General features: G+C 48.5%; 6 protein-coding genes, 1 long non-coding RNA gene and 1 pseudogene across 18 annotated transcripts; 2 read left to right on the top strand and 6 right to left on the bottom strand.

Moving 5' to 3' along the window:
- Positions 1-25385: 25385 nt before the first annotated feature.
- Positions 25386-82596, bottom strand: Itgae (integrin subunit alpha E). 2 transcript variants are annotated; one of them, XM_013152276.3, is made up of 31 exons: positions 81531-81721; positions 68194-68314; positions 58669-58760; positions 57482-57549; positions 57170-57287; positions 56801-56941; positions 56306-56421; positions 55571-55722; positions 54658-54811; positions 54056-54206; positions 53571-53638; positions 52677-52812; positions 52116-52252; positions 51667-51807; positions 50856-51080; positions 50111-50241; positions 48093-48223; positions 46946-47109; positions 45523-45648; positions 43492-43565; positions 40066-40198; positions 38937-39035; positions 38447-38526; positions 37476-37550; positions 36926-36989; positions 36738-36845; positions 32846-32902; positions 32462-32557; positions 31270-31365; positions 26645-26755; positions 25386-25684 (listed from the first exon to the last, which is right to left on the bottom strand). In XM_013152276.3, the coding sequence occupies exons 1-31, from the start codon at positions 81562-81564 to the stop codon at positions 25589-25591; spliced, it is 3495 nt and encodes a 1164-aa protein (XP_013007730.1). In that variant the 5' UTR covers positions 81565-81721; the 3' UTR covers positions 25386-25588. The 2 variants fall into 2 exon arrangements, with proteins under 2 accessions (XP_013007730.1, XP_063107088.1); XM_063251018.1 differs by lacking the exons at positions 25386-25684; positions 26645-26755; positions 31270-31365; positions 32462-32557; positions 32846-32902 and adding an exon at positions 35922-36274 and having other exon boundaries at positions 81531-82596.
- On the top strand, positions 33017-35661 carry Haspin (histone H3 associated protein kinase). Its single transcript, XM_003469653.4, has one exon. The coding sequence runs from the start codon at positions 33080-33082 to the stop codon at positions 35414-35416; it is 2337 nt and encodes a 778-aa protein (XP_003469701.2). The 5' UTR covers positions 33017-33079; the 3' UTR covers positions 35417-35661.
- Positions 63394-63683, bottom strand: LOC106027621 (elongin-C-like; annotated as a pseudogene).
- LOC134476493 (uncharacterized) lies at positions 79760-83750 on the top strand. The gene is made up of 4 exons (XR_010048199.1): positions 79760-79906; positions 80072-80450; positions 81365-81584; positions 83616-83750. It is a non-coding gene; the product is annotated as an uncharacterized LOC134476493 (long non-coding RNA).
- On the bottom strand, positions 82747-118281 carry Ncbp3 (nuclear cap binding subunit 3). 4 transcript variants are annotated; one of them, XM_063251022.1, is made up of 14 exons: positions 118049-118281; positions 116165-116230; positions 113693-113798; positions 106668-106793; positions 104385-104513; positions 103888-103964; positions 102714-102822; positions 98568-98667; positions 98181-98284; positions 96040-96349; positions 94569-94723; positions 93414-93575; positions 92238-92400; positions 82747-91789 (listed from the first exon to the last, which is right to left on the bottom strand). In XM_063251022.1, the coding sequence occupies exons 1-14, from the start codon at positions 118229-118231 to the stop codon at positions 91540-91542; spliced, it is 2040 nt and encodes a 679-aa protein (XP_063107092.1). In that variant the 5' UTR covers positions 118232-118281; the 3' UTR covers positions 82747-91539. The 4 variants fall into 4 exon arrangements, with proteins under 4 accessions (XP_063107092.1, XP_003469700.2, XP_063107091.1 ...); XM_003469652.5 differs by having other exon boundaries at positions 91485-92400; positions 118049-118277; XM_063251021.1 differs by lacking the exon at positions 118049-118281 and adding an exon at positions 117776-117940 and having other exon boundaries at positions 91485-92400.
- A 6895-nt stretch (positions 118282-125176) lies between these two features.
- Positions 125177-156860, bottom strand: Camkk1 (calcium/calmodulin dependent protein kinase kinase 1). 6 transcript variants are annotated; one of them, XM_063251014.1, is made up of 19 exons: positions 155405-155558; positions 155046-155176; positions 152259-152436; positions 150058-150204; positions 148307-148708; positions 147448-147495; positions 146807-146860; positions 146460-146511; positions 146001-146134; positions 145621-145657; positions 144805-144826; positions 143355-143443; positions 140182-140381; positions 137785-137838; positions 137289-137362; positions 135387-135474; positions 135043-135171; positions 134260-134363; positions 125177-132390 (listed from the first exon to the last, which is right to left on the bottom strand). In XM_063251014.1, exons 5-19 carry the CDS (start codon positions 148664-148666, stop codon positions 132318-132320), a joined length of 1518 nt encoding a protein of 505 aa, XP_063107084.1. In that variant the 5' UTR covers positions 148667-148708; positions 150058-150204; positions 152259-152436; positions 155046-155176; positions 155405-155558; the 3' UTR covers positions 125177-132317. The 6 variants fall into 6 exon arrangements, with proteins under 6 accessions (XP_063107084.1, XP_005003597.1, XP_063107085.1 ...); XM_005003540.4 differs by lacking the exon at positions 155046-155176 and having other exon boundaries at positions 155405-155562; XM_063251015.1 differs by lacking the exon at positions 152259-152436.
- A 2644-nt stretch (positions 156861-159504) lies between these two features.
- P2rx1 (purinergic receptor P2X 1) lies at positions 159505-175499 on the bottom strand. Of its 3 annotated transcripts, XM_063249529.1 has the most exons (13): positions 175277-175494; positions 174221-174401; positions 165475-165622; positions 165203-165274; positions 164737-164806; positions 164370-164466; positions 163968-164048; positions 163594-163735; positions 162522-162649; positions 162082-162172; positions 161621-161686; positions 161151-161252; positions 159505-161043 (listed from the first exon to the last, which is right to left on the bottom strand). In XM_063249529.1, exons 1-13 carry the CDS (start codon positions 175296-175298, stop codon positions 160978-160980), a joined length of 1266 nt encoding a protein of 421 aa, XP_063105599.1. In that variant the 5' UTR covers positions 175299-175494; the 3' UTR covers positions 159505-160977. The 3 variants fall into 3 exon arrangements, with proteins under 3 accessions (XP_063105599.1, XP_063105600.1, NP_001274410.1); XM_063249530.1 differs by lacking the exon at positions 164737-164806 and having other exon boundaries at positions 174274-174401; positions 175277-175499; NM_001287481.1 differs by lacking the exon at positions 175277-175494 and having other exon boundaries at positions 160937-161043; positions 174221-174384.
- Positions 175500-182011: 6512 nt separating this feature from the next.
- Positions 182012-210953, bottom strand: Atp2a3 (ATPase sarcoplasmic/endoplasmic reticulum Ca2+ transporting 3). Its single transcript, XM_013152253.2, has 22 exons — positions 210677-210953; positions 201554-201571; positions 201266-201348; positions 199761-199865; positions 199473-199611; positions 199101-199181; positions 198930-199015; positions 197217-197681; positions 195553-195641; positions 195338-195440; positions 193644-193775; positions 193078-193203; positions 191775-191993; positions 191349-191684; positions 190374-190594; positions 189346-189548; positions 188682-188767; positions 186661-186794; positions 186176-186293; positions 185561-185678; positions 185123-185222; positions 182012-183361 (listed from the first exon to the last, which is right to left on the bottom strand). The coding sequence occupies exons 1-22, from the start codon at positions 210792-210794 to the stop codon at positions 183298-183300; spliced, it is 3144 nt and encodes a 1047-aa protein (XP_013007707.2). The 5' UTR covers positions 210795-210953; the 3' UTR covers positions 182012-183297.
- Positions 210954-236433: the final 25480 nt, after the last annotated feature.

Below are 236433 nucleotides of genomic sequence, written 5' to 3'. Positions count from 1 at the left end.
CCTGTCAGCCTCTCCCCAGCCCTGCTCTAACCTGGCTCTCTGGCAGCCAGGAAAATGTGGCCCAGTGAAAGGGAATTTAAAACTGTAATAAAGCTTGCCAGGGATGGCTGTCAGGATCAGGCAGATGTGTCCTTGACTGGACAAACCCGATGACAGAACATTTCTTTCTTTGTGAAAGCTTGCCTGACAGATGGCCTCGCTAGGTAACTTAAAATGTAACAGGACATTTCTTCCTCTGTATAACCGATGGCCTTAAATATAACCTGAAATGTTTAAACTCCCTTAGAAACCCAGGTTGTCATCTAAACTTCTGATCTTATACACTGAATCTACCTTCCTACCTCCCATTTATTTTTACTTTAAAAGCCCTGAAACCTCACTGGGCAGGGCTCTGACCCTTTGGGAGTGACCCTGATCAGAAGCCCACAGGTATAATAAACGGACTCCTAAGCCTTCCCAGTGCCATTTCTTTTCTTCCCGTGTCCTGTCTGTTTTCTGCAACACTAAAAAGAACCCACCAGCTGAAGAACACTGCAGAAGGCCCAGAGGGAAGGTGGATTTTCTGAGTGGGCGGTTAATTCCTGGGCTCTGAGGCTGGACCACACCCAGCACTGACCCTTGCAATACAATATCCACAAAAGTACCAGGATGAGCCTGCCTACTGCCCAAAGGGAGTGCCAGGTTATGTGCACAAGACCTGTGTGTCTGCAAGGGGTCCCCAGAGCAGCAGGGGAAGGGCAGGCAGAAATCCCAGGAAACAGAGCAGAGCCCCTCATCCAGGACCCTCCTCTATTCTTCTGTATTTTGACACAGGGTCTCAAAGCCCAGGCTACCCTCAAACTTGAGATCCTCCTTCCTCAGCACCCCCATGCTGGGATTATATTACTTTGTCCTCTTTCTTGATTATCTTGATGAGTCAAACCTTTACGAGTCACACACTGTGTGCCGCTAGCTGCTCCTCAGATAGAGGACTAATACCAAGAATATAAGAAGAACTAAAAAAAACCAAAAAAATTAGACCACTTAAAGGCCCAGTCAGAAATGGGCAAAAGAAATACACAGACACTTCACAAAGGAAAAAATACAAATGGTCAACAAATATATATATATATAGATATATATATAAAATGTTCAATATCTCTGTCCATTAGAGAAATGCAAATTAAATTAAAGCAACCCTAGGAGTCTATCTTATTCCTGAAAGAAAGGCAACTATTAAGAAATCAACCAGATTCAACAGGGCTGAATAGAGAAGGAGCCTCACTCAGAGCTACTCAGAGAATTCAACTAAAAACTCAGATATAGGACTAAATGGCGAGGGACCACCACACTGAGAAGCTTAAAAGAAGAAAAGAGGGGGAATGGACAGACTAAAACAGTGTGGCTAAATCCAGCCACGCGGGACAGTCTTGGGGTACAAGCTCCCAGCCTCTCTTGCCTTCCTCCAAATGGAAGAACCCGCAGTAAATTGCGCCGGCATACACAGGAGTGAATCGCTCCTTCCCTGATGATTGGCCGCATTTTTTTCTTTTTCTTTCTTTACTTTCCCTTTTGTGCACTAACTGGACCCTCTAGGGACTAGCAGGCTCAAGCAAATGGAACAGCTAGCCCCTCCTCCATGACACGCGCGCGCAGGAATTAAACAGGACTGCTCTGCAGGAATGAGCACCCCGGGGCTGTCCCATGCGAGGAGGGGGTGAGGGCAGGAGCAGAAAGTCACCCCACCGCAATCAACAACATCCACCTCACCTTGCCCTACAACAAGAGGTTACAGACTACGGGGCTGGCGGAGGCAGGTGGAGGGGACCTTGCAAAGCAAGCAGTGGGAGGTTAGCACTCCCTCCGGGAGAGGAGTAAGAACCCGGACTGAGCGGCCTGGAACGCCACCTGCAGGAGCAGAGGTCAGACCACATCACAGCACCCCACCCCTCCCTGCAACAAGGGACCTGCGAGGACAGACACCGGCCATGCAAGGTCCAGGAGGTGTCAACTATTCACAGGACTGGAAGCAGCCCCGCCGTTGTCTGAGGGCAGCACAGTAGCTGGGAGAGACACCCAGAGAAACAGGGCAAGGAGCAGGCAGGCCGCTAAGGGTCACAGAAAGCACGCCTGAAGACTGGCCCCAGCCCCCACCTCTGGAGGCCAGGATCAGCCTGAATCCAGCACTAACTCTACCCCAGCCTCTGCAGGGTTACCCAGGAGTTTGGGGCTCTCCGTGCACACCAGAGGAATTTTGGTTTTTTTAATTATGTTACATTTTATTTTTATTTTTTCTTTGCTGGTTTGTTTGTTTTTGTTTCTTTTTTAAAAGTTCTTTTACCTTGGGGGCTGGAGATTTAGCTCAGCGGCATAAGCGCCTGCCTTGCAAGCAGGCGGTCGTGAGTTCGATCCCTGATACCGATAAAAATGAAAAAGACAAAAAAAAAAAAAAAAAGTTCTTTTACCTCTATTTTTGTTCTGCTCTATTCATCTTCTTTCCCCCTTTCTTAGTTATTGAAAGGATTTGCCCTGGATGGGATGCTGAAGCACTGAGAGGCTGCAAGGCGGAACCAAGGAGCTCTATCTTGAGGTCATCTTCCCCGCTCCTAGGATATTTACCTATGGCATGAAATGAACTCCAGTGGGCTACTTGTGCATCAGTAATGCCCCTTAGGCACCATCCCAAACCTAAGTTATATGTATGCCCCCCACACCACGTTCCTGGCAGAGAGAAAAACCAGACCTCAGTGGTCATGGGGTTCTCTCTCCGCATTCTTAAAATAAAGGCCACTTTTATTTCATATTTCTGTCTTTTTAGCTACACCGAAAATTCTATTAGTTGGTTCCCCAACCAGGTGGCAGGCAAGTGATTCCTGGGTCTTCCCAGTTTGAGTCCACTGCCTATTCACAGACTGGACCGCATCCTGGATTAATTCCTCACTTCTCAACATGAGGGAGTTGCTCAACTTGTTGCTGCTGGTTTGCAAACACCAGTCTAATTCATTTGCCGCAGGTGAGCCAATTTTCATCTAAGGATTACTCAGTGGTGGGCCGGGCCCCACGCCGGATCTTTCTTCTGTGCCTGGACTAGGGTAGCAGTTCTCACGTCCCTTGGGCACCTCCAAGACAGAGCCGTTACTATAATCCACTGGGAATCCACTCATGCCTTTTGATGACAATTAAAAAGCAAGAGTTGGAATCAATTACTGTCGGTCTAAAAGGCCAAGTGACAGCCTGGTCTGCTTTAGATCGAGGTCTGTTGGCTCTCTTTACTGTGATTTGATCATGGGAAATATCTTTTGCTCTCCCCCAAAAAACCCACACCTTTGGGGTGCCTGATTCAAAAGGCTACCAAAAACCAAAAAGCTGATCTTTTATTTTGCTTTTATCACAATGACAACAAGTTGGCAAAACTCTCCATGTTTAGGCCTTTGTTTTAGGGATGTGCCTCCAGGATCCCTCTTCCCCCCACACTTAGGAAGTGGCTCCTTTACAACTTCTTCCTATATCTCACACACCAAATCTCGCAGCTTTCTCAACATCGTCCTTTCCTCCCCGATTCTAATCCCTGCCCCACTGTAAGGCCAACCCGCAGGCCAGGATGGGGAGAGGTGTTCGCAGACAGCATTGGGCTGTGAGCAGGTGGGGTGGGCACAGTGCACACCCACAGGCCTGCTCGGACTGTTCTGGACTGGGCCTTCATGCCATGCGCTGGCTCTGTGATCCCCCTTCGGGCTCCACACACCTCCCACTCCGCATGCCTCCTGAGCAGCCCCACTCCCCGAGTCCCATCCCCCTAGCGTGGCTTGGCTCAGGCCAGACACCAGCGCAACTCAGGTGACAGGATGTGGTGGGAGGAAAAGGGGCCAATGGCTGCCTGGGCAGGCAGGGGCGCCTGGCCATTCCTTCTTAACTCTCTGAGCTAACAAGGTTCCTTTTCTAGCATCCTTATTTCAAGAGATCTCTTATTAATCTACAAAAAGGTTCACACTAGTCTATTTATTATAGTTCAAATTGGCCAAATATATTTGAGTGCACTCTAATTTTATGATTGTCAGTCTCTCTACATATATATCTGTTGTTTAGTCCACTTATAATGTACAGATCATCTGTCCATGTTTGTCCATTTGCCTGCTCTGTAAACAGCTGTTCCTTTTATTTGAGCTCAACAATCTTTTTTTTTTCCTTTTTTGCATTTTCAAACCATTTAATCAAGGTTTATTTGGGTTATAGATTTAAAAAACATGCTTCTCCCTAGTTTGCCAGATGGTCAAAATGGTACTAAAACTGGTTAAATAAAATTTCTTGGGGTGAGGAGACACTGGACAACTTCAATTGATAAACGGGAAAAGTGGCCACCTGGTAATTTTACCAGCTCTTGTTTATTGATTGGAGCCTCCAATAATCTCCATAGCCTTATTGGAGACACCTCAACTAAAGTTCATATAACTAAGACAGTTCATTGTTGCTGGTCTGATGGTGTATTCATGCCTTCAAATATAAAATTCTGCTGCCTTTTTCTTAAAATTTATGCAATATATAACAAGTGTTTTCTTTCAGATCCAGACATATACTTAGAGATGCTTCACAAATTTCTTCAGTACTCAAATGTTAAAACACCTATGGTTAATAGACATTTAATGTTCTATGTTAAGCTTACTGCCTATACTGCACTGTACTGTTAGCAATCTTCTAAATGTTCAACAACTCAAATTAAGAGATAATTATAAATTCCTTAATTATAAATTAAGAGATAATTATAAAATCCAAAAGGAATTTTGCTGGGATCCACCAGATCTTTTCCAGAAAAAAGGTTATATGATGCATGCAAAACAACAAGACCAGCACTGGGGCAGAGGCCAGGTTTGAGCCTTTCCCAGCCCATCCACCGGCCCTGGTTCAGCCCTCCACCAAACCATAATTAACTATACTCAACTGGCGTTAAATGACACCATAGCTGATCTCTCTCCTAAATAAAAAGGTAAAATTAATAAAACAGGCCATCCTCTAAAAATCAGATGATATTAGACATTCTAATAGCATAAAGAGGTACTTATATATGACAAATAAATGACATGTCAGTTCCTAAAATTTCCTTATGGGAGGCCATTGCTAAAGTTATGATCATAAATATCCTGTTGATTGTATTATTTGACTCCTCATAATTAATTCTACAGATACCTTCTACCATGGGCCAGATCCCAAGACAAAAGGCTAAACTTGGCTCTCAAACCCCACAGAAAGACCTTTTTTTTTTAATTTATTTTTTTTATCAATACCGGGGATGAAACTCACGACTGCCTGATTGCAAAGCAGGTGCTTATGCTGAATCCCCAGCCCCTACTGGAAATTCTTTTTTTAATTTTTTTTTTTTTTTTGTGGAACCAGGGATCAAATTCACGACCTTGTGCTTGCCAAGCAGGCTTTTATGCCTCTGAGCTAGGGGCTGGGGATTTAGCTCAGCGGCATAAGTGCCTGCCTTGCAAGCAGGCAGTCGTGAGTTTGATCCCTGGTACCGATAAAAAGGAAAAAGACAAAAAAAAAAAAAAAAATACATGCCTCTGAGCTAAATCCCCAGCCCAAGAGACCTTCTTAATGTGGCTTTTCAACAACAGAGATAAAAAATAACAATCTGGTCTTTTAGCAGTTACACTTGGAGCTCTGAGACAGGTAAACCAACTCAAGGTGGAGCTGCCTGAGCCCCTCCTGGACCATGCTTCAAGTGCAGCAAAAACAATGTTGGGCGAGAAAATGCCCCAATCCTGGCATTCCTTTGGGGCCTTGCCCCAGGGCTACTGGACTGTCCTAGCTGCCAGAGAGCAGGTAAGCCATCCTTTTAACTTCTAGCCCTCACAGGAAATGCCATCACTGCCAGATTCCTCTCTGACAGATCTGCTCAGACTTGCTGCTGAAGACTGACGGGGCTCAGGGCCTACAGCCCCCATTAAGGTATCCTTCTCAGAGCCTCAAGTCCCACTAGAGGTCTCAGGTAAGACAGTCTCTGTACTTGTGGACATAGAGGCCACGTATAGGGTTCTTCCTGAGTCTTCAGGCCACTATATTAAGTCTTCAGTCTCTATAGTGGGTGTCGATGGCCAGCCTACTCAACCTTTACAGAAAGAGCCCATTACATGCAGGTTCCAGAGTGCTTCTTCTCTGGTCGATCCCATAGTCTGAGATACCTCTAATCCACCTGCACTGCCCATGCCATGCCTAACTTAATTTGTCTCAGGGATCTTTCAATTTTTCCTTGTGTTCCCCAATATCTCATAGCTCCCAAACACTTACAGGGACTTAAACCTATAGTTAAGTGCCTTTTAGACAATGGTTTTATTAACTTACCCATTTACCTGATAATACTCCCATTCTCCTGGTACTCAAGCCTGATGGGTCTTGCCCTCTAGTACAAGAGCTTAGGGTACTCAATAATGCTATTACCCCAATCTACTCAGTGGTGCCAAACCCTTATACAATGCTCTCTCATATTCCTCTGTTGGGCACAGGCACTCAACATACCATACCCCACCCGGGTCTAAGGACCACGCCAGCTTCCGCAATGCGCTACGTCCCTCTTTAAATTAGCCAACCCGTGCGCACTTTGTGCTCACTCCGTACTCTGTGGCAACTCCTGATTGGCCACAGCTGGACATAGTAGCCAGAGCCTGCATCCCATTCCCGCCCTGCTTCCTCGTGGCAGCCTGTGATTGGTCACGGCCAAATATATAAACCAGAGCCCGCGTAAATAAACCAGCAGTTAACTGTCGCCCACAAGAGCGTCTCCTGTCTCATTGGGGAGCTGCGCCGGTCAACTGGTGGCCCGTACGGGGAGCGCTGAGACGAGCGCTGAGACCCTCTCTCCTGGATCGCTGAGATCCTCTCTCCGACAGTACGGGGAACGAACCTCTCTCTCTGACGGAACAGAGACGTTAACAGGTAAAACCATCAAGCGCCGATAGCAGGGGCTACTCGGTGGGCGGGGGCTGACAGGTTAAACTGCTCAACGTTGGTAGCAGGTGCTACGCAACAGGGCCGGATGGCGGGGGCTATCAGGCAACCTTGGGCGGACGCGTCGCAAGGGTCGAGGAACTCGTAAAGAGAGTTCCCGGTACCATAAAGAGGCAGGTTTTGGGGGCGCCGTAAAGGGGCACGGGGACTAAGCTGTCCCTGTTAAAAAAAAAAAAATGAAAAAGGAAAACAAAATAAATAAATAAATAAATAAATAAAAAAGAAACTCTTGAAATTTCGGTTAACATGGGTAACACCGCTACTCAGCTACTGTCAGTTGCCTTAAGCGACTTACTGAGAGAAAAGGGATTACAAATGAAACAAGAACAAATTCAAAACTTCCTCGATCAGGTCGATAAGGTAGCACCTTGGTTTGGTCCCACGGGGTCCGTTACCATCCCCAGCTGGGATAAATTAGGGAGAGATCTTGACTTTGCAGCAGAAAATGGCCTCCTGGAGCCAGGAGTCAGACCCCTTTGGGCAGTGGTGAGAAGCTGTCTCGCAGACGCCTCTTGTCGTGACCATATAAGGGCTGGCGCCATGGCGCTTGGTTACCATCAGGCAGAATCCTCCCGCGAGCAATCTCGCGAGCCCAGTGCCGCAGGCGAGGTGACCCCACCCAACCCAGAAACAGAGGACTCGTCAGGTAATGAGGGGGAGGAAGAAGAAGTATACAAAATGGCGGATGCAGACACCACCGAAAGAGGGGAAGTCACACACATGCAGTCAAGAGGGCCCTACTCTGAGGCCATAAATGAGCTGCAACACAGGATTTCTCAGAGTAAATGGGTCAATGAAAGCGAGTACGGGATCCCAGGGCCGCCCCGTATAAGACCTAGGGCTCTACCTCCTGACCTGCATCTTGCAGGGGGCCCAAGTCGAGCCCGCTGCAATTAAGGGCGCGCCAGCTCGGAGGCCCCGGGGATCCTTCTGCACCCCTATCTGGGCAAGGGTCCTCCAGTTTACCGCTTGTGACCCCCTGGATGGATACTCCCAGGAGATATTATGGGGATTCTCCCTGGCCACCATAAGCACCACAAATATGACTTTTCCAAATTGCTCCACCGCAACCTGTTATATGTTACAATGTTGGGATAACAGTGCACTTTCAGCTGTTGTTATGCAGGTACTCCAGTTCGTACGGATTCCAGTTATGACAGACCCAGACGAGTTTCCTGTGATCCAGCTCAGGCCAACTCTCCAATTGGCTTCCATAAAGGAATGGGCAGGAATAGGAGTTCTGGCTACCATGACTACACTTGCCGCATTCGGCAGTCTACTTCTGCTCTGTCGGATTCGCAGACAAAGGAATAGGGACAAAGTATCAAACAAGCATTGCTGATCATGGAATCTGGTCAAAGCCCGGCAGCATGGCTCGCCATGCTGTGACGCAGGTGTGGAGTAAAGCATCGCAGGGGGTGTCGTCCTTGGCCAGGAGACACCCCGGTCCCCATGTCGGCGAGCATGCGGGTTGGGCTCATAAAACAATACTCCCGCCCCCTCCAAAAGAGCACCAACGAGTAGTGAGGCATTGTCATGACTGCAGCGTGACACCTCATGAGGGGCACCGACCTCTGGAGACCCTGCGTCAGTTATAAAGAAAGGGGGAGATGTTGGGCGCAGGTGCTCAACATACCATACCCCACCCGGGACTAAGGACCACGCCAGCTTCCGCAATGCGCTATGTCCCTCTTTAAATTAGCCAACCCGTGCGCACTTTGTGCTCACTCCGTACTCTGTGGCAACTCCTGATTGGCCACAGCTGGATATAGTAGCCAGAGCCTGCATCCCATTCCCGCCCTGCTTCCTCGTGGCAGCCTGTGATTGGTCACGGCCAAATATATAAACCAGAGCCCGCGTAAATAAACCAGCAGTTAACTGTCGCCCACAAGAGCGTCTCCTGTCTCATTGGGGAGCTGCGCCGGTCATTCCTCCCTCCACCACTCACTTTACTGTCCTATGTCTTTTTTTCCTTTGTGTTTATGCAGACTGACCCAGACACTCTGAGGTCTCAACAGCTTACACCTGTTATCTCTAGCAAACCCCCTCCTCTCTCAGGGATACATAGCACCCCCTTCCTTTTCTATTCACCAATTTCTCAGACACAACCCTAGTCAAGACTGACAGATAAATTTTACACACATGCCTTGCCACAAAACTCTCAAATATTTTATCACCTTTGTTTGTACTTTTTCAGGATAAATAAAAGTCTTTCCACAGAGAGACTGCTGATATACTTAATAAAGTCCTGTTACATGAAATCACCACAAGGACTACAACCAAGTCTAATGTGTGGGCACTCACCAATGATAAAGTTGCCCTGGCTAAAACACCTGGCACCAGTTTCTACATGGGCATCAACCATCATCCCGTCCACTCTCCTAAACCCCAATACAGCGCCCTCTTTCAGCAGGAAATAGTAAAAGAAAGAAAAACTTTGCCCTTTTCCTAACAATAAAAAGACAAAAATAAAAGGATTTGCCCTGGGTGGGACGCTGCAGCGCTGGGAGGCTGAACCAAGGCGCTCTATGTTGAGGTCATCTTCCCCGCCCCTAGGCTACTTGTGCATCAGTAATGCCCCTTAGGTACCACCCCAAATCTAAGCTATGTGTACACCCCCACACCACGTGTCCGGCTGAGAAAAGGGGTTCTCTCTCTGCATTCTTAAAATAAAGGCCACTTTTATTTCATATTTCTATCTTTTTAGCTGTGCCGAAAATTCTGAGTTATCTCTCTTGATTTTCATCTGGGTCATGAGTAAATACTCTCTTGGATCTCCCTGGCTAACTTTGATAATCCCTTGCTTCCTCCTTCCTTTTCCTCATCTGCTCTCTTCTCTGTCTGCCCAGAGCTTGTGTGACCATCCTATGTCCTCTGGTCTTGCTTTACTATATTTCTCTTCAGTTATCTCTATATTATCCACTATCACCCTTTTTTTTCTATAACAAGAATCAAGAGTTTATTTTTTGTCAAGAAAACGATTTTTTATTTTAAAAAGAAAAACAGAAAAAAGGATAGAAATGATACAGAATTTTTTAAAAACTGCAGGAAATTAATACTAGTTAGTATATTGCATATTATTATTTTCAAAGGAGTTCTGGTTACAAGATCTAAGCACAAAAATAATCAATGACAGCACAAACTTTTTTTATTTATTTATTTATTTTTTTTTAAGACTAGTCAAGTGCAGTAGTGAGAAGGGGGGAAAGAGTAGAACAAGGAGTTCAATCTGTACTGACTGTGAACAATCAACAAACTCTTTTTTTTTGCTGAATTGACAGAGGTTGATATTATAGTTATCTGTCTTGCATACAAATACATACATACCTTTATATAAGTTTACCAATATACATATGATCTTTTCCTTTCTTCCTTTTCTCCTTTCATTCCAGTTGTTCATTCCTTTTTATCACGTTCTTTCCCTTTCATTATTACAATATCTACTCTATATTTTGGATCTTATTACTCTTTCCTCCACTATCACTCTTAAATTTCCCCACCACCAGGTAAACCACTCTACCAAGGGTGAACACTTTGCATATGAGCTCCCACTTTATGACGATTCTGTTACATAACTGTACAGTTTGCTCCTGTGTTTAAATTAATAGTTACCAGTCTGTCTGTTTCTAGGCTGTGCTTGATGATACTGTTACTGCTAATGGTACTGCTTTAGCTACGATGTCAGATCTGCTGTAATCAGTTGTTCTCCCTTCTGTAACAATACTGGGACACCCTGGGGTAGTAAACTCACCACAGCCCAGTGCCAAAGGACTGGGGGCTGAGCCAGACAGATGCCAACATCTCCCCTGAATTAACTGGGAAGGAGGGGGTTGGGACAGACACAAAACCAAGAACCTCCCACACACAGAAGATGTCCCTGAAGAACAGCCCTATCCTAGAGAGGCTTTGATACTAGTCATATAGCTACCTGCTATAAAAACTTAGAAGGATTAACATAGAATACAAAATTTAAAACATTTAAATAGGAAATACGATGCAGAAGCAAAACATAACCTCAGACCCCCAGCCTACCTAGAACAAGTCCAGGAGACAATGAGATAGAGGAAAATAAAAGACACACACCTGAAATTTCCTAAATGACAGCAACCGAAGTAAAGAAACAAATCCAGGACAAAACTGAGCAAATCAGATCAGAAAAAAAAAAAAAAAACCTCTTGAGTAAAAACAGAAATGGTGGGGGCTGGGGATTTAGCTCAGCAGCATAAGTGCCTGCCTTGCAGGCAGGCAGTTGTGAGTTCGATCCCTGGCACCAATTAAAAAAAAAAAAAAACAGAAATGGCAACCTTAAGACATTGCTAAGCAACTCCAGAGTAGATACAGGTTTTAAAAAACCAGAGAGCAGCCTAGGAAAATGATGAAAACAATAAATGCCCAACACAGGAAAGAAATAGAATGCATGAAACAGATTCAAATAGATATCCAGAAAATTAACGATTCCATTAAAGGCTTGCAAAACTGCATGAACAAAACTGAAGACAAACTTTCAGACCTTGAAGACAGGATCGCAAGTAGAGATCATCAACAGAAAGATCTCTTAAAAATAAAAGGGGATTAGGAAAAAATTCAACAGCTGCATGATAATACAAAGAAAATAATATAAAATGGATTTGGGTCAGTGAAAAAGCAGGAGTCAACACAAATGACATAAAACAAACAATTTGTAGAAGTAATAGCCGAAAATTTACCAAGCATGGGAAAATATGATCTATAGATAAGTGAGGCATATAGAACTCCAATTAGCCATGACCAAAATAAATCTACACTCAGGAATATAATAATCAAGGTCCCAGAAATTCAGCACAAGCAAAGAATATTATAAGCTGTTAAAGAAAAGAAACAGATCACCTATAAAGGAAAACACATCAGAATCACAGCAGACATCTCAATGTGACAAGAAGAGTTTGTAATAAAGTATTTTCAAGCCCTCAAAGAAAACAACTTTCAACCTGCATTGATGTACCCTGCAAAACTATCTTTCAAAACTAATGGAGAAATAAGATACTTACGTGACAAAGAACAATTGAAAAAATCCATAAGCACCGAACAACTTACAAAGTATATTAAAAGATATTCTGGACAGAAATAAAAGTGACCATAATTCCACCAAACACCAGTAGAAAGAAACCACCAGGAAAGACAAGCAGTTAAACAGGGGAAATGCAGGGAACAAACAGTAGAAAACTAACATGACAAAGATAAGCCAGTACATATCAGTTATAACCATTAGTGTAAATGGTCTCAATTCACCAATGAAAAGTAACAGACCAGCAAAATGGATCAAGAAACAAGATCCAACAATATGCCACATAAAAGAAACACATTTAATTTAAAAAGAAACTCACAGACTGAAAGTCAAAGGATGGAAAATAATACTCTGTGCAACAGGAACCCAGAAAAAAGCAGGGGTGGCTATTCTGTTTGAAGACAATGTGAATTTCAAACCAAAACTGATCAAAGAAGATTAAAAAAAAAAAAAAAAGGTCACTGCATACTTGCTAGGGGAAAATTTTTTTTTTTTTTTGGTCTTTTTCCTTTTTATCGGTACCGGGGATCAAACTCACGACTGCCTGCTTGCAAGGCAGGCGCTTATGCCGCTGAGCTAAATCCCCAACCCCAACTAGGGGAAATTTTTAAGCAGAAGAGATAATCATAAATATGTATGCACCAAATATGGGAGCACCCAACTACATAAAATAAATATTAATGAACATGAAAAATCAAATAAGCACTAACACAATTATAATAGCCACTGACCTTAATAGCCCACTGCCACAAATATATAGATCAACCAGGAAAAAAAATCAGTAAAATATCAGAACTGAACTAAATCTGTGAACAAAATGGACTCAGTAGATGTTTACAGAGTGTTCCACCCAGAATGTCAGAATATACATTTTCCTCAGCTGCACATGGAATGTTCTCTAAGATAGACCACATATAACATTCTTAAGCAAATGCAAAGGAATTGCATATTATCTGACTAGAGTGCAATGAAATTAGAAATCAATAGCAAAGAAAACACAAAAACCGCATAAACACATGAAAATTAAATAGCACCCTCCTGAACAACAAATGTGTCACAGATGAAATTAAAGAAGAATTAAACAATACCTACCACTAAACAAAAATGCAGATACAATATACCAGAACCTGCGGGGTACAGTGAAAGTTTTCCTAAGAGGAAAATTTATAGTAGAGAATTCTCACATCAGGAAAACATAGTGAGCACAACCTACCTAATGTTGTACCTCAAACCTCTAGAAAAAGGGGAGCAAGTCCAGCCCAAACCCAAAAAAGGGAGGAAATTATAAAAACCAGAGCAAAACTGGGGATTTAGCTCAGCAGCATAAGTGCTGTCTGGCAAGGATGAGGTCATGAGTTCCATCCTCAGTACCAAAAAAAAAGAGCAAAAATTAATGCAGTAGAGACTATGAAAGTCATACAAACAATTAATGAATCAAAGATTTGGTTCTTTGAAAGAATAAATAGGGCTGGGGATATAGCTCAATGGCCTAAGTGCTTGCCTGGCAAGCACAAAGTTGTGAGTTTGAGTCCCAGTACAAAATAAATAAATAAATAAATCCCTAGCCAACCTTATCAAAAACAGGAAATAAAAAATCAAATTCATGCAATTAGGGATGACAAAGGTGAAATCACTATGGATCCTGTGGCAATTCAGATGATCGTCAATACCTACTTCGAGAATCTTTAATAGGGTGGAAAACACAGAACAAATGAACAAATTCCTAGATAGGTATGAATTACCAAAGTTAAATCAAGACTATATAAAAAGTCTAAATAATCCAATATCAATTAATAAAGTTGAAAATAATTGAAAACCTACCAACAAAGAAAAGCCCAGGTCCTGATTGACTCACCACTGAATTCTATAAGAAATTTAGAGATTTAATGCCAATATTTCTCAAACTCTTTCACAAAAATGAAAGTACCCCCTAACTCATTCCTGGAGACAAGTATCACCCTGGTACCAAAAACCAGAGAAAGATCCAACCGAAAAAGAGAACTACAGGCCAATTTCCCTAATGAATATAGATGCAAAAATCCTCAATAAAATATTGGCAAACAGAATGCAGCAAATCATCAAGAAGATTATACACCATGACCAAGTGTGATTCATCCCAGGAATGCAGGGTTATTTCAACCTATGCCAGTCCATAAGTATAATACATCATATTAACAGAGCCCTTCCAAAAAATCACGTCATCATCTCAATAGATGAAGAAAAAGCCTTTGACCAAGTTCAACACTCATTCATGATAAAAGACCTACAGAAAATTGGAATAGATGGTCTTTATCTCAATCTGATAATCTGTCTCATCTATGACAAACCAACAGCCAACATCATAGGAAATGGACAAAAACTTAAAGCTTTCACTTTCAAGGCAAGGATGTCCACTATCACCACACCTATTCAATATAGTTCTGGAAACTTTAGCCAGAGCAATTAGACAAGAGAAAGAAATAAAAGGAATAAGGATTGGAAAGAAAGAAGTTAAATTACCATTACTTTCCAATGACATGGTACTCTAGAAGAGTACCAAAGACTTCACCAAAAGTGAAGTAGAAGACCCCAAAAACTTCACCAAAAGACTACTAGAGCTAATAAGCAAATTCAACAGTGTAGCTAAATACAAAGTCAGAACTCAAAAATCAATAGCATTCCTGTACACAAACAACAAACTCACTGAGAGAGAAATTATGGTGATGACACCTTTCACAACAGCATCCAAAACAATGAAATACTTAGGAATCAACCAATGAATGTATTAAAAAGATGTAATTTTTAAATACAATGCAGTACTACTCTGCCATAAAGTAGGATAAACTTGAGACATTTATTGCTAAATGGATGGACCTTGAGACCACACTCTTAAGTGAAGTAAATTGGACACACATGTAAATATCGCAGTCTCACTAGTGTGAGAACCTGATAATAGAAATAATAACCAAATTGTACAAAAGATAGGTTCAAAAGGAAGGGGGAATTAGGGAGGCGGAAGGGGAAAGGAAAGAGGGGGAAAAGAAAAAATGAGAAAAGGATAGATTTGAAAAAGATGGCAGATAGATAACAGCAGGCTACAGAGGCTCCCTGAGACAGTCAACTTAGAGTCCACAAATAATACAGCATTGGGAGTCCTGAACAGCAGGTGATAGACCCTCCTGACCCAGGAACAAACTAAGCTGAGAAAAACCAATTAAACATACAGTCCTAGTGCTACTACTGTAACAGCTACGGTTTTGGGACTGCCCCTTGAACTCACTGCTTAAACACCCTGCTACTGCTGTGCTTGAACCCTCACAGCGGAGACTTATTGAGCTACCCAAAAGCCTGCCAGTTTCAACTCACTAGAGACACATTCACACTAAGGATGGGAATCAGTGAACCGAACTGATTGCCGAGCTGGAGGGGAATCCTGCATCGCCCTGCAGTGAGTGATGGGAATAAAACAAATCCACAGAAAAAGGGGATCCAATAGACGACATTCTGGGACCAGGCACACTAGCCAGAACAAGGGGCTGCAGTGACTTCAGTCAGCTGCTCCTTCTCAAGCAGGAATGGTGGGAAGCACTTGACCTGAGTGACGCCATGGACTGAGACCCAATAAGTTAGCCCAAACCAAGTTCCTACGCCTGGCAGTGCACCCTAATGCAGTGAAGCCTTCAGCAGGTTGACTGACCCAGAAGGGCAGGCCTAGCATAGGCTGCCCCATCTGTACACTGCAATGGGCAGGAGCACCTAGCCAGCACGCTTAAGATGAATTGTAACCAACAAAGAAAGAAGCTGGGCCTCCTATATACACTTGTATGAAAGGAACAAAAAATATGAGAAGAGGAAGTAACAAGAAAGGGTCCCCAGTCCCTAATCTTGAGAACATTGATTCAGGAAAGGTAAATGCAAAGGAGAATGAGGACAGCAAACATGCAATATCAGACAGGGCACCAGTAGATATAAAGCGATATCTTCAGGACCTCATAGACGAGTTCAAAAATGAAGTATTTTAACCAAGTAAAGCAAGATATAAATAGAATAATTAAAGAAATGCTAAGCACATCTCAAGAAAAAACAGAGGGAAGAAGGGAAGAACACAAAAAAAGGAGAGAATTGTTTGATGAAGAAAATAGAGAAAAGATAGAATACATGAAACAGGTTCAAAGAGATCATTAGGAAATTAAAAACTCCACTGAAAGCTGCCAAAACTGCTTGAAAGAAGCTAAGGATAGATTATGCGAACTAGAGGACAGGTTTGCAATGTGGGATCATGAAAGGAAAAATTTCTTTAAAATAACAAGGAAATAAGCAGTAACAATACAAAGGCTAGAAGACGACAAGAGGATCTATTACTTAAGAATAAAGAATGTGAATGAAGAACCTGGGTTATAAACAAAGGAATTACAAAGGCTATTCACAGAAATAATTAAGGAAAACTTCCCAAACATAGGGAAAGGAAAAGATATTCATATGTATGAGGCATACAGAACTCCAGGCACCTACAACCAAAACAGAACTACACCCAGGCATATAATAATCAAGATCCCAGAAATCCAATATAAGAACAGAATATTAAAATCTGTCAGAGACAAGAAACAGATTACCTACAAGGGAAAGCCCATTAGAATTATGGCAGACTTCTCAGCACAAACCATCAAACCGAGAAGAGAGTGGAGCGAAGTATTCCAAGTCCTGAAAGGAAATAGTCTCCAGCCCATATTGATGTACCCTGCAAAAATGTCCCTGGAAATTAATGGAGAAACAAGATGCTTCCAAGATAAAGAGGAACTGGGGGAAATCACAACCACCAATCCAACCCTACAGAGAATACTACAGGACATTCTAAAGAGGGAGAAAAGCACCAGAATTTCAGGAACAGTAGCAGAGAGGCCCCAATGAATGGAGCAAAAAGTGAAATGAAGAAGACAGACAACTAATGACAGAAAAAGAGCATAACAGAAATGAGGCAGAGAAGATTGGATGTAATTTCTAATATAGATGGCCTAGATACACTAAATTAAGGATAAAAAGAATTGCAAGCAGAGTGGACCAAGTGATAGGATCCTGAAGAAGGGTATATGGACCAAAATCAAATATGAGAAAACAGAACTCTATGTGATAGGGAACCAGAGAGTAATAGGGGCAACTGGACCAGTATTTATGGATAGGTTGGAAAGACAGGCTTTAATAAGTAAAGAAATACAACTAGAGATCAAGTCCAGGAGTGAGAAAGTTCGGAAACACTTAGGTAAATAGCAGGTTGCCCCCCGATATAAAACTGAGGGTGTTGGGGAGACCCAAAAATACTCAGTACACCCTGGGGGAGTGAAAGGGTTCTTTAAAAAGACAGCAGAAGATATTGCTAATAGTGTATCAGGAATTAAAACCCATATTACTCGCACGACTCTGCTTAGATAGAACTTATTCCATCTCACTTTGTATACAAGCACTAGATCTGAGGGAACAGACGGCTATTCTAAAAATATAAGGATATAGCACAGTAATTATCTTTAATTTCCTATTAACTTAATCTGGATCCCTGTATAACTTATACTGTTATATCATGACTGATCTTAGTTAAATCTGACTTGTTTGATTGCTGCTTGTTATTGACAGATTTTATTCAAAACTGTTAGGTTGATAGTATCAAGACAGAGAGTATAGACAACTATACTGAAAATGACAATGATTTCTGATATCCATTCTGATTTGATATCCATTCTGATTTGATACTACCTGTTTTTGTAGTTCCACACTATCTACAAAGTTGTATTTCTATTAATACTGTTATGTACTGATATATTCAATTATACTTTATCTGATGATATAGCCAATTCTATTGATGATAACAACAGATTGTACAGCAGTTTTATATGTCTTTTTAGTTTTAGGTGTCTATAGGAATATGTTTTGTTCTGTCTTGCTTTGTTCTGTTTCTCCCTCTAATATAGAAAGGGTAGAAATACATGTTAAGATTCATGCTTGCATAAAACCTATAAACAGTTTACCAGAACTGAATGCATGACACATGATGAAATGAACAAATGCTTTGAAGGAAAAAAAAGCATTACAGTACCCAGTGCTGATCCTGGAGTGTCATGATATGAAATCCAGCAATATTATTAATCTTTGTTCAGAGCGATTTTAGTCTGCTTTAGTTTATTTAATCTCAACATAAATGAAGATATAGATAAATGCATGTATGTTTAAGTGTATAGGATTGCACGCCATGTTGGAGCTTAGGACTCTGGGAAGCCAAACCAGCACCTCCCCTCCCAGGTAAGCGGCAGTAGTGTGGCCCACTGCAGCCCTTCCAGGGGGAGAATTACCAGTGTCTCCTGAGATCCACGCCATGTTGGAACTGAGGACTCTGGGAAGCCAAGCCAGCACCTCCAAAAAAAAAAAAAATCAATGTATATTATATGCAAGTTGCAGTACACCAAAATGTAATCCACTATTCTGTGCAATTTACATGAATTTATAAAATCATTTTCAGATTCTATAAAATAAAAAATAAAATAAATGAAAAAAGTGTATAGGATTCATAGCCATATTACTAAGTTTTTATTAGATAGTTGAACAGAACTATTTGCAGTCTCCCTGTTTGAATTCCCATTTATATATTTCACTTTTGTATCTTGAACAATTATTTGTAAGAGGACAATATGTAAACATCAATAAGTGATTTATTACTGTTTACTTTTTTCTTTGAAAGCATGTACTATTTCTACCCATTTTCCGTTTTGTTTTGTCTTTCTTTAAATAAAAAAAAAAGAGAGAGAGAAAAGAAGGATAAAATGGAACCAAAAAGGAAGGGAAGAATGGTTAGAGGGTGGGGAATAAAAGACAAATCAAGACATGTTATTTACAGGTACAAAATCCCTATGATGAATGTGATCATTGTATATACCTAAATTGCAAGTAAACTTGATTTTTTAAAAATCAAGCAATAATAAATGCTGATGCGGCTGTGGATCCTTCTTTTATTTTTGGTAGGTTGCTGAGAATGCAAACTAGTACAACCATTATGGAAATCAGTATGGAGATTTCTCAAAGAACTAAAATTAGAAATCCCAGATGACCCAGATATCCCCCTGCTAGGTGTCTTCCCCAACGAGCTCAAATCGTCATACTAGAGCAACACATGCATGCCAGTGTTCACAGCAGCACAATTCCTATAGCCCAACCCTGGAAACAGCCTGGATACCCATCAACAGAGGACTGGATAAAGAAACCCTGGTACACATATATATGGGAATACTACCTGGCTGTAATGAGTGACAAATTTGAGGCATTTGTAGGAAAATGAATAAAGCTGAAAAATACAGTGTTAAGTGAAATAAACCAGACACACAAGCTTAAATATCATAGTACCTTTCATTTAAGTGAGGAAAACTAAACTAAGAAAATCATAAAGGACAGATAGAAAGGGACAAGGGGCTGGATCTCTTGCAATAGGGAAGTGGTCCCAGGGAACAATGGAGAGGGGTGAGTAGGAGGGAAAGGAGAAATAGGAACAGAGATGTGCCATGTATAGGAACCTAATAACCTCAATTAATGTAAACATTGTATGTCATAACATGAGCTAAGATTAATATCCACAAGAATGAAAAATGGGGTAGCGGACTGGGGGGTGTAAATAAAAACACGATATAACGTGTACACATAACCACTCCCCAAGATGACCATAAACTACATGAACTGCAACATATACAAATAAAACAAAAATACAATTATGTTCACCGAGACAAAAGAAGAAACATAGCCTTTTTTCTCTGTTCACCATCTTTTTTCCCTCTTCCTTTACCTTTTCCCTCCCACTTAATTCTGCCTATGTTATGACCTCTATCTAGATGTCCCCCCGAAACTTCATGTGGTCATAGGTGGGCTTTTTCAGAGGTGGCCGAATCTAGAGTGCAATGCCGAGATTAAGGGTGTGTGATTACCAGGTCAGTCCAATGATTGATTTGGCATTGCCCTATTCCCCAGTAGCCTAGAGTATAAAAGGGGCAGAAAAAGTTGCCAAGCTCCCTTGCTTGCTTTGCTGCCTTCTGCTTGCCATGAACTGTTTCTCCTCTTAGATATCAGTCTGCCATGCCACCCTGCCTTGGAGCCAGCCAATCACAGACAGAAATGTCCACAATAAACCTTTCCTCTCTAACTTTGTGTGAAATACTTTGTCTCAGCAACTGGAAAAGTAACAAAGACACTATATTTTTAAAAAGCAAGAGAAGAAAGTATCAGAATGTTTACAAATTGAGAGTGAGTTTTGTTTCAGACGCTATTATTTCAAGCCTAGGCCTGCATGACTTTATTATGTGGAAATATTTCTTCCTGTGGGTCACGGGCAAAGTAGTGTGAAAAACAGGTCCTAGCAGTGCCCCCAACTATTTGCATTCTGTCTCCACTTGACTGGGGGCCCTCTTCCCCCACCCAACAGTTCGTGCTTAATCCCCATTGTGCCCATGGGGAAAAGAGGAAAAAGAATGTTCTGTTTCTCACCTTTGTAATATTAAAACTCCGAGCCAGGGGCATTTCCAGCAGGAAATGGGTGGCTGAGCTACACCCCTAGCCCTCAGTCAGCGTCATTTCCAAAACTAAGGTTAATCCTTCCCTTCAGAGAAAATAAATTACTTTTTTTTTTCTTTTTGGCACTGGGCTAGAACCCGGGACCTTGAGAATATGAAGCACATGCCCTACAACACTCTTAGAGCTCCACGGTGGCCTGTTAAAGTGATCTTTGCCCACTGTAGAAATCAGTGTGGAGATTCCTCAAAAACTATGATGGGAACTTCCATTCAATCCACCTATTCCCCTCCTGGGTATTTTCCCAGAAAAATTGGAAAGGTCATGTCTCAGCAATATATGTGCACCCATGTTTATAGCAGTGCAATTTGTAATAGCTAAATCTTGGAAACAAACCAAATACCCTTCAACTGCAGAATGAATGAAAAAGATGTGGTGTTTTTATACAATGGAACATTACTCAGCTATGAAAAAGGATGATCTTGAGGCATTTATAGGTAAATGGAGGCAGCTGGAGACTATCCTCATAAGTGAAATAAATCAGACTCACATTCGTAAATATCATATCATTTCTCTAGTATAAAAAGTGATAATAAAAAACTGAAAGAGTAATAAGATCCAAAATGTACAATAGATATTATAATAATGAAAGGGAAGGATATAACTGTATGTATAAGTGTGCAAGATAAATAACTGTACTACTAAGTTTTTGTTAGTTCATCAAATAGATGGTTTATACTGTCATTATTTGACTGTCCACTTTTTATGCTTTGATTTTGTGACTTGAGCAACCACTTCTCAGATAACCATATGCAATTTATCAACTAGTGATTACTGTTTTTTTTAAATTTTGTATTATTTGTCCTTTTTTCTGTTTTGCTTTTTTTTCTCTAAATTATAAAGCATGCATTCCTAACACACCAAAAACAAAATGACGTTTGCCACCATCACCATATCAAACACGTCTCGCACTCACTGCTTGCAAAATGCAGCTCTCCATTCCTCAGGTGGAGGGACTCATCCACGGTTATGAGCACCCTGTGTGGTCAGCACCACTATTACCCTGATTCTCCCTAACAGGCTGCATGTGTCCACCATCATGCCAATAGTAAACTTTTGGGCCACAGTAAATCCAGAGCTAGTTGGACGGTTTAGGGTACATGCAGTGAAGTGATGGGAATTCAGAGGGGTTTCCAACCGGCATTTTGGTTTTATAACATCTCATTTGGTCCTAAGACTTGCCAAATTTTAAGTCCACTGTTTTGTGGGACCTGGACACTCCCAGGCCCATCTTGCTCTGCTGATTTCAGGGAATGTCTCCAGTAAAAGCCATGGTGGACCCTCAGACAGAGCCCTCCCTGGCCCCAAGGACACAGGCTGAGACATCAGTCTGCAGAGGGACCAACCCCTGTCGCAGATGCCAGCTTTTCTCCATGCCATTCTCTCCTCCTCCTATGGATTCTATCAATTATAAAGGAGAAAGGACATCTAATCGAAAGGACCTCTAGAGACAGAACTTCCTTTCAATCAAGAACTCTTATTTTGCTAGGTGATGAGCTGTGGGCTTTTAAGAGACAAAATGTCAGCTGCAGGCAGGCGGCTTGGAGGTTGCCCTTGGTTACTCTGCAACCTTCAGAGATGCATAGGCTTCCCTCTCCCCTCAGCCCTAGGAGTGGGAAAGCCTGAGAGGCTCAGAAACTTAAAATATTCTCTACAAAATTAAAGCAAACAAGATAGAAATAAAGCAAATATAAGTCTCACAAAACAACATAATTCTTGGTAAAGCATGGTGGCACAACCCTCTAATCCCAGAATTTGGGAGACCGAGAAAGGAGGATTGCTCTGAGTTCAAGGCCAGCCTGAACTGCATAGAGAAGCTGTCTCAAAAAGACAAAAAAAAAAAAAAAAAAAAAAAAAAACCTATCAATCAATCATAAAAGGGGGTGGATCATAAGGATTAGTTCAGTGCAAAAGCCCTAGGTTCAATCCCTGGTACCATTAAAAAAAAATGTGTCCTGGGTGGCCCAGAGATAGATATGAGAAAGGAACAGCATGGAAGGCTTTTGCCACTTTGTCCTCTAATTTACCTTTTGCTCTGAGCAGTCCTGCTACAACAAACATATTCCATTAATAGATATTTCTGACCCACACAAAAACTAGCAGATGCATTATTAATGTTGTTTAAATATAGTCAACAGGACAAGAAAGCTCCCTTCTGTGGAAAGACTGCTGCTCCCTCCATAACCCGTCTTAATTGATGGCTTGGTGTTTATTACTGAGCTCCCAAAATCGAATCTGAGCAAAAATTACCAAGGTATCAACCACGTAAAAACAGTAGAGTTGAATATTAGTGCACAGGCACCATAAAGAACAAAGATTCAAACTGTAGTCAACCCAACCCCCAAGGCAATAACAGGTTAGCCCATCTCAGAGCAAAGCCCTTCTTGTTCTTCTGCTCTGTGCAGGCTGCTCCCTAGTAACCTGCATAGCTTCTCAGTTGTACCCCGTGCTCTGTTCACAGGACCGGCACAGTCAGGAAATCCCCCTATAAACTATCACAGTGTCTGGGGTTCCCGGAGCTCCCTTGCACAATTCGTAGGCAGAATCTTACTCGATACACTGCTTCTGCCTTGCTGTCCAGCCTCATAATTCCCATAACGCACATCTGGCCTCATAGCCCCCGTAACGCACACCTGGTCTCAGTCAAATGGACATGGGCGCTGCATCTTCCATGCCATCGCCTGGGCTGACTTCAGACCTTCACACTTCATGTCTTGGCCTGCAGGCAGCTTTTCATTTTCTCTACATTCTCACAGGGCAGGAACTGTACAATTTAAGACTCCATTGCTTTCTCCCTTGCTGCAACAGCTGGGAGATATTTTATTTGCTGAATAGGCTATGAGAACAGGAAAGAACTCTACTAATATGCATCAAAGAACCTTCACAAAGTAGATAGCTGTTGAGGATTGTAGAAAGATAAAGAATGAGTGAATGAGATTCCTCTAGCCTGTATGTTTGAAGTACTTGGGGTAGTGACCAAAACTTTTATTTTTGTGTACATATTCAAAGATTTCAACACAGATCATTCTACCAGGGAATTAAGTTAAAATTGTCTCCTGAAGTAATTTAGTCATCAAGTCTGAGTAAGAGCTACCACTAACAAAGTGCAGTAAGATGCACAAACTCTGATGTCACAACTGGTATCTCATAGAACGTTGCTCCTACGTCAAAACCACCTGGAATGCCAAGAAAGCAGACTCCCAGGTGCAGGCCAAGCTGGTGCATCAGAAGCTTCCATGATGAGGCAAATAGACCTGGACAGTTGAGCTACATGAGCCATTCTTCTGCCCACTCAAGCTAAATCATCACTGCTCTCAGGAGCTGTCACCCAGGTCTTGCCCAGACTGTAACAAACTTTTGTGTAAAAGGCATTAGACTTGAGATCCAAAGAACTTTTATAGGAATAATGGCTCTGCCTTGTGGCCTAGGGCAAACTGTTTCTTCTGCCATAAATCAGCATCATCACCTTGGAGTGATGGCAAAGTTACAAAGCCCATCTAAGAATGCTTCTTTAAAAGGCATCAGAGCATACTGAATGGGAGATCTATAAAATGAAATGGGGGAAATCCACGCATTTCCTTTTACTATTGTTATATGCTTGTATCTAGATATTCCCTTCAAAGCCTCATGAGCTCACAAGCTGGGCTTTTTGGAGCTGGCTGCTTCTAGGGTATGTGATAATGGAATTAAGGGTGTGTGGTACTAAATTAGCCCACTGATTGCTTTAGCATAGTTCTGGGTGTGGATAATTGAAGCCCCACCCTGGGTGTAGCCTGGACTGGATGCAAGGGAAAGGGAAGCTTATTGCTTTGCTTGCTTGGCCATGAACTATTTCTCTCCTGCAATCCCCCTCCGCCAAGCCAGTCTCTCTTGGGGCCAGCTGACTATGCACCAAAACCTCTACAAACTGTGGGCCAAACACTTGCTTTCAGTCTTTTAACTTGATGATATTGGGCATTTTGTCTTGGAAATAAGAAGAGTAACTAAGACAACTATACTTTGATTAAAATTTAGTATCTTATTCAATCACAAATGTAGGCAACAACCTTTGCACCTATATCTGGAAATGAATAGAAATAAATTTTCCCATTATATTAGAGCTATTACAAGTATCACTAAATACCTTTTAACTCATACTATTTTCAAAGTAGGGTAGCTATCAGACTTCCATTAATAAAGAAGCAAATAGGGCTAGAGGAGCAGCCTAGGCTTGGGTTCAAGAATGTATACATAAAAAAATCTGGTGTCTGCTGGAGATTTAGTTCAGTGGCATAAGCACCTACCTGGTAAGCGCTAGGTCGTTTTATCCCCAGTACCAAAAAAATAAAGAAAGAAAGAAAGAATAAAAAAAGAAATTAAAAAAAAAAAAAAAAAAAAAAAAACCAATCTCCTGCAAGGTTTTATCATGTTTTCCAGAGAGGTCTTAATTATAGACAGAGAAAAATAAAGGTCATAAGTTAAGACTTGTTAAAATAAAGCTCTTCATGAATTAAGGCCTCTCTGAAGAATACAATAAATCTTGTAGCAAAGTATCTTTTATTTAACCTCATCAAATAGAGAAATACTGTATTTCTGAGTAAGACAATATTGTAAAGATACCAATTTTTCCAAATTTAACCTGTACACTTAAACCCCAAATGGTTTCTTGTGGAAATCTGGAAAACTAAACACTAAAATACATCTGAAAGAATGCAATTGATGTTTAAAAACATAAGAATGAAAACAGCCTATCAGACATCAGGATTTACGGCAAATCATAGAGTATTTGCATTTTAAAGCACAATTGTAAAGAAAACATTTACTTTAATATCAAAGTTTCCCAAATTCCTTTTTTGACAATGTATAGATACTTCTAGGACAATGTATCATTAAAAACAATATTGTATAATTTATTCAGTGCTGCTCTCGGTCATCCTCAGGAAAAGTAGCCAGGACAACACCAAGCTTCTAGAAGTCCGAGGGTCCCAAAGGATGAAGACACGGACCCTAATTTCCTTCTGTGAGCAGATCCTCTGCTCTCAGCTGGGCCCTCCTCACGCTCTCCAAGTTCAGCTGCTGATATTTTCTTTTAAAAAAGCCACACTGAAACAAAGGGAAGGGAAGTCAAATTACAGCTGAGAAAAGCCATCTGTTTTAGAAAACCGCCTTTCTGACTATTGCCTAAATAGCCTGTGGAATCCTTTCTTCCTCTTATTTCTCCTCCCTTTTCCTCCCCTCTTCCGAGTCTTTCTCTGGAAGTCAGTCCTTCCAGATCCCTCTTCAGTGTCTTTCCAGGTGCTTATTCCTCATCAGAACTAACTTCCCAGCATCCTCTGAACTCCCAGGCGATGTGAACCTTTTTAACCTTACTAATTCTGCAGAGTAGTAGAGTTCTGGCTATAATGGATATAGCCTTATTTATATAGGAATACTCAGTACTACCTATGATGCTGAGCATAGAAACAAAGTACAGTCTCCTACAGCAAGAAGCTCAGAATCTAGTGGCAGGAGGAGTGATTATGATACAGCCAGTGCCACCTGGAAAGGTTTCCAGAAAGGAACTCACAGGAATAGCACAACCCAGAAGGTCCAGGAGGCTCCACGTTGAGGTGAAAATGTGGAGAGGGGCACTCCAGGCAATGGCAAGTAGCTTGCACACACATAGAAAGGCTGAGTCTATTTAGAGAACTATTTCACTTGTCTGGAGGAAAAAGAGTAAAACTTAGGGATGGAGAGAAGCAGGGTAGAGATGAGAGAGTAGAGCGTCTTTTGAGACATGGGAAGACAAGAAAAACTGTAAAAAGGGAAACACTGTAGATCTATTTCAGGAAGATCTATTTTAGGACTAACACACTTCAGTTGTGTTTTTGTTTTTTCAGACCAAAAACTAAGTTACTCCATTGCCTAAGAGGGGTGTACAGTTTAAGCAAGAGGTAAAAGAAGCGACCGGGCCAGGGCAAATGCTGTAAGTGGGAGACTGGCTGTTCCCACTGGCTGTTCTACGGCCTACTGCTCCCAAACCCAGAGCCCAGTGCTCTCCTGCCCACAGTGAACAGAACTGACCTTGAACAGGATGATTATAATCACGATCAAAACCAGAAGGCCGCCAACACTGCTTCCAATGATGACAGGCAAAGAATGGTACACTTCGTCTTTCAGGAAGATGACTGTGATCTAGACAAGACGAAAAGATCATCTGATCAATCACACACAGCAAAAGAGGAAAAAGTTCCATGTTACTTTAAAGAGCAAAATACGAAGACTTGGCAATAACCTATGTATTGATCAAGACCAGTGACAGTAAAGCTAAAAGCTAAATGTCCCAAGCATCATACCACAGTGATATATGTGCACCTATGTTTATAGCAGCACAATTTGTAATCACCAGATCTTGGAAACAACCCAAGTGTCCATCAACTGAGGAATGGATAAAAAAGTTGTGGTATTTCTATACAATGGAGTATTACTCAGCTATAAAGAAGGATCACATTGAGATATTTATCAATAAATGGGCACAGCTTGAGACCATACTCATAAGTGAAATAAATCAATCTCGCATGTGTGAATACCGAAGTTTCCCTAATGTAAGTAATGATTCAAATATATAAAAGTATGTGGTAATCATGATTCCCCATTATGTGGCCTTGAAGCCTTATAAAGTTTTCACTAATTAATTGGAAAGGCTATTCTGGGCTTCTTGATATGGAAATATTTGAAGCTATAGTATATGAAGTTGTATTCAAATATTTCAAGGAAAAAAGACAGACACTATGGTAACTACTATTAAGTCGGGTTATTTGGTGGTAAAGCACTAGGTTGCTGGAACAGTCATGCTTTGACCTGTATTGTTATGTTGTTATGTCCTCTTTTATCTCAATCTCTCCCTTATTCATTAAAAAAATTAGTTATTTTTTATGGTTTTTTTAATTAAGGGGAAAAATTTAAAAAATTAGCAGGATATATTATAGTAACTTTTTTTGATTTCCTATTAATTTGTTTTGAAGTCCTGTAATACTCCCACTATCTTGTTTTGACTAATTAGACTCTGTTCCGTTCTGAATGATAGTATCAAGTTTGAGGGTATAGGCAACTACTTTGAAGGCAGTAAGATTCACTAAGATGCCCATTCTGGTTTGACTATTATCTCCTTTGGAAGTCCTGTAATGTTTACAATGTTTAAGTTTTATTGGTCTTGTTCTCTACTGTTTTGTTCAACTTTATAATACCTGATGAGATAGACAATTCTTTTTAAGGAAGCAAGAGGCATTATGGTAACCATTGTTGATAACCTTGTACTCTGTTTTTATATCATGTACTATGTCTATCCTTGGTTTTGACTGACAGCTTGTTTTGCCATATTTGACTTTATTCTCTTCCAAAAAAAAAAAAAAAAAGTAATAAGAACTAAGGAGTAATAAAACCCAAAATGTGTAAATTTTGTTGTAAAAAAGAGAAGGAAGGGGCTGGGGATTTAGCTCAGCAGCATAAGTGCCTGCCTTGCAAGCAGGCAGTCGTGAGTTCGATCCCCGGTACTGATAAAAAGGAAAAAGACAAAAAAAAAGAGAAGGAAAAAAAGTGCTCTAAAGGATACAACTGCAAGTGTGTTTAGTGGTGTTAAATAGCTGACCATATTAATGTTTTTGGTTGGATCATTGAACACAACTGTTTGCAGTCTCTCTGTTTGAATGTTCACTTTGTATGCTTTGATACTGTGACTTGAGCAACTATCTCTAAGATGATAATGTGTAATCTATTAACTGGTGATTTCTTACTGTTTTTTATTTTTTTATTTTTTTTTGTAGTTCTGTATTACTTGTACCCTTACACCACTTTGTTTTGTTTTTTCTCTTTTTCCTTTTAAATAAAATTAAAAAAAAAAAAAAAGGTAAATGTCCCCTGATGCAGCATTTTAGATAAGCTAAAATCATTCGGTGACCAGAGTCTTTTATAAACCCTGGAGTCTTTGGTAATATACTTTCCCCTGAAGTTAATATATATTCCTAAGAAATATATAATAGGTACTGAGACACAGTAATAAAATAAAAAATTATATCCATGTGTAGTACTTGTGGGGTTCTATTAAAAGTCATCCTCAAATTCTACTTTGCAAAGATTTTCTCAGTTCCAGGACACTAATCTCCTCTCACTCCCTGGCTCAGTGGAAACTCAGGGGAGGTGCTTTCCACTGAGACTTGGCTCTCCCAGGCTGTAGCCAGAGCACACTGTCAGAGCTTAGGTAGGGTCAGGGCCACGCCACAACTGCTTGCCTGCAGGACCACCATGAGTCTGAAGCAAGCCTGGGCTACCTGGTGAGTTCTAGGCCAGCCTGGATCCTCTTTCTTTCTTTTTTTCTTTTTAATTAAAGTTTATTGAAAAGCAGTTGTACTTCCACTTCACGATGACAAACAAAAACAAAACACATATTTACAAGAGTATTAAAATATGAAATAGTGATAAATGTTACCTAAAAATTTACAAGACCTATACACAGAAAACTAGTCAACATTACAGAGAAAATTAAAGATTCCAAAAAACATTTTAAGTGAAACACTTGAAGATAATTTTCCAAAAACTGATCTAATAATCCAATTGTAATGAAAATTCATTTTTTAAATTGGCAAGTTTTTCTAAAATTGACATGAAAATCTAAGACTTGAAATCATTAAAACAATTGTGAAAAAGAAGAAAAATGTTGGAAAGTGAACATAACATTATTTCCATAACATACCAAAAAACAACAACAACAACAAAAAACCAACTTGCTCTGCTCTGCTACCCAAGGCACTGAGTTCTTTTTATGCATATGTTTAAGCACCAAGATTAAGATGCTTTGGAAAAATTTCTCCATAGGATACGGAGCTACACAATTTACCCATAAGGCTTTTTTTTTTGGTACCAGGAAAGAACTCAGGCCCTCACACTTGCCAGGTAGGCACTGTGCCACTGAGCCACATCCCTGACCCAAGGCCTCTTTCAATTATGTTAGGAACACTGGTTGATCCTGTGGAGCCCATCTAACTCACAGGTAACTGATCTCAAGAGTGAATTCTGGAGAATGGGGAATGGGCCTTGAGAATGGGGAGGCATCAAAACATCAGAGTGGAAGGAAGACTAGAGAAAGCCAGTTTTCACTTCTGCAGAAAAGTGACAAGTTGAGGGAGTGGGACAAGACTGACGAAAGGAAGTCCCAAGGTGGCAGTGAAATAACGGGCCACACTTGAGCAGAGGCAATGAATCTTTTCTTCAATGCCTTCAATGCCCCTTGCTCCTCTTCAAAGTGCACAGGTCCCCAAAAGTGAGCCAAAGCTTCCCTGGCAGAGGTTAGGAGAGCAACAGAACAAAGGGTTATACTGTTCATGGCACACACTGAAGGGGAGCCCCTACCCCCAGCCAATTCCTCTTTTGGTCTAAGCTACTTCTCTCTGGTCTAAGATAATCATGACACAACTGTTCTCCTTTGCTAGTGACTGAAACAAGACCCAGCTCTTACTAATAAGATATAAGGGACAGCTCCTGGGAGCTTTTAGGAAGAGTTAAAACCAAAGGCACAGGAGGAATAATCCCTCTGCTAACCTCGTTTCCTATTTTCAATATTCCTCGTTTCAATATTGTTCTGTCTCTTTTCATGTGAAAATACAAGTTGATCATCTCTACTCCAGAAATCCAAATCCAACATGCTCCAAATTAGATTTCAGATTTTTTAATTTTTTTATTTTATATATTTGTCTTTTTGACACAGGGTGTCACTATGCAGGTCAGGCTAACCTTGGGCTCACTTTGTAGCCCAGGCTGGTCTCAAATTTGCAACAGTCCTCCCTCAGCCTCCCAAGTAATGGGATTACAGGAATGCACCACCAAGCATGGTTCCAGAATTTTAGATTAGGGATGTTCAGTTGGAAAAGTCTACAAATATTCCAAAATCCAAATCTCTGAAAAAATTTTTTTTCGTACCTAATGAAACTAAAGACCTAAAGACCTTGAGCTTTCCAGGCAGGCGCTTGTGCCACTGAGCTATATCCGCAGCCCTGAAATCTAAAATAGATCTAGTGTCAAGCATTTTGGAGAAGGGTAACTCAACTTGTGTAGCACTTGAGATGTAGTAACTCTGACCCAAAACATAAGGATCAAAGGTGGCAGATTATAGCACAGTATAACAAAATGAAATAAAATAATAAATAAATATTTTTAAAAATTTAAAAAACCACAAAACATGGTAGCACATGTTTGTAATCCCAGCACTCTTAGGATACTGAGGCAGGAGGACTGCCATGAGTTCGAGACCAGCCTGGGAGACAAAGTGAGCTCAAGGCCAGCCTGAACTGCATAGTGAGACCCCGTCTCAAAAAGACAAAAAAAAAAAAGCAATGATATTACATACTAGGAAGATATGAAGATATTTAATGGGTACAAAAATAATTTCTCACTTAGGAAATATTTTCAATATTATTTCCTACATATTTTTCAAAATCAATAAATTTTCAAATCAAAGTATACAGTACTCTTGATTCCAGCCTAGTTATTTCAATTTATTCAATCCTCAGCTCAGTCTTTTTATTCAATTGCCTTATTTCACAGGTGAAAAATTGAGGCACAAGTTGACATACTCCAAGTTGCAAAGGCAGTTGGTGGCAGAGCCAAAGTCAGAAATGAGGAAAGCTAGGCACAAACCAGAAGACAGCAGTGGTTACCTTAGTTCTGTGGTTCTCTGCTTTCAGTCCCTCATACAGAGTTTTGTTGAAAGATATTTCACCAAGGACCTGCAGGTCAGTTATATCTCTTTGTAACTATAAGATTGGGGGAAGGAGGGAAGAAAACAAAATGCATTTTAGACATGGACTCTCTGCTTCTGAACAGCCGTCACCATCTGTCCCTTTAAACGCGTTCTTTCTCTTAGTTTCATTAGCCTCATTAATGGCCTCAGCATTCACAGTTACCTCAAGAAAGAAATGTGCTATTATTCCTCAGTGTTTCCCTTACTCTCTACCTCACGCTACAAACTCAACCCAAAGTCAGCTGTTGACAATGCTTTAAAAAAAAAATCCCTTTACCCAGTCTCCTTTTTTCTCTACCCAACTGCTATTTCCTCAAACCTCACTGTGCTTTCCAAATTACCGCAAAATGTGAAACTTGATCACTAGTTCCCACTTTATAATAAGCGATGGGGACAAGCCTCTAAGCAAATAATATTTGAGGGAAATATAAGAAACTATCCATATCAAGATTTAGGAGGACAATGTTATGCAAAAAATAGCAATTACAAAGGTCCTATGTCCGGAAACAGAGCAGCTGGGCTGTAAGAAACGAACAGGCGGAGAGAAAGAAGAGTACGAAGAGACAAACTTAAAGAATCAAGCAGAGACCAGATCTGGTACAGCTCTGCAGTCTATAGGGAAAAAAAATGTATTGCGTTTACTCTAAGTATGTTCAAACTCACTTTTTAAAATCTTATTACTTCTTTTAGCATGGAAGTAGCATAATCTAATGTTTGCTTTTAGAAGATGTATAACTGTTATGTAAAGAATTATTTGTAGAAGGTATGAGAAAAGAGGAGGCAAGGAAAGCAGGTCCAAGGGTGAAAGGGGCATGCCCTAGCAGGCGAGGGTAGCTTGAATTACAACGGTGGTAGTAGAGATGGAGAGAACTGAACGATTCTGGAGGTAGAAGAGCAGGGCTTGCCGCTGGAATAAATATGGGATGTAGAAAAGAGGGGACTCATTGGTAATTCTGATTTCCTAGCACCCAACAGGAGTAACTTACTACTGAAGGTAGCCCCAGGAACTAAGGAGCAGGCGAGGACAGAAGGTGGAAGAGACCTATTTTGAATGTGTTCCACTTTAGACGCTATTATCCTGTGTAGAGGAGCAGTTCAGTCTCAAGTACCTGGTTAGAGTGACCCAAGGAGATCTCTGCAGCCACGGTGACATTTTCTTCATCCGAAGTGATGTTACAGCTCACTGAATGCCACTCTTCCACATGCTAGAAAATCGACGTGTAAGTAGTTAGCTTAAATCTTCTTCCGTGAGGAAAGGCTACCATTTTTAATGGTTAGGACACAAAGTAGCTTAAGGTCCCAGGGTAGAGCGTGTGAGCAGTTTGAGCAATCCCCCTGGCCCCAGGAAAGCCTTCACTGGCAAACGCGACCCACTGAGGAAGACGTTGAGGGCTTCAGAGGAACCTTAGAAAAGCAGCTACCTGATCTCTCCTGCCAGCCGCTCAAAGCCCTCCTCAACCCCTTCTTCAGCCTCTCGCCGCGGCCACGCTCACCTGAACCGGAGTGCTCCCACAGGCACTCTCCTGACTCTGGATGCACTCAGTGGAGTCCTAAAATGAGAGCCATTTTCACAAACCGCTGAGAAAACAAAATCGCCCTAGTCGGCTTCCGTACAAGCCAGCGCGTTGCGCATGCGCAAAACCGGAAGCTAGGACCCAGTGGGCAAGCGGGCGTGTGGAAGTATCGCGGTGTTAAAATTTGAACTTCTCCGCGGGTTCCGCCAGACAATGGCGGCGTCATCCCGGCGACCAGAGAGCCGGCTGTTCCGGACTTATGGGGCTGCTGGCGGCGGGCGACCGCGGCGGCGACGGTCGGGCCGGACAGCCGCACAGTGGTTCCAGCCACAAGACCAGGAGCATTTGTTCGGCAGCAGCAGCGACGTCAGCAGCGGCTCCTCGCAGTGTGTTGCTTCCGACGATCCTGACGACCCTGACTTCCCCGGCAGCCCTGTCAGCCGACGGCAGAAGCGTCCTGGCAGCAGAGACGCCATGGACTGGCCAGCGCTGACCGCGACTCCGAGACACCTAAGGCTGCGACCTCGGCCGCCACAAAAGTGCAGCACCCCTTGCGACCTGCTCCGACCACTGCCTTTCTCCAGCAACCACCTGGACCACCTCAGGCCGGACCTTAGCGTGTGCAGCCAGCTCAGGGACGGCGACGAGCCGGGCACCAGTGCCTCCCTGTTCAGCGTTTCGGCCTCGACCGACCTTCTGTCGCCCGAGCCAGGAGGGAGAATCATCTCAATCAGCTCCTTTGCCGCCCCAGATGCAGCCTCTCCTGTCACGAGCGGTTCCCCCATCCCGGCAGCCTCACAGGGCCAAGCATCACTGTCCTACTCCCAGGAAACATCAAGAACAGGCGGGTTCAACAAGATGATCCGCCGAGCCCGTGCCAGCCTCAGGTCAGCTCTCTTTAGCCTCATGAATTCAGGAAACTCTGAGGATTCTGAATTGGGGCCAAATGGGGAAAATATGAAGGAGTCCCGTTGTGAAAGACAACTGACAAGAAATAGGCGGGAGAGCTTAGATCTAAGAAGCAGAGGTAAGAAGAGAACCAGAGACCAGGGCGCTTTTCAGAAGCTGGGGTGTCAGGGAGCCATCCAGAAAGACTGCGAGGAGGCCAGTGGTTCCAGGGACTTAGTTGTACCTGAGAAAATCACCAGGCCTAAGAGAACTGGGCTAAGCCAGAAAAGGAAACATCAAGAAGTGGACACCTCACCCTTCCATTACCACCAGTTTAAAAAGGGCCAGAAGACTGGGAAGGATTTATGCCTGTCTCAGGACCTGACTCCTCAGAAGGCTTGTTCTTGGGTTAAAACCAAGGCCTCCTTCAGTTTTCACAAGAAAAAAGTTGTGACAGACATGTCAGAGGTGGGCAGCAGCTATACCATTGCCAATTCTCTCTGTGGGTCCCTCATATCAGAAAATCTAAGCTGTTCTGCCATGAACAGAACAAATAGTGCTCTGGACCCTCGGCACTCCTCTTCTATGTATTTGCTAAGCCCCCTAAGGAGTTTACTTGTTGCAGAAAAAATGGCATCTGATGCTGAAAAGGTCTATGGGGAATGCAATCAGGGAGGTCCTGTCCCCTTTAGTTACTGCCTTTGTGAGGAAAAACTGAAACGTTGTGAGAAGATTGGAGAAGGGGTTTTTGGTGAAGTGTTTCAAACAGTTACTGATAACACACCTGTAGCTCTAAAAATCATTGCTATTGAAGGAGCGGGTTTAGTGAATGGATCCCATCAGAAAACTTTCAAGGAAATCTTACCAGAGATTATCATCTCCAAAGAGTTGAGCCTCTTATCTAATGGGGTGTCCAATCGTACAGAAGGCTTTATTGGGCTGAACTCAGTACATTGTGTTCAAGGTTCTTACCCTCCCTTGCTGCTTAAAGCTTGGGATCATTATAACTCAACCAAAGGGTCTGCAAATGACCGGCCTGACTTTTTTGAGGAAGACCAACTCTTTATTATACTGGAATTTGAGTTTGGTGGAATTGACTTAGAGAAAATGCAAAGGAAGTTGTCCTCTGTAGTTAACGCAAAGAGCATTCTACACCAGATCACAGCATCACTTGCAGTAGCAGAGTCATCACTTCGCTTTGAGCACCGAGACTTACACTGGGGCAATGTGCTCCTAAAGAAAACCAACCTGAAAGAGCTCCACTACACCCTCAATGGGAAGACCAACACAATCCCTACCTGTGGACTGCAAGTCAACATCATTGACTACACCCTGTCACGGCTGGAGCGGGATGGGGTTGTAGTTTTCTGTGACATTTCTGCGGATGAGGACCTATTTACAGGTAAAGGTGACTACCAATTTGAGATCTATAGGCTCATGAGGAAAGAGAACAACAACTGCTGGTGTGAATATCACCCTTATAATAATGTGCTCTGGCTACATTACCTCACAGACAAGATCCTGAATACCATGACCTTTAAGAACAAATGTAACACCCCTGCCTTAAAGCAAATGAGGAGAAAGATCCAGTATTTCTATAAAACAGTGCTTAACTTCAGCTCTGCCACTGACCTGCTCTGCCAACACAGTCTATTTCAGTAAGCAAAAATATGTCTTACTGCCCCAAAGTCAGAGGGCGCTGATTTTGAAGCCTCCAGTATTGTTTTTAGTCTCCATCCCCAGACCAAAGTGGAGGTAGAATTTCCATTCTTATATTTTCAACCAGCTTTTCAAACAATTTTGTTTTCAAATGGGAAAAATGTTTGTTGAAATGATTAAATGTGCTGTTAACAAATGCTCTTAAATAAATTACATCTATGGAGGACTTCTCTAAATTGCTCTGCATTCAGATTTTCCCTCTTGAGCTTCTGCCCTATGTGCTTGTTCTGTGCATTATGTCAATTACTTGTTTACTTCTCTCTTTTACCACCAGTTTAGCTATTAAAGGGAGCTTAGGCTCTAAGAAGAAATAAGTGAATAAATTACATATGAAAGCAAGTGCTTGCAACTTGTAAATCTAGTTGTCAACAGGGTCCAGCCCTGGCATTAGTTGTTATACTGATCCTGTTGCTTTAGGTATCAAGACTGGCTTTAGAAACAAAGAGAATAAAGAACTGCAAACAGGGAGGTTGTAGCAAAGCTATAGAGTGAAAGAAACTAGAGTAGAAAAAAAAGCAAAAGTAGACTATAAGGGGATGAGAAATGTCATGTTTATCAGGCTCACTCACCAGGCACATAGAAACAGCAGTTTTCAAAGGGGAAATAAATGACTCCATGGTTGCTAATAACATTGAATTTTTGCATATTTTTCATCCAAAAAAAAAAAAAAAAATCCGAGAGCCGAGCATGGTGGCACATCCTTGTAGTCCCAGCACTTGGGAGGCAGGAGGACTGTTGCAAGTTCAAGACCAGCCTGAGCTACAAAGTGAGCTCAAGGCCAGCCTGAACTGCATAAAGACCCTGTCTCACAAAGAGAAAAAAAAAAAAAAAAAAAAACTGAGTGGTTGATACTCCTAGACATGAATAGTAATGTCCAATATTTTCTCATGGTTAACCTTGGTTTTTACTCTAAATCACTAGTTTTTGTTTTTGCAGTACTGGGGATCAAACCCAGAGTCCCTTTTTAATTTTTGTTTTGAGTCAAGATTTTGTTAAATTGCCCAAGCTGGGCTTGAGCTGTCATTTCTGCCTCAGCCTTCCAGAATACTATGACTACAGGCAGGTACTACATGGGCCCCTTAAGCTGTGGTTTTTATACCTTCAAGAATCCATAATCAGGGCTGGGGAATTAGCTCAATGGTATAAGTGCCTGCCTAGCAAGCACAAGTCGTGAATTCAATTCCTGGTACCAAAAAAAGGAAAAAAAATCCATAGTCAATATGAAAAGAGATATGATCATGATAAAGAATTGTCTTTTAAGTACCTGAATCTTTGTTAGATTCTTCACTCTTACAACCTGTAGACCTTGTAATTTGGTTGGTACACAAATTTGCAACTGGAATTGGGCTTTAAAGCGATTTTCTCCATGTATCTGCCAAGTAAAAACCAGAGCAGGAAGTCAGAGTTCGTGTTTCTTTGCCAGATGCAGTTCTGCATAGACTATGTACTTACACTGAAGAGGAATTCTTTATAGTCAGAAAGCCGCTGGCTTGTGTTCATGTACATCACTGATGGTCTGCAATTGAGAGGACATGTATTAGCTTCCAGGTCCTCTTCATGCTTTGGATAAACCTGAATACTTGTTAGATATACTGGGACAAGGGAACCAGATCCTTAACAGGAATCAAAGCTGAAGGTCTAAGTGCGGAGTGGTGATGGGATAATTAGGGTAGAGTATCTGCATTGCATATAGCGGGGCTGATTCATTTTCTAGTAGCACTCCTCCTTTCTTCCCAAGCCCGCAGTCCTTCTCTCCCTCTATAGGGAACTTGTCAGTTCCCTTTTATAGCAAGACTAGTGGGTACTGCTTCTCTGATGACCCTCACGGAGTTTCTAGACCCCAGTTCTTGTGCCATAGTGATCAGTATTGGAGCCTGGGTTCTAAGCAGCCTCCTCTCAGAAGGATATTGCTACTTAACTGCTACTTCCACCCCCAAGAGGGACTCCCTAAAGCGGTCCTCTGTGTGTGGGGATCACGCAGGTGCAGACTCAGAGTACTTACTTGGAAAGAACTGCGGTGAAGGCATGCCGGAACTGAAGGCTGTGGGTCTCTGTGGCCAAAGATCTCTCGTCGGAACTAGGAATGAAATGCTTGTTCACAACTGTATGTGTAATAGTTACTTGTGTACCATCCTGGCTTCCCAGGATCATGATGTGGAGGGGATGTTAGATAAGAAAAGACTCAGATATGCAATTAGAGTACAAAATAATCACTACAAGACTACACTTTGAGAAATTACTGACTTCACAAAGATTTCTCAAACTCAATACTATTGACAGTGGGGATCAGAAAATTTTTTGTTGTTAAACTGTTCTGTACATTGTCTAGTAGCATCCCTCATCTATGGATGCTAGACGCACCGCCTAAGTCATGACAGTCAAAAATCTCAGGAACCAGGGACAGGGGAGCTGCTTATACTCCCGACACTTGGGAGGTTAAGGCAGGATGTTCTCCATGAGTTCAAGGTTAGCCTGATCTACACAGTGAAACCCTACCTTGACCAAAAAGAAACATTGCCTCTGGGAACAGAATACCCCTATTTGAGTGTATCAAAACCTCTAAATATAGAGGTTGTGTGGTTCTTCCAAAATTAAGCAAGCCAGAACCAGATATCTAGTCCAAAGTTCATTCCACTCCACTATACCATGGCTTTACTTTTTGTTTGTTTGTTTGTTTTGGTCTTTTTCCTTTTTATTGGTACCGGGGATCGAACTCACGACTGCCTGCTTTACAAGGCAGGCACTTATGCCGCTGAGCTAAATCCCCAGCCCCCATGACTTTACTTTGAATAAAAGAATTCTTTAACTATCTTTGATAAGATGTCACCATAGGGACACAAGACACTTCTGTGGGCTCACTGAGGTCCCCCTTCTCCTTGGGCAGGAGGGGCTGTAGGTCCCACAACATCTGGACAGTGTTGGTGGGTCGGGAGGTTTCCAAGGTCACAGCCTGAGTTGGCTGTGACTACTTACTTGCTGATGGTCACAGTGATGTGTGCTGTTCTGTTTGGAAAGGGACTCTCTTCTAGCTGCCAAACTATTGACATGTTTACCTGTTTTCAAGGAGGAAATATGGTCACTTGATCCCTCTCTAATGTGCACTTCACAGTGCAAACATGCAGTGAACAGGGCAGACAACATTATTCCCCCTTCCAGGTTCCCTTCCAGGGTTTAGGAAGCCACTGAGAAGGTTTCCTGCAGCACAGAGAATGTGGTCTGATGCCCTCCCCAGCTTCACTCTGCTTTTCTGCAGTGAGCCAAAATTTTGTCTTTGGCCATGTACTCAAACTGCCTCCTTACCAGTCCTTCCTTTCAGAGCAAACTTAGCGGTTCTAAGCGCTGCCATAGGTTGGCTTCAGTAACGGGAAGCATAATGACAAGTGAGAGACTCCAAAGAGACTGGGCTGTAAATAAGGGCAGCTCTAGGGCATTAAGAAGATACTACCAGTCAGGGCAAACTTACAGATGACCTCCTGAGTATGGGGTAACCGATCTTGCAGGTCATGACCAGGACGGATGCAGCCGGCTTAGGGTTGGTGCACTGGACGTTTGGAGAGGGAGGCTGTTGACACAGATAGGACACTGTTAGTTTCCTCACACCGATTCAGCAAACACATAACGATTTTCTTCCTTCATGCCAGACACCTGCCAGGATCTGGGGACACCAGAACTGAGACTTGGTCCCTGTCTGTCTCAGGCTAGTCAGGAGGGCAGAGCAATAGAACAGTGAAGAATTTTAATATAGTGCCTCAGGGCTTTTTCTGAGAGAGGAGTGGAAAGATGAATTCCAGCCACGAGGACCCTCTAAAATCCTGATGGGGAGTCAACACTTGAACTGGGCTTAGGATCAGCACAAATGTCACACACAGAGATTTATGAAGGCCAGCACAGGTTTAAACAATGTCTCTCTCAGTCAGTTCCTCATCTGATCCCCTAAACACAGGGAACAATTCTCCCATGGACTGTATATCACCAGTTCCACTCTAGATGCATAGAAAATAGTTTCATTATTTTTTCATATCATGGATGTTATTTTAGTTCATGCAGCATAAGACCATTGGGGACAAACCTGCATTGCAACACAGTCAAGTTTATGGACTCACAGACTCATTGCAAATGAGGACATGTGTGCTGCAGTGTTTTCCCCAACAAAGGAAAAGCCAGGGTTTTTAAAAGGTTTTGGGGGTGGTGGAGTTTAGATGCATTTGCCCACACTGGGCTGGATTTGGTGATCATCCCGCCTCATCCTCCCAGAGTGCTGGGATTATAGATGTATGCCACGATATCTGGAAAATTTCTTTTCTCAGTGACTTAGGGCTTTTGATCTTTATCTCTCAGAAGCCTGGTTAAGAAAGGAAGCATGCAGGGAGAATTTATGGAATGGTGCCACCGAAAGTTTGCAAGGCAGAGAATGGACCCACAGCCTGCAGCTGAATTGGAGAGGATTCATCTAATCACTAAGCATTTACTGGACAGAACAGGAAGAGGCTGGAGGTATGGAGCCCAGTCAGGAGGTTTCATGCACACAAAAAGAGGTATGCAGGCCAGGGGAAGACATGAGGGCATGTTTCCAAAGCTGCTGCCACGATTACCTTTTGTAGCATCTTAAAGTGTAGATTTCTGGGGTAATTCAAAGCCATGCTTGTCAGGTAGGAATCTTCCCCAGAGTTAGTTAGGCTAATGTTCATGGTCAGTTCCTTGGTGAGACCCACCACCAATTCCTGTCTGCACAGGGTAAAGATAAAAGCATTACCAATTTATCTAATCTGTAAAATCTTGTACACACTTGAACAGCACATTCTTAACTACATGCATAAATTGTCTAAAGGTTATATGTAGCCTAGATTTTCTTCTCCCTGCCACATCCACCTCGTTGCTGGATGAGATTATAACGGCTACCATCTGTGTAGTGCTTGCCATGTTCCATGGCTGTGCTTTGGGCCCTCAGTTAATTCCTAGTTAAGTTCCATGTTGTAGAAGAGGAAAGGAGTCAAGAGAGGCCAGTTTGCCTGAAATCTAGCATCCTCCAAAGAAAGCTGGGAGAGTTGAATCCAAAACTTCTTTCTACCACCAGATCACTGTAGGCAAGGTCCTTCATGTCACACATTTATCCAGTCCACAGATACGTATGGGACATTGTACATGTGTCAAGTGCTCCACAAAGCACCGGAGAGCAGTATACACAAGGCACACACAGTTCCACCTTCTTAACAAAGCTCCCCCCCCCGACCCTTGAGTCAGGGTCTCACTATGTAGTTAGGGCTGTCCTTGCACTTACAGGTAGCCCAGGCTGGCCTCCAGCCCTCAGCAATCCTTCTGCCTCAGCCTCCTGAGTGCTGGGATTACAGGCACCCAACATCCATACCCGGCAAAGCCTTCTTTCATGGCTTCAGCTTTTCTCCTTTGCTGATTTCAGCAAAAATCATTCAGGCCCTTCTAACTAACAAGCTGTGGTCCAAGTCCACTGAGAAGACTGCCCATATTCCATGCAGAATTACTTCTAAGCTGTATGGGGTAGTGTAGGAACAACACAAAGAAAACTTGCAAACCACCTGAAACATCCGCAGAAGGAATGTGCAATATGCGGAGTGATGTGGCTTGCCTTTTATAGTTATTGCTTTGTCCTGATTTTCGTTTTGTCACAGCTGAGAAGAGATAGACTGGAGGAAAAGACAAGGGCAGATACAATTAGAGCCTACTGTTGAAAATTCATCCAAGGGCTGGGGATTTAGCTCAGCGGCATAAGTGCCTGCCTTACGAGCAGGCAGTCGTGAGTTCAATCCCCGGTACCAATAAAAAAAAGAAAACGACAAAAAAGAAAGAAAATTCATCAGAGAGACAACACAGCCAGAAATACAACCTTAGTGGAGTCGGAGGAAGGCGAGTCAGAGGTGGTAAGGCAATCAGGAGAAGAAAGGAGAGGAGAGGAGAGAAGGGAGGGGAGAGGAGAGGAGGGGAGAGGAGAGGAGACGAGAGGAGGGGAGGGGAGGGGAGGGGAGGGGAGGGGAGGGGAGGGGAGGGGAGGGGAGAGGAGAGGAGAGGAGAGGTTGAGATTCCTGTTCAGATGGCTCAGTGATGTTTCTCACTGAGAGAACAATCATAAGGGAGAGGATCCCAGGATGCAGGGAGATGAGCTCAGTCTGGGATGTGAGAAGAGACAGTAAGACAGAGGTGCTGCGTGTCTGCTGAATGTACTGTTTCAGGGCCTGAGAGAGATCTGACCATCATCAGAATATTTACCAGAGTTTCTTAACCTGAGGCCCAGGGACAGTTTCAGAGGCCCCAGAATGCAAGCATTTATGTGTGCATATATAGCCTTGGGAGTGGGGTCCGGAGTTTTGTTTTGTTTTGTTTTGTTTTGTTTTGTTTTGTTTTGTTTTGTTTTGTTTTGTTTTAGGTGATCCCTGTCTGCAAAGATCAAAATTGGTTCAGACAGTTGGACCCCGAAACGGGCTCAGCAATGCTTCAGAAACAGAAATGCTTGCTTGCTGTGTACACCAGGAGGCAGTGCAGGGCAAGCTGTGCGAGCTGCACCTGTTTCCCAGGATCTGGCTGGGAGACTGGTGCTTGGCTATAATTAATTCCCCGTGGAAACAGCTGTGCCCGCTTGTTAGGCTGGATTCCAAAGCACTCGAAGGTCTTGAATTGCGTCCTCAGTGATAGGCAGCACTAAGCCGTCTGCATCTGAATGCAAGCTCACCAGGGCTCAGGGGACAGTCTCCCACAGGTGGCAACTCTGGCCAGATGGTCATCAGTATCAGGATACACACGGGTGCTGCTGGCCAGGAAAGGCATTTTAAGACCACCAAATGTGAAAACCAAACTCCCAAAGTTGGTTCAGCTTTTGGCGACTCCATTGTTCTGGAATTCAGGGTGTGGGAACACTCATACCCAACCCAGAATTCACAGTATTGGAAATGGTCCGTGGCATCTGTTACCACTGCCCGTACAAGGGCACTGAGCACTTGGGATGTGGAACTAATGTTTTTAACTGTGTGTAAGCTTAATGACTTTAAATTTAAACAGCCGGAGGGTGGAGGGGAATGTGCTTTGGGCTAGATCCCCAGCTGTGATCCCTCCTAACTCTCCACCTCCTCTTACCCACAGAGACTTTCACTTCAAAATGTAACCGCCTTCTTTGCTATCGCCCAGCTCAAGTCGCCCCATCTCTCAGATGCTTCATTGCAATAACTATTGTCTCCTTGTTTCTGCTCCCCTAATCCATTCTCCACACATCAGCAGGCAAGATCACATTGCCCTTTGATCTTCTGTTCACAGTGAAAGCCTTTCTGAGGCCTGATGAAACCCCACTGAACCCCGCATGTTACTCTCATCTGCTCCCCATTCTGGTCACCCCACTGCAAATACCCTGGGTCCTTGCCTTGCCCCCCACCAGCCAGGCATGATCCCACCCCAGGGTTTTTGTGGTTGCTCTTTCCTCAGACACCCCTACAGCTGGCTCCCCCACCTCCTCATGTGTGCCAAATTCAGCCTCTCTGGCCACCCTATTCCGTCTTCCCTTCCTTATACATCCCATGCTCAACGTAGAATTTACTTATCTATTATATTCTCCCCCTAAAAGCACCAAAAGGGCAGGAGTTTTTGTTTACATGCTCCTAGAGGTTTTCCCCGCACCTCCAGTGCTCAACACAGAGACATCTGAGGCATTGTTATTTCTTCAAGAGGTAAGCCAGGAAAGAGACTGCCTCTAGTGGAAGTAGCCCAAAGAGTGAGGATCATCAGATTACAACACACAATATCATCCAGGATTGGATTTAAGTTCACCAAATGACCCTATACAAAGGCCTTGGCTATGAAGTCTGTTTCCCAGTCTATAAAATGGAAACAAAAATCCCTGTCTTTCCTCCCTCATATGGTGACTGAGATAGCAAGCACAAAGACTTTTTGAGGACCATGGTGGAAAGGAAAAATGAACAGTGGATCCTGATGAGAGGTTTGCCCAGGTAAATTCTCCAGGAATAGGTTGACTGCAGAAACCACGGCATCATCCAACTCACTGAGACATGGAGGTGGCCAGCTGTAACTCAGCATTGCAAAACAGGTTATTCTTGCAGGCCTTCTGATAGGGCAGCTGTAACCAACAAGGAGGGCAGGGTCAGCCAAGGGGTCCTGGCCTACCTGTAGCCCTGCCTCATGATCTTCTGTCTAGGACACTTCCTGTTTCCTCTTGAAGCTTTTAGATGGATTTGAAGGCTGGGAGGCTGGGATTGAGCCCACACAGGCAGAAGTCCTGCGGCTGTGACATTGCTGGTTAGGAATGACAACATAGGCACTGCTAGAACAGCCTCTGGCAAAGGTAAAAACACGGTACCAGGGATCAAACTCACGACTGCCTGCTTGCAAGGCAGGCGCTTATGCCACTGAGCTAAATCCCCAGCCCCTGAGGAGGGAAACTTTGCAGAGGAAACCTTAGCCCTTTCAAGTAGGGTGGGGACAGCTGGGGCAGGAGCCAGGGCCACCTGACCAAATATCAACAGGTCCCAACCTCAGATGTCCCCTGCCCCAGGGCTGGTGTCCTCTGTAAGTTACTATTTCCCTTGCAAACTTTAATACACATAGTAAACAAATTCAGAAAATCACACCTGGTTGAATAGGCCCCTTTGAGTTTTAAAAGTCCCAGTTTTAGTTGAAAAATCAAAGTTTCTAAGATAGGTGATCCTATTTTTTTTTTAAATGAAAGGAACTCATCTCCAAAGCTGGGGAGTTCCATCTGTGTCTTCCCCAACAGCCAGTGTGCACTGAGGCAGCTTTCTGCAGGGCTGTTATCACAGCCTGGGCCTGGAACAAGAGCCCTGGGCTCGGGACAAGAAGGAGACTTCCTGTCTCCTGGAGGAGGGAGTTTGCAGAAGTCAGGTCCTGGAACTTCATCTAACTGGGTCAACAGTTTGCACAGGGTTTTTGTTTTTTATGTAGCCAAGTAGCTCATTCTCTTTCATCCAATTCCAGTGAAAGAGAACAGGGCGGAGCCAGCCATCTAAATCCCCAGCAAGAACTCATTCTCTGATAACATCTGTGTGCCCACGTCAGACACTTCTCACATCCTTTTCATAAGTAGAATAAAAATGTTCAAATCTCTTTCCCATACTACCCTAGTAATAGTCGATTAAGGTCAATCTCATAAATGGCAGGATATGTACACAATCTCAAAGCATCTCACTATCAAGTATTTATATCAGTATTAATCCCCTGATTTGTATCACTGTACAAATACTATGTAACAAAATGCCCTTGTTCTTAGGAAACATACCAAAGTACTGGGGGGTAAAGAGGCTCAGTAACTGTCATTCATTCTCAAGTGAAAATTGTGTGAACTCTTCATGCATGCGTGCGTGTATGCATGTGTGTGAGACAGGGTCATGCTATGTTACCCAGGCTGGGCTCAAGTGATCTTCCTGACTCAGCCTCTTGAGTAACTGGAAATACAGGTGCACCAGTGATCTGGCTAATAACTGTGACTTTTTAGTAAGTTATATATTTCAAAGTCAAGTTTTAAAAAAAGAGAACATCCATATTTAGTGGCAATCTACTCATCGCTAAAACTCTATGACAGTAGTTCTCCCAGTCTTTTCTGAATCATCCAATTCGTTGAAGGTTTGAGGGAGCCAGACATGCACCCTACAGACTCTGACCAATGGCAGAATAGGCAGGTGCACCAAAAGTCTCTCTCTCCCAGCCCATGACAGCTCCAGTCCAGCCCCTGCAAGGGACTCCACCACACTGCCCTCAGGTACCCTTACCAGGCCAGGGCCCCAGGACACAATGTGTTTTTTCCTATGCATAGTAAGCCTCCTAGTAAAGCATAAAGGAGCACGCTTGGAAGAATGGCTGGAGACCTGTCACCTACCCGTGAGGTCCTGAGCAAATGAGCATCATCTCAGGGACTCCCCTTTTTCATTTGTACAGTGAGGAGCCCGACTCCTAGCTGAAGACCCTCCCTGCCAACTCTAGCCTTCTTTGAGTTCAGGGGAGCAGGTGCTTTTTGTGGGTTGGTCCCCAGGAGAGTGGGTCTTAGCTGGAGACAGAGTCACCTGGAAGACAGCAAAGGGTTCCTTGTTGGCCAGAATGGGGCAGGAGTCCCGTCTCCATCCCTCAGGATCCTGGAGCTGGTAGATGACCTTGACAGTGATATTGGAGAAGCAGTCCTCCTCACAGAGCTGGAGGTGGAGTCGGCGTAGAAAATGGAGAAGAAGAATACAAGGAGAGTATCTTTAACTTCGACATAGCCATTAAGAAATAAGCAAGCAAAGTAGTGACCAGAAGCCCTGAACATACTTTGAATAAGCCAAGACAAAGGGCAATCTTCTTCGAGAAAGCTGCCAAGAGCTTGAAAAACATTGCGGTGGTCAGCCATGGCCTCAGGTCTTATAACCCTAATGGTTCTCACCTCGGTCACAAAGGACTCTGGCCACCAGGAATGAGAACTGGCTCAGGCTTTATTTAGAAGGCAGTAGCAGTGACAGAGGGAAGAATCATAGTCACATCTGAGTTTACAAAGATCTTTCCCAAGCAGCTTGGAGGACATAGGAGAGGAGTAAAATCTGACAATGAGGAGAGAGCAGAGGAACCCATTTCTTGTGTTCTCTAAGGGGGCCTTTCAGCCGCAGTAACCATGCTGAATACAAGCCACCAAGTTACCTCGATTCCCCGGTGGAAGATGTAATTATGCTTTTACTTAAGGAAAGCCACAGATGTGCTGGAAACTCTTAAGCCAATTAACAATCACCTTGGAAGCAGACATATAGTTAGAAGTGCAATTCATGAACTTGTTTATGGGAATAAATGACTCTTACGTGTCCAAAGTTCTAGTTCATTTTAGGACTTGAATTCCAACAAATAACATTTTTGCCATGTCTCTGGCTTGCCAGTCACCCTAAATAATAACTTCTGTTCTTCCAGTTATACTTTTTAATTGTTCTATTTTGTTTTAATGTTGACTTGCAGAAGGGCTTTCAGTCCCTGGTATCCAGTGAGGTAAGATAACATAATAAACATTTCTGATTTATTACCAAGCCAGATGTCATTGACCAAAGCAACTGCCTTTCTGCCCAGCTTCTAGGAAACTCAGAGACAGAGTTCAGTTTTGGTAGTCCAGGTCTCTGGTCTCTTTCATTTGTGTTTGTTTGTTTTGTTTTTTGAGGCAGGGTCTCACTATGTAGTCCAAGCCAGACTTGAACTCTCACTATGCAGGTAAGCTGGCCTTGAACACTCAGTAATCCTCCTGCCTCAGCCTCCTAAGTGCTGGGACTACAGACACATACCACTATGTCCAGCCTTTTCTATATTTTTGATATAGTTATCTACATCTCTCGTGCCATTAGGGGTCTTCATTTGTTAGGGTCATTGTAGTTGCCTCATGTGTATGTATAGGTGTGTGTTCTATGTTGTAAGCACTGCAAATCCTTCTCAGCCTCACAGACCCCTTTGGACTTTTGCATAAATTCCTGCACCCACCTCTCCCTCTGTGGAGACAAGCTGGAGGCTCTTGCAAAGGCGGGGCCCAATGCTCCACTGCTGATGGTGATTCAAGCACTCCCCCACGTCCACACACTGCAGCCTTTTCCTTGACTTCGCCACGTCCACATCCACTGTGAAGTTGAGTGACTTCTCTCTGAGGCCTGTGGGGTGAAGACCAGACTTCTTGATGAGGCTGAAATGGCAAGGCCCAGAGAGAGGCCCCCAGCCTGTGGAGGCTCCTTGGGAACCCCGCCTAAATACTGCCCCTTGTGGACACTTCCCTGGGGCACTTTCTGAAGAGTCCTTCATTTCACTGTCCTGGCACTAGCCAGGATCCCTCGGCCGCCTGGCCCCACATCCAGCACATTTCCTGGGCTGGGTTTGCCTTCGTTTGGGAAGGAAGGGATTGGGCAGGATGTTGGGATGGAGGGAGAGACAGGAATTAGAAAGATAAACTAGAGTAAAACCTGAGCATAAGAGAACAGGGAGCACCTCAGCAATCACAGGTCAGCTCTCTTATTGTGCAAGACACAAACAAACCAGGGCCCAAGAGGGAAAGACACATGCCTAATGTCACAAAGCCCTCAGCAGGCTCTCCGTGCCCAGAACTGATAGGTCAGTCACTTTCTGCCTTAGGTTGATAACAATGCCCTAGCAGCAAGCCCACCTAGGGCTTGTTACTGAGTGATTCAGCTTTGGGGCTACTGCTGAGAGATTGTTCTGGAGGAACCCCTGGGTTGGGACAGCCAAGCCTGCCCTCACTTTCTGGAAAGTCTCTCAATGAAGGTTAGGTAAGGGACGGGGAGGCCGGGCCCCCAGCAGGTTAACCAGCCCCACCTGAGCCAAGAGACCTCTGAAGAAGGGAAAATTGTAATTCAACAAGAGGACCAGTTCTTCTTCTGCAACCTTAAGGAAGAGCTCCAAAGCCCCTCTCCCCAGCCAAGTGAAATGTGACATCAGATCCCCCTTTTCCTGGTTTAGTTCGCATTTAATGGAACTTAATGAAAAAAACCTGGAATCTAGCAGAGCAATATCAAGTACCAGGAGCTCGCACCACCCCTATCCCAGCCCTCCTTCCCTATCCGCTACAGAAGCCAGCAGGCAATGGCCACAACATCAGAGGGGCCACTTGGCTGCCCGTTACCTGATTCAGCTGCCGCGGTTGTGGGGCTCACTTCAAAACACAAATGTCCATTCACACTGCCGGTGAAACCAATGGGCAGTGCACTGGGGGTGAAGGTCATGGACACCTTCAAGTGAACCACAGGTCGTGAGCTAAACAAAACAGCAAAGAGAATATGAGAAGTAATCACATGACTTCAGAGCAGAACTTGGCTGCTTCATTCATGCATTTGATGAGCATCAGGGAACATCTCCAATTTGCAGGGGGTACTCTATGTCCCTAGGAGACAGTGGAGAAACATACAAGTCCCTGCTTAGTGGAAAAGCAGATGATGAGGGACCGTGCTGGGTGGGTCTGGGAGGAACACATCAAGAAGCCAGTTCACCCTTCTTGTGAGCCAAGCAGTGTGCAGACTGAGAATCAAGACCCACCACAACCCTAGTAAGCAAAAGGCTGGGAGATAGCAACTGAGGTACAAAAGGACCTACATGCTTATATTATTTGATTGACTCTGCAGGTCTGGGGCTAGTGGTCTGAGAATCTGTAGGAGGATAACAGCATGCAATAAGCAAACATGGGGGATTTCCTTCTGTCTTGTTTTTGAAATCCAATTTTGTTTTCATTGTTTTGTTTTGTTCTGATTAATCATTTTGCTTTATTTACTGTTCTATTTTGATTGGTTTTATTGCTTATTTTATTTGAATTTACTGTCTGACAGAATGGACAACTATTGTGAAGATAACAAGGTACATTATGGTAGACATTGCTAATTTCCTATTATCCTGCTTCAAAGTTCTGTACCACTTTCTCTGCTTTGTTTTAATTAGCTTTATTCTGATTTGTTTTGTTCAGTTTTATTCTCTTTAAAAAAAGAAATAAAGAAAGAAAAAGAAAAGCAGACCACAAGCAACTAAACAAGAAAGAATAGGGAAATACTATGTCCTGATACGGCTATGATACAAACAAAAGAGGGGCTGTAGAAATTAGGGGCTGGACTGGATGGCCAGGGATGGCCTTGCTAATGAAGAGGGGCTGAAGAAGAAATCTGTTAACAAGAGCGAGCCCGTTACGTGAAGATCAGAGGAAGAGCGCTCTAGGCAGAAGGCCCAGCCACACAAAGGGCCTTTGGCAGGAATGAACTTAATTTGTTGAGAAACAAAAAGATCAGTGTGGCAGGAGCATAATTAGTGAGACAGAGTGCAGTAACAGGATGAAGAGACTGGAAGGACAAGCAGCGCCAGGTCACAGAGAACCCCGAGAGTCAGGGCGAGCAATTGGGATTTTACTCTTGGTGGGAGCCGCAGAGGGTTTCGGGCAGCAGAGTGAAGGGACCACTGGCTGCTGGGTGGAGAAGGGAACTCACAGAGAGGAAGCAGGGAAGATGTTTTGGAGACAGAGCCAACAAAAACTTGTTGCTGGGGTGGCAGAAAAAAGAAAAGGTGGAATCAAGGTGGTTCAGGTTTTTGTCCTGAGCATGCTAGTGAATGACAGCCCCAACTTGCCAAGGCCAGAAGCCTTGAGAGGAAGGCTTGCGGGGAGGAAGAGTGAGTGAGAACCAGAGTCACTGGACCTGTTCACTTTGAGGTATCCCTGAGGGCAGCCAAGATAGGTGTCGAGGGGGCAGCAAAGCCCAGTGTGTACTGGAAGAGCTTGGGGGCAAGGAGGTGGTGGTATGTACAGCCTCGGGCTTGACTCACTTAGGGGTGAAGCACAGAGGCCCTGACACTAACAATAATAATAATAATAATAACAATAATTAGAGCCATAACTCAGCACTGTGCTGTGGGCACAATGTTTATTCCCAACTATGCATAAGAGGGTGGGAGGACTTAACGTTAAACACTCTACCCAGAGACACACTGGAGCTTGGCTCAAATGAGAGCTCGGCTCAAACCCAGACAAGCAGACTCCACAACCTGCGTCCTCAACAGCCTCACTCCCGCCCTCCTCCTTGGAGCCTGGTGTCCACAGGTATCTCTCAAGAGCAGGGCAGAGGGTGGGCCCGGCCAGGGAGCCCACATGGCAGGGCAGACCCCTACCGGAGAACGGTTGCTCGGCCCATTGTGCCCACAGTGATGTCAGCAAGGCCATCGCCACTGAAATCTAAGCCACCAGCCACAGACACACCAAAGTAGCGGAGTCCTGGGGCCACGGCAGAGGCTCTGATCCACTGTAGAGGGAGAGACACAAGCACGAGGTGAGAAGGAGGAGAAAAGCAGACGCTCTTTCTCATTCTGTTCAATTCAGCATCGTCCCCCCTGCCTACCCCAGGAAGCCTTTAACCTACAAACAGAAAGATGGGAGATTTCCCAGAGCAAGGGACATTTGAGTGGAGCCTGAGACTTGATGGACAGATTAGCAGGGCTTCTCTGAGGAAACTGCCAGGGGCTGGGGCGGTGGATGGGGGATGAGGAGAAGAATCTGGAGGAAACAGGGCTGGATGTGAGGCTGGGGCATTGTCAAATACTTTTCTGAGTCAAGGTCACATTTTAGAATGCACGGAACACGTGGGTGGAAGACGGGCAGGAGGCCGGAGCCCGGCCAGGGGGGAAATCCAGGGCACAAACATCAAGGCAGATCTGGGATAAGATGGGGGGATGGAGAGAAGGGGCTGGATTTGGGAGAAGGCTAGAATCATCAGGACATAGGGCCCGACAAGCCATGAGGGTGTCTTCTGTCCTCCCAACCACCAGCACTGAGGGCCTGGGTGAACATGGTGCTCTGAAAGCCTGTCTGGAGGAGATCATAGCCCAGAGATAAGGCAAGAGAGAGACCCACAGTCACCTGTGAGGGCTTGGAGGAGAGGCCATCCTGGTGTCCGTTGTAGATGTACACACTGCCAAAGCTGTCCCCGTCATTCATCTCCAAACCTTCCAGGGGAGCCCCAATGGCCACATCTGTGAACTTATCCTGATTGATATCGCCCACAGCTGCCATGGCAAAGCCAAAGCGGGCACTGGGGAACCCAGGACATCCACTCAGTATGTGCGCCAAGGAGAAGGAACCATCCTGCAAAGCAAACCAATAGCTCAGCCCTCCTGAAAGGCACGCAGAGGGCCACACCGCTAGCACCTGAGGAGCATGCTCACAAGCTTGTGACTCTATTCTGCAGTGAATCTGTGGCTCAGAAAAGATTCAGGACCTTTCCAAGGTCACACAGCGGGCCAGTAGCAAAGCAGAAGTCTTCCTGAAGGACTCCAGGACTGCCCCTTCCACTCCCACAAAGTACTGAATTGGCAACTGGAAGGCCTGGATCTCTAGCATACTTGCTAGCCAAACTTGCAAGCCTCAGTATCATGGAGACTCACTGAACCTTAGCTTCCTCATCTGTAAAATGGGAGTGACAGCCACTTCCTAAAATTATTATGATAAGCAAGTAAATTACAGACTGCACATCCTTTGCCAACCACAAAGCCAGGAGGGATATTATCATGGACCCTGGGGTGGAGAGGGAGAGGCCGCTGTCCTCCATGGGCATTCCTTGTCAGTGTCCACTACAGCCAGGTAGGGCCAGAGCTAGCCTGCTTTCTGCCACCTTCGTGCTTGGCTGGCAGCCACAGCCCCAGCAAGCTCCTGGGACCAGAGGTTCTCCCACCTGCTTGTGTAGACTGTACACGTAGACTCGGCCTTTTTCGCCGTGGTCGTGGTAGAATGGAGCAGCCACCAGCAAAACGTCTGTGATCCCGTTCATGTCGACGTCCACAGGGCACAGTTCAGAACCAAAGTAGGAGCCCAACTACGGCCCAGGAGAAACTAAGCACCTGGGAAGTACCAGGGAGACCCTCCTCCACCCCTTAGCAAGGCTGAGCCCTGCTTATGCCCTTCCTGGGTCCCCAAAATGGGCTTGTTCCAGAGCAGCTTCTTGTCAATGACACAGGGAATCAGCTGAGCACCCCAGGGCCCACAGTAGGGACTGCCTGGCAGACACTCAGAGCTGCTGGGTTCTACCCAGGAACCTAAGCTTTGCCCAACAGGGTCCCTACCTTCCCCCGGGGCCACCAGAGCCCTATCTATAAGAAAGGAGGGGCGTTCCCCACAAGGTACCTGCTCCCCTTCCTGCACAAAGGTAGCCTCCTTGCTCTCAGGCCGGAGCTTGAACACCGCCCCACGTTGCCTGTACCGTGGAGCGCCCGCAATGTAGGACACGCCATGGGCGTTGTGCAGCACGGCCACTGAGTAACCTGAGCAGGTGGTGCCACCATACAGAGGTGCTCCCCGAGCACTCCACTGAGCCCCACCTTCCCAGTCAGGCCTTCCCAGAACTCTGGTGACGCGCCACACCAATCACACACATGTGCTGCACACACGTTACCATGCACATGCTCTGCTCAGAATATACTTGTGTACACACATTTCCTGCTCACTCACATGCACCCTCTGGACTTAATGGAGAAACCCTGGCCCTCCCCTACCTAGTACCCAAGCCCATTCTGTGCCCACCCAAAATATTCAACCCCAGGGTGCCTAACTGGGGCCCATTCTGTGTGGCCTATGTGACCAGCCAGGACCTTTCTCTACCAGGATCTCATTGTGCAACTAACCCTGCCCCCAGCATACCAGCATGGCCCCATCCTCACCCGGGGAGCGCAAAGGCCCTGTCCTCACCCAGGTAGCTGTACTGTGCAGCTCCTGCGTCTGCTGCCGAATGGTTCAGGAAGCGGCCCCAGCGGCACCGGGTGTCATACAGCAGTGCACCTCCAGACCAGTTAAATGCCCCCACAGCCCCAAGGAGCACCTGACCCTGCAGAGGACAGGGGTGGGGCCGAATGAGAGGCAGGGACCCAGGTGCCAGTGCAGGGCACCTTGCTGGAAGCAGAGGAGTCTGGCAGCATGGTATAGCCTGGCCAAACTGCATGCAGGAAGGCAGGAGGGCAAACACGGTCCTTGTCCAGTGCCCATAACCCATCACTCCAGAAGCTGAGCACTACCCACTACCCACTACCACTACCCACATACCGAGCACTAAAACAAAAAGTATGATTAGCCTGACAGGGTGGCACTTTCCTATCAGCCCAGCACTCTAGTAGGTTAAGGCAGGAGAATCACAAGCCTGGACAACTTTTTTTAAGTGGACAGCTAGTGTAGCTTCGTATGAAGGCCCTGAGTTCAATCCTCGATATTGAAAAAAAATTCTGATTGAGCAAGATGGCATTCAAGCGCTTCCCCTTCATCAGAGCCCTCCTGGTTGCTAACTATGCTTCCACCATGAGCAGGTTGGTATTTCTCTCTACTGGTGGGAGAAGTAAGATACTGGCTTGGAAAGCCAGCCCAAGGCAAAGCCAGGTTTACTTGAATGTCTAAAGGAATGTCTAAAGACACACAACAAAATGTCCTCCTGTAATAAAAGTGACCATTCCTTTGTCCATCTCAGTGGTTCAGATTCGAGAGAGCAAGCAGGTGTGTTTCCCATCACCCTAAAATGACTCCTCCAGAAGCATCAGCACAGGGTCCCACACTGGGAGCCCCTGAACCCCCGCCTGCCCCACGTGGACCACAAACCTCATCCAGGATCTGGGCGCTGAAGCCAGTCTGTGCCAGCTGGTAGCGAAGGGCCTCTCCCACAGTACCTGGAAGCCAAGAAGCCCAGTGAGATGCTGCCACATGGGGGTGGAAGTTTGATGTAACAGCAGGAGCCCTGGGCTGAGAATGGAGACTTGAGTTGTGTTTTAGCAGCTCCTGGCTGGGTAGACTTGGGACGCTTACTCCCTCTTTCGGAGCCTCAGTTCCCTCCTCTGTGAGTCTTGGGAGGAGGATTGTGTCCCCACTTTCCTTGCTTCTCCAGCACTAGCTCAGTTCGTCAGAGCTTCATGGAGACTACGGGAGAGGAGGGTTGGGGACCCCATTGCCTCTACAGAGATGACCAGCAAAGGCCTGGCCTGGTGAGAGTTCAGAGAGGCCCTCAGAGCTGGTGGGGCAGAGGGCTGGAGTGCAGACCGGGGGCTTGCGCTGAGTGCTGAGAGGCTGTGGGCCCGCTTGGGCCTCACCTTCTGTGTGGATGATGCTCTGCTGCAGTTTGCTTAGCAGCCCGTTCAGCGCTGTGTAGTTGGTCACCTTGAAGGCATGGGTCTCGCTGGGGGTCGAGGCGATCTGCTTCAGTTCCCTGTCAGTCTTAACTTTCTCGAAGGCATTTCCCACCTGCAGAGAGACCCCGCGCAGTGAGTGCTCCAGATCTAGCCTCTTTCCCTCGATGCTCCGTGTTTTCCCCATTCCACTTTGGACAAAAATCTGGTTTTGCTACACATGCTTTTTCCCACCACAGATGCTCTACACAGAGCCCTTCCCACCTCCTCCAGGTCCTTGGCTAAACCACTCCTGCTGGTCTTCCCGGCTCGGCTCAGACCAGCTCCTCCAGAAACCTTCCTGTGGGTTCTCCCCACCACACAGGCCAGGGCACTGTGATGGCAGCTAGGAGATGGAACCTTCCTTAGGAAGACCAGTAGGGGCACGGGACCAGGGGCCAGGAGAAAGGAAGGGGGTCTATGATTAGAGGGGTTTGGGTGCATTATTTCTAGAAGCCCCTTCTACAAGGTCCTCTCCATCCTGGCTGCACTGGGTCAGGAGTCGTCTCCCTGCTCCAGGGTCTTACCCCAACAGCAAAGCGCTCCACACCCTGCATCTTTGGTGAGCTGATAACAGACGTGAGGTTGAGAGGGTCCTCAAATATGTCACCGTCTGTGAGCACCACCATGACCTTGGATGCCTTTTCTCTGGAGCCACGGCTTGGCGTGAAGATGTTGTCTCTACACAGGAGAGGGAATGGAGGGAACTTTGCTGGAGGATGACTGTGCTTTGGGGGAGATTCTATTCACTGTCCTGTTTTAGAATTGGAAAGGGTTAACACATACCCTCCTCCAAGGGGAACAAAGGCACAAAGAAGGATGAGGATATCCCTGTCACACAGTGAAACATCTGCCACTCAGGTCTTCTGCTCCTCACCTGATCCTGATAGAATGAGGCTCGACAGTGTTTAAGTCCATCCCATGTGTACTGACATTAAAATAGGGGGTAAAACTTACAGAGCACTTATTGTATGCCAGGTGCTCTCATAAACATTATATGGACTTGAACAAAATCTATGAGGTAAGGACTAACATTAGCCTCATGTCAAAAGTGGAAAACAGAAAGCGAGGTGTGATGGCATGTGTCTGTGATCCCAGCCCTCTGGAGGCTGAGGCAGGAGGATCATTGTGAGTTCAAGACCAGCCTGGGCTCAAAGTGAGCTCAAGGCCAGCCTGAACTGCACAGTGAGACCCTGTCTCAAAAAGAAAAAAGAAAAGCAGAAAACAGAATCATAGAGAAGCCAGGTAACTTGCTCAAAGTCACACACATACAAGCTCAAGCCAGGATTTGAACCCAGACATCGTGTTAGCTTAGCACTCTGCCGCGTTGTGTCAGAGAAAGAAGTCCTTAGGAGAGTTTCTAGAGGACAGTCCCTCCTCTCTCAGGTCTGTGCGGTCACCTCCTCCAGGCATGGCTGCCAGTAAGCAGCCCACACTCACAGGACGTGCTGCATAGCTGAGGCAGTCTTGGTGACATTCCCCACTTGTATTATGTTCTGTACTCTGGCAAGGGAGGCATTCACATCCTGGCTGTCCCGAAGGTCAAACTCAGTCTGGATCACGGCTCCATACTGCACCAAGGCAAAGTTGCACTGGAGAGGAGGGACAGGGGGAGGAGGTTGGCAGAGGTGCCCAGCTCCAGACCTCTCTTGCCTCCAGTTAGCTCCCCTTGGAAGCACTGGGAGAATCAGCTTGTCTACCATGTCTCCAGGCAGAAGGAGAAGCAGGGAAATCTCCACTCAAGTAGGGGTAGTAGACAGCGTAGGCCATGACTCCCAGTGAATTGGATTTCTTCCTGAATCTTCCCTTCCATGTTGACTGTGAGATTGGCCACGTGACTTGCTTTGGCCAGTGGGACACTGGCCAGTGCCTGCACTGAGCCTTTCCCGGTTGGGATTCTGGTGCCATAAAGTGGTTAGGCTGGCATGCTGAAACACATCACCCAGACAAATGAGTGGCCGTCTAGTTGCAGCCAAGCACCCTGTAGGGTTGTCTGCAGCTGCAGGGTGACCAAGAAAGACCCACAGAAGAGCCATTCGGCTGAGCTCAGCCCAAATATCTGATCCGCAGAACCATCAGCAAATAAAACAAATACAAGCTCAAGCTATTTCAAGGTTGTCACCCAGAGATAGACAGGTGATGGACTACACGAAACCACAGCCAAGGGAAACCCACCTCAAAACATTTTTCATAGAACATCTTCATCATGTTGGAGATGAATTCTTTGGCTTTCTGGAAGTCTGGAGGATCAATGCTTCCTGAGCCATCCAAGACAATGGCGATCTCAGTGCCTGGCCAAGATGGCAGAGCAGGTCAGGTGGGCATGTGCTTTGTACAGGAGCAAGGGCAGGACATCCTACCTTTCAGCAGGACAAACACCTGCCTCAAGCCGCAAGGCCCATTTCAATGGAGAAGCCATCAAAGGTCCCAAGAGTGAGGCTCTTGTTTCAGAGGCAAAGAAAGAGCTAGAATATGCATGGGCTCTGACTCGCTATGAATCACTACCATGAATCCCCTCTCGGGATCTCAGCTTCCCCATCTGTGAGATGGAGGTGCAGAGGGACTGACCAGCCTCTGCCCACCCCCATCTTCCAGACCTGGGCACACCACACCTCTGGAAGCTGCCACCTGGGAGTCAGCTCTGGGAACCCCACATCTTTCCCTTCTCACCAGCTTCCTCTGCTTCTTCCTCTTCCTCCACCTCCTCCAGAGCCCTGGACTTCCTAGCCCTGTTCTTCGCCTCTGTGCGTCCTTCTGTGTTCCTGTTGCAGTCATGAACATCCACATACGTATCTGGATCCAGGAGATTTTCTTCAAGAAACACACAGAGAATAGCTTGGATCAGAAGGCTCCATGGTTCCCCAAGACAAGCTCACAGTTAGCTCTGCAATGACCCTTTCATGAGGCATTGTCCGGCCTGCCTTGGCCTACTCTGAGGCTCAGTGTTCCTCTTCCTCTGCTGTGGGCTGGTACTTCTCCTTGGAGACCCAAGGAGATCTCTTTAGGGCTTTCCAAAGCCAGAAATCTCCCCATCCTTACCAATGTCAGAGAAGTTGGCATAGGCCCGTGGGCGCAAGTCGGGAGCCAGCAGGCTGCAGGTACCTGTGAGTTCTGAGCTGAGGCTGTGGGGCCGCCGGCCCTGTGCCTGAACACATATCTGGGGAGGGGAATAGAGGGGAGCAGAAAGGCTGGGTCAACCCCAGGTCCTCTAGTCGCAACCACATTGGCACCTCTACCCTAGAACTCAGTGGCTCCACTAGGCAAGGGACATTGGAACAGCTGGCTCCCCTCACGAGGAGAGCTGGGATCAGAGCCCAAGTCCCCTCCCCTCCCCCCCCCCCACACACTCACCAAGATGCCATGGTGGCTCCGGACAACCGTCACACCCCGGTACTTCCCCTTTGGGACGAGGACATGCTCTGAAATAGTTCAGTAGGTAAGGAGGGAGAGGCAGGGTCTGAGTACTCAGAGCTGCCGTGATCAGGGCCCCTGAGAAGCCCCCAGAAGCTAGAGTGGGGGCTTCCAGGCAGGCCTGGACATAGCTTGGACATAGCACCTGTCCCTTGCCTCATTTAGTTTTTCAGCAAATGCCCTTTACTGTTTGCTCTATTCCCAGTCTGGTCACTGGTGGGAGTGGGGACCCAGAAATAACTACAGCCTGGGGCTTTACCTCATGAGGCTCCTGGCCTGGGGCACAGGCAGGCAGAAAAGCACAATGGGTCAGTGTGTACAGCACCAGAGAAGTGTGCAAGACACTGAAGGGATGCCTGAATGGACGCAGTACACTTGAGGCTTGAAGAGCAGTCTGTGAGGAATCTTGCAACCCCTCTACCCCTGGGACAGAGGTGGGAGCTCCGTGCCACCTCCACTGGGCATCAGGACACTGTCTTATATTTGAGCCACAACTGGACTATGGATTCATTTGGGCAGAAACAGTCTGCAGAGCTCAGCACCCTCACTGGGACAGCCAGGGCTGTCAGTATGTGGCTGCTAAGTTAGACCGGGGTCCGGGTAGATATGGCTGGTAGGTGAATCAGGCTCATGCCTTGTTCAAGTAGCACATATTACATGCCTAATACATGCCAGGACCCATGCTAGACCCTGGAAATACCACAATTAGACAGGAACAGGTGGGCTTGAGCTTCACGAGGTGTAAGGAATTGTGTTAGGATGGACAGGGACTGGAGTCAGCCTGAACGAGGTTTGCATCTGCAGGGCCGCCAGCTCTAGAGTTGTGACTTCAGTCACGCCGGACTTAACTTCTGTGAACTGTCACTTTTTCTCCTCTAAAGACGTGATTTTGAGGATTAAAAGTAAATGAAGCATGGGCAGATTTCCCGGCATACAGTGACAGTCAGTAAATCTAGGCATGGGTTCTGCGTAGGATCACACCAGGAAGTGGGGACCAAGACTGCTGGGAGGGGCCCCGGTGTTGGTGTGGAGGGAGGGCTCACTTGGAGGGAGTGAATGCGCTGGTATGAGTGTGAACCCCAGAAACAGAGCCCCGGGAGCCCTCCCTCGAGTTGAGGCTGACTTACCTACAGGTTGGCAAACGATTTCATCCTGGGCAAGGGAACATCGGTGCAGGGGTGCCGATGCCCTGTTGCTTCTAGAGCTGGTGACCAGGAGCCTGCGTGGTAGAGCAGACAGCGAGACAGACCTGGCTGAGGATGGCCTGTCCCTCAGTGCCTCTCAGAGTCTTCCCATCTCAGGTTCACAGCCCCCCAGTCTGGGGCCATGGAGAGAGCCCAGACCAGGGAAAGCAGGCAGATTGCAAGCCCAAGACCACAGCTCAGCACTATGGGAAGGCATTTGCTCAGCCCCTCCTGTACGAGCCCTCATTGGCTGTTGCCCACCTGCCAGAGATGGGGTGATTCTGCTTGTAAGTAAAGACAGCTCTCTTGTGGGGATGGGGTGGGGTTAGGAGGGAAACCAGGAGACCATCAGCATCATAGTGGTTCTTTGAAGGCAGTGCTGGCTTCCTGGCAGTAATCCAGAACTCAGTGATAGCACTTTCCTATCAGAAATGGAGACTGTGCTTCCTGACTGTGGGCACCTTTTCTCCTACCCCAAGCCCAGGCAGGGCAAGTCTCCGGTCAGCTTCAAATGTGTCACTATCCACGTTCCCCTCAAGCAGGACCCCAGTGTAGCAGGGCTGGCAGGGAAGCAGACCCGAGGCTTGGCTTGGTCACAGTGAACCCCATACGTCCAAGGCCCTCATACTGGGGGCAGTAGGAAGCTAGGGAGGACATCATGAAGGGGAAGCATGGGATCAGCCTGTGCTTCGGAAGTCACAATGTGGCTGCAGCAAGCTGGGGACACACTAGAGAGCACAGCATGAGAGACACTCCCCCAACTCCTGTCACTCCATTTTTAAAATGATGAAATGTCACATTTACATGGTTCACAGAACAGCACCTCTACCCCGTGCACATGCACTCACCCAGCCCAGGCTGACACAGACCTCATTATGGTCCCTGATGCCCCACAATGCCAAACCAGCGCACCCTTTCTGCCCTCATCTCCCTCGTCCTCTCAGCAGCCCTGGACATGAGTGGCCACCTCCTCCAGGACACACAGGCATACTTTTTTCCTGATATACCCTGCTCCCTCATTTTTCCTTCTTAGATTCCTTTGCTGACTCCTGCACAGTCTGACCTGTAAATGTCACCAGGATTTGGGGCTTGGTCCCCATCTTTCTAACCAGTACCTTCTCCCTCATGATCCCTTTCACCCCCATGACTCAAAGATGCCTGTCAGTGCTGAAGTTCCCCCCTTCACATCTGCAGCCCTCCAGCAGACCAGGGACCAGCCAGCTGTGGCTCTACTAAGTGACATAATCACCTTTAGGAGGTCCACGTCCTAATTTCTAGAATCTGTGAACATGCCACCTTCTGTGGCAACACAGATCTTGATTGAGATGGGGACCTGATTAGACGGGTACAGTGCCATTACAAAGGTCCTTATAAGAGGAGAAGCAGGAGGTCAGAGTTGAGGAAGGTCTGAAGCTGTGATGCTCCAGGCTTTAGGATGGAACAAGGGACCATGAACTAAGGAATGCGGGCAGCATCTGGAAACCATAAAAGGAAAGGGGGAGGACCCCAGTGCTCCCCTAGGACCTCCAGAAGAAACACAGTCCTGCTGATGCCTTCACGGCAGCCCAGTTGGGCCTGTTTCAGACTTCGGACCTCCAGAGCTTTACATCTGTGATATTGCAAGTGATCGAAATCGTGGTAACACGTTCCAGCAGCAGTAGGAAACCAATACAATATCCATAGCCCAACAGAACCGGTAAGCCAAGGAGAGCACGTGCCCTGGTCCTCTACACTCCAGCGGGAGCAGCTGGGAACCCTGTGGCTTTCACTCAGTCCTTTGTCCAGTCCATCCTCCGCCTCACTGGTTCCCTCTCCACCTCCTACCTCCTTGGAGGCTCCACCCCCTGTCTTCCCCACCACTGCCTGCCCACTACCATCTTTATATTTTAATAGGCTTTATTAACGCACCATTTGCTGCAAAGTATACAGATTTGCCTGGTGTTTTGTTTCAGTTTGAAGGTCCTAAGTTTGAGGTTACTTCTGAATCCAACACATAAAACAACTTACAAAAGTTAAGTCAGTGTTAATCTTTGTCTCTTAGCTTTCCGCCTTTGAAACCATTATGGGTTTATAACTGATATTTTTGCTGCCAGATAGGTATACTACTTTGTTTTGTTTTGCTTTGTTTTTGTGGGGGTTTTTTTTTGTGCCTACCATAGAACTAACATCCCCCGCTCCATACTATAATTATTATACTTGATAATCCTCTATACCGAAGTACATATCAGTACATCTTAAGGACTTACTAAAAATACACAATTTACACTAACTCCTTTTAATTAGCTGGAAAGTATTAGGGCTTTCAAACAGGAAATAACTACTTTTGTTTATTTTTTATTTCCAGAAAAAGCTGATGTATATTTAGCTAGTTTTTGTTGTTGTTTTGGGCTTTGAGGAAACGCTGGGGACAGAGCCCAGGGTGCCCTACCTCACAGCTTCGTTCTCAGCTTGTTTTTTTTGGTTTTTTTGTTTTTCTGTTTTGAAAGAGTCCTAAAAAGTTTCCCAGACTGGCTGCACCTTAAATTTACAGTTGTTATAATGACAATTTTGTTCTAAGACAGAGACAACACTAACTTCAACTCCAGCATGAGAAGAGAATCAAGAAGCCAAACCACGCCTTCCTGTGAGCCAGCTGGACCGTGGACCCCGCCCACCCCACCCCTCAGTCAGCAATGGGCGGATTCCGAGGAGCTCAGCAACTGAAGGAGAGGGAGCAGCTTAATGCTGTACTGTCTAATGGACTTCGCAGGCCTAAAGTTGGTAGTCTGAGCATCTATTTGGAGGATAACGCTATGCATTATAGCAACCGTGAGGATTTCCTTCTGTCTTGTTTTTGAACTCCAGTGTTTTGTTACGTTTTAGTGTTTTGTTTTATTCCTGTATCTGGTAACCTGAGCACCTAATTTGAAGGTAGCAATATGCAGTATAACAACCATTGTTAAATTCCTATCATCCTGTTTTGAAAACCTAGATAGCGATTGTTGTTTATTGTTGTTGTTAATGTCATTTTGCTTTTGTTGTTGGTGGTAGTGGTAGTGATGGAGTTTTTTGGTTTGTTTGCTTCATGATTTTTGTTTTTTCTTTTAAAAAAAAAATGAGGAACAAAACTCTCTACTCCAGAAGTCAAGATAGTGTCTAGATAGTTTCTAGATAGTTTCAAATGCTTCACTCTTCTTTGTGAACAATGCAAGAAGAGCCAGGCCCGAGGAGAGCAGTGACAGAACTCCCCAGGTGAAAATACCTGCATTTTTGAATTTCGATGACAGAGAGTACTGTTAGGGTAAATATGCAAATGTTTGGAACACACTTATAGGGGAAAAACTATTGCTTAGTTGAAATTAAAATTTGACTGGGTGTTAAAAAAAAAAAAACTTTAACTGCAGTTCATCTTTTTCTATGTCTGAAAAAAGATGCAATTTTTTTGATATTTAAAAAATTTTTTTCTTTTGATGCTGAGAACAAACCTAGGGCTTCCAGCTTGCTAACCAAGCACTCTACATTGAGTTAAACCCCCAGACCCTCAAGTATTTTTTTAAATCTTTTTAACAGAAAACCTGAATGACTTCCTTTATGTGAGTTTGATTTCAGAGCACCCACTGGTTATGGTGCTATATTTATGCAACTTGTTTTAATTATAAGAGAATAATTCATACACTATATTTGAAGCATATAATAAAATTTTCACTGCATCTCTTCACAATTTTCCTTTTTGTAACATTTCAGTTGGAGGAAGACTAGATTGCTTGGTTTTAAGATTTAGATAAAGGGGCATAAGCACCTGCCTTGCAAGCAGGCGGTCGTGAGTTCGATCTCTGGTACCGATAAAAAGAGAAAAAGAAAAAAAAATTGAAAAAAAAAGATTTAGATAAAGCTCATAGTGAACGTCTAATACACACTTAGACATGTAGAAGTATATGCGAAAAGGACTATGAAGGAAGAATGAAAATTGTAACGGAATTTTTCTAGTAAAATGAAAGCAAGCACTTTGGATTGCCCAAAACACATCACACACAGACTCTGAAATCATGTAGTTTACTTGCTGACCACGTGACTACAGTTTAAACAGTTACAGCCTCGGAAGTTGTACCTAACAAGCTTCCAAAACTGCTGTGAAGTTAAATTCTTAAATTGCAGTAATAAACAAAACACAATAAACTTAATACTGCAGTTTACTTAAAAAATACACTTAAGAAAAACTCTTATTCTTTAAGATTTATAAAAACATTTTGACTAAATTATAAACATGTAATTATTTGCAAGAATCTAGTAATGCTCTCAGCAGTTATAAGATCAGAATTTTAAAGAACGCTGAAGGCATAAAAATACTAAGCCCCATTTTTTACCTGTAGACCATATCCATCTATGCCTACATTTCAGGGTTTGCCACTTCACCGTTGCTCTCATTTGAAAAGTTACAACCAAAAGATAAGACAAAACCACCTATGAATTGGCATCTCTATTTACTTCTGTTTGTGAAAACGTCCTTAATTTCCTGATGTGGCAAATAAATTTCAACTCTGACTGTTATGCAGAAAACAGAAGACAACCCGCTTTGCAATTAACATTATGGTTCAACTGCATGCCCGCAACATGCTGTATACGAAAAAATTACTGCCCAAACTACAAGTATTAGACACTGAAAAGCTAAGTTTATTCATGCTTATTTATTTAATAAGCTAGGAAGTTTGCAGCCATCAGCAGTTCCAGGGCTAATTCAGGTGCGATGGGAAATTTGAGAATCTCGGCGGGGCTGTTCGTACACTGAACCTTGGAGGTAAGATACGTGCAGACTTTGGAAAACACGTGTGAAGGAGTTTCTCTAAAACTGACCTCATTGGTTTTGTTTTCAGTAAACTAAACTGAGCCACCCAACGCGGCTTCTACTGATTCTGATTTTAAGCAGGTTCTCTTTTTATGAGAAGTTCATGACCAACAGAAGACAGCAATTTGACATGCATCACATAAGAGCCTTCACGACTACAGATTTTTCTCCTCACCAACCATTATGTTTGTATGTAATTCTGCCTGGGCTCCACAGGAACTTTAGTAGTTTCCTGATCCAATTTCTGTAGAGGTGCTCGGGGCTCACCCCATCCTGGGCTTTGCAGTTTTTCTGGCAGAGCCTGGTGGGATTTGGCCACCACCATCATCCTGCCTGGCCTAGAGTAACTTGCCTCTTCTATTGCCTTTTTCTTCTTAATTGATTGTTACACTATACACTATGCACAACAGCCTCCCATGCACTTAGAAAACAAGTTGAAAGCCTGGACTCTGTACAGTCCAGACCCTCCCTGCCTCTCAGGCTGCCTCCGTCCCTTGGCTAATGGTCACCTCTTCACTGAATGCTTTCTCAAACCAACCTGGCCTCACAACCCAGTTATGTCTGCATCACGTTTGATTTTCTTCTCAGAATTTCTCATCACCCAGTAGTATATTGTTCGTTTGTTTGTTTACCTGCTTACTACCAGTCTCCCCCACTAACCAGTGAATTCCGTGAGGGTTTCCTTCAGCTGTTCACCACAGGATTCCCAGGGCTGGCCCAGTGCTGGCCCAGTGCTGAGCACAGAGCAAAGGCTCAGTAAATATTTGTTGCATGACTTAAAGGCAACCAAGGTAACCACTGAGGACTGATCTGTGGTGGGCAGGGGGGTGGAAAGCTAGGTGCAGCTAAATCTCCAAATTAGGTCACTGCTCAGCAACCCTGCTTCTCTTCCCAGAAGCCCCCCAGTCCTGCACCTTGTTCCCAGTCTCTGCTCCCCATCTTTTCATCCTCCAAGCCCAGGGATGTCCAGATTTGTTGACTAACTGAATGAAAAACAACTTAACACTGGCTGACCACCTCTGATAAAGGACTTGCCATCATCCACTGACAACCCCAGGGACTGTGTACCATGCTGGGCTGGGTACAGCCCTGGTACCCCATGTCCATCTCCTGCCTCTCTCAGTTATAACCCGTCCCTTTTCTCAGAGGCCACTCCCATATCTCCTAGGTGAGGCCTGCCTTATGTCTTACTCTAGCACCCAGCAGTGGCCAAGGCCAGGATGCTGGCAGCTCTAATCTGTTATATGCTAGGGACAACACCATCCCTGCACTCCCGGGAGCCCAGCCCACCCCTCTCTCTATGACCTGGGCAAGCCAACTGGTACATTTCCTGCCCTGCAGCAGTTCGTGGTCTCCAACTCCATCTGCAGAGAAACCCAGCAGAGCCTCCATCAACCACATCCTCCTCCTCCTCAGCATGTGCAAGTCTGTGAGCCCCCTCTGCACCAACAGGTGTTCAGGGAGGTGGCCGGGCTCCCCACCCTGTCTTTTGGTGGCTCCTAGCCTTCTCTGTACCAGAGGCTTCAAACACAAACACCCTCATCTGCCTTGGCCTTGGACTCTGAGGGATGAGGCAGTGAAGTGTACGGGGCCAGGGGGGACCCACTGGAGTAAGGATGTCCCAGACTAGGAAATACTGGCTTTTATTTCATCTTCCTGTACCCCAAATCCTGACAACAGTCTCAGCTTCAAACCTTCACAGGGGACAGCCTGGGCCATCTCCCCAGGCTCACGTCCCTCTCTCTGGGAGTTCTCAGTTCCTTCTGGCCACCTCCAGTGGCCAGCAGCTCTCCTTGCCTGGACTTCCCTTTTGCCCTTGTCATGCTACTTCCTGCTCACCCCCACGTCCTGCTGGAGATGCTGAGGAGCACTCTCGCCCCTGTTTCTGCACCCCTCGGCTGTCATGACTCTTGTCACGCTCACCCCATGACTCTTGTCATCTGACCTGTCATTTCCCTCTCGAGCCCAGGAGCTCTGTGATGGTGCTGTGTGGCCCTGTCTCCTCCACTATCTCGTCTTCCAGCCTTGCTTGGTGCTGGATGTTCTGTAACTACTTCATGAATGAGTGAGCCAGTGAGTAAGTGACCTAGATCTGCCTTTAACACTTCAATCCACTGATTAAACCCAATGAACAAGCCTCCGGCCCAGCCCCTGACACAACTTTTGTTGTTTGAGGAATGCATGCTGGGCCAAGAGCTGACACATAATCTCAGCGTGCAAAGAGTTCATCTCTAGTCGTAGATATTTTATGACTTATAAAGCATTCATATAATTAGGAAACACCTGATTAATAGTGATATTTCAGTTACAGTGTTTGGTTGCAAGCAACAGAAATTCACTACTGATAATCTAAGCAATCAAAGACTTCTCACTGTGAGATGAGGAAGCCAGGATCCAGAGAGGAACCTGAGACTGCTTGGGTGGCAGGATCACGGCCCACACCTCAGGGCCCATGCACTGCTCACCTACCCTCCCCAGGCACAGCTACTCTGCTCAGCATCCTGAGTGGCTCCCTGGCTCTGTCCCAAAGCCTGTCTGGGCCCTGGGCTCACCTGCTTATGCTGAGTAGAAGGCAAACCCTTGACCACTGACCAGGAACTGAGCAACAAGCGTGGGATGGGGAGGGAGCAGCATGGGGCTGGGCTAGAGTATGACTCAGTGGCAAGGCAAGCGCAGAAAATGACCTGTCATGAAAAAGAGGCGGGAAACACAGAGGAAGAGCAGCTGCTTCATATACGACTAAAAAAACATAACACCAATATGCAATATGGGAACCATGGCCAGATCCCAGCTTTAATGCACACAGCTCTAAAAGTCACTTTGATAGGCCAGGCAGGGTGGCATGTGCCTATGATCCCCGCACTCAGGAGGCTGAGGCAGGAGGATCATCTCGAGTCAAAGCCAGCCTGGGCTGTAGAGTGAGTTCAAAGATAGCCTGAACTACAGCAAGATCCTGTGTCAAATAAATAAATAATCACTTTGATGACAACGGGAGAAACTGAAATTGTCCTCAGATGTCACCACTCTCACTCCTGACCCTGCCCTAAATCCAGCTTCGCCCCTGAACATTGTCACCTTCTGCTGAAGACATGTCTGACTCATCCCATCGTGTGTCTGCCCCTAAGCTCCCTGACCCTGGGGGGTTTTTGTTTGCCTTGCTTGATACTTCAGCCTCAAACCTGGCACATAGTAGGTGCTCACAAGTAGGTGTTAACTGAATGACCACTGTAAACACAGTACCCCAACTTGCCGTTCGGTCTCACAGCGTTTCGAGATCAGTCTGGATTAATCCTTATACACAAGTCTTGTTCCCCTGACTGCTTCTGGTGTTGCGTCATGTGATTACATCTTATTTCCCCAGTGATGAGTATTTCCAACCTTTCACTTTAGCAAGTGACGCTACGATCAGCATTTTTACATGCGAGCCTGGGTGTGGAGCTCAGCAACAGAAGAGGCTCCTAGCATCTCAGTGGCCTTGGGTTCAACTCCCAGCTCCACAGAAAACAGCTAGCATGGGCTGGGGTGGGGCTCACCGGCAGAGCATGTGCTTAGGATGAGGCTCTGGTTCCGTTTCAAGCCCCATATTACACAGGTTTTTTCTCCACAGACTGGATGCTGGTGTGCTTGTCTCTAGGGTCGGTGTCTGAGTTAAAGGCCCTGTGCATCCTCCGTTTTACTGGAGACAACAACACTGCTCTCCACAGTAGTGACAGCCGAGTCCCCACATGCCTGCACACAGACTGCTTCACTGCATCCCTTACCAGTGTGGAACCGACAGGTTTACTTTTTTTTTTTTTTTTTTTTTTGGTCATCTAATGGGTGGATACAGATGATATTGTCATTTTTTTTATAGATTCATTTACGTTTTTGCAGTGCTGCAGATTGAACCAAAGGCCTCATGCATGCTAGGCCAGTGAAGAGGATATTTTTAAAACATCAGTTAGTGTTTATTAGCCTTAATTTGGCCAGAAACTACACAAAGCCCAGCAGATGTGTTATCTCAGTTTTTGCGACAACCCTGTGGGGTAAGTAAGTCACCACCTCCCTGGTAAGAAGAGAAACTGGGGCTCCTGGCAGAGGTCCTGTTAATGCTGCCCAGCAAGTGCAGGGTGAGGTCACCCCTGGACAGAGACTCCAGAAATGCAGCTGCCCCTTAAAACCGCCAACTTAGGGGCTGGGGATTTAGCTCAGCGGCATAAGCGCCTGCCTTGCAAGCAGGCAGTCGGTGAGTTCAATCCCCGGTACCGATAAAAAGGAAAAAGACAAAAACAAAAAAAAAAAACCGCCAACTTCAGGCCTATTTCAATTTTTTTTGTGACTTTCCAAATTTTCAATATTAAGCACATAGCCTATAAGTAACAAAACAGCCTTTGCGAACTTTAAAATCATTTTTTAAGTTCCCCTCCCCGGGGCAGTGGTGCAGAGAAGGCCTGAGGAAGGAGAGGACCAGGGACCCCGAGGACAGCTCTGCCCCCCACCCCCGGGGCCAACAGCCTCTCTCTTGCCGTCTCCCTGTCCTGCCCATTCCTGTAAGAGCGAGGGGCATTTCTGCCCATATTGTGCTGGTAGGATGCCAAGGCCTCCTCTGGGGTATATCTCAGAGGCCCCCTCAGTGCTCGCCCTCCCACCTGCGGGGCCCCACTCACCAGGTCTGGTTGGTGCTGGGATCTTGGTGCAGAAGCGAGCTGAGCACGAAAGGCGCACCTCCCTCCCGGGTGACCCAGGGCCTGGTCACGTCCACATTGAAGGCCCCCAGGGGTGCCAGGCCTATGGGCAGAAGAGGAATTGTATAAACCAAGACACATTCATGAAGCCGGGGCTGGGATGTACCTCCCACTATTCCATCAGGTCTTGCGGGGTCATTGTACCTGTTTCACAGATAAGAAAATTGAGCTCCCCAAGGACGTTTTTTCCCCAGGGGAAGAGAACTGGATGCCAGTGTGTCTGCCTCAGAGCCTCTGAACCCCTCCTTAGTCCAGCTCCTCCGGTGGCAGGCTCTCTCCTCTGAGAGGCCACCCAGGTGATCCTCCTGCCTGCCCAGTGCTGGGCTCACACACTGCCCCTGCTGTCCATGCACTTCTGTGACCCATAACAAGGTGAACCCGGATTCTGTGTTCCTGGCAGAGAGATACGTATGTGCTTCCAAGTGACCGAGAGAAAACTGACGTTCTCAAAAACCTCTGCTCCAGGGTGGCTTGTGGCAGTGTCACTGGTTTCTGCCCCAAACTGGAAACATCATGAACACCCACCAGTGGGACCATGGAGAAGCTGTGGACGTTCCTCCAGCAGGATACACTGCTCAGGAGGAAAAAGAATGGCCTGATGTGCACAGCACTCTAGGTGATGCTCAAAACTCAAGCCCAGTGAAGAAAAAGTATCTACTGGGGCCAGGGATTTGGATCAGCGGCATAAGCACCTGCCGGGCACCATGAGGTCATGAATTTGATTGCTGGTATAAAAAATAAGTACCTACTGGCCCAACCTGGGCAACCTAATGACTTAGTGAGATTCTGTCTCAAAATACAAAATAAAAGCTCTAGGGTTGTAGTCCAGTGCAAATGCCGTGGGTCTAATCCCCAGTACTGTAGAGAAAAAGAGTGCGTACTGTATACCGGTAGTGAGAAAGACAGTGACTGCGTGGGGCGGGGTAGAGGTCAGCACGGGAAAGACCTACAAATCTGAAGTGGTAAGAATATCCTATATCTTGGCAGTTTGAGTTACAAATATTTGTGCCTTTGTTCATTTAAACTTATGCATTTCATTGTAGGTGAATTTTACCCAAAACGTAAAAGAACTACACACAAATTTTGAACTTCTCTTGATATCTGTACTGAAACGTTTAAGGGTAAATCATACTGATGTCTGCAATTCACTTCACTTCACTGTGTGTGTGTGTGTGTGTGTGTGTGTGTGTGTGTGTGTGTGTGTTTCTGTGTGCCCGTGGGCGGGTTGACCCAGGCTCTGACTTTGTAGCTCAGGCTGACCTTGAACTCACTGTGTAAGGCACACTGGACTCAGACTCATGCTGATGCTCCTGTCCCAGCCTCCCACATGCAGGGATGCAGACATTCACCATGGACCCCTCCACCTGCTGTCAGCACACTGAGGAGCCTGCTTAGCTGACCCCTGCTCTCTCGCTGTCTCTCGTGTGTGTGTGTGTGTGTGTGTGTGTGTGCGTGTGTGTGTGTGTGTGTGTGTGTTTGCAGCACCTCAGTACCTTCCACCGCAAGGAGTGGGAGGATGTGCAGAACACACCATGCACACCATGGTGCTGTTTAAATCCCATACCGACTAACCGCCCCCGCTCATCTCTGGGTCTCCCGTTCTCATTTCCATTCTCATTGTTACTACTGTTAGTTCCTGATTATGACGTAACTGCTATGTAAGCAACACATCGATTTACTTTTAAATATATCAAAATTTAAGATGACTGATGGGTGTGACAGAACAAATATTTTTAAAGATTCACATTTGTAAACCCTAGCTGCCCAGTGTATAATTTATCAGGTCTGTGCACATGAAATTTTTATTTCGTATCAAGGATCAAACTCACAACCTTGTGCTTGCCAGGCAGGTGTTTATACCACTGAGCTAAATCCCCAGTTCCACATGAAAATTCTTTTTTTTTTTTTTTTTTTTGTCTTTTTCATTTTTATCGGTACCAGGGATCAAACTCATGACTGCCTGCTTGCAAGGCAGGCGCTTATGCTGCTGAGCTAAATCCCCAGCCCCCAACACATGAAAATTCTTAACAAAAATTGTGAGGGAAGCATTGTGTGAGGTACTGGGTTCACACCTCAGCATCACAAAAAAAAAATTGTGGTAGGAAATTTAGGTCGATGAGTTGCTGCCCAAAAAGGCCACACCAATTTATACTTCCATAAGAGATTAGGGAATTAATTTCTTCCCCAAAATGTCACCCAAACTGTTGTGCATACCACATTGCGCATTCCCGAGGACCACATCTTTGTTTTAAAAGTATATCTCATCACTTTGTTCCAAAATTCTTCTTCAGGGCAGATGTGTGGTTCAGTGGTAGAGTATATACCTAGTATGCCTGTAGTCCCATGTTTGACCCCCAGTACCAAAATACAAAAATAAACAAAAAATATCTATTTTTAAATTATGAGTGAAGTCATATGTTTTATAAATTTATTTACTGCTTATTCATATACATTATCCATTTTTATGAACACGTGTTTATTTTTCTTACTTGTAAACACCTTTATTTATTTATTTTCTGGGGGTGGTCCCGGGAATTGAACTCACGACCTCGTGCTTGCCAGGCAGGCACTTGTGCCACTGAGCTAAATCTCTAGCCCCATAAATAGAGAAATTAGTCATGTATTCCAGATACTGCTTTTTACTTTTTGCTGTTTAATTTATATATATTTTCCCCACCTCTACATTTGTGTGCAAATTGGCTTTCCTTTATGACTTTTAAGTTTTGTGTCCTGCCAACCCACTCACGATTTTTTTATTTATTCACTCACGCTGTCTCCAGTTTTTCATTGTTGCATTTCTTAACCCTGAATTTTAGTCTTTTCTTCATATATTTGAAACACATTCTACTACTGAGCTACACCCCTGCCTTTGTGAATAGCTTATCTGATCCTCATAATTCTGAAACTCAGAATTCTTATGTGCATTTGGGCCTCAGTTCTACTCCACTAACCTACAGCAAAGGCTGGCTATAAACAATAGGACAGCTTTGTTTCCTGGACTTTCTCCCTTATGACTTGTTCCTTTGAATACACTCTACACCACCTCCTAAAAAGATTTTTTAATTTTTTGGTTTTTTGAAACAAGGTCTCACTACGCAGTTCAGGCTGGCCTTGAACTCACTGCATAGGCCAAGCTGGCCTCAACTCACTGTGTCCTCCCGTCTCAGCCTCCCCAGAAATAGGCTCACAGATGTGCGCCACCACATCCAGCTAAAAAGACTTTTTCAGAGTGTCATGATGTGAAATCCAGCAATACTATTATTCTTTGTTCAGAATGATTTTTAACTTGCTTTAGTTTATTTAATCTCAACATAAATGAAGATATGGATAACTGCATGTATGTTTAAGTGTATAGGATTGACAACCATATTTCTAAGTTTTTGTTGGACAGTTGAACAGAACTGTTTGCAGTCTCACTGTTTGAATTCCCACTTTATATGTTCCATTTTTGTACCTTGAACAACTATTTGTAAACATCAATATGTAAACATCAGCTCGTGATTTCTTACTATTCATTTTTTTTTCTGAACATATGTATTATTTCTACCTATTTTCTGTTTTGTTTAGTCTTTCTTTAAATAATTTTTTTTTTTTTTGTCTTTTTCCTTTTTATCGGTACCGGGGATCGAACTCACGACTGCCTGCTCGCAAGGCAGGAGCTTATGCCGCTGAGCTAAATCCCCAGCCCCTAAATAAAATTTTTTTAAAAAAGACTCTTTCAAAGCACAATATGACCACCTGCAATCTGACCACGATCTAACCATTGACCACATGGGAAAAAGCAAGACAAAGTTCTGTTCACATCTGTTCAATTACTGTCCAGTTAATGCGGCCATGGTGGCCCATATCTGACTGAAATGCTTTTGGGACACAGTCCTTTGTTTACGGTATAATAACTGCTTCATAGGGCTGGGGATTTAGTTCAGCGGCATAAGTGCCTGCCTTGCAAGCGCATGGTCGTGAGTTCGAACCCGGTACCGATAAAAAATAAATAAATAAGTAACTGCTTCATCTCTACACTAAATAGACATACCCTACAGAATGATATTGTAATGCCAGTGTGGTGGCACAGGTTTGTGATCCTCTGCTTGGGGTGCGGACTCCAGGCAACGCGCCCTCAGTCTGCCCACATCCGCTGGCCACATACCCACCCCACCTTGCACCCCAAAAACTGGGGACTCTGACTCCCCCTGAGATCCCGCCCTGCCACCCCCTCTGCCTGTGCACCAAGTGGAAGGGCTGACAGAGGTGGCACCCTCTTTGAATCTACAGCTCTCTCTATGCATTTTAAAATGCTTTCAGCTGAGTGTGATAGTGCACACCTATAATCTCAGAGTTTGGAGGCTGAGGCAGGAGGTTCTCTATGAGTCTAAACCCAGCCTGGGCTACACAGTGAGTTCAAAGTTAGCCTGAAGTATATAGTGAGACCCTGTATCAGAAACAAAGAAAGAAGAAAGGAAGAAAGAGAAAGAGATTTCAACCAGCAACAGTCACACTTTGGATGAATCTTACTGGCTACAATACTGCCGCTGCACAAAGCTAAGAAGGATGTTTCAGGTTTAGTATTTATTTTGCCTTCAAAGTATTTTTCTGTGTTCTAACAATTTGCTTGAATGTAAAAATAGCCATGGATTCCTAAAGTTGAAGAAACAGTAGAGAAAAGAAAATAGACCTTTACAAACTCTTCTGCTACCCACTGTCACATTCAATCTTCCTCTTTTAACAAGAACAATTAACTTGTGAACAATATTGTTTTTTTTGTTTTGTTTTGTTTTTTTGAAACAGGATTTCACTAAGCAGTTCAGGCTTGTCTTGAACTCACTTTGTAGCCCAGACTGGCCTTGAACTCACAGTAATCTTTTTGCCTCAGTCTCCAGAGTGTGGGATTACAGATGTGTTGTACAATAAATTTTTACAAGCAAATTGTGATTTCATATTCAAGTTATTGATTTTATTTGTATAAATGCATTTTATTGGTCAAGATAATATATTTATCTACTAATAATAATTATTTGGATGTCTTGGGTGGGATGGAATGCATCACAATTTTTCTGTTGAAATTAGTGGAAATATTTTTTAGTTAATATTTTTATTTAATATCTTTTCATTTAGTAACAATTCTAAGAATAAATCAAAATCATTTTACAAAGAATAGGTTTAAAAATATGTTGCATTCTAAAATATAAGGCAGAGAAGTTTATACATATACACGTGTTGTTTTTAATTCACGTGGAAGACAATGATTTTTAATCTTCAGGTACCAAATAACATCACTTCAAAATATAGCATCAAAAATGAACTGATTTTAAAAAATGGACTGATTTAGGACCAGGGACATAGCTCAGGGGCACAGCACCTGTCTGACAAGCACAAGGTTGTGAGTTCAATTCCCAGTACCAAAAATAAATAAATAAAATAAAAACCCACTGATATAAGTTCAGTATACAAAACATGACAACCAAAGTGAAACACCTTAACACTAACAGATCCTTTAGATTTGCTATAAAAACACACGAGTCACTAAGAACATAGAAGAGCTAAACAATGCAATCAACCAGCCTGACTTACTTGACATACAGAACATGGCACCCAACAACGTAATATAAACATTTTTTCCAATACAAGTGAACCATTTGCCAAAAGTTGCTATATATATGGTGAATCACAAAGCAAGCATCTAGGAATATCAGTGGATTAAAATAACTCAGAAAATGTTCTCTGGCCACAGTAGAATTAAAATTAATAACAAGGGCTGGGGATTTAGCTCAGCAACATAAGTGCCTACCTGGCAAGTGTGAGGTCATAAGTATGATCCCCAGTATTAAAAAATAAATAAATAAAATAAAATAAATAACAAAAGTAAAGCCAGGAAACTATGAACTTCTTGGAAATTAGAGAGTGAACTTTTAAATAACCCAAGATCAAAAATAAAGTCACAGTAGAAATTCTAAGACACTTGAACAGAAAGAACTCAGTTAAAGGAGAGCTCAGAGGAAATGTGTAGCCCTCTATGAATATGTTAGAAAAGGAAAGCTAAAAATCAGTCATTTAAGCTTCTACTGCAAGAAGCTAAAGGAAGAGCAGATCAAACTCAAAGAAAAAGCCGTGCGCGGTGCAGCGCCTCTGCCCCAGCCCTGGGAGAGTCAGGCGGGAGGATCTCTGTGAGTCCCCGGCCAGTCTGAACTACATAGCGAGATCCTGTCTCAGAACAAAAGCAGAAACAGAAACAAAACTTTGTCCATGTGCCCATGGGATAAAAGTACCTTGTTAGCCATTTTATAGGTAAGGACTGGCCACACAGCCAACCTCCCTCAGACGACTGTGAAACCTCTTGAGTATTTTATGACCAAAGATCATGGGAAAGTGCATAACAAATACCAAAATGTTTGGGAAAGATATTTATTAAAGATATTAAGACTTCTAGGTTTGAATACGCACATATAATAAATCTAAAAGAACACAAAGAAATTGCAGGAAGGAATAAAGATGAAAACACTTCAATGAAATAGAAAATTTACAGTGAAGAAGATCTTTTATTTTAAAAAAATCAGTAAACTGAGAAACCTCTAGCAATATAACTGAGGAATTTTACTGTTAGACACAAACCCAACAGAACTGTGTTCACATAGTCATGAAAGACACATCCTCACAACACAGTAGCCCCAGACTGCAACAACACAGATCCACAGCGGAAATGATGGATAATAAATCATGGTGTTTGCACTACAGGACACAGCAGTGAAAATAATCCATGATAAGGAGCAGACCTCATAGAGTGCTGAGCGAAGACTCCAGGAACTGAAGAGTACACACGGCAAAATACAGCGTTTATACAAAGCATAAAACAACAAAATAATCTATGCTATTAGATGTCCTTGGGGTTAGTGGTTGGGGAGGCTGAAGAGACAGTGTCTTTCTTCTTTCTTTCTTTTTAAGCGCAGGAAATATTTACTGGGGGAAAGAAAGCTTCCATTTAAGAGAGACAGAAGGGGACCCTTGGAAAGTGGGTCCCCTCGAGCCTAGGAGTGCATTACCAAGGTGTTAATGTTCTGTTTCTTGATATGAATACAAGCTATGAGTTGTAAACCCCCCACATGGTGAATATTTAATTTTTTTAAAGATTTATTGCAGTAAAAAACATGTTTCAAAAAAACAACACCCTGGTTCCCCTGTTGCTGCTGGTGAGGGAAGCCCTCGTCAGTGACCGCGTCTCTAGCTGCACAGCCACCCATGTTACGCCTGCCTTCTCGTTCTGAATCAACCCAGAATGTTTCACTTCTCTCAGTCATTTTGACTTTGAGGAAGAACCAGAGGCTGAGCAGTGCCTGATCTGGTGGATGAAGACCAGAATGTGTGCCGACTCATATAAACACACAATACAATGAAATAAAAGTTATTTAAGGTATGGGTCAGGAAAAAGAAGAAGGAAGGAATTGATGGTTTAAAAAGACCTAGGAGCTGGAAGCAGAGCTCAGCGTACAGCGCTGATGAGCCTCCTTGAGGCTTTCGTTCTCCAGCAACCTCCACTCCCAAAAAGTCAAAATTTTTTTTAATTAGAAAAGGGACAGACGCAGTCACACCAGGAAGGAGGTCAGCCGCTAGCCTGTCTCTGTGCTGAAGAATGCTGGTGCTTTCTGTTACAGGCCCTTTGGGCTCCGCACACAGCATCAGCACATGGTAAACAGTACATGCGTGCATACTTTTGTGGTGCTGGGATCAAAGCCTGGAACTCACTCACGCCAGGCAGGTGCTCTATTCCTGAACTACAGTCCCAGCCCACAAACTAGGCTTCCTTGAAGCCAAAGATAGAGATAAAAACAATCAGTCAGTGTCTTTCACAGCGTCCACAAAATTGGAAAAAGAAAGTATTCTGGTAAAGCACAACTGGTTCTGTCAATTAAAACAGAAACAAAATTTCCCTGGGGATCCTCTTCACAAGAACACTTAATGAACAAACTTACCCTGCCCATGAGTCCCTCCTCCTTCGGGAATCTGATGAATGGATTAGAACCCTCTCCATGGCCCAATGTAATGTGCACTACTACAGGGTTCAGTGCACACCACCCCAAAACATAACTGTAGGAGACCAGAAGTGCCACACCAAAACAGACTTCTTCTAAGAAACTGAGCATATAAGTAACTCTAAAAAGCTACCTGTAGCAAGAGAAATATACATCAATAAAGGAAACCTGCATTAGTAACTTACGGGAAAAGATCGTTTTTATTACCTGGGAGCCATTATCTGCAGACCTGGACAGTCAACTCCTCCTTGCTCTGCTGCATCCTGGACTCCTACCTTAAACCCCAGCGGTGTGTGTGTGTGTGTGTGTGTGTGTGTGTGTGTATTGAACCCTTTTTATTTTATTTGAGACAGAGTCTCACTAAATTGCCCAATCTGACCTCGAATTTGCAATTCGCCTAAGACTTCCAAGAAGCTGATATTCCAAAGGTTCACCACCATGCCTGACACCCTTTCTGTAGCTCAGGATGCTCCACAAGCAACTTTATCTAACCCTGTTTTCATCTGACTCTATTTTTATCCTGTTCATCTGCCTTGTCTCTATTTAATTGGCATCCCAGCCAGAGAAAGTCTAAAAGGGCGCACGGAAGCCATCTTCCCACCCACAGCTGAAGTGCTCCGCCCTAGGAAGGTCTAGAGCCTCCTCCACGTCCTTACCAGGACATGCCTTCCTGACCTCCAGACTCCACTGGGACGCTCTGTCCACCTGGGGCCTTGACTACCGCACTTACACTGTCCGAGTTGACGTCACTGTCCTCCTTGCTGACTTGGGACTATAACTGTCCCCTTCACCGGGCAGGGATCCCACAGGGGTGAAGACTGGGTGTCTGCCTCTCTCACAGTCTCTCAGGACCTGGCTTGGTGGCCAATGCGTGACAGGTTTGGCGTCAGTGCATCTTACAGCCTACCCTGAATGCCCTGCTTTGGACTGGAAATCAGGTCAGGGCAGAGCACTTTTAGGGCACAGGAGCATATGTGTCGGTGTGTGGGGTGTGGGGTAGCCATGGGATTCACCATGTTTGGCTGAGTTTCCCCAGAGCCAGCTGGTTCCTGGGGACTTCCAGGCTTGGTCCACTTGGTCCTGCTGGGACCCTGACATTTTGGTTTTGCTTGGGTCCCTGAGGTCCCACGCTGCCCAGGAAGAATCGGAAAATAACACAGGTGGGCAGTCCAGGGCTTGAATCCTGACTGTGCCGCAGTCACCGAAGGACCTGGGGCTGTCACCTTGCTCCAGCGTCTGCACCTGCAGCGTGAGGCCCACCCAGGGGCTGCTGCGCAGAGGCTCATAGTGCGAAAGCTGCCGTCAGAGTCAGGGAATGGTAACCGCAGACGAGGGTCTGTCACATTCTTTCCGAGCCTTGTGGTCCTTCACCACAAGCCTGCTCACAGCCTGTCACAAGAGGCCTGATAAGCAGTGTCTATCACCACACAACCCACATTGCTGCTCCTCGGCTGTCTCCAGCCATGTGGGCCACTGAGTCAGTCACCCCTCATCCTGTCTGCCTAGCCACCTGCTCTCCCTCGGCCCCCACAGCCTCTCCTTCTTCACTGTGCCTTTTAAATGCACATTTTTGTAGTACAACAGTCATCCCTACTTCCAATGAACTTTTGCCAAACCTATGGCGGGAGCTGGCTGGGTACAGACTCAAGGGTTCAGACCCTCAGCCCAGAACACCCAGAAAGGCCCTGGGTGGGTCACGGCTCAGAATCCTCTACAGAGAGGCTGCCCTGAGAGCAGCTCGCACACCACGTCCTCAGCCCACGCCTCAGTCCTGCCCACGGTCTCGAGCTCACAGCTCATCATCTCAGCCCAGACCTTGCAGCATGGAGACTGCCTGCCCCACCCGCCCCAGGCTACCTAACAACAGAAGGGGCCACCAGCTTGTTACTGTGTACCAGGCATTTCACTAAGCACTCATGGGCGCCCCAGTTTTCCTCCGAGTCTTTCTGTGGGTGCCTCTCCTCCCCACTCTCTCTCGACACCTCTGGACTGGTCTCTGCAGTGGCCTCTCACTGGCCTCCCTGCATCCCCTCTCCTGGATTCTACGTTCCATGTCTGACTGCCACTACCCTGACAAGACCTTCTGTGGCATCTCCTGGCCCTTGTGGGAAATCCAAGTGTCATCCTGCCACTCCGGGCCTTCCAAACTCCTTGCACCTGCCACCGCGGGTCTCTCAGGCCTGGCCACACAGGGGTCCCTACACACCCCATACACACCGTATGCCACACACACCCCATGGATGCTGATAAACACACACCCGCCATGCACACCTCATTTACATCCATGCTCACCACCCATACCTGGTACCCAATACACCCCATACACACCACGTGCTACACTGCACATACCACAGGTGCCCCATACACACGTCTATGCCATACACACCCTGTATACTGTGCACACCCAACACATACCATGCACACCCACAACCCCCCACCATGGACCACATGCTCCACAATCCTATACCCCAGATGCTTCACATATGTCATAGAGATGTGCCCTCCGTACGCCCTACACACACACACACACACACACACACACACACACACCTGCAAGCCAGTTTCCCAAGACGCTCTTAGCTGTTGGGCTCACACTACCCACATGACTTGCCCTGGATACCGCCCCCTTGGATGCCCCACTGGGGCCCTCTGCCTGGAGCACCCTTCCTGCTGTGCCTCAGGGCCTGGAGGCTTCCTCCACCAGGAGAGAGGTTCGTGTGTGTGCAGCCCCCTTTGTAACCACCCCCGGGACAGGCACGTGCCCTCACCACCAGGGCCCAGCCATCCCCTGGGAAGGCGCAGGCAATGCCAGAGCAGACTATCCTCTGCCCCCCAGCACCTCACCCTCCATCTTTCTCACGTACCCAGGCCTTTGCTCTTCCGTTTCTCACCCCAGAAAGCACTTCTTTCTCACCAGTCCCAAGACATCACAGTCCTCACTATCAGAGGACCAGGGCACTCTCTCTCTCTCTCCCTTTTTTCTCCTTTCCTTTCCCTCTCACCTTCCCTCCCTTTTCTTTCTTTTTTTTTGGGGGGGGACACTGGGGGCTGAACCCAAGACTTTGCACTGAGCTCCATCCCCCATCCTCGTTTGTTTTGTTTTGTTTTGCTTTACATTGTTTTGTTTTGTTTTTTGAGACAAGGTGTTGCCAAATTGCCCAGGATAGACTCAAATTGGAATCTTTCTGCCTCAGCCTCTCAAAGTGCTGGGATTACTGCCATGGTCACCATGTCCACCTAAAACCAGGGCTTTCTTGCACACACTTGGATGCAAGTGTAGAGCTTGGCACAGGTAGAAACCATACCCTGGCAGGGCCTGGGACCTCAGCCCGAGTTGGTGGCACCAGAACAGAAGGTCCTGAACTCTGGTTCCTCCTTCTTCACCTTGTGGGTTTCGAGGGTCAACAGCTCAGTTCCCTTCCCATAAGCAAGGCAGACTCTGCCTCAGACGCCCAGGAGGGAGAAGTAAGCTGCTGTGGCCACAGAATGGGCCGGAGCTCAGCTCTGACCTTCAGAGGGCAGCAGGGCTGGGGCCGGGTGCTGGGCAGCTCCAGTCTGTGCATCCTTACCTGACTCTTCAAAATTTCTAGAACATTTTCTCATCTGCTCTCATGGTAAGAGACAGGGGCACAGACACAGGGGCTAGGCCTGGGAGAAGCAGGTCAGAGCTAGGCCAGGGAGTCTTGGATTTGCCCCGGTCTGGGGGACCCCCAGCCAGGCCTGGGGTGTGGGACCCCTGGCCTAGGCTCATGGTCTCAGGCATCTCCTTTCCTCATCAGATTCCTGCCAGCTTTCAAACAGCAGTGCCAGCCTCACCTCCTCCACGAAGTGCTCCAGGACCGGCCCACTGCCAAGCCTCGGTCCGCACAGTGGCAAACAGGACCAGTACAGCACTTCTCCCCCCAGACTGAGCTGCTGAGCCCACTCCTCCCCCGTGCCGTGATGCAGGCAGCACCGAAGCGGACGCAGTGCAGAGCAGCTCCATCTTGCTCTCTGCTTTCAAGTTAGAAGGCCCCAGAAGGCCTCAGCAATCCTGGACCTCAGAAGTGATTTAATAAATATCATCTGCTGAGAAGTGTGGAGGTGACGGATGGTCGGTCATCCAAGGGGCTGCAGGAGACACAGATGAGGAGTCCAGAGCAGAGTGGTGGTGCCAAGGTCAGTGTCACAAGCTGAATTTCCGAGCTGGGAGGAGGACAGGGGCCTGGGCCCTTGCTTATTACTCAGGACAGTCTCTGTCCCTCTTTGGACCTCAGTCACCTCCTCTGTGCTGAGAGGGGCTGGCCCAGAATCCAGTTTTAGCACCACCTCCAGATACTGGAGATGGGGCATCAAAACCATAAGGCATAAAAAGGTAAGAGCTGCTCACACCCAGTATGTAAGGAAAATAAAGATGAATCTAAGTTGTAAAACGCACAGGAAGTTTGACCAAATTTTGCTGTTTCCATGATAACTGTTTTGATGGTTTTGAAATATCATGCATCAAAATCTGTCCCCAAATGTAGGCTAGCTTTGGGACCTAGGCAGATTTTGGCCTACTTCCAAGTGACCTGGCCCAAATCCTGCATCTCTTCCCATGGACTCAGCTTCCTCACACACTGGCGCTCACTGGCCCAACTGTGCTTTGGGGAGAATGCTGGCTCCCAAGAGCCTTTTTACTCCTGCATCTGATGTCTACCAATTTTCCTGCCAAGCTTTTGACCAGGTGGAGATCTCTGTAAGCTGCCCAGAGCAGCGGGTAGGATTACCCAATCCCAGGCCCAGAGCAGTCACTAGCTCACCTGAGCATGCTGTCTTGGGGGCGTGAGGAGGGGAAGACCAGAATGGGACCCCAGGCAGCAGGAGCTGTGTGCCCCTCCCTGCCAAGGCTGCAGGAACAGGAAGCTGTTCCCCCACCCTTGCCCCCAGTCTCTGCCAATGCTCACACCTGCTCTGCGGCAGACTGGTGCTCTGCTGGGTGTAGCAGGGCCGTGTAAGCTGCCACACTCACAGAGGACCTGCCTGCAGAGGAGGCTGGCAGAGTGCTGGAGGCTGCAGTCAGCACAGAACCTCAGAGATCTGACACTTCCCAGGGAGCAGAAGATCCAATGGACCAGCGAGGGAGGTTCCTGGGGAAGCTCCTGCAGTCTCTGACCTCTGGGCCTGAGCTCCATCAGACAATGACAGAGGCTTTCTACAGACATCCAACTGGCACTGAGAGCACAATGGCCTGCAAGGCAGAGAGGGAGGCTTACTTACTGGAAATGCAGAGCAGCGTGTGCAAGAGCCACATCCTAGGCCAGGCAGAGGCAGGTATGTATGAGCTGACGGGGCCTGGCCAATTATTCAGCTTCCCCTCTTTAGCTGAGGTGGCCAGGAGGCGGGGACAGAAGTGCACACACAGGCAAGGACCAACAGGCAGACAGGCACTTTCAAAGGGACCCAGCCACTCCCGCCTGTGCAGCTAGCCACACGACCACCTCAGCAGCTGGGAGCTCGGTGACAGGGCTTAGACAGCTATCAGTCCTGCTGCATCACTTGCTTTTGTGGAATGGTGAGCCAAGGGCCACATTCTGGGTATCCTTGGAGGTGCACACCACTGGTAAGGAACAGTGACCAAGCCCAAGGTCTCTATCCACGTGAATGAGTGCTGGGTCCCTGTCCTGCTTCAGGACTCACTGCTAGACAGCACAGCTCGGTCCTGGCTCAGGGTCATGAGTGGCAGGTGCCTCAACAATGAGATGGGGGCTCCTTTCCCATAGAAAGTGGGCTCCTCTTATCTGCCCCTGCACCCAAGGCCTGGCCTATGGGAGACCGGATGAGTGGAAAGATCCAACGTGCTGGTTGGAATCACTGCCTCCATCTAACCATGGCTGAATCTTCTTCAAAACCTAGCTCCAGCATCCTGACACCGAGCTTGCTCTCACAAGGCTCTGAGCTACCAAGCCAGATAGACACACTGCTGTAAGTACTTCAGGACACTTGCCCACAGGCCAGCTGGGCCTTCCAGACTGACCACGGACAGCCACAGGCAGGACAAGGGCCAAATTCCTCAGCTCTCAAACTCACCCTTGTGGCTCTTGCCACCACTGCTCCCAAGCAGCCAAGCTCAGGGACCAAGATCTCACAGAGCTCTGTCGAGACTGCACTATCCAGCCTAGCAGCCATGAGTCACATGTGGCTGCTGAGTCCTTAAAATAGCACTAGTGCGACCAACACACTGAGCTTCAGACGCTGTTTAATCTTTTTTTTAGATAGTTTCGCTATGCAGTTCAGGACAGCTTGAACTCACTATGTAGCCCAGGCTGGCCTCAAACTCGCAGCGATTGTCCTCCTCAGCCTCAGTGCTGAGATTACAGGACTGGGCCACCATGCCCAGCATAATCTTGATTTAAATTCAGAAAGACAGGGTGTCCTCCTGTAGCCCTGAGAGCATTCTGAAATGTCACTGCATTAACACAGAGTAGACAATGGGGTTGATTTTATGCTTTATTATTTTTTCCACACTGAAAGCTCACTTGGCCAAAGTCCTGTGATGAGTTGATGACACTGCATACACTTTTACTTTACCTATTTTGGTCTCACAAAATACCCATGACTAGATTTTACATGGTTCGATATATTACAATTCACCATTTTCCCCTGTACATAGCCAACAGAGAAAGTAAACAGCTGAAAAACCAAGTTTCAGGCCTGACGATTTTCCTGCCATATCCTGATGCAGACCATCCCTAGGTTTTAACCTCATCACAGGCAGCATGAGGGCCTGCAGCCTCCCACCTATCACCTCCCCACCCTCCAGGGCTCAGTACCTGGCCTCCCCAGTGCATCCTGAGCTCCCAGGGTGACACAGGACTCCTCTCCCAGCACTGGCCCAGAAGGGAAGAGGGCAGCCCAAAGTGACAGCACGTCCTTGCGAGGACAGGCTGGGACACAGACTGCCGCTCACATGAGAAGCCTGTGGGAAGCAAGCTTGTATTTGGAGCATGAACTTTCAGGCACCTGAGGAGGTCAGGCAGGCGCAGTGACTGGATTCAGACAGGGACCAAGGCCTTTTTCTATTTTTGTTTTGGACGCATTCTGTATCCAAGATGTGGTAATCCAAGCTCGTCTGGGGCATGCAGAGGGGCTCTCCAAGCAACGTAATGCTAACAGTTTTCCCACACACGGAACCAAGGTCTCCACACTATGGCCAGGTTTTGCTATCTAATAGAAGGCTGAGTGTCCAGCAAATTATATACTTAAAGGAAATAGGAAAGAGGCATCCTAGTTTGTTTCACTTTAAGCAAATGTTAAGGGGCCAACTTGAAGGACAACCTACATCAGCTGGTCTGTACTTTTCAGAAACATCAACCTCATGAGCAGTAAAGAAAGGCGGAGGAGCTGCCCCAGATCAAAGGAGACCAATGAGAGGGCAGCACTTGATGCTGGACTGTAGACCGGAAAGGACTGGTCTATCATACTCAACAGCTGGTTAAGCTGAAGCCTGAAGCACACATCACTGCACTGCACTGACCTGAGATTGTATCTTCGCATAATGTGGGGACTGCACCGTGGACACGTGAGTGGATGCCTTGTTCTTAGGAATATGCACTAACAAGCACCATAGGGGTCAAGGGGCAGGGCACATGCAATCTTTCCCAAACTGTTCATGGCTCAGAGGGCAAAGAAAAACAAGGGACAAGGGAGGAAAGGAAGGAGAGCTTGAGAGGTAAAATAAAATGTGGTGATGTGTTCTTTGCCCTTTGCACGATGATCAGGGTGGAGGTGTGGGACACAAGATGGATCTGCAGTCTGGGGTATCAGTCAGAAACAAGACATGACACCATGTTACCCAGCCTCAGGACACAGGCAGAGTCAACCCAGAAGACTGAGTGCTGCGGGGCACACAGGGCAGAGCAGTGGGGCCCACTACCACTGAGCACTCAGCAGGGAGCCCAGACACAAGCAAGCCCAGGCTCTGTGTGCAGGCCTCCATCTGAGGGGGTCCAACTTACGGATGCAGCTGCTGGTGCCCAGAGACAGGGAAAGTGCTTTGCCAAAGCCAGACAGACAGTAGTGGCAGCGTAGGACTCAAGTTTTTCTCCCTGGGAACCATGACTGGAACACTACAAACCCTCCCACCTTTAGATTCAGCTTAAAACAAACCCAAGCCACATATGGTGGTGCACACCTCTTACCCTGACACTCGGAGAGTGGAAACTGGGAGAGGACAAGTGTCTCAAGCCACCGGAGCTACATAGCTAGACCTTGTCTCAGCAAACAGGAGCATTCACTCCACAGACACAGACTGGCATTCTGTTGGAACTGGTGCTGTGGACTAGACTGCATCCCCTCCAAATTCAAATGGCGAAGCTCAAACTCACAACCCGGCTGTATCTGGGAGACGAGGCTTTTAAGAAATAAAGTTAAAAGCAGTGAGAAGGGTAGGGCCTGGCTCTAACTCAGCAGGAATGGTGGTGCAAGGCTCATGTGCATACACAGAGGAACGGCAGTGAGCAAGCCTGGCTGAGGGCCTCTGCCATCCTGGCACTGTGGTCTGCCTCTCAGGCTCCAGCCCTGCGAGAATGCCTCCTAAGTGTGACACTGACATGGCAGCCCTCGTACTCATACCCTGGGCTGCCGGCCCTAAAAGACTGACTGGTGTGTGTGGGTATGGGTGTGGGTGTGCTGGTCAGGAGGGCGTCAGGAGGGCCAACAGGGATTGCTTGTCCTCGTGTAATGGGGGCTGGGAGGGGAAGAGCTGCACTGGACCCGCCTCCCTCCTGCCCTGGTGAAGGCAGCAGAGGTCCTCAGACACACTCCAGCCCTAGGAGGAAAACAGGCGTCAGCTCAGTGGAGCCCTTCGTTTGACAGAGTGCAAAGCTGAGGTCCAGAGGCAGGGATGTTGCCCTTCCCCCCTAAGCATGTGAGGGAGGATGAATTCTTCATACTCCAGCTCCAGCTCCGGCTCTCATCCTAGTTCTTTCCCAAAGACTAAAGGACCCTCTGAGAAGCTCTTGTCCATAAGGAGAAAGAGGGACATATCACAGGATCTGCGGCCACCCAAGGAAAAGAGGTGATGATAAAGGCCTCTTGCCTGTACTAACCCCCTCCGGTCCTGGGCTGAGGTGACACACAGACTCAACACCTAACCATGCAGGCATCCAGAGGAGGCCTTGGGGACTGCTCACACAGATCAGAATTTCCGAGCAGGGTAGTGACTGTGGGAAGCTACATGCCACCCTTACCCTAGTGTTTTATTTATAGTACATGAAATCCCACTTCAATGCCTCTGAACTATTTAAAACAGATTTTGAAGCAGGAACAAAGTTCTAGGAAACATTCATAGAATTTCATTGGGGGAAAAAATGTACAGTACTTTTCTTTCCTAAGATTTATTTTACAAGTATTTAAGAAAAGTTCCACCTTTGTTGTGGGTCAAACGACACAGCAGTGATCTGCCTCAGAGCAAATGTGCTATTCCCAAGATTACCAAAAGCATGCTCTCCTCTTAGCGCTAACTTCACTCTTGTTATAAGGAGTTTAAAGCAAATACTTACACGTCAAACTTATTGAAGCAGTAACTACTAATATGCAAAGCTTACTGTCACTCGCTGCTGGTGCTGACCGGAAGTGCACGTGAGCATTTCCCACTCCTGGACAAGGCTCCACCTGGGAAGCCCGAGGGACACTGCTTTCGGACAGAGAGGTACTGCTGGGAATGAGCGGTTTCTTGTCACACACCTCAGACTGCAGTCATTTTCCATTCCACAAGGACCAGAGCCTAGGCAGTCTCTCTTGGGACCTCGCACATTCCCACCAGCTTCTTTCCTTCCTATCATGGGGCAGATGAGTGCTTTTCTAACAAAATACTCAGGACCATCTGTGTGACCTGCTAGCATATTCTTTATAGAGCATGTCACAGTCATCAACACTGGATGCTTACTGAGACCAACCTGAGCGCTTTACCTTATATAAGCACAGTGTCCTTTTGTGGGACTGGGATCTCATCTAGAATCAGATTTGTGCAAAAGTAGGCCTCAGTTACCATGATTCAATCACTTCCCAAACACCCGAAGCACACTACCTGCTGCAAGGATACAAAGAAAACATGAAGACACCTGCTCATTAGGAGCTCACAGGCTAGAAGGAAAATAGGAAAAAAAGACATTAAATGTAGATTATTGTAAACCCAAATATCAAGTTCAGTCACCCAAGTATTGTAATCCTCTTTCTAGTTTTCCTCACAATCCAAAAGGTTATATTTATAATCGCTTCGAGACGTCATTGGAATCCTAGCAAGTTAATTCCAATCTACCATTACCAATCCAACCCACAGCGAGAGTAAAGACAACAAGACATCTTCTAAATTACGGGCAGCCAAGGGGTCCTAAGTCCAATTCCCATGAGGACATGAGGACAAAGGCCTCGATCCTAGGCCTCTCCCAGCATTTATTCTCTTGTGAACAAAGGGGAGTGGCTCATGGATGAGTGATAGTGAAGATCTCAGGGATTACTGAGTAAATTGAGCTGGCTAGCCAGGTGCAAGAATGGCATCTCGGTAATTTGCAGAGATAAAGATATGCAGAAGGATCAATTTACAGAATCTAATTAAGGCAGCAGTGGAATTGTTTTGGGGGGGCTATTGTTTGTGTTTTTGATATGCAAACTCTTGTGCCCTGGGGAATAATAACCTCTTATCTTGAGGCTGGTACCCAGTTGACATTCCCGGAGCTGTTTGCTCTAACATCTCTGAGAGCTCAATCCAGTAATGTGGAGAGCACCAGGGAAGAAACAGGACTGTCTGATGGCTACAGATTTTGCACATTAGCACCTCGGCTAGCCTTACTTGCAGTGCTCAGAGCCAATTGAAGAGAGAAAGCAATACCCTAGCCAGTCTTTTATATACCAGTATAAGGAAATGAGTCTCCAAGTAATCAAGTCACAGCAACTGTTTTGGATTCAAAGGGAGTCACTGGAGTCATCTCCCACAGTAGATGGCAGAGAAAGAACCGCAATGATCCGAGGGCTTCAGATGAAGCAATTCTGAGGCTGGAGATTTACAAATTCCATAAACATTTAGGGAGGACCAGATGCCAGGCCTGGGTAAAGGTGTGGGAAAACCCCAATGAACGTAAGTAATGGTCATGACCCTGCTCTCACGGAGCTTCCAGTCTAGCAAAACAGACAAATAAAGGCTAGGAGGTTCCAGTCCAGCATGGAGGTGCTGGGTTGGTGAATACAGTATATTTGACAATACACATACTTCACTTAGTCAGACACAGTGGTGTCAGTCTGAAAAGTTATTTAAAAAACAAACAAAAAACAATTCCAAGTTGCCTGGGACATTCCAGCTTCCCCTTTCCCTCAATGAGCCCACGTCGGCAGGAAATCCTTGGCAAGTCTGTTTCTTGGCTGCTTCCATAGTCTAAACCTCTAAGCTCCTCAAAAGAGAAGTTGTAACAGCTACAGTGAAGTGAGCTTTGTACAAGACCAACTGCAGGCCAACCACCCCACCTGTGCCCACTGAGAGCCAAAGTGTCTGCTCCCACAGACAGGAGATGACTGTGACCGACTGTGTGATGCTCCCCTTCACTATAGTGCCTGCCTTGGGGTTGCCACGAGGAATTTTGATTGCACACAGCTTTATCTCAGGCACTGATGTTACATCAGTAGAATTCCTTTGTGTCAGCAGTGGAACAAACACAGAAGGAACCCATACCTTGCCTCTGGAAATTGAGGACTGCTTCTTAAGAGGCCCCTGAGAGCTCAAGGCTGAGTGACAGGGGACAGGGCCTGGGAAAGTATGTCACTGGGAGCATGTGCTCTGTTGGGTCTGGAAGACTGCTGAGATTGAGACAGATCCAGGGAGCCAGACAGTTCAGTGCACACCTGCAATCCCAGTACTTTGGGAGATAAAGCAAGAGGATCACAAGTTCAAGCCCAGTTTGGACAATTTCTCAAGTTAGCAAGACCCATCTCAAATTTTTTAAAAATTTTTAAAAATTTTAAAGGACTAAAGATAAAGGTCAGTGCAACAGCCCTGGATTTGATACCCGGTAACCCCATCCCCCACCCCCACCCCCCAAAAAGATAGATCCGGAACTTAGCAAGCAGAGAAGGCGGGGGAGAACAGGCCCAAGAGTCTAGATCACAATCAGCTTTCATAAGCTAACAGAAGAGCTTGGATTTATTCCAAAGGAAATAAAGAAGGTCAGGAAAAGTTTCAAGCAGAGGAATAAAAAGATCAGACTGACATTTTTAAAAGTTCATCCGGAAGCGCATGAAAAGATGCCCATCAAAAAAAAAAAAAAAAAAGAAAAGATGCCCGTCACCTGCCATTAAGGAAGTACAAATCAAAACCAAAGGCACCAGTTCCCATTTTTAAAACAGTGTTCCTGAAGATGTGAGGAAACTCTGGAACCTCATGCACTGCTAACAGGAATGTAAACCAATACAGCTAAATCAGCTCCGCAACTTCCCAAAGGATTAAACAGACCCTTAGCAGCTGGTCATGCAGGCATAAGCCTATAATCCCAGCAGCTCAGGAGGCTGAGACAGAAAGATCAAAAGTCCAAGACCATTCTGAGGAACTTACTGGAGACACTATCAAAATTTTTTAAAAGGGCTAAGGACATAGCCCAAGAATCCTTGCCTAGTATGTGCAAAGCCCAAGGTCTAATTGAAAAAGAGTTACATGTGATCTAGCAACTCCACTCCTCAGTATAAACCCAAGAAAATGCCAAGCATGGTGGTACAAGTCTGCAATCCCAGCAATCAGAAGGCTGAAGCAAGGAAACTGCCACAGTTCTCAAACAAAACCAAGGGGCAGGGACAAGAAGACATATATCCACAAGTATATAAACGTCCATAAAAAAGTATTCAAAATAATTAAAAATGAAACAACCTAAATGTTCATTAGCTGATTAATAGATAAAACATGGTCTATGCAATGTGGCATACACAATGGAATATTATTCTACAACTTAAAAAAATAAAGTGCAGATATTCCAACATGGATGAACCTTAAAAATGTTCGAAGTGAAAGAAGTCACAAATATACAGTACGTGACTCCAGTTCTATCAAATATCCACCAAAGACAAGGCCACAGACAAAAAGAATAATTGCCAAGGGCTAGAAAGAAATAATGACTCCTGATGATTCTGCCAATAAAATGCTTGAAAACTGCTTATGGTGATGGTTGCACAACTTGGTAAACACACTAAAACCCACTGACATGTACACTATGACATGAATTTTACACTATACAAACAAGCCATCACTCAATGAAATGCCAACAAAAATTCATCCCAGCAGTGGAGCAGACTAGAAAGAGAGAATGGGGCAGAGGGAGCAGGCAGAGATTCACAGACCAGAGTACACCGGGGGGGGGGGGGGGCTGATGTCTTGTGATGGGCTTCTCCAAGTTCTCCTGTGTACCTGGACTCTCCTAAGAGAGAAGGGAAACAGAGATGAGGTATCTGCAATTATTATCAAGCAGCACGATTGTATTTAAAATCTCCTACCTGCCAGGATGAGCGGAAGGGTACAGAGTGTGCAGCCCTACTGGCTGCCACACAGAAAACACCTGGGGTGCAAGCTCGCTGAGCGGCTTGTCAAGCTGTCTGACTGTCCCCTCACTCCTAACTCAGGGACAAAGTAGCTATGCAGGGCATGCTCAAGATGCTGCAAGACACAAGTGGCTGAGTGCGGACCAGAGAGAGAGGGGAGGAAGGAGGACCACTTCAGGAAATACAATCCCAGAGCTACTTCTTTGAGTTCTGTGTTTTCTCATGGTTTTCACGATTAGACCAAAGACCCAGCTGTGACTGCATGTCACCCAGCTTCTACAGTCTTCTCTGCTCTCTAGTATGAGGGTCGGCTTCGTGATTGGGAAACAAAAAGAGAAGCCTACAAAGGACAATTCCTGAGTGCTGGGGAGACTATGGCCACTAACCCCTCAGGAAAACCACACTGTAACAGCTCAGGGATGGATCCTGCCCACAACCTCATGCCTGCCCTCAGCTGTCTTCTTGACTCTTTGGCCACTTGCAGCAGAAAGGTGTGCTGGCCAGTCCACTGTACTCACAGCTGTGGGAAGAGTAAAACACCACTGAGATGAGCCAACATAACTAGCTCAGTCCCATCCCACCAATTTCCAGCTGGGAAACCAAGGCCCAGGTCCATGCAGTAGAGCCAGGTGGCATAGGGCCTCTTAACTCTCAGGTCCTTGCACCTTTCACCCTAACAACCCCTGAGCCTCAACCTAAGAACCTAGCTCTGAGCCATGTGCTTCACAGGGCAAAAAGCACTTAGAACTGTCAGGGGCAGGTTTTAGCTGGCTGAGAAACCAGTGTCACCTCTTTTCTAGTATCCTGGGAACCCGAAACACAGCATGGGGCAGGTAGGTTAAAATATGCTGCAATGTGGTTTTCATTACAGCCCTCAGGTCTCAACCCTTGATTTTCTTAGTGAACAACACTGCTTTGCACGCATTCATTTGCACCACAGTGCAACCAACTATTAATACACCATCAGCTCAGTCACCAGCAAGGGCTCTAGGCTGCTCTGGTGGAAAACAGTCCGGAGGGTGAAGAATGTGACATCACACAGTGACAAAAGCTTACTAGCACCTCTAACTCCCAAGTGCTCATGAACTGAAATGAAACATTATTTTAAAGCCTACAAAAGACTACAGAATTAAGTACTGTGAGATAAAAATCAGATGTTAAGACAAAATAAAAAACAAAAAACAACCTCCTTTTCATGGTAAAATAATCTAAAAGAGTTTAAACAAAACATTTCTGAAAATATTATTTGCTAGTTTTGAAGAGGTCTTCAGTCACAACTTGGAGACAAAAAGAATAAATTATCTTTACTTCTAAAGTGATAATAAACAAGGTCCCATCTCAGATGGGTTTTTTTTTCCTACAGTGGCCAAACAGCATATTGAACACTATAAACAACAAATAGACCATACAGTTAGGGTCCTTTAAAATAATGAGACTCCTCTCTTTACCATCTTCCAAAGTATATAATATATATTTAACAGCACAAAAGAAGACACCACTTGAGTTGCTCCTATAGCCAACAGGAAGAACTGCCACATATAAAAATTAAAAATTTAAAACTTTAAGATCATTAATAATTTTAAACACAATACGTACAGACTTAAAAATTGTTCATCATTAACCCATGACCCCAACCCTAGCACAAAAATCAACCCCATATCCGTCAGTCACAGTCTTTTTATTCCTAAAAACCCCACAGCACTGAACGTGACCTTCACATCAAGCTGACAGCCAGCATGAGAGTCCCCAACAGAAACCCCAAGGGAGGACGGAAGCGCGATTGTTGCTGCATCTGGTAGCTACCTGCCAGCACTGGTACACCTCTGAGGCCAGGTCCGAGACAGTCGCCCTCACACCAGGATCCTGGAAGGGCGAGCTGGCGGCTTCCCTCCTCTTCCCCCTCGCAGTCTGTCCGGTAAGCACCTGGGAATTGACTTTTCTTGGGAAAAGGGTGCTGGTAACAGCTGACAGGGCCAAGGCAATAGTGAGAAGTTCAGTTCTCTGTTCTTTGGATGAACTGTGTAAAACATTTCTTTTAAAAGACACAATGTTAAAAATATTAAGAAAAATGTCTATAAAATCTGGAGGGCTGCCTTTTTCTCAAAGGATAAAGCTTATGGGGTAGTGGGAAAAGAATCCAGAGCTCAGCACTATAACTGCAGCACAAGAGAGGTGCCCTTCCAAACTGGTCACATCCTTAGGATGTCCTGCTGAAACAGCAAGAGCTGAGGGAGACCGAGTGAGCAGGAACAGGTGGGACCACTCCAGCAGGGGAGGCTCCTGCCGCACCCCGCCCTGTGTAAGAGTATCGCGTTAGGGCAGCTGCCGCACTGGGGACATCAGGATTCTGCCTCTGAACCAGAGCTGCTTTCCCGACTAACTTCAATCTGGAGAGATGGTAAGTTATCTAACCGGCTCTTCTTTTGGCGAGACTGTTCTTTCTCCTTAATCAGAGCCCCCCACGCCCTTTGCAGCTCAGAGTCATCTTCCTCCATGCCAGTTGCCCTAGGGTCCACTTTCTTCATGCTCTTCTCTTTGGTCTTGGGTGTAGATCCTAAACGAGTCCACAAGCTCCCTGTTTGGGAGAAAAGGCATTTCAGTTTGGCAGTCAATCCTAAGGAGCAGGCGGCTCTGAGGAAGCAGGGGCGATGCCACCACATGACATGTAGAAAACATCACTGGTCTGTGGCACTCACAACTGCAGTGCAGCCCTGGGCAGATTATCTCCTGTCCCGGCTGCTGCCCCTGTCTGCAAGTGGACGGCTGAGGACTCCACGGGAGATTCTCACTGCTGGGGCAGGTACACCTGCACACATCTGGATCCACCATAGGCTGTCTCCTGTCATACCTGACCCTCCCCGTGAAACTGAACCATGCTGCACACTGCTGAGTTCTGCAAGGAAACTGGAAGCTCCCACATTCTGCAAACTGAGGGAGCCTGTTACATCGCAAACTACTTTTAGATTTTTGACCCACTACCCATTAATTTTTTATTTTATTAACAAAAGAGAGATATGTGCTTAGAATTTTCATATTAGAGGCACATTTAGTGGTACCTCAGTTCACAGACTTAATTTGTTCTACAATTTTGGTGAACATGGCCACATCTAAGTCTGTGTGGGACAGATGGCCACCGCTGTGTCATCCAATGGAGCGTTTGTGAACGGAAAACAAAATTTTGCCAAACACTTGTTTGCAAACCAAAGTGTTCACAAACAAAAGCACTCACAAACCAAGGTACTACTAAGGTGATTAAAAGTTTTATTTACAAAGAATGTAACATGGAAAAATGACTATGATAAAATGCTGTACAAAAAGGGCATGATATGTATGTGGAGATGTCTGAAATGCACACGGGAAACTAGGAAGGATCTGTGCTGCACTGAAAGAAGCAGTGGTGTGCATTATTTTCCACTTCCTACATTTTTGTATTAGCATGATGATGACGCTGATGACCAGGACAATGACAACAGAAGAGGAAAACTCACTTTGTTTGGCTTGTGCTCTTTCAGCCTGCAGATCTATGCTATTCCTACTGTTCTCTGTTATTTCCCGATTGCCATTCCTTCAGTTTTACATGTTACTCACCTGATTTCTTCTCCCGAGTATCAGAATAGAGGCCTTTAACGTCTTGCCTGGGAACACCTAGTCTACTATGTACATCTGAAGAGGGCTCTCTCCGAACCACTGGGATACTAATAAAAGCCTTCTCTGGAGAATACGGTCTTTTTCCTAACCGCTGGCGTATATCTGGGAAAAAAAAAGTGCTACTGTGACTAAGTATACATGCTTCACTTGCCACACTGTCAAGCTGAGATCTCTAAAGGACCTAGAACCGAATTTCCCCAAGTGACAACACAGAGCCTGACAGAATTGGGTTTCTCTGTCACTGGCCTATATTCCCTCTGGAAACTGAGACGCCAGAGCTATTTGAAGGAGAAAAAACAACAAACAAAAACCTTGAGCTGACTGTTTCAGAAAAAAATTTCTGAAGCAGAATCACATTTTTATCTTGTTTTATAAATTTCAGTTTAATAAACAATACTATAGGCTCTCCAAGTGCAGAACCAATCTTTGAAAATGTGAATAGTTTTCAATAAACTTAACCATTAGCTATGATGAGACGGGCAAAAAGCAATGTCCCAAACCAAGTGAGTTTTCCTCAACCTGCTCAAAGAGCTGCCTATCCTTAAATACCCTTTAATAGTGGCAGCAACACCAGCAACAAACTGATTAGCAGAGCTGTGTGTTGGAGCTCTGGCCCATCTCACCCACAAAAAAATAAGGATTGCCAACCAAGATGCCATTCCCCTTCCAAGGCCCAGCTCTAAAGCTACTTTCTCCAAGAAGTCTTACTTCCAGTTTCCCTGGTGAACTGACAGTGTTTCTGTAGCCCTGCGAAGACTTCCCACATGGTTCACGGCAAACACAGCCATATACCTGTAACGTGAGAGTCTGCAGGCATAAACAATCATTTCTCCAACCTCCCACTTCATTTCTATTATTCTCATATGTAAATTATACCAACAGTTTACAGAGTAAAACCACAGTTTCGGGCAAAATACTAAAAAATAGTTTTGCCAAAGTCTGATTATTTTTTCTTAACATGCAATTACAATTTAGATGTGATGAAGACGACTAAATCCACTCTGAATAGCAACATGCCATCCCACAACTTTGTCCTACCCCAATTTGTTCTCTGGCACTCAGAATGAATTCCAGGAACACAAAAAAGAACAGTACCTGATTTAGTATTGCTGACTGGTGGCCGTGGACGTGAGTACTGACGTTTTTCATCTAAGAGGTGTCGGACGTCTGCAAATTTCTCAGGCGGCAATTTGTTACCAATTCGGTTTTTGATGTTACTTGTGGATATACTATCTGCTCTCATGGAGTTCCTTTTTAAAAATAAAAAAAAAGTTATCCAACTGTAACTGTAGACAACAACCGAACAATAATCTCCTGTTTTGGAAAAAACCCAATCCAATAGTCTGCATGCACTTACCAAGTCTACACAAGACATACATCCTTTTGTTTTCCCCAGTGGTGCTGAGGGCTCAATCCAGGGCCATACCCACGCTATGCAAGCACCTCTGCACTGACCTGCAGCCCAAGCCCCAGTAATCCCGACAGTAACTTGCTTAAGCAACCTGCTTTGACAGGGTTGGGCAGGCAAGCAGGAACTGCTGTTTCCACACGGACGCCCATACAGTTCTACCCACGAGGCCCCTCTTCCTGAGACAGACAGTAAGAAGAGGCTGTAAGAGCTCGGGCTCTCTGCTCACCCAGGCCACAGTCTGGCTGTACTTATGACGCCACAGAGGGTACCACATCTTTCTTTAAAGGGCAGACTTCTCTGTCAAAGAAACCTGCTATCATGCTGGGTATAAGCACTATTCCATCAGCATACTGTTTGTAAGTCCTGTGAATACTACAACTAAAGATGCAAATAGGCCATCCAAGCACATCACTTTAAAAGGTCCTTCCTTTCCCCCAACACATGACCAAAGATGTCTCAGAACATCCCTAAAATTCAACCCTTAAGAGTTATGGATATACTACCTGCTCTACATAGAATCTGTTCATCCCTACTATTAACAAAAGAAATTCACATTAAAATATCTATACAACTTTTGTTCACAAAATCAGCAAAGATTAGGAATAATGGTAACACCTGATGGTGATACAGGTAGTAATGTGAGTAACAATACTTCCCAGATTTACTTTCAAACAATGAATTACTTATGGTTGAAAAATTAACAGGTGTCTACACTTTAATAAATAGGAAGGCACACTGCAAGCAATATAAGGAGCATAGCTTCGTTTTTATACAACTATAGGTACGTGGTTTCTCCATACACTGCTCATATGCATACACATAACAGGAAGGCTATCACCCAACTTCTAACAGCTGTTATTGTGGGTGAGTTTTGCTTTGTGGGCTGTTTACAGTTCACATAACAAGCACCAGTGCTTGGACAGAGGAAAACTGAGGTGCTGGTATTAAACGCCTACAAAGGACTGAAATTAGAATAAATAAAAGTGATTATAAAATTAAAAGAAATTAAGTTTACACTTAGTATTTAAAATCAAATTAAATTTGGGGTTTAGCTCAGTGGGAATGTTTGCCCAGCAAACACAAATTTCTGGGTTCAATCTTCTGTACCACATTTAAAAAAAGAAAATTAAAGCTAGCATGGATAAAACACTTTACCTTATATTTTTCAACTGAGACTCGACCTCATCAGCATACATGGTCATTTTCATGCTTTTCTTCGGTGAAGGAGTGGAAATCATCTTTAGCTCTAGATCATAGTCCATTTCATCTGAGTCTGAGCTGCTGGCGCTGGATCGCCTGGGCGTGCTCCGCTCCCGGGGCTGCTTGAGAGCTGGGAACTCCTCGTGGTACTCTACCACCACTCTGTCATCCGCGTCCATGTCCTGGTCCTCCTCCTCCTCCTCCTCCTCCTCCTCCTCCTCCTCTTCTTCTTCCTCAATGGGTTCCTCAGGAACATTCACTAATCCTGAAACAATTTAACCAAAAAAAAGGAAAAGCTTAGACTAACACTGGTGAATATGATTTTCTATTCTACACTGGTGAAAACGAACAAATCCTCCCCGATTCTACTGGAGCACTATTTATAACACCGGCAAGCTGGGTACCATCCTGATGCTTTTAGCAGAATGGTCAGGGACAAGACGGTCTAACAGCCTGATGGAACCCTATTAAGCCCATTAAAGTGTACGTCAATCTTTATTATTCACAAGTTTTATAAATGCAAACTTGCCAAATTCATTTGTAACTCCTAAATCAGTCCTCAAGGTGGTTTCAGGATCATTTGTGGACACATACAGAACAACAACAAAACCTGAGTCCTCGGGTGAGCCTGCCCCCAGGGGAGGTGAGGAAAAGCAGAACTGCACCTTTCTGTCTATCTCTCAGTTTAAGAAAGAGTCCTTTTCACAGCCTGCCGACTGCCGCCTTGTTCACATTTTTGTTGACTTCACTGTTTAAAATGACCCCCAAACAGAGTGCTAAAGTGCTGTTTAGTAATGTTAAGTCAAAGAAGGCTGTGATCTGCCTTACAGAGAAAATATATGTTAGAAAACCTTCATTTGGATTTGAAGAATACTGCTATTGGCTGTGAAGTCAACATTAGCCAACAATATATATTAAATAAGGTATTTTTCAAACAGAAAAATAAAAGTTACATATTTATTAGTTCATAAAAATAGTGTGACCAGACACTGTATGGTTCAATTACTTCCTTTTTCCTTTTTATCGGTACCAGGGATCGAACTCACGACTGCCTGCTTATAAGGCAGGCGCTTACGCCGCTGAGCTAAATCCCCAGCCCCGGTTCAATTACTTCCTAATTCAAAGTTCACGGTGACTTCAAAGCACATAACCACACCATACAACGGAAACCAACTATTGACATGGAAGTTCACAGAAGAATTCTTGTAAGTGGAAAAACTGAAGATAAGATACATAGTTTCAAGGATTGTATTTATTATGAGAATAGACAAATGAGAAGATGAAAGCAGTTATTTCTTTAGGGTGCTATAATTATGGAAATTTGCTTTTTAATTCTTAATACGAACATACAGAACAGATGATGCAAGTAAAAGTAACTAAAATTGATAGTATTAACCATGTAATAGGATTGATATGCAAATTTAAATATATAATTCTGTACATATGCATTAAATAAAAATATATAGACTTCATCTCTTCCTGTCCCATTCCAATGATACTTGTGTGTGCATGTTACTGTTTATATGCTGACTTGACTAGTTCTATAAAGAAGTTCTATATAATTTGACTAGTTACATAGAAAATTCCACACATTTAGTTCAGAATAAAAACATTATAAAATATAATGAAAATTATTATTTTATAGTCTGCTCAAAAGAGAGGGAAAAAATCCAAACCCTGATGACCCACATTTCTAAGGCATTCATATGTGTAAGACAAAAAGCATCACAGCACTCAAAACAGCATTTTCATTGTCAGAAAAGGAACACAAAATCAGCCCATCTGATAAAATATTTAAAATATTTTGCATGCAGCTGTTACAGTAGAAAAGTTAGGTTTCCAAGAAAACTTTTCATTTGCCCTATGTCACATTTGGACTTTGTCACTATAATAGCTTTAATAAAGTAATTTGACCTCTTTGCATGGGCAATTTAAAATTAACTATGACTTGACTTACTTTCCTATATGTTGGCAGAGGGTGAGGGCAAGGAAGAGAGGATGATAAAGTTTGGAACCTTAAAAGACTGCATTAAGAATAAAATTTACGATTTCGAGAGCCAAACATGTGTCTACCCAAGAGCTGAGCAGGCAACTACCAGAATGTCGGTGCTTATATGACGTCAAGCCAACATCATCCCCAATCAGGGCTCTCTTCTTAATCACATCCCGCTGAATGCGACGGGAATGATATCTTCGCTTCCTGCAACAATGCCAAAATAAACACGTACTCAGAAACCAACAGGGAGGATCGTGAAATCCACCAATTCGTTTCAACTACACACTGAAAGTGTTAGACACTGAGACATACATCTTTTCAATGAAAACGAAACATACTCCTATCATTTACCACAGTTAAGTATCTTGAATCCTTCCCTCTTGTCTTTTCCACTTGAGGTTTTGACATTCCACTACCAAATACTGACTGAAAGATTAAAGAAAACTTAAATTCTCTTTAAACTTATACTATAAGGTTTTAGACTCACCAAGAGTTGCTAAGAATTCCTTTCATGCCTCCGTAATTGGGATTCCCATATTTCATGTAATACTGACTTCTTCTGGCTGCTCCAAGTTCCTTTTTGTCATCTAAAAATTAATTATAACAGTCACCTAGGATTTCCTGAGGATGGGAGACTCCATAGCTGGCATCAGATCAGTGTGTCTCCCAACAACAAGGAAAACACGCTCTAACTATTCCTTCTTTCTTTGAGTATGAAGGAAGGAGAGCAAAAAGCAGAGATGAATGAGGTTAAGCTGCTATTTAGGAGCTGACTAACTCAGCACAGGAAATACTATTAAAAATACACAACACAAGATTTAAGATTCTAAGAGGCATAACGAGAGGTTTTTAGAAGAGATGGTATTTTCGTATTTTCTGAAAGTTGGTGGGTTTGTTTGTTTGTTTGTTTGTTTTTAATCAGTACGAGGGATCGAACTCACAACCGCCTGCTTGCAAGGCAGGTGCTTATGCCGCTGAGCTAAATTCCCAGCCTGAAAGTTGGTATTTCTAAATAACAAACATTTCAACAACATAGAAAAAGGGTTAAAGAATCAAACTATATATAATTCCATATTTTGGTAAATATTTTTTTCTGGCTTATTGTGATATTCCTCAAAATGGCTTAAAGAAAACAGCACAATACTATACTTTTAACACACACTCAAGTAGCCACTCAAACGAATATATGTGGAAAAGACCATACTTGTCACATTAAGGCCAGTTAAGAGAAAGAAAAGGTGATCACACTCTTCAATGAAGTACATAACACAAAGGCCTTGAACAGTTCCTTGGGTACTGCTGACTGCAAAGGCTCAACAGACCTGGACCAGTGTGTGTATACCCCAAACCCTCAAAAACAAAAAACCATGCCTACCAACTCCTTGAAGAAATGGCTGATTCCAGATCTGGGGCAGGTAAAGTACAAACTGAGTATAGAGATGTTTTGTGTGCTAAAAAGAAAGTACTCAAAGAATCACAGGGCATATCACACACAGCTTGAAGGGACATGGCCAAATCCAAGACAATTTGTAAATTAAAATAATGACAGTAATGGATAATAACTCACTGAATAAGAATCCACTAGTCTAAACTGATATAAGTAAAAAAGTAAACAAACAGGTAAAAGGACAAAGTTCTTCCCTACAACAGCCTGCCAAATGATAAATGATGGAGTCAGAAAATCATTAATAGATGCTAAAATTATTTTTGCATTTAAATATGATGAGAAACAGACATTCACTTTTAAAATTATAAACAGCAGCTTCACAGTGGAAAAAAGATATCTAATAATTATTACTTTAACCAAATGAAGTTAAGGGGAATGGGATTAATAAATTTCATATACTTCTTGGTATGATGCACTGAAAACAACCCATTATCACTTCTGCAGTATTCTTTTTTTCCTCCTCCCTGAGATAGGAGCTTATCAAATTGCTGGCCTAGAATTTGTACACTTCCTGCCTCAGCCCCCAGTACATGGGATTATAGGTATGTACCACAATGCACAGCGCTTCTGTAGTAATCTTGCCACAAATGTACAATGTAAATTTAATCAGGAGAAAACATGTAACAAGTCCAAATTGAGGTATACTCCATAAAACAATGAATCTATATATGAGATTAAAAAATGCAATGAAGAATTATATATTTTTAAAAGATATCATCTATTGCCATTAATTCCCCTCAAAATACTTCCCCTCAGTGATTCTTATCCCTTTATTCTTGACACTTTCTAAAGCAGACAGGGATAAAAACACAGTGACTTCTGCTGCCGAGTGCCATTGGCAGAGGGGCAGGCTTGTAAAAACATTACAGTGTGTCTTTATCTTCCTTGTTCACTGGGCCTGGTTCCTCCTCAAAGACAAAATGGTCATGAAAGATAAATGCTGTGACTCTTCAGGACACGGAAGCAGCCAGAATGGCACAAATGAAGATACACATGATGCCTAGCAGGGGCACACATCTGCAACCTGCCATGAATTTGACACCTGTCAGGGCTCCATAAAGAGTTCAAACCCGCCTGAACTACACAGTGAGATTCTTTCTCAAAAAAACTAAGGGGGAATAAAAGACACACCTGCATGAGGACTTCCCAAACTGATTCAGAAAATGACAAGAAAAATTGGATGTGTTTGAAGTGAGGGAAGTATTTTGAGGCAAATTAATGATAACATCTTTTAAATTTTTTAAAATTTAAACATTTAGTATAAAATTTGAACACCCCGCATAGATACACACATACAAACACACTCATTTACCTATATGTACCATAGTAACCACCAAAAATCATTGCACACCAAGTCTTATGAGGAAGAGACCAGCCCTACTCAGGCAGCTTATTCACCCACCCTCTTGGTTAGCACCTGCAGCTTGGGCCTGGAGAAGAACCATTACCTGTGAGCCTACTGCCACGTGAGCTTAAAATCAAGCACCCTTCTCCCACCTGCCCCCTCCCCGATTAGCTACTGGGGATAGATGTTTCAATATCTCTTGGGAGGATGACCATATGCAGTATAGTAAATATGGGGGATCTCCTTCTATCTTCTGTTTGAAGGCATAGGTTGTTTTCACTGTTTTGTTATGTTTCTTTTGCTCTATTCAGTATTTTCAATTGGTTTTACAATGTTCTATTTTTGGTTTGACTTTATAATACGTAATTGACTGGACAACTATTGTTAAGTTAAAGAGATATACCATAACTTATTACTACTATCCCAGTATCCTACTGTGAAATCCTGTACCAATTTCACTGCATTGTCTCGATTGGCTTTGTTCTGTTTGTGCTGTTGCATTTTTACTACTTTCAAAATTAAAAAAATATATATACATGTTAAGACTCATGCATGTGTAGAATCTATAAACAGTTTATGAGAACTGATCTTACGACACATGATGAAATGAACAGATACTTTGAGGAAAAGGACACTAAAATACCCAGTGCTGATCCTGGAGTGCCATAATGTGAAACCCAGCAATAGTGTTATTCTTTGTTCAGAGTGATATTAACCTGCTTGGGTTTATTCAAAGTCAACATAATTAAAGATATGAGTAACTGCATATATGTTTAAGTGTATAGGATTGATAACCATATTTCTAAGTTTTTGTTGGATAGTTGAACAGCACTGGTTGCAATCTCACTGTTTGAATCCCCACTTTATATGCTCCACTTTAGTATCTTGAATAACTATTTGTAAGAAAACAATCTGTAATCATCAACTACTGATTTCTTACCATTTATTTTTTCTTTGAAATTATGTATTATTTCTACCCATTTTCTGTTTTTTTAGTCTTTCTTTAAATTCAGTTTTAAAAAGAAGACACTACAGTACCCAGTGCTGATCACGGAGTGTCATGATGTGAAATCCAACAATACTATTATTCTTTGTTCAGAATAATTTTAACCTGCTTTAGTTTGTTTAATCTAAACATAAATGAAGATATGGATAACTGCATGTATGTTTAAATGTATAGGATTGACAACAATGTTACTAAGTTTTTGTTGGACAGTTGATTAGAACTTTTTGCAGTCTCTGTTTGAATTCCCACTTTACATGTTCCATTTTTGTACCTTGAACAACTATTTGTAAAACGACAACATCAACTAGTGATTTCTTAGTTTTTTTTCTCTGAACGTATATACTATTTCTACCTATTTTCTGTTTTAATCTTTCTTTAAATTAAAAAAAAAAGAGACCAGTCCTAAAAAGCTTATCTAGAAAGATATTACTATAATAAATTTAAAAGAATAATTTTAAAAAATATATTACTCGGGGCTGGGGATTTAGCTCAGCGGCATAAGCACCTACTTTGCAAGCAGGCGGTCGTGAGTTCGATCCCGGGTTAAAAAAAAAAAAAAAAAAAAAAAAAACCTCATAGTTCATGTAGCTGCTTGAAAAGCACGTAGAGCAAACTAGCTCTAACAGAAAATAACTTACTTTAGCCAGAAAAAATGAAAGTATACAAATGATTAATATGCAGTCAGAAATTTCTTCATTCTGTAAGCCATTATTTTATAAACACAGATTATATTTTAAAGGAAACTTTGTGACAACTTCCTATCCAAAAGAGGAAGCTATCACTCAATAATTATTTTCACTGAAAATAAAAAATCACTATCAAATATCAACTTTACCTTTCGTAGCAAATCTCATGAATAACCTGTTTCCTTTAGCAAGTTTGTTAGCTGGACGAAGATCATTTCTCAACAGAGACTCTTCTTCTACTTGAGACAATGTGTCCAACTTAAAAACAAAAGAGCATTTTCAGTGTAAAAATGAAAGCCTTTCTAGCATTTATTTAAGAGGGGTTACCATTAAGAAAGCAGTAGACTTCTAACACCATCAGCATTACAGCACTGATTCTGTCAGACTTCAGAGCCAGAGATGGTCCCCACCCACTCTGTCTAGAACAGTCGGCCCTCCCTTTATCCGGCTAACCTGCTTTACTTCTCCTGAAAGCACACATCATCCCCAATCGTCCGCACCCACACATCTGTGTACCGTCTGTCTGCCTGCTGTGAGGCAGGTTTCTCAGATGGTGAGAACTTTGTTTTGATTGATGATCCAACTACAGTACTTCCAAGATTAGTTCCTATTAGGTACTTAACATTTATAACAAATACAGCCTAATATTTCCAACTATAGCAGCTAGCCTATTAGGAAATATGTAACTTGCCACCCCCTTTTTTTTTCCCTTTTTTCCTTTTCTGTGGTGCTGGGAGCCAAACCCAAGGCTTCATACATAGAAAGAAGGTATGCTACCCTTGAATGACACCCCTAATTCTACTTGGTTTTTCTTAATCTTACTGATTAGTTAACATTTCAAAGTATTTCTCAATAAAACCACTTTTTTTTTTTTGGTCTTTTTCCTTTTTATTGGTACCAGGGATCGAACTCACAACTGCCTGCTTGCAAGCCAGGCGCTTATGCCGCTGAGCTAAGTCCCCAACCCCAATAAAACCACTTTTTAGGCAGACTTGTGAATAATATTCCAACATCTCAAGATAAATTGTGACATTCACACAGCTCAAAATAACAGCCTAGTGCACCCTCAGAAGATCTCCCAGAAAACACAGAGGAAGAACACAACCTGTTAAGTCTTTAAGCCGTATCTTTTAAGATTTTTTTTTTTTTTTTGGCCTTTTTTTCGTTTTTCTCGGTACCAGGGATCGAACTCACGACTGCCTGCTTGCAAGGCAGGTGCTTATGCCACTGAGCTAAATCCCCAGCCCCGAGCCTTATCTTTAAACAGACAATAAGCACTATTTTAACAATGAAATGTTACAGATATTCCTCCCCATTACTAACCTCTACGTCACTGGAGTTCTCATCTTGCACTTCTCCTTCTTCCGCCTCATCGTCATCGTAACTATCTTCCTGCTTGTCTAAAATGGAATGTAAGGCAGAAGATAAGCCTTAACATAACTCTCCACCTTACGATTTTATTGGTTTTTTAAATTTTTTTTATTTTTAGCTTTTCATGTTTGGAGACAGCATCTCACTATGTATTCCTGGCTCGCCTGGAACTCACTGTGCAGCTCAAGCTGGCCTGGAACTCATCTTCCTGCCTTAGTCTCCTGAGTGCTGGAATCACAGGCATGCGCCACCATGGCCCACCTCACACAGTGCTAAAAGTTTAGCATGTTCTACTTCTACTTATTATTGATCCGAAACATCAGTTTATTTCAGCGATATCTAACGATGAGACACTATATAATCTTCTTCTTAGAAACCCACAAGCCCCCAAAAAGATAGTGTAAAGAACAGGTCTCTCAGGTCAAAATTTCTTCTCACAGCTCAGTTACCTTTTTTGCTTTTCTCAGAGGGCTTGTCTTCACTGGCTCCCCTGCTTCTTATCTTATCCTGCGCTGGCAGAGAGCTCATGTTGATCAGGGCTCGTGTGGCTGTCATTTCATCCAGCCAGACCACATTACCTAAAACAAGGTGCGAAAGAAAACATTACAAATGGTCAATTTCTTTAGAGCAGATTCTGCATCACAGTCACTCACCTATAGACTGTCATCAGTAAGTGTGCAAACCACCTAGCGAGAAAAAGTTAACGTGATACCAAAATCTCTTTGAAGAACTTAGTCTAGAACTGCATTTTCAAGCTGTGATACACAAACTAGTTTTAAGCATTCCATGAAAAAGGGTTTTACATGCTATAACTTAGAGGAACACAGAAAGCACCATCACTGTTAACATTTCTTTTCTTTTTAATGGCGTTTTGCTATATTGCACAGGTTGGTCTCAAACTCTTGGATTCCAGTAATCTCCTGCCCCAGCCTCCTGAGTAGCTAAGACCACAAGTGCAGACCATTATGCCAGTCAGAATGTTAACAGTTCGTGATGATGACAGTTGCCAAACAAATCTGAATTATTTGTAATGCTACTGCTTCCTGCAGGGAGCTCTCTGTGTTCTTCACCATCTGCCATGCTATATGATGCCTGCACATCATAAGGTGTGTTCAGCAAAGGTAAACACAGGAAGCGTACAATGGGAGCAACTAACTTAAGGAAATGAACTAAAAAAAAAGCTTTGAGAGGTCTTGTAGAAAAGAAACTCTAACTCTGTTTAAATGGTATTTCTCAAAATAGTTTTCCCTGTAGTTCAGTTCAGGACATTACGGCCTGAGGACTCCTACTTCCTTTATTAATGTGCTATGTAGCCTTGGCCAAATAATTTTCTTTCTCTGTTTTACCAGTTTCATTTTTCATTTTTTCAGTGTTTGACACAAAATATGAAGTAGCTGAACTTAGGTAATTCTAATGATCCCTCCAAATCTAACATCCAAGGTGATGACTTAGAGGCTAGCAAGCTACCACCCAGGGCCGAATCCACCCCTTCGCCTGTTACTTATTTTTCTTGGTAACAGATTTGCAGTAATTTTTGCACTGAATTACGAACATCTGAGTTTTGAGCTTTTGCAGATATGAACAGCCCTCACACATCAGAACATCTGTAGGTGCGAACAAACCGCAGAAGCAGTGCGCACATCTGTCAGGCCTGGGCACAGTTGTGCTGCTGAGCGTACAGCGCAACAGTGTACTACAGTGCAGAGCTCAATCTGTGTCCGGAAGCAAGAGGAAAGCAGTGGCATGGAGCGGACTGCTAGGAAGCACAAATCAACACACACTGTGTATCTGTGTCAAAGATGTAACTCACCTCATCAGACTTATGAATGAATCCACCTCATGAAGGTCTTCACAGAACAGAATCGGTCATAAGCTGGGGACTTGCTATATTTAGGTATAAAGCCTAAACTATTTGCTATGTGGCCCTTTTTAGAAAACCTTGATTTGGAGAGTGTAAGTTAAACGAAAGAAAAATGGAGAAAAACCTTTAGTTATGCCTCTTCTTTCAATGAAAGCATTAAATCAGTATCTTCAGAGAGCAGCTGAGAAAATCAGCTGCCACCGAGTGCACTACCTAGAGGTCAGTCAGCTGGCAGCAAGTAAAGCCAGACCAGAAGTCAGCCAGGACAAGGAGCCAGCAAAGTGCTTGCCAGCACTCAAGCCAAACAGAGCAGGCAGGCAAGTTAGAAATTACAGCTGGCTCCAAACTGGACAACTCACAGGTTAGGGGAGGCAGATGACAGCCCAGAAAGCAGAGTGCAAGGCAGCAGAGGTGAGCAGCTGTTACCAGGTCAGAACATTCTGGACTAGTTCTAGGTCAGAGACAGAGGCAGAGCAAAACCCTTGTCATAACTACATGGGAAACAGCAATGAGAACGCCCAAAAGGCCTAAAAATGCAACCCAAAATCTATATAGTTGGCTCCACCACTCTACTGGGGAACTGTGGGTGTACAGAGCCCCCAGTAATGTACACTAAGACTCAGATGCCAGCAGCTGTTCTTCTTAGAGCATGGCACACTGCCTCCAACTCAACTCCAAATGCCTATGGGCATGAGTTGGCAGACTGGCTAAAGGATGCTGGTTCTCAACAATGAACAATTTCTTGTCTCTCCCAGGGTAGAGGTTAGGAATTAACAAGGAGTTTGGACCATAGCTGTACAACACCTGACAGTAGGAACTCTCTAGCAAGCATAAATACAGGTATATTCACCAGAAAACGTGGTATACTTACAGGAGGTATCATCCAACCATTCAATATGAGCTGGAGGATATTCTTTAAAATAGGCAAAGATGTCCTGTGTACTCATCTCATCCACTCCACAAATATAGATTGTCTCCAGTCTCACTTTGGGAATTGCTAGAAAAACAACACAGAAAAGATGAGACTTTCCCCACCTGTTACCGCATATCTCACTAATATGTCTTAGTAACAGCTCACATAGAGTTTACTTAGAAAACAAATACACCCCAAAATGACAGTTATTCCAAAAGAACATGAAAGACAATAATTAAAACTTTGAATTTTTTCACCAAACAATATTAAAAATTATTTACTTCAGAACAGTCATGTTCTGAAAAACAAACGGTGTTGGTAAAATACCTCTTCCCACATTAACTATAGTAATCAAAGCAATACCAGACTCAAAAGAATTATTGTCTGAACTTGACAAGCTGGTTCAAAGACGTTTTTAATACATGTCAAAGAGAAATACGCAGTGGTAGGGACAATCTGAAAGAGATGATGTCCTGGGCATGTATCAGAGCATGAAACCAGAGTGAAGACAGTGCAGCTAAGCACAACAGCCCATTCCTGCAACAGCTACTCAGGACACTGAGGCAGCAAAGGATCGCCAAGTTCCAGCCCAGCTGCAGCGTAGCAGAAATTTAAAAATGACGGGATGTAGATCAGTGGCAGAGTGTCCTGGGTCGAGTCCCAGGTACCACCAAAAAAGAAAAATGAAACTTAAGAGTAAAGAAATCTTACCAATCAATAAAAAAAATAAAAATAAAAATGAGCAAAGGACAAAAACAGGCAATTTATACAAAACACCAGTAAATGCATGAGGAGATGGGGACTGACCTTCCTACTAATCAGGAACATTTACACTAAGGTAAGACAGTGTGCAGGAAGTTACACCCTTGCCAGTAGGAGTGTGAACTCCACAGCCATCCTGCAGGGCAAACCAAAACATAGCACATGTGGAGGACCAAGAATTCCGTCCTCCAGTCACCACCTTAAAATCACATGCACGGGCTCACACTGCAGCTCTCACAAAGGCGTTCGGTACAGCACTGTTCCTAACAGTCCAGGAGCTATGAGACTAACAGGTGGGGCTCATTATATTAATCACAGTTTATCCACATTATCATATAAAATACAGTAGAAAAAAAATAAACTGGGGCCTTTATAATCTCACCATGTCCTCTATCCCTTCCTTTTCTGAAATACTGTGTCAAGTTAATGTCCATTATTCCAAACTAATTTTTGCTTTTAATTGACACATACAACCTGGGTTACCAATGGTTTCCATGTTATGTCTCAATGCATGCACGCACTGTGCGGTGTTAAGATGCGTCAAACATGCCTGTCTCCTCAGATCCACATGGTTGTTTTAAGGTGAAGCATCCACAGCCCTTTCCTAACTTAGCCTTCTGAGACCCGAAGCCGCAGGCTCTCCATGGCACACTGCAGCACAGCCCACGGCCGGACTTCCTTGTCCTGTCTGGGCTTAGCACCCAGGTCAGTGCGATCTTCCCTCTCTCCTCAGTACTCACACAGGCCCCAGGAACCCTACCTGACTCTCTACTCCTGAGTTCAGACCCAAATATGAGTGAGGTCATGTGCCCCTTGTTTTTCTGGGCCTGGTTTATTCCACTTAACATAGCAAGCTCTAATCCCAGCTATCCTGCCCCAAACGACACATTCCATTCTTTTTAAGATGCACAGTTTGTACATGTACCACATTTTCTTTACCCATTCACTGGCTCAATTCATACCTCAGTCACCGCCAAAAGTGCTGCAGCCAAGGGAGTACAGATGTCTTTGACAACTGATTTCACCTCCTTCTGGTATATATCAGGAGCGGAACAGCAGCTCTCTTTTGAATGTTCTGAGGAGCCTCCATACTGTTTTCCATAATGGCTATACTAACTTACAGCCCTTCCAACAATGTGCAAAGGTTTCCTTTTCTCCACATTCACATTGGCACTTATTATCCAAAATGGAATAAAATTTAAATATAAGGACTGAAACATAGAAATTACATACTGAAAATTGGGCATGGTATAATTTTGGTCAAAAGAAGCAGGCAGAAGTATGATAGGGGTGTGCAAAAGCATTATCTCTGGTTCCTACGGGCTACAGGCATCAGTCTCAATGAGCTGGGAGAAAAGAAAGGTTCTGTCTCAAAGAATCAAACCAATAGTGCAAGGCCCAGCAGAACTGGGCACTTGGTTAAAAAAAAGATTCAGTGGAAGACCTCCAAGGAGAAGACCCTTAACTCGAGACAGTACCACTATGAGCTATCAAACAGAGCAACGCAGGAGGCAATTAGACTTAGGTCCAACCAATGAGCAAGGGCCATGCGCTGAGCGGGCAGTGAAGAGACACACTGGAGGATAAGGCCGGTGCACAGACCAAGTGCCGATGGCAAGCCAAGAGTCCAGGGTGTCACCCTGCAGGCTCTAATACTGAAACAATAAATGACAGACAGAACAAAAAACTCAAGTCTAGGAAAGCAGATTTTAAAACCCCGAATCAACTCCAAGGCTTCAAATTAGAATGAGTAAGTCAGAAGACATCAGATACAATCACTCAATATGAAAGGTGACCCCAAGAAAATACAAGACAACAAACTTAGATGAACCATGTGTGGCAGCACATGCCTGGAATCCCAGCACGAGGGAGGCTGAGACAGGAAGAGAACTGTGAGTTTAAGGTCATCTGGGCTACACAGTGATTTCAAGACCAGTCTAAACTACATAGTGAGACTGTCTTAAAACCCAAACAAACAAAGAAAAAAACAACTTAGAGGAGCATACCCACAAAGAACAAACACATATGAGATACAGATAAACAGTAAATTTTGATGACAAAGAGAACAAGAACAGACAAACCTGAAAGAGTGACACCACACAGAAACAGAAAATATTGATGAGAGACTGCCAAGCATAAAGGAAAAACGCAGTATGACTAAAAAGGGAAAGACAAAAAGAAAGTCCATGCTCAGAAGAGATTAGAATGCATGATATGTTGGCAACTGCAGTGTGGTGGTTACACTGTGGGCCACTTTTCTTCTTCTGTGCTTTCCCAATTATCTTTGGTGAACATGAATTGCTTGTAAAACATCTAATGAAGAGAAGTCCAGAGGGAACAGGCTCATCAAAGTGAGGATGCTTTCTTTCTTCTAAGTGTGTAAAGAGTTCTACTATGGGAAGATGCTGCAAGAAAAAAGGCAGATCCACTGGACCTATTTTGCCACTCTACTAGCTACAGGACAGTCATCATTAGAGAAGATTCAGAACACAAGACAGAAGGCAACAGGGTGAGAATTAGCTTTTGGTAACATTGTAGTCAAGAATTACCTCAGAATTACTCAGGAGGCTGAGGCAGAAAGATCGTTGCAAATTTGCAACTGGCTGGGCTACAAAGTGAGCTTAAGACCAGCCTGAACTGCATTGTAAGATCTTGTTACCGAAAATAAAATTAAATTAAAATAAACATATAAAAAGCAGCAGGGAAGGGGAGAAGTAATTTAAATCTAATGAAGGACTCATCTCATACTGATTTTCATAATTGAGGAAAAGGAAATTTCCAGACACAGACTGAAAAGTTTACTGTCAGTTTCCAAAATTTTTTTTAAAAAGAAAGTAGCTCATCACATAGACTCTAGAATCCTTGAGAAAATCAAGTCCTTCCATAGGAAATGACAAGCTGGATAAGAAGAAAGGCACTCTAACCTCGTTTCTTTTTGACAGGGTTACTAAGTCAATAAATTCAAAAAAGGGCACAGATAGTGTTCCTTATTTCAAGTTCCTTAGGGCATGCAATCCAGTTCCTCCTGACAAGAAGAAGAAATGTGCACTGATAACAGAGTAAGACCTGTACACAGAGCACCTTGCTTCTTGGCACATAGTTCATAACTGTTCAACACTCACTGAGGACAGGAGGAAGATGCAGAAGCCATGGTTACTAAGTGGAGGGACAGGAATGTATCTAAAGGGTGAACCAAAGAGTAAGATGAAAAAACAGGGACTTGAAATCAACAAGATGTAATTTAATATGGATAAACTAAAAGGTAATTTTTCAAATGCCTCAAGTGCAAGGTGAGAGACTTTTTTGAGAGCGGATTTGGCTAAGTTGCCCAGTCTAGCCTTAAACTCTAAACTCCTACAGCAGCCTCCCAACAAAGGCTACTTTTAGGCCCCGTTTCAGGAAAAACACCTGGGCGCTTTGACCAAAAGGTAAGTACACTAAGAACTGGCTAGCCAGAGATGAAGATGAGGTCTTGCCCTCTCTTCACAAATCCAGTCATATCTAGAATCTTACTTTTCATCTTGGGAAGGATGTTTAGAAACTGGGAAGAACACAAAACAGAGGCCAGAAAGCCAACACATACAGCAGACATTTGAGAAAGAAGCAGTAGGCTGGAATCTATGACCTGCAGGGTGGTGCAAAAGAAGGAACTTCACAGTGTTGTTCTAAGAGTCACACAGCAACTGCTAGGCAGTAAATCCTAGAAAGCAATGCTCCCCTCTGAGGAGACATCCAAAGACAAAGCTGGCTTCTTCACAAACGGTTCTTCTAACTATCACTGGATGTTTGGGCAGGGCAAAAGGGCCCGAAGGGCTTCCTGTGCTGAACACAGTGGTCTAGATGACCTTGAAGGTCCCTTCAAACTATGACAGATTTGATCTTGGAGTTAAGGAGACAGAGCTGTCCCACACTGAGTCATTCGGAAGTAGCAAATCCCTCGATGCAGAACAGTCTGCTGTAGAACATTCCAAACCGTGTCCCTGAATGCTGGCAGGATGATCAGAGCCACAGGCTTCAGGAAGATCAGCAGGACCTTAGGAAAGCCTCACACCCTCTCGGCACCTTAGTCTTCTCATCAGTAAATTGTACACAACAAATATCCTTCTCTCATGGGAATGTTGAAAGGACAAGTTAACCACGGAATTGAGTAACTGGAACATAGCATTTAACAAATGAATTTTATTATCGTTGTTGGCATTAAGAATAAAAATAACTTAATGCTTGGTATAACTGCAGAAGTCAAGATGTCTTTTCCAACTTTCCCATAAACCCAAGAGGTTGGGCCAATTAGATGACTACTAACTTACAAGGAAAAGAATGCCAGATAATGATAAGAACTAATATTTACAGGGCACCTACTATGTGTCAGGCACTGTTCTAAGAACTTAGGCCATCCTGCCTAAGGCACATTTTAAAATCACTCCTTAAAATAAGCAACATTTCTTAGCTGACATCCCAGCTAGGCTTACTGTCTTTTTTAGACTATCTTCAAGATTATGAAATCAGAATTGCTTTTCCAAACTTTCACCCCCCCCAAATCATTTAAAAATTAAAACTTAACCCCCAAAGTGATCCTATTAATATCATATTCCCCTTTTACAGACAAGGAGACTAAACAGTAAAAAGGTTTAGTAACTCGCCCCAGTCACAAAAGACTCCAGGAAAATTTGCCACTCTAAAGTGTAGTAAAAACAGGAAAAAGGATTATGAAGGTGTGATCCAGAGTGCCTCATGAAGGAAGTGATACCTAAACTAGATGAGGTATGGACGAGGAACGGCAAATGAGGAAAACGAAAGGCATGAACAGCACTAGAGGCTGGACTGGATGTCGACAGGAGTAGTGAAACTACAGGGCTAGGAGAGGAATGCAAAGGTCTGCTTCGTCCAGGCTGTGCAGGCACAAGAGTGCTGAGCTGCACCAGCTGTTCACAGCCTTCACGGGACTTCTGAAACAGAAATCCACCCAGGAGATGCAGGGAAAGCTAGGTCGTACTCCTGACTGAACCCACCAAGACAGAACGAGAGTAAAGCAGCTTCTAGAGGTGAACACTGTATCCAAGCTACACTGCCCTGTAGGCTCAGCTGTGGAGGGGCACAATCAGAGCCTATGTATTACCGAAGTAATCAAGGTCAAGGTTTTTGAGTCAGATAAACCTGGGCTGGAATCCTGATTCTACCTGTACCATCTGTGTAACTCTGGGCAATGTAGTAAACTTCTGGAGCCCATTTCCTTACACACACACACACACACACACACACACATCCCTTATAAGGATGCTGAAATAAATATGTAACGTGCTTACCACAGTGTTTAGTAAAAAAGCAAGTTTCCAAAAACCAGTAGCTATCCTTCCATTCATTCGGCATGTTTAGTTTTTAGAAGGCAAGACTACACGAACTCACTCACATAGGACAGCACACACCTTTAACATGTGTTCAGAGAATAATCCATTGAGCACCTTTGTGAACAAATTTGCAAAGACAACAGAAGAAAGACTTGCACTCAGATTCACATTACAGTGAAATAACAAGATGTAGATTCACTTTTTAAAAAGGAGTAATTTTCCCTTTTATTTATAAATTGTTAGCTAAGACTAGGGCAGATTACTACAAATGATAATGCAGGATGATTTCTAGGGAGCGTAATATCCTAATAAGACAAAAAATAAAAATAAAATGAAATCATCTGTTCAACTGCAATCGCAAGCAAATCTAAAACCCAGGGAAGGTTTAATTTAGCTTTCTCTGACAACAGGATATTACCGGGTGGCTTGCATTTACCATGCATTTGTAGTATCGATAAAGGTGTGAACACTTTCCTCCAACAATCCCAAAACTGCTCCAACTTCCTTTAAAGGTCTCACTGTGACACAATGTTTCTATCTTTAAAGGCAAGAAAAGTTAAAACCTCTATGATAATGGGAGAAAATGAGTTAGGAGTCCAGAGAAACCCAGGTTCTTATCTCATTTCTGCCACCAACTAGTGATATTCTCTGGCCACCTCAGGAAAGACAATTTTTCCCCAGCTTTAATGTCTGAGACACAGCTGATGGCATCTTAAACTTCACACAGATGACCTAATAATGGGACTCTGCAATTCCCTTCCTTTGGAAGTACTTGGATGAGGACAGGATACACATGGCAAAGACAGAAGCAGGAGGCAGTGCAGAGAAAAGTCACTCTCCTGGAAGTGTGGAAAAGCTCCCCCAAACACCACGTACCTTTCTTCATCATATCTCGGTCCAAAGCGACATTTCTCTGGGCAAGATTCACTTCTGATCGAAAATGGAAACGCTTTGCTCGCTGCTCTTTCTTCTCAATTGCTTCCTAGAAAGTTCAGAAAAAGGCAGAGAGGTAAAACATGGAGGAGGAGAAAGTTAAATCATGAACACAGTAAGACACATCAGTAACAACCCTAAACTAAACCAAAGAAATAAGGAACTCTGAATGAGTCTTACAAGGAATTGGATATTAACATTTAATGTGGACATACATTATTACTCCTGTAATTTGTATTGTCTCCATCCTATCACAGTCTATCACTGTGCCTGGGACATAAAAGCAGTACAGTGAGTGTTTCTGAGGTTTTCTGACATAGACTGTCAGCGACTATGCCAACCAATTACAATTAAACAATCTCAGCATCTCAATTTTCCAGGGATAGTAAATGAGGCACGTTAAAGTAAAAAAACGTTTGCTGGAGGTATTTTGGGACAGATCTTCTGATTTCCATGCTATTTCTAGGAACCTCCACCACCACCACTTCACATTTCTGTGCATGGTAATCACACCTATCAAGCTCTTTCACAGTATGCCTGCTCCGACAGTCCGCTCCCTAAAGTTAGTTTCCCATTTAAAAATAACACCAAAACCCTCCTCTAGTCTAGGCTTGAGTCCACAGAATTGCCAGTTTTTATTTCTACATGGCACACACTAACACTTCACTGAAAAAATAATCAGTATTATTAAGTTTATTTTGAGAGCTGAAATAAATCGACGTCCAACTTAGGCTTTCTAGTGGCTCTCAGGAATCCTTCACTTACTATACTGACTTTGCCACACTAATTAATGGTCTGACACTAGAAAGCTTGGGGGATGGTAAAGCAGCAATACTTTAGTTATGTAGCCAATGTTATGCTAATTTTCTTCACTGAAGTACTCCTAGTACAAACAGCAATCTATTTTCCTTTAATAGCAATTTAAATACCAACTCTGGACTCCTGTTCTTTCTCCCATTTACCTGTTTCATATAATGGCAAATGATGTAGGATTTATAGAAGTCTACTCCTTTCTCAATTACCATATGAAAACATTTTCACTTTGTTCTAATTTTTTGAGTGTCTAAAAATCATCAGTTCTTTCTTCTGGCCTTTAAGAAATTTAAGATACAGTTAGGTGTGGTGACATGCTATAATCCCAGCATTCTGGAATAGTAAGGCAGGAGAATCACCAGTTTGAGCCCAGTCTGAGGAACTTGGCAATTTAGTAAGACCTTGCGTCAAAATTTTAAAAAAACTTTTTAAGGGCTGGGGATGTAAATCAATACAAAGGTCCTAGATTCAACCCCTAGTACTGTAAAGAAAAAGAAAAAAAAACAGACAAATACAGATAAAATATAAGAGGCCATAAAAAAATAAGAGGACATTTTTATTTGTGCTTTTAGACATCCAACATAGCAATATTACTGTTATTCACAAATGTATTCAAACTTCTATTCCAAACTTAACTGAGCATATGTAAGTGAGCGGGAAATATCTAACCTGGATTAAAGCCACAAACATATACTGACTGTTTACAAGGAAAATACCAGATTTCATTCACGCTGAGGTGAAGAAATGAAAGTGATGCTGTGGTAACAGCAATCACTAGATAAAAAGCAATATACTCAGGTGCTAAGAATAACGCAGTTGACTTAGCCTTCAAAGTTAAGGCAGATCACAATCAAGAAGTTCTATTTTTCTAAGTCCACAATTGGTAAGAAATAAAAACACTTACTAAAGGCCAAACATAGGTGCTTTCTATGTTTTGTTTTATTCAAATGGAAATGACATGCAATTTTAAAGAATGTGCATAGTATTTTGTTTTGTTTTCTGGGGGTTTTGCTGTTATCACTGTTGTTGCTGCTGTTGTCTCGGACAAGGTCTTGCTCTGTAGTTTAGGCTGGTCTTGAACTCACAATGTAGCCCAGGCTGCCCTCAAACTCACAGTGATCCTCCTGCCTCAGCCACCGAAGTGCTGGGATTACAGATCAAGCTGCTATGACAGATTAGACAGTATTTTTAAAAAACTATTTGTTTTTTTTTTTTAATTTTTTTTTTTTTTTTTTGGTCTTTTTCGTTGTTATCGGTACCAGGGATCGAACTCACAACTGCCTGCTTACAAGGAGGCGCTTATGCCGCTGAGCTAAATCCCCAGCCCCTAAAAAACTATTTGTGGTACAGCATTCTTCTTGGAAATGGCTGAGTAGAAGGTAAAGTAATTTTATCTTTTTGTGGATGAAAGAACACAAAATGATGCCTGGATGTTTTCAGAATACATGAAGCATCATTGTACAACAAAAAGTTTTTTAATTTTTAAAATCTAGAAATAAAGAAAAAAGGAGATAAAAAATACTTCTTTTTCTGTTTATCCTACGGACCAAGTTCACTAAGTTTATTAGCTTATCAGACTGAATAAATTATGATGTGTCTCACCTTGGAGGTGACATCAATTCCAGTGATGAAACTGCCAGCCTTGTTTTCGTATCTTCTGCTTGTGTCCTAATATAAAGAGGAAAGGTGACAAACAATGGGAAAAACTCACGTAACAACAATGAGAAAAACTCACATAAAGGGTAGTCCCATAACTGGTATCTTCTCCAGGAACCCTTCTCCACCCATAACAACCCCTCATTAAGAAGCTCATCCCCATGACTGCATGGTAGCAATCAACCACTCTAACCAGAAGTCTTTTTCTAGACAGGAGCCAGTCTACAATCTTAAATATCCCAACATCTGAAGGTATCCATGTAAATGAAAATCTAAATGATTTCATGAAAAATACTAAAGATGAAGCACATTTATTTCCCCAAATGCAGACTGGACCAAATGCCCATCCAAGGCCACCAGGTGGAGCACCAGCCCCCGTCAAAATGCAGAAAGTCCAGCCCACCTAGAATTCCTGGGGAAACAGCAGAGTGCAATGAAAAGAAGATGAAATATGAACATGGAGGGAAGACCAAAGTCTCAGTTCTGATATTTATCGCACTATAAGCACAATTTCTTGGGCCTATCTGGGACTTGGTTGCCTCCATGCTTATCTTACTGATCTTCTTTTCTACTCTCTCAACAAAACAATCTTGCTCCTATCTCAGAACCTGCATGCTTGTGGTTGTCCCTGCTGCAAATATTCCCTTCCAATCTGCACCTGGTTGGCCCCTTTTTGTCATTTGCAGCTCAGTTTTAATGTCACCATTCCCTGGCCCTCCTATCACCTTCACTTGATCCTCTGCACACCCCTGTATTTTCTGTCCATTAACATGTTAATCTTCTTCACAGAAATTAACAATAATGGAAATCATTTATCTACTGTCTCCCCACCAAAACTCCAAGAGGGAGTTCGATCTTGTTGTTGATTAGGCACCCAGAACTACACCTAACATATGGTGGGTGCTGGGATACATATATGTTGAACTGAACGAATGGATGTTGACACTTAGTTCATAACTGCAGTGATATTTAAATAAAATAATGTAGCAAATGGCAAAATGCCATTATGTTAATTGATGCTGTACTCGTGATCATTTGCTAATCTTGGGCATCCTAACTTAGCCTTTTGTCATAACTCCAATTTAAAAGCAAGATTTGCTGACAGATAGCTTTAAAAGAAAAAAGCTGATGTGTGAAATTGATGGCCAGAACCACTAGTCATAGGATTTCCAAACCACAGCAAAACATCTCTCATCATTCCCGCAGTGTTTTTGTAGGAGACGAAGGACTATAGCGGTTCTGATACTCTGACTTCACTGCGGGTCAAATGCTAAGACTACGGCGCCGACGCAGCACACAGATGCAGCACAGTAATAGAAACGCGCGGAGGCAAGATAACCTTTAAGTCCCAACAGTAACACAGTGTCTAGTGCTGTCAGGTACCGCTTTCCCAAGAGAAACAACGAGTGCCACATTTAACAGACACCAACTCCACCAGAGCGGGACCTACTAGGAGACTTGGATACGGGCGCACCCAACAGCTCCTTTGGGGCCGCTCCAGGTTCCTTTCCCGCCCGGGCTCCCCCTTTATCGCAACCCTAGGCTCTCCTTACTCACTCCCTAGCACAGGTTGGCTCCGAGAAGCAGCGATGGGGTGTCCTCAACTCTCCCCAATTTCCCCACCTCCAGCCCTCTCAACACCCATTTCCGGCGCCCCGGCGTCCTTTATCCCGCTCGGGGTCTGTCCTTATGCCAGTCCTCCTGCCCCGGACGCCCGCGCCTCATAGCTGTCCCTTGACTTCCCCGGGTGGGACCCCGGCCACCTCCCCTTCCGGTCCCCTTCGGTCTGGACGTTCGCTCCGCGACCTCCTCCTCGCCCCCCGCCCGTACCGGGATCAGTTCCTTCAGACAGCGCCGCACCGGCACGATCTCTAACTCGCCCTCTTCCACTTCCATGGGCTCCGGTTCGCCACGCTCCAGGCCGGACTCCACTTCAGGCGACGGAAGCCCCAAAGCCGAGCCCACCGGGGCCTCTGCCTTTACGGACACTCGCAGGCCGCGTACGGCCGCCATAGCTGCCCGCCGGCCGCACCACTGAGAATTCGCCCTGCACACTGGCCGGCTAGAGTGCCGCCGTCATCGGCTACGGAGAAGCACCGCTGCTCCCTAGAGCGCCACCTACTTCGGCCTGAAAGCGGCCATCAGCACCACCGCCCCCTGGTATACTGGAGGAACCCGGGCCGGCTTGGGGTGGGATCCAGTGAGGAGAAGGCGTGGCCGGTCGGAGGCAGGGCCTGGAAGAGACCCGTATAGTGTGAGGTTACAAAACACCCGCCCCAGGACTAAACCTGTGCTTGTAGCTAAATCCTGTGGGACACTGTGTTCCGGACACTTCCAAGCCCTTGAACCCGTACAGCTTTATAAATCCCTTCTTTATTATCTTCATTCCGCATATAAGGAAACTGAGGCATAGAAATTTACCCAAACTATCGACTGCTTAAAGGATTAAAACATGGATCTGAACCCAGGTAGTCTGGCTCCAGAGCCGAGAATGAACCATGGTCTATCACTTCTTGACAATCTGTAGGTTAACAAGTAGTTAATTGCCTTGTAAACCCTGACTTTTTCCAGTTGTCCAATAATGAACCATTTTATGTACTTAAAAAGTGAGGCTTCAAGAGGGTGGTGACCTGCCCAAAGGCTAAAGCTTAAACCTCAGTTCCATGAGGACTTGTCCCAGCAGTCCATCCCAGTTTTTGAGGCTCTAACAGATCTGCTTGTGGAGAAATAAATAATCATAAAACAAGGAAGACCATGAGCAGATGGACATGCAATGTGCGATCTTGGGCAAGTCATTTAACTCTTTAAGTCTCAAGTTCTTCATCAGTAAAGTAGAACTGTTACACACCTGCGAAGAAGGTTGTGAGGGTTAGATGAGGTTATATGTAGATGCGGAATCCAACAGAAGTGGAGCAGTGAGTATGTCTTAGTTGCTCTTAAATTGGGTCTAAACAACAGGGCAAATACAAGATGGAACTTATTACAAGGCTGAATTTGCTTAGTGAAAGTAACATAAAGTAGTTATGAAGTTGGATTGAATGCATAGAGCACATTTTTTAAAAAAGCATTTCAAAGAAAGTTTGTACATGAGATGGCTAGCTATGGGTGAGGGTCTGAGACCCCATTATTTCACTGGTGTCCTCGACCTGGAGGATAGAGATAAAGAAGTGCTCCCTCCTCTGCTATGGACATCAGGAGGCCAGTCTAGAAGGCTGGGCAGGCTCTCCTTTGTGCTGAGTAGGAGCTCTTCTCCATCAGGATTTGATACACAGAGGGCTCTACATTGCACCCCAGTGCAGTTCACAGGTGAACCAACCTCAGACTTGGTAGGTATTCTAGAACCCAGAGCAAGCCAAGGCAGTCAAACACGAGGGCTCCTGTCATGGAAGCCCTTTGTGCTTTTCTCTAGTCAGTCATTGCTATGGTTTAAATCTGGAATTGCCGGCAAAGTCTCATGTACTCATGGGTGGGGCTTTTGAAAAGAGATTGAATCACAGGGACATTATGGCCAAAGTGATGTTAGGAGCTGGGACTTTTCTGAAGGGCAGGTCACTGAGAAGTGTGGCCGGGAAGGGTGCATCTTCTCTTTTTGCTGACTACCTTAATATGTGCAGCTTTTCCTGTGCTCTGCCCCTCTGCCATGCTGTCCTGCCTTGGAGTCAGCTGACTGTGGACCGAGCTGTGAATCACAACAAATCTCTCCTCCTTCAGTGTGTTGGTATCAGGTACTAAGTCCCAGCAGCAAGAAAAGTGACCAAGACAGTCACCCAATTCCCTCCCCAAGCCCCAACCTCAGTGTCGCCTGCTGAGATGGAGTCATGGAGAGTTTAGGAGATTGTAAAGAATAATTTCCAAACAGTTAAAAAACCTGACTCTCAAAAAAAATAAAGCATACCTAGGTAACATATGTATTTTTGTTTTGCGGTACTGGGATCAAATGTTAGAGCCCCACACATGCTAGGCAGGTACTCTGCCACTAAGCTCAAAGTTTTTACTTGTTCATGGTAAATAAGGAAAAAGAGTAAAATGTGAAGACTAGTTTAAAAGAATTCGAGGATGGATATTGAACTGATTGGGGAAAGGAATGTTAAAATGATTTCACAAGGGAGGTTAATGCCCTACAGGGCAAGAAACTGTAATTTTTGGGGTTCACTGTTCTACCAGGCAGGAGGCATTTGCACTGCCAAGAATTATGTACTTGTTAGGAAATGTTTATAAATTAGCTTCTACTCTTAATAGCTATAAAACATTCTAATCAACAATTAATAAGAAGTCTAACAAAGACTTTCCCCTAGAGAATCAGATGATCTGTCAGTTTGTTGTGGTGGTACACAGCTATAAACCCAGCACTCAGGTGGCTGATGCAAGTTCAGGGCCAGCTGGACTCCACAGAATGACCCAGTCTCAAAAACAAAAGCAATAATGAGACAGAGAAAACGGGAGAAAAACATGATCCCTAGTATACCAGGCACTACTCAGAGCTGTTCTCGTTGCAAAGTCTGGCCGGTTTTCCTTCAAAGAGGAAACCAGGAGAGTGGGACCTTGGGACAGCCTGGGGAGAGCTTTAAGAAGAGATAGGTATGGTGTCAAATGCCGCCACAAGTTCATGGTGGAACTTGGCTCAACTTGGAGGTTTGTTTGCCATTAGCAACTGTGAAGGGACCAGTGTCCGGAGAGATTAGACTGGGAGTTGAGGCAGTGTGAACTTTTTTTTTTTTTTAATTAAAAAAAAAAAAAAACAGTAAATGGGTACAAGTAATACAGAATTTCAAAAAAAAATAAACACTAAGAAATCACTGGTTAATAGATTATATATTGTCATCTTAGAAATAGTTGATCAAGTTACAAAATTAAGCATACAAAGTGGACATTCAAACAATGAGACTGCAAACAGTTGTGTTCAATGATCCAACAAAAACTTAGTAATATGGTCATCTGTCTTACACACCTAAACACACTTGCAGTTGTGTCCTTTAGAGTACTTTTTTCTCTTTTTTACAATAACATTTACACATTTTGGGTTTTATTACTCCCACAGTTCTTGCTACTTTTTTTTTTTTGGAAGAGAATAAAACCAAATGTGACAAAACAAAGCAGTCAGTCAAAACAAAGGATGGACATAGTACATGATGTCAAAACAGAATACAAGGTAATCAACAATGGTTACCATAATGCCTCTTGCTACCTTAAAAAGAATTGCCTATATCATTAGGTATAATAAAATTGAACAAAACAGTACAAAACAAAACCAATAAAACCTAAACATTGAAGACATTACTGAACTTCAAAAGAAGATAATAGTCAAACCAGAATGGGCATCATAGTGAATCTTATTGCCTTCAAAGTAGTTGCCTATACCTCAAAATTGATAATATCAAACAGCACAGAATAGAGTAAAATCAGTCAAAACAAGATGGTGAGAGCAATACAAGGCTTCAAATCGAGTTAATAGGAAATCAAAAAAGTTACTGTAATATATCCTGCTAATTTTTAAATTTTTTTCTCTTAAATAAAAAATAATAAAAAATAAATAAATTTTTTTAAAAGAGGGGGGAGATTGAGATAAAAGAGGACATAACAACATAACAATACAGGTCAGAACAGAACCATTTAAGCAACATAGTGTTTCACCAAAAGATAACCTGACTTAATAGTAGTTACCATAGTGTCTTCTTTCCTTGAAATATTTGAGTATAACTCCATATACTATAGCATCAAACATATCAAGACAGTGTGAAACCATTCAAGAGGAGGAAAGTATTACAGGGTATTTAGAACCAGATAACAGAAAATGAACAATGGTTTCTATATTATCTTGCCTATAAAAAATTTTATTTATACTATCACATATAATAAAATCTAATAAGATACAACATGATAAAAGTAATGGAGACAGAAGAACAACAGTTTGATGGGATTTCAAAACTGATATTAAATCACTAGCTATTATGATGTCTTGTTTTCTTCAAAATAGCTGTTCATATCATCACAGACAATAATATCAAACAAGGGCTGGGGATTTAGCTCAGCGGCATAAGCGCCTGCCTTGCAGGCAGTCGTGAGTTCGATCCCTGGTACCGATAAAAAGGAAAAAGATGAAAAAAAAAAGTATCCAAAAATAATATCAAACAGCCCAGAATAAAACCATCCCAATTAATGAGTGAAAACTTTATAAGTCTTCAAAGCCATATAATGGGGAATCATGATTACCACATACTTTTATGTATTTGTATCATTTCTTACACTAGGGAAACTATTCAGTATTCATACATGTGAGTTTGATTTATTTCACTTATGAGTATTGTCTCAAGCTGCACCCATTTATTTATAAATATCTCAATGTGATCCTTCTTTATAGCTGAGTAGTACTCCATTATATAAAAATACTGAGTATAAAATACTTTTTTATCCATTCTTCAGTTGATGGACACTTAGGTTGTTTCCAAGATCTGGCTATTACAAATTGTGCTGCTATAAATATGGGTGCACATATATCACTGAGGTATAATGTTTTCAGTTCTTCTGGGAATATGCCTAGAAGTGGAATAGCTGGAACAAATGGGACTTCCAATCCCAGCTTTTTGAGAAATCTCCAGACTGATCTTCACAATGGTTGCACCAGTCTACACTCCCACCAACAGTGCAGGAGAGTTCCTTTTTCCCCACAGCCTCTCCAGCATTTGTTGTTGGTGGTTTTCTTGATCCTGGCCATTCTTTCAGGAGTGAGAGGGAATCTCAGTGTGGTTTTAATTTGCATTTCTCTAAAGAGTAATGATGATGAACATTTTTTCATGTATTTTTTTGTCTTTTTCTTTTTTATCGGTACCAGGGATCGAACTCATGACTGCCTGCTTGCAAGGCAGGTGCTTATGCCGCTGAGCTAAATTCCCAGCCCCTCATGTATTTATTTGCCATTTGTATTTCTTCATCTGAGAAGTGTGTATTTATCTCAGATACCCATTTTTAGATTGGATCTTTGAATTTTGGGGGTCTGATTTTTTTTAATTCTTTATACGTTTTAGACAGAAGTCCTTTGTCTGAGGGACAGTTCACTAAGATTTTTTCCCAGTTTGTGGGTTTTCTTTTCACGATGCTGGAGATTTCTTTTGACATGTAGAAACTTTTTAATAAGAGGTGGTCCCAGTTATTGATTCTGGGAAGTATTTCCCGTGCGGTTTGAGTCCTGTTCATGAATTCTCTACCTATCCCTATGTCTTCAAGGTTTTTACCCAATTTGTCTTCCAATAGATTTAGTGTTTCTGTTTTAATATTCAGATCTTTGATCTATTTAGATTTTAATTTAGTACATGATAATAGGCATGGGTCTAGTTTTACTTTTCGGCATATGGAGAGCCAGTTTTTCCAACACCATTTATTAAAGAGACTGTCGTTCTTCCAATGAATATGTTTGGCCCCTTTATCAAAGATAAGGTGGTTCGGTGTGTTTGTAGTTGTGGTTGTATCTTCTAATCTATTCCATTGATCTTCAACTCTGTTTTGACTCCAGTACCATGTTGATTTTACTATGGTTGCTTTGTAGTATAACTTCAAGTCGGGTATTGTGATGCCTCCTGCCTTGCCTTTGCTGCTTAGAACTGTCTTTGCTATTCTAGGTTTCTTCTCACTCCAGATGAATTTTGGGAGTGATTTCTCGAGATCTATGAAGTATGTTCATGGTATTTTTATTAAGATTGCATTGAATCTATATAAGAGTTTTGGGAGAATGGCCATTTTCACAATATTTATTCTTCCTATCCATGAACAAAATGGATGTCTTTCCATTTTCTGAGATTGTCTTCAATTTCTTTTTTCAATGTATTATAATTTTCCCTGTATACATCTTTTACTTCTTTCGTGAGAGTAATTCCTAAATATTTCATTTTTTTTTTTTTTGGTTGCTAGTGTGAAGAGTGTGGCTTCTCTTATTTCTCTGTCAGTGATTTGTTGTTAATGTATAGGAATGCTATCGATTTTTGAGTATTGATTTTGTATCCAGCTATATTACTGAATTTATTTATTATATCTAAGAATCTTTCAATGGAGTTTAGGGGGTCTTCTATGTAGAGTATCATGTCATCTGCAAACAATGATAATTTAACTTCTTCTTTTCCTATTGTTACCCCTTTTATTTCTCTCTCTTGCCTAATTGCTCTGGCTAGTATTTCCAGTACTATATTAAATAGGAGCAGTGATAAGGGACATCCTTGTCTTGTGCCTGATTTTAAAGTAAAGGCCTTCACTTTTTGGCCATTTAGTAAGACCCTGGCTGTTGGGGCTGGGGATTTAGCTCAGCAGCATAAGCACTTGCCTTGCAAGCAGGCAGTCGTGAATTCGATCCCTGGTACCGATAAAAAGGAAAAAGACAAAAAAAAAAAAAAAAAAAAAAAAAAAAAAGATACTGGCTGTTGATTTGTCATAGATGGTCTTTGTTATATTGAGGTAAAGACCATCTATTCCAATTTTCTGTAAAGTTCTTATCATAAATGAATGTTGGACCTTATCAAAGGCTTTTTCTGCATCTATAGAAATGAACTCTTCCAGAAGTTTATGAATGAGAGGTTAGGGGTAGGAAACAGTATGAACAGTCTTTGAAAAGTTTCCTTTTTTTTTTTTCTTTAACTGTAATCTAGGCACCCTTTCCTTCTCCCTCTCCTATTCAGGCAAATAAAAATACTAGAAGCCCTTGTCTCCTGGGGTAACAAAGGTCAAAGCCATCTGCAGGTTAGTTATATAAGCCTCTAAGGTGAAATCGGATGCTGTCTGAGGGAAAGCATGGTCCACTGGCCTGGGGTGACACCCTGCTGATTAAAATAAAATATTCTTTTTTAAAATTTAGGTTGGTCCGAGTGCAGCAGTATTCACAACTAATTGATCACAACCAGTTACAGATTTCATTGTTCCTTCTCCACTCCCACTGCTTCACTTGACTAGCCTAAATAAATAAATAAATAAATAAAATAAAATTTAAAAATGTTTATTTTTACCAGTACATGTTTATAGTATGTAATGATTATGTAAATTCATCATGAAGAATTGGTACATTTATACAACACATATTAACCCCTCCCCATAAAAGAGATGTTTTTAAATACAGTTTAAAATCAGGCATGTAAGCCCCCTCTGCTCACACCCCACAGTTCACTTCTGCCCTTAGAACATAAACAGGTCAGTAGTTAAAGAAGAGTTCCTCAGGGGAAGGTTACAAGGCCGGTGGCCCCAGAGAGCTGTGTCCATGCCCCCAGCCCCTACACATGGAAGCTAAGTTTTTTGTTTTTTATCGGTACCGGGGATCGAACTCACAACTGCCTGCTTGCAAGGCAGGTGCTTATGCTGCTGAGCTAAATCCTCAGCCCCTGAAGCTAAGTTTTCAGAAGCCTTCTGCATTCACTTCCTCTGTCCACCCTCCACCAACACCCTGATTGCTAGGCAGCCTGGACACTGGTGGTCACTCAGTTCTGGAAGCCATGCACACCCTGCTGTAATAATGGTACACTTGATTCTCCTTTGACCTCCTGACCACCCACTCCTGCTTGGATGCTTGGGGTTCTGTCATCCTCCCAGCAGTGACAGCCCTCAGGGCTCTCTCACCCCATACCCACTCCCTAAACTATCTCAGCACACCCATGTCTTCCAGCTCCACTGCCATCAACAACCGGAGGAGCCTCAGGCTTCTGTTTGCTGTCCTCTGAGCTCCAGACCTGCCTATCCTGCTGCCTGAGGTCAGCTCCCCTTGAAGGTTTCAAGGCATCTTAGCCTCCTGGGTTCGTCCCATTTCCTGCCTTCTTGATAGTCCATCTAGTAGGCAGGCAGGAGCCAGGAGCCACCCTTGACCCTCCCCCTCCTGCCCCACAGCCAGGGCCTGTGTCACTGTGTCCATCTGGCCTCCTGCGAGGGCTTCATGTCAGTTTCTTTCCATCTCCTCACCTACCCCTTGGTTTCCTTCCACCTGGCCTCCATCATATGCTCTCTTGTTTGGACACTGCAGTGACCTGCTAATAGGGTCTCTCTGTTTTTCTGGTTCTTCTACTCTGGTTCTCCCTCCCTTCTGCTTTGTAACCACAGTGACTTTCTTAGCAAACATTATCCAGCTCCAATCTCCCCTCCAGCTGCTTCTTGCACTATTCTCTTCTCATTCCTAACATCATCACTTCAGTTCTTGGGAAGCTTTATGATCCCTCCTGCTACAGGGCCTTTGTACAAGCTGGTTTATCTGGAGCTTTCTTCCCCCGCATCTCTGGTGATCATGTTAGCTCTTCCTTAACTTCCTTGCTCTGTAGCCTTGCCAGCTACTCTCAGCTGCTGGCCCTGAGCTTTTGCTATAAAGCATCCATGTAAGTTTGAAATCATCTAAGTATGTGCCTGGTAACTAGATGAAAGCCAATCTCTTGCGATGGACTGTGAGACCCTTGAGAACAGGAACTGTTTTGATTCAGTTCAGTGTCTAACCCAGCACCTGATTATAGAAGGCACTGGACAAACAAAAGATGGATGGATGGATGGATAGATCCATAGATCCATAGATCCCTAGATGCATGGATGGATGGATGGATGGATGGATATAGCAAAAGGAGATGAGACCTATGCTCACACTAGATTTAGAAAAACAGAGCACCAGATCTACCACCCCTCTTTACCAAATCTTAGACCAAAGCTAATCATGTCCATTCTTACTGTTCATTGAAATTATTTGAGAGTGGAAAGCATACATACTGTATGACTCCAACTCTGTGACACTGTGGAAAAGGCAAATCTAATAAAAGGATTGGTGGTTGTTGGGAGGAGCAGGAAGAGATGCACAGGTGGAGAATGAGGTTTTTAGGGCACCAAACTATGCTGTTTGATGCTATAGTGGTGGATACATGTCCTTATACATTATCTAAATGCATACAATAAGCACATAGAGTGAGCCGTAAAGTAAGCTGTGGGTTTTAGTTAATAATAACATCAAGTTTGGTTCAGCAACTATAACAAGTGCAGCACACCATGCAAAGTGGTAATCGGGGAACCTGGGGGCAGGAGACAGAGGTTGGGGAGGTATACAGGAAATATCTATATATTTGCTTAATTTTTCTGTAAATCTAAAATCTTCTTTAAGAAATAATAAAGCCTATTGATTAAAAAAATTCTGACACACAGACTACGTCAAAGACCATTTGGATCAGTCAGGTGTGGAAGAAGGCTGGCCTCAAGATATTTTTAAAGCTTGGGAGGAGATTCCAGCAGGTTGCCAGGCAGGGATCTGCCTCTGACTGAATGGGGAATGGGGAAGGACAGACAGACCAACATGGAGCCCTTTCTAAGTGGTTCCCAAGGAAGCAGGTGGTTGTTGGCACCAAGTGCTTTAAAGAAAAGGGGAGAGCTGAGAGCAGCGTAAGGGGGATCCTCTTCGTAAGGCTCAGGTACCTCAGGAACCTCAGGCATCAGCCCACCACCCTACCCCAGTCCCCCTCCACCCCGGTGTTTGGGTGAAACCAAGGGAGGAGACATTGACCCAGTGCCCTGTTGTCTTGATTTGGTTCCTTCCCTTCAGGGTAGACGTGTAAACAGGTTACGTATGTGGGTGTGTGCGTGTGGGGGTGAAGCGGTGTATCTTGGGGGAAACCAAACAATGAAGGGAAGTCAAAGTACAGAGCTCATCAGAACTGCATGAATCATGGCTAGGACAACTAGACAGTCCTGCTGTGGATAGAATGCAATGAGCCCATGCACAGGTCCTTTGAATGTGTGGGTCAGCTACCCTCAAAAAGCCAGGGGCACTACCAGAAAGGGATGCACAGCTGTGTAGGCTGAAGAATATGACACAAAGGACAAAAAAAGGCTAGGGGTAAATAGGCCAGAGACAGGCTGCAGCCGCCCCAGAGGGAGAACCACCAGCAACTCCTGAGATCCGAGCTATGTTGGAACTTAGGGCACTGGGAAACCAAGCAACCAGCTTGCCTCCCGGCTAAACAGTAGTGAGCCTTCAATTTGGTGGCACAGAAAGTGGGCAATTATAAATCATCGAAATGGCTCAGCTAGTGGGCAAAACTGTGGGGCCAAGGCTCTGGCCCCAGGCTTGTGGGAGGCAGCCATGATGTCAGGCCCCAGGTGCCTCTGCGGTTGTGGGCCAGTGAAGCTTTCCTGGAGGAGCCATTCAGGATGGGGGAGCTTAGTAGTGAGGAGGGTGAGGAGGCTGACCACAAAGCTGGGCCAAGATGACGACAAATCAGCACAGCTTTGGGGGGACAGGTGGCTGAAGAGTGAGGGGACCCAGGTTCCATCATTTTCTGGTCATCCTAGGTCTGGGGAAATGGATACAGCTGAGGCCTCAGCCAGAGCTGAGTATGCGCATATGGGGAGAGGGCTGATGGGGCTGAGCCAAGCATGGCAGGCACGCCTGTAATCCTCACACTCAGAAGGCTGCAGGACGATCACTGCAAGTTCCAGACCAGCCTGGGTACACAGTGAGCACATGGCCAGCCTGACCTACATAGCAAGACAAAAAATAAAATAAACCTGGAACTGAGTGATTTGGATGCCTTCAGGGCCTAGTCCGGCAGGAGACTGGATTGGGGCAAGGAGTCCTCTCAGGCAGTAAGGGAGAGGATAAGCCCCTCTCCAGACCCCCTGGCTCCCACCACCCGGCTCCTCAGAGATCTGGTGATAAGTCTGCTTGTTTGCCTGAGGGAAGGCTGTACAAGTAGGTGACCTATGGCAAGGTGACCCTGGAACCAGAGTCCTGTGTGTGATCCCTGGAAGAGGTGGAACCCCCAGTGGCCCTGACCGCCCCTCCTTCCACTCTCAGCTGTGACCATCATGTGGGCTGACAGGTTGGAGGAGCACAGCCAAAGTAAAGAACCTGTGGTATCTAGAGTGCAAAACATGTCCTCTGAGACACCAAGTCCTCCTGTGGCACACCCCAGCTTGCCTCCCAGGCTTTCAGATAGACCCTTGTGCCCAGGCTCACCTGCCCTGCACGGTGACATCTGAAGGGGTGGACACCAACTCTGGTCTTCCAGTGATTTGCATGTGTGGGGTTCCTAGTTTTCCCAGTAGCTGGTGTAGGGAGGCCTTGGAGGGGGCAGGTGGGCATATGTGAGCTGTCACCTGGCTCATCTCTGATGCTCTGTGTTACCCTGGGGGTTCTCTACCACAGTGTGGCTCCTAGAGGGGTGGTCTGCATAGAGAAATGATACCAGGCCTCTGGGATCCTTTTCAGAGCTCTCACTGCCCAACAGGCCTTGAAAGGTAGGGCCACCTTTGAGGAGCAGAGGCAGAGGGTGAGGAACGACGGTGCCCTGGAGACACGGGAAGGCCTGAGGGAGAAGGGGACACAGATGACTGGCAGAAGGCATTTGGAGTGACTGTAGCCTGGCCAGGTGGGTGCTCAGACAGACCACACTGGTGGCTGATGAGGGGAAGGGCTGGGGGCCAGTGAGGAGGCGAGGTCAGAAGCTGCAGGGGCCAGAAAGAAGTGAGGCCAAGACCCACTGATTGATCTGGTCTTTGGGGGACTTCTGCCTGGTGGCCTGCACCCCCTTTGGAAGGACTTGGTGCAGCCCTCACAAGACAACTAGGAAGCTAGCAGGGGCAACCTGGCCTCTTCCTTGGGTGAAAACCTGGGCATCCTCTAGCCTTGTCTCCTTCCTGGTCTTCAGTGCGAGCTGGAAACTCCCAACTCTGCAACCCTCCATGCAGGACATGCTGAACCCAGGGCCTCCATGGCTTCTTTTGGAGGTCTCACTTGCTGGCTGCTGCTTACTAGATGTCAAGCACTATGCTGGGCACTCACAATGACTTCATCTACTGAAACAGAACCCCATGAAGGCAGTGCTGATATTCATTCAAGGTATACTAACAAGGAAACCAAGTTTCCTCCGGTGACTTACCTCCAGTGACATAGTCCTGACCTAGCAAAGCTTGGATTCCAGTACAAAGCTGTGTGATGTCGGTGGTGACTCTTTCCACCACTACCCTGGAGGTCCCTTCTATGGAGGGAATACCAGTGCCACACAAGGAGGCACAGGGCAGGCACTGAGCCCAGGCTACCCCTAGACCAGAGAAGACCTCAGCCTTCCTGACCCTGTGTGTGCAGCCCGCCTGCTCCCAAGCGCACAGTCCTTCCCAAGGAGGGGCCTCAGACCTGCCCAGGAGCCCCAGGAACCCACTTCGCTCCCTCCCTCCTTCCTTTTCACCTCCCCAAGCACCTCCCTCTGCACGCTACTCAGGGACTTGCGTTGCCTCAAACCTTTCTAGAAAAGCAAGCCAAACCAGCTGATCTACCTGATGAGAGAACACATAATCAGATGCAGAAAATGGACACACAAAGCCTTCTTCTTCTTCTTCTTTTTTTTTTTTTTAAATTCAAGAAAGGGCTTTTACTGTTTTTAACTCACTTCCTGGGAAGTTAATTTTTAAAACACTTTTATGGAGTTTGTTCATCATTTATGCTACATCCAAAAATGACGATGCCAATAAAGCCTCAGTAATGAGGTGGACATTCCATCCAAGCTGTCACAGGCCATGTCACAGGGCCAGCCAGCCACCTCTGAGCTTTCTCCAAGGCTGGGTCCCATCCATAAAGCTCCGCAAGCCCTGGCCTTTATAGGCACCTCACTGAAATGCTCAGGAAAACTCACTGGCCAGGGACTGAGTTTTAACTTCTCAATCACTTCAGCTCTATAAACGTGCTCTTACGGATGGTTCTGAACTATGCTGTCTAAGCCCTGGGTCACAGACTGCCTTAATGCAGAGGAGCTGTTGACAGCAGGCCGCATTCTGCTCCTAGCCTTAAACAGACATAGAAACTATGTTACAGATGCATGGACTGGTGCAAGAAATGCGAGTGTGCTGTGTGCAGCAGATGGGCACGCACGTGTGTGCGTGCGTGTGGAGGCGCAACGTACACCCACAGGCACAGAGATGCAGGACGTGGCCCTCCTCCACTGAACTCCCTCTCCGACGGACCAGTCCTCCTGTGTTCAGGGGCAGCTCTGAGCCCCATATACTTCCCTTTGGGGGGTGAGGGCCCACCTCTGAGGTTTGGTCGGTGAACATCAAGCCAGCCAGCCACTCGTTGATCCCAGAGGTAAGAAGCCTGCTCCAGAAGGCGCTGCCCACACACAGGTGCCCGTGCTCCAGCTCTGAGCAGCCTGGCTGGTGACCGTCCGGGTGGCACAACAGTTGGCGAGGAGGCTGTGTGCCAGTCTTTGTAGATGGCCCTGCAGGGTGCCTCATCCAGCCTGGCCTCTGAGCTCAGCAGTTTCTCCTTCACCATAGGTATGTGACGGGAAAGCCAGTGAGGGTCAGTGATTGGACTCCAGTTGTTTCAGCATGCGCAAGGCCATAGCCCTGAGTCCTCAGCCCTTGGCCTATATCATCCCTGGTGAGGCCTTTGGAGCTATGAAGGAGGAGGGAAGTGGGTAGAGAAGGCTGCTGCTCTAGGCTCGGGCCCATGCTCCAAGTATGATTTAGTTCAGCCCATTTTCCAGATGGTGCCAATCCAGGAAGGTCAGCCCAATCCACTGGTCACTGAATAATGGTGGATATGCTAGGAACCCCCCAAAGCTATAGGGAGGCTCATTAGATGTTCCCTAGTAAGGTTTTCCCATTTCTTAGGTTAGAATCAAAAGTAAAAGACAACATAAAAGGAGTGTGAATTCTCCAACACTGCCACCTCCCACTGAGGCCTAGGCATACATGGAGAGGTCAGAGCCTCCATACCAGCATTCTGAGCACACAATAGCTCTGTCACCTTCTAGAGCGGTAGCTAAGCTAGGCCTCTATCTGCCACCTTGGTCCCTGGACCCCTGCCCTGAGCCATGTTAACCAGCCAGGTTCCACGGGCCCCTGGCTTCCCCACGGGCTGAGTCGGGCCACACAGAGCTAGGACTGAGAGGAAGGTGCCGTAGGAGCCTGCCTCCAGCCCCAGCTGACACACATTCCAATCTGTCCCGGGACGTGCCTGCGCAGACATCATGCGGTACAGAAAGGGAGGGGCGGGGAGAGGGGCTCGAGCCCCCGGCCCCCTGCCTGCAGGGGCAGCTGTCGCATGAGGGCGGTGGCCTCTGGAGGCGTGGGATGAACGTGCTGCCTGGTGGCTCTGGGCACATGCAGAGGATCAGGATGCAGCCTCGTCTTCTTGGACTCCAGGGAGCTCCGGGCTTTTACCTCCTTCGCCACACCCTTCTTTCCTATTCAGGTGACACCAGGGATAGAAGGACCTCAGAGTTCAGAATGTGTATTCAGCCCCTCTCTCTCTCTCTCTCTCTCTCACATACACACACACAGACATAGAGGTATCTATCCCACAATCTCTCAAATACCTCCGTACCCACTGCTCCAAGTATGGCCTTCTTCCTCTCCCACCACCCCCAGAACATAACATCACTCCCTGGTCTTCTGCCTGCCCCAGCCTCAGCCCACCACCCTGCTGTGGCTTGCCCTTGCGCTGAGATGAAACACAAACTCCCCAGCCTGGCTTCCAGGGCCTCTCATCTGACCCAGCTGACTTCCCCATGTCCTTGTCATAGCAGCCAAGCCAAAGACCTTGCACCCTGACCTTGATCGGCCTCCAGCAGATGTAGGTAAAATGCTTTTCTTTTGCATTTTCTTTCCCTTATTCATAGGGAGAGCACCTATCAGTCTTGGGGTTCTGTTATGAATTCAGTGGATTCCTGATCTCCCCATCCAAGACCTCTCTTAACCCCCCTACATAACTCTACCACAGTGTCATGATTATCCCTAAGTGTGAACAACAGGGTCTACCAAAATCAAGCACTGGGGCTTGGCTATGAGGTCAAATCTGTTTTCAAAATTAAACTTGGGACTCAAATTATAGAATTTTAGGCCTGAAAAAGTATTGAACCCAAACTATTAGCGATTTGCGGGACACAGATTAGATGTGTCTTTAACCAGCAGGGGGCGCTGGGCCATGATGTCTGGTTTGGGGACAGTCCAGATTTTGCTCCTCCTGGCCCAATTATAAACATCTTCCCCTTTCACGCTCAGAAGTGGCCTCTCCCCTACACTCAGCACAATTCTAGCATCAGGGCCTAAGACCTAATGAGCTCAGAGAACCCCCTTCACCAAAGACGGGAAAATGGCTACCCTGAGTGGGGCTTTTCCCAAGCTGCACCCTACACCATGCAGATGTGACTTGGAAGGACACAGATGAAGTTGAATCCCCGGGGAGCATGCCTTAACCACCAGGCAGGTGGGAAGAGACAGCTCTTACCACCCCTCCTCTCTGTAGCTCACTTCGCAGGCCAAAAGAAGTGACTGTCACCCAACATCACGTTCTGGTCCAGGTCTAGGTGCAAACTCCAGCAGGCCATGCTGGCCCTTCACACTGATTTTGACTATGGTGCCAAAGCTGAGGACAAGGCCCACAGAGGTTTGAGAGGTTTGAGGAACTGCTCTTCTGGCCTCTTTTATACGACAGCAAACTCACCCAAGTGGTTCACAGTAGGAAAATGGTTCACATAGAAAACTGAGTTTCCTCTCCACCGGGCCAATTCACCGCCTGCCCAGCTGACTCACTGGACAGGTAGGTATTCACAAAGAACAAGTTGCATGTGGCATGGGCCACTCAGAAAAGCAGCTGACACCCACTACAGAGCCGTGAAAAGGGGACAGACGTGCCTGTCCCTCCAGCAACCAGCCAGCCTTATACAAGAAGCACACTGAGCCTGCCTGAAGACCTCTTCCAGGCTACCTGGAAAGAAGGCTGAGCTGGGGCCAGCGGGGATGTGTGAAAACATCAGGCCATCAAGAGACAGAAGGGACATCCTGTCCCATGAGGGACCAAATGAGCTCCTCATCCCTGGCAGTGTGGGAGGGAGTCCAGGCCCACCCTGGAACAGGCCTAGCCCAGGAAGGTCCCTTCTAGCCCAACTAGCCTCAGGAACAGAGGTTACAAATGGGGCCCTCTGTGAGACACGGTTGATGCGTCCCAACCTCTGGCTCAGCCTGCATAGCCCCACTATGGTGCAAGCCAGGGTGCTGTGCCTCGGTGTCCCACTCCCAGCCTAGGGAGCACTCTACAGGATGCTAGCACTTACGTCAGTAAGCTTCCTGGGGCAGACATGGATCTCTCTTCCCTGCGTGCTTGGGGCTCAAATGGGTTCCCAAAGGAGCGCTTCCTCAGCATGGACTTGACCAGGATCTGGGGAACAGACATCAGCATGAGGAACACAGGCCCACCCGGGTTCCCAAAGAGGGTGGCTGCTGGGGTGTGTGACACACAGGGGAGTCTGGAGCCACTGCTGCAATTCCCAGGCTTCCAAGATTTTCCCTGTCATGGCCTCAGGGCAGTGCCTGGGAAACATTCGGAAGGAAAGAAATGTCCTCTCCGCCCCAGGGAATACTGCCAGGATGGTAGCAAAGCTGGGGACAAGCCCTGCAGAGGTTTGGGGAGCGTTTTTCTTCTTTTCCTTTTTCTTCTCCTTTGTGATCCTGGGGATTAAACTTTCACACTGAGCTACATCCCCAGCCTACTTAAAAGGGTCTCTTTACATTGCTAACTTGTCCAGGCTGAGCTCAGACTTGCAGCCCTCCAGCCTCTCAATGCCCCAGAGCGCTGAGATTATAGGCATACACCTCATGCACCACTCAGTCCATTTAAAGCCATTCTCTCTCCTCTCCAAGCTGGTCTGCCTCCAGCAAGGCTGAGTAACATAACCCCTTTCTCCACAGGATTCCCGAAAAGTGGCAGCGGGCTCTGTGGCTCCCACCACGCCAGCTGACAGAGCCACAGGGACACACACAAGGCAAGGTTCAAGCAGTGCACACGCTCTCCTCCGGGTCTCCCAGGACAAGGGAGCCTCTGCCCCTCACCCTCTTACCACCGTGGTCCAGCTGGGGATGAGCTTGACCGAGTTCTTCACCTCCTCCTCAGTCACCTCCACCACACTGCAGTGCTCCTCCTCCGAGGGGAGCGGCTCCTCCCCATTCCTGGTCACCCAAGGGTGCAACTGTGAAGATCGAAAGGCAGGGAGGGCTCAAAGCCCAACCAGCAAAGACTCCAGGCCTCTCATCAACAAGACCTCGAACAAATCCAAAAGCCCTCACACCTGACACCCAAACCCAACCCAGAGAAGTCCTAGCGTAGGTCTCTCCAGGAAGGGAAACTGAGGCCTGTTTTCTATGTCCCAGCCCTGCTCAGCCCCAAGACCTCTTATTCCCTCACCTTGATGTCCGACACCCCAATTCGTGTTTCGGGATCCTTGTCTAGCATCTTCAGGATTAGGTCCTTGAGCTCTTCGCTGACCTCTGGCCTAAAGATGAGAAGGGGGAGCTGGGGTGAAACGGATGATGAGTGCCCTTTCAGCCCTCCTCTGCCCCACCATGCCCTGGATCTGAGACACACCCAGCCCTCATTCCTCGGATGGAAAAAGCAAGAGGACCCCAGGGGAACAGCCAGAGGAGAGTTTCAGCAAAGCGCATGGATCTCCTTTCCTGAGGAGGAAGTAGAGGGGCAGAGGCCACACAAAAGAGTCCCCCAGGAGCTGGAACACTCTGAGCCGGAGGACAGTGACATAACCTGAGAAGAGCCACTTTCCAGCCTGCATTCTTGCTGACTCTCTCATCCTTGCCTCCACCTGGCAGGTGGCCTCTCATTTGACAGAGGAGGAAACTGAGGCCCCGGGAGGCTGCAGGGTTGGTACCTTGCCACTCAGAAGAGAACTGGGCAGAGATAGGAACCTCAGGGGCACAACAGTGCTCTCAGATCCACAGCAACTGGGCCCGTCTTTGCTTAAACTCCAGGCTTCTTGGCTACCAACATCCTTAGGGCACTTGTCTGTCCAGAGGGGGGGAGAAGGAACCCACCCACTCCCTTCTGCTGTCTTACACGCTAGAAAGGAGGGGGTCCTAGAGCAAGGGGCAGCAGGAAGAAGATAAGGAGCCAAAAAGTTAAAGGAAAAATAGGAAATGAACCAAATCCCATAGGCACTAAAGTGCTCAGGGGGAAGAGGGTGCTGTGGTAAGTTGTAGACTCCAGAGGGCCTTGAATGCCAAGGCCAGAACCTCTGTCCTGTAAGCTTTAGAAAGCCTAGGACAAACGTTAAGCAGGAAATAGGGTCAGGCCTGATGCACTCTATCACAGTCAGCCTGGCCTGAGTGTACTGGCTGGGCAGGGGAAGGCCAGAGAGGGAAGGGATGAAGAAGTCCTGCGAGGGGGGCCCTAGGCCTGACTGAGGAGGAGGCATAGGTGTAAGAAAGGCAAGAGACGGACCCCACAGGGCTTGGGGACCAGACAGGAAGCAGGTACAAATCAGCAGCAGTCATGGGAGTTGTGGCACCTGCCTAGACTCCCAGAACTCTGCGAGGCTGAGGCAGAAGGATCCCAAGTTCAAGCCCAACCTGGGCAACTTCATGACTTAACAAGACCCTGTCTCAAAATGGAAAGAGTTAGAAATGTAGTTTAGTGCAAAGATTTCCTGTTCATTCCCAGTACCAGAAAAACTAAAATCACAGAATAGCAGGAGTCATGGAAGACAAACCCTCTTCCAGTTTCTGTCTTGTCCCAGCCATTTGAGTAGATGGTAGGGGAGCCCTGAAAAATGAAGAGCCACAACAGCCAAGGCCATTGTGGAAGAACCAGAGATGGTCAAGGGGGCTCGTGAGAGCCCCCTGAGCCCAAACACCTCAGTCACAGTGGGAGGAACAGAAAGAAGGAAGAAGTTACAATGGGAGGAAGAAGACAGTGGCTCCAAACCCAGCCCCGCTAGCAACTGTCCTTCAGAGCCTCTGTTTGCCATCTGTGAAATGCCAGCCACACTGGCATCTCAAAGGCCCCCTTGAAACACAGAGAAAGCAAAAGTCCCCCTTGGGCCCAGGGGCACTGTGGGACTGGTGCTGCCAACCCCATGCAGTGAAGGGATGGTGTCAGTGGATCCTCTCTGCCTCAGTAGCCCCATCTATACAAGACCCAACCTTCACATCCTGGAGACTCTCCGCTCCACAGGCCCTTCCCTCCCTCTGCTTGGTGTCCCTCCCAAGGATCTGCAGGCTAGAGTAAGGTCTTCAAGGAGTGGAAGCTCTGCCAAGCTCTCACACCCTCCCTGGGGTCCCTGGGTGGACAACTCACTCCTCGGGAAACACCACAGCCTCATTCTTGATCTTCCTGTGCAAGGCCAGGATGTAGTCATCGATGAATGGACACTGTTGGGAGAGGCAGACAGGGGATGCAGGCACGGGGCCCTGATTGAAAGCAGGGGGCACAGTGGCCCCCATAGGGTGTCTGAGGGAACTGTGAGACTGCTGTCCCCCCTGGTATCAGAGCCACGACAGAAAGGCCTCTAGCCCAGGGCCCGGTGTGTGAGAATGTGTTCACTGAGCTCCTCGGTGTGGTCGCTAACATGGAAACCCCCGGAGACAGCATCTCAGATCCCCACAAGGCCCGGTCTGACCCACAAAAGCAGTCCATATGGGCATGACTGAGTGAATGTGTGGGTGAGAGATTGAGTGGCCTCCAGGGCCAGAGGGACAGGGAGCAGTCTGGCTAGAGAAGAGGCAATAACACCACTGTGCCCAGCCTGTGGTGCCAGACATCTGGGCTCACCCCACCTCCCCACCGCACTCACCTTCCCATAGACAAAACAGTACAGCGTGACTCCAGTGGCCCACACATCCAAGGCCTAGGAAGTAACACGTTCCCATCAGCCCCCAGTTGTTAGCACCGCTCACCGCATACCCAGCTCAAGGGGGCAGCAAGAAGGGGCCTGTAGAGGTCCACCCTCCCCGGTCCCATATCCATTCCACAAAGGCTCCACAGTGCCTGCTCCACTCTGCTGGGCCCTTTGCTGAGCAGTGGGATAAGCTGGTGACCACTCCAGAGCCACTGCTCTCCGGGGGCCTCAATCCTCCTTGGGACAAGCTGAAACCAGATGTGTCCAGCTCAACAGGTGGGAAGTCATCTTCATTCACAGAGTCACAGGCGCACCCTCAAATGCACACCAGAAGTGACAGCAGGTACTGAACTCACGCTCACGAAACCGGCTCTGGCCTCGAGGGGCTGCGCCTTCTACTGCTCATCCCAAGACGCAGCAACCACCTTCTTCCTGACACCTGCCTCCCTCTGCCAGTAAGGCCCCTCCACCCTACTCACCCCGCAGTGCTACAGGACAAGAGGGAGTGGCCACTCCTTCCACGCGCTCCTCAGGCTCCCCCTTCCTGGACTGTCACTGTGCTCCCCCTGTAGCCCCTGCAGACCTCTGCCCCTTCTTCCAGCTTCTACTTCTCCTCTAATGTGGGCCCTCCTCAGATCTCCACTGCACACTCGGGCGACAGATGCATCACTAAAATCCAATCAGGGAACACAAACACCAACCGACATGTTCTACAAATAACAGCCTTGTTCTCTTCAAAAATGTCAAGGTCAGAAATGACAAAGAAAGGCTAGAGACTTCTTCCAAATCAGAGGACACGAAAGAGACACAACAGTGAATGTGACAAATGGCTCTAGATTGCAGCCAGGGGTAGAAAAAGTTACACAGGACAATAAAACTGACAAAGTTGAGAAAACTGACAAAGTTTAAACATAAAGTATAACAATTTTTTTTTGTACTAGGAATCAAACTCAGAACCTTGCATTTGCCAGACAGGCTCTTGTGCCACTGAGCTATATCCTTGGCCCAAATAATAAGAATTTAAACACATTATAAATTATACAACAATCTTACCAAAGGCAAGCCTCCCAGTTTTGATTACTGCACTGTTATGTAAGAGAAAGTCCTTGTTCTTAGGACATCTCCACTCAAGGAGTGGTAAACTTCACTCTGAATGGCTTAGAAAAATTTGACATGAACACACACATATCTACAGGTATCAGGAAATATATATATATATACGATAAAATGCACATAAAATATTAAATTATATATATATAATCAAATGACATGCAATGTATGTAACTGGTGAAAGTGGTTAAAAAGTTATATAGTACTTCTTTGTACTGTTTTTACGACTTTTCTGTACACTTAGGATTTCATCCAAATAAAAAGTTATTGGGCTGGGGATTTAGCTCAGCGGCTTAAGTGCTTGACTGGTAAGCAGAAGGTTGTGAGTTCAACCCCTAGTACCAAAAAAATAAAATAAAATTTAAAAAAATAAAATGTTATTCATTGAAAAGAATGGTTTGTGCTTATGTTATTCGATCAGTTTTTCACGCCTATATCTTGTAATCCGAGCAACATATTAACCATTATTAATCTATTGTCTTGTTTTGAACTTCTGTGTCGCTTTTTTTTTTCTCTTTAAAATAAAGAAAAGTTATTCTTAGTTTTTTGCTGTTTTGTAGTTCTAGGGATCAAACATTCCCACATATGCTAGACAATGCCACACGACTGAGCTGTATCTCTGACGCAAATAAAAAATTTTTTAAAATTGACATCCCTGACCTGTTTGAGCCCTAGGCCCTGCCTACATCCAAAGCCTCTGGGCCCTCCCCCTGTACCAGTGAGACCAGGCTTGTGCCCAGGGGACGCAATGGCATAGTAACCTGTTCTCAGAAAGCTTCCCCTCCTGCCTCTGTCACTGCAGAGAAAGTTCAAACTTCCAGCCCTCTGAGCCCCATGCCTCTCTGTCCTCTTGTGCATCCTCTGGGTCTACCTCTGGCTCAGATCCTCCCCAGTCTTCCAGCCTGTGTACAGACCGTTCCTCGTTCAAGATCAGGAGCCTTCAGCTCCCCTGACCTTGAGCTCTCCTGTCCTGTCTACCAGGCAGAGGGGCGGGAGGAAGGACCCTCATGGCTCTGCTTATTCCATAGCCCAGCCCAGGACCAGACACAAGACAAGTGCCAGTAAATATCTGCAGAGGAGCTCTGTGACCATGGCACTGGAACTTGAGAGGACAACACATTTAGGGAACATGTCAAGCTGCTGGATATTACTCCCTAGATGCAAGGGCCTGACACCCTCAGCTTGAAAACGGTCCCTGCTGCAAGACATTCTGCTCCCACCTGCCCAAGCACTGGAAGTCACCTTTCCACTGAAGCTCTGGCCAGAGTCAGAAATGGCCTCAGGGGCCATGAATGCAGGGGTGCCCGCCGTGCTGGACAGCTGAGCATCGTTCCCCTCAAACTGGTTGCTGACACCGAAGTCGGCAATCTTCACGTGCCCGTCATCCCCCAGGAGCAGGTTGGATGGCTTGATGTCCCTGTGGATGATCTTCTGACAGTGCACTGCAGAGAGAGGCGGTCAGGTCAGGGAAGCCTGCTGGCACATCCCAGTCCACGCACACTCTTGTCGCATTAGGACCTTAAAACAGGACAGCAGGACCATGTGCTCAACATGATGAAGACACTGCCGCTCAGCTCTGGCTGTCAGCAGCCAAGCCAGGAGAGAATTTTAGGTGCCTGGCGACTCCAAGTCCAGTGCTCTCTCCATGACAAATAAGGTACCTGATACTGGGGGCAGAAGCGAGAGGAAATGGGTAGAGGGCCCCTCCCTAGGCCATCTCTTCCCCTCCCACATCACTGCCATCTGGAGCTCAAAGCTCCCAGATTTCCTAGTTCCATTTCCTACCCAGCCTGGTCAAAAATATCCCTACCTCTAACACTAAGGGTTTGATGCTGGGGATGGTGGTATCCTATAGATGCATGGTCTCAGCCCAAGGGATGCAGGGTGATGGGGTTCAAGGACGGAGGGCATCAGAGAAAGCACCAGGCTGGCTGGAGCAAAGAGCCATCTCTAGTAGAATGAAGTTCTACTAGACTAAGAGCCTACTAGGCTAAGAGCCTGCTCTGCCTCCTGGGCCCAGCACTGCCAGCACAGGATGGGTGGCTCAAATTGAGATGACGAGAGATGTCCCAGTTGAGAAAAGTGACTGACCCCACCCCACAACTATCCAGCTGTGGGATCCCTTCTCAGCAAATTCCTTCTCCTGGAGTCACAGACCCCATGATACTGGATAAGGGAAGATAGAAAAGGAGGGAAAAGTAGGAAATAGAGGAGGGGAAGGCCAGTCAGAGGAAGTGAGCACCACACACTAATAATCACAATAGCAGTGCCCTTTACTAACTGCCTACCAAGTTCCAGGTACACACAAGGAATCTGACACAGTCCTACTGAGCCCAGAAGCTCAGGGAGCTGCATGTTTGGCTGTGGAAAGTAGTCTCAAATTCTTTGCAGTCCTGGGGATCAAACCCGGTGCCTGATGTATAACAGGCAAGGACTCAATAACTAAACTGCCAATCAGCCCCTCAGATGCTTATATCAAACTCTAGCTTGACCCAGGCTCTTTACCTTTTGGCGATCCCACAGACATCAAGATGGATGCACACATAAATCAATATATATATATATATATATATATATATATATATATATATTCAGTGCATCACAAAACATTTCTTATTTCTCCACCTGCAACCCCTACAACCAAGTAAACAAACCAAAGAGAAACTCCCTATTTCTCTTCTAGTCTTTCATATACAGAGTAATATTGTTAAAGTTGCCAAACCTTGGGACCATTCCTCCACTCCTCCACTCAGACCTCACATCAGCTGACCCCAAGTTCAAAGCAGATTTCCAAACCCACTATTGCCCATCATCTACATTGCTGCACCTGCCCCATCTACTGAGAACTGGCCTGCCCCTCTCTGACCACAGAGCATGCTTGGGCAGCCCCAACTCTGTATTCCCTGGGTCAGAACCACAAGACCCGTCTTGAGGGCACTGGTACCACTGGTCACCCACCTGTCCAGCTCCTGGCATCAACCACCCCCTCCAGCTGGCTTCACTGTGATCAGCTGGGTCCTGAGGAAGCTACATCAAGAACCAGATGAATCAGTGTGCTTTAGGGAGAGATAGCAGATGGCAGGCAACAGACCCTGTGCATCGAAGAGCCTAGTACAGGAAGGGGGTGGAGCCAAGCTTGTTTAGGACTGGCCTGCCACTGACCACTTGGGGGAAATACCCTCTGCTTCCTTGCTAAGGATCCTCTGCAAAGCCTTCCCCTCTATGAATCTGTTTTCCCACATGTTCAAAGAGAACATTAATCTGAGAGCACTGGAGAGGCTCAAGAAGGATAAAGGCAGCCCTGTTCCAGCCACTTCAGGTCACACATCAGCTAGGTTCCCTCTCCTCCCCCAAGGAGAATATATCCCTAACAAGCCAGCCTAAGATTTCAGAGAGACAGGCAGCACCCTGGTCCCTAGCCCAGGCCAGAGTCCTAGGCGTCTGGGGCCCCTTGCTCCCCAGACTGGTCAGACACCTTGTGCTGGCCACACTCTCCACACTCCTCCCCACTGCCACTGCCCTAATCTCAGCCATACCATCTGTCACTTTGGCTGTAAAAACAGCTCCCCACCACCCACCGGCAATCTCTCAGCCTTGGATCTAATCACCACATAGCTGCCAGACAGACCTTTATAAGACACAAACTCCATCCTACCCTGCCCACTCAGTGCCCTCAGGGCCATGCAACCCTGAGGGGAGGCCCTGAAAGTCCACTCTCCCACATTTCAGCTTCACTGTCCATTAACCACCTCCTCTGCCTTCCACCCTGCTGCTTCATACAGACTGAAACCCTCAAGAATACAGACCCTCTTCTTTCTGCCGCTGCCTGGAGCACTCTTCTCTCCCCACTCCTCAAAACCTGGCCAATGAACTCCTACTCATCCTTAGAACCCTGGTCTTCCAGGACCCTGTGCTTTCTCAGCCTTGGCAGGCACTGCCCTACAGCATGTCATCTACCTGCTTGAGTTCCTGCCCCTCCCTCCAGGCCAGTGAGATTCTTGGAGTCAGGCCTGGGGCTTTGCTATCTCTGGATCTCCACTCAGCACTTAGTAGGTACCAAGAATAAATGAAATGAATGATCCAATAAGTAAATGACTTCCAGACAGAGGCTGAGCTAACATCTCTCTTGAACTCAGCACCGCAGCAGCCCTTACGTCTGAACTCACCCTGCCACACCCACGGGCCCCAGCTCCTCCCCATCTCTTGAGGCCTTGTGGAAAACAGCAAAGACAGCAACAAAACACCCACAGAGCACGGTGCAGAGCTTGACGCATGCCCGGTGAGCTCCGCCTAGGCCCCGCCCACAGGCCAATGGCCCCGCCTTCGCTAAAGCTGTTTGGCAGAGCAGTGCGGACTGGCGGTGCAGGCTTCGATCGCCTAACCTCAGTCCCGGGGGCAGGCAGCCGCTCACTCACAGTACTCGAGGCCCAGGATGACGTCCCGCAGGTAGAGGCGAGCTTGCTCCTCAGACAAGGGCTTGTCGCAGGGCACTTCCATGACAGGCCTATGGGAAGGCGGGGGAGGGGTGCTCAGCCAGAATCCGAGGAAAACCACACTGCAGGAGGTGGGGAGGTGGGCCACGCAAGCCTGGGACCTGGGGGGAGCCTGGTCCTGAGAACCCTGGGCCTTGACTGCTTCTCACTTCTCACAGGTTGACACCGATACACATTTTCAATCACAATTCCAAATCAGCTTTATCTTAGCTGCAATGGCTTGTATTTCTTCTACGTACTGTGTTGTCTATAATCAGATAATTTCAAAGATACTACTTATAGCAGTACTTTTCAAACGAATCCAACAGAGAGTCCTAAAATCAATTTAGTGGGTGGCAACTGCTTTTTTATTTTTCTTTTTTCCTAGTGAAGTACAATGTATTACATGTAAATACTGTTTCTTAAAACTTCGGTTTCAGTTACAGATATAGATAGCATTAAGAAATATTTCTTGTTTCGAATGGAGGTTAAAAAAAAAAAATATATATATATATATATATATATATATATATATATATATATATATCTGAAAGCCCTTGAGTCTTAAAGAGGCCACTTTCTCCCCCAAATGTGTGTTTAGGAAGCTGCTCTCACACAGAGAGCCACACCACAGCCTGCATTCAAGGCTTTGGCTATTAGGGTCCCTGTCCACCCAGTGCCATGCCCACTACTCCCTTTCAGCTGCACTGAAATATATGGAAAACTCAGAAATACAACCTCCACTTCTCCAGTGGCTACAACTGTAGACTCCATCAATGACTCTCCTTGGCTTTCTGTCTCCCAAAGGGGCACCCATGGAGTCCCTCCCACTTGGTTCACAAGTTTTCTGTAAAGCTGAAAGAACTCTTTCTGATTTGAATACAGGTAAGACTGAAGTCCTGCGTGGTGGCACATGTCTATAATCATGCCTGGCCTGCCACTCAGGAAGGAGGCTGAGGCAGGAGGATCACTTCAAGTTCAAGTCCAGCCTGCCTTACATAATGAGTTCAAGGTCAGCTTCAACTACCTAGTGAAATCCTGTCTCAACTGCACCCCTCAAAATGAAGTCCTGTCTTACACGTTTGCTTGAAAAACATTCCTTCCTTCCCCCTCTCTTCCATCCAGATTGTCCCATTTTTCAAGACCTGTCTCAAAGCACCCCTACACCCCCACCACCCTGCTTCCAGAGGCCTCTGGCATTACTCAAGCCTCAGTAACCACCAGGAACCTTCGAAGGACGGGTTTCTAGATCTCCACCCCCAAGACTGCAGCTCTTGGGAGAGGGTCTAGATCTCTGGTTCCTCCTAAGGCCCCATGATCTTCCGGGAACAAGGAGGGAGGGAAAGGAAGACCTGGATTAAATCGACCTGCCTGATCAAGATGGGGAACTCACCCCTTTCTCAGGAGGTCAAACACTGAAAGAAACAAAAGCAAAAAGAAGAAGGTAAGGTGTAGCCAAGGCTGCCAAAACAGACAATGCTAGCTCCCTGTCCTGAGGGTCGAGGGGGCGGCTCATCACAGACAGGCAGGCAGGGTACAGAGCCCTGGCCTCCAATTCCTAAGCTGGTTCTCCTTCTGACCCTTTCACATGCTCTGTGCCAGTACTAACCCAGGCATGGGGAACTTAAATAACATTAACAAAGACAAAAACTGGTATGTTCTGCATATAATCATTTCCTTCTGGTATCAACCCTGCAAGGTAAATACCATTGTTACCCCACTGTATTATCTATCTGTCTATCTATCTATCTATCTATCTATCTATCTATCTATCTATCTGTTTATCTTGTGGTACAGCAGCTGGAACCCAGCACAAGCTAAGCAAGTGCTCTACCACTGAGCTAGAGTCCCAATACTGCCATCTCATTTAATAGATGAGGAAACTAAGGGGCAAAGCTGCCAGACTGGGTCAGGAACCCACAGAGCCTGTCTCTTGCATCTACCCAAGCACAGTGCATACACTGGCCTACTGTCTTGCCAATCAATGGGGAGCAGAAAGTGGGGACTTGGGAATATTTGACTGTTACTGATTCTTCTGGGCCTAGTTAGACAAGGCTGCACAAGGGAACCCGGGGCTTGAAAACGTGTCTCCCATCTGCCCCCAAGAAGTCAGTGCATCCCCAGACCCACTTGAAGTTCATGCACATCCCCAGGGAGCCCTTGGACCAGCCCTACAGGAGCTGCTGTGGAAATGACCTGGGTCACTCACCCAAATAGAGATTGTCCTCAGCAGGGTCATCCAGGACCTGGCGAAAGTGAGCGGACGTGAGGTGAGGCTTGAGAAGCCATGGAGTAGGGGCTCAGGCCTCCTTGTCCTTGCCAGCCCCAGGACTCCCAGCATGCTCACAGCCACCCTGACATGGAGCAGGGACTGGACAGATGGGGCCTCAGTAATCGCCGACCAGTTCCTGCCCCATCCAGCCTTTCTCTCCTCTGTCCAGTCAGAACCAAACCCCCTTCCTCCCTGCAGCCCACTCCAAGTCTGGCCTGCCTTCTGGGGCCTCAGTCACACCTATTCCCTCGCCAGGACCCTGGGTCCGTGCAGATGCAGAGTATGCTGGGTGTCCCCTGCTCACCACCTCCTCCTACCTCAATCAGTTTGACCACATTCACATGGTCTAGCTTCTTCAGGATGGCAATCTCCTGGTATACCCTCTCCAGGGGCAGCAGCTGCTTGGCTGGCCCTCCTTGGGCAGCCTGGGATCCTCTTGGCGGAGGGCGACCTGTGGCCAGGAAAAAGATTCAAAGCCCTGTTCCACAGCTGAGTTCAAGGGAAGCCTGCACTATACAGTGAAAGACCCTGTCTCAAAAAGAAAAAAAAAAAAAAAAAAAAAAAAAATCTCCACAGCTGGGTGCAGCCAGCCTCAAGCACAACTCTTGCAAGACCATGGTCCTGTCCCACGCCACCATGCACATTCCATTCCAACCCTTGGCTCATACTGTTGCCCCTCTACCCCACTGCTAACTAGAAGTAGCCAGGAACTGTGATCTCCTCTTCCTCTGTCTCCAGACTAGGAGCTCCCAGGGACAGGACAGAAAAGTACATACGTGGAAAGCCATACTGCTTCAGTAACTTCTTTTTGGAAAGAACTTTCATTGCCTAAGGAGACAGGGAGAGAAATGTCACTTGAGAAATGGCACCTGCCATTGCCACTGAAAGTGTGGCCCAGGTGTGTCTCAGGGTAGCTGCTCAGGGGAAGATTCAGCCTTTCTGGATCTCTCCGCACAGAGGAGACTGACCTCTGTTTGCATCTCCAAGGGTCAGGCAGCTCATTCCCTTTGCATAGAGACAAGGCACTTTCTCCCTTAAGGGTTGCCCTGGCCACCAGCTGTGCCCTGCTCCTCAAGTGTCTAAGGCCCAGCATGCCAATACCTCCCTCTGCTCCCAGACTCACATAGTGTCTATCTTCACTTTCATTGTAGGCCAGTCTCACCACACCGTAGGCGCCCTGCAGACAAACTCTCATCAGCTCCACTGCATGGACATCCTCCCCCAGGACCTCCTCAAAACAGCTCTGACCTTGCCCTTGCATCCCATCCCCAGGTCCACCCTCAGCTGCCTCATGGGCACACATTTCCTGCAGACAGGAAAGAGTCTCCTGTGCCCTGGAAACTGCCCCTGCCAGGATCAGCACAGCCTATGCTGTCCTCTGTCTCTGCTGGCCATTCATCCATCCTAAGGGAGCTGGGCATGGTGGCACACATGCCAGACTCAAGAGGCTGAGGCAAGAGGATTGCTGCAAGTTTGAGGCCAGCCTGGGCTACATAGGGAGTTCAAGGCCAGTCTGCACTATAAAGTGGAAGACTGTCACAAACAAACAAATAAAACAAAGAGGAGGAGGAATGAGAATCTCAGGGAGTCAGGTATCAACAGCACCCAACCTCACCCTGGGTACTTCCTACAGAGGACAAAACTTGCCTCACGTTTAGGCTGGGGTGTTCCTGGCTCTGCTTCCCATTCTCACCCCCAGAGAGAAAGATGAACCTCAAGACAAGAACCCCGAGCCCCGATGCTATTGTCCTGCCGCAGTCCTACCTTGCCAATCTCATTTTGCAGCTTATACTGGTTCAGCTGCACACAGTCCTGGGGGAAGAGGAAGCGTCAGATACAGCTTAATCCACAGGTGACACTACTCCCACTGCAGGAGCTTATTCAGAGCTGGCCCCTGACTGCCTCCCAGACTCAGAGGTCTCTTCAGGTTTAGATGGGAAAGTTTGGCGGTGCTATCCCCACCCTCACTGCCAAGAAGCTTATGTGAAAACGACTGGTGAAGTCGTGGCTATGCTCTGTGCCTGTTAGGACTGTGGAGTCAAGAGACCCCAGGGTGTGAAAAACCCCAGAGCGAGCATTGCCAGAAGCAGAGCAAGGGGAGGGGCTCGATTGTTGAAGCAAAAAACCTAAGGAAGGGTTGAGGAGAGAAGCCTGGCTCCGGCTCAGGCACAAAGAGCTCAGCCTTTGACACCTGTGGACCTTTCAGCCCCAAATTCAAGATCAGATCGAGTGGCCAGGTCAGGTGCAGCAGGATCTCGGAGGCTACAGGCTCCCGGGCAGTTTCTGAATCAGAACAGACCTGAGAGACAGGATGAAGGGGAGCTGGGGAATACTTGAGGGGTACGGTACACATCATTTATTTTCCGATCTCTAAAAAGACCTTTTAGGGGACAAGTAAGAGATATATTTCCTAGGCCTGGGCTGCGGGAAGGGGGCAGTGGTAGGACTCATAGGAGGCCACCTTTGGCTCACCTGGAAATTCCCTGGATAGACAGAGGTGACAGTGTTGGGTAGTGAGCTCCCCAGATCTGAGGTATGTAAACCAAGGATAGCTAACTACATGGCACAAATGAGGGCAAGCCTACAGAGGGCTCAGGAGCAACCCCCACTGTGTCCTACCCACCTCTGCATCGGAAATGGCCACATGGCGAGACTCTATGGTGGGCCTCCGCCAGGCTCGGGGAGAGATGTGGCTGGCAGGCCCCGTGGCATAAGGCCCAGCTCGGGCCTCCAGGCAGCTTCCTGCTGGCCGCTCCTGCAGGGAGAACTTCCTAGCCGAGAGGCTGGGCCGCACCGTCGGGGGTCTTGACGTACTGCTAGGGGTCACAGAGGCAGCCCTGGCCCGAGCTGGAGGGTCCACACCGTTCCTGGCAGGCTCGAAGCCTGCATCTGCCTCCTCTAAATGGGCCATGTCGATGGCTGCCACTCGTTCCACCAGCTCGGCTCGTGGGTCCGGGCAGCAGATGGCAGGGCCCCCCTCCATCGCCCCAGTCAAGGGGGTCCTCTGTGCAGCCGTGCCAGGTACCTGAGAGGGGACAGAGAAGGCTTCACTCCTGGACATCACACCGGCTAAGAGCAAGGGAGTGGGACCCGGCCCTTCACCCACTGTGGCTGGCTACAGCCCCGTGGTCCCCCCTCCATTCCTGTGCCTGCTATTCCCTCTTCCTGGCTGCCAGTCCCCGGACTCCAGTCTATCCCCACTGAAGGAATTCGAGGACTTCCTCTGTCCCTGCTGCTCTCCAGCTCTCAGGGTCCCCACCTCCAAAACAGGCACAGCCCCTTCTGCCATGCTGACTTCCCAGAGGAGCAGTGATTCTAGTGTCTTAAAATCAGGACAGACACACAGACACTGCAGAAGACTGGAGGCCCAACAGCATGGAGACAGACCAAGTCCAAGCTCAGCTCAGCCCGCCCAAGGGACACAGGCCCAGGGACTCCCAGTCCCAGACCTGACAGCAGAACATCCAGCACTGCCTGCAAGAAGCTGGACTACTAGCCATTGGTGACCCAGAGGCCACTGAGCTGCAGGCCAGCTACCTCATCCACCTCCATCCTTCTCACAACATCTGGGAGAATATCCCCAGAGCTCCAGCCTCTCTCCCCTTCTCTCACCATCTCCAGGATCACCAGGCAGGACTGGTTACCTCTTTCCCTGCTCCAGCAGAGCCCCCAGTCCAGGACAGGGTCCATTAAGGGAGGACACTATCTCTTTGGTAGCTGTCACTAAAAGGTCATTCCTTATTTCTCCTGGGTTTTCCTTCCAGTGTGCTGACAAGGCCAAAATATCTGCCACATCTACTCAGGCTGAGACGCTCCCCTGACCTACCTCCCCACTACCATCCTCGGCCATCTAGAAGAACCTGGGAGAGCTGGGGCTCTCTGGGTGCTCCCCACAAGGGATAAAATCTCTTATCCGAGCCTAAACCAGGTCTCAGGCCAAGCAGTAGCTCCCGCTTGAGCCCCACTCCACCCTTCTGGCGGTGACCCAGGGTCACAGCCTCATCCAGTCTGAGTCCAGACTCTCAGCCAGGACTCAACTCTGCCCCAAGATACAGGCTGATCCTGCCCCAGTCCAATGCCCCCCTCCTTCCTGGGCTGGACCCAGCGTCTTCTCAGGAAAAGGAAGCAAGTGGACTGCGCTTCTGCCCTTCTGAACCACTGGTAGCTTCCTCCATCCACACAGGGACTTAGAGACCACCCCCTTGTGTGACAGATGTTGAGGAGTCGAGGCCAGAGTCCACTGATATGGAGGATCAGCACAGAGGATCATATGGGACTGGGTGACAGTCCTGCCTGCCAACCTACTGCAGGGCCCAGAACAGCTTTTCCCCATTCTGATCCTCAGTCTCCCCATCTGTGCTGTGGATACTGTACCTTCCAGAGTTCCTAGAACCACAGCAGGGCTTGCAGGCAGGTTCGGGTGAGGACGTGGCAACTTGCAGGTAGCAAAACAGATGCCGTACAGAAGGGACGAGGGAAGAAGATGCAGACTGGCAGTGGGAAAAGACATGAAGGCTGCACCTGGAGGAGAGACAGGGATGAGGCTGGAGCGCTGGAGGGAGGAGGCTGAGTATGGCTAGAGGACCAAAGGGGCCTCCCTGGAGGAGGTGAGGGGAGTAGCAAGTGGAGCTGGAGCTGGAGGTTGGCCGCAGAAACTAGATTATTGCTGGGAAGCGGAGGCCAAGCCCAAGAAGAACCTGGAGACCAGGCTCCTCCTGCGGCCTGAACCACCCGTTCACTGCTCAGGACTGGCTTCTGCACGAGAATGCAAGCTCCATGAGATTAGGGTTCCTGTCTGCCTCGTCTCCAGAAAGTCCCTGCTGTCCTCACCACTGCCAGGGATATAATCAGTACTTGATAAATATTTGTGAAATAAATGAGTGATTGCCATAGTGATCACTACAGGCCTATCCCCGTTACACAGACAGGAAAGCAACCTCAGCGAGGAAATCTCAACAAGCCTGAGGCCACAGGCCTCAGGGAGGGAGCACAGTCAGGAGCACCTGCCCTACAGTCCCAGGAAGGGGCAGAGGACTGAGAGCCACCATGGGCAGAGGCACACTCTGCCATGGCCCATAAAATTTGCATAGAATTTTCCTGCAGGTGCTATCCCCACAGTAAGCCACCCTCTTCTTGAAGCTCTCTTTCCTTCCTTTCTGGGGTGGGCAAAGGGAGGCTCAGTGAGGGACAGAGATGGGCTGGGTATCACTCAGCAAGTGGGTACAGAAGTCTTTCACTTCCAGCTGGGCCCTGTTATCTGGCTTTGTACCCAGGCTTTGAAGCCAGGCTGCCAGGCTGCACACCACCCTGACTGTAAGCCAATGGGCAGGAAGCTGCATCTTGGATTTCCTCGTCTGCAAAATGGGGCTAACAGTGGGTCTCCCTGGGCAGAAGGGTAAGGAGGGACTCAGCACAGGGCTGGCCAGGAAAGAAGCTCCATAGAAAGTGAGTTGTTGTGATTGCCTGGGCCAAGCTGGGGCCCAGATGGGTATGAGGGCGGGAGGCAGCAGGAGGCTGAGGCGGCTGTGAAGGCTGACGTCAGACCCTCCATCCCTCACTCCCTCCCTCCCTCTCTCCCTCCCGCCTGGATCAAATTCAGGTGACTAAGCACCCTGAGAGGGAGGTGGCCTGCCGCGTGTCCAGGCGACAGGGCCTAGTGCTAGAGGTCTTGCCTAGTGCTAGAGGGTGTGGGGGCCATGTCTGAGTGTGAGAGCATGTGTTGGAGCAGGACTGAGGACTGGGTACACTGTCTGCATGGGTGGTGGGTCCACACCAAGAGCCACAGCTCTCAGTGTGGCCAAGTGCAAGTATACTCCTAGGAGGTGTGTGCCCTGGATAGGGTGGGGTACTGACTTCCCACCCTCACCTGCTCCACCAGCCTGGAGCTGCCCACTAGGCTGGTCCATGTGTCCTAGGTAGAGCCCCATCCTCCCAAGGGCTCACCCCATGGGTCCCTACCCTCAATTCCCTTCCCAAGCTACAGCCTCGGAAGATGGCTTCACAGGAACCCAGTACTGGGACCCAGCCGGTAACCAGGAGTCACAGGGCAAAGAGAAAGATGAACGACAGGCTGGAGCTCAGGAGTGAAACATGGGGGAGGTCCCCCATGCGGAGACCAGGAATGAACAGACTCCGGCCCTGTGCAAAGCTCAAGTCCCGTCCTCCCAGACTGGGTTGTCCTGTGAAGGACAAGGCACCCAGCTTTCTGGAGCCTCAGTGTCCTCAGCTGTGTATAGGACAGATGGCCACCATCCTGCCTGTAATAGAGGCCATGGAAGGAAGTGGATGAGATCATGGACATAATGCAGTTAATGCCTGAATGATGTGGGGGTGGGATGCATTTACATCTAGAAGCCACTAAGAGAGCCCTGATATGCAAAGTACAATCACACATCTGCTGGGGAAGGGCCAGCCAGACATCCACCCTCCCTCCCAGTATCCTCCCCCCAGGCTGTGTCTTCCCCTTCCAAATGTCCCCCCTCAAAATGTGCCAGCTCCTGCCTCAGAGGCTGCCTGGTCAAGCCTCCTCCTCAGGACAGGCACGCTCTAATCATCTCTCGGGAGCAGAGACTCACAGCAAGACAACAGGCAGACCCTGATGTCATCCGCACTGGTTTGAGCAGCTGTGCCTCAGATGACTTCGAGCATCCGTCATGCCTCACTCTAAATTATGGAAAGATGCTGGGAACCCCAGTGGCAGGCCGAGGCAGGGTACCAGTTACTGTCCAGGTGGAAGATGGCCAGACGGGAAATCTGAGAGGTAGAGAGAGGGGATGGCCATCGGGCTGCGAAGATGGCCCTGACTTCCTGGGTCGCCTGTCTCTGTACTCCTGCTTAGACTCCTGACAAGTACATACAAGGGCCCAGCAGTGGTGTCCCTGAAGCTCCCCCCAATGCTGGATGACTCAGTCCCCTCACAGGAGGCCGAGGAGTCTGCTGCTAAGTCATGCTTGCAGATGCTTGCTGTGAGCACACCCTCTCCAACCCACTCTGGGGAGCTCCCAAGCACTGAGGTAGGTAGGCTCTGTGCCTGCCTTACCACAGCTACTGTCAGTGCAGCCCTTGGGCCACCCACAGAAGCTGACAGTCTCCAGGCCTCATCCAGTACCTCTGCCCCTCCTCTCCTCCACACCAGGTTTGTGCCTCCTGTCACTCTTTCTAGCTCACAGCCTCCTCCTCCCTCTCAATATTCCTGGGCAGCTCAACTCTGTCAGGGGTCCAATTCAACTCAGCATCTTCCCCTAAACCTGTTCTTCCTCCTCTGTCTCCACTGCAGAGGTGGGACCAGCATTCTCCCTGTTCTTACTGGATCTAAGCCAGAAATCCCGAGGGATCCTCTCCCCCTCTCCCACCCTTGCTCCTCCACTCCACACCTACTCCTCACTCTGCTGCACCACTTGAAGCTTCCCAAACTGCAGACTCTGTTCTGCTGCCAGGCCTTTGTACAAGCTGTGCTTTCTGCCAGGAACACACCTCCTTCTCCTTTGCTGCCTGGAGGACAGCTCAGGCACTGCCTCCTCTAACAGCCTTCTCTGATCTCCCCACTGGGGGGTGAGTGAGCTCACCAAGCCAAATCCGCTAAAAAGTGCAGGTTGTGACTTCCAGTGTCCTTTCACTGCTTCCAGTACTTGGGTCTCCCTGCTCATACTCACACCCCACCTCATCCTCCATACCAGTGGAAAGAATTTCTAACATGCAAATATGGTGATAGCTCTCACAGACCTGAAATTCCAGAACTTGCAATCTAAAAGAAAAGGAGACCCTCACCTCAGACTGAGGCCCCACAGGCTGGGGACCGGTCAGGGACACAGACTCCTGGAACACAAATCGGGTCATTCATCACATAACACCTACTCACTGAGCATCTGCTGTATGCCAGGCACAGTGCTAAGTGCCAGGAAACAAAGGAGTAAACCAAAAAGAAAAGGGCCCGCTCTCATACAGTATATTTTTCTAACATGGACAGCAAGCGACAGAGAAAGCCAGTAAACAGCATGTGACCTGGTAGTATGTGCTACGAAGAAAGCTATGACAGAAAAATGGGAAAAAGAATAATGGGCTGGGGGATGTGACTGAGTCAGTGTGGCAGGACTTTCAGGTGCACGGTCAGAGCTGATATCCAAAGGTAAGAAGACAGCAAGCAGTGTGGACAGTCAGGGAAGGCCATTTCAGGCAGCACATGAGTGGGACGGGGCTCGGAGGAGGAGGAGCAGCATGGAGGCTGAAATAACTAGAGTGGAGAGAGGCACCCAATGGTGAGACAGGCTGCATCTCAAGAGAAGGTTCAGTCCACATGCTGGCCTCAGGGGCAGCTTCGGTTTTGTTTTTGTTTTTATTTTTAAATACTGGAACTGAGTTCAGGTCTTTTGCGCTGAGCTACAGCCCCAGCCCTTTTTACTTTTTTCTTTTCAATTTTAATTTTAATTTTTTGAGATGGGGGGGTCTCCCTTAGTTGCACAGGCTGGTTTCAAACTTGTTATCCTCCTGAGTGCTCTGAGATACCAGGTGTGTGCCACCGAGCCCAGCTAGGGAAGGCTTCCCAGAGAAAGTGACACTGGAGCTCTTTTTTCATCCACTGCATAGAATGTCAGGAGAGAGCAGAGGCTGGGAGTTCACACTAAGCTTGCCAGAGCCGGAACCCCTGGCTCGGAGATGAGGCAGGGCTTTGTGGACAAAGACAGGGAGGCCTCCAAAGCCAGAGGATTTTGAGGGGTGATGACTCATTTGGATGAGGTTTAAAATAACTCTGGCTTCTGTAGAGACTAGGGATTGGAGACCAAGGAAGCATTACCAAAATGTGTAGTGGGTCTCCGACAAGTCTGACACATAAAAGATGCTCAATCTGTACCTACAGGGCTGTGGGGGCCACCAGAACCTGCGCCCTAGGATTCTCAAGGACACAAATAGTGTGCTTCTCCAACACTCCTGAATCCTTCTTGAAGATGCAGTCTTTTAGGCACCCATCAGGGCACAGTCCAGGAACCTGTGGGCTGTGACACACCTTCCCGAGGGCTCCAGCAACACCTCAAGGTGCTCACACTCCTCCCCAGACAGGCGCACGCCCATGTCCACGTGACCTGTCCCCACACACCATTCCATCCTGAAATGCACTCCCTCACACATACAGGCACACTCCCCTGTCCACGTGACACACGCACACCCATCTCCCAACACCACACACGGCTCCCTGCGCACGTGTGCACCCTCCAAGCCACCGGTCCCGAGTCGCGCCAAGCCCCTGATGCAGCCCCCGACTGCACCGCCCTCCCCTGCCCCAGCCGTGGGAAGACTGCGCAGCTAAAGCCACACGCCGCATCCGTCTCATTCACCACCCCGCCCCCAGCTCTGCAAGCCAGACTCACGCGAGGGCGCTCCGCAGAGAGCCACACGTGGGTGCACCCGCTGGGCCCACACCGCATAGACCCGGCCTCCACGAAGGGCCAGGGCGGGACAGATGATGCACTGGGTTTGGACGCGGCCCCGCAGACCACAGCTGGGAAGAGACGCAATGGCGAGACGCGGGCATAACCAGTGTAGGCTCCAGAAGCACCGCGTAGACGCGGGCCCGCAGACGGAGGGGAGGACCCCCGCTGAAACGTTCCGCTGTCCTCCTAAATACGGTCATGCAGACCACCCCTCTCCCAAAGGGCTTGGAGCAGACTATCGCTCGGGCATTTGGATTGCCGTTCCCCGCCTTGGTCCCTTGCTCGCAGATCCCTACCTGGGCGCCCGGCGACTGTCACCGCGGCCCCGCCGAAAGGCAGGGCTCGCTTCTAGACTCGCACCGGCCCCGCCCGCCTTGCCCAGGCCCGGAAAGGCAAGCTTAGATCGCCGGCGCCGCGGCCGCGGGCAAGCCTTCGCTCCCCCGCCCGCCGTCACGCCCGGCCTGCTCTCATTGGTCTGCTTGTGCGGCCCCCCAGAGCCATCCAATCGGAGCCCGGGACTCCCGCCCACTTGTGAAGGGGCGGGGCCGCGGCGGATGGTGTCTGGGGAGGAGCCGGGGGGGGGCCTAACCACGCCCCCTGGCGTCCCCACGGTAGCAGCGCGAGTCCCAAGAATCCCTTAAGCTTAGTCGTAGATCCTTAGTGGAGGCTGAAGGTGTGTGAGTGCTTCACCTAAAACCCTTGGTCCATCTTCCAGACCTGCAGAGGAACGAATGCCCCCTCTCCCCCGGGGAGAGCCTTGATGCTTGCTGGAAGTGGGGGTGAGGCGAGAAAGATTCTGCAGAGACCAGGCCAAGGCCAAGACCCAGGGTGGTTGACAGAACTTGAATAACAGGCTTGGTGTGAGCCGGGCAGCCAGGAGGATGATTTAGCAGAGTTCAGGAGTCAGAGTTCTATACGAGTTTGGGGAAGGGCTCTGAGCAGGTGGCAGAAAATCCCAGACTAGGGCACAGGGAATATAAGGAACCCACCAGGAGGGTGGGTTTGCAACAGCTGCACCTGAGGAACCTGCCCTTGCCTCTTGCCTGGGAGCTCACCAGCTGTGAGTGTAGTTCTGCCAACTTTGCTGGGAATGCCCATACCACTACTTGCTCCTAACGGAGTCTCATAGCACCGTCCTAAATATGGTTTCCCATCTCAAACTAGAGACAGAAACCTGGGAGTCACCGGCAGCCCACCTGTTTCCTGCTTTAACCAAGCTAGCACAAGCCTCTTAAATATCTCTGGAATCTAGCCAGGTTTGGTGGTACATGCCTGTCTCTCAGCACTTGGGAGGCTGAGGCAGGAGGATCACTGAATTCGAGGCCAGCCTGGGCTACATAATGAGTTCAAGGTCAGCCTGAACTAATTAGCAAAACCCTGTCTCAAAAAGAAAAAAATAAAATAAATCTAGAATCTGTCTACTCCTTTGCACCCTTCCACTGGCCTTTAACTTAGAGCACCCCATCCGCCCCATTATTGCAGCAGCCTCTTCACTGCCTCTCTCCCCTGCAGTCTCCCTTCCCACCAGCTTTCTGAAACAGGATTCATAGTCAGCTCCTGCTTGGGAATCTGTGGCTCACCATTACACCAAGAATGCATCCAACCAAGCCCCTGAGCCTTGCCCTTACCATCTGCCTGCCGAATGCCTGCTGTCTCTCTAGACACAGTTCAGTGCTCTTTTGCCAGGAACTCTTCCCCCGGACCTCCTCGCTGCTCTGAATGGTTAACCATCCTTTTTAGGGGCTTCCTTGTACCCAGGCCCTCTTTACCTGCCTGTTCCCCATCTAGACTAAAAGCTCTTTGAGGGTAGAGGTTGCACCTGGCATATATTCTAGGTGCTGGGAAAAGGAGCTAGGTACACAGACAGTTTTTGGTTTTTGGTTTTTTGCAGTGTTGCGAATCAAACCCAAGGCCTTGCATATGCTAGGCAAGAGCTCTACCACTGAGCTATGTTCCTAGTCCCAAAGAGAACACGTTCTCAGAAAGGACCACAGTTGTAAATAGAGGCAGGAGACATGATTGCTCAGAGCAAATAAGATACATGTGCTAAGGACAAAACATTTAAATGGGGGAAGAATTTGGTACCAGACCTAGGTAATGGAAGTTGCACGTATCAGCATTAAAGTCCTCATCTGACATTCACAAGGCTTCCACAAAGGGCTTCCTTCTGCTGTGTTTCCACAACCAATAGGTGTGGCTCTTGTGCTCATGGTTCAGAATAGAGACTAGAGCTCCAGCTGTTACATATGCATTCCAGGTAGTGGGAAGTCAAAAAGGTTGCAGGAAAAGGCAGGAAGTATCTGTGGATGCTATCTCTGGACAGCCCATTGGTTTGAACTTAGCCACATGACCAGGCCCAGTTGCAAAAGTAGAACAGGAAATGCAGCTTTCATTTAGACAGCCACTTGCCCAACCAAGAAGCAAGGATTTTATCACTACAGGGAGAATGCATACCCAGGGATGCTGGGTGAGCCCACCATTGAATGGGTGGGTAAACTGATGGGCCAAGCACTACTGCTATCCTCTCCCACCCCTGGCAGAAGCTGTCATTACTGCTGACTCACTAAGACTTGCAGCATAAAGCAACTCACCCAAGGCCACACTGGGCACAGAGGCAGAGCTACAGTGGGGCCTCTTACCCGAACACCAGGCTGCCTGGGAAACCAGGAGAGAGAGGATAGGGCCTTGGAGCCGGTGGAAGGAATCTAAACGAGGAGGGCTTGGACCACAATGTCGGACACTGACAGAACAAGCAGGATACAAGCAGAAATGCCCACTCAGGGGCTGGGGATTTAGCTCAGCAGCATAAGCACCTGCCTTGCAAGCAGGCAGTCATGAGTTCGATCCCTGGTACCAATAAAAAAGGAAAAAGACAAAAAAAAAAAAAAAAAAGAAAGAAAGAAAGAAAGAAATGCCCACTCAGACCTAGCAACAGGAGCACTGCTTGTGACCTGCGGGGACATCTAGAAACAGTAGGGATGGAGGCCAAGTAGTGAGAAGTATAAACTGCTTTTTCTGGGAGGGTGGCAGAGAGAGAGTAGGCAGGATGGGATGCCAAGCCAGAGGCAGAGAAGGGGATCATATTGGAGTAGGAGAGGGAGAGGAGGCAGCTGTGGCCAAGAGCGTCTAGGCCTGGGCAAAAGGGTTGGATGTAAGGAGAAGGAAGCCCTTTTCTTCCCTTGGGGAGGGAAGGAAACAAGGTACACAGCAGGTAGGCGTGGAGGGGAGGAAGGGAGAGCAGAAGAAGGAACTCATGTCTTGCAAAATCTGAGCCATTGTGCTTGGTCAAGGAAGACGGCGAAGGGCCAAGGGCCCAAGGGAGCAGGAGGTACTAGCCTGTGCTGTCCGATCTGATAGCTACTAGCCATATATGGCTATTTAAATGAATTAAAGTAAATAAAGTAAAAACTGCTCCACAGTTGTGCTGACTGCGTTTCCAGTGCTCTGTGGCTAGCGGTAACCTGGCCAGTCAGCAGAGACAGAGCACATTTTCATTGTTTGGGGAAGCTTTGTTGATCTTCGAAATTCATGGTGGAAAGAAATCCTATGTGGCTGTCAGTGCAGACCTGGAGCATGGTCATGGCAGGGCCCCTGAAGAGCCTTCCCTACTGCACCAGTCAGTCCCTCTGTTATGGTTGAAACAGGAAGTATCCCCCAAAGACTCATATACTGAAGGCTTGATCCCCAGTGTAGCAGTGCTCAGAAGCAGGGCCTAGAGAAGTGGTTGGATTATAGTGGTACTAACTTCTTAAATGACTTAATCCACTGCTGAGTCCAGAGCTCAATGGCCTATCAGGAGGTAGGGCCCAGTTAATAGAAGTGGTCACGGGAGCTTGAAGTTAGGGACTATATCCGTTTCCCAGCCCCCTCCTTTCTGGCTCTCTCGCCTTCCCCGTTTCCCAGTTGCCACCAGGTGAGACACTTTCCTTTGTCCCAACCTGCCCCCGTGATGTTTCTGACTATGAAGCGAAACCTCTAAACCTGTGCACAAAATTAAACCCCTCTGCCTTTAAGTTGTTTTTCTCAGATATTTTGTCACAGTGATAAAAAAAACTAACACATCCTCCTTCCTTTTTGGGACCCCTTGGATCTCATTCTTAGGACAGCCAGCCTCTCCCTCATCCATTTCATGAGGCCACTTCTGAGGCTGTCTACATGTCCAGGATCAAACCTCCTGGGGCCAGAAGAGAGGCTTTCAGAGGCAAGGGAAGAGTACCACTGTTAGGGGCTGGGCCCATGTGCAGACCCTGCTGGGTCCAGAGTGTACACATCAGCTCACCACGATCCACCACAGATTGAGAAGGACCTCAGCGATTGCTTAGCTACACCCTGCATTTCATAGATGGGCCCACTGAGCTTCTTCGAGGTCCAGAAAGAAAGTGAGGAAAGCAGAAGCCCATCCTAATCCCATTTATTGTACTCCACCTGCATTTTCCTGTCTTTCTATTCCAACAGAGTTGGGCAGGCCTGGAAGCTGAGTGGGGCTGGGCCACAGACACAGAGCTTGCATCCCAGCCCGAGGTACCTGAGAAAGGATTCATGGCTAGGACTGTCCCAGCCTGACACACCAGGAAAGAAGCATTTCCCCACAGAGGAGACACGGCATGGACCATGTGTCTCTGCTTGGGGTGTAGGTGTGCTCAGATGGCTGTGTTTGCAGGCCCAAGCTGTTCAAACACAGCACGGATGGAGGGCTGTGTGCATGTGGGTGGTGGTGTGCTTGTAGGTGGGGGGGGGTGTGTGTGCATGAATCATTGTGTGGCATGTGAACACACTACACACAAGCTGAGGGTGTTTGAGCTCCTGCTTGATGCTCACATCTGCCAGCCCAGGGGTAAGTCAGACACTATCAAGAGCTCTGAGTCAGCCAGTTCTAGGACAGCAGTTGCTTCTCTCTCTCTCACTCTCTCTCTCTCTCTCTCACACACACACACACTCACACATACCCAGGTCTTTTTGAGACAGGGTCTCGGTATGCAGTTCAGGCTGGCCTTGAGCTCACTTTGTAGCCCAGGCTGGTCTCGAACTCACAACGATCCTCCTGCCTCAGCCTCCCGAGTGCTGGGATTACAGGCATGAGCCACCACGCCCAGCTCAAGACAGCAGTTCTTTTCTTTTTTCTTTTTTTTTTTTTGTCTTTTTCCTTTTTATCGGTACCAGGGATTGAACTCACAACTGCCTGCTTGCAAGGCAGGTGCTTATGCCGCTGAGCTAAATCCCCAGCCCCGACAGCAGTTCTTAAATTGAGGTCTCAGAGTGGCCTGGGCATTTGCTATCTATGTGACTGGCCTGGCAGCTTCAGGTTCAGGGACCCTGAATATCTGAGGCTAGGCAGAAACAGGGTACAAATGGATCCACCCAAAGGCACCTTCAGTGATGATGAAACATCCTGTGGTGTCCAATACAACAGCCACTGGCCATGTGTGTCAACCGAGCAGTAAAATGTGGCTAGTTCAACTCAGGAGTTTTTATTTTATCCTGTCTTTATATATTTAAGTAGCCCATGTGACTAGTGGCTGCCACATTGGAGAGCACAGATCTAGAGAAATTGAGGCAGTGTGATGGATACTGAAGATCCCTGGTAATTATCACAAAACTAGGGTATAAGTGTGTAAGTGTGCACTGTCTGGGCCTTTGGGAGCAGAGTGGCTGCGACTGGGTGTTGGGCTGTCTAGGGGGATGCAGAGTTGGAGACAGAGCCCCAGATTGCACTGATCCCTCCCAGTACCCACCCTGAGTGTGGGCAAATAAATCTGCCTGGCTAAGCTGGCAGGAGATTCCCTGGAGAGACCCCTGCCCTTGGTGGGAGTCCGCTAGGGCCCCAGTCTGAAGCCTTGTGCTGAATCCAGTCAGAAGTCAGGGGCTGAAATCAGGATGTCCTCATGTTCTCTTGTAGGCCCAGGGTAGAGCTGGTGGTCACGGGATCATGCTCCCCCTGTGTGTGCATGGGGATACACGAGTGAGCCCTGGAGAGCCACTGACCCAACCACCCCTGACACATACACGTGAGCCTCAGGGCTTTGAAGTAAGAAGTTCTCTTACCGCCCCAGGCCCCATGTCCTCTGCATACTTGAACTTCTTCTGTTTGTAATAGTGCCTCTTTGGCAGGATGTGGAGCAGCAACAGATCACAGAGAACAGTGGCCTGGGCCAAGGAGGGACACAGATGGAGCATGGGAATTTGGAAGGGCATAGAACGTTCCAAACCCCAAGGCAGGCCCTACTGTGTGGCCCTGCCTGAATCCTGTGATTCTGGACCTCTGTTTCCTAGATGAGATGGTGAGACACTGCGAGACCCTCAGGAGACCAAGACAGTTCTATTCCATCTCTGTCTTGCCCTAGCTCTCAGCCTCAGTTTCCTCAGATACCCTGACATAGGGTAGTGGGTGGGCAGCTGCCAGCTCAGGAATGTTGGATAATTATGGTCACAAGTTGGGAAGAGGGGCTTGCTGCCACTAAGATGTGGGAAAGGAGGGGCCACCCCAGCAGTGATCTGTGGTCCCCAGCACTTACCACCCCGAAGATGCCAATCCCAGAGCCAATGGTGGTCATCGTGGGAATGATATCAAATTTCCCAGCCTGGTGCAGGGTTCAGGGAAGACAAAGGTAGACAGTCAGAAGGGGCCCAGCTCGGAAAGGGCAGGCCTAGGATGAGGGAGTTCCCCACCCCTTGCTCCAGGACTATGAACTTGGCTCACTGCCTGCTGCTCAGGTCTGATTCTCCCATGGGGAGCCGGCTCCTGGTTAGGGACCTTGGTTTTTACCATGGTTTTGTCTCCCTAGACCCAGGGAATTTGTAAAGGAATCATCATGGCTGACTGCAAAGCCTCACACTGGACATTGCCCATGTCCCGTCTGTCATCAGATGGAGGCTTGCCCAACAGATCCTACCCCATCCAACTTCCGTCATCATAACTGTAGACACCAAGATGCAAGGTAGGGACTCACCTGTCACACACAGCCTGGAAACTCACCTTGCCGTCCACCAGGATGTCAAAGCGAATCCCAAACACCTTGAAGAGGTGACGGTAGTTGGTTCCATTTTCTACAAAGTGCCTGGCAAACCTTGGGGAAGGGGTGAGGTAACAGAAGAGGGTGATAGGGACCTGTGTCCCAGGTGTGACCATCCGGTACCCGCGAAACCTTCAAAGTCCATATCAGCCCTATGAGAAGCCTTGCAAAACTCAGTCTGAGGATGCCACCCTCTACCCTTGCCCTGACACCTGCTGTCAGCTCTCCCCCAGCCATCCTGGCCAGCAGGGCCCTGAGGGGACTCAGGCTCCGAGGTCTTGCTCCCTCTGGGCCATCCACCCAGACAGAAGATTCCCAGAATCCTCTGTTCCCATCAGGGGACACAGGATGCTCAGCCCCAGCAGGACCACAGGGAAGGATGCAGTGGGGCCCTGGAAGGCACCTGAAGTTGAAGCCTGGAGACAGGTTTTTCTCCCCGTACAGCCCATGGAACTCATAGATGGGTTTGCAGTGCCTCACGTTCCAGTCCAGGTCGCAATTCCAGTCGATGGTGATGCCAACCACCCCACCCTGCAAGGGACACAGGTGTTCAAAAGCTGGGATTTGGGGACTGGAAAATACCTGCCGTGGAGCTCATACCTGCATTCTGTCAAAGAGGGACATTTTTTAGTTTGAGCAAAGACACTGAGTGATTGCTTTGGAGTAGCACCCTGTCTCTTCTCTGGCCTCACTGCGCCCCACATTCCAGGTTTCTGACCGTGTCAGACCACATCAGGTTTTTCCTTCCTCAAGGCCTTGGCGGTGCTATTCCTGCAGTGTTTCCTGGTGTGGCTCATTCTATCCTTCTCATCAAGAGAGCTTCCTCGACTGCATTTCAGACCAAAACAGTCCTTTGCTATTCCGTCCTGTTGTATTCAGTATATGCTTTTGTGACATGTGTCACTTTGTAATTATTTGCTTACTTGGGGTGACTTTTTATCAATCCATCTCCAAGACTGTAAAATATAGGAGGATGCAGCTGTCTGGGGATTTGTCACTGACTTCCTCTTAATCTAAGTTACAGCTCAGGAAGCACACAAATAGTCGCTGAATTAAACAGTAGGTCTGGGACAGGTGTAGTGGCATACACCTGCATCCCAGCTATCTGAGAGGCTGAAGCAGGAAGATCAAAAGTTTGAGCCCAGCTTTGGCAACTTAGCAAGAGCCTATCTCAACATAAAAAGGGCTGATGGTGTAGTCTAGTGATAGAGTGCCTACCTGGCAATGCAAGAGGCCCTGAGTCCCACAAAACAAAAATAAAATAAAAGGTAGCAGGCCATCATCAAGCATACAATCAACAGTGCTGCTCGTCCATTCATTCTGGGATCCTCCTGTTGCTGGGTCCAGGCCAGCCCCTGCTGGGGACACAGGCCTAACCCTCAGGAGGCCCGGTACAAGGAGACGGGCCTGGACATATAGTGGCTCTACACTAGGAAGGCTAAACTGGGCCCTCAGTGCCTGGCACCACGCTGTACCTTCTCAGCCAGCCTCCGGAAGTCCTGGCCTGACTGTTGGACCACATAGCCAAGGTTGAAGACGGGGCACAGAGGGTGTAGGGTCTTGTGATACAGGCAGGTCTTCATGTAGGAGGCGTTCACCTCCTCCACCAGGTTGCGCCTGTGGTGGGAGAGAGCGCTTCTACCACGTGTGCCAGCCAGGAGGGTGATCAGCATGTCCCTCAAATCTATACGCTCATGGCTTCCAGCACATCCCTTCAGCACACCCCCCCCCCCACAACCCAGGGCCCAGCACGGAGGCAGAAGCTGGGGTGGAAGGAGACAGAGGGTGCTGGGAGCGGCCAGAGCAGCCTCTGGAGCTGCCTGTGCTCCTGCCCACGTTTCCCACGAACCTGTTGACCTTGAAGCGTGGAAAGCTGATGCTGTTCTTGATGAAGAGAGTGAAGTTCTCAGCCTCTCGGAGAAGAGCAGGGCTGGGGAAGACCGCACTCACTCACTGCCCCCTAGAGGCCCTTGTGTGTTCCATAGAACTTGACATGGGGGAGCAGGGGTTCACAGGTTCCTCCTGCAGCCGCATGTTGCGGCATGTGGCCCACAATGGTGGACTCAGGGCCCATTAACCAAGAGCCAGGGGCCTCTTTGGCCTGGGCCACACGGATTGGGTGAGGGTGGGGTCAGAGGAAGCAGAAGTGGATTCTTTCCAGCATGCATGTCTGGGATAGGGACCCTGTCCTCCCTGGAAGGACAGCGCATCCTTCCCTGTCCCCTCCCCGAGGTGCCCGGCAGAGAGTTACCTCGGGATGTTGTCATCCACCTCCACAGGGCACCAGCCAAAGATCTCACACGTCTGCACAGTGTCGTTGAAGGCCACACACTTGCCTGTGCGAATGCCTGGAGCGAGGGAGGAGCCCCTGGGTGCCCACCCAGGCTGAGGGTGCAAAGGGGGTTCAGGTCCCTCCCCCAGGACCCCTAGTGAAGGGGCACCAAGGAGAAGGAAACTGTGGATAAGAATATTGGAGAGGCTGCGACAGGAGGGAGAGAGCTGGGCAGACTGCTGGTGGAGGCTGGTGGCACCATTGTGGAGCAGGCAGGTACATGCCTGCCCCGGAGGGCCTGAGGGGCACAGGGCCTGGAGCCAGAGGGGCAGGAGGCTGGCCTTACCTTGGGCCTTCCTTTCTGCTTTCCCTGGGGTGCAGCTGCTGCTGTCCTTGCACGTACCCCCCTCTGGGTGCTGAGGGAGGGGAGAGGAGCTGGCCCTGGCCCCTCGAGTGCCATCCTAAAAAGAGCCCCTCCCACCCCCAGGGCCCTAGGGAAGGAGTGGGACAGTCTCAAACTCTTTGGGTGACCTCCACCTAGGATCCACCCCTGGGTTCACACCCAGTTGCCCATCACCCTGGTGGGTAGGCAGAGGCAGGGAGGCTAGGGAAGAGGGGAGATCCTAAGACTGAGCATTCAGCCTGGCACACAGCTGGGAGGAAGATGGACACTGTCATTGGGGACAGTCATTTTGTGTAAATCTATGCTTGGTATTCCACCATGGAACCCCACAGGCATCACTTGCAGGACACAAGGGGACACTGCTTCCAGGTAATCCTCCTTTGTGGGTCTGGGAAAGACAGCTCCTCACCTCTGCACAGTACTCTTGAGCCTGCTGGGGGGTCACGATGAAATTGGTCATGACCACAAAGGAGCTGTCCCCCTGGAAGTGAGGAAGAGGAAAAACAGCCCTGAGACCTCCTGCTGACTCCTGGAGCCCACTTGACCCCCAGAGGCCTCCACACCCCACCATGCCACGGTGAGATGTTAGTGACAGGCCCACAGGGAAACTGAGGTACAGAGAGACAAGGAGCTCAACAGGACCCCGGGGAGGAGGGTGGAAGTGCACCCAACCTAGCTGACCTGCGCTGGGAAGACGTAGTCGGCCACATCCCAGACCTGGGGACCAAAGCCCTGGAGGTGGGTCACGGCCAGGCCTTTGAGCTTCACTGACACACTGCTGATGAGGCCACTCGAGGTCTGGTAGCCCTTCTCGTAGACAAACACCCACCTGCAGGAGTGCGGAACACAGGGGAGTTACGGTTCTGGCTGGGCCAGGCCAGCCATTCAAGGATGGCAGGTGGCTATGTTCTTCTCTGTCTGCCCTTTCTGGCACCTGCTGGAGATGGTCCAGCTTTCCCCTTGCCCTTCCTGAGTGTGTCTCTGAGCCACTCTCTGCTCTTTAAGCTCCTGAATCCTGCGCTGGAAGCTGGACGCCCTCCCCGCCTCCCCTGCTAACTTCTGCCTGAAGTCCTGCCATCTTTCCACAGGGAGAATGTGAATTCCCAAAGTGCAGACCCCTAAGCATCTCCTTCAGAGCCTCTCCCAAGAGCAGGGTTTGCAGGCTGCAGGCCCGCTTCTAGGCTGACAGCCTCTGAGACCCCCATCCTCCTTCCCAGAGTGTCTCTTCTTCCCTGAGCTCCTCCCTAGAGAAAGAGCCACTCCTGAGCCACTGTATGATTTGGGCTAAGCCATTCCATCCCTCTGTCCTCACCTGCCTCATCTATAAGCCAGAATAACGGCAGGGCTGCTTCTTTGAGTCAGGCAAGGTGTGCAAAGCCTTGTGGCAGGATCTTGCCTGAAAGTCAGGGCAGCAGAGCCATTAGCCCGAAGTACTGCAGCCGTGCCGGGCCCCTTGGGGAGGGGACAAGGAAGGGGAAGAGAGGAAACAACCCTCGTAACCTCTTGTGCCCTGACCTAGGCTCATGAGAGTAGCTCAGGCTAGATCCCCCCAATTCCCAACACTGAGAATCCTTGTCACTTTGGATCCCCAATTTTTAGTCTAGGGGATTCAGCCAAGCTGATCTGCCTCCTGCCCAGGCACATGACCAGGGCTGGCCAATCAATATCCAGCCCTTGGGAGCAGTGATGCATCCAGGGAAGGGCCAGGACCAGGGGAGGATTGCAGTGAAGAGAGGGTTTTTCTGGGAATTGCTGGGGAGAAACATTCCATCTCCTGAGGGCTAGGAAGTGTGGCTGTGAGATCAAAACTGCAGCTAGTCCTCATCAGAGAGACAGGGAGCAAAGAGACAGCCGCCCAGCACCAACTTGGCAAGCATGAGGTTGTGAGTTTGATTCCTGGTACAGGGGAGAAAAAGAGATGGAGCTAGAAAATGAAGCCAGTCTTGATGAAGGCCAGGCCCAGAGACGAGAGGGCCAGACCCCTACCATAACACTTGTTTGAGCACCTGGATCCAGCCAGATCTGAAGCATGCTCTAAAAATCTACTTCTGAGTATTTCAGTTACATGGCCAGTGCATTCCCTTCCTTCATGTAACCCAGTCTGGGTTGAGTTTCTGTTGCTTATAACTGAAAGAGTGTTGGATAACACTTCCTTTGAGGAGTAGGTCTCTTCCCTTAGAAAAAACTCTCCACAGAGATTAAGGGTAAGAGCCCGTGCGTGTGACTCTGTGTGTGTGTGTGTGTGTGTGTGTGTGTGTGTGTGTGTGTCGCCCATGGGAGCATGCAGCTGTGTCCTCCAGGGCACTCCTAAGTCCACCTTTAGGAAGCTGCACCACAGCCTCTCCCATGGATTTCTCTACCCCAACCTCACCTGGCCAAGCAGAACTTAAAGCCATTTGCTTCCCCTTCCAGTGCCCCTGAGCCCAGGCCTGGTGACAGAATACCCCAGGCCTCTTAGTTCCAGTTGCTGCCATCTCTCTGAAGGAAGCAGCCACCACCGCCCCCCTCCTCTTTTCTCCTCCCATCGTCCACCTCCCCGCTCAGGCTGGCCTTGGAACCAGCCCCACCATGTGCCCAGTGTAAGCGTGGTCACTGCTGCCCCCTGCCGGTCTCAGCAGCAAGATGTGGTGATGACAAAGGACCCAGCTCCGGGTCCTGAGCCTGCCGCGGTCGCGGCCCTAACCGCCCTCTCCTCAGGTCCCACCACCCCACCACCCCACCCCCGCCCAAGGCCTCTTGCCCCACACTCAAAGAAGAGAGGGGAGCTGCTCCATATCCTGAGCCCCTGCAAGAGAAGCCGCTGCCCCGCTCAAGGCACTGCAATCCCCACATCCCAGACGTACTTCTCTTTACACCTAACACCAACTCCTCATGTCATCAGTGGGGAAACTGAGGCCGGACAGAGTGCCCCTCCCAAAAAATCAAGCCCGGAGCAGACTCCGCCCAGGACCGTGCCTGCCTCCACCAAGCAGCACTGGCTCCAACGCATCTCCCAGGAGCCAGGAGTCCCAGCCCCAAGGCTACGCGCTGGGACCAATGCAGTGTTTCAGGCTGTGTCTGGGACTCGGAGGGAAGAGGTCACCTTCCCACTTCAGTTCTGGTAATAATAGAACGGCCATGGCGCCGGGCCTCCCCTCCAGAGTCACGCTTTGGCTGGGCCTTGTGGTCAGCACCGTGGGAGGGCCACTCAGCGAGTCTGAGGTCAAAGACTCTGGCGTCCTCCAAAGCCCCTCCCCTCCCAGAAATAATCTTTCCCAATCTTCCAGTTCTCCTGGGATCTCTTCTCCAATGGCTGCTCATGGAAGGGGGTACATGGTGGAGGAGACCCAGATCCAGGTTCAGCAGCTGTGTGGCTTCAGGCTGCAGGCTAACCTCTGAGCCCTGATTTTCTCAGGAGAGCAGAAGTCATGGCACCCCAAAGGGGTGCTAACCATTCCACAAACACCTAGCAAGGCCATGTACTTGGCTCAGCACTGGGCCCCCAAAAAGCAAAACAATATCTAGTAATTGTTTGGGGAAATTTTCTATAAGTTTCTCTCTCTCTCTCTCTCTCTCTTTCTCTCTTTCTCTGTCTCTCTGGTGGTGGTGCTGAGCCTCAGACATAGATAAGACCTCTACCACTCATCTCCACCATGTTTTACTTTTTATTTTGAAAACACTGTCTTGATAGATTGCCCAGACTGACCTTGACCTTGCAGTCTTTCTGCCTCAGCCTCCTAGCAGCTGGGATTACAGTGTGCACCACCGCACGTGGCTTGCATGAGTTCTCTTTAAGGAGATTAGTAGGTTATCAAGTACAATAGCACATGAAAACAAAAAACCTCACTTCCACTGTTTCTGGTCACCTTCATTGATTCCCCTCTCCATGTCTGTCTACCCCCACACTCCTGGCTTCTGAGCACTGTTTAAACTGTCACAGACATGCTGCATTCCCCAGATTTCTTTTTCTTTTTTTTTTTTTTTTATCGGTACTGGGGATCAAACTCACAACCGCCTGCTTGCAAGGCAGGTGCTTATGCCACTGAGCTAAATCCCCAGCCCTCGATTCCCCAGATTTCTATCTAGAGATCTGCCCTCTCCTCCTGTGACTCAATCCCACATATTCATGTAGTCATTCAACAAACATTTACATATCAAGTCCCTACTATGTGCCAAGAACTCTTCTATATGCTAAAAATATAGAAAACAAAACAAACACAAATCCTGCCTCAGGGACTCCATGTAAATGTCTACATATCCAGCTGCCTGGTGACTCTCCTCTCCCCCAAAACATTTCATAGGTACCTCACAGACACCTGCACCCTTTGGAAAACAACCCACCTTTCCTCCAAAACTTAACTGTGGAATTCCACACAACCCCATATTCCCACTACTAGGTATGCAACCAAGAGAAATAAAAATGCATGTCTATACAAGCATCAGTCCACACATATTTAGGTATTGTTCATAAAAATTGGGTAGAACAGCCCAAATGTCCATCTACAGAGCAATAGATAAACCAAATTCAATGTAGCCAGAAAACAGAAGGAAATATTGACACAAGGTGCAATTAGCCTGGGGAAACCTTGTCAGCCATGAAAAGGTGGTTACTGTCTTATTCTACTTACATGAAGTGCCCCAAATGGGCCACGTAGGCTGTGAGAAGAGGAAGGGAAGAGGTAAGAGCTTCTTTGTGGAGTGTGAAAATTCTCTGGAACCAGATAGTGGTGACGGTTGCACAATTTCATGACTATTAGAAACCACATGATTACAGGGCTTTTATAATGAAGGCTGAAGTAGCTAAGCAGTATGCAAAACACCTTGGATTCCATCCCCAGCATCACAAAACATTGTGATAATGATAACAAATAAAATTAAAAGGTGAATATTAGGCTGGGGATTAGCTCAGTGGCACAAGGGCCTGCCTGGCAAGTGTAAGGGTGTGAGTTCAATCCCTAGTATCAAAAAAAAAAAAAAGTGAATATTACGGTGTATGAAATTAATCACAACACAAAGTACTAACCACTGGACAAACACAAATGCAAATTCCCCTGCCTGACCACATCTCCCCAGGGATCTTTCTCCTCCTATTCACTCTGCTTCCTATAGAACAGCCTGGAGCAATTGGGCACAAAGTCTCCTCCAATCAAGGCATCCCATTCCTTTTTTTTTTTTTTTTTTTTTTTTTGGTCTTTTTCCTTTTTATCGGTACCAGGGATTGAACTCAGGACTGCCTGCTTGAAGGAAGGTGCTTATGCCGCTGAGCTAAACCCCCAGCCCCTAAGGCATCCCATTCCTTTGGCTGCAATGATTGCTCTGGGGTAGCCATGTGATCCAGTTTTAGCCAATAAGAATTGGACATGGGCTTCTGCTGGAATTCTGGAGGAAGGAGATGCTCTTGTGCCTGGAGGAGAGGGTCTAGCTAACTCGAGGGATGCCAGTCTGCTGGCAGCCAGTTTGCCACTCCCAGACAGCCTGCCTTATAGCCCTTGCCCTTCCTCCAGGTGTTAGTCACTTGTCCGTTGCTGGGACAAAAGGCACAGCACACACAACAATAGGAGGCCTTAATGTGGGCTCACAGTTTCAGAGGCTCAGTCCACTGTCAGCTGAGGGAGGCAGAAACCCATGGCAGAAGGGTGTGGCAGAAGAAAGCCGCTCGCCTTAGGCCCACAATGAAGGAGGAGAGGTAAGATCCAGAGGGGAGGGAGCGACAAGGGCCAAGGGACACCCTCAAAGGCATGCTCCGAGGGACCTAGTTCCTCCCTTAAAGCTCTTTCAGCTATGAACTCATCAATGGGTCCATCCATTCACGAGGTTATGACCGCATGATCCAGGCACTTCTTAATAGGTGAGTCTTGGAGGACAGTGCCAAGTGAACCATTACACTGTGTGTGCCCCAGTCATGGAGGATCTAGCAGGCTTGAGGCCTACAGTGGGTTTTCAGATACATAAAGCAACCAGGACCCCACCCTTCCTTTTGAGTCCAGTGTAATTGGGCTTCTGTTGTGGAATCCAAGGAGTTTTAAATGGCTTCTCCTCAGCTCCGCCCTCCTCCTCTGCCCACCATGTGTCCCACCTCCACCCCCTGGCACAGTGTGAAGACGCTGTAGAAACCTGCATGTTCTCTCCCAGCAAGGATGCAGATGTGCCTTCTCACTGACTGGTACACTCTGGGACCCACCTGGTGAGCTCAGAACAGGTGACTTCAAGAGCTCTTTGCGGGGGCACAGGAGACAAATGAGGACAGAGCTGAGGAGAGGTCCAGAGTGGCCAGAGAAAAGGATGAGAGAATACCTGTCCAGCCTGTCACCTCCAGACCCCAGCCCATGGTTGTGTCTATCACTGTGCCACTTCTTCCAGGAAGTCTCCCGAAGCCCGTCTCTACAAGCAACAGTCACACATCCCCTTGGGGATGCCCCTGTGTGCTGCAACAAGACCAACCTTCTCCCTCCTCCCAGAGCTCCCCAGGCAGGGACATGTCCCGTCATGCTCCTGGTATAGTCCTGTTAGGTCTCAGACGCAGCCCGCTGCCTGCCTACCTCCCAGAGTCACTGAGATCACCTCATTTTCAGCTAAAAGAGGTTCATTCCTCTACAGCCACTTGCTCATGTACACTTGCCTTAGACTCCCCGGACGAGCGTGACCTATAGAGACTACAGCCTCGGTCTCCCTCCTTGGAACTTGTTCATTTTTGCCATCTCAGCCTCTACCTCAAGATGTGTCTGTCTGTCTGTCTGTCTCTGTAAGTCTCACAGCCTCTTTCTTCCAAGTCTTGCTCCATGTTTGTTCCTCAGCTGTGTCTCTGTGCCTATCCATCCTCTATAAGGCTTTATTGTCCCTGGCTCTTCTCCAGTGCCCCCAGCGCCACTATCTCTGCAATGCTTACAGGACCAGAGAGCAGACAGATATCTAAGAAGGAGGAAGATCCTTAAGTAAAGCCCATCCCTCTCCAGTAAAGAGCAACTTGTGCCCTCTACCCTCTGCCTTGTGAAACAGTTGGGAGACCGAGTCTGGGCTGCTCAGGCTAGTTGAGGATTGCAGTCCGGTTGGGGGCGCCTCACTGTGGGGATCAGTGGAGCTTTTGAAAATGGCCAGAGGAGGGCAACAGAGACAGCAGGAGCCTCAGCCAGTGGGGCTGTGCTTGGGGGGTGGCTTGCAGCTGAGAAAGAGTTGTGAGCCAAAGACTACCTTTAGGCTCCGCTATGCAACTTGGGCAGATCGGAAGATGCTGCCTTTCCAGGATATTGAAGCCAGCTGTGGAGCTGCCTCTGCCCTGGCTTCTTCTTCTTCTTTTTTTTAAATTGTTACCAGGGATCAAACTCATGACTGCATGCTTGCAAGGTAAGGTGCTTATGCCACTGAGCTAAATCCCCAGCCCCCTGGACTGGCTTCTTAACAACTGCTTTGAGATCCTGCAAAACCCCTGTGCCTCGGGGCCACGCTAATTCTGAGAATGGCCATATCTGTTTGGAAACTCATAGACTGGCTTGGGAGGAAACGGGGAGAAAAAGGGGGATGGTGGGCTCCCTAACACTTGAGGTATGCGTTCAGGCCTGGGGTGCATCCTACAGCAAGGGATAGAGTAGGGGGCACTGTCCTTTCCACTCTGTCTGTGACCAACCCAGAGAGGGCTCTGGTGCTGGGCACAGCACTGACCTGAAAACAGAACAGGGAATCCTGGGGTTCAGAGTCCTCCCCGTCTCTTCCAGTGAGGAACAGGCTGGGCCTGTGGGGATGACCTCTCTTCCCTGGAGGTCAGGAGTGAAGCTAATGGCAGACTCTTAGATCCGTCCTGTACCTACAAAAAAGTTCTCCAGAGCCCTATGATGGTGGAAAGAAGAGGGCAGAACAGAGAGCCGAGGTTAGGAGGCCTCGTCCTAAGTCTGGCTTCAATCCTAACCTGCCATGGGGCCAGAAATTCCACTGCTCTTCTCTGAGTCTCAGTTTCCCTCAACCACTGTCACAGATGTCACACTGGCTTGTGAACAGCAGGGAGGCAGAGGGCAAAGGCAGTAGAGAGGGTCCTGGCCCAGGGTCCATCTGTCCAGCTCTGACACATAGGGAGAGGGACTGGGCAGAGGAATGGCTGTTCTGGATGGCAGAAGTTCTGGGGGACCAGGAGTCTGAGGCCAGCATAGGCGTAGTGTGGGCTCAGTCAGAAATCCTAATTTAAAACACATCAAAAACAGAGTCTTGGAGGCAAGAGGGGCAGAATCTTCAGAATCACAGCAAAACCAGGCCAGGGTTACCAGGGTCACCAGGCCCCCATAGGATCAGATCTTCTCCCCAAAGCCTCTAGGAGCCTTCAGCAGTCATTGTGGTACCCATGATGTACCACACAGGGACACACACCAGGCCCCCAGGGAATGCACCAGCACAGAGCACACACAAGGATAGACACATGTGGGCAGCCAGCCCCAAGGACCCACCAGCAGCCATGAGATAGGTTGATGCTGCTCCCAGGTGATCTTTGACCTGAGGGAAGGATGGCAGAGCCTATCTATCTCTGGTACATGCCCAGACCCCCGGATGTGTGCACCCACATCACATGCACATACGTGTCCATGTAATCACATATGCACAAGCCCCTGCAAGCCTGTTTGGGCTTCTGAAGAGCCAGAATGATTTCACAAAAACGGCTTTTGCATGTTCTGGGTCCAGTCAGATGCTTTGATCCTGCACTCCTGGCACAATGGGACAGGTCTCAGAAAAACCAGGCATGGTAGTATATGCCTATAATCCCATAATTTGGGAGGCTGAGGCAGGAGGATTACTAGGAGATCAAGGCCAGCTTGGGATATACAGTAAGTTCAACACCAGCCTGAACTACATAGCAGGACCCTGTCACAAAAAAAGAGGATCAGAGAAAAAAGAAAAAAGGAAAGAAGGAAAGAAAGAAAGGAAGGAAGGAAGGAAGGAAGAAAAGCCCTAAAACAGAAACAAAAAGCAAAGATGCTCAGCAGGTCTGACTTCCATTTTTATGAATGCACCATTCAAGTACCAGGTGTTCAGAAACAGGCTGAGGACTTCTCTGCTCCCAGATCCTTGACCTGGGGGAAGGAGTGGCAGAGCCCATCTATCTCTGGCCTGTAAAGTGGGCAGTGGCCAGCATATCTGTGGCTGGTTTGGTGGGAAGTTAGACCTAAAGCACCCTGGTGGCAAAACCACTCACCACTGGAAGGAACCCTTGACCTGGATCAGCTCCTCGAAACTCAGAGCTGCCTCTTGTTCACCACATGCCCTAGACCGGGGTCCCACCCAGCCTCAGGAGCCCCATCTTGACAGCTGGGTTCCGCATTCCTTCCCTAAAGCGCAGTGACCGGTCAGGAAGGCCTCTGGGTGGATGGGAAGAAGGAGGGACTGTGAGGTATCCGAGGGTGTCCCAGAGCTGGGAGGACAGGCCCTGGTGGGGGACGCACAAGGCAGCGGGGAGGGGGCCCGGACTCACCCGACAACATAGACCAGAACCACGAGCTGGATTAGCCTGAAGATGACGCCCACCTTCTTGTTGCGAACGAGCACCATTCGAGGGGTGTCGTACTCGAAGAAGAAGGCAGCCAGCTCGTCCTGCAGTCGCCGTGCCATGGTGGGCCAGACGGGCTCAGGACAGAGTCCCCTCAGGGCCTTTGCTGTTGGGGCAGCAGGGCATCAATAGTCACATCTACAGCAGTGGCGTTTCTGGGGCTTCTCAGCCCAAGAAAAACGGGCAGAGCAAACAGGGCCAGAGGTCAGGAGCCAGGGTCAACTGGAGTTTCTTGGTTTGGGAGGGAGAACACTGGGGTGGTCAGACCAGCTCTGCGCCCCTGGCAGGCAATAAACTGTGGACCAGCCGTGCCTGTGACAAATAAATCCCAAAGATAGACAGAGGCGGGGCTGATGGGGCCACCCAGGCCCAGCCCCACTGTCCCTCCTGGCCCCGCCTGGGCTCTGCTGGGCCTCCGGAAATGGGGCTGTTGGCCGGAAACCACCAACCACCCTTCACAAGGACAGTGATAAAGCTGTCAGCCATCCCCGACTCCCCATGAACCTGACAGGACAGGGCCTGGGAGGAGCCTGGGCTAGAGCTCCCCCAAAGCCAGACACCCTCTCCATCCCCACATAGCAGCCCCTCCCCTTCCTGGAGGAGCAGCTCAGGCCCTGGGGACTGCAGGGGACCAGAAGGAAGACCAGAACAGCAGCTTCAGGTCCTGCTGCCCTCTACTTCCTGAACTTGCCCGCCTCACCCTTGTAAAGATCACCCTTGGCCACCATGCCTCAGACTCAGGCCTGGCCTCTGCCATCAACTACACTGTTAGCTGGCCCCTCCATCCCCCAGGGTCCCCTCCTTCCCTCTATCCTACCCTGGCCACACCCCACCCCCACTCCCAGGCTCCAGAGTGGGAAGGAAGGCAAGGGCCACAGGTCACACGGTGCCATGAGCCCCCAAAGGCCAAGCCAGAGAAGCCTGACATCAGCTGTCCCCATCTTTCCCACTTGTCTGTGGGGGTTGGGAACATCGCCTTACCTCTCTGAGCCCACTTCCCCATGGAAGGGGGGACCTTAATGGCACTTGCCCCATAGATCAAGTTCCCTGGGGAACACCGTCAGTGACAGAAGACTGGAGCCCACTGCTGGGTTGGGCGCCTGCTTCCTCTGCAGCCTCTGCCCACCTAAATCCTCAGCCCTCCCTGTGCAGATGAAGTTCAGAGAAGGGAAAGGAGGGGCCCAAGCCCTCCTCGGGTGGTACAGAAGGCTCAGGCTTGATGCAGGGCCTCCCTGCTGGCTTCCACCTCCTCGAGCCCCATTCAAGCTGCCCCACCATGCTAGCTGATAAGGACAGTTTTTCCTGGCAGGCCATTAGCTGGGGAATCACTCTGGGCAGAAAGCCAGGCCCAGGGCTGGGAATCCCAGCCACTCCCACCTTTCTCTGAGCAGAGCTGCTATCTGGAAAGTCCAGAAGCCACCCAAAGGGAACAGGTGCCCAGCCACTCCCAACCCCTTTACACCGGATCAGCGCATCCCACAGCCTTGCTGGCCAATCCAGCAGGGACCTCTCCAGCTCAGCCATCTGACGCCACCTTCAAGGAGTGCTGGGACAGAAACAAGTTCTGTAGGTCTGATTTCTTATTTTGTAAACAACAGGGTTTTTTGTTGTTGGTGTTGTTGTTTTGTTTTTTATCTTTCTATTGGTACCGGGGATCGAACTCACAACCACCTGCTTGCAAGGCAGGTGCTTATGTCGCTGAGCTAGATCCCCAGCCCCAGGGTCTCACTGTGTTGCTCAGGCTGGCCTTGAACTTGGCACAGTACGCCAAGTGTAGGATTGCAGACAGCTCTAGATTGCCCTGCCCGTCCTGCATTCTTCTAAGGAAAAATCCAGAGATGCTGAGAGCCAGAGCTGTGGCAAGCAGCACATTCCCTTGGCCTGATCTTGACCCCAAACCAAAGAGTGTGTCCTCTCCCAGCAGATCCCACGGCTGGGGACATAGCAGGCCCAGGATGCAAGCAGCTTGTGATGGGAGTGGGTGTGCACTGAGCCTCTCAGCCAGGGCTGCCCAGCTCTGCACCCCACCCGCCCCCACTTCTGCCAGACACTCACATTATATCCTGGCCCTGGGTTACAGAGGAGAGAAAGTGAGGAAGATGAGGAGAGAGGAAGGGAAGGAAGGAGTAGGAAGGAGGGAAGGACGGGACAAGGAAGAAAGGAAAGCAGTCATCGCCCTTCTGGTCTGTACCTCTCTCATCCCTTTCTCTTCCTCCTCCTCCTGCTCTTCCTCCTCCCCTTCCTCCTCCTCTTCCTTCTCTGTACCTCTCTCATCCCTTTCTCCTCCTTCTCCTCTTCCCCCTCTTCCTTTTCCTCCTCCTCTTCCTTCTCTGTACCTCTCTCATCCCTTTCTCTTCTTCCTCATCTTTCTCCTCTTCCTCACCTTTTCCTCTTTTTTTTTTTTTTTTTTTTTTTGTCTTTTTCTTTTTTATCGATACTGGGGCTCGAACTCATGACCACACACTTGCAAGGCAGGCGCTTATGCCACTGAGCTAAATCCCCAGCCCCCTCTTCCTTTTCTTCCCTCTTCTTTGACTCCTCCTCTGTTCTTCTTCCTTCTCCTCCGCCCACCCCAAGAAAGACTGGTGACAGAGTAGCTTGGAGCACACACATGCGCCTCTGCTACGGTAGAGGCACAGACAGAGAAACTTCTCATTTGGAGACATCAGCAGATCCAAGAGTGATCACAGACACATTTCTTTGCTTCCTAATAATACAGCAAGAGTGAACCAGCCACGGATGGGTCCAGTGACTCACTAGTTCTAAAATGTGTCTGTCCCCAACTCCAGCATCCTCAGGGACAGTATGTTTGTTCTAGGCCTCACTGAGGGCACAGGTGGATAGCACAGAAGTTCCAGTTTTACGTGCTGGAATTTGGCAGGCTTTTCTTTGTGAGGTGAGTTCTAAAGGGTAGGCACTATGAGATAGGTAATAGAATCCCCATCTACAGATGCAGAAACTAAGGCTCTAGAAGATGGGCACCTGGTCCAAAATCATTAAACAAGTAGCTTTCATGTCTGGTGAAGGCTGGGAAGGAGGCTCCCTGAAGTCTGAGGACTTGGCTCGGCCCACTCCAAGACTCCAGCATTTGAGATCAACTAGACCTGCCTTATAAGCCCAAAGGCCGGGTGGCCAGCTTGGGTTCTGGGCCAGGCCTTGTAGGGATACAAGGCCCTGCTGCCAAGCTCTCGGCCCCAGGATGGCCTCCCCTGCCTGGCTAAATTTAGCGGCTTTGTGGTGTGTGGAGGGGGCCAGTGCCCATCCTGGGGCTACTGCCCAGGCCTGGAGGCCAGCCCAAGCCCTCCAGGATGTAGACACAGCTCCAGTCAGCCTCCTTAACCACTCAGAGTTCCAAGGATACAAGGCCAACACCTCAGCTCTGCACCAGCCGGGCCCGCCTTGGCGTCCCAGGGGCTCCCACAGTGCCAAGCCCTCAGACACCACTGGAACCAAGCCCCGGCCGCCCTGACCGAGTGAAGGGAGGTCTGTGCCAGGGGCTGGAGGACACAGCATGGCCCACAGGGTGGGCTTCTCCCACAGCCTGGACCTTGTTTCGAGGCTTCTCAGACATCTATTCCTCCCTCTCCCAGGCCACGACGTCCTAGTGTCCAAGGCAGGGTGCTTGCTGCTCTCTTCCTCCTTCCCACTGTCCCCTCTCAGGCCCAGACCCTTCCTGCCCTTCGGGCTGCTCCGAGCCCCTGCTGCTCCAGCACAGAGCACTCACTTGGGGTTCCATCTCCTCCACAGCTCTGGGGGTACACACGCCTTCACCCCCACATTGAACCACACTCCTGCCCACCTCCTCTACGTTTCCTATTTTATTATTATTTTTTTCTTTTAAGGCAGGGTCTTTCCCATACTCTTAAGAGAAATAAATCAAATACATGTTTAAATACAGCATTGTGTCTCTGGTGAGAAACCGAAAGTGTAAATAAGGACCAAAATGTATGATAGATACTGGGAAATGGGGCGCAAACGTTCAGAGGAGAAGGGGAACAAGGAGGGGAGAGGGGAAGAAAAGAAGGGACATGAAGAAAGGATAATAGGAGGAAAAGCATGGAAACAAGGCTTTTATAAATAAGCAGCGGAAGAAGAGTCAGGGGAGGGAAATGGGGAAAAAAAAGAAGCAGCAAGCTATGTCCCGTACAGGTACAAATTTCCTATGGTGAATGTTAGCATTGTGTATAGCCAAAACATGCTACCACCAAGGAAAAAGGCAGGGTTTCTCTCTGTAGTTCAGGCTGGCCTTGAACTCGCTATGCAGCCCAGACTGGCCTAACTCAAAGCGGTCCTCGTGCCTCAGCCTCCTGAGTGCGGCACCATTACACTCGGCCATTTTTCTTCCTTTTAAATCCAAACTGACTTGCAGGGTAACTCATATACCGTAAAATGTGCCTGTTTTAGCTCCTCTGGAGGCTGAAACAAGGATGACGAGCTAGAGGCCAGCCTGAGCAACTAAGCAAAACCCTGTCTTAAGAGATAAAAAGGGGTGGCACACAGCTCAATGGTAGGGCATCTCTGGGTTTGGCCCCCACTATCTACCACACACACACACACACACACACACACACACACACACAGATGCTGGGGCACAATCCCAGCATTTGGAAGGCCAAAGCAGCTGGCTGCAGGCTCAAAGCTGACAAGGCCAGCCTGAGTGTACCACAGTGTCACAGCCAACCTGCTAGTGTCTCTCAGGAACCGAAGAATGGCTACCAAGACAAGGGGGTTAAGGTAGGAAGAGGTTATGGAGAGAAAGGCCCTGAGAGACAGGAGCCTTCAAAGTGGGTTGCCACCAAGCCTCTGTGCCCAGGGGTGATTTATCCACAGAACCAATTTGGGTGACCGTGGGACAGGTTATCATCAACCTGCAGGATATGGTGTCTCAGCTGGATATAGTGTTCCAGGCATAGTATCTCAGCTGACAGTGATTCAGTAGAGCAGCAAAGCACACAGTGAGGGAACAAGCATGTGACACCAACGTCAACTGCCTGTCTATAACTTCCAGGTAGAACGATGAAAGCCGGTTCAAGGAAGTGGAGGAGACGGGGGTCAGGGTGTCTGTCCCAAGCCTTATCTAGGCTCACTGGGCCGGGTGGTACTCATTACAGCCTCAAACTGGCCCGGTCTCCAGGCAGGCCTGCAAGCTTAGGGCTCTTTCAGTTCATTCCTGCCGCAATTGTGAGGCGTCTCACCTGCACTGAGCCCTCGAGGGTCCTGTCCCATTCTGCCTGCCCATTAACCTCTGTCCCACTTAATCATCTATGATAGCAAGACTCTGTCTCAAAACAAAAATACAAGTTAGAAGAGGGAAAAGAAAAGACTTCCCATTTTAAGCAGTGCTGATGAATTCTGACAGTGCATGCAGCCGCCCTCCACCTGTCCGGTCACCCTGGAGGGTTCTCTCCTGGCCCACTTGCTGTCCTCCATCTTTCTCAGCTCCAAGCCCAGGCCATCACTGAGCTGCCTTCTCACGACAGAACTGCCTTGCTTTGGCCAGGTGTGGTGGCCAGCACTGGGGGGACCCTAAGGCAGGAGGACTGCAAATTTGAGGCCAGCCTGAACTACACAGTGGGAACCTACGTTAAAAAGGGAGGGAAAGATAAAAACTGTGCCGCCTATTCTAGAACTTCATAAAAGTGGAATCACACAGTGTGAGCTCCGTTTTCGTGTCTAGTCTCTTCCAGAAAATCAGCACAATGATTTCCAGCCTCCTCTGTGTTGTCCTGCATGTCAGTAGTTCGCTCCTCTTTATTATAGAGGAGAATCTGTGGGTGGACATACCACAGATGGTTCAGCCTCCATCTGCTGATGGCCCCTGGGGGGCCTGTATCGGCAAAGCCACTACAGATACTCAGGTTGCTGGGTGCGCATTCCCCTCTCCACCCCTCCTGCGCCTAGTTTTGCTCTTCCATTCTCCTAGCATGCTGGGAACTCAGATACCATGCCTCTGCTGGGGTGAGGAGGAGTGGGTAGGGGCATTTTGGCAGCTGCCACCCAAGCCAGACAGGAGTGTGCCAGCGCCCGCCTCAGAATTCTCTCCTGGGTGAGCCCTGTGAGGTGAGGAAACTTCTCTGTTTACCTTGGCTGCCCTGTTCTGGCCTGATCTGGGGATTCCATGATGTGGGCTGGACGGAGCTGGACATGGGCAGGCCTGGTGGGGGGTGGAGGAGAAGCAGGCCTGGACAGGGAACCCAAGAGGCCACAGGGGAGGGTGGTGCTGGCACACCTCTGACACAAGTCTCCTTGACCCATCCTAGCTCCCTGCCCTGCTGGCTGCTGTGATAAGCCAGGGGGCCAGACCCTGAGAGAGCCGTGGGTGCTTCAGATGTCACTGGGAATCCTTCCCACTGTCTGGTCCATCACACAGGGCTGGATGGAGACCCCGGGAGATGAGTGAAAAGTGACCACTGCAAATGGTACACAATGGCTAAGGAGAACCCTTCTGACTACCTGGCTCTTGCTGTCCCCCTCTGTAAACAACCTGTGCCCTAAGGGTGGGTCTGTGTGTGTGTCACAGCTGGCTGTGTGGAATTGCCACCTATGCAGAGACACCACGCCAGCCCTCAGAGAGGCCCTGAGCTTGACCTAAGGCTCTGCTGTCACTGTTAATTTTTTTCATGGTATTTGGGATTGAACCCAGGGCCTCCATACTGAGCTTACATCCCCAGCCTTTTTCTTAACCTTTGACGCTCATTAAGGTACAAAATTGCACAAGCCAAGGTCCAAGTTTGCAATCGATCCTCCTGCCTCAGCCTCCCTGTGTACTGGGATTATAGTAGTGTTCCACCTCAACTGTCTGTCATCCTTAGTGATTTTGTGTGTGTGCTGTGTTAGAGATCAAAGACAGGGCAAACACTACCAGTGAGCTACACCTCCATGAATAGTAGGTCTGGCACTCAGACCAGTAATTCTTCATTTCACAATGGGCCTTGAAAATTATGCATCCCGTTTGGGCCTGCATCTGGTCATGTAGGCAAGACCTGAGTCTGCCTCTCAGGACAGCTGGGAAAGGACTAGATATAAGGCTTCACGTGTCTTCTCGCCAGACTGAAGAAATCAGGGTCACGGCTCATCTCTTCCACAGCTGCTTCCAGGAAGGCAGGGCCACCTGAGCAGGTCAGTTTATTGTGAGTGGCCTTGCAGAGGCTCCTGGACTACGGTGGACCAAGAGAAGCCCCAGGTTGGCTGGTGCCACACATCTGAGCTGGGCTTTGGTCTGTGGTAGGCAGGATCCTGGTGGATGAAGGGAAGGGAAACAGCAAGAGAGAAAGCTTGGAGGAGTCCTGGGCTCCACAGATTGCCAGGGCCAGCGATGGGGGCCCTCTTTGCAGTGCAGGTTCTCTTGAGATTCAAGATCCTGGTCCAGCCATCCTTGTCCCAGGTTAAATGCTAGACCTCTTCCCCCAAGAACCCCCGCCCTGCTTTCCTTAGAGCTGATGTGCAAGCCACTAAGGGCCTAATGGGCTTTGGAACAGAGCACTCCAGCCACCAGTGACCCTGAGAGTCAGCTGTCCTGTACCTTCCACTGGGATGTGGTCTCCCCAAAGTCAGTCAAAGCCTTGTCTCAGAGGAAGAGACAGAGCCCAGCAATCAATGTGAAGAGCCCAGATCTTTGCCTTCCTGGAGTACGGGGGTAGGGTGGGCAAGGCCCAGGTAGACACTCAGACAGCAGAGGACCCGTACCTCAGGACACAGACGCAGGTGGCACAACACTGCCCCATACACACAGCCTTTATTTCTCTACAAGACAGCATGGCAGCAGGTGGGTGCAGGGCCTTGACACAGGTACGACTCTCCTGACTCGGTTTCTTTCATGGCCCTTCCAGAACCCAAAGGGGGGTAGGCCTGGGGGAGAGGACTCTGCAAGGGGGAGCCCATTTGTCTTCAAGGCCTGCTGAAGGGGCTTCTGATTCTGGGGACCAGCACAAGGATGTGAGTTTCAATTCACACATAAAATGATCACTTTGTATGCTCTCAGGGAAAGGCAGAGGCACACAGCCACTGCTCTTTGCTGCACGAAGCTAGTTTTTGCCAAAGGAGCAAAAACCCTGTCCATCAAATGTTATCTTCTACCATCTGACACGTGCATGCAGAAGTGCTCTGAATCCCTCCGCCCCAGGGAGGAACAGGAAGTACCCTGGGTAACAGCCTTCCTGACATCCTGCTGGGGCACGCGTATGTGAGTAGGAGGGGTGGACAAAGTGGGAGGCTCAAAGCACCCAGACGTGCAGGGACAGTCACACTCAGGAGGGCACAGTGGGCAGGCACATGTGGGTGCCCCATCTAGGGGACCACGGACATGCACAGGTCCCTCCTCTTGGCAGACTGGGCGACACTAGGCTGCTTGCTTAGGGTAGGAAAACCTGAGTTGGGGAAGTAAGCCAAGCTGAGGCAGGCAGCCCAGTGTCTCCTGGGAAAGGGGTCCTTGCCAGCCCCGCTCTCGGCGCCTTGTGTCCTCCCTGGTCCTTCCACCCTGGTGCCTGCACACAGAAACAGAAACAGAAACAGAAACAGGCTCCAGCCCGCAGGGGCAGAGAGCTGCGTGGAGGGGCCACCTGCCTTTCTGTGCATGGCTGGGCCCAGATGGTCCCTTGGGTCCCCATCTCTGGCACCAACAGGCCCCAGACCGGGCATTAGACAAGAGGGCAGAGTCAGTCCCGAGGGCCCAGGAGTCCTCCATCAGTGTGGAGGTCCCATCACCAAGTAAATGCCCGGCCTTTAGCAAGGGGTGCATCTCCAGGATGTGTCGGGGTGCAGGGGGAGGGGCTCCGTATCTGTGCCCACGCTGGCTTCTTAGTCGCCCCAGCCAGAGCTTCTCAGGAGGGGTCCAAGAGACACAGACTACAGAGCCTCCTGCTGAGACGGGAGTGGGACAGGGACACCTCCCACCCTAGCCCATGCCTGGGCCTGGGGTGGCGGTCCTGGGCTCAAGCAGGGCCCGGTGGCAGGGCGCAGGTGCAGCTGCAGGGCAGGGAAGTAGGGGCAAAGCCTGGGCACCATCAGTGTGAGGCTGTCCCTGGAGACTCCACTCTGCTCCCGGCACTCACTTCTGGTCCTTTCTTTCTGGAAGATAAACCCAAGAGCATCTTAGAGGCCTGAGCGAGAGCACACACTCAGGTGGGCTCTATCTGCAGTCCTTTCCCGTCTCTCGGGAACAGCCCTGGCTCCTCAGCCTTGCTCTTTCCAGACCCCAGCCCTCCGGGGCTGCTGCCAGGACGTCCTCCCTGTGTGCTGCTAAGCCTCCTACATACCCATTTCCATCCACAGCTCCCGCCCCCCCTGGTAGGAATTCTCTTTTTGGCTTCCTGTTGGAGAACCAGCCCTCAGGAGGTCCAGAAGAGACCCTCTTTGCCTCCTTCCCATTCCGTACACCCCGGCTTGATCTCAGCTCCCAAGGTTACCCTCTGTCCTGCTCAGGCCCTCTACCCGGAGGCCTCAAGCCCTGAGGTCCTGCCTTAGCCCCCAGCCCTGTGGCCTCACCACCACCTTTCCGTGGCCAGCATCATGCCAGCCCCACTGCCCGCTCCTATGGCTACCACTGCCTTCAGAATGAAGTTCATACCCCAGAGCCTTCCAGATCGGCCCTGCTCCACCGCTCCAGCCTTTCCCTCCCCCAGCCTGGCCCTCGACATTTGTTTAGCCACCTCTGGGCAGAGACAGGGGTAGGGCCAGAGAACACTTCGATGGGGAGGCCACAAACATGGAACCTCACTTAGACCTCCCTAAAAGGCCAATCAGCTGGCTTGGGAATGTAAAGGGTCTCCTCTTTCACACCCTCCCTGCCCAGCTTTAGGAGGCCCAGAGGAGGGGAGCTGTCCACTGACCAGAGCACAGCCATCTGGACTTCCAGCAAGCTTGCCCCTCTACCTCACCTCTCCGACACAGCTTCAGGTGACCAGCAGGTCCCTCCTGGAGCCCCACAGCCATTCCCGACAGCCAGGTCAAACTTTATGGGGACAGAGTCCCCAATGCTGGAGGCAGAAGCGTTGTCTGGGCCCAGTTCACCCTGGACCAGGACTTGGTCTCCTCTGCAGGCCAGCTCCACACCCCTTTCCAGCCTGTCTCCAGTGTCCTCTCCCCCAGTTTATCTCCCGTGGTTGCCACAGGCCCTCCCACATCTTTTATGGCTCCCGGCTGTCCAGAAAATAAAGGCATCAGGAACCCGGCTACCCTCTGCCAGTACTCCAAGCTCAGCCCCATCAGGCACCCCCACCTCCTCCCTACCTATCCTTTCTGTCCTTTCAAACCTCTGCTTTCACCTTAAAGCTTCCAGACCACACTACAGTCCCAGCCAGGCAGCCCTTCTAACTTGTTCAGGCTGCATCTACCCAGGGTATCCACAGACAGGGAGATACAAAGAATCACGAGTGGACACTGAGGGCAGCAGAACAGCCTAGTTGAGCTGCCCTGACCCACCCCTGGGCTCCAACAGGCCCTGCTTTGGCTAAGTACCAGGGTGAGCTCATGACAGAACCGTGGGAGACTAGCTCTCCAATAAGAGGAGGCCCATCCATTTTGGTTCTTTTCAAAAGATACATTTTTGCAGGGCCCAGCAGGACTGGCTAGCATGGGGGATGGGGGTCAATTGATTGCCTTGGCCCCTGTGGAATGACAGACATGTGATTTATTTATAGGCTCCCCACTTCCCTGGGGCAGGGTCACATTCCTGGCAGAAGTGGCCCCCAAAGACCCAACTTCCCACAGCGTCCTCAGCCGCTGCCTGACCCAACCTAGGCCTCTCTGGGGAGTCCAGCCTGTTCTCCTGTGGCCTCATCACTCTGTCCTCCACCCCTGGGCTGAAGCAGACCCTACCCTTACACCCACCCAGAAGATGACACCAAAGAGGCCAATCCAGTGTGGTCCGGGGTCCGAGATGTGGTCGGCGGTTGCCTCCTCCAGGCCTGCAGCGCTCTCCAGAGAATGCCTGGATAAATATAGGCCAGCAGAGGGGTCAGAGGCCAGGGCCGGGCAGGGTATGGCCTCCTGGCTGTCTGGGGATGGTGAGGAGGGTGACAGCATGGCATTAAGCAGTGTTCCCATTGCCCAGTGAGTCCCTGATCCTTGCAGCAAAATAGCCCTAGACACCTCAGGTGACAACCAGCTGAGTCCCTTCATGCCTTCCACTCTGTGGTCCCAGGAAACCTCTCCCACTGTGCACACAGGGAAGCTCCAAGCAGCGTGGTGACCCCACGGAGAGCAGAGGCAGGCAGGGAGGCGGGCGCAGGCCGGCAGGGCAGGACCTAGGTGCTGGCCTCTACTCACCGTCCACGTGATTCCGAGACAGGTACTTGAGGGCCTCGTCAAGCAGGATGACAGGCAGGGATATCTGCAGCACCACCACCCACTGGCGCCCACTCAGTGGGGTCACCTGGAAAATGAGCTGGTAGAGCAGGACGGGAGGTGTGGTCAGAGAAGGGACTGCCAGGCCACCCTCCAGCAGTCTACCCGTTACATCCTCGGTTCTCTGTGAGCACTTTTAAGATGCTCCTTGAAGATCTTTGTCTGCTGGAATTCCTCCACCAGAAACCTGCTCCCCCACCCCACCCCACCCCACAGGATGCAGCCCCACTTCCCCTGCTGGGAAGTAGAAGGATTCCACTTTGGAAAGTTCTGGTCCTGCCTCCTACCCACTGGGTACCCAGCAATAGTTCCCTTAGCAAGGGCTTCTGTCCCCCAAGCCAGGGGCTCCTGGAGGTATGGATACATCTGGAGGATGGTGGCCAGTCAGGCTGCTCATCTCCCTGTCCTCCAGGCAGCCTCCACTGCAGAAGGGCCTGAGAATGCCCAGCAGCCATCCCTAGGCCTCTAATATCCAGGGACTGTTTGGTCCTTGTCACCCAGGTCCTGGAAGAGGGGAGGGCGGAGGGGTGAACTCACCGGCAGGGGCGGCACGAGCAGGATGAGGAAGTGCAGGGCCATGGACATGGCCACAGCTGCCAGCAGCCAGGGGTTCAGCCAGGGCGGCATCCGCAGCAGCGACTGGTTCTCTGAGACGCTGTGAGGGCACAAGGTGCTCACCCCAGGCTGGGCAGCTCTCAGGGCCGTGGGGCTGGGGGCGTCCTGCCTGCACGCTCTGTGCGCCAGGGTCTGGGGTGGGACTTGGACTCCCTTTTCCTGTCCCTCATATCCAATCCTGGTCCCTCCATTTCTCCAGCTCCAATCTCAGCTTCTGTTAACTCCTAGATTCCAATTCTTGCCCCACCAATTCTGAGAAAACTTTCTGGATTTCTGACCCTCAGACTCCAAATCTAAGCCAACCTAAGACCTCTCTGACCTTCAGATCCCCCAATGCCAAGCGCCTCTGACTCCAATCCCAGACCGTTCTCACCTCCAACCCCAGGCTGGGCCCACTGCCAGCTCACCTGTTGAGGGCATTGCACATTTCAATGGTCACGAGCACAGACAAGGCCATGGTTGTGGGGAAGCGGGATTCAAAGACCTCACAGTCGACTCCAGTGAAGAGCGGGTTGTCTTCAGCGCATTTCAGGAAGTTCCTCTGGGGGCCAGGTGAGTGGGGAGAGCAGCTGTCAGAGAGGGGCTGGCAGAAGGAAGCACCCCTCACCCTTGCCACACCTGAGGACAACAGTGGGGACAGCCCTGTCAGGGGGCCCAGGGTGCCCGGGAGCAGTGAGCTGCTCAGGACAGTGCTGGTGGGCTGCACCGCACACTGCTTAAGATCACATGGAGAAAGGGCCAACTTTCCTAGAGCCCTGGACCAGGAGCAAGGGGCTAGCGGCTCAGGAGGAGGACAGCTGACCTTAGCAGGGGGTCCTGGGATTTGGAGGAGCATCCAGACCTGTGGGTACAGGGGCAGCCCCCAGATCTCAAGGTGTGGAAGTAGGGCTGTTAACTGACTGAGACCAGTAAGTACAGAAGTAAATGCGTGTGAAAGTCAAGCAGAGATCACGCTTGAATGGACTTCACTTCTGTGCTGCAGAAGATGGAGATTACCTGTGCCCTGCTCACTGGTCTGTCTATCTGTCTATCTGTCTATCTATCTATCTATCTATCTACCCATCATCTATCTATCTATCTATCTATCTATCCATCTATCTGTCTGTCTGTCTGTCTATCCATCATCTATCTATCTATCCATCTTGCCCAGACTGGCCTCAAGTCTCCCAAGTAGCATAAGCAGAGCCCACCCCACCTGGCTCTTTGCTGCTATTTAAATAATTCATATTCCTTTCACATGAATTCCTTTTCCGTCACTGAAGTCCAGTGCTGTCAGATCTGCATTTTGCTCCTGACATGTGCTGAGGAAGCACCAGAGCACAGCCTTAGCAGGAGGCTTCTCTGTAATGAGCTAGAAACCGCTGTGACTCCGTGAAGGAAGTGGGCCTTGCCCCTATTGCTCACTGTACTTGATAAGATGCGAAGAGGACCTCTAGCCCCTCTGCCCTGTGCTTTTCGCATCGTGGGCGTGGGTGAGGACGTTCAGCTCCCTAAGAGCAAACCCGTTCCCAGGAGACAGGTCGATACAGAGATCTTCTAAACTATGGGTTTAGGAAGAAGGGCTTTGCTATGAAAATAATCCCCTGAGAGAAACCTGTAAACCGGCCAGCTGAGCGCCCTACAGGACACTAAGTGCAACATTGTTCCCTGCCAGATGTGGGGGTCAGATAAGAGGCTCTTCCTCTTCTGTCTCAGGCAGAAGGGAAGTTATGAAGGACTGTGGCTGGGCCAGCGCTCTCACTTTAACAAAGCAAGGGCATCTTGTTCATCTATGTGCTGCTTTTTGAGGCAGGATCTCACTGAGCCATTCAGGCTGGGCTTGAACTCACTGTGTAGCCTACATTGCCCTGGAATTCACAGCGATCCTCCTGCCTCAGCCTCCCAAGTGCTGGGATTACAGAAGTGCCCCACCATGCTTGCTTCCTTTCTCTAGCTGGCTCCACCCTGCCAGTCACCAGAAGGACTGAGTCCACCTACTAAGATGCCACTGGGGGAGGCGCCACCTCCCAGACCTCTACACACCATGCACTCCACCTGGGCACGGCACACGTCCTCCCGTGTGCATGGGCACATGCTGAGATGCCACAGCGTCCGTCACGGATTTCCAGCAGGGCCCCTTCGGATGAGGCTGTTCATACCACACTCGCTACACTGCTCTCGGTGGCCTCCCAGTCCATCTAGGGGACTGTTCCTCCAAGTACTGCCTGACTTGGGGACCCTCAATAAAGAGGGCATCTCAGGGTGGTTATGCTCCTTGGTCTCTGACCCTGATGGGCTCCCCAGTGTCTTCCAAGCTGGGCTCTTTGTGGGGCGGGATGTTGGGGGGGTGCTGGCCAATCATGAAATCTGGTCCCTTCTTCCCTACAACTCCCCAGAACCTGAGCTGTGAGTTCCATCTCAGGTCTACCCGCAGGCCACCACGGCTCACCAGCTGGTAGAAGGTGACACGTGGTCCCTCGGCATCATACAGGAACCACCAGGTGGCAGCAGTCACTGTGGCCAGGCCCACGTACACTGAAGAGGGAGGAGGAAAGGCTGAAGGAGTGGTGGAGGTTTCTGACGTCCCTTTCCCCTCCCTAATAGTTCCCTGATTTCCATCTGGAAACAACCCTCTTCTTCTGTAAGCCATGCATTTTAAAAATACCTACTCTCCGGGCCAGTGTCGACCCAGAGTGGCATTCAGCATCTGCTACACTCTTGGCCACTGGGACTGGCTGGGAGATAAGTGACCCAATTTGGGTCAATGATAACAAGATTGAGATTTTTGCCCAAAAAAGAATCTCTGCTATTGAATTTAGGGTTGTAATGGAGTAAGCATAAGGGCTGGAGCTGCAGCAGCTGTTTTGCCAACCTAAGAGATGCCTATCAGAAACCAGAGCTGAGGCAAAACCAAAACATGGCAGTGATAGTGAGGTCTAGCCCAAACCTGAGGTATTTTTTCTAGTCTCTGGTTACATAAACCCTCAGTTTCTTTTGGCATAAGCCAGCTGAGTGGCACTGTCTGCTGACTGCAAGCCTAACTGGTACAGGTTTTTAGGAAGCTCAGGTGCCCACAGCACAGAGACCCCATTGAGAGCTGGCACCCTGCTCACCTCCAATAGCCAGATATCGGAAGAGGAGCCAGCCACTGATGAGTGCCTCACGAGGGTTCCGGGGCAGCTTTTCCATGATATCCAGGTCTGGGGGGTTGAAGCCAAGGGCTGTGGCAGGTAAGCCATCTGTCACCAGGTTCACCCAGAGCAGCTGCACGGGGATCAGGGCTTCGGGCAGGCCCAGAATTGCCGTGAGGAAGATGCTAGAACCAGAGTCACGGGCTCTAGCCCCCAGCAGGCCAGCCCCCACCAAACGGAGGGTTCAGCTCATGCTGATAACCCAGGACGGGAGCCACTTGCTCCTCTGCTAGGCATGATGGGCACATGAGCGTGGGGAGTGTGAACACAGCTCTGCTTCCCCCACCCCAGCTCTGCACCGAGACACAGCTGCCCTTTAGGCCGAGCAGGAGACACACGAACAGTGAATAGCCAAGCATCAGACGCATGTGAAAACCTAGGGCCCACCACACAACCCCACAAACATGAGCAAACACCTCCCCGCTTTCCCAGTGTGAGGAGGTGCACAGTCCCCACATGTCTAGCATACACGTGCTCGCCATTCCCCAGGGCATCTCTGTCGGGGATGGCAGTTGTGTACACAGCTGACTCTGGCTCTGCCCATGCCCAGGGATGTCTGCAATCACACATAAACATACATGTACACACCTCTCAATCAAGTCCATGTAGCATGCGCACACACGTGTGCACACACACACACACACACACACACCACTGCCCAAAGGTGAGGCTGACTCCTCTCATCCTGTGTCTGAAAGAGGGCAGCAGACACGGCTGGCAGGGTGCCCCAAGGAGGCATCTCCTTAGGGACCCGGGTGCACTGTGGTCTAGGACCCATGGGCTGTCAGTGTCTCTGGAGAATACTGAGGTGTCCCCGCCTGTGCCCTTGCTGAGATGGGACCCTGGAAGGCCTCAGTCAGCACAAGCCATGTGCCCCTCAGTCCCTGCAACCTCATCTCAGGGGCACAGAGCTGCGGCAGAGGGCTGGGGGAGGGAGAGCAGGGCCTTACCAGACCACTTCACCGACGTTTGAGGAGATGAGGTAGCGGATGAACTGCTTCATGTTGTTGTAGATAGCCCGGCCCTCTTCCACCGCGGCGACAATGGAGGCGAAGTTGTCGTCAGACAGCACCATCTCTGCTGCTGACTTGGCCACAGCCGTGCCCGAGCCCATGGCAATGCCAATCTCTGCTTTCTTCAGAGCTGGTGCATCATTCACTCCATCACCAGTCTGTGGGCCAGGGCAGGTAGGGTCGCGCCTAAACCCGAAACCAACCCGCCAGCACCCTCCACCCAGCCCACCCGGTGTTAGGAAAAGTCCCCAGGAAGCAGAGATGTGGACAGCACCTTGGGCTGGGCTAAAGGCGAGCCCCAAGAGTGCAGACAGACAAACGTGGGGAGAAGAGCAAGCCTAAGGCCAGAGAAGACAAGGGGGAGGGGATGTGGGGGTCAGTGATGAGGGGAGAAGGAAACCCAAGGCAGATGTGGAACGCAAGATGAGACAGAGGCTGGGGAGAAAGCCGGGGTCAAAGCCACAGCCCATGTTGGGGGGCAGGTAGGTGTGAGAGTCAAGGTGAAGGTCAGGGTCCAGACTGAAACCACAGACTAAGATGAAAGCCAAGCCAAAGCACAGGATCCAGTCGGGGTTACCGTCTACATCAGAAGGGAAATCAGAGTCAAGCTGGAGTCAAGGTTGGAGCTGGAGAAAAGGGCAAAGTGGCCAACAAAAAGTACTGTAGGCAGGGGTCAAGGTCACCATCAGGGACCAGCTCCAGGTCCAGGTAAGGACTGGAACCCTGATATATATCAGGGTGGAGCTCAACGTGAGGAATCAACTCAAGGGAAGGCCAAGGGGCTAAAATGTAGCTCAGGGGTAGAAATCAAGCCAAGGGCAAGGGCGGGCCAGGTCAGCACAGAGCAGGCCAAGAACCAGGTGACAGCTTCATCAAGCCAGCCACCTCCCGGCTCCTGTCTTGTGGCCTCACCATGGCAGTGATCTCGTTAAAGGACTGCAGGAACTCCACAATCCGGGACTTGTGTGCGGGCTCCACCCGGGCGAAGCAGCGGGCAGTGAGGCAGGCGTGGCGCTGCTGCTCGGGGCTGAGGTCATCGAATTCTCGGCCCGTGTAGGCCTTGCCTGCCACATCCTCAGAGTCCTCGAAGATGCCAAGCCGGCGGCAGATAGCCACAGCTGTGCCCTTGTTGTCCCCTGTGATCATGACCACACGGATGCCTGCCCGGTGGCAGCGCACGATGCAGGCGGCCACTTCAGGCCGGGGTGGGTCCAGCATCCCCACACAGCCCACGAAGGTCAGGTCTGTCTGTGGGGAGGGCAGATGGGATCAGGGCCTGAGCGCCCCTCGCCCTGCCCTCACCAGCCGCTGCAGAGTCCCACAGCTCCCGGAGCCCACCTCGTACTGTGCAAACTTGCTACAGTCATCCAGCTGCATGTCCTCCTTCCTCGGGGGCACATCCCGGGTGGCCAGCGCCAGGCACCGCAGCGTGTCTGAGCCGGAGCCCCAATCTCGGATCTTTGCCAGGATTTGTTCCCGGGAGGTGGAGTCCAGGGGTGCTGTCCGGCTCCCCACTCGGACTGAACTGCAGCGCTCCAGCACACTCTCAGGAGCCCCCTGTGGGGGAGCAGGCTGGTGACTCCCTTGGCCAGCACCTGGCGTCCCTCCTACCCAGCTGAGGAAACAGACCCAGATATGCAGGAAGGCCGCCAAGGCACAGACCAGAACCATTCTTGGAAAACTCAGAGTGGGAACCGGTTGGGTTCCCCTGAGAAAACCTAAAAGGAATGGCAAGGTGAGGTCACAGTCACCCACAGGGTGGTCCCGTACCTCCACCAGCCTACCTGTTGTGGCCCTTAAGGGTGGGCTGAAAACAGCAGCCCCTGTGCCCTGCCACCTGGTGCCACTGGGACTCCAGTTCTATAGGAGCCTCCATCACAGGGAGGCAGGCCAAATCCTGCCGTGGGGCCACAAACACAGCCACATGAAGGGTGGAAGGCATGGGAGTAGGCAGGCTCCCCGGCAGCCTCAGGCTCTCCCCTAGGACCTTGTCCCAAGCCTAGGAATATTTTAGATGCTTTATCCATGGAGTTTCTCTCTCCTCAAAGCTCAACCCAGATGCTAACTTTTCCAAAGTGGCTGAGCTCCCTGTATGGAAAATATTCACTTCACCAGCGTTAAAGCCTCCACTGTGGGAGAAGTTAGGGCTGTGGACCCTACTGCAAGGTTGAAAGCAGCCAGAGGTGCTATGAACAGATAGAGGACTGGATGGGAGCTTGCTCTTTTCTCTCTGGGACTCAGTTTCCAAAGCATTGGAGTATCAAAGGGTGGGCACCAATCATTTCAACACCACAAGTCAGAGGCAAAAAGTGCTTCTGAGAGTTTTCTGTTTGATCCTGAAGTGGAGGAAACTAAGGTCCACCAAGAAGCACAGATGATACAGCCAGGCGGTGACCCCAGGCCAAGTTAGCACCACGCTCAGGGGCAGACTCTGTCCCTGGTCCCCTGTTCATCCCCACCACACAGCCAGGCTCCAGGAGTCACTGACCACCCACTTGGCACCTGGGCTTTGACAATGGGCTTCCCACCTCCCTTAGCCCCCCACGGCTTCAGCCTCTGATGTTTCAGAGGCCTGGAGACCAGGTCCCCTCAAGACCTCAGGGTAACCCCAGGAATCCCAGGCCACGTAACAGGTCTCCACCTTCACAAACATCTTGCTGCCCTGGGTCTTTGGGTCAGGGCGAGTGGGTGTGCAGTACACTGACATGGACTTCCGGTCCCGGGAGAACTCGAGGGTGAACTCCTTCTTCATGAGTTGCTTGATGACCTGCGGAGACACAGATCCAGCGACTCCCACTTGCTTCTCGTCAGCCACCTGACCTCAAGAGGAGCCTCTCAAGCCGGGCATGGTGACACACTCTTATAAACCCAGCACTCAGGACGCTGAGGCAAGAGGATGTTGAGTTCTGGAGACCAGCCTGGGCTACAAAGTGAGCCCAAGGTCAGCCTGAGCTGCATGGTGAGACCCTGTCTCAAAAAGACAAAAAAATAAAAGGCCTCTTGCTGAGCACTGGTATCTGCATTTCCTCTAACCCTGACCCCCGAGCTCCCTAACCGCTTCCTCTCCAAGAAGCTGCCAGCACCTGACCATTCCTCCACTTCCCAACGCACCAGGAGTCTCACCAGGAGTTTGAGGTCCTGCTTTCTGTCTCCCTTCTCCAAATGCCCAAGAGCCCCAGTCACCCACCTGGGGTCCACCCAGCTCACCGCATTGCAGGCACCAGCTCGCTCCACCCGGGACAGGGCCTGCAGGTCCATGTCGAACACGTTCATCTTCTCCACCAGGCAAGTCAGTGCCGTCTCTGTGGCCTCCCCAACCTTCTCGTAGATGCCCTTGGCCTGGCAGGACAGAGTGGTGGGGAGCAGGCCGTGTTTATTCCCACCTCCCACTCCCCCCCGTCCCCTGGAGACCTCAGCTACATTTTGAGCAGCCTCCTTTGTCCGGGCCTGAGAGCTCTCCCCAGCCTGGCCCGCCTGGGGAAGGGTGGTGTCTGACCTGCCTGTCACTCCCTCAAATCCCAACGTCAATGCCTCATGCTCCACCTGCCCTCTCCCTCCCTTCCTGTCCACTCCTCAGTCTCCATCGCCAGGTTCCCTTTGGTGGGCCTCTAACCTGTGGCCCAGGCCCTGCTCCTTCTCTCTACCTTCTCTCCCTGCCAGATCCCTCCACCCTATCCTATAGCTCAGGACCGCCAGTGCCCAGCCAGCCCACATGACCAATTGCTGCCTATGGCCCTTGTTCCTGGGGACCACTCAGGACACCTCCTCCTCTCTGTTTGCAGTTCTGATGAGTCCAGCCAGCACAGCTGCAGTAGGGTCTGCCCTGACCTCTTCTCTCTGACCTAACCGGTAACCACGTCTCAGAATCTTCAGCCCCTAAATCTCTCTGACATATGCCCTCTCCCCTCTCCCTGAGGTCCAGGCAGCACTCAGAAGCATCTCTCCGGCCTTGAAGGCCACACAGGGCTCCCAAGCTCTTGTCTTGTCCTTTCTGTGCTACTGCCCACACCACATCCTAGGGAGACCTCATAAACACAAGCAGCTCCCTTTGTCCCTCCCTTGCTCAAGACCCTTCGGTGACTCTCTGTTGCCCTCAGCCTGACACATGCATCGATGTGGTCTAGCTAAGGGTGCCCCAAGCAGAAAATCTTGCATGCCCTCTTCCCTATTCAGCTACACGGGTGGTGTTATGGTGTATTTCTACATGCAGCCCAAGCCTCATGCACTCATAGGTGGGACTTCTGAAAGGAACTGGATCACAGGTGTGTGACACTGGATTGGTCCACTGGTTGCTTTAGCACAGTTCTGGATGTAGTTGGATGGATTTACTGAAGACAGAGATCAATAGCCTTATAAAGTAGATGGAATTAAAAGAGAAAACAGAAAGGCTGCTGCCACCTGTCTGTACTGCTAGGAACTGTTTCTCTTCTGCCATTTCCTTCTACAATGCCTCTAGACCTCGGAGCCAGCCGACTATGGACTGAAACTTCCATAAACTGTAAGCCAAACACATCTTTCCTCTTTTAACTTGTGGGTGTCAGCTATTTTGTCTCAGCAATGAAAAAGTAATTAAGGCAGATGGTATCCAATACCTAAATCACATCTGGCTCTTACACACTGGGCCTTTCCTGGGCTGTGCCTTCTCCTTTCAGGCCCTCTCTTGTCCTGCCTCTATAACTTCTTGCACCACCAAGTCTCTTAACCAGGCATTTCTGGCCCATCAGCCCCTTAGAGCCCCAGGGAAGAGTCTGAAGCCAGCTGGGAAAGGGGGAGGGGAGGAGCAGAGTTATGCAGGGGTGACAGAGCTCTTGGGGTATGGCACTAGGAGCACTGAGCCTGGAAATAGGCTGTGTCCTAAGCACCTGAGAACTGGGCAGCTCATGAATAGGACCGGGGCCCACCTCATTGTAGTCCAGAGCAGAGTCATTGCACAGGGCACAGATGGTCGCCAGCTCCACCAGTCCATCAAACTGCCCACAGCGCACAGGTTGTTCTCCCTGTCGCCTGCAAAGCCAGCCAGAGCTGTCAGCCCCTGGTCTTGGCCCTGCCTCAGGAGGTGCCCAGCCTTAAGACCAGGTTCACCCACAGGCGGCGCCCACCTTCACCCAACACTTACACTTCGCCCTCTGGAGCGTATGTGGTACCCGAGATGGTGAACTCATGCAATCGACAGGAGCCTGCTTCCGCTTCTGCAACCACGAACATCTGGGGAGTACAGGGCTGTGCTCAGGTGGGCCAGGCCCTTCTTCTTGGGCTGCTAGTCTGAATAAACCCCGGTCCATCAGAGGGAAGCAGTGCGTCCCAGGTCCAGGTTGAGCAGGCACCATGCTCTGTCCATCTCTGGCTTAGCACTTGCTACATTCTCCTGAGTGATCCCCAGCCCAATTCTTCAGTGTCTGGGGGCAGCTGCTATCTTGAGGGGCCCCTGAGCTGAGCAGGAATCTGGGCTCCTGCCACTTCACTATGTGACCCCTGGCCACATAACTGAGCCTCAGTTTCTCCATTAGGAGTAGAAATTGGCTCATGGTCCAGCTGGCTCTCCTTTCCTGGGCTTAAGGGAGAAAACCCACATTCTCCCCTGAGGGACAATACTTCCAACCCAGGAAGACTCCAGAGTGAGCCCTTGGCTCAAAGGTCCAGCTGGGTCACCTGGCCCGCATTTATAGACTTCGGGACAGTACCTCTCCCTCTTGAGCGGCCCATTTCCTTGGCAACCAGCTGTTTGGGGAGAGAGTTCTTGTCTTCTGGAAATAGCCATGCAGCACACTCTCAAGCCAGGGGCCAGTCCAGTGCCCCATGGGTGCTCAGTGATGTCACCCCCTTTCCATTCTCTCTATTTCCCAGGGACAGTCTTTCCACAAATGCAGTCCACTATTCACATGTCCACCCATACAACTCCTCCACATTGTTTTTCAAAATTATTCCCCCAGTACTGGAAACTGAACTGAGGGTTACTCTACCACTGAGCTACAACCCCAACCTTAGTTATATTTTAAGACAGCTTTCTCACAAAGTTACCCAAGCTGGCTGCCACCACCAAGCCCAGTTCAGATCTTTATTTCAGCCATGGAACACTGTTAAGTCAAATCCTACAGGGACTCAGCAGGTAATAAAGTCTGCCAGTGTCGCGTCCCTTGAATAGCCATGATAGGCTTCTGTGGGGTCTTGAGATCTCAGAATACTGAGTCTGGATTCTCAAGGCCCAGTGGGCAAACTGTACAGCACGGGGATAGCAGCAGAGTGATGCAGAACCTGGAGAGGACAGGAAACCCCCAGCCTTCACCTCTCCCCACCCAGCCCTGTGCAAGGCCAGGAGGAGCGCTCGGCCCCAGAATCCCTAGAACATGTGGACAGCGGGTCTGGGATGTGCGATAGAGTGCCAGGGAATGAATAATTCCTGCTCTGGCCCTTGCCAGGTCACTGGAGCTGGCCTATCTGGTGACAAGCATGGACAACACAGAGTCACAGGGGAGAAGGATGGAACCTGGGGCCTGGCCCCACTTGGCTCAGACACCAGGGCTGTATGTGACCTTCTGCGTCCTTTTCAGGTAACCAGCAGAGCTTCTATGCTCAGGATGCAGAAGAGAATGAGGTGCGCAGACTGGCGGCCACCTGCCCACGGCCCCAGGGATGTGTGTGTAGCTGCGTTGTCTGCTCTGCCACAGGAGCCCTGGACCGGCTTCCTGGCGGGGGACCAGGCGATCCCCTCCATCTCCCACCGAAAGCTATCGGGTGTCACTCAGCAACTCCAGCAGGACCCGAGGGGTTGCAGCCACTCACCCTGCAGACAGACATCTGGTTGGTGGTGAGCGTGCCTGTCTTGTCAGAGCAGATGACCGAGGTGCAGCCCAGCGTCTCCACAGACGGCAGGCTCCGCACAATGGCGTTCTTGCGGGCCATGCGCCGTGTACCCAGAGCCAGGCATGTGGTAATGACCGCTGGGAGGCCCTCGGGAATGGCAGCCACGGCCAGGGCCACAGCAATCTTAAAGTAGTAGATGGCACCTCGGAGCCAGGAGCCCCCGTGGGCTGGGTCAGCAAAGTGGCCAATGTTGATGATCCACACGGCCACACAGATGACAGAGATGGCACGGGACAGCTGGCACCCAAACTCATCCAGCTTGCGCTGCAGCGGCGTCCGTTCAGGCTCCACGGCTGCCATCTGGCTGCGGATCTTGCCAAGCTCTGTGTGCAGACCTGTGGCCACTACCACACCCACTGCTTTGCCTGATGCAATATTGGTGCCCTGGGCAGAGGAAGGATAAGGGAAAGGCTGCTCAGGACCAGACCCCCAGTTCTAGCAGGACTGAGAAAGGCTCTTGTCCTCTCTTGGCTTTCTGTTCCTTCATGTCACTAGCACTTCCAGGGCTGCATCACTCTGCCCTTACGGGGTCAGAGCCATCATCCCACAGAGTGTCAGCTCTAAGAGAGCAAAAATTCGTCTCATCACTATAGCCCTGGGCCTGGCACCCATTCAGACCAGGCACAGAAGAGGTGACACTTCTCCTCTGCCCTAGACAGTATGCCTCTCTCAGCCAAGGCGATGCCTGCAACAGTCACACCACCCCTGGCATCCTGCTGACAGCTGTGACCGCTCCTTCCCCACGCCCAGGCAGCCTGGCCAGGGTGCGTCTGTGCCCGGCAGGTCTCTCCTGGATGAGCTCTTCACAAGCATCTCCTTCTCATTTCTCCCCACTTTGAGGCTTTCTAGTTTCCTGACACCTAAGTGCCCTGGGCCATGGGCCAACTGGCCCTACCCTTCCTTATGGCATCAAGTGCTCCACGTTGGCTTCTGGCTGCTGCTGGGCATCTGTAAAACCTGCTCGGCTCCTCTGAGCCCACATGGGCAGGTCTCTCCATCCAAGCTGCACCCCATTGCTCTCTCTGAGAAGAGCCAGGGGACCCAACCTTAGAAGTCAGTTTTTCTCTCTGAGAAATGGACCATTCCCACCCCTGCCCCTGCTAGCCACTCTGCTCTCACCCCCACCCCTCATCGCCAGGTGAGTTCTCTACCACTGAGCCCCACTCCCTGTCCTTCCATTGATGTTCTAATCCTGTGCCCCCTACAGCACTTTCTGTTGGTGACCAGAGCAAGCGCTGCCCCTCTCCAGGTTAAGGCAGGACATCCTAGCAAGGAAGGAAAAGCCCTGGAACCTGGAAGTCTGAGTTCGCTTCCCAGTTGTGCCACTCACTGGCTATGTGATCTTGGGGAATTTACTTAACCGCTCTGAGCCTGTTTCCTTGCTGAAAAAACACATTACAAGACACTGATAACTTTACTGCAGAGGTTTGTTGCGATAAATTCCTGTACTGTAAAAGGCCTGGAACAGTGCCAGGCGTAGGGCCTCCTTAAATACAAGCTACTATTACTACAAATTTGTGTGTATTGCTGATACCTGACTAGGGTCTTTCCTGGGGGAATTTGTTTAATATGAACGTTGTGATTTCTATTATCACTGTCCAGGCAGAGGCCTTGAGCACCCCAAGCACTTACAGAAAACAGTATGTTCTTCTTGTCCTGGTTCACAGCTCTGGGGTCTGGGATGGCCTCCTCGTGCTTGGTCACAGACACAGATTCACCTGGTAGGAAACCAGATATAAGGACCACCGAAGCCACGCCCCATCCCCTAGCCCTTCCTCACTTGGCCCCAGCCCCTGGACTCACCTGTCAGGATGGATTGGTCCACTCGTAACGTGGTGGACTTGATCTCGATGAGGCGGAGGTCAGCAGGCACCTTGTCCCCTACTGCACAGGCAGAAGGCTTTGGCTGAGCCACTCGCACTGCCCCGCCAGGAAAGCCAGAAGGGCTCCCGGGAACCAAGGGTAGGAGGCAGGGGCCTCAGCTCTGATCCCTCAGGTGGACCCCTACCCCCTGGCCACAGTCCCTACATCTGTCCAGCCAGATTTCAGACGGACGGCACTGGAGGGATGTGACTGCTACCTCCACCCCCCAGCCCCTGCACAGACACCTACAGAACGGAGGCACAACAGGGTGGGCTCCCTGTGTCAGGTAAAGGAGGAAGAGCCTCGGCATACCTGCCACTTCAACAATGTCCCCAGGAACAATGTCCCGGGCGCGGATCCTCTGCACACCCTTGCGGTCTGAGCGGATCACCTTGCCCATCTCAGGCTCATACTCCTTCAAGGCTTCAATGGCACTCTCAGCATTGCGTTCCTGCAGAACAGGGGCAGGCAGGTGGTCTGTCAGTGCTGTCCCGGCAGGCCACTACTCAGAATGGAGCTCAAAGCAGAACAGTCTACAGGTGGAGGTCATAGCGAGTGCTGGAAGGCCCCAGAGCCCAGCCCACCCCCACAGCCTCCCACCTGCCACACGCCCACGACTGCATTGGCCACGAGGATCAGCATGATGACCAAGGGCTCCACAAAGGCTGTTGTGGTCTCCTCACCCTCCTCGAACCAGGCCAGGACCTGCAGGGTCATAGCTGTTCAGTTAGGCTATGGTCCTTTTCCTTTATACACTGACCTCTGATCCGCTGCCCTGCTTGAAAGGGGCACTCCAGGGGAGCCTTGGGCTTGGAGAGGGTCACTCTTCTGAGGAAACCTTGGCAGAGGATACTCAACCCCCACATGTCATCACCACAGCCCCATACCACCCAGGCCAACCCTCATGGGGGTGGGACCAGCGACCTCACTGCGTGCCGAGAGCAGTGATTCTCAAAGTGTGCTCTTCAGACCAACAGCCACAGCAGAACCTGGGACCTTGTGAGAAACACAAACCCCGGGGCCGTCCCGACCTCCAGAGTTCCAGCCCCTGAAGTGGGCCCATGTATTGTGTTTGACAAGCCCAGGTGGTTAGGGTGTTTGTTCATACTCCTGGTCCACCATCCAGACCAGGTCACTGAAGCCACACAGCCCAGGTCTGGGGGGTGGACCGGGTCAAGGCTCATGTTCACTGCTTGGCCCAGGTGAGTATTTGTCGCTCTCCTCCATGACCATCCATCTGCACTGTAAGGGGTACAAGCGCCCTTCCCGCTCTGCCATTTCAGGCAGCTGCATAGATTTTTTTTTTTTTTTTTTTTTTTTTTTTTTTGGAATAGTGCCTGGTTTCCTCAAGAACAGTGGCCAGGAGGCTCAGGCAGGACTGAGGGGAAGAGCTGGTCCCAGCCAGCACCCCTGCTGTTCCTCCCCATGCACTGCTGGAGGTGGGGCCAGGATACGAGTCTTGCACAGCCTGGGGGCTTTCCAGCTGTTACCCAAGGTCCCTGATGCTCAGCTATCAGAAACAGCCATCTCGCTCACCTCTCTGCACTGTGGGCCACAGCCCTGAGGGCCCAGGAGGGATCTGGACAGTAGGACTAGGGAAGAGCAGCCAAGGGGAGGTTGCGGGAGGTTAAAGCCCTGAAGTCTGAGGAGCACGAGAAGTGGGCAAGGCAGTGGCTCTCAGCTGGGGCCAGTTTTGCCTCCCGCCCAGTACCTGGCAATGTCTGAAGACATCTTTGATTGCTACACCTGGGAAGAGCTATGGCCATCCGTTGGGCAGAGACCAGGCATGCTGCAAAACTTCCCACAATGCGTGGGTCAGGCCCCCTCCCACCCACCTCCCAGACATCACAGCGCTGAGGCTGAGAAGCTCTAGGGTGGATGGAGTCAGAGTCACATCTGGGGATCTGAAAGCTCCCTCTGACAGCCAGAGCACAGGGCTGATGGAAGCAAGATCAGGCAAGGGAAACTGAAGTCTGAGCAGGACGAAGCAGGCAAGAGACAGGGAATGGGTGAGGATGGCAGCCCTGGGGCCCAGTCTGGCCTCTACGCACTGCCCAGATCCCAGCCCTCCCTCCTAGGCTGCCCAGCATGCGGGCCCTACTTACAAAAGAGACCAGGGCAGCCAGCAGCAGGATGCGCACCAGGAGGTTATCAAACTGCTCCAGCACCAGCTCCCACAGGGACTTGCCTAGGCGCAGGACAGTGTGTGAGGCTCAAGCCCCTGTCCCAGTCCTCCCCTCTAGGTTGCTGGCTCCAGGGACCTCCCAACCCCCCCCCCCCTTGCAGTTCCAGGGACTCCTTGGGGCTCAGCAAGGGGAGGGGGACCACACCCTGACCATGAAAGGCCCATAGTTGTTGTTCCCGGCCCAGCAGCCTTCCCTGGCCAGCCTCACCTTCCTCAGTTGGGAGCTCTGCAAGATCCAGTTGGCACAGGAGCATGAAGAGACAAGAAACCACAGGCTGTGTCAGTGGGGTCTCGCAGGAGTCTGGCAGCCTCTCCCACAGTGCCCACCCAGCCCGCCATGACACGACGGATCCAGTGCTGAGGTCATGGAAAGGACGATTTGAGCCCAGATGCTTCCACCCTCCACCCCACCCCATGCTGGTTAAATGAGACCTAGGGCGCCTCATTTCACTCTAGGATGAGACAGCGCTGGAGGCAGGTCTTTCAGCCCCATTTCCTCTATTTCAGAGAAGGAAAACAGGTGGGGTGGGGGACACTGAAGGTCATGCAGAGTCCTCATGGCCACCTGCACTGCCCTTCCTCAGGTGGAAGAGGTACCCCCACAGCAAGATCCCTTCTTACCGTAGTACATCTTGCTAGGATCTCCTTTGCCCACTTACAAGGTCAGCACTGAGCCAAGAGTCCCACCCTACCAGGCCTCCCAGGACAGCCCCCCCACAGCCAGCATCCCAGACAGTGAGACCCCTTCCACAGCCCACTCCTCTCCAAGATCCTCTCCTCCAGACCCACGCAGGGAAGACCCTCTGCCCTCCTGTGTGTGCTCAGTCCCATACATCTGAAGAATATAGTTTCCAAACACCACCAGCACTGCCTCCCCTTACCTGCTAATACTTTTGTGTCTTTGTTTTGTTTTATTTTTTGAGTCAGGGTTTCTCTACGTAGCTCAGGCTGGCACCAAACTCACAGCGATCCTCCTGCGCCAGCCTCCCGGCCATGGGCCACAGCGTGCACCACCTCACCCAGCTCTTTTCTAATCTCTCCCATTTCCTGACGCACCTTTTTAACCAGCCAGAGTCAGGTGCCTCAGTTACCTGAAATCTATCATCTTACCAGGAGCCTACAGGGAAGGCAGGGCGGGATTCAGGACTGATTTCTCACAGGTTATAATGAGGGTGAGGGGACGAGCAGCTGGGGCAAGGTCATACAGCGGCTGTCCAAGTGGGGCTTCACAGGGGCGAACGGTGGGCCCAGAGGACAGACTGTAAGTCCCCTTCCCGGGCTGGGGCCCCTACCTGGTCCCCTGCATTTAACTGAATTCTGCCTCCTTTCGCTCTTTGCTACTGAGAGGCCAGCACATCAGTGGCGCTCAGAGTATGCTCGCGACACACACTCTGACCGCCTCACCACCATCACCACGGAGCCCCCTCCTCTTCCTTCTCCCCACAGCAGGGAGCAGGCCCTCGCCCCACACCTGTTCTTGGTACACACACATTGTTCCCATGGGAACGCCTTCCCCAGACCACCTGTTTGGCAGGCCTGGGGTCTGCAGGTGGCAGCTGAACCACTGACAGCATCAAGCAGCCCACTGGACCACAGGAATCCAAGAGGAAAACATGTAACCTAAAAATACATTTTCTAGCATGTTCTCTAAAGTCCTATTTTAGGCAACGGCTGACATTTTCCGTGGAAAATGTAATCTCCAGTGTCCTGCATTGAGATTAAAATCAAACAGACTTTTCCCTTCTGATCTATTTAACTGAAGTGAACAGGAAAGGCAGAGGGGGTGGGAAGCCTACTTTCTGGGCCACTTCTCCAAGGGAGCAGGGTCATTTAAAGGGTCACTGTGGTCATCCCTTAGCCTCAAGACAGAAAGGTGCAAACTTCAGGGCACATACTAGTCACTTTCTTCCATGTTCTCCCAAGAAGACCCCTCAAAGCCTCACTTTCCAAGACTCCTGGCCACGGGGAGAGTTTATCTGTCAGTCCCACCTGCTATTTATTTCTCCAAGATGCCTTCTGCCCGCCTCAGGTGGCCTGCTCTCCTCTCCTGCTCCCCGGCCCTCGTGGACCCAGAACCCACTCTTTGGAGGTCACCCAAACGTTTCCGGTTCTCCTCATCTATGGTCACAGAGAAAGTTTGTACTTCTCAGTCCCCTGTGAGTTTCCAAAAGGAGAATGTGTGTTAGTTCCCAGCTGGAGCGCTGAATTTTTGGTGTGGGACTCTCTAGGTCACTGTCTAGCAGAACATTCTGTGCTGGCAGAGGGTTTCTCTCTGTGCAGTCCAGTACAGCTGCCACTGGTCATGTGTGGCTACTGAGCACTTAGGGCACTGCGAATGGCTGAGGTAGTTCACCCTGCTTACAAAGCCACGGGAGGCGGCTGCTGCTGGCCGCACTGGTCAGCACAGAGCTGGGGACTCTGACCTTCTGGTGGCCTGTGAGGTGGGGTCTGTCCTGTCACCCCGAATCCCACAGCAAGGAAGGCACAGAGCCCCAGATAACCAACCTGCCACTGCCACCCAGCACAAAAGAAATGCATCTCTAGTCTCTTAAGCCACGGAGGAATTTTGCTGTTGTTTGGATTTTTTTGTAAATACAACCTCACTATGAGGTATGATTTTAAAATATGATAGATATTTAAACTTTTAAAAATTGATTACAGTAAAAGACATGCTGCCACTAATCCTCCTCAGAATACTCCCCCTCACTTCAAACACACTTATCCCATGGCAGTTCTGGAAGTCAGGTGTGTGCCACCACGCCCGGCCAACCATCACATTCTGGGGGTTCCTGCGGTAGCACACTTCCTCCTGGATCTAGGTTTTACTGTGAGGCTCTCCTGCCAGGTGACCTGCGCGAGCTCAGCTGGCCACGTAGCCACATCGGAGGCCCTGCCCATCCTGGCAGGTGGCACAGGTGTGGTCCTAGTCCTGCTGGAGCAGCAGACTCCCTGAGGGGTCCCGAGCCTCCCGAGGAGGATGGGAGAAAAACAACACCACCTGGATGTGCTGCTGTGACCATCAGCACCAGGAGCACATTTACAGCCACCTACTGCATCACAGTGCGACAGGGGCCTTCTGTACGTTGTGACCAAACATAAAGTGAAAGCCGTAGAAGATGTCAGACAGCAGGTGTGACACGGCAGCGGTGAGCCCTGACTGCATGGCAGACTCCCGCCTAACTCCTTGGGCCCGCGACCCCTATGATTCTCAAGCAACCTCAGAACGAGAACAGTTATTATGCCCATTTTAGAGTAGACAGCTCAAGCGCAGAGATTGGAGTGGCTGTGTCACAGCTGCACAGCCAGGAGGCAAAGAAGCTCTGAGCCCAGTGGTCTGGCCCTGTGCTCTCTGCTCCAGGCCCTGAGCTAAAGCTCCCTGCCTTCTGTCCTCTGATCCCTTTACCTTCCAACCAGGGTTCCCTGAAGACTTGGTGTCCCATGTCCTGACCATAGGGCTGGTACCTCCATCCCACTGATTGGTCCTTGGTGGTGGCCCCAGAGCTACCAGCCAAAAATCACCCTGTCCAAATGGATGTGCTGTCCTCACAGGTGGAATTAGGGGATCGAGCTGGGGTACAGGGAAGGCCGTGACTTCCTGGGACTAGTCAGGCCCAGACTGCTTCAAATGTCGATTCTACCAAGGTCACAAGGGCCCCAACTTGCCTTGCACATGAATAAGTCTCAGAGCCACAGGGGAACCCCAGGGCTGGGAAAGCTCCTGGCCTGTTCGCCTCAGCCATCCACGGCAGATGCTCATTTCCTGGTGCTGTTCCCAGCTGCCCGTCTGCAGCTGAGCAGTCCCCCTAAAATGTTGGCGCTGGAACCTCAGCAGTACCAGAGGCCCTGCTTGCTAAGAAGGACACCAAGTCATGGCCACTTCAGTGCTGTCCCCCTCAGCTGGGCCACAGGGAGCAAAGGCAGTAACAAGGCTCTGCTCCTTCCGGGTCTCTAACTGGGTCCCTCGACAAATCCTGCTCTTCTTGCTTGGGTCTCTCACAGGGTGATCTCTCCTGACTCACCCCTGCCAGGCTGAGTGGGCCAGGGTGGGGCTGGCCTGGAGGAGCCTGGGTATTAATCTGGGGACCCTACAGGCCCAAAGGGTGATGGTCAGAGAAACTCTGAGACAAGGAATCTGGTCCAGAGGGCCTCAGTCAAATCCTGTGCTATCTCTGTCTCTCATGCCATGGCCACAAGCCACCCACCACACCCCTGGTGTGCTTCCCCATCTGCACAAAGGGCGCAGTAATACTGCCTCCTCCTGAGGGTGCTGTTACCCACTGCGTGACGTGCATAAGTGCCAGAAGCGTGGCCCATGCTTCCCCACAGTAACTGATACAGAGCCCTGAGCTTCAGACTGCTCAGTGCAGCATCTCTGGCACCAGGCACGGTGCCAGGCACACGGGCACACTAGTGTCTTAAGCGGCTGTTCTCAGACAACAAAAAAACAATCAGCTTAGCATGACAGCCATTGGGGTTTCCTAAATCCACCCCAGAGTCACATCCCCATGTTGGGTCCCCCTCCCCACCAAGCAAGACACCTCAAGACTGACATCACTTCCCTGTGCAACTGGCCCTGTGCTCTCTGCTCCCAGTCAGTATTTTGCTTGTGTCATTCGTTATGCTCACAGAACCTTTTCCTATCTCTTCATCTGCACCCCACCCTTCCAGGAAGACTTCCTCCTCTGAGCAGTCACCAGTACTGGGGCCTGCCAGCTACCAGACAGGAGCATCTCCAGACAGGGAGGGGCTGAGCCATCGCTGGATCCACATCGTGCTGGGTCCACAACGTGCCATCCCTGCCATTGTCTGTGCAGCCCTGGGCCCTCCGCCTGCAGCCAGAGAGAAGGGGCAGGCCGGACTGCCCCAGGGCTCCTCCAGGCTCCTATACCACCTTCTCCTCTTACCCTCTTGAACTCCTTCCTCCTCTCAACCTTGGAAACTGGAACTCCAACTTCTAAATGTCAGTTCCAGCCAGAGAGGCAGCAGTCACCAAGGTCTTCCTCCAAGGTAAATTTACAGAGCAATTACATTGTCATTTGTGGAGCCAGGGAGAGGCCCTGGCTGGGCAGAACCCGCCCAGCCCACCTGGCCCTGCCTTGGTCTCCAGGGTCCACCTTGAGTGAACAACCTGGCTCTGTCCCACTTAGGACCACGGAGGGGCCTTGAGAAGTGGCCGCCCCTCTGCAGAGGGACCCACCGGCCCACTTGAGCTTCCTGGCATACTAGGTGAAAAGTCTGCTCAGCATCTGTGGGTCTTGCCACAGTGCGGGCAGATCTGGCCCTGCCTGGGATGAGGGGGTCCAGCTGGGGCAAGCTCGATGCTATTCCTGGGGGCCCAGCAAGACCCAGTAGATGCGAAAACCAGAGCAAAGGCTGAAAGACCTTAACCTTCCCAGTGAACCACACCTTCTCCCACATGAGTCAGGTTCAGAAACAGGGACCTCAGGGCCCATCTGTGATACACCGAGGAGGCCTTGAAGCCAACGAGGGACCAGTCAGTCTGACACCACCCAGAGAGCGGGGCCACTCCAATTTCCTCTCCCCCATTCACCTCACTCCTCTTAGCCTGGTTTCCAGGTGGCACACATATGGGTTTCCCACGCCCAGTGGCAATGGGTGCTGGGCTGCAGGCAGGAAAGAAGACCACAGTCAAGCCATGGGACCACAAACCCAGGCTACCTATCCCACCTGGGCACCCTGGAGCTACCATATCCATTGCAGGTGAGCATCCTGAGGCCCAGGAAGGCAGTGTCCAGGGCTCACACTGCTGTTCCACAAGCTCTGCCAACAGAGTCTGCCTAAGCCTTCCTGGGGTCTCCCCTGACCCCCACCCTGGGCTCTCCAACTTCAGCTCCCTTTCCTGGTCCAGCAAAGGACATGAGTAGCTGACTTACAGACACACTGGAAATCAGACGGCTCCTACACATACGAAAAGATGCCTAACTTGACCTAAAAACAGAAAGATGCAAAGTGAAATCTACGAGAGGGCACTTTGGTAGCACAGTGGCACCAACCAAAGGCAGCCTTTCCACTGCTGGCCAGGCAGGGGGAGATGGACAGCCAGTCAGTCCAACCTTATGGAAATTTAGCAACAGCTGTCAGGACTGCTGGCACACACACTCTGGACACATGCATCTAGGGATGCATCTTTCAGTACTCCTCTCAGGCGTGTGACAAGAGGAGGGGACAAGGCCGTCCCTGTAATGCTGAGAGTTGACAGCAGAAGCTGTGAACAACCCACACGGCCATCATAAGTGGGAAGAAACATTGGAACAGGCCCACAGTGAAGCTCTGTAGCCATCAGGAATTTCCACCCAAAGCTGCTCCTTGTAGACCTGGCCGCGGGGACACCAGGCAGGTGGACAGTAGAGCACAACACTGCCTTCTATGCAAAGCAGGAGCTTCAGGCGGGCTGTGGCTCAGTCCCCAAGCACTGGCCTAAGCACTGGCCTAGCATTCGAGGTGTGGCCAGATGGTGTTTTGTGTGCACAGGGGATTCCTGGCTGGCATCCCCACTGCTGCACTGCCGGGGCTCCCAGCCTTACCACTGAGGCTTCTCCCTCTGGGAGGAGGAGGAGGGAGGAAGAGAGGAAGGATCTGGGTGAGAACTCAGCCCACCCGCTCCCACCTCTGGCAGAATTTACAAACTTAAGACTTAAGCAAATGACTTCCTTGTGGTTTCAGCACTAATGACCTTGCAGGTGCACAGAGCCAGGGTGGGGACACTAGTCCCTGGGGTGTTCCCTGCACCCACAGACCCCACCCACCCTACCATTCAGCTTCTAGCCCTGAGCACCTCAGCCCCAACCTCCTCTGCTAACAGACCTAGGCTTGATGTAAGCCATCGCACTAAACACGACAAGCAACCCTGAGCAGCAAGTTCTGTTGTAGCCTGCTCACTTACAACAAGGAATCCAAGGCTTGTCCAGGGCTGCCCAGCGGTGGAGGGCCAGAGCCACAGGCCCATCCCAGAGGCTGTGCCAGTAGACACCAGAGGACAGGACCCAGGCCTCCTCCGCTGGCCAGGACTGCACAAGGGGGAAGGGGGAGGGTGACAGGAAGGAGCAGTTGGCTTCTCTCTGCTCACCTGACAACTTCCAGAGCCCTAGGACAGGACACTTCCTGAGAAAGAAGCCCAACAGTGACGTGATAAAAGAGTCCTCAGGGGCCCTCTGAGACCTGGGGACAAAGCTGGAAGAGCTGCTGCCCAGCTGACCTTAACATCTAGCACAGGCCTCAAAACCAGTGCGTGCATGAGCCTGTAGAACCTGTGACCCTCGTACACAGATGGGGAAACGAAGGCCAGGGAGGGGTAGACAGCTCATGCAAACTTAACCACTCACTGTGATGGTCCTCACTAAACTGTTTAACTTTTAGTGCCTCAGTTTTTCCCTCTATAAAATGGGGGTGACAACAGCTGTTTGGGGAAAAACATGAGATAACAGTTGAACAGTGCCTGGCACACAGTAGGTTCTCAATGAACACAAGTTTTCAATATAAATATTATCAAAGCACTGAGGAACCACGGAACCCAGCAATGTTTCCCCTTCCCACTTTTCCTATTGCATCTGCACACGTTTCCCTGCCTGGGGACCTACAACCACGCCAAGCCCACATTTCCCTTGTCACCTCTCGAGGGTGTTCAGGGCCAGGTCACCCAAAGATTTTTCACTGAGATAAAACCACATGAGGCCAGGAGACCAGGGGCTTCACCACTGCCTGTCAGCACCTCCTCTGCCGGACAGATGAAGATGCGAGAGCCAAAAAGGAGAGGGACCCTGGCGTACAGGAACAGAATCTGTGATTCTGGGAAGGACACCATGCACAGGGTTTCCAGCTTCCCTGGGGAATCCAGATTCCAAGGCTGGGGGCTTCAGCAGCTCCAAAGAGGCTATGGGACCCCAGGCCTGCCTGCCAGACCCCACCCTAGCCCACCCCAGCCCACCCCAGGCCCAGGCCCTGGCCCTGCTCTCATGCAGTAAAGGACACTCTCCCTGCCAAGTCATTAATGGGAGATATTAAATAATGTTTATCTCCCCAGTTCCTCCCACAATTCAACTAAATATAGCAACTAATTTTTTTGAAAAAGGACTTCTGCTCCAGAAAGATAATATTTATATAAGAAGTGGTTTTCATAAACCAATACAAAACCCAAAGCACCCTTTCTGACAGCAATTCGTAATATCTGAGCCAGCCCTGAACAGAGGGACACCCAGGCCACAGCTCCTTCCCCTGTGGCTGGTGGGAACCTCCGGAGAGCGAGGCCTCCTAGTCCCAGAAGGACACAGGCCCAGACTGCACTACAGGGATAGAGGCCGTTTGTGTGTGTGCGTGTGCGTGTCTCTCTCTCTCTCTCTCTTTCTCTCTCTCTCTCTCTCTCTCTCTCTCTCTGTCTCTCTCTCAGCCTTTCACACTCTGACAGGTGCTAGGGGCTGAGGAAGGGGAGGGGCAGCAGGTCCTGCCTGGAAAGGACAGGCGGGGGGACTTGGACATCTTTCACCCTCAGGAGCCTCCCAGTGTACTACGTCCAAGGAGCTAGGCAGAGAGAGGAACCCCACACTCCTTTGAAGGAGGTGAGGAAGAAACGACACCCCTCCCACGCAAACTGCAAGTGCTGAAAGTTTCCCTCAATGCCCACAGATGAGCAGGGGTCACTTCAGGTCACCCGGTCAGAGAACAACCCCTGAGGCCACGAATCTGCTGGCCCAGGAAAGTGGGTCTCAGGCCTCAGCAGGTCAAAGCCTCCAGGGACTCCCCCGCCAGCGACATCCGACATCCGACATCCGCTTGAGTAGCAGAAAGAGGAAGACCTGAGGTGGGGGTGGGGTGGGGGCACCCAGGCTGCCAGCTGACTTTCTGCACCTCCAGGGCGTTTTATTGCACCTTGGGGGAGGCTCTTCCCTCCCCCAGGGCCAGCTGCGAGGCTCAGCCTCGGAATGGCTTGGCCCGTCCCTGTCCCTGGGCTCCCAGCATCTGCACCTGCTCTATCTGAGGACGGGGTGGGGGGTCCCCTCAGCACGGCCTGGGGATCAAGCGCAGCCGCCCAGGGCTTAGGCTAAGTTTTCAGGAGTGGATGGGGACCCGCGTGGAGGGGGAAACCCGAAAGGTCGAAGCTACGGGGCCGGGGAGGGGGGCGCCAAGACACGTCCGGTCCTCAAGGCGGAACCCGCCCCAGCCCCCGCGAAGGTGGCTGCGCAGCTCCGCCGACCCGAGCATCCGCAGAGGCTTCCGGAGCCCTCGCTTCCTGCCGCGCGCAGGCAGGGGCGCAGCCGGAGGACAGGACCGCGGGGGCGGGCAGGGACGCGCCCCGCCGGCCGGGCCGCGCGCTCACCGTTGGGGCCGTGACGCTCCCGCGCGCTGGTCACCTGCTCGGGGCTGAGGCCGCCCTCGGCGGTCACCGAGAAGCGGCGCAGCACGTCGGCGGCCGGGAGCAGGTGCGCCTCCTCCATGCCGCCCGCCCGCCGCTGTCCGCGCCGTCCAGGCCGCCTCTGCGGGGCTACTGCGCGGGGCGCCGGTGGCCGGAGCCCGGGAGGGCGGCGCGCGAGGACATGTCCGCGCTGGGACCTCCCCGACGGCAGTGGCGGCGGCGCCCAGGGCCGCGCCAGGATGCAGCACCCGGGGCTCCTGCCCGGGGCGGGGCGGGGCGCCGAGGGCCCGCCCCGCACTCGCTCCCTTCCGGCCCCCTGGACCCCGGCGCCCCGCCCCGGCGCGCCCCGGGGCGCTCGCCTGCCCGCCGGCCCATTCTACGGAGGGCCGCACTGAGGCGGGGCAGAGCACGCGGGCCGGAGGCCGGGCGCGGGGCGGGAGCGGGCTGGGTCTTGGCCTCTGTCCCCCGAGCCGGGGTGCTGCCTAGCGCGGGGCTCGCCGTTCTCCTGGGGTGTGGGAGAACTGCAAAATGGAACGGTCCACAGAGGGGGCGTCCTGGTCCCCAGCTCCACTTCTGCGCAGTGCGACCCTGGATCCCGAGGCACCAGAAGCCTCCAGACACGCAGGGCTGCTCCGGAGCAGACACCTGATGCTTGGCTCCTGCGAGCTGTGCGCTGCCTTTATCGTGTCCCAGAGGCCCAGCGCTACTTGCTTCCTCAGACAACACCAGCCTCTAGCAATGAACCCATACACAGAAGGTAAAGGACATCGAGCTTGTGACTTGGGACTCCACGCCCGCGCTTTGTGGCAGGAAATGTGGCCGCGGGTGAGGGCGGTGCTCCCTAGAGACTCTTGAAAGGCGGGGTGGTGGTTTCTGCGTAGGATCCTTCCGAGGAATGACCGGGCCAGCCGAGAGAGGATGGGGAACCCTTCAGCTCCCCAGAGCGGCAGCCTCTGGGATGACCAAGGCTGCTGGGGGTCATGGGGGGCTGCACCCTCTAGAGACTCCTGCAACTTCAGCTTCCAGCATTGTCTGGATGCGCCCTGGTTTTGGCTTCTTACTCTGGGGGTTGGACTGGGCTCCTCCTGCTCTGTGTCTTCTCTTTGTCATCTCTAGAGTCCAGAGACACTCAGTGGGGACTGGCTAGCCCACATTCCCCTTCTCCTTTTTATGGAGGAAGGGGGACTGGAGATTAACCTTCACAGGACCTTCACAGAGCTACATCTCTAGCCTTATTTATTTGGGTTTTTGTTTGTTTGTTTGTTTGCTTGCTTGCTTGCTTGCTTTTAAGGAATGGTCTTGCTAAGTCACTAAATTGCACAGGCTAGTGCAATCCTCCTGACTCAGCCTCCTGTGTAGCTGAGACTAGCTGTGCACCACCATACTCAGCCTAATCTAACATTTTAAACCTCAGATCCAATATCTGCAGATATCTCCATCCTGTGCCTTCCCTCCCACCACTTACAGTTGGCAAAAACAGTCCCCACCACATCCCTAAGCAGCTATAAAAATGATAGATGGGGACAGAGGCTATTGGACTCTGGCTGGCTAGGGACAGAGTCCAATAGCTACCCACTGGAGACCTATCTTCCCAGGACAGGCAGCCCTAGGCTCTGGAGAGCTTGGGTACCCCATCCCCTCCAAACAGCCTGCAGTCTGACCCCTCTGCCATCCCTAGGACCTTAACCCCAACTCTCTCACTCCGCCCCACCCTCAGCTATGAGCTGGCGCTTGCTGGAAGGTAGGGCCAGGAGTCCTGATTGTTTGCTCTGGCTGCCCGCCCTTTGTTTCCTTTCTCCAGCCCACCCCACCCTGGGCTCCAAGCCACGATGGCAGGGCAAACAGATGCTAGCAACTGCAGCTCCCCGCTGCCACACCTGTCGGCAGGCCCACCTGCCCTGCCACCTGCAGACCCCCACCGGATCCCACACAGTCATCTTGTAGGGACAGCGGTCTGTAAATAGGAAAAAATGGAAGGGGAGTGCCCCACCTCCAATAAAACGGGGGATACCAAATGACATGGGGCACAGATGCCCAGAAGTCAATCCAGCTATGCAAGTTCCAGGTAGAGGGGAAAGAGTCACTCACCCCTCTGTGAAAACCTCTGAGAACAAAGGGCCCAGGGGTCTTCCATCTTTCTGGAGCCCCTCCCTGATTCTTATCAGGGCAGTGATCTCCCCAACACTCACACTTTCTTTACAAATTAACTGTCTTCCTCTCTTCCTCTTGCTAAACTTTGTCCCTCTGGTTTACCATGGGGGCTGAGTTTCCACCCAGGTGGGCTGCTTGGACTACAGAGCAGGGGTGCTGGTCCTCCTTCTCGGTCACTTGTGTGTCCCCACCATGGCCTCTGGATAGACCCAGCTGGCAGTCAGGGCTCTAGTCAAAGGTAGCCTGTCCAAAGGTCAGGTCCATCCTCCCCACTCCCCAGCTGCTGTGGACCCAGGTACCAGCCTACCGGCTCTTCCTGACTCCCACAGGATAGATGGTGGCAGAGCGAATCCCTGGAGCGGCGGGTAGCAGACACTTGGAGCAGAGGGAGTTACAGTCAGTGAAAAGCAGCCTGAGTTGAAGGTGGGAATTCGGAGTCAGGTGAGCGCAGTAATTGAGTCCCTCAGCGTGCCTGGGTCATAGGAAGCAGGAGCAACGGGCTGGGGATTTAGCTCAGTAGCATAAGCACCTTCCTTGCAAGCAGGCAGTCATGAATTCGATCCCGGATACCGATTTAAAAAAAAAAAAAAAAGCAGGAGCACAAGGATTGGAGGGTACTTCAGAGAGCCCAGGCTCTGACACAAAGAATCCGGATCACATGGCTGGCTAAGCTGTGCAAAGATAGGATCAGATTTTCCTTCTAGAAAAGTCTCTTGAGGATGCTGGTGTGAAGAAAGTGTAGGAGGGAAGAACAGAAGGAAAAAAGCCTGCATTTGTCCCCAAGAAGGTGAAGAGATCAGTCCAAAGCAGAGCTGGGGCTACCACACACAGGCCTTGATAACGGGTTCGAGTCAGGAGAGAGGGGACCGAAGAGTCAGAGCTGACCCCCAAGCTTCTGACTTCAGAGATTGGGTTGGGAAGGGCATCAGGCCAAGGTGGGAGGCCATGGAGAAGGTGGAAGGGTCTGGAACTCCAGAAGAAAGGCTGAAGCACTGTCCTAGCTGGGCAAGGTGGCACAGGCTTGTAAGCCCAGCATTCCAGGCTGAGGTAGAATTACAGATTCAAGGCCAACCTGGGTAATTTAGCATGACCCTATCTTAAAATTCAGAAGAGCACCGTCTTGTGTCCGGATCTCTGGGAGGCAGCTTCAGCTACCAGGATGCCCTTGGTTCCCCCCAGTAGACAGGGGAAGTCAGGACTCCTGAGCAGCTCAGCCCTAGGCAGGTGAGCTGAGCCAAGCAGACTCCTGACTCTAAACGCCGGGCCAGGATTGTATCTCGAAGGCAATGGAGTGTGGACCAGACCTTGTCAGAGGGCCTGATTCACATCTTCTCAAGTGGACGTGCAGGAGAGCAAAGGAAACCAGACCAATTTTTGGTTATGGGAATTTGTTTGTTTGCTTTTCCTTTTTGAGGCAGGGTCTCCCTATGCACTTCAGGCTGGTCTTGAGCACACTTTGTAGCCCAGGCTGGTCTCGAACGCACAATGATCCTCTTGCCTCACCCTCCTGAGTGCTGGTATTACAGGAGTGTGCCACCATGCCCGATTTATAGGGATAGTTTTGTTTGTCTTTGGTTTTTGTTTTTTGAGACAGAGTGTTGCTGTGTAATCCAGGCTGGCTTTGAATTTACTAGATAGCCCAGGTTGGCCTTAAATTCATGGGACTCTCCTGCCTCAGCCTCCTAAATGCTGGGATTATAGGTATATACCACCTTGCCTGACTGCAATACCTGGGCTTTGAATCTAGGCCCTGCTTCTTTCAGATTGGACAAAGCATTACACCCTCTGACCCTTACTTTGTTCATCTGTAATTGTTAGGGTAACCTAACAAAGTCACCCCAAAATGTGTACGGACTGGGGCATTGCAGAAGTGTATTTCTCAATGATATAAAGCACAAATGCTCTAGCTTGGTTGAGTGGTGATACCAAGATCCGGGTTCCTTCCCTTTTGTGCTTATATCTTCAAGATGGATGCAAGGTTACCATTCTAAGTGTATCAAGACAGATGAAGGAGAAAGAGCACAGAGATGGGACTCAGAGGTTTTTAGAAGCCAGTTCTGGGCACATTATGCACCAGTCCTGCTTTTTATGAGAGCCAGTTCTCAACCCATTGGCTACATTTGGGTTACATGGCCTTGCAAGGGAAGCTGGGAAATGTATCCTGACTATAGTTAGAGAAAAGAAAAAGAGTTGGTGAGTGGCAAAATGGCCTTAGCCACATAGAGATAACAGTACCCACTCCCAGGGTGGAGGTCACGGATTCTATAGCCAGCAGCTGTCTTTTTGACCTTCATTTTGGGATCTGCCTTTCCCCTCTCTGCTCCCAGTGAGTCCCACAGAAAGGATCCCCTTTCCTGGTTCCAAGAGTGGGTGTATTTCTCTGTCCTACCCAGGCAAGGGCCTATTGGTTTAGGAGGAACACGTTACTAGAAGCCAGCCAATCAGAGCTGTCAACGTGATTTCTGTTATTAGGAGAAACATTCTTGGTCACTAAGGTGGTGGCTAAGCTAGTAGCTACAATGACTCTTGGTCGTCTTGTCACCATGAGAGTAGTGTGGCTGTCGGTAAATGCAGATGGAGATTTCTGATAATATCTTCTGAGCACCTGGGTCTACCTGAAGTCGGTCTATCCCTGTCTTTTCAGTTATGAGAATTAATATCTGGTTTTTGCTATGTGAACAGCAAAGAACCAGCTTTAAGCAGCTGTTGGGAACAGACTGATGGAAGTTTGTAGTCACAGCGTTTGGCAGTAGGGCCTGCAACGTGAGTGGCTTGGAATGTTATCTTATTGTTATTATGGGAACTAGAGACGGGGGAGCAGAACCGGAGATGGAGATGGAATACACGGGACCAACGGGGAAGCTTTCCCAGATGTGTCTGCTCTGGACCTCATCCTGGAGCCCTAGTGGCTGATTTCCCTTGGCCCTGGGTGGGCAGCCCTGTGGCTTCTCAGAGGCTCACGCCCATGGCCTTTTCAGAAGGAGGAGCTGTGCAGGGCAGTATCGGTGACTTGTGCCATTGTAGCGAACACCATGTGCCAGGCCCTGTGGTAAACGCTTCCCACTAGGCCTAGGGTGACTGTGGGGCAGGAGGAGAACAGGATGCATCCTTCCCATGTGCTGGCGGTAACGGCGGGCCTGGGTGGGGGGAAACAAGGGGTGCCCTTCCCAGGAGCCGGCGGCCCAGACTAGTAGACAAGAAGAGCCCAGAGCCCCCTGGTGCCCTGTCCCCCAAGCAACCAGCTAACTCCGAGGAGCACAGACTGAGTTGATCGCAAGTGAGGTACAAAACAACTTAATGCTTATATTGTTGGATTGGCTTTGCAGGCCTAAAGGGAGCCTTCTGAGCATCCATTTAGACATGCAGTAGAGGGACTTGGTGGGGGGTACTTCTGTCTTGTTTTTGAAATTTGATGATGTTCTCACTGTTTTGTTTTGCTCTGTTTTACTGTTTTGTTTTATTTAATGTTCTGTTTTGGTTGGTTTTATTCTGTTCTGTCTTGTTTGATTTTACTATGTCTGGTGGTGTGGGCGGCAATTTTGAAGATAACAAGAGGCGTTATGGTAGCAATGGTTGATTTCCTATTAATCTTGTTTTGAAGTCCCATATCACTTTCCCTGTTTTGTTTTGGTTGACTTGGTTCTGCTTTATTTTGTTTGGTTTTATTCTCTTTAAAATAAAAATGTAATTAGCCTAACTTGGGCTGGGAGAGTAGCTTGATAGTAGAAAATACGTGCATAGCATGCATGAGACCCTGAGTGCCGACCGGCATAGCTAATTAAGTCGGTAATGAATTCAAGAAAGTGTCACCTGCATTTCACACTACAGCAGCCCTGAGGTAAGTGTGGTGTCTGTGCTCTGCTGGCTCGGTGAACTTGTCACCCATGCAGTCGCTCGGCATCTGGTTGTCAGCAGGACCCCTCTCAGCTTCATGCTCTGCCGTGGCTGCCTTGAAATACTGACTCATTTTCTTTGAACTTGCATTGTGTGCTCAGCAAACTGCGCTTGCATCTTCTGGGCAGAGTCCAGAGTCCAGTGGGCAGCAGGATGTGTGTGAACGGAGACTCGGCGTGTGCCGCTGCCCCGCTCATGAACAGTGCTCTACAGCTCTGCTGGCCGCCCAGTGCCTGGAATTCAGTCTGTAAATCGCATCCAAACAAGTGTTTTGCATCCACAGCTGAGTGTGGGTGCTGACAGCTTCCAGGCTAAGCTTGGTGTTGAACTAGTTTGCTCCAGGCAGGAAGAAGCTCAGTGCACGCTAAGAAATGCGACAGATGTGGTGCTTGCCTGGGATCCCAGCTACGTGGGGGTTGAGGCGGGAGCACCAGGAGAATGAAGCCAACTGGGTAAACTAGCAAGAGCTTGTCTCCAGGTAAAAAGAAAACAAGATGGCTAAGCCTCGCCATACCTGTCTCGTCCATATGGCTTCTCTGGGTGAGCCAGTCCACATGGCTTCTCTGGGTGAGCCAGCCTCGAGTGACGGGGAAGGGGAAAGACAAACCCCTCACCCTCAGGCCTGTTCTTTTCAGCACTTGGTGAGCGCTGGGTGAGCGGGAGGTAGGGCATTGGCAGGGGTCACACAGGCGCTGTCAGTAAATCAGAAATGGTTGAGTTCACACGCACCTCTTACTGTATGGTCAAAACAAAATACACGTGTGAACAAGCTATGAAACACAAATTGTGTGACTGGAGAGTGGCACATACGAGTTATCGCTCTTAGTTTTGCTTTCTAAACTGACACTGCAGGCAAGGCATGGTACAGAATACTTGTAATTCCAGAACTCGGGAGGCTGAGGCAGGAGGATCACTGTGAGTTTGAGGCCAGCCTGGGCAACATAGCGAGTCCAAGGCCAGCCTGAACTGCATAGCAAGACCCTGCCTCAAAAAGAAAAAAAAAGTCCAGAAATAAACGGGTATTGCATAAAATAAAATGCATGCTAATATATCAACATTTTATTTTTTCTTTTCTTAGAAGATTAAATAGCAAATTAAAAGGTGCTTTTAAGGTGGGGCTACAGTTCAGTGGCCGAGTGCTTATCTGGCGTGTAAGGCCTAGGTTCAATCCCAGCACTATAAAAAAAATAAAGAACACACTATTACAAGTTGAGAGAGACTCAAGAAAAAAAGTTTTATATTTTAATGCCTCGATGGTCCTTTTTTCTCTTTTTTAAAAATAGGGAGCCCCGTATTCATTTTGCAATGGGCCCCCAAAATGGCCTGTCCTCTCCCCATTTTACACAGGAAAAAATGCTCTTGTACCGCCCGACCCCATCGCCTTGGAGGCTTGTTGGGGGCCCTCAGCCTGGACCCCTAACAGCTACCTGTCCCAAGCCCCTCCCGCAGCACCCTTCCCCTCGGCAGACCCCTGAGGGCACAGCAGGAGAAGGCATTTGCTGGCCACTGTTCCGAGTGGCACCTTCCCCCAACCTCATTTCTTTGCTTCTGTCTGTCAGGTGTGGGGATCACTGTGCAAACACCTGCTGCATAGGCTCCCGTGGGGCCTAGGCCTGGGCCCTGGCCTGGAGTCTCCCACAAGCCCCTCCAGCAGCCCCCTCTGTGCCCACCTCCCCTCCCTCCCCCTCTCCCACTGCAAGGCTCCAAGGCTTGCTTCTCCCCGGAGTTCCTCTCCATCCTGGCCACCTCTCCCTGGGAGGCCTTTCCAGGGGCCATGCCTGGCTCCCTACTGGTGGAGGAAGCTCTGGCTGCTGTTCCCTCTGTGGGGACCACCTCCCCACCTTTCAGCAGGCTGAGCTGCTATCAGTCCCCAGATCCCCAAGCCTGTAGGGCTGCTGTGCTCTGTGACCCCATCGTACCCAGGTCCTTGGTGCTCAGTATCAAGGGGGATGGGAGCCCTCTGCTCCCCACTCTGCCAGATATGAAGTCTGTCTGTTCAAGCCCCATCTACTGAAAGGCTCAGCTAAAGGGAAACTCTTCTAAGGAATGGACATTTGGAGCATTTGAAGGTCAACTGGGTTTGGGGACATGTGGTTTGTCACTAGCAGAATAGCAGGTCCCTAGCCCTCACCAGCTCAGTAGCTCTTTGCCTTGGGGGATTCACGCCTTTTTCTCTGGAATCCATTGGCCTGCACAGGAGCCAATACCGCCGTGGGGCAGGCTGCTCTCCCCCAGCAACTTGAGGCAACTTCCGGTCCTCACCCCCTTATCTCCCCAGCCAGACAGAGAAGAGGAAGTTGTCGTCTCCCTCCCAATGGTAGCCGCCCCCTCGGCCTTAGGAAGGGGCAGTGTGTTCCCTGAGGGTGGACCTGCCCCTTCCAGGCCTGCCTCCTCGTTCTGCTGCTACCTGCTGTGAACCTCTTCTTAAAGCAGCCAAGCAGTAGTTACCCCGCTGCCCAAGTGTCCCTGTGCTCCCTGTACCAGCTGTGGGCGACTTTTAAAGCTTTCAGTGATACAAACAGCCGCTGCAGCACACACACCACAGACTCGCCATGGCTGTCCTGTGCGCGTCCCAGGGAAGAGCAGCTCCACGGCCAGTCCTGCAGGCCAGCCTGCCGGTTCACCTCCTGCCCTGCCCCTCCAGCTCCTCAGAGTCCAGTGCCACGCACTTGTCTTCCCTGCCTCCCTTCTCGCTTTGCCAGGCTTTTCCACCTTGCTGCCTGCCCTGAGAAATGCTCTTCCTCCTCCTTCTCCTCCTCCTCTTCTTTTCCTTTTTTTATGGTACTGGGGATTGAACCCGGCCTTCAAATGGAGCTAAATTCCCTGCCCTTTCCTTTTTTGTTTTTGTTTTCGAGACAAGGTCTCGCTAAAGGTGGGGCTTTGTCCAGGCTGGGCTTGAAATTGCTACTCTCCTGCCTCAGCTGCCCAAGCAGCTGGGACTGTAAACAGGGACTGATCCACTGGGCCCAGGCGCTTCAGCTTCCCCTGCCTGAACCTTCCTTGTCCTTCAAAGACCTCTCCAAACTGCTCTGGACCTCCTGCTGCCCTCTGCCTCCACCCAGAATGAGCCTGTGCTCATGTGTATCTCTGGGTTGGTCTGAGCTCCCACGTGCGGTCTGTAAGCAGCGCGTCTCTCTAAGAGAAACTTATGTGCAAGTCACGCAACTGCCTCCAGAGGAGGAAGGTATGAGGCTGTGTCTGTAGCCTCAGGTGCACCGCAGTGCCCGCTGCCCACAGCTCCAGATCCATGTACTGAAATGCAATGACCCTGGTTAAGTGAGAGTGGTTCCCCAGTGCAATCAGATGAGAAAAGCGGATGGGGCCCAGCACTACAAACGGAAGAAAAAATGAGCACCCATCATCTTGGGCCACTCTTACCATGGGCTCTGGTGGGTTCTCCATGCCCACATGGAGTTTGGTCGGGGTCTAAGTCTCAGGGCTGGAATTTGCCCTTGGCCACAAAATGAGCTGGAGTCCTTTTAAGCTCCTTGTTGCTTTTCTGCCATAATACAGTGCCTGGCCTTTCAGCTGGTCTTGTGCTACAACTGTCTGCCCCTTGGTGATGAGGAGAAAGTCCCTGCCTGGCAGGGAGGGGGCTTTGGCTGCTCCCTGTTCTGTGCTAAGCTTGACCAGTCTGTCCCCAGGGCCTCAGTAGTGGTCAGCATGGATTATAAGTGAGTGAAATGCAAAATCCTTATTTGTCTTGTAAATGCTCACACCAGACCAAGCCTGGAGGCCTGCAGACACAACCTGACAGGAATTTGAGAGTGGAGTTGCTCTCTGAGTGGGGGAAGAGGCCCTCAGGGCACCCAAGGGCTCCTCTTGGCCAGGCCTTGGGATTGGGGGCTATCCCTGTCCACTGTGTACAGGGCGAGGGGTAGGGGCTGCCGGGCCAGCCCTCTTCAGAGGCCTAGGGCTGGGCTAGGGTTTTGGGGAAGGTCCTGAAGCCAGGCTGGGTTTCTCCTGGGCTAGGGTTTTGGGGAAGGTCCTGAAGCCAGGCTGGGTTTCGCTGGGCATTATGATGCTGTTGGAGTTTGGGGCTCCCTCCTCAGCCAAGGTTGCTGCACAGTGAAGGTGGGACAGGAGCTTGCTCATGTGGACACCAGGACAAAGAAGCAAGAGACCCATGCCCTCTCCGTGGCTCTCAAGCTGGGGGCAGCAGAGGTCTCTACTGGGAAACCCAGTTTCCTCCATGCATCCCTACCTGTGTTTCTAACACTCATAATTTCCATGACAATGCCAGGCCTATTCTCCACCCCGGTGGAGGCCTGGCTGTCTGACTTTCCCTCTCTGGCCTTTCAGGCTTTCTCGGCCTGTGTGCCAGGTCTCCGCCCTGGTGTTCCCTGTGTGGGCAGCCAGCCCAGCTCCCTGGGGATATCCTGTCATTGTGGCCCAACGCCTGGGCCTTGCCTCTGCCAGGTCAGCACCAGCACTCTGGGTCCTTTCCAGGTCCCCAGGTGGGGCCTTAGAGCTCAGAGGGGAGGGGAAAGTTGGCAGAGGCACCAGGCTTCCCAGTGTGGCAGGGGGGGGGGCCACTGTGTCTAAGATACCTGATGCCTGGGCTGTGGCCAGCCTCGGGCCAGACACATAAGTGGGGCTCTCTGACCCCTCGCTGGCCCCATGAGTGACTTTGACATGTTCTCTACCTCCCATACCTCCCTCCTCAAGGCCATGGCTTAGGGCAAACCAAGATCTGGCCCAGGAGACCACTAGGATCTGAGTACTGTGAGTGTGGTCTCTTCCACAGTGGTCAGGCAGCCTGGCTATCACTGGCAGGGGCTGGGTTGCAGACTTTCAGCGACCTATTGAAAATGCCCAGGTTTGCATGAAAATGCCCTGATTTGCATGAAATGCCCAGATTTGCAAGTTGGGGTCCATTTGCCTCAAATTCCCCGCAGTCACACCCTCATTTGCAAACTCAAATCAGCCCAGGCCCTCCTGGTCAGTCATTCAGGGACCCAAGGGTTATATCACTGTAAGGGGTATGAGGGCAAGAAATAGCAGGACTGGACTCCGGGTGCTGTGGGAACCTGAGGAGGCTTCGTCTTTTTCTTTCTTTTTTTTTTTTTTTTAACATTTTCCCAGTCCTGGGGACTGATGCCGACTCATGGTAGGTGAGTGCTTTAAAACTGAGCCACAACCCTCGCCCTCTAATCTTTAGAGGAGCTGCTTCTGCTATGCCCAGTGAGACAGGGGCCACTTTCACTTTTGGCAGATGGTAGTAGAGGGTGATCACCTGGGCATCCTGGCCCTAGACTGCAGGCTCTTCACCCCCTGTTGTCAAAAGCAGGAGGGTGGCCTACCTGCCACAGGGCAGGGCAACTACCCTGGCACCGACTGCTGAGTTCCATGGCCTGAAGGAAACCCTGAGAACCGGCTGGGGTCCCAAGTGTCCTCACCCTCTTTAAGACTGAGGTCCCTACCAGTTTCCTGTGGCTAGAGTAAGACCACCACCTAGGAGTCTCTTGGCTCCAGTACCACTGCGTGACCTCACACAAGTTACCTCGCCTTTCTCAGCCTCAGTTTCCTTGCTGTCCTGTGGAAAGCGAACCATCCTGCTCCCAGGGCCACCCTGACGGCAAGCTGAGGGGGCTGATGTGCAGGTCCTTTGGGTTCTCCTGTCCACTCCGAAGGACCCAATCTGGATCTGGCCTCTGTCCCCCAAGGCACTCCCCTCTGATCAGACTGTCTGTGACCGGACCAGGAAGCTGGCCAAAGGCAATACCCACCCAGATCCTGGAGGCAAGAAGCCAGCAGGCAGGAACAAAGAATTTTCCATAGCTCCACAATTAACGAGGAACTGACACTCTTCAGGGCTTCAATCGGTCTTTCACCCTCCTCTCCTTCCCCCATATTTCCATGTCGGATGGTATTTACTTTGGAATTCTGCCCAGGACTTCAGGAGCCCAGCATGGGTTGGCAGAAAACAATACAGAAGAAAAGATCAAGTGTATTTTGTAAAGGTAGTTTTGGCAAGTCTGTGGTCTTGGTTTTAAAACATATTGCAAAACAGTAAGTATCAAAACCAGATGGTTGTGCTTAAATCATTTCAGTGGGACCACTGTCACCTGCAAGACACTGCTGAAATTAAAAACCAAGATGGGTTTTCTTCAAGGGTGTCACAGTCTGGGGGTAGGGAGAAGGGTACCAAAGCGGCAGCTTCCCAGGGGTGTGACAGTTGGAAAGGATTGCCCTGTGGAAACAGACGCAGAGTTAAACCGTTACCAGCCACTCACTCACCTACTCAGTAAGGTTGCTAAATGTCTCTGAGTCTCAGTTTTATTATCTGTAAAACAGGAACCATACGCTCCACCTTAGTGGACAGTCGGGGGTTTGGGAAAACACGTGTCCATTCTTGGTTGGCCACGCAACAGCGGTTACTCTGCACACCCCTTCTGCTAACAGAGGGCTGACCTGGCTCCAGGCAGCGCACTCCCTAGACTAGGGCTTGGGTCACGAATGACCTAAGCCAAGTGCCCTTCTGCCCGAGAGTAGCTACCTTCCCTGGAAGCCGAGGAGGGCCGTGACGGCCAGCTGCAGCTATTGAGGCACAAGGGGCAGTTTGCTAGAAGGTTCCTGAATAAAATACAAAGAATGAAGCATTCACTGTCCTTACTTCCTGCCTGAGAAAAGTGTATGAGACCTGAGGACCACAGCAGCTGTGTATAAAATTTATCTATGGGGGGAGCGGAAGGATGGAGCTACGGGGAGGCATTGCTGAGTTGCCAGACAGCCTGGAACGATCGACCCTCAGGTTTCCTGTTCTGACAGATGACTTTAAACACCCTTGTTCAAAGCAGTGACCGTTTGTGCTGTTGGCTCCCTGCAGCTGAATGTACCCTGAGTGATACACGCTCTTGGACCTGCTCGGCAGGCAGTGTACACCCAGCAGGTGTCAGCTGTGACTGATCAGAGCAGAGAGGCACAGTCCACACTTACCTCTGTGTTCACACTAGGCAGGGAGGCAGGGAGGCAGGGAGGAAGGGGTAAGTGGTGTGGGTTTCACCCACTTGTGGGTGAGCTTGACGGAGCCAGCAATCAATCTGTTGCCCTGTGTATCTCAGGACCTCAGGATGCAGAGGTGGAGAGAAACTGGGTCCTGTCCCCAGTGAGGCTGGGGTCCTGTTCCCACAAACGCCAGTGAGGCTGGACCACCTGGCAGATGTGGGCACCCACCCCCCATGGTCTCACCATGTCGCCCATCTTTTTGCCTTATGACTTGGCCTTGGGTTGGGGAAAGAGCGCGGTGTGTTGCTGAGGTTTGAGTCGGAGGTGACCAGGGTACCCATTGGCCCAGCTAGAGGGGCCACTGGCAGGAGCCAGAGGACAAACAGAGCAGGGCAACTGACACCACTGGCTCCTGGGGGAGGACAAAGGAAAAAGGAGAAACCCTTTGCTCTGAACCTAGGTGATTAACTGTAGCCTTTACCCACTGATGAAAGAATGCCGTTTGCTCCAATAGATCTGCCTGCCACTCTGGGCAATGGAGGTTCTAGGGCAGCGTTCTCACAGGTTGGGAGAGAAGCCACAGCAGCTGAGATGCCACTGCATTTCCTGTTAACTGTCACGTTGGGGAGGGGAACCAAGGATGAAGGATGGAACCCAGTGAATGCGAAGGAGTCACTTGAGACCTCAGCCCCTATGGCTTTATGTCAGCTTCCTGTTTGCAAATATTTTGTGTTGGTGTTTTGTTTTTTGTTTTCTTTCCTTCATGGCTTTTTTCTCTCTTTTACCCAGGGCCTCACACTTGCCAAACAAGCACTCTTCTTGAGCTGCGCAAGGCAGAAAAAGCCAAAGCTTGCTGGTTAGGATGGTGTTGGAATAATTTTCTTAGCCCTGCCCCAAGTAATGCGCGCGCGCATGTGTGTGTGTGTGTGTGTGTGTGTGTGTGTGTGTGTGTGTGTGTGAGAGAGAGAGAGAGAGAGAGAGAGAGAGAGAGAGAGAGAGACACCATTCTCTAGCCTCTTGCATTGACTCTGCTTGAGTTCTCTCCCTCTGATCCCAGGCTTTGCCTAGGTCTCCATGGATCTGTATCTTGGCACCTGTCTGTACCCAGGCTTGAACAATCCTGTGCCTTCCAGAGGTCAAATCTGGGTGGCCTCAGTCGTGCCTGGCCAGTCCTGTCCACAGGCACAGTGTGAGGAGCCAGGCCCATTGGACTTCAGCTGGCTGGGCTACAGGGGCCCAGATGTCAAGGAGAAAGCCAAGGGGTGTTTGTGGTTCCTCTTGAGATAAAGTCTTCCAGGTTACCCTAAAAACCAAAGAAGTCCCAGGGGTAGCTGTCCCTGCCCAGGATCCCCTTATCCTCTCCCTTCAATTTGGAGGCCAGGCTCAGCCACATTCAGGCAGAGGGGGAAGCCTGGAAGCTTCTGCGGCTTTCTGAGGGTGGACACGCCTGGCTAACCTGTGGCCCCCAGCAGGGGCAGCAGTGCCCTTGCCCTGCACTGACAGTCACCCCACCTGTCATGGTCTGTGAGTACACTAGCCTGCTCTCCGCCTTGCCTTTCCCCAAAGCACCTCTGGGGACTTGGAGGGACAGAAACAGTGGGAGGGCATAGGGGAGGCTTGTAGCCCCTGGATGCAAAGGGGCTGAGGAGGAGACAGGGCCTAAGCAGGGAAACACTGTTCTTAGAACGAGGCAACAGCAGCTCCCAAGAGCAAGCTGAGCTCACCCCTAATCCTAATTACTTGCAGAGGGTTCCAGTTCCATCTCCGTGGGAAGCACAAGCAGCCAGGACACAGCTTGTCTCTCTCTGCACTTCTGTTCCTAGGCCACCCATAAATGACTCTGCACTTGATTACAGGCCCTTGGGACTGGCAGTGTCCCAAGCTTTATCTGTGGAGCCTTGGATTCTAGTGTTTCCATGGGCGATGTTACATTTCTATCTAGACGTCCTCCCAAAGCCTCTTGGGCTCCGAGGTGGGGCTTTGGGAAGTGAGAGGATGCTGTTAGGAGGTGGAGTCTGGGAGGAAAGGTGCATCGCCCTCCCCAGCCCCGCCCTTCACTCTCTGCTTCTTGGCTGCTGTGATGGGAGCAGCTTCTGCCATGCTGCTGACCACGCAGGGACCCCAACTTCTAAAATGTGAGCCCAAACAGACCTCTCCTCTTTCAAACTGCAGGTGTGGGGCCCTGTGTCTCAGAGATAAGAAAGTGACACAGACAGTGCTAATGTCTTCCACGTGCTAATACCATGCCTCCCACGTGGTCACCCATTGTGCACTGGTGTTTTCTAGGTGCTGACAGCTTCCTGGGGACCATGGAGGGCTTTACACAAACAGCCTAAAGCAGCACTTGAAACTACCTACAGTTTTGCCTTTGGGAATCTGTCATGGTCAGGATTTGAAAAGTGAAGGCTGTCCCCAAGCCTCCCCAAATGACAGGTAGAATACCCGCTGTTTCTCTGCCCACCTACCTGATGGAGGAGCTACAGCCAAGAGCCAAAGGGCTGGGCGCTGCCCTGACCCTGGCTGGGACTTTCTGGGTGACCTTGGCATCTCTGGGCTTAGACGTCTTTGGGCCATTCCTGGGGCCCTTTGGGTCAGTCTGTATACTCCCGCCCTGAGGTGAACCTAGGTCAAGCCATGTTCCCGTGGTGCTCCAGACATGCTGCCACCTCCACCCGGTGTTCCCATGGTGGCGGCCCTGTGTCTCTGTTTACTCAGCCTGTGTGTGTGATTTTTCCACCACTGGCCATTGAGAACACAATGCCAGCTTCCCCCCAAGGAGTGGCGGAGCCCATGCTGTGGCCAAACAGCGGATGTGACTCTGCAGCCAGGGTCACAGGCCCACAGCAGGCATCCCAGACTGCCCTGGCTCTTGCACCTGACTGGCGAGGGTTTCATTCCCAGACACATATAGGGAACCTGAGCCCATCACTCCCCTCTGGGGCTGTAAAATGGGACATGTCCAGAAAGCACTTCCTAGCCAACACACTTCAACGACCTGCCACGGTGCTGTGGCTCTTCCAGAAGCAGCCCCTGCCCAGCAACCCCAGAGGGTCCAGGGCTCTCAGCGGTCACTGTTTCCTGCCTGAGCTGGCTCCAAGCCAAGCATAGCCTGGCTGCACTCGGGTCAAACCAATCATGCAACCTTTGTGCTCCAGCTTCCCGGTCTGGCCCAGACAGTGAGCCTGGCTCCCACCACAGCACGGAACCTGAGCTTCACACTGTTTGCTACTTATGAATGCACACACCCTCACTGTGCAACACTTAGATACAGAAGGAATTAGAAAATTGTGTGTCTCAAATACAAGAAGGCAGAAAAAAAAAAAAAAGAAAATTATGTGTCATTAAACATCTCTGGGACCTGCTCCTACATTTCCCCAGGCGTGCAGTGTTAACTGATATCTGGCACACAGAGTATTTAGGTATGTTTTGAAATTTTCTTCCTTAGTCTCTCGGGGCTCAGAGCCCAGAGAGGTGAAGGACTTGTCCAAGGCTACATGCTTGTTGGGTGTAGACCCATGCTGTGGTTTAGACATCTATCCCAAAGTCCATGTGTCAGAAAGTTAACCTTCCATGCAATGGGCTGAGGCAGAACCTCAAGAAGTAATAGGCCATAATTGTGCTCATTATCCCAGGAAGGGGTGTCTGCCCTGGAAGCAATCCTTACAGAGGGTCCTTCTGGTTCTCAATTCCCTCCCAGCCCGTAAGTCAAACAAACCTCTCTTCATTACAAACGGCTGGGCTGTACATGGGATTCTGTTAAAATAACACAACACCGACGAAGATGACCTAAGATTTGAATCTTGATAGCTGGACTTCTGAGTTCATGAGTTATACCACTGCACTGTTTTGCCCAGACACTAAAATCTGTTGTTTTGAGGTGAGGGCGCTGAGAACTATCAGCCAGGAGTGCCAAGCCCCAGCACCCGTGGGAGGCCATTATCATTCAGGACTGTCCTGGGGCTGGGTGAAGGGTTCCAGGCTTCCACCTCTCTGCTGTCTCCACCCCATGCTAACTCCAGCCTTGTGCCCTTACCAAGCTGTTCCTTTGGTCTGTGCTGGACCCTCATCCCTCCTAGCCAGCGTGCCTCTCCTGGATCCTGCTTCCAGTCCCCTCCCTGCCCATTTCTCCCCCTCTTGCTTTGTCTTCCTGTCCTATTGTTACACTCCATATTCCATTCTTCTACTCTGCCTATCCCGTTCTTCCAGGGCCATAGTAGTAAATCTCTATAATCTCGAATGTGACGATGGTTTCTTGGTCACTGAAAGCAATGCAAGAAAAGAAAAACTGGATAGACAGGACTTCTTCAAAATGAAAAACATTTTTGCAGCCAGGGTTTTAACTCAGTGGCACAAGTGCCTGCCTTGCAACTGTGTGGTTGTGAGTTTGATCCCCAGTAACAAAAAAGGAACATTTTTGCATCAAAATACATGATTAATTCTCAGCTGTCAGGAGGCTGAGACAGAGGGAATCTTGAGGTCAAGGGCATCCTGAGCAATTTAGTGAGACCCCCATCTGGAACTAAAGCAAAACAAAACAAAACGTGGGGGCGGGATGTAGCTCAATGCTCCCTGGGTTCAATCCCCAGTACTGGGGAGGAGGGATGTGAAAATAAAAGACCCTACTTGGAGGGTGAGAAGAAAAACCACAGAATAGGAGAAAATATTTGCATCATATATTTGAAAAGGGTTTAATTTCCAAAAGTCACAACCGAGAACATTCTTTAAATGTCAGAGCATACTGGTAGGGAATGCAAAATTTAAGCTACCTTGAGAGATGTTAAGAAATTTGGAAGCTGAAGCCTAGTGTTTGGAAGAGTGTGAGTCCCACACCTCGTTCTCCTGCTGGCGGGCATTTGTGTGGGATTGTTTACAAAATCTGCAGCTCTGTGCAGACAGAATGACTGAGAGTCTGGCTTATAGGCGGGCCTGCTCTGGGCACTAGGGCAAGACCAGCCACAGGAGGAAGCCTGCAGCTTGCTGGGCTGTGTGCTTTGCCAGGCAGGGACCTGCTGCCCATCACGGCTGCATCTCTGGTCTTTGAATAGCTCCTGGCTCCTCGCTCAAAGCAGTTAAACCTCTTTTGACTATGACAGAAAAACAACTCCGAGAAGTTGAGCAAAAATGGGAAATTTGGCTCACAGGACAGCAAAGCCCAGGGTCCACATAGAGGGTGGCAGACACAGCATCGGTAAACTTTATCCTTAGGCTCTGGATAAGGCTGTGGGAGGCCCACCTAGAGCTCCCGGGGAGGCATCTTTCTCCCAGCAACCCCAATGGTTGCAGCGAAAGTCCTGAGCTTAGTAGACTGACTGAGGTCACGTGTCCAAACGTGGACCAATCATTATGTAGAAAGCCAATGAAAGGCTCTGATTGGCTGTACCTGTGTCACATGGTTACCTTACAGTGTGAGGCACAGAGAGGGAAAATTTTTGTGGTTCAAGGAAAATAGTAAAAGAACAGAGGCTCATATTGCAGTGCTCATAACTGAGGAAGCATATACACCACAGAACTGGATTTTGTGCCCAGGATGGAGTGAGCTGTCGCTAGCCCAGGCAGCAGCAGTGTCCTGTGGGGCTGGGGCCCCGTGCCACGTGTGACCCAGCCCCAGGCGCTGCTAGGGGGTCTAGGCCTTTTGAGAAGTTGGCAACCTCTGTTAGCTCTAAACTCCCAGCGCCTCGCAGGCAACCTGGAAAAATACAATTCCCCAAGCAAGAAACCCCCCCACATGTTCCAGCCTGGAGCCCAGAAAGCCAAGCCCTGTGACAGACGAACTTAAAAACAAACTTGAAAAAGCCAATAGAACTCTCACAATAGAACATTTAAAAAAAAACCTTTATTTTGCTTTTTTATTATATCAAGTGTAAAGAAAATTCAAAATACAGACAAATGGAAAGTGGTTGCATTTCCCATAAGCTCCCTATGTTAGTACCCAGTGCTAACATTTTGCTACAAGTTTTGTCAGACCTTTCTCTATAAGACACAAATATAGTTTGTCCTACTGGGGGTTGGTGGTTGTTATTTTTATCTTGATTTTTTTTTCACTTAATATGTGAATACTTTCACACATTGATAACATTAATAACACATTGTCGGGGCTGGGGATTTAGCTCAGCGGCATAAGCGCCTGCCTTGCAAGCAGGCAGTCGTGAGTTCGATCCCTGGTACCGATAAAAAACGAAAAAGACAAAAAATAAATAAATAAATAAACAAATAACACATTGTCTTAGTCTGCTCTCTATTGCTCTAACAATACTTGAGGCTGGATAATTTATAAAGAGAAGTGGTTATGCCGGCTTAGGGCTCTGTGGTCTCTAACTCCAAGACAGGGCTCCTGAATGTCTCAAAGCCTTTGTGCTGTTTCAGTTCATGGCGGAAAGCATAAAGGCAAGTGGGCTGGCTTATAGGACAAGAGAAACCCGAGGGGCAAACCTGCTTTATAACAGGGAACTTCCACATGGCCAACCGTCGTGAGCGCAGGACGCACGCCCATAAGTGTTCACCTTTTGTGAGGGGACCCTTCGTGCTCAGATCCTTCTGGAAGGCCCAACCACTTCACAACCATCACCCTGGGGATGTGACCTTGGTGGGAATATGGGGGGGGGGGGGAATATGGACTACATTCCAAGTAGCACCTGTGCAGAGTTGCTCTAATCACCCTCATGGTGCTTTACTAACTCTCTAACGTGGGTGTTGGGGTTCCCAGGCCCACACATTTCAGTAGGTCCGGGTGACTTCCCACAGATACATCATGGGAGTCGTGGGAGCAAAATTGGCTCTTCCCAGGCCAGTCGGGTTTCAGCGCTGCTCTAGAGCCCGCCGCTCACCCGTGCCTCCTCTCTCTTCCTCTGCTGCTGCATTTCTTTACTCACGCAGGTGAATGCCATCTGCTGCTGGTCGTCTGTATTTTTTATTCTGAGAACTGTCAGTTTCTGTCTCTTGCCCTTTTTTATTTTATTATTTTTTATTTTATCAATCCTTGTTTTATTGACTTATTAAAGGCCCCTTAAAGACTTTGAGAAACATTCTTTAGTTGCATATGTTGTATTTTTCCAGTTTGTCATTTATTTGTGGCCTTAAGAGAGCATTCGTTTCAAAAAATTTTTGATTGTGAAAATAGCATTTGCCCGTGGCTAAGGGTTCCAATAGCTCAGAGGGAGAAAGAAGAGAGACACTCGTAAGCCTTTTCCCTCTATTCCTCCAAGACTCTTCCTCAGAAATAGCCACGCCTCACTTTCCTACCTGTGCTGCCAGGCATTCTTGGGGTGTGATCAAAGCAAGTGTAAATTTGTTCATTCAGTTGCTATTAGGTAGCACCTTGCATAGGTCCTACGAGCTAATGTGACATGCTGCGTGAGCAAGATGAATACTGTCTCCATCCCACGGAGCTCACTGTCTATCAGGGGTGTTCCACAGCAAACAAAGCCACAGTAGCACAGGCACACGGGATCAGCGCTCTGAGGAAAGAGGAGCAGGGCTGTGGAAGGCAGCCTTCTAGAGGGATCTGTGAGCGCTTCCCAGAACTGTGGCCTCTGCAATCCCCTCCCAGTGAATGTGGGCAGGACTTACTGACGGCTTCTGGCCAATAGGAAAGCAGAAGTGATGCTGTTCCTTTTTGAAGTTAGTTATAAAAAGGCTGTGGTTTTCTGCTTGAATGCTCTTACTTTTGCAGCATTCATGCGGGAGGAAGTGAGCTGCAATGTGCTGAGTCCATATAGAGAAGCCCATGCAGTGTGTAGGTGTCTGTGGCCTTCGGTCCCACGGCCTTGCAGACCTGAAGCTGGCTGACCATATGAGCAAGTGGCTCTTTTAGCGCTGGTAATTTTTTTTCCTCCCAGTACTAGGAATTGAACCCAGGGCCTTTGCACTGAGCTACACTTAGCCCTTTTTGGTTTTGGTTTTCTGTATGTATTTTTTTTTTTTTTTTTTTGACAAAAAAAGGGAAACTCTGTCTCAAAAACACACACACACACAAACATATACAAGATAATGTATCTGCAAATGGAGATAGTTCTGCCTCTTTCCAAACTTCCTTCTTTCCTTCCTCCTTCCCTTTCTTCCTTCCTTCCTTGCATACCAGGTACCTCTGGGTTAGTCCCTTAGTTCCAATTTTCTATTTTTTCTTTTTTTTTTTTGGTGCTGGGGATCGAATTCATGACCTCGCTCTTGCCAGGCAGGCGCTTAAGCCACTGAACTAAATCCACAGCCGTCTATTTTTTCCTTGAGTCAGTCTTGGTACTTTGCATCTTTCTAAGAATTTGTCCATTTCATTAAAATTACTTTGCTAATATCTTACTCATAGTATTCCTTTATAATTAATTTTCTATTTACTCATGATTGCTAGTAATTCTGTACTCTTCATTTTTTTTTTCTCTTTTGAGATGAGGTCTCATGTTGCCCAGGCTCGTTTTGAACTCTTAGGCACAGGGATTATCCTGTCTCAACCTCCTGAGTAGCTAAGATTACAGCTGTCCTCTATTCTATTTTTCTTTTTGTAGTACTGGAGATGAAACCAAGGGTTCACACAGGCTACATATGTGCTTTACCACTGAGCCACACCCATAGGCCTTAAAATTTCAGTGAGCTAGGCATGGTGGCACAGGCCTATAATCCCAGAACTCAGGAGGCTGAAGCAGGAAGATCATTGCAAGTTCAAAGCCATCCTGGACTACACAGTGAACCTTTGTTTCAAATAAACAAACAACGCATTAATAATGTTTGAGTTTTAACTTTTGTTATTAACTTTTGAGTTAGTCTAATTCTCTACAAATCTCTAGCACTGTTTTGCTTGATGTAATTTCTTGTGGGACTTGGAGTATTTTTTTTATTATAAGTTATACTCTCTATCTAAAATATTGAAACATTTTAAATTTTTTATTAGTTTTTTTTGAGATAGGGATCTCTCTATGCAGCCCAGGCTGGCCTCGAACTCACTGTGATCCTCCTGCCTCAGCTTCTCAGGTGCTGGGATTACAGATGTGGTGGCCTGTGGTTCAGTGTTGTCTTGAATTATATTGCCTGATATTAAATGCAGTTGAGTTTCTATTTGGATTTAGTTATACTTGTGCACATTCTCTTCCATTAAAGTTTTTTAAAAAAATGAAGTCTTGGGCTGGGGGTTTAGCTCAGCGGCATAAGCGCCTGCCTTGCAAGGAGGCAGTCATGAGTTCGATCCCTGGTACTGATAAAAAGACAAAAAAAAAAAAAAAAAAAGTCTTATTCACATGTAGAAGCCAAAACGTTGATCTCACAGAAGTTGAGAGTAGACTAGTGGTTAACAGAGCTTGGGTAGGAGTAGGGAGTGGATAGAGGGATTAACAAGTACAGGAATAAACCGGTTATGGTAGTGCAAGCCTGTAATCCCACCACTTAGGAGGAGGCTGAGGCAGGAGGATTGCTACAAGTTTGAGGTCAGCCTGGGCCACAAACTGAGTTCAAGGCCAGCCTGAACTGCATAGTAAAACCCTGTCTCACAAAAACCACCAAACAACAAACAAACCAAACCAACCAACTAACCAAAGAACAAATACAGGAATAACTTCCAGTGTTCTGTAGTATAGAATAACAATGTTTGGCAACAATTAATTGAAAATTTAAGGTTTGGAGTGGTGGGATATGCCTGCAATCCCAGCATCCAGGAGACTGAGGCAGGAGGACCTCTATGTGTTCGAGGCCAGCCTGGCTACATAAGTGAGTTCAAGGTCAGCTTGCACTGTATATCCAAAGCCTGTCTTCAAAGAAGATGGAAGATGAGAAAAAGAAGGAGGAGGAGGAGGAACAGGAGGAGGAACAGAAGGAGGAGGAGCAGGAGGAGGAGGAACAAGAAGAAGAAGGAGAGGAGGAGGAAAAAGAACGAACAAACAAAAGAAAGAAAGAAAGAAAGATTTCAAAATATGTCAAAGAGTATTTATTTTTTAATGTTTGGTGCTAGGTATTGAACTCAGAGTCTTGTATATGCTAAGCATTGCCTCTAATACTAAGCCAACTCCCCAAGAGAGGATTTGGAATGTTCCCAACACATACATACAAAATGACAGGTTTAGTCAGGTATGGTGGCGTACTCCTAGGGTTTAGAGGGTGAGGCAGGAGGACTGCCACAACTTCTAGACCAGCCTGGGCTACAAAGTGAACTCAAGGCCAGCCTTAACTGCGAAGTGAGCCCTGTCTCAAAAAGACCAAAAAAAAAAAAAAAAAAAAAAAAAGACAAGTTTGAGGTGACATATTGATTACACTGATGTAATCATTAAATATTTTCTTTTTTTTTTTTTTTTTTTTTTTTTTTTTTGTCTTTTTCCTTTTTATCGGTACCGGGGATCGAACTCACGACTGCCTGCTTGCAAGGCAGGCACTTATGCCGCTGAGCCAAATCCCCAGCCCCAATCATTAAATATTTTCTACATATAATGAATATATAATGAAATGCTATTGTGTACCTGACAAACAGGTACAATTATGTCAATTAATTTTTTTAATTAAAGGAGAAAGCAGTTAGCGCCCTTAGAAGTCTCTCTAGGCTAACAGAGCCTGTGCCCACCACACTAAGGAGCATTCTGGCTGGCAGAGTAGCCAGCGGCCCAGCACTTGGGCTTTAGGGCTATGTGGGGATTTCCTGGGCACATTGTCTGCCCGGTGTTGCTCAGCAGTTCTGAGATGACCACTTACAAACCCACAGCTTTCCCTAGTAGCTGTTGAATTGTTGGTTTTGGAGTTTAATTTGCAATTAACAAAAAAAAATCAGAGCAGATCCTGGAAGGGTACTTCCAGACTTCAAGCCTGGACCCTCTGAACCTGAACAAAGGTACCTGGACAGCCATCCCTAGAAAGCAGGAATATAGGCATCACCAGTGAGGTTGAACATTTTTTCATATATTTATTTTCTATTTCTACTTCTTCATCTGAGGAGTGTCTATTCATTTCAGATGCCCATTTTCAGATTGGGACTTTAAAATTGGGGGCTCTGATTTTTTTTTTTTTTTGAGATCTTTATACGTTCTAGATCTTAATTCTTTGAGGAACAGCTGGCAAGATTTTTTCTCTACACTGTGGGTTGTTGCTTCACTCTGTTGATGGTTTCTTTTGCTGTGTAAAAGCTTTTAGAGATCCCAGTTGTTCCTTGTGATGGTTCCTATACAATCAAGGTTTTGCTCATAAAGTCTTTGCCTACACCAATGTCTTCAGAAATTCTCCCTATTCTCTCTTCTAGCAGATTTAGTGTTTCTGTTTTAGTATTTAGATCTTTGACCCATTTTGATTTTAGTTTAGCGCATAGTGATAGACATGGGTCTAGGTTTAGTCTTTGGCATGTGAAAAGCCAGTTTTTCCAGCACCACTTATTAAAGAGGCTGTCTTTCTTCCAGTGAAGGTGTTTGGCCCCTTTGTCAAAGATAAGACGGCTGAGTGCATTTGGAGTTGTTCTGCATCTTCTAATCTGCTCTATTTATCCTCAGCTCTAGCTTTTTTTTGCCAGTATCATGCTGATTTTATCACAGTAGCTTTGTAGTATAATTTCAAGTCAGAGATTGTGATGCACCTAGTGTTGTCCAGAATTGCTTTTGCTCTTCTAGGTCTCTTCTGGTTCCAGATGAATTTTAGCATTGTTTTCTCTAATTCTGTGTGATATGCCATTGGTGTTTTGATCAGGATTGCATTAAATCTGTATAACAATTTTGGGAGTATGGCCATTTTCACTACATTGGTTCTTCCTACCCAAGAACAAGGCATACCCTTCCAAATTCTGGTATGTCCCAGGCTTTTTTATGTTAGGAAATTTACATATTTCCTCTTGATCTTTTTTTCCACCTACTGGGGCCACAGCATCACATGCATTTAGGTCAGAAATGCTTTAATCTGCAAATGAGAGACTACCCAACCACTATGGCACCCCCCTACTCACTCTATGGCTCATTCAAGTGCTCAAACAAGGGAGCAAAAGGACCCATGGGGTTCCTACCTTTCTCTTCCCACAGTTCCAGCATGTGGCCCTCTGTCTCACATTTTTTACCTGTCAGTGTCAAGACCGCAGAGGGACCACCAAGTATCACGTCTCCACAGGGGCAAAACCCTTGTTCAGAGCCTCCTGGCCGGCTTCGGCTTCTGTTTAGTGGGAACTAGGTCACAGAACAGCTCTGACCACAAGGGGGGCTGGAAAAAGAGGGTGTGGGAAAGCAAACAGAAATGAGGTTTGAGAGAGGCTTAAACCGACTTCAACCTTGTGAGTTGGTAGAATCTCCAAGCCAGACATGACAGCTAGCACCTTAGTAATTCCAGCAACTGCAGAGGCCGAGATGTGAGGATCTCAAGTTTGAGGATGGCCTGAGGACCTTCATGAGATCCTATCTTAAGATAAAAAAAAAAAGGGCCGAGGATGTGGTTCAGTGGAAGGACCTGGGTTCAAATCCCAGTACAGTAAGGGGAAACAAACAAACCTCTAGTTACCACCTGCAAAAAAGTGGGCCTCTGTGAACATGGGAGGGAGTGGCTGGGAAATGGCAGTTAGATGGACAACAGGTTCTGCCCAGGATGCAGGGCCACGTTGAGATTTGGCCTGAGCGTCTCGGTGATTATTTTTTGTCTTTTTGAGGGTCTCATTATGCAGTTCAGGCTGGCTTTGCACTCACTTTGTAGTCCACGCTGGTCTCAAACGCACAGCAATCCTCTTGCCTCAGACTCCCGAGTGCTGGGATTACAGGTATGTGCCACTATGCCCAGCTCATGCCTGGGTTTTTAGCTGG

This window comes from Cavia porcellus, unplaced genomic scaffold, assembly GCF_034190915.1.
Source record: "Cavia porcellus strain 051 isolate PalLab524CR breed Dunkin Hartley unplaced genomic scaffold, mCavPor4.1 scaffold_6, whole genome shotgun sequence".
Classification (NCBI taxonomy): Eukaryota; Metazoa; Chordata; class Mammalia; order Rodentia; family Caviidae; genus Cavia; species Cavia porcellus.
The sequence above is the reverse complement of the archived record's forward strand: the minus strand, read 5'-3'. Positions and strand labels throughout refer to the sequence as shown.

Bases quoted from the DNA above. Each gene is read 5' to 3' on its own strand.
- Haspin (XM_003469653.4), top strand. From the start codon at position 33,080: ATGGCGGCGTCATCCCGGCGACCAGAGAGCCGGCTGTTCCGGACTTAT.
- Itgae (XM_013152276.3), bottom strand. From the start codon at position 81,564: ATGTGGCTCTTGCACACGCTGCTCTGCATTTCCA. The intron at 53,639-54,055 runs GTGAGGCCCAAG...CTTGGCTTCCAG, and splicing joins GAGCATCATCCACACAGAAG to GTACTGTGGGAGAGGCCCTT. The intron at 45,649-46,945 runs GTGGGTGCAGGA...CTCCACCTCCAG, and splicing joins TTGTCTCCACAGAGGGAGAG to CTCTGTGAGGAGGACTGCTT.
- Ncbp3 (XM_063251022.1), bottom strand. From the start codon at position 118,231: ATGGCGGCCGTACGCGGCCTGCGAGTGTCCGTAAAGGCAGAGGCCCCG. The intron at 113,799-116,164 runs GTGAGACACATC...TGAACTTTCTAG, and splicing joins GAATTGATGTCACCTCCAAG to GAAGCAATTGAGAAGAAAGA. The intron at 91,790-92,237 runs GTTAGATAACTT...TGGCCCTGTCAG, and splicing joins TCTCGCCAAAAGAAGAGCCG to CTGTTACCAGCACCCTTTTC.
- Camkk1 (XM_063251016.1), bottom strand. From the start codon at position 148,666: ATGGAGGGGGGCCCTGCCATCTGCTGCCCGGACCCACGAGCCGAGCTG. The intron at 145,658-146,000 runs GTAGGAGGAGGT...CACTTTCGCCAG, and splicing joins ATGTGGTCAAACTGATTGAG to GTCCTGGATGACCCTGCTGA. The intron at 143,444-144,804 runs GTGAGTTCCCCA...GCCTTCCCATAG, and splicing joins TTTGACCTCCTGAGAAAGGG to GCCTGTCATGGAAGTGCCCT.
- P2rx1 (XM_063249529.1), bottom strand. From the start codon at position 175,298: ATGGGGAAGTGGGCTCAGAGAG. The intron at 163,736-163,967 runs GTTCGTGGGAAA...CTCCCACCACAG, and splicing joins CCACGCTTCAAGGTCAACAG to GCGCAACCTGGTGGAGGAGG. The intron at 161,044-161,150 runs GTAAGAGAACTT...ATGCACACACAG, and splicing joins AGGACATGGGGCCTGGGGCG to GGGGAGCATGATCCCGTGAC.
- Atp2a3 (XM_013152253.2), bottom strand. From the start codon at position 210,794: ATGGAGGAGGCGCACCTGCTCCCGGCCGCCGACGTGCTGCGCCGCTTC. The intron at 199,016-199,100 runs GTGAGTCCAGGG...GTTTCCTACCAG, and splicing joins GGACCAATCCATCCTGACAG to GTGAATCTGTGTCTGTGACC. The intron at 189,549-190,373 runs GTAAGGCCCTGC...CTCTGGTTCTAG, and splicing joins AACGTCGGTGAAGTGGTCTG to CATCTTCCTCACGGCAATTC.